The sequence below is a fragment of the Schistocerca americana genome, chromosome 2 (assembly GCF_021461395.2).
Source record: "Schistocerca americana isolate TAMUIC-IGC-003095 chromosome 2, iqSchAmer2.1, whole genome shotgun sequence".
Classification (NCBI taxonomy): domain Eukaryota; kingdom Metazoa; phylum Arthropoda; class Insecta; order Orthoptera; family Acrididae; genus Schistocerca; species Schistocerca americana.
Window position 1 is genome coordinate 856,192,390 of NC_060120.1, and position 288,358 is coordinate 856,480,747.

Below are 288,358 nucleotides of genomic sequence, written 5' to 3' on the forward strand. Positions count from 1 at the left end.
CGTGGTAGAATGGATTTCACCCTGAAACCATTTCAAAGGGCATTCTAGCCTCTCTGAATGGCCGATTCACACTCTGTCCTTCGCAGACGGGGACTGAGCGTTGGATTTTAAGGTGAAATCCATTCGACCACGGCGTAATAGGCCGGAATATTTTATTAATTGTAACATTTGCGGCCGTGAAAGTTGCACGAGGGGGTGTCAAGGAATGTGCGAAGCATGGAAGGTCTCCAGAAGAAGAGACTGGAGCTTTTGTGGGTTATCTCACATTTCTGTCTCGTTGCAGAGCGGTCAGTGTAATTCGGAAGTTTTTGAGGATTAAGCGACTACGTAGCTCGGCTAAAGACCAGAGGATTTTTAAAAGCGCGGAAGAGGCTTTACTGCGAGAGCGGATTCAACAGACTCGCCGGTACCTGGCAAGCACAGACTGTAAGTTAACGTCTTTCCATATTACTGGATGCAATGAATTGTGTAGTGGGGACTGGGATAGTATTGACCGACTGTTGCTCGATACTATTAGGAAGTGTATGTTGACAAAGACTACTAGATAGAAGAAGAAATTTGATCATTTGCCAACTAATAAGTCTATCCACCATTTACACGCTTCCTGCACGTTTATCAATTTATCCGGACGTTCGTTATCTAGTGATGAGAAGTCTGTGCTTGCGAAGGATGGAAATTTTGCCATTAGCCCTCGAGTTATGCTCGCGGAGGAAATAATAGCCAGCGTAGAAGCGGGCATTCCTAGTCTGGACAAGGTTACGCCGAAGAAATCCGTATAGAAACTGCAAGATTATCGTCTCCCGAAAAGCCTCCATAAAGTAATTTACTTGTGGGTGAAAGGAATGCCATAAAACGCCTGAATGGGAACGAAAGTCTTATTCTCCCCGCTGACAAGGGAGATGCAACGATTATGAAAATCAAATGGTTCAAATGGCTCTAAGCACTATGGGAGGTCATCAACCCCTAGACTTAGAACTACTTAAACCTAACTAACATAAGGACATCACATACATCCATGCCCGAGGCAGGGTTCGATTCTGCGACTGTAGCAGCAGCCTAGAACCGCTCGGTCACAGCAGCCGGCCAACGGTTATGATTAAACCGACTATGATAGTAACTTTATCAACTTAGGTGATCTGAAAACATACAGGAAACGTAGTAAAGACCCCACTGAAAAAGTTCTTAGAACTGTTATGGAGTTGATAAAGAAATCTTCTATCAAACAGAGCGATCAGGAAAGTCTGTTCAGTTCAGTTGCGCTACAACCGAGACTTTATTGATTACCGAAGGCTTGTAGTGAGTGCTATCGGTTCGCCCAACTATTCGACTGCCAAGTTCTCTACATCACTAAGACCGTCTGTAAGCCGATCGGAGTCGTATATCAAGAATTCGGCACATTTTATCGGTAAATTTAACGGCGTAGTGGTACAGCCGGAGGACCTATTAGTTAGTTTTGATGTATCGCTATTGACTATGGTTTCTCTCAATGAAATGTTGCAACAGCTGAATAGGATTTATCCTCTCGGTGTTGCAGAACTGATTAAATACGGACTCACAACCACGTATTTAAAATGGAGTGATGAGTTCTATGAACAGACAGATGATGTCACTGTGGGAACCCCGCAAGCCCGGTAATAGTGAACTCCTCTATGGAAAAATTCGAGGAGCAGTCACTGGAAAAAGCGAACAAGAAACCGAATATCTGGTTCCGGTGCGTGGATGATGCGTTTTTGTGGCGGCATGGCAGGGAGGTAGCATACCGTTTTCATAAACATCTCAAGGGATCAATTCGAAGATTCAGTTAATCATGGCGGAAAAGGTAGGCCGAAGATTGAATTTTCTTGATGTGCTAGTTTCCAAGGAAGAAGATGGTAGCTTGGCTCACACGGTTTACCGAAAACCTACGCACACAGACCGTTACCTACACCGGAATTCGAACCACCATCCACAACAAAAGCGACGCATCATAAAAATGTTGGCTGGTGGTGAAAGGAAAATAGGTGAAACAGAGCTGCGTGACGCAGAATTAAAACATCTCATCAGATGCTCAATAGCGGTTATTCGCTAAGGTGAAAAAGAGCGTGAAGACCACCGCATAGAAATCACAGCGTTGCTCAAGCGGCGGTGAAATCGGAAGTTTTGCTGATTTTTATTAAGGACGTTACTGGCAGCGTAGGAAAAATCTTAAAAAAGCGGAACATCGCGGTAATACTCAAACACATCCGTAAGATACAAGATCACCTAAAATCGGCCAAGGATGCTCGACAACCTCTGGAAAAAGTAGGAATTTATACGATTCTGTGTAGTTCTGGGGAGATGTATGCGAGTACTACAAAACGAACGGTCGAAAAACGACTAAAAGAGGACAAAGGCAATTGAGTGACAGATCACCTGTTGAGGAACATGCTTTGCAGCCAGGAAACCACCACATTCACTTTGGAACGACTCAAGTACTGGCAGCCACAAGTGGGTACCATGACACGTTATACAAGGAGGCCATAGAGACTGTAAAACACCCCAGGAGTTTTAATAGGAAAGTGGAGGACGTGAAATTGAACAACATCTGGATTCCAGTGCTGAAGATAATGTTTACCAGTCTTACACCATGGGGTGATAGCATAGCGGATGACGGCAGTCTACAACAGCCAATAGCATTCTCTTATTCAAAACATGAGGCTCATAGCGGATGACGGCAGTCTACAACAGCCAATAGCATTCTCTTATTCAAAACATGAGGCGTCACGCCACTGCGCGGAAGAACGCGGAAGCGGAATTTTGCTGCAGTTAGTAGCCTCGACCCTTCCTATTAGCTCTATATATCCGCCAGTACCTCATCTTCACAGAAGCACTCTTGAGAAACTTTGCAAGACTAGAACTCCTGTAAGACAAGATACTGCGGACACATGGCTTAGCCACAGCCTGGAGAACGTTTCGGGAATGAGAGTTTCACTCTGCAGCGTAGTGTGCGCTGATATAAAACTTTCTGGCAGATTTTACTCTGGGAATATCCCTAGCCCTGAAAGTTTCGCCGGAGAACTTCTGTGAAATTTGGATGGTAGGACACGAAGTACAGGTGGATGTGAAGCTGTGAGGATGGTGCTTGAGTAGCTCAGTTGGTAGGGCATTTGCCCACGAAAGGCAAAGATCCAGATTTCCAATCTCTGTCTGACACACAGGTTTAATCCGCCAGAAAGTTCCATGCGCGATATTTGTTTACATTTTCCAATCACCAACAAGAGAGTCTTTCATTCTTCAAAATAAACCAGCAATGTGTCTCGAAGTTCCTCTTCATATTATTGCGTGTTTCAATATAAATATAGCAATTTTAAAGCCCAATAATAGTTACCAATTTTAACTCGCATTGGCAGATTACGTGTTGAATGAAAAAGCAACTGAAAAAATTGCGTTACAAGTCCTCAATATGAGGCTCGTTGATGACATGGCAAACACTCAGTCTGGGGCAGCTTTCTTCTTTATCTTGATGTATATGTCTGTACTTACTGATGATGAGAAAGCCTCTATCGTCTTTCTCAAGTGATGTAGATAACATACGGAAGGCATTACGTACTTCTCGTTCTTTCTGGAAGCTCAGAGAAAGAAATCGTATGGCATCAAATTCGGTGACAAAAACGTCCTAAGATTATTGCGTTCAGGGACAAAATCATATAACCAATCCTTTAGATAAATAAGTCAAAGAAGAACGTACATTTCGGAAATCAGTACGCAATCATACTGGAATCCTGTATTCCAGTTTTCTTCTAGATGGAACATTTAGTTTATTTATATCCATTTACTTGTTTTAGCGTAGTGTCGTCATCAGTCTGTAAATGGTCTCGGCGTTATGCTGAAATACATTCTGTATTCTAATTAAGTAATTCTAAAGATAGTATATAAATGTAAATTGAAACAAATAGAAAGAGGAGGCGAAACATTATCTTTGTAGTAAGTTTTTACTCATAAAATAAAACTTCAACACTAAAACCCAAAAATCTTATTTAAACTTTCACAGATTTAGTAAAACATGCTCTAAACTTCATATTACTATTTTTTATGACATCATGTAACAATAAATAACAGTTTAATAGTCTGTCGGTGATCCCAGTAAAACCAAGCTGTAACCACAAATTTTACACACTGACCACAGTTCAGGAAAAAAGAAGATGCTGAAACTCAAATGAGTTCCAAAGACTTGGGATAACAACTGTAAAATGACAGATCCACTTGATATACAAGCTCAACCTGAGCTGAGCAACGTAACGGAGAATCAAAATTCTGACATAATCCAGGTACAATTTTCCACCTGATCAAGCTAAAACGAACTTGCAGCCTTTTTGGTTTCTTGAGTGTCATCGGTCTTCTGACTTGTTTGATGTGGCCTGCCACATTCCTCTCCTGTGCCAACCTCCTTCATCTCAGAATAGCACTTACAAATGCGTCCTCAATTATTTGCTAGATGTATTCCAATTTCTGCCTTCCTCTACAAGTTTATCCCTCTACTGGTCGTCATAGTGACATGGAAGTCAGTCTCTGACGTTTCAAGAGAAGTCCTGTCATCCTGTCCCTTCCCGTTGTCGTTGTTTTCCAATATTCGATTCATCTCCGATTCTGCGCAGAATCTCCACATTTCTTACCTTATCAGTCCACCTAATTTTCAACATTCGTGTTAGCATCAAATCTCAAAAGCTTCGATTCGCTTCTGTTCCGGTTTTCCCACAGTCCATGATTCACTACCATATAATGCTGTGCTCCTAACGTACATTCTCAGAAATTTCATCCCCAGATTACAACCTATGTTTGATACTAGTAGACTTCTCTTGGACAGGAATGCTCTTTTTGCCATTGCCAGTCTGCTTTTGATGTGCTCCCTGCTCGGGCTGTTATTGCTTATTTTGCTGCCTAGGTAGCAGAATTCACCTCCTTCGTGAACGTCAGTCCTGAAGTTAAGTTTCTCTCTGTTCTCATTTCGTCTTTCTTCGATTTACTCTCAATCCGTATTCTGTACTCATAGGCTGTCCATTCCATGCAACAGAAAATGTAATGCTTCTTCACTTTGACTCAGGATAGCCGTGTCATCAGCGAATCGTATCATTGATATGCTTTCACCTTAAATTTTAATTCCACACCTGAACCTTTCTTTTATTTCCATCATCGCTTCTTCGATGTATAGGTTGTACCATCCTGTCTTACACCATTTTTAATCCGAGCACTTCATTCTTGGTAGTCCACTCATTACTCCCTCTCGGCTCTTGTACATATTGAATATTAGCCGCCTCTTCCTATAACTTATTCATATATTTCTCAGTATTTCGAACGTCTTCAAATATTTGACACTGTCGAACGCTTTTTCCAGGTTGACAAATCCTATGGACGTGTCACGATTTTTCTTTAGTCTTGCTCCCATTATCAACCGCAACATCAGAATGGCCTCTAAGGTGCCTTTACTTTTCCTAAAGCCAAACTGATCGTCATCTAACTCATCCTCAATTTTCTTTTCTATTTTTCTGTATGTTATTCTTGTCACCAACTGAGTCGTTGAGCTGATAATCCTCGCAATTCTCAGATCTTGCAGTCTTAAGTATTGTGTGAACGATATTATTTCGAAAATCAGATGGTATGTCGCCAAACTCATACACTCTGTACAGCGATGTGAATAGTCGATTTGCTGCCACTTCCCCCACTGATTTTAGAAATTCTGATGGAATGTTATCTGTAGCTTCTGTCTCCTCTGATCTTAAGTCCTCCAAAGTTCTCTTAAATTCTGACTGTAATACTGGATCCCCCATTTCTTCTAAATCGACCTCTCTTTCTTCTTCTATAAGATAAGACAAATCTTGCCTTCAATGCACTCTTTCCATCCATCCGCTCTCTCCTCTGCATTTAACAGTAGAATTCCCACTGCACTCTTAATTTTACCACACTCGCTTTTAATTGCACCGAAAGTTGTTTTGACTTTTCAACACGCTAAGTGAGGTCTTTCGATAATCGTTTCTTTTTCGATTTCTTCACACTTTTCATGCAGTAACTCCATCTTACCGCTGCACTTCCTATTTATGTCATTCCTCAGCGACTTGTATTTCTGTATTCCTGAGTTTCCGTCAACGTTTTTGTAGAATCCACTGTCTCCACTGCTGAATGGCTCCTTCGTGTGTTTCTTAAAACACTAGTCATCGGTTTAGCCTTTACAATTCATCAGATGGAGCAGAACTTGGGATCGAAATATCTGAAAATTAAATTTGTTACCACAAGCAACCCACGTATATAAAACGCAAGGAAATGCACTCATACTGTAAACAAGGACGGAATTTGTAGTATCAGTTACAGACAATAGCTACTGCTTTAAAACTTAGCAAAACGTGATCAACTTGAGATCACGAGGCTGACCAAACCTTGGCGGGAGAGTAATAGACTGAAGAGCCAAAGAAATTGGTGCACCTGCCTAATATCGTGTAGGGCTCCCACGAGCACGCAGGAGTGCCGCAACAAGTCATGCCATGGACTAAGGTCTGAAACAGTGCTGGAGGGAACTGGCACCATGAATCATGAAGGGCTGTCCATAAATCCGTATGAGTACGAGGGGGTGAAGATCTCTTCTGAACAGCACGTTGCAAGGCACCCCAGATATGCTTCATAATATTCATGTCTGGAGAGTTTGGTGGCCAGTGGACGTGTTTAAACTCAGAAGAGTGTTCCTGGAGCCAGTTGTTAACAATTCAGGTCGTTTGGAGTGTCGCGTTGTCCTGCTGGAATTACCCGGGATGCACAATGGACGCAGGTGATCAGACAGGATGCTTACGTACGTGTCACCTTTGAGAGTCGAATCGAAACGTACAAGTATCAGGGGTCCCATATCACTCCAACTGCATCGCCCCACACCAGCTTCAACAGTCCTCTGCTGACATGAAGTTGTCTCCATACCTGTACACGTCTATCCGCTCGATACAATTTGAAGTGAGACTCGTCCGCCCAGGCAACAAGTTCCCAGTCATCAACAGTCCAGTGTCGGTGTTTACGGGCCCAGGCGGCGTAAAGCTTTGTGTCGTGCAGTCATCTAGAGTACACGAGTGGATCTTCCGCTCCTAAAGCCCATACTCGCTGACACTTATTGATGGCCCAGCATTGGAATTTGCAGCAATTTTCGGAAGGGTTGCCCTTCTCTCACGTTGAATGATTCTCTTCAGTCGTCATTGGTCCCGTTCTTGCAGGATCTTTTTCCGGCTGCAGCGATGTCGGAAATTTGATGGTTTACCATTTTCTTGATATTCAATGTACACTCGTGAAATAGTCGTACGGGATAAACCCCACTTCTTCGCTGCCTCGGAGATGCTACGTCCCATCGCTTCTGCGCCGATTATAGCACCATGTTCAAACTCACTTAAATCTTGATAACCTGACATTTTAGCAGCAGTAACCGATCTAGCAACTGCACCAGACGCTTGTTTCTCATATAGGCGTAGCCGACCGCAGTGCCGAATTCTGCCTGTTTACGTATCTCTGTATTTGAATACGCATTCCTATACCAGTTTCTTTGGGACTTCAGATGTAATCAGGGCTTGGAAATGGTACACTAAGCATAATAATTGTCACCGGGTGAAGAGAGCTACTGCACCGTGGCTTAGAGCTCAAGACCGACTAGAAATAACCTGGTGGCTAAAGGCTACCAGAGTGAAGAAGAACTGACAAGACTGCCGTAGTAGTCCACCTAGTGACACAAACGCATTGCAGATTCTAGAAGACTCCGCTCCACAGAATTCCAGAATACCACGCAGAACCTTGGCTTGTTCTTCAATATGCTGACAGAGCCGTACGAGACGCATGTGCCGGACGGCTAAATCTTGTTGCCATTGACTATATCCAGTCACATTTCCATCACAAAATTGAATTTCATTTAGTCTCGCTTACACTGCAGTAGGTCGTGAAGATTTTCCGTTCTCCAGATACACACTACATGATTGTTTAATCTTCCAGTTACTTTGGAATAGTTTCTTCACACACCATTTCTAACATTGCGTACTTGATACGCTATTTGTAGTCCATTGACCTTAGATTTTGTAACAGGTGTAAAAACGATTTTGCGTCGCTGAATGCACTGGTTCTCGTCAGATTAGATAACCGAAGTTAAGCAACATCGGGCATGGCCGGCCCTGAGATGAGTTGCTACCAGGGTATACCACGTGCTGTTTGTCAGCTTTACCTTGTCCTTTGCGGTACAGGTGGAAGAGGGATGGTTGCGTAGTGTTCCTCATCACCAGATTTTCCGCCAGAGTCCTATATTAACTTCCAAACACTTCCACAGAGTCTCGTGAAGTGAAGACACTTGTGATTTCGTAGATATTCCCGGCGTCTTACATGTTTATGCTCTTCACGTGTATGCTGTCGGATACGATCGTCTTCACGTTCACGATATTTCGGCTATCCCTCTGACCACCATCATCAGGTGCGATCGCTGAGTATACAATCACGCCGAAGAAGCGGAAGAGCTGGCCCCTGCGAGCGAAGAATTGCAGCGGCGCCAGCGGTAGAAAGTGGCGAAAGTGATAAATCGCAAATTAAGATGTAGCAGGTCGAAAAACAGACCTTTGTTGTTTTATATCAGATAAAATAGCGTTCCATATTTTTGTTAAAGGAATACCTTTGTCTCTATTAATTATGTCATCAGATAATTGTATTTCGACAGATTCCTTGAGCAAACAACCCCAGTTAGGCGGAGGAATAATTTGCGTCTCTTTAAACGAAATGTTATGTCCTTCATTGAGAGAATGTTCGACGACGACAGATTTTTCAGGCTGGAGCTAACGTATGTGACGCTGATGTTCCAGACAGAACTTCATTCAGGGGCTACAGTACCACCCAGGTTGTATGGTTTACCGAAGGTGCATAAACCTGGAACTTCTCTTCGTTCTATCGTTAGTAATTTGGGAGCTCCTACCTATAATTTAGCTCCTCAGCCTTACGTTGGAAAATGTAAACATCATTTATCCAACTCGGCTGATTTTATTCAACGATTGAAGTCTATAGGCCTTGGAACATCTGATCCTTTAGTTATTTTTGATGTGGTTTCTATTTTCACCCAGGTACCTTTGGAAGAATCCTTGTTGTTAATTGGTCAACTTTTGGATGATAGAACTACGAAGCTGTGTCGCCATGTGTTGACATCGACATATTTTTTTATTTAGTTACGTAATTTTTGAACAGACTGACGGTGTGGCTGTGGGGAGTCCTTTTCCCCTATTGTTACCAATCTTTTTATGGAAGATTTTGAAGAAGCCGCGCTCAAGACTCCTTCTCTTCAACATACATGTTTCTAAAGATTCGTGGAAGATATTTTCATTGTTTGGACACATGGAATGGAAGCTCTCAATCGGTTTTTAGATCAAAATTCATCCACGCATCAAATTTTCGATGGACATTGAAAAAAATGGCAAATTACGTTTTTCGGATATTCTAGTACACAAAAAAATGGTACCTCGAGACATGGCGTATGCCACAAACCCACACATACGGACCGCTATCTTCATTCAGCGCACGGAGTTGTACGTACATTGGTCAAGAGAGATTCCGAAAATTTGACACACGAACTGGATCATCTTAAAGATGTCTTCAAGCTCAACGCATATACCGATCATTACATTAATCGTGCTTTTCAGTTTGGACCATCAAGTGAACCAGCGCCGGACGCTAGTAAACAAGTTGCTTTTCTACCCTTTGCTGGAAGTATTTCTTCAAAAATTCTGGGGAAATATGGTATTAAAAGTGATCTTTTACCCTTGGCCAAGACTAGAGACCTGTTTGGATCTGTTAAAGATGATTTGGGGTTGAGAAAGCCAGGAGTTTACAAAACACCCTGTCATTGTGGAAACGCCTATATTTAACAGACTATTCGCACTGTTCATGCCCGATGTGTGGGACATCAGCGTCACATACGTCTGCTCCAGCCAGAAAAATCTGCCCTCGACGAACATTGTCTCAATGAAGGGCTTAACATGTCGTTTAAAGAGACGCAAATTATTGCTTCGGCTTCTCGTTTCTGGGATTGTGTGATCAAGAAATCCATCGAAATACCATTATCTGATGACATTGTTAACAGCGATAAAGGTTTTCCTTTAAGTAAGATATGGAACCCTATTTTATCTGATATAAAACAACAGCAGTCTGGTTTTAATTTGAGATTTGTAACTTTCGCCAGTTTCTACCGCCGACAGCGCTGCAATTCTTCGCTTCGCAGGAGACAGCTCTTCCGCTTCCTGGAGTGGTCGGTACCCGCAGTATATAAAGGAGCCACCGTTTAAAATGTTCATTCTGTTCTAGCGTGATTGTATACTCAGCGATCGCACCTGGAGATGGAAGTCAGATGGATCGCCGAAATATCGTGTAGTGAAAACGATCATATCCGTGAAGAGCATAAACATGAAAACAATGGTGAGGTGATCCGTCCATCGGAGGGGGACGTTACACTCGTCCGACCCCTTGGTGCTCTTGGAGAGGAGTAGGTGTCGGGTTTCATCTTCTCCTTTCTCTCACCAACATCCAACACAAAGATGATGTTACAACCACCTGCATCTCTCACATAAACACACAACTCCCACACACTGCGCGTAGTAAAGGTGTCAAGATGCCGTGAAGTAAACGTACAACCTTCCCAATTAAGCGGAGTGCTCCATCCATCAGTTCTATACGACTTAACGTTTTTTACGAGTGTAACCAGTGTGGGTGCATGTAGCGAACCATAATGAACTTCGCTCTGTAGCGTAGTGTTCACTGATTTTAAGCCTCCTGACCAACTAAAAGCTAAACGGGGATTCGAAGCCGAAACTTTGGCCTTGGCGGGCAAATGCACTAGCGAATTTCTAGCAGTATACAGGGTGAAAAGTATTTAAAGCGACAAACTCTGGGAGGTTGTAGAGAACATTTAAACAAATATTTTTCCCTAATGTCATTTTTACCTATGAGGATTATTTAAACCAGTGGAGGCCGTACTACGCTCTTCAGTTGTTAAAGGACGTATTACGCTCTTCACTTGTAGGCAACTGCTGTCCACCAGTGTAGTAGTGCATTGTTTCTGTTTACTAATGGAGCGATACACCTGGAGTGAATACACTGATATGGTTGGTGCGTACTACGTAGCACACCACAACGGACGAGCTGCATAGCGAGTTTATCACAAAAATATCGTAATCGCCGTATCCCGCATCATACGACCTTTGCCGATGTGTACCAACGTCTGCGTGAGACCGTGGCATTTAGCAGATTACCTGGACAGGGACGCCGTCGCACGGTAAGAACGCTGCAATTTGAGGAAGCTGTCTTGCAGCATGTGGAGCGGGATCCTTCAGTCAGCACACGTGCAATTGCACGTAACATAGTGACAAATTAGACGAATATAAGAACAGTCCTTCGAGAGCAATTGTTACGTCCATTTCACTCCACAACCTGGAACCAGTTGATTGTCCACCCAGAGCACAGTTTTCGCAGTGGTACCTGGAACAGTGTGAAATGCATCCTACATTTCCATCCTCTGTGTTGTTTACCGATGAAGCAACGTTCGGGCGTGATGGAGCGTTCAACATGCACAATTCGCATGTTTGGAGTGAGGATAAACCACATGCCACAGTTACTAGCTCCCATCAAGTTCGGTTCTTCGTTAATGTGTGGGTCGGTGTTGTTGCGGACTGTTTAATTGGGCCGTATCTGCTACCTAGGCCATTAAATGGCAGGCACTATTACAATTTTCTCGCCAGAGCATTGCCATAATTGCTGGAAGACGTCCCACTCCCTACAAGACAACGCATGTGGTTCCAACATGACGGGGAGCCGGCACATTTCAGTCGTCGTGTGCGTCGATTCCTGGACCGACGGTTTCCAGAAACGTGGATTGGCAGAGGTGGTCCTGTACCATGGCCTGCTCGATCCCCAGATATGTCCTCTCTGGACTTTTTTGTGTGGGGAGAGATGGACAACCTTGTTTACTCAACACCTGTTGCATCAGATGAGGATCTGGTTGCCCGGATAGTAGCAGGTTGGTTGGTTGGTTTGGGGAAGGAGACCAGACAGCGTGGTCATCGGTCTCATCGGAATAGGGAAGGATGGGGAAGGAAGTCGGTCGTGCCCTTTCAGAGGAACCATCCCGGCATTTGCCTGGAGTGATTTAGGGAAATCACGGAAAACCTAAATCAGGATGGCCGGACGCGGGATTGAACCGTCGTCCTTCCGAATGCGAGTCCAGTGTCTAACCACTGCGCCACCTCGCTCGGTGATAGTAGCAGCAGCGGGAACAATTCAGGATACTCCTGGAGTTTTTGCCCGTGTCTGACAGAACATGGTCTGACAGTGTAACCTTTGTTTATGTGTCAATGAAGGCATTTTTGAAAATCTACTGTAATTGAAATTAGGTTGTGTTAATGTGTTGTCTCTTGGTCATAAAAAAAATGGGAAAGTATTTCTTGGTTTAATTAATTTGCCGCCAGAGAAATCTTCCTCTTCCGGTTTAAATACTCCTCATAAGAAAAAATGACATTAAGGAAAAATATTTGTTTTGATGTCCCCTACAACCTCCCCGAGTTTGTCGGTTTAAATACTTTTCACCCTGTATACTGCGTAGTTTTATATGGGCTAAAGTACAGGAAGGTACTGGTACTGGCAATAGATGTTTAAATGTATTACTAACTGTGTTCGCAATTAATTTCACCGTTAGTGTCAACGAATGCCGCTAGATATACCAAGAAAATTGTATCACGGTACCACTCATAGTTCAGCGCTGAATATACCTACACAAATAACTCGTTGTACGACATATAGTTCAAAAGATAACACGAACTGAGATATGGGAAAAAATACTGCATCACACATGAAGTTTTAACACGTTTATTTTTTCCTTCCTGGAGATACCTACAGTCGAATCAACTTAAGAAAATCCCTCACACGTGATAGCGCTTTTGACAGCTTTCGACTGCGAATCGTAAACGCTTGCTCGCCAAAACGGCAGGCGTCTATACAGCTAGGAATATGCGTTGCCATAGAGACGTTTACAAAATCGTGTTGTAACAAAACCTCTGAATGTACTGGTTGTAGACATGAGAAACAGGTGTACCCGTCGTACAGAAACAGTCCGTGATCATTTTTCTTAATTTGGATACTGTACTTATGTATTTGTACAACACGCATACTTCTTTGTACGATTATTTTATAATTTAAAAGGTGTTTTCGCGAATACATGAAAATGAAATGATTTCGTTGCTTGGCTATAAACGCACTTCATTTTATGTTTTCGTTTCTAATAGGAAATTAGCAAAAGAAGTTCCCTGGCAGTGCCGCGTTTGTTGACTACTGTTTTTTATGTAATGGTCCTCATCCCATTATATTCCTTCGTTGTTTCTTTTTTTCCTCATTCCATTTTTTAGTGGTGATCTTTACACATAAACTGAGTAAAATTGAAGGAAGACTGCAACCTTGTTTAGCTCCTTGGTTAGTTACATCATTCTTAGTATTTTGTCGTCTGTTTTTATTACAAGTTAAGTTTCACTTATAAGTCTCGTAGAATTCGATTTTCTTCTCATATTAACCCAAGTTTTGTCCTGTTCAACCGGTCAAACGCTTTGACATAGCCCACGAATGTTATGTGTAACTCATTGTTTAAGCTATAAATCTCCATCTACATGATTACTCTGCAAATCAAAATGAAGCACCTGGCAAAGGGTTCACAGAACCTCATTTAACTTTATTCTCTAATGCGCCATTCTCGAACAGAGCGCGGGAAGAACGATAGTTCACATCTTCCCGTGCGCTCAGATTTCTTTTATTTTATTATGGTAATCATTTCTCCCTATCAAAATATTTCCACACTCTGAGGAGAAAAATTAGTCATTGAAATATCTTGACAAGCTCCTGCCGTATCGGAAAACGCCTTTGCTTTAGTGACTGCCACCCCAATTCGTGTATTATAACCATGGCACTCTCTCCCTTATTTCGCAGTAATACAAAATGAACTGCCCTTTTGTGGACTTCTTCGGGATCCTCCGTCAATCCTATATGCTGCACAACAATACTCCAGGAGAGGGCGGACGAGTGTAGTGTAAGCAGTCTCTTTAGTAGACTTTTTACATTTTCTAAGTGTTCCGGTTTCCTCACAGTATTATCTATGTGGTCATTCCAATTTAAGTTTTCTTATCTGCAACTACTATGTATTTAGTTAAGTGTACAACCTTTAGATTTGCGTGATTTCTCGTGTCACCGAAATTTAGCGAATTGCTTTTAGTACTTATGTGAATGATTTCACACTTCTCATACACTACTGGCCATTAAAAATGCTACACCATGTGCTACAGACGCGAAATTTAACCGACAGGAAGAAGATGCTGTGATATGCAAATGATTAGCTTTTCAGAGTATTCGCACAAAGTTGGCGAAAGTGGCCACACCTACATTGTGCTGACATGAGGAAAGTTTCCAACCGATTTCTCATACACGAACAGCAGTTGACCGGCGTTGCCTGGTGAAACGTTGTTGTGATGCCTCGTATAAGGAGGAGGAATGCGTACCATCACGTTTCCGACTTTGATAAAGGTCGTATTGTAGCCTATCGCGATTGCGGTTTATCGTATCACGACACTGCTGCTCGCGTTGGTCGAGATCCAATGACTGTTAGCAGAATTTGGAATCGGTGGGTTCAGGAGAGTAATACGGAACGCCGTGCTGGATCCCAACGGCCTCGAATCACTAAAGTGCGCGTCATTTACGACGGCGGCCGAGTTTAGGTTCGTTCTGCGCATCTGACATCACAAAACACAGTCAGCCAATGAACAGAGAACGACGTTGCCACAGCTTGACTGCACTGCAGTCCACGGACGAGATTTCAGTTTTAGAAATGTTCAGTCATAAATAAAGTAATTAAACAAAAGCAATGTCTTGATAGAAGACTTTCTTCTACAGATAGTTTGGAAAAAGCATTCTTTATACCAATTGCTTAATATTCTATTAATTAATTAAACCAAACAAACAATAAGCCTCGTAATTCAGGCTATAGCAAGGAAAGGTGTTTGTATCATTCTCACGAACCTCTTTTTCGCAATAAAGAACAGCGGTAATTCTTTATTTCCTATTGTACTTCGACGAAACGTGAATAATTCACAGCCATACCAACAGTGTTTGTCGGTATTTTGCATCATGTTTTGAACTCCGCCAGGAATTGGTTTGAAAGACGAACTGTGTTAGCGTAATGGATAAGATATCTGACTGCTACGCTAAGGGTTACGAGTTCAAAACTTGTTAAGGGGTTTAATATTTTGTTTATTTAAAAACAATATGGAAGTGTCTTACTTCATGAATTTTATTCGTTTGAATGTATTTTTTTGAAATTTCTAGTTCTTTTCCTATTCATTATAACCATAATAAGTTTTCGGTTTTCCTAATTTTGTCCTCCAATATTTCTTTTCACAGCATTTAAAAACAATAAGAAGGTAAACATACAATATTCATGTTATCTGTTTTGTTTGTACATCTTCTTCCGCAGTCGCTGTTTTTCTATTCATATTGAAATATATTCTTTGCGACAGTATGACTCATAGGTTGCCGAGCTACTTGATTGTCTGACGCAATTCCTTGCTTCGCTGCTTTGGCAACGTTATCATATTCAATGTTTTCGTCAAATGATCTATGTTTAGGCAAGTATTTGCTGTCCGTTGTGACAAACAAAAATTTTTTGCGCATTGCGCTTCACTGACCAAATATTTTAATTTCTCTGTTTTAATATGTCCCCAATTCAGTTTTGTGTACTTCGTCAATTTTAATCAGAACTTTTTAGAAAAAAGCGAAATGACTCTGGTATAAATAAAACTTTTATTACAGTCGTGAAAGACGGAATATTTCTCAATATTACATACGACACCTATCTGGTACTTAAATTAAATGAGATCTTGTTTTACAGTAAATTTTATATTAAATTTAGGTATATTGTCTACATTTCATTCTCAATATGATGGCAATTAAAATCGACCATACGGGAAGTATACGCTATGGACTTTTACCTCTGCAAACACTTCAAAACTTCGTGCAATGGTTTACATTTAATGCTGCTCAATAATTGCGTTGAACATCGAAAGGTATCAGTCAAGAAGATGTGTAAAAATCAAATTTTTGACCAAATAGTTTTTGTGAAATCGAATGATAAGTGTGTCAAAGCAGTCGGAACACCATGTGTCAGCACAGGCGAGCAGTGCAGTGATGACAAAATCGCGCACAGCGCGGAATTCGGGGAGCACGTCTCTCTAGCAGCGAAAGGGTTAATGCGGCCGTGGTGGCTTAACTTCATAAACTGCGCGCTCCCTCCTAAACGTGGGTTTGCGAACTATACTATACTATGGCGCAGCTTTTCTTGGCACGTGCCTCGTTTGCAACTGGCAACGCAGCAATCTCCCGCGTCTGGGCGGGCATGCGCGAGCCGCCAAGATAAAAGAATTTATAGCAGTCGAGATGTAGGCATCTTATCAGCATGGCTGTAAAGGATCGTGCAGCCACGTCTCGATCCCTGAGTCAACAGATGGGGACGTTTGCAAGACAACTACTATATGCATGAACAGTTCGACGACGTTTGCAGCAGCGTGGACTATCAGCTCGGAGACCATGGCTGCGGTTACCGTTCACGCTGCATCACAGACAGGAGCGCCTGCGATGGTGTACTCAACGACGAACCAGGGTGCACGAATGGCAAAACGTCATTATTCGGATGAATCTAGTTTCTGTTTAGAGAATTATGATGGCCGCATCCGTGTTTGGCGACATGGCGGTGAACGCACATTGGAAGCGTGTATTTGTCATCGCCATACTGGCATATCACCCGGCGTGATGGTATGGGGTGCCATTGGTTACACGTCTCGGTCACCTCTTGTTCGCATTGACGGCACTCTGATAAAGCACGACCGCATGTTGCAGGTCCTGTACGGGCCTTTCTGGATACAGAAAATGTTTGACTGCTGTCCTGGACAGCACATTCTCCAGGTCTCTCACCAACTGAAAATGTCTGATCAATGGTGTCCGAGCAACTGGCTCGTCACAATACGCCAGTCACTACTCTTGATGAACTGTGGTATCATGTTGAAGCTGCATGGGCAGCTGTCCCTGTACACGCCATCCAAGCTCTGTTTGACTCAATGCCCAGGCGTATCAAGGCCGTCATTACGGCCAGAGGTGGTTGTCCTGGGTACTGATTTCTCAGGATCTATGCACCCAAAATGCGTGAAAAAGTAATCACATGTCAGTTCTAATATAATATATTTTTCCAATGAATACCCGTTTATCATCTGCATTTCTTCTTGGTGTAGCAATTTTAATGGCCAGTAGTGTATTTACAGTCAGTTCTCACTTTTTACATGATGCACATGTTGAACAATTTTGAAAATCATTTTGATCGTGTGATGATTTTACAGGACAATAAAGCTACATCTACATCTACATCTACATGATTACTCTGGAATTCACATTTAAGTGCTTGGCAGAGGGCTCATCGAACCACAATCATACTATCTCTCTACCATTCCACTCCCGAACATAGCGCGGGAAAAACGAACACCTAAACCTTCCTGTTCGAGCTCTGATTTGTCTTATTTTATTTTGATGATCATTGCTACCTATGTGGGTTGGGCTAAACAAAATATTTTCGCATTCGAAAGAGAAAGTTGGTGACTGAAATTTCGTAAGTAGATCTCGCCGCGACGAAAACGTCTTTGCCTTAATGACTTCCATCTGAACTCGCGTATCATATCTGCCACACTCTCTCCCCTATTACGTGATAATACAAAACGAGCTGCCCTTTTTGGCACCCTTTCGATGTCCTCCGTCAATCCCACCTGGTAAGGATCCCACACCGCGCAGCAATATTCTAACATAGGACGAACGAGTGTAGTGTAAGCTGTCTCTTCAGTGGACTTGTGCATCTTCTAAGTGTCCTGCCAATGAAACGCAACCTTTGGCTCGCCTTCCCCTATGTGGTCTTTCCAACTGAAGTTGTTCGTAATTTTAACACCCAGCTACTCAGTTGAATTAACAGCGTTGAGAACTGTACTATTTATCGAGTAATCGAATTCCAACGGATATCTTTTGGAACTCACGTGGATCACCTCACACTTTTCGTTACTTGGCGTCAACTGCCACCTGACACACCATACAGCAATCTTTTCTAAATCGCTTTGCAACTGATACTGGTCTTCGGATGACCTTACTAGACGGTAAATTACAGCATCATCTGCGAACAACCTAAGAGAACTGCTCAGATTGTCACCCAAGTCATTTATATAGATCAGGAACAGCAGAGGCTCAAAAATGGTTCAAATGGCTCTGAGCACTTAGAACTAGTTAAACCTAATTAACCTAAGGACATCACACACATCCATGCCCGAGGCAGGATTCGAACCTGCGACCGTAGCGGTCTCGCGGTTCCAGACTGCAGCGCCTAGAACCGCACGGCCACTTCGGCTGGCACAGCAGAGGTCCCAGGACGCTTCCTTGAGGAACAGCTGATATCACTTTAATTTTACTCGATGATTTGCCGTTTATTACTACGAACTGCGAATCCAGTCGCACAACTGAGACGATACCCTATAGGCCCGCAGCTTGATTAGAGGTCGCTTGTGAGGAACGATGTCAAAAGCTTTCCGGAAATCTAGAAATACGGAATCAACTTGAGATCCCCTGTCGATAGCGGCCATTACTTCGTGCGAATAAAGAGCTAGCTGCGTTGCACAAGAACGATGTTTTCTGAAACCATGCTGATTACGTATCAATAGATCGTTCCCTTCGAGGTGATTCATGATGTTTGAATACAATATATGCCCCAAAACCGTACTGCAAACCGACGTCAATGATATAGGTCTGTAGTTCGATGGATTACTCCTACTACCCTTCTTAAACACTGGTGCGATCTGCGCAATTTTCCAATCTGTAGGTACAGATCTATCGGTGAGCGAGTGGTTGTATATGATTGCTAAGTAGGGAGCTATTGTATCAGCGTAATCTGAAAGGAACCTAATCGGTACACAATCTGGACCTGAAGACTTGCCCGTATCAAACGATTTGAGTTGCTTCGCAACCTCTAGGGTATCTACTTCTAAGAAACTCATGAGAGCATGATTTGCAAAGAGTGTAAGAGGGCTGCCCATATTGTCTCCTAAATAGTTTATGTAGATCTGGAACAACACAGAGCCTATAAAACTTCCTTGGGGAAGTTCTTCCTTCTATTTTACTCTGTGATTATACATCAGTTGTTACGAACTGTGGCCTTTCTGACGGGAAAGCACGAATGCATTCACACAGCTTAGACGATATTCCACAGGCAAGCAGATTAATCAGGAGTCGCTTGTTAGAAACGGTGTCATGAGCCTTTTGGCAATCTAAAAGCATGGAGTCAATTTGACGTCCACAATCGATACCAGTCTTTACTTCCTGAGAATAAGGCGCTAGTTGTTTCCGACAAGAACGATATTTTCTGAATCCATGTTGGGTATTTGTCAATAAATCATTTTCTTCGAGGTGATTCATGATATTCGAGCAGAGTAAACGTTCCAAAATCCTAATGCACATCGACATTAACGATACGAGTCTATAATTCAACATTTAACTCCAACATCCTTTCCTGGGTATTGGTGTGACTTGTGATTATGGATCATTCCATGAGCCAGCAGTTGTATATGTGCTAAGTAGGGAACTGTTGTATCGGCCTACTCTGAAATGAACCTGACTGGTATACGAACTACATCGGGGTCCTTGCCTTTCTTACATCATTTAAGCTGCTTTACTATATCGAGGATGTCTGCATGGTTGCATTTGTTCTTGATTCGAAATCTGATGTATTTACTTCGTTTTCGTTTTCGAAGACTCTGCTTTAGTGGCACTGTCAGGACATTTGTTTGAGCTCCGGATATTCTGTGTTACGTCGTGACATCAGTACGTGGACGGAGCACCCTCCCCACTATCACATCGGGTACGCTCCGCCCACAGTGCAGTCATCCATCAGCAGAGAGAGGGGCATTGTGGGAAGGTGGGCAGGTGCTGAGGCAGCCCAGCGGGAGGCTCGCTACAGGGGACTCGCATTAGGCGCCCCCGCGCGACGCCAGATTATTCTGAGGGCGACGCCTCCCCTTCAGTGGGTCAGCATCCCTCTCCGTCCACCTCAAAACGCCCCCCACCATCACACTCCCTCCCACTCACCATTTGGGAGACCGACGCAAGATATCACTTCAACTATTACCTTCGATTGGCCGTACGCCTCATGCCAGTGTTCACGTTTCTGAGCAGTTCTCTTCAACCTTCTTATTCTAAATCTGCAAGAAAAATGTAAAACAAGTATTCTATAAACGTGACTAAAATCAAGTGTCAAAGTTCCCATGAGTCTTTAATCGCACTGAGATGACAAGGATGTATCCTAATATCGTGTCGGACCACCATCTTCCCGGCGTGGTGCACCAGCTCGGTGTGGCATGGACTCAACAAGACGTTAAAAGTCCCTTACAGAAAAATATTGCGCTTTGCTGCCTCTATAGGGGCCTCAATTGCGAGTTTGTTGCCGGTGCAGGATTCTGTGCACGTTCTGACCTCACGATTATCCGGAACAAATTTTCGATGGGATTCATGTCGGACAATCTGGCTGGCCGTATCGTTGGCTCGATTTATCCAGAATGTTCTTCAAACCAATCGCGAACAGTTATGCCCCTGTCATAAGGCGCACTGACATCCCTAAAAATTCCATTGCTTTCTGGGAATATGAAGTCTGGGAACTGCTCCTGATTATCAAGTAGCCGAACATAACCACTGCCAGTCAATCGTCGGTTCAGTTGGACCAGACGACCCACTCTACTTCATTTAAACACCGTCCAAACCATTAAGGAGCCACCACCAGCTTACACAGTGCCTTGTTGCCAACTTGGTTCACGGCTTTCTGCGGTCTGTGCCACACTCGAACCCCACCATCAGCTATTCCCATCTGAAATCGGGACTCATCTGACCAGACCAGGGTTTTCCAGTAGTCTGGGATACAATCAGTATGGTCACGAGAACAGGAGAAGCGCTGCAGGCGATGTCGTGCTGTTCTCAAAGGCGCTCTCCTCGGTTGTCTGCCACCGCAGCCCATTAACGCCACATTTCGCCACACTATCGTAACGGATACATTCGGCATATATTCAACATTGATTTCTGCGGTTATTTCAGGGAGTGTTTCCTGTCTGTTAGCGCTGACAACTGTACGCAAATGCCGCTGCTCTCGTTCATTAAGTGAAAGCCGTCGGCCACTGCGTTTTCCATGGCGAGAGGTATTGCCTCAAACTTGATATTCTCGGCACACTCTTGACGATGTGGAACTCGGAGTACTGAAATCCCCAAACATTTCCGAAATGGAATATCTCATGCGTTTAGATCCAATTACCATTCTGCGTTCAGAGTTTAACTCCCGACTTGTCTCCACAATCACTTTGGAAGTTCATCCACATGAATCACCTGAGTACAAATGACAGCTGCGCCAAGCCACTACCCTTTTATACCTTATGTACGCGATGCTGCCGCCATCTGTATATGTGCACATCACTATCCAATGACTTCTTGTCGCATCAGTGGATAGTGCGTCAGGTAATAGGTTGAAGACAATTTGAGCGAACAATTAATGCTATTAATGTGACTGGCGGCGATGGACGGAGAAATAAAGAGTGTTCCAAACTTCAGTAAGGAGGCGAAAGCACTGGGAGACTTTTATGCCTAGAAGAAAAACTTGGATGACAAGTAGAAAATACAGCAATCACTTATTTTGTCGTAGTCCACGTTGTCGTCACCACAGCCTGTAGACTTTTCTGTGATTAACTGTCTTCAGTTACACACATCCACGATGTTCCTTGTAAGATGTCATGGAATGACCAAAGTTCCTTTAGTGAAGAAGGATATGTTCCTCCACACACACACTGACGGAAAAAAAATCGCTACACCAAAAAGGGGTAGCGCGAAATAAATGAAAGTTGTTAGGCGCGTTTCTACATCTGAAACATGATGTCTGTTCAGAATTCGTGCCACTCGCATAGTAGTAACGCTAGTTAGTCCAATATGAGAATTTAAATCAAGTTTGCTTTAAATACACACAGTAACACTGTAATGGCGGTGTGTTGGGTGAGCGTTAGTTATATTTCAGATTGGACGCGGTGAGTTGATGTTCGTCAAAAATACCTTTAAGGCGATAATGACGCCATTATCAGCACCTCACTAAGGTTGTGTCATAGGGCTAAGAGAAGCGGGAGGTTCCTTTTGCGATACTGCAGAAAGACTTGGCTGGAACGTAGTCACGGTACTTGCCTGCTGACAGCGTTGGTCGTGAGAATGTACGGTCGCAAGGAGATCAGGCACTGGGCGGGTATGTGGCACTACCGACAGCGAAGGCTATCGTGTTTGGCGTACTCCACCTGCGATAGTAATCTAATAATCAGTTGGCAACATAGTGACACAATGAACTGTTACAAATAGATTGCTTCAAGGAGGGATCCCAGTCATATGCCCTGTATCGTGCTTTCCACTGACGCCAAACAACTGTCATTTGTGACTTCATTGTGTCAGGCGAGAGCTCATTGAAGAGAAGGGTGGAGGTCTGTGTGTTTTCTGCATCGTTGTCAGATACGGCCTTGTGTTGGTTAAGAGGAGGCCAGTTGAGGGCATCTTCAAAAAGATTTCGGGCCTGCAACCGGTCGTCGTAAACTTCATTGCACGACATTTCGGCTGAACAACTGCCAGCCATCTTCAGGTGAGCCGAACGAGGACAGCTATCGAAGTCATCTGGCGTCTTCGTCTCGAGCAAATTTCGGAGATTATGGGATTCCAGGCGTTATTCAATTGGTAACCACTTTCACTGTTCATTATATTTCCCGCAATGCGTATTTCAATGGATTCTTTGACAATGGAGTCCCAAAACGTTGTTGCTGTGGTCAAAATCGAAGTTTTTGTCGTACTCAAAAATGGTTCAAATGGCTCTGAGCACTATGGGACTCAACTTCTGAGGTCATCAGTCCCCTAGAACGTAGAACTAGTTAAACCTAACTAACCTAAGGACATCACACACATCATTGCCCGAGGCAGGATTCGAACTTGCGACCGTAGCAGCCGCATGGTACCGGACTGAAGCGCCTAGAACCGCTCGAACACTGTGGCCGGCCAAATGTGCTTAAAAGATAAAGGAAAGATTGAATACTAACTCACGACTTTCCTTTTACAATGGGTGACGTTGGCTACTACACGACGAGCAGGTAGAGCACTTCAGGCGCTCGAACACAACACAAAGCGCCCTTCCAGACTGCAGCGCCTACAACCGCACGGCCACTTCGGCCGGCTTCTCGTACTCCATTGAATGTCCGTTAGAAATACAATGTTCCGCAACTGCAGACTTGGTGGGTTGCAGTAGCCGAGCACAACGTTCATGCTCTGTACAATGCTCTTCAACAGTATGCGTTATCTTTCCTATATAGGCCGAACCACATTGACACGGTATTTTGTAAATTCCCGTCTCCCGCAGTAACAAATCATCCTTTACCGATCCTGGCAAATCTGAAGTCTTAGAAGGCGGACGAAAAACCACTATCACACGAAAATTGTTGAGAATCCTCTCTATCTTGAAGGAGGTATCTCCAAGAAAGGGAAGAAAAGCTAGGACTTGGCTGGTGCGTTCTCCTCTTTACCCACTTGCCGTTTCCTGGCTCTAGTTGAGAAGGCCCTGTTAATTTGCCGGGTCGAGTATCCATAGTCTCTGAACACCGTCCTTACATGTGTAAGTTCCTTAGGCAAATTCTCTGCATCCGACATCGTATGTGCCCTGTGCACAAGGGTTTTAAGTACACTCGCGGTCTGGGATGGGTGATGGCAACTTGAAGAATGCAAGTACAAATCAGTGTGAATGGGCTTACGATAAACAGAATGTCCCAACGAGCCGTCACTCTTCAGTTTGACAAAAACATCCAAGAACGAAAGGCAACCATCTTTCTCTAGTTCCACAGTAAATCGAATATTCTCATGGATGAAGTTAAGATGATGGAAAAACTCCATTAACTTTTCTTCTCTGTGGGGCCACACAATGAAAGTATCATCGACGTATCTCCAAAAACAGTTGGTTTACAAACCGCTGATTCAAGTGCTCTCTCCTCAAAATCCCCCATAAAAAGGTTAGCCACCTGAGGAGACAGAGGGCTGCCCATGGCGACACCGTCAGACTGTTCAGAATATTCCTGGTTAAACATAACATAAGCTGAGGAAAGAGCATGTCTAAACAAAGCAGAGATGTACGATTCAAACTGTTGACTAATTAGAATCAAGGAATCCGCAAGAGGTACTCACTAGAAAGATCCAGTGTGTTGATAAAATCAGCTGAGTTCCGTATATGAAGTGAACATTTGCCAACAAATGGTCTCAGCAAAGAAGCTAGATGTTTGGCTAAGTCATATGTGGGTGCGTCAATATTACTCACTATAGGCCGTGAAGGCAGACCTTCTTTATGCACTTTAGGGAGACCATACAGTCTCAGTGGTACGCTGCCATGTGGTCGTAACAACTTGATGGTCTCTGGAGCTAGCGAGGAAGAGTTCAAAAGGGCACACGTCTTCCGTTGTCCACGTGCTGTTGGGTCTTGATCAATTCTCCTATACATAGTATCACAAAGTAGACTATACATTTTCACCAAACACAACCCACGAGGTAACAAAATGGTAGAATTATCTTAGTCAGCCTTAAGCACCACTATTTCCGTATCTTCTCGAAGGTTCCGTAGTGCAGCCCTTTCTTCAGCTGTTATATTGCTGCGATGGGGAGGAGCTTTCAGAAGAACCCGACCAATTTCCCTTCTTAATTCTTCAGCAGCGTCCATAGGAAGGCGACGTACCGCTTGTTCAACACCGCTTACGAAACTTATAAGAGGTACTGCACTTGGTGTAGGAGCAAAAATTAAGACATTTGCCCAAAACTGACAGCGTTGCATCGTCTAAAATCTTCTCTGTGAAATTAAGCACGGAACGTCGTGCAGTTGTTTCCTGTGGCGTCGGCTGTTGTGGCACCAAGCGATCAAATTTCGACATTTGCCGGGAACTAGCTGCCTTATATACCCAACTGAACTTGACTGAAGTCACTCCTTCCTCCTAGTCCCATGATATAGGAGAAAGAAGTGCTGCAATCTTCAAGTATAGATGGAACAATTCTTCTGAGATGGCATCCAACCTTCGTCACGTATAACAAATTCTCTCCTTCACAATAGCACGGCTCGCCTTCTCCATTATTTTCCGTGCAGTGGTCGTCTTAATAAAATGTGCCACTCTGGCAAATTTGGATAGTATGCCATGGTCCTCGTTCGGCTCACCTGAAGATGGCTTGCAGTTGTTCAGTTGAAATATCGTGCAATGAAGTTTACGACGACCGGCTGCAAGCCCGAAATCTTTTTGAACAGTTGATTCGCCGGAATAATTTCAAATTTTACAACCTGTCCCATGCTAGACACACGGAACCTACTCCTGGAGCTATGGTCTGGGGTGTGATTTCGTATGACAGCGGAAGCACTCTCGTGGTTTTCCCACGCACCCTGACTGCAAATTTGTTCGTTAGTCTGGCGATCCGACCTGTTGTGCTTGCTGCCATTCATGAACAGCGTTCCAGGCGGTGTTTCCCAACTGAGTAAGGCTCCCAAGTACCACTGTTGTAGCAGAGTGTAGGCATGTCTCTTCGGCTTGCTCCATCACTAGGTCTCTCTGCAATCGAGCATGTATGGGACATCATCGGACGACAACTTCAGCGTCATCCACAAACAACTTTAACAGTCCCTGTATTGATTAATCAAGTACAACAGGCAGGGAATCCGATCCCAGAAACTGACATCCGGGGCCTCTACAATGGAATGCATGTACGTATGCATGCTTGCATTCAACATTCTGGCGGATACGCAGCTTATTAATGTACAAGAGTTCACGTTTACAATTCTTTTGTCGCGCTTAAATTACCCTGTGATCTTACAATGTCAACCTTTTAAATGTGTTACCTAGGAAAATAATTTCGTAAATTTCATTACTCTACATTAATGATCTTTTGGTGTTGCGATTTTTTTTCCGTCAGTATCTTTTTCCATACAGTCTTGTGTTGGTATAAGCACTACAGATGACGACATAACGGTAATATTTGGATTCATTGTTGGTTATAATTAATAGAAACACTTTATTTGTATTTTGCCCAGTACGTGAGTGTAACGTTTTCCAATAAGATATTTGTCCTCATCGTTAATTTAAAACGGAAGTAGTTCTTAATTCCAAAGCGAAAGGTTAACTGGACCGTTTTACATTAAAAAATGTTTCTCATACAGTCCATTTTTAACTGACAAATATTACAGACAGAAATTTGGTATTGAGAAAGCAGATATTTGTTGCCTGATTAATTTAAAATCACTAGTTCCTGCGGATAACATGTGGTTGAAGGAAAATCTATAAAAGTTTTATTGTAAATTATATATATATATATATATATATATATATTGTGTCGTCTTCAGAACGAGGTCTTATAAAAAAGTTGGTCCTGCCGACAGCACCACAAGCGAAGGTAGTCGCTACCAGAAGCAACAAGAAATAGAAAACGTCAGCGTCGACACGCCCTCAACTGTTTCCAGGTTAAAAAGTTACTGTAACTAGAAAAGCATATTGGTTTTGGAAGTCCCAGAGCGTACGAACAGGCTTGCGCACTAACTACAGGATTAGTCGTCAGATGTTCACATGCTTTTACGAGGTTAGAGACGGTTAGTCACTTCTTGTAGGTATGTAAACCATAGTTCAGTTTTCGAAATCTTACGAGCCTCCGTAAAAATTTGCTAATTACAATGCATTCTCAACACGTCGTTTTGGTAGAAAATCAATGGCGAAGGAGCGTATTCTGGGTAGTATTAAAATTTGCCACACCTCGGAATTCTAAGTCCAACCATCCGCACCATCTGACAACACAATACAATAGGATGCGGTATTGTGTGGATGATTTTTTTCTTTCTTCAGAGCTGTCGCAGTGCTCACTCTGTTCGTGGTGCAGTGCTAAATGTCACGTTTTGTAAACACAAATTCATGAGTTCGAATCCACTCATTCGTTTATTTCCTTTTTAGCAACATTTACGCTCTCTGCTAAACGTGTGATTGAACCTCAGAGATAATTTCCTTCACTTTATAACCCTCCGGGCAACGGCCTTGCTGCAGTGGATACACAGGTTCCCGTCAGAGCACCGAAGTTAAGCGATTTTGGGCGTGGCCGGCATTGGGATGGGTGACCGTCAGGGCCGCCATGCGCTGTTGCCAGTTTTCGGGGTGCACTCATCCTCGTGATACCAATTGAGGAGCTACTCGACCGAATAGTAGCGGCTCCGGTCACAGAAAATCATCATAACGACCGGGTGAGCGGTGTGCTGACCATTCGCATCCTCAACTGAGGATGATACGGCGGTCGGATGGTCCAAATGGGCCACTTGTGGCCTGAAGACGGAGTGCTTTATAACCCTCCAGCAACAGCAAGGCCTCCTTACAAAGAGCTCATGTCTGCTTCAAGATCAGAACAGTTTCCCGCCCTACAGCGGCCACTGGCAACAGGCCACCCATTACTGCAGACTGCCATCCGACCAGGTGAACGTGGCACGGCCTATCTAATGCAAGTGACTGCTATCGCTCAGGTAAGCGTAATACTGTTTCATACTGCAGTTTGGTAACAACGACAGACCGAGTGAACATCATGCAAGACACATAGGTTCTCTAACATTATTTAAAACAGTCTGACAGTGTTCAGGTGGATTATCGATTCCACACCTGTGGAAACCTATTCACCAGGTTTGAAGTTCATGTTCTACGGAAAGGAAATTTCTTGAAGCTTTTTAGATAATGAACGCGAAACGTGAACATTTGGGGACACAAAATAACAAGCGCGAGAGGGACGACATCACTGGACAGATTTGTTTCTGATAGCAGCATAGTACATTACAACTTACTAACAACATTTGATTCAGTTTTATTGGTCATTCTGCATACATAGCAACATTGCAGCCGAAAGAAGTCACGCGTGGCGAGAATTGCCAGCTGCGCTGGACACATGTCTAGAGGGTTAGTAATTTTTATGTTCCTTGTGTCATTTGAACTACAAATCGTAATAATGCGGAAAGGCTGATTTCATATTCGCATCAAAAACTATTTTGTAAATATGCCCACATGCTCAACTGCAGTGGATTATACACAACAAATTTCATGAGGGAATAAAAATACTGTGAAGCAGTAGTCAAAATACCAGCCATCTTATACAGATGTCTACAAGTTGATCGTGCGTGAGCACCAAATATTCTTCCTAAAGAAAGTTTTTGAGCAGCGAAGAATTTCTTTCTTATATATGAGTTTCCCCCGGACGTTGGTCCATATGACACTATTGAATGAAAATATACAAAATACGTCAACTTATTGAGTTGTCGCTCCCTGCAATGACTGTAAGTGCAAATATGGTCGAACTATATTTTGGTAGAAGTTTCAAAATGTTGTCGTCCTATATTATATTCTCATCAATGTGGTAACCTAAGAATTTTGAAGTTTACGCCCTAGTTATTATTTCATCACCATGTGTTACACCCATCATATGTAGTAGCCCAAGATGTGCAGAAATGAATATGGTGTGCCTTCTAAAAATTGAGGGTGAGACGATTCGCAGAAGACCAGTCAATGGTACTTTTAACATTTCTTCTACCGCTGTAGGTGTGCTTGGTTTGCTTACAATATTAGTATCATTCGGAAAAAGAACTAATTCTGTTTGTTATTCATTAGATGGAAGATCGTTTAGGTATATGAGGAACAATGGCAGACCTAAGACAGCCTTGTGAAACCCTACACGCGATTTCGCCTCTGTCAGAATGTCTCCGGACTACAGTGGTTGAGTTAATAAGTACGAATCTCTACATTCTTTTGATTAGATATGACATTATCCATTGTTTGGCTATAACATAAACCCATGAAACCTCAGTTTATTTGGAGAATAGAGTGAAAAGCCTTAGACAGGTCGCAGAAACCACCAACCGGCGATATTTTCTTATTAAATGCTTGCAAAATTTGATAAGTGGACATGTAAATGGGATTTTCAGCAGAGCAGCTCTGCTGAAATCCTAAATGGGATTTACTCGGGATATTATTATTTCTTAGCTGAGATATTAGTCCAGAATACATCGCCTTCTCAAAAATTTTGGAAAACGACTTCAGTAGTTCTTACTGATATCTCTCCTATCTCCTTCCTTATAGAGGAGTTTAATTACGACATATTTTAGTCTTCCTGGAAACAAGCATCGTGTTACATATTTCGGATATGACAGGTTTTATTATGGGGAACAAATATTTAGTGCTCTGCTGGGAACACCATCAAATCCAAATGGTTTGCAATTTTTGGGATATTATATAATTTTCTTAATTTTAGAGGTGAAGTTGGTGATACATTCATATGACCGAATTTCATGGGAGTGGGTTTTTCAACACAGTGTTGTGAATTTTGTCTATGCTTCCTTTAGCATTTTGTGGGGCCCTTCTGTTATACTGGCTTTTTAAAAACAGAGTGCCTGAATCATGGTTCTAATCTAAAAAAGGTATGTCTCTGACATCATTAACCACAGACGTGAGGCGCTATGTGATGTTGCCCCACACCATACATTTTCTCAACGAAGTTAAACCATCTTATTATTCCCTCTCCTTTTTACGTGTCGGCCATGTCTAGGACACAGTCCTGTCACATCAATGTGACCGCCACCTATTCGAGACATCAATGTGCAATAACCACTCACAGACAGCGAGTGGCAGCACAGGCAGTGGAGGGTACATAAAGGGTCTCTGGGGCACACGGAAAACAGCGCAGTCGTTCTCATAATGCGGAAACGGAGACACTTACGTGGCGTCCAAAAGGCATTGATCATTAGCTTTCGGGCCAAGGGTGGAAACATTAGCGAAACGGCTAAGTCTGTTAACTGTTCGATTGCTATTACGGTAAAGTACAGCGCACGTGTCAAAATGGCGCTAACTAAAATGAGTTCCGAGGCAACTATGGTGCATCACGGGCCGTAGGTGACGGATGTGAGGACAAGTGGAGATGTGTACGGGCGAACAGACGTGCGTTGTGCAACTGACTGCCCATATGCCCAAGGGCCAAACAGCAGTGTGTCCTCAGCGACCGTTCAGCGAACGCTGCTGCGTATGGGGGTCCGCCTGGTTCTTGCATCCATGCTGACTGCTGTTCGTAGGCGACGAAGGTTGAAGTTTGCACGACACTGACACAACTGGACGCCCACTGAGTGAAGAAAGGTATTTTCAGATGAATCACGTTTTACGCTCCATCAGGGTGAAACGACTAAACACCCTCTAACAACCATCGGAAGGTTCTAGGCCGGAGGAGGGAGCGTTATGGTCTGGGAAACGTTTTCGTGAAATTCCCTGTGTGAACTCGTCACTGTGGAAGGCACAATGGGTCAACACAAGTATGTATCTACCCTTGCAGACCATGTCCACCCTTACATGCAACTTGTTTTTCCTCGCCACGGTGGTATCTACCAGCCAGACACTGCAACGTGTCAAACAGCACACAGTGTACAATTGATAAAAGAGCACCAGGATGAGTTGACCGTAATCCCCTGGCCTCCGAAATCCCCAGATTAAAACCCAATTGAGAATCTGTGCTGCCACCGCGATCGGGCTGTTCTCGCTATGGATCCTCAACCGGTAATGTAATCAGCGTGACTCCAAAGCCCTGTCGGTATCTTCCAGAACCTCAGTGGCTCTCCTCCTGCTCGTCTCATAGTGGTCCATGATGCAAAACCCGGTTATTCACGCTTCTGTAGGGTTGTCACATTAATGTGAATGGATAATGTGTACCCGTATCATCCAGTTACAGCAACAGACAACACGAATTGTTAATACTAACCCCCTTTTTGTGCCATCAGGTGTAGAATATTATGTCTGCTCAGGAATAAGTCCAAAATGTTCAAATGTGTGTGAAATCTTGTGGGACTTAACCTCTAAGGTCATCAGTCCCTAAGCTTACACACTATTTAACCTAAACTATCCTAAGGACAAACATACACACCCACGCCCGAGGGAGGACGCGAACCTCCGCCTGGACCAGCCGCACAGTCCATGACTGCAGGAATGTCTATTTCTAGGGCTCAGCAATTAATTTGATCTCAAGAAGCTAGCATAGAGCCATTATAACTTGTCACCAGGAACTATAGTGCGCAGGAATGGCCAATGAGTGAATGGATGTTCAAGCAAAAAGGCAATAATTGTTATATGTCTCATTTTTGTTGGTTTGAAATAAATAATGCAGTACTCCTATACCCGTCTTTAGAACCTTGTTTACTGAATGCAAATGCCGCACGAAGGTTAAACTGCCGCATTCGTGACATATGTCAATCACCGAGACGTTCTGAATGTGAAAAACCATTCATGCAATAACTATCTTCTGTGAAACACGAAAATCCTTTTCTGACACGATTTGTGCATTAGCACCCCCACCCACACACGACACGAATGTTTCAAACTAAGTGCACTGCCTTGACCACTCCATTAACCCCAAAGCGAACAGTATGTCGGGAATGTTAGATCTTTTCAGCATGCGACTCTGCTTTACAACACTTAAAAGACGTTCATAACATTCAAATATGAAAAACCTAAATCGTAGCTACAAGACAGATACTAGAGTTCAAATAACAATATGACATCTGATAAATATGTGAGGTGCCGGAGCAAGCAGTGTACTTAACACTAAATTCTTCTAGAATCTACATATGTAAATGATGCTCTAAGGCCCCCCCCCCCCCCCCCTATTCTAACTCCGACTTTTGCTGTTGCACATGGATTAAAAAATATACGCGAACTGACTGTAATCAACCCTTCAAGTGGAGTAGAAAAGAGATTGGCACCTGCAATAATTTAATTTGATAAATAAGTTAAATAAAGGAAGGTTTCATTAATGTAGTGAGAAATGATGGGTTGCTCTACCGATTAACAGAATGAAAGTTCTGTCCAAAATAACAATATGATTTATTAAGACTAAACACAAAATAATAAACAAAAACACATGAAACATTTATAATACATCAAACTGGCTCAAATTGGATACTCAAACAAACGCTGTGAAGGTGAAGTTGTCCCTAAACTAGATTGTGAGGTTTATGACGAAGTGGTATGTGGAGCCAATTCCTTGCCTCTCAAATCTTAAGAGAGACACACAGCTAACCCAACATTAATTGCTGCTACTCAAGACAGAACAAAGTTAGAAAAAGACGAACAGGTGCGCTCTGCTGAGCTCTGATTATCACCTAGGAAAATCCCTATCTGCCGGTGCTGCGGACATACATTACCAAACTGTCTTCTTAACTGCCACAACAGGAACTGGCGTACCGGAGGCGATGGCTGGTTGCTTCGACGTCCTCGACCGAAAGGCGAGAGCCGACTACCTAGAGCACCTGTACAGGCCGAACACACAACATTCCCGCCCCCACGACAGTGGCCATGGTTAAACGTTCCAATCAACAACTCGAAAACCGGCGGAAAATTCCACTCCATTGCTGGAGCACTACCATTCCACCAATGGAGATTCTTGGCGCCAATTTCTGCGCTGATTTTGCTACGTCACGGAGCTATGCCCTGAGCAAGCCAATCACAGTTACTATTTTGCAGAAAGCGCGGGAATTTTCCCGCCACAACTGCCTGGGTACACAAGTCATTCCCACGCCTCGCTGGTAGCCCGCCAGAAAGTGTTTTCGCTAAGATTCTGCGAAGTAACGGAGCCTCTAGCCCAGCCGCTACTTCAGACCCCTCCGGGCGTGTCTTTTGACAATGTCGTCGTCTGCAAAGCATTCACTCGACTTGCTCACACCCGTCGTCTTAACCCTTTCCAGGTCAGCGGTGCCCGCCTGTCACCGGACCACCCGGGTGACGAGAGACGCTGCGTGGGAAGTCCGCGTGTGAAGGAATAGCGACTCTTCACTGCATGCAGTTAGAGAGGAAAATCGTAAGATAGAAATATGAGAGGGGGCTCATGCCACCTCTCAAATACACTCATAGTAACCTATGCACGTTACATAACTGCGTGATGTTCGCTCCCACCAAAACCTCCAAATGTCTGACACTCAAATCGGTGCTAAATGTTGGGTATCGATAGAGTATCAACCAAAATACCGTTTTAGTTCGTGCTTTTTGCTGCTGTCCAGTGGAAAATGTGTAAATGGTAATTAAAAGTAACACCAGAACTATGAAGTATGGGAAAAGCGTATCTGTGAAATGTAAACCTGAAGATCTGTGGTAGGTGACTTGGCAGGGCGTCAGATCATCGTACTATTACTTACGAGTTCTAAATCCACTGATAACGATTTTTTGAACAGTTAATGCGTGAAATTTTTTTATGAGAGAGCAATTTCTGGCATGTAAAAGGACGTTTCGGAGTTTGTGGCAATGTTCCTTTCGAAGTCTGCTTCCGCTTCGTTAGTTGAAAGCAGCAAACCCATAGAGCACATTTGTATAGCTAGGTGAGGTGTTATCTATACAAATGTACGCTAAAGGTTTGCTACTTTGTGGAATTCTCGACTCGGAATTTGCTACTTTCAACTAACGGAGGGAAAGCAAATCGCCAAAAGAACATTTCTACAAACTCCGAAACGTCCTTTTACATGTCAGAGAAATGTTCTCCCATATAAGAATTTCACTCGTAAATTGTTAAAAAAAATTGCGAGCAAGGGGTTTCGATCTCGGAAACTACAGTACAATGATCATACGCTCCGCCAACTCACCCACCAGTGACTTTCGCATTCAACTTTCACAGATACGCTTTTCCTATACTAAATATATCTTGTGTGACTTATAATTACCATTTACACATGTTATACTGGACGACAGCACACAGCACGAACTAAATCGGTGTTTTGGTTGATACTCTATCGACACACAACGTTTGATATCGATCTGAGTGTTTGCCATCTGGAGGTTTGGGTGTCAGTTCATCGAAGTTATTTCGTGTGGAACATCAAACTACAATAAGAAACAATTTTAGGCTCACCAACGTCATTGCAGAAATATGCCGAAGAAGCGCCGCCCCACTTACATCTGGTCGGTCGGTGGCTGATACCAGAAGTGAGGCCGCGGGTAGCCTGTGGCTGCTGTAGGGCGAGAACAATCTCGAAAATTAACTGTTATGATCTTGAGGCAGCCAGTAGTTCTTTCGCAGATGGTGGGCTAGAAAGATTAGTATATTATATTTGAAATTCAGTCAGAATGATAGCTTTCCCAAATAACCTAAATGTACTTAACATGGTTCAAATGGCTCTAAGCACTATGGGACTTAACATCTGAGGTCATCAGTCCCCTAGACTCAGAACAAACTTAACTAACCTAAGGACATCACACACATCCATGCCCGAGCCAGAATTCAAACCTGCGACCGTAGCAGCCGCATGGTTCCGGACTGAAGCGCCTAGAACCGCTCGAACACTGTGGCCGGCCAAATGTGCTTAAAAGATAAAGGAAAGATTGAATATTAATTCACGACTTTCCTTTTACAATGGGTGACGTTGGCTACTACACGACGAGCGGGTAGAGCACTTCAGGCGCTCGAACACAACACAAAGCGCCCTTTACACTCTTACGTATTCTACAGTGTAGCCAGAACATGGAGATAGATGGGCTTACCATTCTGAGGGGCGGGCAGATTTTGTGCTGTCAAAAGTACAAAGGAGAATTCAATATGGAAACGTGCCGCACAAGGACGTTGACGTCAGTCGTTATCTAAAACTGTTCTATCTGACCACGGGCAAGAGAAATAGCTCTATTGGATTTTTCTTCCCAATGGTAACTGTGCTGTACGACAGTGGTTGCTAGAAAATCTTGAAGTGCACTTATAAGGAAGAGCACATATGGTGAACCATAATGTATGTTCTGTTTAAAAACATTGAGGTACATGTTGAGATTTTGAAGGATGAAGTACAAAATTATAGTTAATGTAGTCAACGTGAGACAAACACTTACATCCCGCAACTTTTCTAGTATCATGCACCCACCTACCATCACGACCTTTCCTTGTTCATATCTTGTGTCTTGGAACCAATAAGCGAACTTCTTTGAGCTATTTTCGCTAGCTACATAAACACCCATGCTTTCATTTCGCATGGACAGAAAAAAAATCGCATCACCCAAAAAATGAATAATGTGTCGTAAGGAAATTTTGGGAATACATTTGTCTAGGTAACATATTTAAGTGTTTAACATAGTAAGTTCACACCCTAATGCATGCACGAGATAAGCCATTTCAAATGCGGAGAGCTGTTTCATTAATATCCGGTGTAACCACCAGAATCTTAAATGCAAGCATGCAAACGTGAATGCATTGTGTTGTACAGGTGCGAGATGTTAGTTTGTGCGACGGAGTTCCGTGCTTGTTCCACTTGGTCAGTCAATACAGTGACGGTTAAAATTGTCCGTGGATAATGCTAGAGTTATCTGACGATGTCCCACATGCGCTCGGTTGGAGACAGATCTGGTGATCGAGAAGGCCAAGGCAACATGTCAACATTCTGTAGAGCATGTTGGTTTACAAGAGCGGTATGTAGGTGGTATGCTTTATCCCGTTCGAAAACATTCCGATGGAATGGTGTTCATGCATGGCAACATCACAGGTTGAATCACCAGATTGACGTACAAACTTCCTGTCAGGTTGCGTGGGATAACCACAAGTGTGCTCCTGCTATCATACCAAACCGCATCCCAGACCATAACTGCAGTGTCTCTAGCATGCAGACAGGCTGGATGCAAGCTTCCAGTCGACCCCCTTCTAACAAACACACACGGCCATCACTGGCACCGAGGCAGAGCCAGCTTTGATCAGAAAACACAACAGACCTCCTCCACCCCTCCCTCTGACGAGCTGTCGCTGTACACTACGGAAGTCGCAGAGGGCTGTGGCTGGGGTCAGTGGAATGCACGCTACAGGGCATCCGGCTCGCAGCTGTGCTTAAAGTGATCGATTTGTAACACTTGATTGCGTCACTGTGGTACCAACGTCTGCCCAGATCGCTGCTGCGGACGTAGTACGATGCGCCTGAGCCATATACTAAAGGCGATGGCCTTCCATCTCAGTAGTGCGACGTGGCCGCCGGGATCCCGATCTTCTTTCGACGACCGTACATTCTCGGGACCACCGCTGCCATAAATCATATACAGTGGCTACATTTCTGCCAGTTATTTCGAAATATAGCAGAAGGAACATCTCTCGTAGCCCCGTTACACGATCTAGTTCAGCTTCGGTCATGCGCTGCTAAAGACGCCTATGTCACCTTCAAGGCATTCTCAGCTAACATCAGCTCACCACGTCGAATCTCAAAGGTAACCAGCGTTCACGACAGATAGAGCGCGTGTTTGAAGCAAACCTGATCTGCATCCTCGTAGTGGTCTCACGCTTATGTGACTGGCGCGAAATTTGAATAGACATCATCTTTCAGATTTAGAAACACACCTAACAACATTAATTTACGTCGTACAACTCGTTCTTGATGTTGCGAAATATATTTCTTTAGTTAGTGTAGTTTCATTAAGTTTATAATTATATGTTCCACTTCTTTTATTTATTTTTTCTGTGTATCTGTTCAGTAATGCCCATTATACATCTCTCCATTGACAGCATATCAACAACGAGTTTCCTAATGTTTTCTGCGTTAGAGCTTCATGTCTCATTGCTATAGCTCAGAACAGTTATCAAACTCTAATATTAAGCTTTCGGACACATTCTGAACCCTGGGTTTGAGAGCCCGAGCGGTCTAAGGCGCTGCAATCATGGACTGTGCGGCTGATCCCGGCGGAGGTTCGAGTCCTCCCTCGGACATGGGTGTGCGTGTTTGTCCTTAGGATAATTTAGGTTAAGTAGTGTGTAAGCTTAGGGACTGATGACCTTAGCAGTTAATTCCCATAAGATTTCACACACATTTGAACATTTGAACATTTGTTTGAGAGCCCTGTTAGTTACAAGAGTCGAAAGCTATTAAAATGATCAATAGTTGAGAAGTGACTGAGATGCTTTGTCTCCAGTGTCATTCAATCTCTAAATTGAGAAAGCAGTAGAAGAAAAGCTAGTAGAAATTGGCAAAGGGAATTGAAGCTGATGGAGAAGGAATAAAAGCTTTCAGATTTGCTGACGACATTTAATTTTTCTGACAGGGACGATAAAGAACTCGGAATAACAGTTAAATGGAAAGGATAATGTCTTGAAATGAGTTTATAACATGAATATCAACAAAAGTAAAACAAGGCTATTTGAATATGGTCCCATTACATCTGGCGTTGCTGGGTGAATTACATTAAGAAACGATAAACCAAAAGTAGAAGACGAGATTTTCTATTTGGGCGTTAAAGAAGTAATGATGGCAGACATACGAAGGATATAATATGTATAATGGCGATAGCGAGAAAAGACTTATCAAAAATATGAAATTGTTACCCTCGATTATCAAATTTAATTGGTAGGACTTATTTTCTGAAGGTATGTGAATGAAGTTCAGCCCTAAACGGAAGCGAAACGTGGACGATAAGCAGTTCAGACATGAAGAGAATACAAGCTTTTGAAATGTGGTTATATGGAAGAATGTTGAAGATTAGATGGGTAGGTTGAACAACTAATGAGGGGAGAAAAGAAATTTATGGCACAGCTTGACTAAAAGAAGGGATCGACTGGAACGAGACATCCTAAGCCACCAAAGAATTGTAAAGCTGGAAAGAGAAGAAAATGTGGGATGGAAACTGGAGACAGGTTTTCAAATGACTGAAGGTTGCAGCAGTTACACAGAGATGAAAAGACCTCGACAGGATACACTAGCACGAAGGGTAGCATGAAAGTAGTCTTCTGAGTCAAGACCACATAAACAAACACAATCATTATAAAAGAAGCATTCGTGTAAGGTATGTACCTTAAACGAGTATTACATCCAGAAATGAGTCTATGTTCCGTAGATGTATTCCTGGCAACTTTGGGTGTCAGGTCTCTGTTCTTTTATCTACTAGTGAGAAGGTCTGAAGTGCGGTTTCCACTTGTACCGTCTCCTTTGGAAAATTTTAAATGACTGTGTAGATAAACCCCTTACGTTATTTGCTTTTCAAACAGCTGAGCAAAACTGAACGTGCTCAGACATTTCTCTCTTTACTTATTCTGATCAACAGTAAACTGACTCACAATATATTTTTTAGCGCAACGCAATGTGACTTTCAATAATACCTGTAAAAGAATGGCCCTGACTATCAATGACCTATACCTTTAATGAATCACTTACCTCACAAAAATCTTCGTTACTCGAATTACTGCAATACAGCGAGCGCCAATACTGCGAGCTAAATAAAAGATTCTAAGTACGGAAGGCACTAACTACTGATAGGCATAGTTAACAAATGAAAGATTCTGATAGAGAACAAACAATGTATTTACTTTCATAGTGTTCAAAAGTCAATATATATATATATATATATATATATATATATATATATATATATATATATATATATATATATATATATATCAGTTCATGACGTCCAGTATTACAAATTTACTCTTCCTGATGGATACCCGTCCAGGTCGTCCGCTCTCAAAATTCTGCCATCTGTCTCTCCACATCCACCACTGCCGGCGGCTCGCCTCCAACTGCGCAACGCTACGCACTGTTCACATCCAACTGGCCAACACTACAATAGCGAATATTACAACAATGCTAACCAGCCACAGACTGCACATAGCACAGTCAGTGATTTTCATACAGAGCGCTATTTGTCGTTACCAACATAAAAACCTAAACATCCTGCTTACACACTCTGTCCTATGATTTTAACTTCTGAAGCATCTCCTTTTTTTCTATTTCTGAAAATGCTGCACCGTTGTAGGTCTCGTGTAACTGGCTGGGTAAGTCAGTTGGAACGCCAGAGGAAGGCAACGGCACACCACGTGGGAAAGGTCCATGGCTACTAAAGGACTGCAGAGTTTACACCAACTTCCGAGCTGCTGGTATTTTGTTAGACATTACACTGAAATGATAAAAGCCAAAGCATGCATCCTAATATCGTGTCGGGGCTCCTCTTGCCAGGTTTCGAGCAGCAACTCGACGTGGAATCGACTCAAATCATTCGAGGTCCCCTGCAGAAATACTGAAGCGGACTGCCTCTATCGCCGACCATAATGCCGAAAGCGTTGGCGGTGATGGAATTTGTGCACGATCTGATCCCTAGATTATGTCCCATAAATGTTCTATGGGATTCATATCGCGCGATCTGGGTGGTCAAATTATTCGCTCGAACTGTCCAGAATGTTCCTCAAATAAATCTTGAAAACGTAGCATTGTCACCAATAAAAATTCCGTCTTTGTTTGGGAACATAAAATCCATACATGGCTCCTAATGGTCTCCAAGTAGCCGAGATGTGCTGTCAGTAAAGGTTCTCGCGTCGATCGTCTGCTGCCATACCCCTTTCCCGCCAAGTTTCGCCGCATTGTCCGAATACATACGTTCGTCGTACGTCCCACATTGATTCCTACGGTTATTTCACGCAGTGTTGCTTTTTTCTTAGCACTGACAACGCTACTCAAACGCCGCTGCTCTCGGTTGTTATGTGAAGGCCGTCGGCAACTGCGTTGTCGTTGGTGAGAGGTAATGCATGAAATTTGGTATTCTCGGCACACTGTTGACATTTGGATCTCCGGATATTAAATTCACTAAGGATCTCCGGAATGGAATATCTCATGCTTCTAGCTACAACTACACAACTGGCCAGTAAAATTGCAACACCACGAAGATGACGTGCTACAGACACGAAATTTAACCGACAGGAGGAAGATGCTGTGATATGCAAATGATTAGCTTTTCAGAGCAATCACACAAGGTTGGCACCGGTGGCGACACCTACAGCGTGCTGACATGAGGAAAGCTTCCAACCGATTTCTCATACACGAAGAGCAGTTGACCGGCGTTGCCCGCTGAAACGTTGATGCGATGCCTCGTGTAAGGAGGAGAAATGCGTACCATCACGTTTCCGACTTTGATAAAGGTGGGAGTGTAACCTATCGCGATTGTGGTTTATCGTATCGCGACATTGCTGCTCGCGTTGGTCGAGTTCCAATGACTGTTAGCCGAATATGGAATCGGTGGGTTCAGGAGGGTAATACGGAAAGCCGTGCTGGATCCAAATGTGTGTGAAATCTTATGGGAGTTAACTGCTAAGGTCATCAGTCCCTAAGCTTACACACTACTTAAACTAAATTGTCCTAAAGACAAACACACACACACACACACACACACACACACACACACACACACACACACACACATCCATGCCCGAAGGAGGACTCCAACCTCCGCCGGGACCAGCCGCACAGGCCATGACTGCAGCGCCTCAGACCGCTCGGGTAATCCTGCGCCGCTGCTGGGTCCCAGCGGCCTCGTTATCACTAGCAGTCGAGATGACAGGCATCTTATCCGCATGGCTGTAGCGGATCGTGCAGCCACGTCTCGATCCATGAGTCAACATATGGGGACGTTTACAAGACAACAACCATCTGCACTAACAGTTCGACGACGTTTGCATGGCTGCGCTTACCCTTGACCCTGAATCACAGACAGGAGCGCCTGCTATTGTGTACTCAACCAACGAACCTGGGTGCACGAATGGCAAAACGTAATTTTTCGGATGAATCCAGGTGCTGATTACAGCATCATGATGGTCGCATCCGTATTTGGCGACATCGCGGTGAACGCATATTGGAAGCGTGTATACGTCAGCGCAATACTGGCGTATCACCCGGCGTGATGGTATGGAGTGTTATTGATTACACGTCTCGGTCACCTCTTGTTCCCATTGACGGCACATTGAACAGTGGATGTTACATTTCAATTGTGTTACGACCCGTGGCTCTACCCTTCATTCGATCCCTGCGAAAACCTACATTTCATCAGGATAATGCACGACCTCATGCTGCAGGTCCTGTACGGGCCTTTCGGATACAGAAAATGTTCGACTGTTGCCCTGGCCAGCACATTCTCCAGATCTCTCACGAATTGAAAACGTCTGGTCAATGGTGCCCGAGCAACTGGCTCGTCACAATACACCAGTCACTTCTCTTTATAAACTGTGGTATCGTGTTGAAGCTGCATGGACAGCTGTACCTGTACACGCTATCCAAGCTCTGTTTGACTCAATGCACAGACGTATCAAGGCCATTGTTACGGCCAGAGGTGGTTGTTCTGGGTACTGATTTCTCAGGATCTATGCACCCAAATTGAGTGAAAATGTAATCACATTTCAGTTCTAGTATAACATACTTGTCCAATGAATACCCGTTTGCCGGCCGAGGTGGCCGTGCGGTTAAAGGCGCTGCAGTCTGGAACCACAAGACCGCTACGGTCGCAGGTTCGAATCCTGCCTCGGGCATGGATGTGTGTGATGTCCTTAGGTTAGTTAGGTTTAACTAGTTCGAAGTTCTAGGGGACCAGTGACCTCAGCAGTTGAGTCCCATAGTGCTCAGAGCCATTTGAACCATTTGAATACCCGTTTATCATCTGCATTTCTTCTCGGTGTAGCAATTTTAATGGCCAGTAGTGTACCATTCCATATTCAAAGTCTGTTAATTCTCGTCGTGCGTCCATAACCATGTCGGAAACCTTTACATGTGACTCACCTGAAAACATATGACAGCTTCTCGAATGCGCTTTTATACGTAGTGTACGCAACACTACCGCCATCTGTATATGTGCATATCGCTATCCCATGATTTTTGTCACATCAGTGTACAAACAAAGCACGGTACCAGACGAAATTGAAACTGGTTGCTGTTTATCGATTATGCAGATAATTGAACCCAGGAACATCACACGAGTACGTCTGAATAAGATTTTACGCTCGACTTTGTTAAACGGTGAAGTGGAAGCAGGGCGTAGTTGAACTCTGACTCCGCGGCTGGATGCTTGAATATTTATCGGATTCTCTTAATTACGGGGATGGCGTCAGTAGGGACGGAAAGTAGTCGTGTCCCCCCCCCCCCCCCCCGCCATGCCCCCTCCCCCACCCACATGGCCTTGAGGTCGACCCAGCAATATGCGCGCCGATCCAGCGTGACTTCCAAAAATTAATATCATGAATAAAGATGAGGCCTCACGGGCATCGACGCTGCGTGGGCGAGCGTTATGGGCGTGGGTTTGGCGGAGGGGGCGGGGTGGCTGACTGCGGGTATGGTAATGCCGGCCACGCCCTCATCCTCCCGCGAATTAGTCCCAGCAGCCAGCTGGTCATCAGGTTCCGCCTGCCGACAAAAGTACTTCGATCCATTTGTTGACTAGTCTGTCATTCTGCGGCCTACAGTTTGGAGATGCACCTCATCGAAGAGAAATCTGTACACAGTGAAAAGGAACAGATTTTTTTGCTCCATTCGCACTATACATTAGGGGAGACAGGGGAAATGGTGGTCACTTAAGCAGTCAAGGTTTGAATATCAGAAACATGTGTGCTTGTTTATTAAATGTCATTTTTACATCCAATGAAATATCCACATTCAGGAACAATGTTGTTCTTCACTATATGAGCTCTCGTGTAAGAAGTGAATCAAATGAAAATACAGTTTTGACCGGCAATACTCTCAGGTGGGGAGCTACGGTCATAGCTGTATTTATGGAATTAAGTTTAAGGAATAAAAGTTACGTGATCACAAACATGGAAAAGCATAAATTTAACGTTATAATGAAGGAAACCAACACTCAAATCAAAAAGAATGGACGCCGTGTTTCTTGACCTCCGCAAGGCGATCGATATAGTTCCCCACAGTCGTTTAATGCACAAAGTAAGAGCATACGGACTATCAGACCAATTGTGTGATTGGATTGAAGAGTTCCTAGACAACAAACGCAGCATGTCATTCTCAATGGAGAGAAGTCTTCCGAAGTAAGAGTGATTTCAGGTGCGTCGCAGAGGAGTGTCGTAGGACCGTTGCTATTCACAATATACATAAATGACCTTGTGGATAACATCGGAAGTTCACTGAGGCTTTTTGCGGATGATGCTGTGGTATATCGAGAGGTTGTAACAATGGAAAATTGTACCGAAATGCAGGAGGATCTGCAACGAATTGACATATGGTGCAGGGAATGACAATTGAATCTTAATGTAGACAAGTGTAATGTGCTGCGAATACATAGAAAGAAGGATCCTTTATCATTTAGATACAATATAGCAGGTCATCATATAGCAGTTAGTTCCATAAATTATTTGGGAGTAGGCATTAGAAGTGATTTAAAAGTGGAATGATCATATAAAGTTGATCGTCGGTCAAGCAGATGCCAGACTGAGATTCATTGGAAGAATCCTAAGGAAATGCAATCTGAAAACGAAGGAAGTAGGTTACAGTACACTTGTTCGCCCACTGCTTGAACAATGCTCAGCAATGTGGGATCCGTACCAGGTAGGGTTGATAGAATAGGTAGAGAAGATCCAACGGAGAGCAGCGCGCTTCGTTACAGGATCATTTAGTAATCGCGAAAGCGTTACGGAGATGACAGATAAACTCCAGTGGAAGACTCAGCAGGAGAGACGCTCATTAGCTCGGTACGGGCTTTTGTTGAAGTTTTGAGAACATACCTTCACCGAGGTGTCAAGCAGTATATTGTTCCCTCCTACGTATATCTCGCGAAGAGACCATGAGGATAAAATCAGAGAGATTAGAGCCCCAATGGAGACATACCGACAATCTTTCTTTCCACGAACAATACAGGACTGGAATAGAAGGGAGAACCTCTTTGCCACAGCCAATGGCTACAATCCAGTTCTTATAGACCACATCTTGCACAGGAAACAAAAACGGAAAATTTTACCCCTCCTCTATACCCTACGTGCTTCCCCGTCCACTGTCTGCAAGAAATGGTTTACACTACCATTTCTAGGCCAGGTATCACAGATTGTAGCCAAAGTACTGAAATCCTGCAAGTATAGGCTTTCCTACTATGTTAGGAACACGACAGCCCAGTGTGTTTTTAATAGCAGAGACAAGATCCAGTTATTAGCCAACAGTGGGGTATAAAAAATCATATGTTCTGTTTGTGACAAATTCTACATTGTTCAGAGATATATCAACTAGGCTGGCTGAACATGAACGCAGGCAGAGGTTGCAGAATTCAGACTCTGCATTTGCTGAGCATGTACTGAGGGAGGTTCACACCTAACAGCCAGTGTCCCATGTACTTCACTTAGCAAACAAAGGCCATAAACTCAACCTGCTGGAAGCCCTGGAAATTAAAAAACATTTTGCTCACAGTCCAGATCTCATCTTAAATGACCAGACATAGCTCAACGCTTCCTCTCTCCTAAACTTCATATAATCACCTTTGTTGTTCATTACTTCCCACACTCTCTCTTCCTACATATTCCCATTTTCATGTATTCATTAAGTTGTTTTGTTTGCTGAAGTTGTCTTTGTATTTCACGTAGATTATAGTTTAAATAGTTAAGGCTTTCTTTTAACTGGTACTTGTATTACTGTCCATGTTTAACACTCCTTGTAGTTGTCTCATCAAATACTGTTCATATTTTACTTTGCTCATTTATTTAATGAAAACTGGTACACAACCACTGCTTTGATTTCAATGTTAATTTTAAAATGCAGTACCACTACACTCTCAAACTGTAGGTTCCCTCAAACACCTCCATTTTCCTGTATTTATTAATTTCTGTTTATCTTATTGATATTGCTTAAGTTCCTTATGTATTCTGTATTTACATTGATAACTCTCTCTTCTTTTAATTGGTTGTGTATCAGTCTCCATGTTTCATATCTCCTGATGCAACCTTGTCTAGTAATTATTATATTTAATTTTATTAGTTTTGTTTATGTAGGCATGCTGTTTCTATTTTGTGCAATAGGTTTTCCTGTCCACTCCATTGTTATTTATGTACTGTCCAGTTTTTACTTTTTCATTGCAAAGATGTTACTTACTGTATGTTTCTACTTCAGTCTAGATGTGTTACTTCTCTTCCAATGTTGTCTCCTAACACTTAACTTCTTTGGTGACAATACTCAGTAAATGTCTGAAGATGGCCTTGTAAGCCGAAAACCGGTTAACAATAAAAGTAATATTGTAGAACAAAAGCAAACTGGTGACTTTCATTTATTAGCAATATGTTGCTTATTTTTGTAATCAGCATCACTGAAATCCTACAAACACCTATGCAAAGCATAGGTATCCAAAAGCGAACATTATTCTTCGTTCCCCACTTGGTATTTAAGTTTTTCTACACTCTGCGAATACACGTAACCTTAAACCTCATGCAACTAGTGTCGCCAAAGCTGGAATACGCTGAAGGTGTTTATGTTCACCAAAGAGTTGCGCAAACGCGTGGCGCGCATGCGCAGTGGCCGGTAGCGCAGTTGCCTGCAGCCTAGTGTCGTCGTGTAAACTAGGCCTCACTGAAGTGAACAAAATATCTTCGTACTGGTTCGGAAATAACCGCTGGCCATCGGGGGTTCCTGAGAGTTGACAAATAATGGGGTTTTACTCTCTGCATTTCTTTTAATTCCGGAACGGGTGTCACTCTCTTTCCGGCCTTTTGTTGAGTTAAGTGCGTATTGACTTTCGTTTCGTGTTCTTGTTGTTCTCTGTGTTGTTGCCACTACGCTGGTAATACTAGCAATAGTACATGGAAATCCACGAAATATTGTAAAGAGTTAATATTTTTTAAGGGTTTTACACTTACTGATACATTTGCCTATTGTAGGTGATCTAAAAGTGGAAAATAGTTGAGCAGTTTCTCAAAGTATACCACATCCCTAGTGCTTAGTTGCATCATTATGATGAAAAAGTGGTGGTGCTGTATCAGATCAATCTCATTTAAGTGCATCTTATTAACTCGAGTACAAAAAAGCTTGTGCAACATGTTTCAAATGACTGAGCACTATGGAACTTAACATCTGAGGCCATTACTCACCTAGAACTTAGAACTACGTAAACCTAACTAACCTAAAGACATCACACTCATCCATGCCCGAGGCAGGATTCGAACCTCTGACCGTAGCGGTCGCGCGGTTCCAGACTGAAGAGCCTAGAACTGCTCGGCCACACTGGTCGGCAAAGCTTCTGCTGTTCTGTGAAACATAGCTTTGTGGTTTTACTGAGAGAAATGAGTTTCCTCAATTTGTGCACGTCCATTGACAGTGGGCTATCTTATTTAATTAGTGTTTGGTCATCGACTTTCAAACATTTTCTACGTAGCATTGAGATTATCAGTATTATACAGGAAAATTTTGTAATGGAATATTTGCACTTCAGAAACATGTATGGCAAATCAATCATTTGTTGCAGGCATATTTGGAATGAATATAGATATGCTTACAACAATAAGCAGATCTGATTCTTTGTCAGTGGTATTTAAATAAAAGAAAGATTTACTTATATTAGGGCCTACTAGTATTTGTGCATACTACATGAACATCTCTGAATATTGTATGCTTTTTTGTTAACAAAGAGCTCAAGTCAGTTAATTCTTGACTATGTTAAGCAACACTAAAATCTTTGTCAGGTACACGCATTGCTGTGTTGAGGTTCTGTTATATGCAAAACTCAGTCCTTCATTTTGAGGGCTCAACTTTCTCGCTCATGAATTAATCTGTTACATATTCAGACAGTTAACTGTCACGATATTAAATTGTAAAAAGACAAAAAGAGTCAAAGCGTGCAGGTGGTATTGATAGATGAAGTGTTTATTAATACCTCGTGTGTGTGACAGAAGGAGGAAAAAAGCAGGACATGGAACAGACAGGTAAATTATTCATCACGTCAGGAAATTTAATATTGAAAAATTTCTGAAAACTTAATGCAAATTCGTATTCCGAACATCAGTACTATTAATTCCGACTCTCACAATCTGGACACCCCAAGAAGAATTAGATCAACAAAGTAAAAATTATATCGTAATGACGTCTGAGGGGTTTAAGTCTGTTACCATTACGATGTCAACACAATCAATCATCCACTGTAATTTTGTCAACAATAAAGCCAAACGTGAGAGACACAAGAGACTGATGGCTTGAAGAAACGTAATTTAGTCATTCTACCACCAAAAAATTGAGACCCTCACGGTAGCTAAAGAAACCGAGCAGTTTTCCAAATCTGACACGGATCTTGAATTACCGTACTCATACACTCCTCTATTTGACTATCTCATACAAGACTAAACGAATCTATCGCGTTACATATATTTTTGTGTGTGTTACAAGGCCGTACACTTATTCCACTAAGTGCACTTCACAAGAAATTAAGCTTCGAATTTTACCTACAGGTTTCAACTTACGTATTAGTTCATATTTAAGGAAGCACGTTTTTAAAATTTCATTAAACCGTGCTCTGGCGAAGTTCCACGCACTTTCTGTTGCAGCCTGGAGGATAATAGTACTACCAGCGACCAATAACTTACATACACATAATATGAAATACAAATAACCGTCAAACATCAACTGAAATGTACCGGAAAGCTAATCAGCTAAGATTATGGCACGATTAGTACGACGTTCCTGCTACTTTGCACTACTCCCAGTTACGATTCACTGATAATGAAACTGATGAATTCGACTTATTTCGTTCATTAACTGTAACCCAGTCTTGAGTACTCGGTAGATAAAAAAACTCACAGCTATTTATAACTGTTAACAGTAACGGTTATAAAACAACAACTTTCACCGTGATAACGGTTACTCCAAAACAACCGTTTTCTCCACCTCTACCGTCTACGTTCATTTGTTCCCGAGAGCGTTTGGCGCTGGATTTTGATGTTACAAAAAGGTACGGCCAAACTTTCAGGAAATATTCCTCACACACAAATAAATAAAAGATGGTGCGTGGACATGTGTCCGGAAACGCTTAATTTCCATGTTAGAGCTCATTTTAGTTTCATCAGTATGTACTGTACTTCCTCGATTCACCACCATGATTTCATACGGGATACTCTACCTGTGCTGCTAGAACATGTGCCTTTACAAGTACGACACAACATGTGGTTCATGCACGATGGAGCTCCTGCACATTTCAGTCAAAGTGTTCGTACGCTTCTCAACAACAGATTCGGTGACCGATGGATTGGTAGAGGCGGACCAATTCCATGGTCTCCACGCTCTCCTGACCTAAACCCTCTTGACTTTCATTTATGGGGCATTTGAAAGCTCTTGTCTATGCAACCCCGGTACCAAATGTAGAGACTCTTCGTGCTCGTATTGTGGACGGCTGTGATACAATACGCCATTCTCCAGGGCTGTATCAGCGCACCAGGGATTCCATGCGACGGAGGGTGGATGCATGTATCCTCGCTAACGGAGGGCATTTTGAACATTTCCTGTAACAAAGTGTTTGAAGTCACGCTGGTACGTTCTGTTGCTGTGTGTTTCCATTCCATGATCAATGTGATTTGAAGAGAAGTAATAAAATGAGCTCTAACATGGAAAGTAAGCGTTTCCGGACACATGTCCATATAACATATTTTCTTTCTTTGTGTGTGAGGAATGTTTCCTGAAAGTTCGGCCGTACGTTTTTGTAACACCCTATATATATATATATATATATATATATATATGTGTGTGTGTGTGTGTGTGTAACTCTTTTAGCTCTTCGTGTTGCCTTTACTGTATACCGTCAGTTTTGAGAGCTCTGAGGTGTTCTGAGTATCTTGTTTTAAAGCTCCTGCATGTTTGTCCTGTGTATACCAATTGACAGGTGTTGCATGTGAGTTCATATATTCCCGATCAATTAAATTCATCTGTGGGTGTCTCCTGTGTTCAGAGTTTCTTCTGTGTTGTTATGTCTGTCCTCTATCCTATTTGAAGTCTCTGTTTCTTCAATATGTGATCTATTCTGTGTGTTGTAGGTAAGTGTGTGATATTTTCCTTTGAGTCTGTTACTGTACTGTTGTGTCTTGCTTGTGGTCAATATTTGTATTTTGTGTTGATTTGTGTTGTGTAAGATTTCCTGTGACTATTGTGCTTTCGTTCCATTGCTGTGTACCAATTTGTTGGTTTAATTTCTCTATCACGTGGAGCCTGAACGACTTACCTCTGCTGTTTTATTGTGTTTGGCCCCTGTGTATAATTCTGTTTGCTTATGGGTGTTCTGTTCAAACTATGGAGCATGAATCTGAAGCTTCTTTGCTTGTGGGCCAATGCGTGGTCTGATAGATTGTAAATGGTTGTGCTCATGGTTGTCGGTTTCCTGAATATTGTGAAATTATGGGTGTTGTTTGTTTTTGGTATTGTGAGGTCAGGAAATTTACTGTGTTGCCCGTTTCTGTTTCTGAAGTAAAGTGAATTTCCTTGTGTATCTGTTCTATTTGTGTATGTTTATCAGTCGGGCATATTATGTCATCGACGTAATGGTACCATATGACTTTCAATTTTTTTGATCTTATTATGTGTACGAACATCCTATTCTCTAGGTTGTTCATGAGTGTTGGGTATGACGCCACTAATTGGTGACTCCATTGGCAGACCTTCATGTTGGAATAAAATTATTTGTTGAGCTTAATGTAATTTTGTGCTGTTATGGTCTTGAGTATCGCTCCTGTTTCATTAATATGAGAGACTGGTATGTTTCCGTGTTGTTTTAGTCTTTGTATGGTAATGCTGATAGTTTCATTTATTGGAATACAAATGTGCACTGATGTGACATCAAAACACATAAGGCTTGCTGTGTCTGGTATGTCAATGTTCTTGATTCTCTCTACTAGTTGCACTGAGTTCTATAGGTTTCTGTTGTTTTCAGTAGTGTATATTTTCTTTGTGTGTGTGTGTTGGGCTAGGTGGTATAATGCAGCATTTCTGAAGTCGATGACTGGCCTTATTGGGGTATGTTCTTTGTGCAACTTTGGTAGGCATTTTAGAGTGGGTGCCTTCGTATTTTCTGTGTCATTTGTTTTGTCGGGACTTCTGAGAATGTATTTTTGATGTTTTTTAGTGTTTGTTGGATGTTTCTCTGAGATAGTGTTGTTGGGTCACTGGTCAGTTTGGTGATGTTGTTGTCCTTCTGAAACAGTAATGTTTTATCTATATATTCCTTTTCATTCACAACCACATTTATGTTCCCTTTGTCTGCAATTGTTAGTATGGGATTGTTTTGTTTTAATTTTCGTTTTACCTTGTCGGCTGCAGTCTCCTCTGGTGTTTCTTCATTAGAGATTATGGTGTGTTTGCGTGTTATGATTTTCCGTGTTATGTCTGCGGCAACTACATTTCTTGTTAAATTTGCATTATAATTTCGTGTACCCAGGCTTTCTTGTTCGTTTATAAAGTGTTCACATTCTGTTATCAGATCTATTGCTTTATGTAATATAACACAGATAATAAAACACAAACTCTTTAAGTTACAGCATACTTTGAGTACACATGCGGCTGTATTGTGAGTTCAACTAAAAGAGTCTTGAGCAAAGAAATGGTCAGTCCTAAAGTGGTTGCTATTTCTGTTAACCGTACTAAAGCGAGTGTCTAAAAATTCAGCTGGCCAACCAGGTTGAGTGTTGTTTGGCACTACACAGGCACCTTGTCTGCATGAGCAACCCATTGTAGTTTATGTGTACTAGCACTCAGCTTAATAGGATTGCTTCTTTTTCCTAATTAAAAATGGTTCAAATGGCTCTAAACACTATGGGACTTAACATCTGAGGTCAACAGTCCCCTAGACATAGAACTACTTAAACTTAACGAACCTACGGACATCACACACATCCTTGCCCGAGGCAGGATTCGAACCTGCGACCGTAGCACCAGCGCTGTACCGCACTGTCCTAATTACATGCGATCTTTTTCCCTTGCCAATGGATCTCGCAATTTAAATGTCTGTTAATCGTTTCTGTAGGTTTCTAAAGCTTAATTTTGGAATGTAGCGTCGCACTGTCAATCATATTAAACAGCTGTTATAAGACTTACATTTAATGTCAAGATTTCAGAAAATTTCTTAAATATTATTTTAGACGTTTTGTAAAGTGTACGACCAGTTGATTTGATTCCAAAAGAAAAGGTCACTAGTAAATTAAATTCAGGTGGTAGTCGATGAGATTTTTTAATCTTTTTGATCTGACAATAAAGTAGTTTATTAATTTCTAAGACTTTCCCGGCGACTTTTTGTCATCTCGTAGAATCGGGTGTAATGCCGGTGGTCTGCGTCTTCCAAACACGTTATTTCGACGTCGTAACTCGGTGTCTTCATCAGGTGTTCCCTGTGACTGGTTGTCGAGCTGACCTCGTCCAATATTTATGCTTGGGCCGTGTGTGGCGCACCCTACGCCGTCCGCGCCCACTGAATCCTGCTTTGGAACTCCTACAGAAACAACGGACGAAATTTACCTCCTCCAGGAATGAACTGCTGACGTCCAAGACCGTAAGTAACGGAACAGAACGGCAAACGCGATACCAGGCGGCAGCAAGCTCCTTGGAGGATGGCCATGATAATATGCAGGTCCAACAGCAGCCGGATCCCGCAGGAAGCGTACCTCACAGGCGCATACAGGGGTCAGAAGGCCAGGAGAACGGCTCGGCCACGGGAGGAACTCGCCGCGGTCGCGGACAGCATAAGGAACTTCGACAGAGCCATGATAGTGCTAGAATAGCGCCTATCGGGCGCGGACCCAATACGGAACGCCTTGGGATGTCCGCTACCTCAGAAGAGAGCCGCAGCGGGCGTGGACCAAAGATTGAGCCCCTAGAGACAGACACCACCACCAGAAATGGCCACAGTGGGCGCGGACGGCATAGGGAGCGCCACGCACCACCCAGGCATAAGTATGGGACAAGGTCAGCTCGTCAACCAGTCACAGGGAACACCTGATGAAGACGCCGAGTAACCACGTCGAAATATCGTGTTATGAAGACGGCGAGTTACGACGTCGAAATATCGTATTATGAAAACGCGGACCACCGGCAGTACACCCGATCCTATGAGATGACAAGTCGTTTATTTTTCATAATATTTGTTGGTAAGATATCCTACCACTCAATACCAGCTCCCTAGCTCATTTCAACCATAACATTACCTCCTCCGTACTTCACTGTTGAACTTACACATGATGAAAAGTTAACATTCTCCGGGCTTTCCACGAAACCCGATTAATTCCATCTAATTGCCACAAGGCATAGCGTCATTAGTCACTCCAAATTAATCGTTACCAGTCATCCAAAGTTCAATGGCACCACTACTTCCCCCACCTCAAGCGTCGCTTACAATGAGCTAGAGAAATGAGTGATTAATGAGGAGCTGCGTGATCGCTGTACCCCAATCACCATATGCACAGTCCTTGTCCTAGCTGGACCGCTGCAGGCTCTTCGTAACTCACGAGTGACTGCTTCTGCTAACCTCGTACCATCTGTTACATCCACTCTCCACAATGCTCGACGTTCCCTCAATGTCACAATGTCTGCTTAGTCTTGGTTTAGCTGCGGTTGTTCTTTCGTGTTTCTACTTCACAGTCACATCATCAGAAGTCAGGTTTGACGGATTTAGAAGGATTGAAAAGGCCCTGATCGATCTATTACTCGGCTGACATCATATGAAAAGTCAATAGCCACGCGGGGTATCCGCGCGGTCCCAGGCGCCTTGCCACGGTTCGTTCGGCTTCCCCAGTCGGAGGTTCGAATCCTTCCTTGGGCATGGGAGTGTGTGTTGTCTTTACCGTAAGTTAGTTCAAGTTAGAGTAAGTAGTGTGTAAGCCTAGGGACCGATGACCTCAGTAGTTTGGTCACAAAGGAACTTACCAAAAAATAATTTCCACAAATAGTCGACTTCCGCATTCACTGAGCTCTCTTGACCGACTCGTCTACTTTTACTGCTTCTGCCTCCTTTCGTGGCATCTGCGTCAATATCGTTTTATATAGGAGTGTCCGGATACTTTTCAGCGTATAGAGTATGTCAAGCACCTCGCTCTCGGAACTGAAAATTATATCGTATAATAGATTAGCAAACCGTAAAAAAAAAAAAAAATGCCCTTAGTATCGGAGGAGAGACGCTTTGGTGTACGAGGAAACTGATAATAATATCTGTATATATTAGAGCTTCGTCGCTAAAGTCCGAGTCTGAAACGGCAGATGACAAATCGATGGAAACAGCTCAGGAAAATACTGACATCACCGTGGATCCGGATAGTACCAGCTAAGGTCAGATAAAAATACATGCACCTCCTTTCTTTTCTCGTTTTAAATGGGTATTTATTTACTGACATTTAGTAGATTACTTTTTTACCTCTGATAATAGCCCGATGAACACTGTGCAGAACGCTGGCGAGTAAAAATGACGCATGCGACAGCTCTCCGCTGGTAAGAGGAACTGGAGTGTAAGTAAGCACGCTGTCACTGCCAGTGCGTAAATATGACAGTTATGTCACCACATTCGGGTGTCGGGGCTTTACTTCACTTTGCCGGGCAGTAGCTCAATATTATCTCTGTCGACGGCCCAGTGAACTTATTTCGACTCCCTCATATACGCCCAACACAGTTTGACGTCAGTGCTATTATTCGCCGGGCAGTTGACAGCTCGATTTCCTAGTGTTGACGCAGCACCTGGGGCTTTCGCGTGTAAATAGTCAGTCCAGCCGTTACGAACGAGCGCTGTTTGGCTAGTCAGTCCGTAGATACATTACCCGTTACGTTGCCTGAAGCTCTTCTGAGAATGTAACCGGAGGCACCTCACTATTCTCCGTTCACTGAGGCTCAAACTATGGTGCTTCCTTCCGCCAGTCACTCGTTGTTTCCTTCCGAAGTGCCTGTTTCGTATCTGGGTATACGTTACTAGACAGAGCACCCTTATGTTGAAATAAAGTCTTACGTTACATGCATAATTAACGTTCTTTGTTAGTCTGCCTCCCACCGATGCGTTCGCAGAGAAGCTCCTCGAATAAGGAAGATACTGCACATCACCCGCGACTCCTAGACAGGAAATTGAATACCCCTCCGTTAAGTAATCACTGCGAACAATGGTTTTCTTTAATCCTAGTAGAGTAAAGAAACGAATAAAGCTTGATATTCCTGCTTGATAAATTTACTGCAGAAATTCATATTAATAATTGTATTCTCAATATTGTAATCTGACGCTGTCCTTCAAGTTTTTAAGTAACGGCTTCCAAACGCAACTGTCGGTATTCAAAGACAGCGTTTATACTCTGGGACATATCGAAGAGAAAGCTGAGCAAAACCAATGAACCAAATTTTATTTGTCATTCGCACAAAATTTGTTCTACTTCCCGCCACTTTATATTGCAGTCACAATCGCCAGAAGTAGTTTCGAAATACGAGTATGCGTTAGGATTTTTTTTTCTCAGTTATTTGTTGGAGATGCTCAAATTTCTGTCTTCCTCTGCAGATTTTACCCTCTACAGTTCCCTCTCTTACCATGGATGCTATTCCCTCGTATCTTAATACATGTCCTGATATCCTGTCCCTTACTCTAGTCAGTAACAATAATAATGTCGGATAGATCAATGACCTGGTGCAAGTCAATAGGACGCCACTTCGTCGATATGCGTGTCCGTGGGCCAACAGCATCCATCGTACCCAGGCGGTCACCCACCCACGTACTAACCAGACCCTACACTGCGTAACTCCTGAGATCGGACGGGAACAGGTCTCTCCAACGTGGTAAGGCCACTGAAACGTCACTGACTTTTTGCCATACATTTCATTCTTCGCCGATTGTTATCAGTCCACCTAAATTTCCACATCCTTCTAAACCACAACATCTGAAACGCTTCGATTCTCTTCGTTTGTGGTTTATCCACAGCCCATGATTCGCTTCCATCGATGCTCTGCTCAATATGGTTCAAAAGGCCCTAAGCACTATTGGACGTAACATCTGAGGTCATCAGTCCCCTAGACTTGGAACTGCTTAAACCTAACTAACCTAAGGACATCACACACAACCATGCCAGAGGCAGGATTTGAACCTGAGACAACAGCAGTAGCGCGGCTCCAAGCTGAAGCGCCTAGAACCGCTCAGCCACAGCGTATGCTCAATACTTTCTCAAAAATATCCTCCTAAAATTCAGACAAATTGTTGATACTACTGATTTCTTTTGGCCTCAAATGCCCTCTTTCCGGTGCTAGTCTGCCTTTTATGTCTTCTTGCTTTTCCCATCATACGTTATTTTGATTCAGAGGTAACAGAATTTCTTCACTTCGTGGACTTCATGGTCTCAAATTCTAAGCTCATTTCTGCAGCTCCTCATTACTTTCGTCTTTCTTCGGTTTACTCTTACTCCATATTCTGTACTCAGTAGACTTTTCATTCCATTAAGTATGTTCTTTAATTCTTCCTTGTTTTAACAGAGTAGAGGTATATTATCAGCAATTTTCATCATTGGTATTCAGTTACCCTGAATTTTAATCCCGACTCTGAAGCATTTATTTCGGTTATTGCTTCTTTAGTGCACAAATTAACCAGTGAGAGAGAATGTCTTCTACTCCATCTTAAAGCCTTTTTAATCCGAGACCTTAGTGTTCCACTCTTGTTATTCCTTCTCAGTGTCTGTACATATTGTATATTACCATTCTTTCCCTAGAACGTGCTCCTATTTTTCTCAAAATTTCAAACATTTTGTATCGTTGTACATTATCGAACGCTTTTCCTAGCTTGATGAATCCTATAAACGTGTCTCGATTGTTTCTAAGTCTTTCTTCTGTTATCAAGAACCACTTTATAACTGCTTCACTGGTTCCTTTACCTTTCCTAAAGTCAAACTCATCATCATCATCTAACAGATCCTCAGTTTGCTTTTCCGTTCTTCTGTGTATTGTTCTTGTCAGCAGCTTGGTTGCAAGAGCCTTTACAGTGACTGTGCGATAATTCTTGCATTTATCTGTCATTGCTATATTTCATTTGTGGATGATATTTTTCTGGATGTCTGATGGAATATCTCCAGTCTCATGGATTCAACACAACATCTTGATAACGTCGTTTGAGTGCTATTTTCCCCAACGATTTTCAGAAATTCTCAAGGAAGATTGTCTGTGCCTTCGGCATTGTTTTTCAAAGTTCTGTCAGACTCTGTAGTACTAGATCCCTATGCATTCAATATCTACTTCCATTTCGTATAACGTTACGTTGCTGACAGTTCCTCTGGTTGAAAAGACCTTCTTTCCATCGACTTATTATCTCATCTACGTTTAACAGCGGTTTTCATCCGGCATTCCAAATGTTGACATCCTTACCTTTAATTTCATTTATATGCTGAATCTGCCCTTAAGATGACAATTTATTTTAAGATTAAGCATTAAGTTCCATTCACTTAATATTTATTTCATTCCTAAGTGACATAGTGCCGTTTTAATGCCTTGTCCTGAGGGTTTTTGTGCTTTTTTTTTTGTACTTTTCTTTCTGTTACTCAAGATCACAGTTAACTTCCTAGTACCCATAGTTTTAATATAATTCATGTGATTGTCCTTTTTTGAGATGCTAATTCGTGATCAGCTACTTCCTCTCGTGTTCTTATTGTAGTTTTGAGTCCAAAGGCTGGTTTGATGCACGCTACTCTGTCCAATGCAAGCCTCTTCATCGAATAACTATTGCAACCTACTGTATATCCTTCTGAGTCTGCTTACTGTATTGATCGCTTGGTCATTCTGTACGATTTTTATCCCCCCCGCCCCATACTTCCCTCCAGTAGTAAATTGGTCATCCCATTATGTCACAGAATGTGTTCCATCAACCGATCCTATCTTTTAGTCAAGTTGTGCCACAAATTTCTTGTGTCCCCAATACAATTCAGCACTTTTTCATTAGTTACCTGTTCTCCCCATCCAATCTTCAGTATTTTTATGTAGCAACACATTTCAAAAGCTCCAATTCTCTTGTTGTCTAAACTGTTTATGGTCCATGTTTCACTTCCATACACGACTACACTCCTGACACGTACCTCCAGTAAGGATTTGATTTCACTTAAATCTACATTCGATTTTAACACATTTCTCCTCTTCAGAAACGCTTTTCTTGCTAGTGCCAATCTGCATTTTATATCCTCTCTATATGTGCAATCATCAGTTATTTTGCTGCCCAAATAGCAAAACTCATCCACTACTTTTTGTGTCTCGTTTCCTAACCAAATTCCCTCAAGCATCACCTGCTTCAGTTCCAGTACATACAATTTTCCTTTTTTTGCTTTTTTAATGTTCAACTTATATCCTTCTTTTAAGACAGTGTCAATTCCGTCCAAATGCTCTTTCAAGTACTTTGCTGTGGCTGGCAGAATTACATTGTCATCGGCATACCTCCAAGTTTTTATTTCTTCTCCCTGAACACATTTTTTTTCTTCGTTTTCCTTCACTGCTTGCTCAATGTACAGAATGAATAACACCGACGATAGGTTACAATCCTGCCACACTCCTTTCTCAAACACTGCTAGCCTCCAGAACTGTAGTTACACAGTTGCCTTGTCAAATTCAGCTTCTCCTTAAGCACTCATGGAATGAACTGGTCCAGTTTTCCTACAATTACTGAAATATTCTTCAGAGAACGACTTTAAATAAGAACATACCCTTAGGCATTCTGAAAAAGCGTTCTTTTTCCAACGAGATACCACTTCTCCCGGGCTAGTTACACATAAACTAACGCGATAAAACACTCGTTACAGTGCTCACTAACGACCAAGTGGTACTGGAGATTCCGAAGAACAAAAACAATTTCCTTTCCGAAGTGGCAGGACTGCCGTTCCAGTAAGTCAGCTTGATCTTACGCAAAAATGAAACAATGGAAGGAACTCTTATCATTGAGTAGATGTATCCATTCACAAGAAATTATTTGTTTCTGAAACTGCTTTTAAAATAATTCTGCACTGTAATGCCATGCATAGATTGAACAGCAGGCGGCAAGGATGGCATCCCTGTCTTACACGATTTTTAATCCGTTCACATAGTTTTTCGCCTAACAGTTTTATTGTTTCATGTTGGTTATTGTACTTGGTATATATTATCCGTCTCTTCCTACAGCTTATCCCTATTCTCCTCAGAATTTCGAACATCTTGCACAATTTGACATCGTCGAACGGTTTCTCCAGGCTGATACATCCTATGAACGTGACTTGATTCTTCTTTGGTCTTTCTTCTGTTATGAACCGTCGCTTCAGAATTGCCCCTCTCGTGCCTTTACCGTTCCTAAAGCCAAACTGGTAGTCGTCTAATTGATCCATAATTTTCTTTTCCATTCCTCAGTACTATTATTCTCGACAACTTGGATGCATGAACTATTATGCTTGTTTTGCGATAGTTTTCGCACATATCTGCCCTTGCTGCCTCCGGAATTGGGTGGATGATACTTTCACAAACGTCTCATACATGTTACACAACAATCTGAATGGTTGTTTGGCTGCTACTTATTCTAATGGTGTTAGAAATTCCGATGGCGTCTGACCGATACCTTTAATGTGTTGACTCTAGTACTGGATCCCCTTAGGTACTCTGTCATCCATATCGACTCCAATTACTTCTGTCACGTGTTCGTGTATTCGCCAACATAGACGCACTACGTGTACACTTTCCATCTATCCACTCTCGTCCATTTGACAGTGCAATTCCCTTGGCACTGTTAATTTTACCAATTTTGCTTTCAATTTCACCAGAGGATGTTTTGACTTTTCTACGTGCTGAGCCAGTCCTCCTGACGATCATTTCTCTTTCGATTTCTTTACATGTTTCTTGCAACCGTTCCGCCTTGGCTGTCCTATGCTTCCTGGTTCAACTGCCTTTGAGCACTATGGGACTTAACTTCTGAGGTCACCAGTCCCCTAGAACTTAGAACTACTTAAACCTAACTAACCTAGGGACATCACATACATCCATGCCCGAGGTAGGATTCGAACCTGCGACCGTAGCGGTCGCGCGGTTCCACACCGTAGCGCCTAGATCCACTCGGCCACCGCGGCCAGCTCCTGTGCTTCCTATTAATTTCATTTGTAAGGCATTTTTGTTGCTTTATCCCTGTCTTTCCCTGAACGTAGTTGTATTCCCTTCTTTCATATATCATTTGAAGTATTTCATCAGTTAGCTAAGGTTTCCTTCGCGGTTCGTTGCACCTATGTCTCACTGTCTAATCTCAGTGATTGCTCTTTCCCGCGAAGTGCACTCCTCTTCAGGTAAACTGACTAGTCTAGTTTCACTCATCCCAGAATCTATATCCTTATCGTAATTCAGCTGCGTCTGCCATTCCTCAGTGTTTCAGTATCCCACTTCCTTCTACATTGATTCTTTCGGACGATTCTCGTAAATTTCAGTCTACACTTCGTTATTACTAAATAATAATCTGAATCTTATGCCTGCACTTGTGTAAGCCTTACAATCCAATATCAGATTTTGGAATGTCTGCCTGAGCGTGATGTAATCCACGTGGAACTTTACTGTATCTCCCTCTCTTTTCCAAGTATTATAAGTATTCCCGTTATTTTCTATGCATCTTGTTGTGATTGTCGAATAGTGTATTTGCTATTACTATCTCAAATTCATTAGAGCGCTCAATTGGTATTTCTCCCCTCTCATTCCTACTGACAAGCCCATGTTCCATGCAACCCTTTCTTCTATTCCTTCCCCTGCAACCACATTCCAGTCTCTCATACCTATTTCGTTAATATCACCCTTTACATACTGAATTTTCTCTTTCAGTATCTTAATATACCCTCTGTTTCGTTTCATCTTCGCTTGTGACTTTGGCATGTATACCGGAATTACGTCATTATTGGCGTTGGTGTGCTGTCGAATCTGGTGAGAACAATCCTATCACTGAACGTGTCTTACTCTTCTGTTCGTAACGACACCTACTGTCGTTATAGCACTATCCGCTGCTTTGGTAGTACCCTATATTCGTCCGACCAGAAATCATATCCTTCTAATTTAACTTCACTAATCCTTACACAAATGGACTGATCCGTTGCATACCCCTCTACAAATTTTATAGCTTTCCTGCTAAAATCAAACTTCTGCCATTCCATGCTCCGACTCGTAGAATGTTATCCCCAAATTGGTTAGTTCCTCTTTTTCTCGTGGACGCCTCACCCTTGGCAGTCTCTTCCCGAAGATAAGAAAAGGGCACTACTCTTGAATCACGAAATTATTCAAGTGCAGGCTACACATTACGTGTCTTTAATACAGTAGTTTCCACTGCCTTCTGTATCCTCGTGATCTTGACCATTACTGATTCTTCCGCTTTTAATGGCCTTTCCCATCCCCAGAGCAAGAGTTTCCTGAATCTCTGTCAGTTCCTCCCTCTTATATAGGCTCGTTGACGGAATGGGGTGACTGCTTTTGACAGAAGTCTTAGGCCGACATTACTGATGAGTTTTATTCAGACTTTAAGGAGAGGTTGGCTTCGAACCCGGGACCCAGGACGTTCTGAATATTAATCAAAGACGTTACAGCTTCCACCAAAACGATCGCCGATTTGCTCCCGAGCTCCGAAAGCTGTTGACGTGAAATGGAACTTCTCCTTGTTTCCAGCAACAACTTGCCTAATATCGTGTAGGGCCCGCGCGAGCACGCAGAAGTGCCGCAACACGACGTGGCATGGACCGACTAATGTCTGAAGTAATGCTGGAGGAAACTGACACCATGAATCCTGCAGGACTGTCCATAAATTCGTAAGAGTACGACAGAGTGGAGATTTCTTCTGAACAGCACGTTGCAAGGCATCTCAGATACGTTCAATAACGATCATGTCTGGGGAATTTATTGGCCAGCGGAAGTGTTTAAACTCAGAAGCGTTTTCCTGGAGCCGTTCTGTAGCAATTCTGGACGTGTGGGGTGTCACATTGTCCTGCTGGAATTGCCCAAGGCCGGCAGAATGCACAATGGACATAAATGGATGCAGGTGATCAGGCAGGATGCTTACGTACGTCTCACCTGTCAGAGTCATACGTAGTCGCAGGGGTCCCATATCACTCCAGCTGCAGATACCCCACACCATTGCAGAACGTCGATCAGCTTGAACAATCTCTTGCTGACATGCAGGGTCATGGATTCATGGCACATACACGTCCATTCGCTTCATACAATTTCAAATGAGAGTCATCCAACGAGGCAACTTGTTTCTAGTCATCAACAGTCCAATTTCGGCGTTGACGTTCCCAAGCGAGGCGTAAGGCTTCGTGTCGCGGTCATCAAGGTTACACGAGTGGGCCCTCAGCACCGAAAGCCCATATCGGCGATGTTTCGTTAAATGGTTCGCACGCTGACACCTCTTCATGGCCTAGCATTGAAATGTGCAACAATTTCAGGACGGGTTGTACTTCTGTCACGTTGAAAGATTCTCTTCAGTCATCGTTTGTCCCGTTCTTGCAGGATCTTTTTCCCGCCGCAACGATGTCGGAGATTTGATGTTTTACCGGACTCCTGATATTCACGGTACACTCGTGAAATGGCCATACGGATAAATCCCATTGCTACCTCGGAGATGCTGTTTCCCATCGCTCGTGCACCGACTATGAACATCACATTCAAACTCACTTAAATTTTAATAACCTGCCTTTGTAGCAGCAGTAACCGATGTAACAACTGCGCCAGACACTTGCTGTTTTATATAGGTGTTGCCGACTGCATTGCTGTTTTCCGTCAGTCTACACATCTCTGTATTTGAATACACATGCCTATACTAGTTTCTTTGGGGCTTCAGTTTAGAGCAGAAAGGAAGATAAAGATAAAACAAAATTATGAAAACAACATGTAGTAAATCTTTCATTGATGGTTCCTTTCAATGCCACCATGAATAGCTATGACTCAACCGTTGTTGTACCTAGTACTCACTTAAAAGGGGATAAAGCCATTTGTTTTACTGGAATTTGGTTGCAGGGTAGGAATAGAAGAAAAGGTTACGGAAAGTATGGGCTTAGCAGTAGGAATGAGAATGGAGAAAGGCTAATGCTGAATGAGACTTTTATTTTAATGATGTGCCCTACGATCGCTCCTACTTTTTCCACATTCTGCGATGTAACATCGCTCTGCCCAAAGTGTTCTCAGAGCTACGAGCCTTCAGCTCATGTAAGTAATTGATTATCGAAGTGACTTGCTTCACAAGCGTTCTTTTCGAGGTGTGGCTGTTTACTGATTCTGGATTCTACTCCAAAGGGACTGTGCCACACGAACTCGTTAACTTCTTTAAAAATTGCTGTGCTCACTGCATACACCTGAACCCATGGCTGAATCGTTTCTCGTAAGCGGAGGTGGAAAATAGTCAAAGATTTTCTGCCTCATGTGCTTATAAGAACGGTCTAAATGAAATTTTACAGTTTTTACCTTTGTAAATGTTACACAATGATAAGTAGTAGCAACTATCGAAATGGTTTACTAAATACGTTTGTCTCTGTAGTTTTTTAAAGTGAACATGTAAGATGTGACTCATTCAGGTGGATAAACTGAGCCAGTAAATCAAATCCACTTATCTTATTCACTAAAAAGACAATATTTAAAGTTTTAATAAATTATATTGGTACGACACGTGATAAAGGACTAGGGTACGAATCTGCTTGGTCTTGCTGTATGTTTGAAGGAGGTATGGCCAGTAGGCAGATGGCAAATATAGAATTCCATGCGACAATCCCTTAATAAAGTTATAGTTGGTGCATGCGTCAAGAAGAACTGCTACGAAGAGAGTAATTCATCAATACTGTCTTCTTTTAAAAGGCAAGGGAATGGTGTTACGGAAATATTTATAACAAAATGTATTCCAGTTTGCTCAGTTTTTACCTTTACAATCTAGAACAACTCCTAATTTATAGGAATCTACCTAAATATAGAGTACAGCCTATTACATTCTATAGTTATTTATCCTTTATTTTTACCTGCGAAAAGATTTATAATAATTAGCATCACGGCTTCCCCACATTGCTCAGTAAAAGAAAACTGCACAGTGTGAATTTATGGAAGATATTCTTGTAAAGTAATAGGTTTCTCCATGCATTAAAAGCTTAATTCTGTACTTTGAACTTAGAAACACTCTCTTTTTTTGGTTTTGTCAGACTATTTTCATTTTTCAAAACTCGTTTCAATAATCAAACTAACAAAATACTTAAGAATGTAGAGGTTTTCATTTGTTACTTTTAATCCAGACTTAAATTGGCATGTTTTACCAATTGTGTCACTGAAATACATGGTCTTGGGCATCCAAAATGCTTCAAAAGTAGTTTTAAGTGGTAATTTTTTTCAACTTTTTTCAAGGAGGTGCCCCATTTAGAACTCCTTGTGATCTAGACACTATCAACTGAGTCCCTCCAGCCCCGCTCGCCGCAGTAATTTAGTGCTAGTGTCGCCAAGAATTCCACCCACATTATGGCAGGGAGATCAGATTCATTACTTGAACACTTGAAAGTTCTACATCTATACTCTGAAAAACACCATGAGATGCACTGCAGAGAGGGAGCAGCAGAGTTAATTCATATTTGGTGGATGGTTTCTTGACTCTGCTCCTTTACATTCGACTATTCGCGAACCAGCATCTGACATGAAGAGTGGCCATATTTCTCGTAACGCTGATATACATATACCTCGTCCTTGTGAAACAAAACTGAGTCTTTATTCTCACGAAGTACTGCGTGCTATTGACATGGACCCGTTAAATTGCTTCCAAATCCTCAGATTTCCAAAAGTTTTTTGACACCGTTCCTCAGTAGGAACTTCTAATCCAATTGCGTGCGTACGGAGTATCGTCTCTGTTGTGGGACTGGCCTCGGGATTTCCCATCAGAAAGGTCACAGTTCGTAAAGTTATCGTGTAAAATAGTAATAATATATGGCGTTCCCCAAGGAAGTGTTATAAGCACACTGCTGATCCTGACCTACATAAACGTCTTAGGCGACAATCTGAGCAGCTTTCTTAGATTGTTTGCTGATGATGCTGCCATTTTCCACCTTGTAAAGCCATTAGGTGATCAAAAGCAAATCCAAAGTGATTTAAGCAAAATATCTACATGATACTAAAAGTGGTAATTGACTCCAAATAATGAAAAGTGTGGAGTCACGCACGTGGGTACTAAAAGAATAGACTGAATTTCGGTTACAAAAATCTAAAGACTGCAATATCCAGTAAATGCTTAGGGTTATAATTACTAATATCTTCAGTTGGAACGGTTACACAGATAATGTTGTCCGGAAAGCAAAGCAAAGACTGTAATCTGTGGGCAGAACATTTACAAAATGCAACAGAGACTACTTACACCACTCTCGTCCGCCCTCTTCTGCAATACTGCTGTGCGGTGTGAAATCCGCATCTAATGGGACAGAGAGAAGACATCGGAAAAGTTCAAATAAAGGCAGTTCGTGTTATACTGTCAAGGAATAGTGAATAGAATGCCATGGATAAGATACGCCAATTGGGGTGGCAATCAATGAAACAAAGCCATTTTCCGTGACAGCAGCATCTTCTCATTGAATTTCGATCATCAGCTTGAAAGGATACAGTACCGCCCGACATTGAAAATAGGTACAACATTCTTCGTTATTCTTGTCAGAACAACATATTTTTTGTAGTAATAACTCAATTTCACTTAATACACCGAAGCCGGATACCAGTGTAGGAAGGAAGGACAATTTATTTATTTAATTGATCACATGTGCACTCTCACATAATAAATCCCCATATCCAATTTGATGAGATCTGCGAAATGAATGAATGTATGGTCGTCTGCTAACCGCAGATAGTGAATGTGTAATATATGATCATCTTTGAGACGGTCCTTTGGTCACCTTTGGTGGAACCAAAGAGATGGAATTTACCTGAGCTTTGAGCGCCTGAAATGTGGCTGACCAATGGGTAGCATGGTCTTCCCCCACCTCGACAGAGGTGTGAGATGTCCTGAAGAACGGCCATGTTTTCAGCACTCTTGCGCTGGATCTTGTGTTGGTAAGACCTGTCTTAGGTGTACTCTGTAAAGACAAAAGAGTGGAGAGAATGGTATGCATGTGGAATACTTAAGAGTAGTTTGGAATAATAATTTATTTCAGGAATTTTCGTGGGGAGAATTACATTTGAGGCAGGTAATATTAAGGGAATCGGAAGTGACCAACGGTCACAATGAAACCACGTGTAGCAATAAGTTGAAATACATCCGAGTGCTAAAGTTAAACTGAATTACTGGCGTGTGTACTGTAAGTTGGAAATATTTAAGAAATGGCGTGTGCAGGACTTAAAATTAGAGACGAGAACTTCCACGTGGTGAGTACTGTGTGTGTCTCAATCTGTGTATGAGACAGAGGGTAAAGGGAAGTACTCGTCCATGGTATCAGTTGAGGACTCGCGTTATGTTTCCGTATGACGCTGGATTCAAACTCTAATACTCTGAGAGTGAAGCAAGGTGAGGCAGCTGTCTATCCAGCAACGGCACTTGGCTTGCATTGCACAAGAAGACGTGCATATATCCTCCAGAGTTCATAGTAGGAAACAAAAGTTACGAAGTGGGGCAGTGTCGTGTGAAACTGGGATGAATACTAATTGAAGTGGGAAAGCTGAAAGTGATGTAATTATAACGTTGTGACTATTCCTTGTGTTGTATTCCATGTTGCCAGTGTGGTGTATTTCATGTAATTTAAGTATGTGTGGTTTGCGTGGGAGAGTAGCAAGATAGGTTCAGAGGCAGTGGGTCATGCATGTTCCTTTTTGTACCGCTCTGTCTGGAGGAAATTTTCGTGTTGATGGGTGTGAGAGTCGAAGTGTGAGATATAGCAAAAGATCCACAATCCTATCCAAAAAGTGCACTGTAGTGTTAGATAATTACGAGACCATAAGATAGAGAATCACCAATGTAAAGCCATGCTCACAGGGCGGAGTTTCCCATGTGCAATTGTTGTAGAAAATTTAATGGTATGTTTAGGTTATAGAATTTATCGGAATAAAAAAGATAGTGAAAAGAAAAGGATTGGTGACCTTTTCCTTCGAATAGTATGTTGTCATGATATCCAGAATTTATGATGTTTGCGCCATTCATAGTTAGTGCGATGGCCACGTGTTGATCAAAGCTGTTGAATAAGAAAGAAAATGTGGTATTGCCAGAGCGTAGTGAACAATCAAAGTTGTGTAAATTACTAATAGTCAGATGTGCGTTATACGTATGAGCAAGGCATGTGTGTGCCTCTCAAGCTTCCTCCTCATAGTTTGAAAATATTTGGTTGGTACCCACCTATGTAGGGAGAAATGATCAACATAATGAAATAAAAGACATTAGAGATCGCTCAGAAAGATGGTAAGTGTTGGTTAGTGCCGCGCGCTCCTCGAGAGTGGAATTGTAGAGGAGTAGCTTGAAGGTGGTTCGGTGAACCCTCTGCCAGACATTTAATTGCGATTATATGGTTGGCCTAGCTGGGCAATGGATCCACCTTCTTCAGCGTGGATGCACAAATACGTCGGGACTCTCAGAGAGCGGATATGGAGGAAATGAACTGCCGGCTGGTGTGGCCGAGCGGTTCTAGGCGCTTCAGTCTGGAACCGCGCGACCGCTACAGTCACAGGTTCTAATCCTGCCCCTGGCATGGATGTGTGTGATGTCCTTAGGTTAGTTAGGTTTAAATAGTTCTAAGTTCTAGGGGACTGATAACCACAGCAGTTAAGTCCCATAGTGCTCAGAGCCATTTGAACAGGGACTGCGGATAGGCGGCGCTCGATGGGAATGTGGATCGCCCTTAAGGCGTGCCGAGGTAGTCCGCATAGTAGCGATAACGCTGTATCTGGAAGGCGCAGTGGTTGATGCACCTGCCTCTTAAGCAGGATTTCTCCGCCCGGGGACTGGGTGTTTATGTTGTCCTCATCATCAATCAGGAAGTGGTGAGAATGGAACTCGAAAGATTGGGATCTTGCACGGGTGCTTTTGACCACGATGTTGAGTGCCCCACAAACCAATAACATCATCTACATCTACATCCATACTCCGCAAGCCACCTGACGGTGTGTGGCGGAGGGTACCCTGAGTACCTCTATCGGTTCTCCCTTCTATTCCAGTTTCGTATTGTTCGTGGAAACAAGGATTGTCGGTATGCTTCTGTGTGGGCTCTAGTCTCTCTGATTTTATCCTCATGGTCTCTTCGCGAGATATACGTAGGAGGGAGCAATATACTGCTTGACTCTTCGGTGAAGGTATGTTTTCGAAACTTTAACAAAAGCCCGTACCGAGCTACTGAGAGTCTCTCCTGCAGAGTCTTCCACTGGAGTTTATCTATCATCTCCATAACGCTTTCGCGATTGCTAAATGATCCTGTAACGAAGCGCGCTAATCTCCGTTGGATCTTCTCTATCTCTTCTATCAACCCTATCTGATACGGATCCCACACTGTTGAGCAGTATTCAAGCAGTGGGCGAACAAGCGTACTGTAACCTACTTCCTTTATTTTCGGATTGTATTTCCTTAGGATTCTTCCAATGAATCTCAGTCTGGCATCTGCTTTACCGACGATCAACTTTATATGATCATTCCATTTTAAATCGCTCCTAATGGGTACTCCCAGATAATTTATGGAATTAACTGCTTTCAGTTGCTGACCTGCTATTTTGTAGCTAAATGATAAGGGAACTATCTTTCTATGTATTCGCAGCACATTACACTTGTCTACATTGAGATTCAATTGCCATTCCCTGCACCATGCGTCTATTCGCTGCAGATCCTCCTGCATTTCAGTACAATTTTCCATTGTTACAACCTCTCGATACACCACAGCATCATCTGCAAAAAGCCTCAGTGAACTTCCGATCTCATCCACAAGGTCATTTATGTATATTGCGAATAGCAACGGTCCTACGACACTCCCCTGCATCGTAAGCAGAAGATCCTAGGCTCGAATACCGGTCTCGTACACATTTTCACTCTTCGTCGCTTATTCCGCGTAATATACCGCTGTGGCTGACAGCAGTGATCTCTTTCCTTTCCTTTATTCCCCTCTCCACCTCCAATTTACATTTACACTCATGCTCATAAATTAGGGATAATGCTTATACATGGTGGAACAACGCTCTGGTGGGCAGTTTGCGGGCTTAAATCACCTCGGGGTATGACCATGAGGTGCATTTGACCTGCGGTCGTCACACTGTGGCCCTGGCAGCAGTCCACATATGGATAGGTGTATTGGTGCATGTCAGAGTACGGTGAACGAGTAAGTGTGCAGCCGTTTTCAGATGTGCTAATGGTGACTGTGTGTTGAAAATGGCTCAAAGAAGACATATTGATGACGTTATAAGGGGTAGAATACTAGGGGACTGGAAGCTGGTCAAACACAGCAGGTCATAGCATGGGCCACAAAGTGTGATCTCAAGATTATGGCAATGATTCCAGCAGACAGGAAACAGGTCCAAGCGCTACAGTACGGGACGTCCACCGTGTACAACACTCTCGCCGGGTTTTCACCTGGCGTGAACTAGTAATCAGATACCAACCCGTTAATGTCCTTGAAAGGGACCTGTATGGAAGTCAAGGTTTGATGGTGTAGGGTAGGATTATGACTGGTGCACGTACACCCCTGCGTGTCTTTGACATTGGAACTGTAACAGGTCAGGTGTATCGGGACGTCATTTTGCACCAGTATGTACGCCTTTTCAGGGGTGCGGTATATCGCACCTTCCTCCTGATGGATGATAACGCACGGCCCCATCGAGCTGCCATCGTGGAGGAGTGCCTTGAAACAGAATATATCAGGCAAATTTAGTGGCATCACTGTCATCCAAACCTAAACCCCATCGAGCACGTTTGGGATGCTCTCGGTCGACGAATCGCTGCACGTCTTCAAACCCCTACGGCACTTCAGGAGCTCCGACAGGCACTGGTGCAAGAATGGGAGGCTATACCCCAGAATCTGCTTGAGCACCTGATCCAGGGTATGCCAATCCGTTGTGCGACCTGTGTACGTGGGAATGGTGATCATGTCCCACATGTATGTCAGGGTACATGCGCAGGAAACAGTCGCGTTTCGTAGCACATGTGTTTCGGGGAGGTTTTCTCAGCTTATCACAATATATTGTGATGTCCATGAACCATGGACCTTGCCGTTGTTGGGGAGGCTTGCGTGCCTCAGCGATACAGATAGGCGTACCGTAGGTGCAACCACAACGATGGGGTATCTGTTGAGAGGCCAGACAAACGTGTGGTTCCTGAAGAGGGGCAGCAGCCTTTTCAGTTGTTGCAAGGGCAACAGTCTGGATGATTGACTGATCTGGCCTTGTAACACTAGCCAGAACGGCCTTGCTGTGCTGGTACTGCGAACGGCTGAAAGCAAGGGGAAACTACAGCCGTAATTTTTCCCGAGGGCATGCAGCTTTACTGTATGATTAAATGATGATGGCGTCCTCTTGGGTAAAATATTCTGGAGGTAAAATAGTCCCCCATTCGGATCTCCGGGCGGGGACTACTCGAGAGGATGTCATTATCAGGAGAAAGAAAACTGGCGTTCTACGGATCGGAGCGTGGAATGTCAGATCCCTTAATCGGGCAGGTAGGTTAGAAAATTTAAAAAGGGAAATGGATAGGTTGAAGTTAGATATAGTGGGAATTAGTGAAGTTCGGTGGCAGGAGGAACAAGACTTCTGGTCAGGTGACTACAGGGTTATAAACACAAAATCAAATAGGGGTAATGCAGAAGTAGGTTTAACAATGAATAGGAAAATAGGAATGCGGGTAAGCTACTACAAACAGCATAGTGAACGCATTATTGTGGCCAAGATAGATACGAAGCCCACACCTACTACAGTAGTACAAGTTTATATGCCAACTAGCTCTGCAGATGACGAAGAAATTGAAGAAATGTATGATGAAATAAAAGAAATTATTCAGATTGTGAAGGGAGACGAAAATTTAATAGTCATGGGTGACTGGAATTCGAGTGTAGGAAAAGGGAGAGAAGGAAACGTAGTAGGTGAATATGGATTGGGGCTAAGAAATGAAAGAGGAAGCCGCCTGGTGGAATTTTGCACAGAGCACAACATAATCATAGCTAACACTTGGTTTAAGAATCATGAAAGAAGGTTGTATACATGGAAGAACCCTGGAGATACTAAAAGGTATCAGATAGATTATATAATGGTAAGACAGAGATTTAGGAACCAGGTTTTAAATTGTAAGACATTTCCAGGGGCAGATGTGGACTCTGACCACAATCTATTGGTTATGAGCTGTAGATTAAAACGGAAGACACTGCAAAAAGGTGGGAATTTAAGGAGATGGGACCTGGATAAACTAAAAGAACCAGAGGTTGTACAGAGTTTCAGGGAGAGCATAAGGGAACAATTGACAGGAATGGGGGAAAGAAATACAGTAGAAGCAGAATGGGTAGCTTTGAGGGATGAAGTAGTGAAGGCAGCAGAGGATCAAGTAGGTAAAAAGACGAGGGCTAGTAGAAATCCTTGGGTAACAGAAGAAATATTGAATTTAATTGATGAAAGGAGAAAATATAAAAATGCAGTAAATGAAGCAGGCAAAAAGGAATACAAACGTCTCAAAAATGAGATCGACAGGAAGTGCAAAATGGCTAAGCAGGGATGGCTAGAGGACAAATGTAAGGATGTAGAGGCCTATCTCACTAGGGGTAAGATAGATACTGCCTACTGGAAAATTAAAGAGACCTTTGGAGATAAGAGAACGACTTGTATGAATATCAAGAGCTCAGATGGAAACCCAGTTCTAAGCAAAGAAGGGAAAGCAGAGAGGTGGAAGGTGTATATAGAGGGTCTATACAAGGGCGATGTACTTGATGACAATATTATGGAAATGGAAGAGGATGTAGATGAGGACGAAATGGGAGATATGATACTGCGTGAAGAGTTTGCCAGAGCACTGAAAGATCTGAGTCGAAACAAGGCCCCCAGAGTAGACAACATTCCATTGGAACTACTGACGGCCTTGGGAGAGCCAGTCCTGACAAAACTCTACGATCTGGTGAGCAAGATGTATGAAACAGGCGAAATACCCTCAGACTTCAAGAAGAATATAATAATTCCAATCCCAAAGAAAGCAGGTGTTGACAGATGTGAAAATTACCGAACTATCAGTTTAATAAGTCACAGCTGCAAAATACTAACACGAATTCTTTACAGACGAATGGAAAAACTAGTAGAAGCCAACCTCGGGGAAGATCAGTTTGCATTCCGTAGAAACACTGGAACACGTGAGGCAATACTGACCTTACGACTTATCTTAGAAGAAAGATTAAGGAAAGGCAAACCTACATTTCTAGCATTTGTAGACTTAGAGGAAGCTTTTGACAATGTTGACTGGAATACTCTCTCTCAAATTCTAAAGGTGGCAGGGGTAAAATACAGGGAGCGAAAAGCTATTTATAATTTGTACAGAAACCAAATGGCAGTTATAAGAGTCGAGGGGTATGAAAGGGGAGCAGTGGTTGGGAAGGGAGTGAGCCAGGGTTGTAGCCTCTCCCCGATGTTGTTCAATCTGTATATTGAGCAAGCAGTAAAGGAAACAAAAGAAAAATTCGGAGTAGGTATTAAAATTCATGGAGAAGAAATAAAAACTTTGAGGTTCGCCGATGACATTGTAATTCTGTCAGAGACAGCAAAGGACTTGGAAGAGCAGTTGAATGGAATGGACAGTGTCTTGAAAGGAGGATATAAGATGAACATCAACAAAAGCAAAGCAAGGATAATGGAATGTAGTCTAATTAAGTCGGGTGATGCTGAGGGAATTAGATTAGGAAATGAGACACTTAAAGTAGTAAAGGAGTTTTGCTATTTGGGGAGCAAAATAACTGACGATGGTCGAAGTAGAGAGGATATAAAATGTAGACTGGCAATGGCAAGGAAAGCGTTTCTGAAGAAGAGATATTTGTTAACATCGAGTATAGATTTAAGTGTCAGGAAGTCATTTCTGAAAGTATTTGTATGGAGTGTAGCCATGTATGGAAGTGAAATATGGACGATAAATAGTTTGGACAAGAAGAGAATAGAAGCTTTCGAAATGTGGTGCTACAGAACAATGCTGAAGATTAGATGGGTAGATCACATAACTAATGAGGACGTATTGAATAGGATTGGGGAGAAGAGAAGTTTGTGGCACAACTTGACCAGAAGAAGGGACCGGTTGGTAGGACATGTTCTGAGGCATCAAGGGATCACCAATTTAGTATTGGAGGGCAGCGTGGAGGGTAAAAATCGTAGAGGGAGACCAAGAGATGAATACACTAAGCAGATTCAGAAGGATGTAGGTTGCAGTAGGTACTGGGAGATGAAAAAGCTTGCACAGGATAGAGTAGCATGGAGAGCTGCATCAAACCAGTCCTGAGACTGGTTTGATGCAGCTCTCTATGCAGCTCTTTAGACCACAACAACAACAACAACATCACAATACCTAGGACTTACAGTTCTGTGTAGTGTGTGTCCTTTATGTGCCTGTGCCATTAGTGCCAGTTTTGTGTAGTGCCACGTAGTGTGGCACCACATTCTGCAATTATCCTTAATGTATGAGCATGAGTGTAATTTAATTATGAATTGCAGAGTAATCAAGGAGAAGTAGATGTGGATGTACACGAATGACATCGCAAAACTGAAATCGTATATGATTTTAAAATCAAGTGAGGTCATTAACACCAGAACACTATGCCTTAGTATAGAACTCGGTCACCTGTGCAATGTGTCTTTTAGTTTTTTACCAGGTTGAAATATTCGTTAGTGTAACCACTATATAAAATGGGTGGAAGGACATAAAGTGGGCAATTACCGACCATTTTCTTCGCTACCAGTATTTTTAAAGTTTCTAAGTTAACATTCTACACGAAAGTGACGGATGGCGATCTGGTGTTGGTCAACTATCAATACACAAAAAGAGAGAGAGTAGCGAGTCATTTACGTACCTGTAGTTTGTTGCGAGACGCAGTTTGGCTTCAGGAATGCGGTGTCCACAGAATATGGAATTTATTTGTTGTGTGTAGGTTGGGACATTGTGAGATTAGGCAGAAACCTGATTATATGTAAATTATACGAATGCGTGGTTTCTATATTTTCAGTCATGTCTTAAAAAAGCTGATTAATCGTTCATTACAAATTTGGATAATAGGAACAAGAAGGGTTGCTTCGCTATCAAACATGGATGAAATATGTCTCTGTAAAGATGGGATGCCACAGTATTCTGAGTCGGCGTTTTTTTTTATTATATCTATGATCTATTATTAAAATGGACCATTCTAAACTTGCTTTGGACATGACACGTGTTGCTGCAAAAGAGTGAAATATAATTTGAGTGATCAGTTAGGGAACCAGTAACATCAGAAGGAGGCTTTCAACGATCATATCAATGTTTAATTACAACAAAACGTAGTGCATATAATTTCTGACTCAGAAATTTTGAAAAAGCGACATTTTACTGTTGAAACGTGGTCAAATACTGAGTGAATTCGACCATTTGATACTATTAGGAATGAGGTTAGTTGAAAAGATCTCTTAGAGATATCACATTCAAGGTCTTTTGCAATAGTTGGATGCTGGCTTAACTGTAACAATTATCTCCAATGGCTCTGAAAATGAAATGCTTTGCTTACATTGCTACCGTTCACACTGTTCTATATTTATTTTCTGGGAAAAATCTGTAAACTCAACAAGAAAATTTTCATTCTATGGGTAGTAAAGGGCGTTGAGGAAGATCAGAAGTGTTTTTCCTGTCTTGCATTGTCGAGGTGTCTCAGAATCCTACTTTTGCCGTGTCTGTACATATTTATTCAGTGGACACAAGGCAGAATATAGATATGTATTTGGGCAACATTTCCTTAATCATCATGTAGATAAGTTACACTATTCAGGAAATTTCATTTTCCATAGGCTTCCAGCAGAACTGAAAAATACTGAATGATAAACGCACGTCTCCCAATCTAAGCTGTAAGGTCTGCTTGCAGTATGCTTCTCCCACTCAGTACAGATGTTCTTTGCAATAGTTGACATGTAATGTCCGTAATGTTTTAGTAACATATTTAATAAAATAGATAAAAATGTGAGAGAGTACTTCTGTGGTTTGAACTTTCACAATATTTCTCTGTTTTATGCACTTTATTTTTGCTATAAATTTTCAAATCAATGTTCTGTAAACTACGTACTGACTTACTCCATGACCAAGCAGCTCTGACTCACGTAGTCCCACAAATCCCGATAAATAAATATACAAAGTGTTCAATACAATAATGTATAATACTCATCACACAACCTTTGCAGTATAACTTCACTACTTTCCAACCCCACAAAGTTCGTCAATAAATGAATACATATGACTGTAGCTTTTGGCGGTTCTGGTGATTCCGTTCTTTAAACACTGTTATCCACTGTTTCCCGTCGCTCTCCTGGCAAACCCTCCACCCGGAGGTCATCACAGCGCTGTTGACCTTCCGGAATGGCCACTTGGGGGCTCCTGATACTGTCTATTGTCTGTAGTAATTAGACTGCGGAGGCAGTATCCAAGTTATATTTGGGTATGGAAGTCAGGCGGTGGGAACACGTTCAAATGTTCATACACTGTATGCTAACATCAGACCGAAAGAAGAACCACCCGTAATGGAATACAAACCAAGGATGTGCCCAAAGGACAATGTAAGAGAAACAAACGTTTTTAGTAGAGAAATGGGGCGAACTGGTTGTACACTGAAAGTCGAACACTCCTTACTACAAAAGTTTATTCATTTCCAGTAGCCCAATAACCCTATTTTATACATTGGCTGAACAGTCAAGACCGTACCCTATAATTTCATTTATTTTGCTAAAGGCAAGTGTTAGCTTTCACTTGACGCCTTCCTGAGAGACGATCTCCACTTCTTCCAGTCAACAATATAAGTGTACACCAGATGCGGCGTGAATTCAAAGAACTATAATCTGTAGCAATTGAGAGATTTATACCAAAAAAATTAACAAACGACGGAGCTGATCCTCCTTGCTAAACAAAACGGATCGGAACGCTGTTGCAGAAAGAGCGAAAAAATGCCAAATTGAAACAGAGGCAAAATCTCCAAAATTGGCGATCATTTACAGAACCTCGGAAGTTAACGCGATCTTCACTGCGAGATGCTGTTAATATGTTCCACAACGAAACTTTGCTTCGAAACATGGCAGAAAATCTAAAGAGATTGTGGTCGTATGTGAAGTATGCTAGCGGCAATACACAATCAATGCCTTCTCCGAGCGTTAGGAATGGAGATACTATCGAAGACAGTGCTGCCAAAGCAGAGTTACTAAACACAATCTTTCGAATGCCTTCACAAGAGAGGACGAAGTAAATATTCCAGAATTCGAATCAAGAACAGCAGCCAACATGGGTAACGTAAAAGTAGATACCCTCGGAGTAGCGAAGCACCTAAAATCACTTCATAAAAGCAAGTTTTCTGGTCCACACTGTATATACCAATTAGGTTCCTTTCAGAGTGTGCTGATGCTCCATACTTAATGATCATATACAACCGTTCGCTCAACGAAAGATCCGTACCCAAAGACTGGAAAGTTGCACAGGTCACGCCAATATTCAAGAAAGGTAACAGGAGCAATCCACTAAATTACAGGCCCATATCATTAACGTCGATATGCAGCAGGTGTTCGAACATTATGAATCCCTTCGAAGAACACGATCTACTGACACACAGTCAACATGGATTTAGAAAACTTCGTTGTTGTGGAACAAGACTAGTTCTTTACTCGAACGAAGTGTTGAGTGCTATTGGCAATGGAATTTCACATGGATTCCGTATTTCCCGATTTCCGGAAGGCTTCTGACACTCTACCATACAAGCAGCTTTTAGTAAGATTGGGTGCTTACGGATTATCGTCTCAGTTACGTGACTGGATTCGTGATGTCCTGTCACAGAGGTCACAGTTCGTACTAATCGACGGAAAGTCATCGAGTAAAACAGAAGTGAATTCTGGCATTGTTGTTCCTTATCTATATAAACGATTTGGGAGACAATCTGCCGGTCGGAGTGGCCGAGCGGTTCTAGGCGCTACAGTCTGGAACCGCGCGATCGCTACGGTCGCAGGTTCGAATCCTGCCTCGGGCATGGATGTCTGTGATGTCCTTAGGTTGGTTAGGTTTAAGTAGTTCTAAGTTCTAGGGGACTGATGACCTCAGAAGTTAAGTCCCATAGTGCTGAGAGCCATTCTTTTTGCGAGACAATCTGAGCACCCCTCTTAGGTTGTTTGCAGATGATGCTGTCGTTTATCGACTAGTAAAGTAATCAGATGATCAAAACAAATTGCAAAACGATTCGGAAAAGATATCTGTATGGTGCGAAAATTGGCAATTGACCATACATAACAAAAAGTGTGAGGTCATACACGTGAGTGCTACAAGGAATCTGTTAAACTTCGGTTACAGGAAGAACCAGTCAATTCTAAAGGCCGTAAATTCAACTAAATATCTAGAAATTACAATTACGAACAACTTAAATTTGAAGGAACATGTAAAAAACGTTGTGGGGCAGGATAAGAAGAGACTGCGTTTTATTGACAGGATACTTAGAAAATATAATAGATCTACAAAGAAAACTGCACACACTACGCTTGTCCGTCTTCTTTTAGAATACTGCTGGGCGGTGTTGGATCCTTACCAGATGGGACTGAAGGAGTACATCGAAAAAGTTCAAAGATGAGTAGCACATTGTGTATTATCGCGAGAGAGTGTCATTGAAATGATAGAAGATTTGAGATCGACATCATTAAAACAAAGGCGTTTTTCTTTGCTGAGGAATCTTCTCACGAAATTCCAGTCACCAACTTTCTCTTCCAAATGCGAAAATATTTTGCAGACGCATTTACAGTTAAACAGAGGAAACGCGATCTATAAAATTCAATTTACCAGGAAGAGTTACCAATATATTAACCTGAGAGCTCTCCACTATTTCCGGTAATTTTTACTGTGTGTTAATACACACGGTTCTCAAACAAGAAAAATTCTAGTGTACGATATAACAGCACACAGTGAGATGTTATAATAACAAAAAAGACAACCTTTAATCAAAGTACAATGCATAGCCTAACCTCACTTAAAAGTACTTAACATCTACCAACCCCTTGAACCGGTCGTGCCACAATTCTCTGGCCAGACCACCATAACAACAGGTCCTTATCGACCAGTACAGCAGGTCACAGTTCGTGCCTTATTTCCACCAAACCAAAGCAGCTCATCCGTCACCGATGCTGTCGATATTTCTATCCCTCTCAGATCAGCTTCACAACACAGACCTATGCGGTGCTAGAACAAGATCACTTGTGGGGTGAAACCGAAACCAGTCGCCTCGTTTTCAATGAACAAAGTTTCAAAAGATCCAAAAGTCACATACCATCATTCTACAAAGGGTGGCTACCATGGATGCCCTCTTCTTCCTCCAAACTACTGAAGAGACGAAGTTTCGGAAACTACTAAAACCGAAGGAAACTATCGCAGGAGATAGTCCCAGCAGGCAGTTGATGCGTTTGATCCGAGCACTGAAAGACAAACGGCACAATACAGGGATAGACATGAAAGGGAGATTTTGTAGAATGATAGTGCTCCACTCCCTGTCGCAAAACCCGGCAAAACATGTTTGGAAATGTTGAAATGCGAAGTACTACATAACCCGCCTTATACTCCAAACATTGCACCATCTAACTACATCTTTCTTCGATCAGTGGCATACGGCCTGGCTGACCACCACATCGGTCGTATAAAAATGTGCAAAATTGTATAGATTCATGGATCTGCTCAGTGATGCCCAGTTTTTCCCCCGCGGAATTCGTATGCTGCCCGAATGATAGGAAAAAGTAGTAGCCAGCGATGGCCAGTACTTTGACTCGTAAATTCTCTCTAAGCTTATCGCAATAAAGTCTCTATCTAGGAGAAAAACGACGGAAACGAAATTGGATACCCAATAACATGACTGTTCATCTAGAGATGAAGACTTTGAAGGGTTGAAAAACACTCTGGATCAAATAAACAATAACAGTGGTTGGGTACAAAATGTTTTACATGTCAAGCGAAGTTGTAACAGTCTCAGGCCTAATCTAGAGCGCATCATGAATGTAATTAAAGCCTAGTGATTGCAATGTAGACAAAAATACCACTGACTGAGATACTCTTACGTAAAATACAAAATTTTCTAAGAAAGATGTAAAACCTACGACCTTCTTTCATGAAGAACGACGCCTCAGGTGTTGGGCTGTCTGGACTTTAGCACTAATGCTGGTTTGATGTATCCTTACACACTAACCATCTCTTCATTCTTGTATAACTACTTCATTATACGTTAACTTGAACCTGCTTACTATACTCACATTTCAGGGATTGCAGTATTAGACTACTTCGAGGAAGGAGATGTTATTATAATAGTTATACATTATCTGTATGCATATTGTTCCGAGTTATCTTCAGATATTAAATATTACTATAAAATGCCCTTAGTTCCAAAGGTTATCACTCTATGACTTATGTACTGAGAATCTGCATATTCGGTGGAATATCAGACGGTTAATTTGTGGAAAGAACCGCATTTTGAGTTACCATTCAAACTGAAGACGCCTCTGTCAGTATTGGTGTTGGTAATGAATAAATATTGTTTGATGGTTAAGATGTACTATTCTCTTGTAACGTATTCGTATGAAGAGTTAGTGATTCAAATAAGTATATGTTAACTTCATATCTCTATATAATTAATTAAAGGGTGTATGCACATAGTAGGTTCTAAGGTTTTCATCGACCGGAAGCCAAACTCTGATTTATTGTCAAATCAGTAATAATCCCATTTCTTACCATCTTATCAAGAAAAATTTTTTCTCTTGAACGTTAATCCCACTTCTGAGAGACTAATTAACTCCTTTATTGCTTCTCTGATATACAAGTTGAACAGTAGAGAAGGAAGACTACATTCATGCCTTCCAGACTTTTTACTCCGAAAACTTTTCTTCTGATCTTACACGTTCGTTGTTCTCTCTTAGCTTTGTTCCCTCATGGTTCTTGTACACATTTTATGTTACTCGTCTTTTCTTATAACACTTATCGGGTTTCTGTGACGGAATTTCATACAGTTTGCGTCACTTTCTATTCTCGAATGCTTTTTTAGGTCTCCAAATAGAACTATTTTATTTAAGTCTTACTTCGATCATCAGAGACAGCGTCAGAAGTCTCTTTCCTGAAGGGAAACTGTACTTTATACTTTTCAGCAATACGGATGCATGAGCTGTCAAACAAATCGTGAAACAAGTTTCGAACTTACTGCCCATACTGCCTTCAGTGTTATGTGAATGATATTTTTCTGAAAGTCTGAAGGTGATTATCCTCCATGAGAGAGGATTCTACACATCAACTTGGATAATCATTTGTCTTCTTCTCCAAAGTTTTTTTTTTTTTTTTTTGCTGTAATGTTAACATATTCTAATACTCTTCTAATACCCTGTGTAGGGAAGCAGCCTACTCACGCTATAGTAAATTCACATCAGTCTTCCCATTGTGTGCCAGCCAGTCCGCTGTAACTAGCTCTGACGTCATAACTGTTGCGCAATACTTTAAAAATCAAGCAAATAACCTAAAACATTTCTAGCATGTCAGGAGTAATACTAAAACAACATGTGTTGAATATCAGTTCGATAACTTTAGCCATTTTCGAAATTTGGACGTTTTTCTGTAAAAATCATTGGCGCAACAGAAAAGAGCTAGAAAATTAAAAATTTATAATTAGATTCATCTTTCATAATAATTTAATAAAAATAGTACTTTGGGTTTCACAAATTAAAATTTTAGTGGAAATTCGTGATTTTCTGGTTTTTGTCTTAAAACTTAAGGAAGCAAGATAGATTAAGTAGGCTAATAAATAAGGCTAGGATGTTTATATTTACGTAGGTTGGAGATCCGCTATAACTATGCAAATGTGAAAAGTTTCATTTGAATACCTATAAAACTATAGCGATAGCGTATCTCCAAAGGGCCAGTTCAGAGCTCGTCTACTGCGTGCAGTGTAATTAAATTAATTCTCTCGCCCAAAATATTTAACTTAGCCACGTCAAAATTTTATTATCAATACTTACCTGCGCGCTGAATGCACATTTAAATTAAGAGATTCATCGGCCATCAGCAAGAGAAGCTATGATTTATTCGGTAACTTAATGTGGTGCATTACTAGCGCAGCGGCTAGTCGGGAGAGCCGATTTGATGAGGCGTTCCCTTAGCCGTCCGCACCGCGGCTTTATATATAAGAACGCTGCGTGAGGAAGGCTGAATAGCACGTCATCTGTGTCGGGAGTCGAGTCACGTCGGTATCATTGCTACAAACAGCCTTGCATGCCGTATTAAGTTACTCGAGATACGCGTAACCATGAAATCATTTGCGAGTGAGGTGTTAATTCTGGGTTGACTTTAATTATCGATCTTCAGTTTGCGTATTGTCGTATTTTCACGTGCCGTCGCGGGACAAACATTCTACCTTTATTTAGCGTGGCGTTTGATGAAACTAATCATCAAATTATGGCGAGCATTCATTTAAATATTCAATTTGGACAATTATAGTTGCATCAGCGCATTAGACTCTGAACTGCTCTGTTAGTTAGGTTGTGTGGATTCATTTGTTTTTCATCTGTGACTTTCAGAATATACTCAACTATTTTAGAAAATCGTTTTTGATTATAAATCCTGGACAATCTCCTAATTCCTCAGAGCTATAAGCTGTAATTATAAGTGTATTCTCAGATGAAGTGGGCACTAGGAATTCTAATTACAGGCTTCACGTTTTGCTAATCACTTTCTGGTAGCCAATATTGTAGTTAGAGAGCCAGTGTTGAGAACGGCAAACAACAGCAAAAATAATAGGAACATTTTTAACAACAAAAATTCCACCCGCCGCCCCACATATGGTGCATCGGCCTGGAAACAAACTGAGTAAAGTGAAAGTGATTTTTAAATATTGGGAATCGCGAGTGAAATGCGACACGCAACTGAGTAATACAACAGTGAAAGTGTTACGTGTGTATGTGGACGACGCAATTGTATTAACGACGTATCTGGATTGACGGAGCTGGCACTGAGTCTAGCGGCGCTGCCGGCATCGCGAGAAGCCAGTTTCGCCTCACCGCAGTCGTGCGCGGGAACAGCCGGAGCCGCGCCTGCAGTTGAGGGCCACGCAAACACACAGCAGCCGTCGGAGTGCCGTCTGCAATTCAGCGAGCTGCGTCGCATCAGTAATCCTGGTACACCACGCCGGCAACGCCATACGTCGTGCAGAAGGAACTAAGTTAAGTGAAAAGCTGTTAAAAATTTTACTAACCTGCACTAAAAGACTGTCGGCGATGGAACCGCCAAAAGACACTGAGGTTTAACTTAAATTAGAACCTATGTCTGTTGAGGGAACTGTAAATCCAGACAGCGGTTCAAGTGTAAATATGCATGAAAGTAGTAATGTTAAAGTGAAATATGAAGTATTGTCTCCTGACAGTAGTGTGGGAAGGGGCAATGATTCAATAATAGAGACCCCTGTAGTAAAGCAGAAAGCAGAAATTGTTAATTTATTGGATGATAGTTTCTCTGTTGAATTAAAAATGAATCAGTCAACAGAGATGGTAGAGTTTAAGAAGGTGAAGTTAGATATGACTAATCAATCAGAAGTTTCATTTAGTTTTGATGATTCTGGTGTTGGAGCTAGTTTTTCGTCACCTGAGTGTGATAAAAAGCCAGCTAGTGAGCAACCCAAAGATGCTGGGGCTGTTGATTTAAATGTTATATTACAAGCAATAGCTGCCAGTAATGCAAAAATGACAGCTGAATTAAAGTCTGAAATAAGTGAACAGGTCAAAAGCAGTAATGCTGAATTAGTCTGAAATAAGTGAACAGGTCAAAAGCAGTAATGCTGAATTAAAGTCTGAAATTGTGGCCAGCCAAACAAATTTTAATAAACGGTTTGAGGCAATGGACAATAAAATAGAATCCAATAATGCTGAATTAAAGTATGAGATTGTGGCCAGCCAAACTAATTTTAATAAACGATTGGAGGTAATGGACGATACCTTCAAGGTTGAAAGAGGATCTAGACAGTTTGAATTATAAAATTGATTACAATCATGAGGATATTAAGAAAAAGGTTGCTCAACAGTTTTCTGAAATGTATAAAACAGTGGAAGTGAGGTGAGTGCGATATCTCAGTCCTTCTTTGATGCATTACCTGGTAAAGACAAGCTTACAGTAATGAGGGTATCAGGACTAAGAATAATTGGTGCTACTGGCAAGGTGTCAAAAACGATAAAGCAAGAAGCTTTGCTGCCCTTTAACATTAATGGTAATTTAATTGATCATCCATGCTTAATTGTAAACAATCTCAGTATTGAGGTTTTAATTGGCATAGATTTCTTGTCGAAATATCAGAGTGTTGTTGACTTTGAAAGACGCCAGTTAAAAATGGTCTTGCCGATAACCGGAGTAATTACAGTACCTTTTAGTGATAAACATGTAGTAGCTAATGATGACACTTGGGAGCTGCCTGTACGAGTTCTGAAAAATAGGAGGTATTGGGACGAGGGTATGAATCTTAGTACAAGTAAGCTAAACACAGAAGAAGAAGAAGCAATTATTTTAGACAAAATAGAAACTAAATTGCAGGAAATCGATAAAATTTCAGCTAATCAGAAGGAAGAAGTGAGACAGATTCTAAAAAGGCATGATAAGGTATTTTCAGATCGACGTGGCGTGGTCAAAGGTTATGAATGAATGCTGTAGGGAAGAGGTTGTTCTGTAACCTCTACACAGTGTGGCAGCTGTGCAGTCCCAGCTGTGTGAGATCTTCTTTCCTTTTCAGGTCTCACTCATTCTTCATCTTTCCTATCCACATAAAATTTCGACCCCTTCTTTCCAATACTAAAATCTTCCGGTATGACTATTAAGCCAGCATTAAGCTAATGAATGCTGTAGGGAGGAGGTTGTTCTGTAACCTCTACACAGTGTGGCAGCTGTGCAGTCCCAGATGTGTGAGATCTTTCCTTTTCAGGTCTCACTCATTCTTCATCTTTTCTATCCACCTAAAATTTCGACCTTTTCTTTCCAATACTAAAATTTTCCGTCATGGCTATCAAGCCATGAGTTCTGTAACCATTCTATCCACCGATTAGTGAAGAAAAATACCTAATGTGACAAACCTAACAGTGACGTAAACAATAGAGAAGTATGATGTAATTAAGATATAAAATGTATTTGAGTAACGAGTATGTATAGAACCCAGGTAATATAGTAACTACAAAGTGTTGTTTTATTGGAAATGGTCCACCAACAGTAATTTAAAAAGATATAAAACTTCGTTTACAAGCAGGATCTGAAGTGGTAGTGAAACGTAGTGTATGCATTAGAGCTAACTAAGAAATAGTAAGAGAGGTTGCTTTATGAAAAATATGCAGATAAGTCGTAAGAATAATCTCACCTCGTGTAGCAAGGAATGGCAGTGTAATGGAATTGAGCAGTGTTTGTGGTTGAGACGTGAAGGACACGTCCCTGAAGTATTTATAAGGTTGGAGCTGGCCATTATTTTGGTGTAGTGTGTGACAGGACACACCTACACGTATTGAGGTTATGAGTTGGAGGCGTGAATGCGACCATAGGTACCCTTATGTTAGATGAGACAGAGCAGCTCATGGTGTCCTATAGGTTTAAGGAATTTAGCATTACGCTCGTCCATAATTGCTTAATGCACTTTAGTGGTAGGTCGAGAGAGACTACATGTGGTTTCAGCGTCCAATCGAGTGGAAATGGATTGCCACGTGAGTAAACTGATCAGCTGCAATACACTAAAAATATGGAATAAATATGCTATCCTGTGCCTTAAATTTAAATGGAGTGAGTATTACTTAAGTTCATACACTAGCAAAGTAAGTAAGTACATAATGGCAGACGTGAAACATTATTTTTAGCACAGCATAAATACACTTCAAAGTAAGTAAGTAACTAATTGCAGATGTGGAACTGACACAGCAGCAGAGCACCAATAAATGAAGTTAGTAATCAACTAAATGTAGTGTGTTTTGAACACTCAGAACTGTACTATTACCAAACGTTACTCATATGTACAAAGAAGCTGAGAAAACTACTAATCAAATATACTCATACTATCTCTAAGAATAAGGTAATCAAAGATGAGTCAGCTAAATGAATAAAATATAGATTTATCAGGAATGTACCGAGCATTGGTTCAGTGTTCCGGCCCAGAAATAATAAATTCAGATTAAATAGGACTTATGATTGTATGGCTTGAGCATAAATTTTCTGTAGTACGTGACTAACGGCGTTTTGAGCCATTTGTTTACCGATTTTACGACAATTAAGTAACCACGAGAGTAAAAGCGATAAAGTTCTGTTAACTTTGTTCCAGAAGAATATTGAAGGATAAAATGTATATATCCCCATTTCATTGCGACCCACCCTTAGATATTAAGTGAACAGAGTATGAGGCACTCTTTTTGTTTGTTCTACAGGACAAACCAGATAATGGCAGCCTGGTAGCTGCGTGAAAGCGTGGAGTGACTTGGACACAACTGACAGTGACCCCTCCCCTTTCCCCATGTAATTTAGAGTGAACAAGGACACACACCATAGCAACTTCCCCTCCTCTACCCTTGTGAATGGAAGTGTAGAACGCCAGTCAAAGCGGCTACAACCACGTGTGTAAAAATAAACTGTGAAATTTTCTTTCAGGTTTAGAAAAGACTGCTAAGAGATAATCATCTGTTTATGTATCATGTTATTTTCTTTGAATTTGTGTATATAAAAATGTATTTAATGGAGTTAATATTTTCATAATTTTACATATTTTTATGTGTTTGTCTAAGGCAATATGTATGCCAAAGTATTTCATTGACTTTGCTTAAATTTTGAGTAATAATATTGCTTAAGAGGCAGTGAACATGCCCTCAATGTAAATAATTAGTATAGCTAATCAGTTTTCTTTTAGTGTTTCTACATGTTCACATTCCAATTTTAAATTTTCATAGGAAGTTAAGGTGTACTCTTGCTCCCCTTTTTGTAATTAAAATTTTTTTTCATTCATTAACATTCGAAAACAAAAAAAATTTTAAGTAGAGGGTGATGTAGAGAAGCAGCCTACTCACGCTGTAGTAAATTCACATCAGTCTTTCCATTGTGTGCCAGCCAGTCTGCTGTAACTAGCTCTGACGTCATAAATGTTGCGCAATACTTTAAAAATCAAGCAAATAACCTAAAACATTTCTAGCATGTCAGGAGTAATACTAAAACAACATGTGTTGAATATCAGTTCGATAACTGTAGCCGTTTTCGAAATTTGGACGTTTTTCTGTAAAAATCATTGGCGCAACAGAAAAGAGCTAGAAAATTAAAAATTTATAATTAGATTCATCTTTCATAATAATTTAATAAAAACAGTACTTTGGGTTTCACAAATTAAAATTTTAGTGGAAATTCATGATTTTCTGGTTTTTGTCTTAAAACTTAAGGAAGCAAGATAGATTAAGTAGGCTAATAAATAAGGCTAGGATGTTTATATTTACGTAGGTTGGAGATCCGCTATAACTATGCAAATGTGAAAAGTTTCATTTGAATACCTATAAAACTATAGCGATAGCGTATCTCCAAAGGGCCAGTTCAGAGCTCGTCTACTGTGTGCAGTGTAATTAAATTAATTCTCTTGCCCAAAATATTTAACTTAGCCACGTCAAAATTTTATTATCAATACTTACCTGCGTGCTGAATGCACATTTAAATTAAGAGCTTCATCGGCCATCAGCAAGAGAAGCTATGATTTATTCGGTAACTTAATGTGGTGCATTACTAGCGCAGCGGCTAGTCGGGAGAGCCGATTTGATGAGGCGTTCCCTTAGCCGTCCGCACCGCGGCTTTATATATAAGAACGCTGCGTGAGGAAGGCAAGGCCCCAGTTCTCTCCAGACGCTGAATAGCACGTCATCTGTGTCGGGAGTCGAGTCGCGTCGGTATCATTGCTACAAACAGCCTCGGATGCCTTATTAAGTTACTCGAGATACGCGTAACCATGAAATCATTTGCGAGTGAAGTGTTATTTCTGGGTTGACTTTAATTATCGATCTTCAGTTTGCGTATTGTCGTATTTTCACGTGCCGTCGCGGGACAAACATTCTACATCTATTTAGCGTGGCTTTTGATGAAACTAATCATCAAATTATGGCGAGCATTCATTTAAATATTCAATTTGGACAATTATAGTTGCATCAGCGCATTAGACTCTGAACTGCTCTGTTAGTTAGGTTGTGTGGATTCTTTTGTTTTTCATCTGTGACTTTCAGAATATACTCAACTATTTTAGAAAATCGTTTTTGATTATAAATCCCGGACAATCTTCTTATTCCTCAGAGCTATAAGCTGTAACTATAAGTGTATTCTCAGATGAAGTGGGCACCAGGAATTCTAATTACAGGCTTCACGTTTTGCTAATCACTTTCTGGTAGCCAATATTGTAGTTAGAGAGCCAGTGTTGAGAACGGCAAACAACAGCAAAAATAATAGGAACATTTTTAACAACAAAAATTCCTCCCACCGCTCCACACCTGCCATACTCTAATACTGCATCTCCTGTGTCTTCCATATCGACCCTCATTTCCTCTTTTGTTACTGTCAGACTGTTTCCGCTTTCCAACTTTAAAAAAGAAAAAGAACTTTTCAGAAAAAGGTCAAATAATTTTGAAGTAATTCGTCTAATAGTAAGAAGTAAAACAGATAGAAGTACATTTGATGTAATTTGAGACGATACTAGAATTAATGTAGAGCAAATTAGGCACCTCAAATGTTTCTCTAATCTATTGTATTTCTTACTTTTAGATAAATGAATCCACAAATTATTCAATATGAAATATAATTCAAATATCGATTGGGATTCTTTTATAATCAAGAGAATATAGAGCAAGAGAAAGCAGAGAAATATCATGTTATGCTTGATTTTATGTTTATTAATAACAATACCAACACTCAACACTCAATAACCATTCAATAATATTACAGCAGTTAAAAAGTCAGAATGATGATGGATTTCCAAAAGCCACGTAACTGTATGAAGGTGCTTTATTCGCAACTGCCGGTTTCACGTCATTATAGACTCATGTTCAGGATTATCTGTCAGAAATACCAATCACTGTGCGGAATTTTTAAAATGGCAGAGATACAGAACGATACTGTTGACAGTCAACAAGAAACAATGACGACTTCTCACAATAGCTACATTCCCAAAATATAGACGGATAATTAAGAAGTCGCAGCTTTCGGGTAGTTATCCGCTTTAAAAGTCAAACAACAATAGTGGGTTTACATACTATAATTGAGTATACCCAAGAGATGAAACTTCCTGGCAGATTAAAACAGTGTGCCGGACCCAGACTCGAGCTCGGGACCATTGCCTTTCGCGGCCAAGTGCTCTACCATCTGAACTACCCTAAGCACGACTCACGACCCGCCCGCACAGCAAGTACCTCGTCTCCTACCTTCCAAACTTACACTCCTCTGCAGAGTGAAAATTTCATTCTGGAAATACCCAAAATACGCCTGTAAAAATGTACAAAACATGACTGCTGAATAATCCAGGCCTATAAAAAAGAGGGAGGAAAACTAATAATGGATGTAACATAACTGTAAAAAGACATAAAATGCCTAAAGGTAACTAGGAAATGTACTATAAGTACACGGGACATATCATACCAAAAATAATAGTCTAGTGCGAAACCAAAACGTAGAGAATGAAAGGAACCTGAAAAAATGCTTTTCAACATAAAAGAAAGAATTTCACAATTTCTACACCAATGTAAATTTTTATGCTGAAAATAGTCGGCGTTGAAGAGGTGAAGAATTACAAGGTTAGCAGCAGCTATTCGTGAAGTACCTTTTCCAGTTTCCCCTCAAATCGGTGTTTTCCTAAATTACTGAGATTACTTTCTAGCAACAGTACCTTATTTTGAAAAATTAAATCTCGTGCTGGTCACTTTGATACCCTATTTGTCTGTTTTGAAATCTTCGTTTGCCTATGAAAATTCGGACATTTGAGTAATCCACGCGATGGAGAAATGAATGGGAGCGGACACAGGTGTGTCCTGGAGAGAGCTCACACAATCGCACAGCGCGTGCCGGATGTGCCTTTGATACGCGGCGCATCGCAGATTGCCGATGCATAAATTATCGCCCTCGCAGTTTGGCCTTAATGTGGCAACCTCACGTGACGCGGTAGTTCCGGCGAGCACGTAATTACAGGTGCTAAAGGGGGGAGGAAGGAATGCATGTATCAGGCTTCACATACATGTAGAACATTGCTTCTGTCAGTTACCGGTAAACTATTTGTTGATTTTCTGGCTTCTGAGTCGTCTAACTGCTAATAATATTGTATTTCTTGGACACGCACACCATCTATTCTCTAGGGTCTTCTGGGAGAACCGCTGTTAGGAGAATATGAAGTTGCTAATAGAATTTTCTCTGGTTATCAGCCGAATGGTGATGTCGTCTTGAAACAACGTTTGAACGAGAGTTCTACTAGTCACTTAAAGAAATGTCTCTTTCCTGCAGCGTGTGATCTTTTACTGCGACTAGACTCAACTTTCTATATAGAGAGATTGTTGAGTGGGCCAGCCGTTTGACTCTGTAAGTGAAGAGAAGATCTGTTTCCGATCGTTACTTAAATGCAAACCACCGCAGTGGATGAAAAAGTCAGTCATGTATCGGTAACTTATCAAAGTGAAGGAAGGCTCAAATAGATCTGAGCACTATGGGACGTAACATATGAGGTCATCAGTCCCCCAGAACTTAGAACTACTTAAACCCGCTCGGCCACGTGATGCAAGGATTGGCTACTTACTTTCGATGTTCACAAACGTAAATTTTTTCACTTTAGGAAGCGGAAAAGAACCTAGTGCCCTAAGATTCAACATCAAAGAGTAATAATTCAAATCGGTCAACTAATACTCTCTAAGACAAAAAAAAAAAAAAAAAAAAAAAACTACCCTCCTCCGAGGAATTATCCACATGCGACGGAAATCGGTTGATGGGATGTAAGTGCACAGACAAACAAATGATTACCATTTCAGAAAATTTGATGATCTATTCAAGAGAAAGAGCGTCACCATTTGGACAAGTTAGTGATGTGTTGGTGCACCTCTGGCTCTTACGCAAGGAGTTATTAGGCTTAGCAGTGATTGACAGCATTGGATGTTCTTCTTAGGGATATTGCACCAAATTCTGTCCAGTGGGTGTGTTACATGGTCAAAATCCCGAGCTGATTGGAAGGTGCTGCCCGTAGTCCTACAAACGTCCTCAATTGCGGACGCCAAGGTGGTATTTGGCAAGCATGAAGACAAGTATTTGAAATTCTCGCCTACCGCAGACGCCTATTATCTTGCTGAAATGTAAACCCAGGATGGTTTGCCATTAAGGGCAACAGGACGGGGGTAAAATATGGTCGACGTACCACTGTGCAGTAGGGGTCCGAAGGGTACATCGGATGTGAGTCAAAGGGGTCCTGCAACGAGAAGAAATGACATCCCAAACCATGACTCCTGTTTGTCGGATCGTATCGCGGGAGACAGTCAGGCCGGTATCCGACCGCTGTGCTGGGCGTCATTAAACACGTCGCGCTGGTCATCGTGGCTCAGTTTGAAGCAGAACTCTTCAATGAAAACAATTTAACTCCCGTCAATGAGATTCCAGGCCGAAGAAGTGTCTGGAGTCGTCCTGGACAGCGGTGGGACACAATCCGACCGTCACCCGCCATATGGCCAGACAACCTGGACTGATGGTCTAGGGTGCCATTTATTTTATTTATATTTTAATTTTTGTTTATTTTTGTCTTACAGTGGACATACACTTGGGAGTAGACGTTAGTTGGAATATGAAATCCAGTGAACAAGTAGGTTTGCCCGTGCATAATGCAGGTGATGCACTTCGGTGCATTGCTATGATACTGGGAAAATGCACTGACCTTAAAATACAGATTGGTTACATCAAATTCGTGCGACCCATGTTGCTAGAATACTGCTTAACTGTTCAAACCTGTACCAAATAGCGTTACCAAGGGATGCTGAAGGTGCAGAAAGCAAGCAGGAATTATCATTGCTTCGTTTGGCCCACGGGAGAGCGTTATAAAAATGTGAAAATCGCCAACTCACAGACACTTGGAGACACTAGCCGAGAATCACCTATAACGCTAGGACTGTGTCGCTAGCCTCTAAAAAGCTGGAGTTATCACTGCGTGCATAAAGCCATCCAAGCAATCATTCTTCCCACGCACCTTACCCGAAAGGGATCGGGAACAGTATCATACAGTATGAAGCATCCTCTTTCAAGCACTTCATAGTGATTTGCGGTGTGTAGATGTATATGTTAATAAAGATATAGGTCTTTATTTACTCATGTTTCCTTCGGCTCTTTGATGGCGGCACTAGAACCCATTGACACAGCAGTTGCAGGACTGCACTGCCACTGCCGACTTCCTTCTCTTCTTTGTCCAACGCGAGCATCCCTTAAAGTGTTCCGCACAGCATAGCAGGAAGTAGAACTGCATCTGGTCTGCGTACTGTTGGCTACACCCATACCCGTTAGTGCTAACTGCAAGACTTAGCTGATCGTTAACGAAGCCCAGTTGCTTAACAGCCGCGTTCCTCCAGTGACGTGCTGAACATGGCGGGCGTGCAATGACCACGTAAAACAGATAGTGGGAAAAGCAGATTGAGATTCATCAGATAAATCTTAAGGAAATGTAACTCATCTACGAAAGAAGTGGCATATAAGGCGTTTGTTCGCCCGATTCTTGAGTACTGTTAATCCATCTGGGACCCAGCAGGAAGGACTTGTAGAGGAGATAAGATCCAACGATGAGCGGCGCGTTTCGTCACGGGATCGTTTAGCTGGCGAGAGAGTGTTACGGAAACGCTAAACAAACTCTAGTATCAAACGTTAGATGAGAGACGTTGTGCACCAAAAAGAGATTTACTATTGAAATTTCTGGACAGCAGTTTTCAGGAGGAGTCGGACAACATATTACTTCCCGCCACATACATCTCGCGCATTGACCACGAGGAGAACATTCGAGAAACTAGAGCCAATACAGACGCTTACCGACAATCATTCTCCCCATGTACTAATTTCGAGTGGAACAGGATTGGAGGGATCAGATAGTTGTACCGTCCGCCACGCACCATTAGGTGGCTTCTGAGTATGATCTAAATGTAGAAAAAAAAATGAAGGTTTCTTAGGCGGCAGCCTAACCTGCCACCCCCTGCCATTCGGTTTCATACTGTTATAAAAGACACACTCTTTTATGAGACTTTGTTTCCCTTTGAAGATACAGTTCTGTTTTCGGTCAATAAGTGAGCTGCTATGGGGTTCAGGTGTAACGGTTTCTCAGTAATTTCGTTTGATATCTTTATCTTGGAGTTACGATTCCAACAGTGTATGAGCATCACAAGGGTAGCTTTCTGTGCCAGTGTTTCGGTTCACTCTGCTCTTTTGTGCTGGACGAATTGGAAACATTGTTTGTCCAGCAAGTGAGCGGCCGGGCGATGCTATCCACTTATCCGACTGGGAGATGTCCAGGCAGCTTCAGACGCAGCGTGGGCGCGCGCCGAGGGCCTTGCAGGCACCTGAGGGACATTGTGCTGCTTGTGCTCTGCCGCACTGGCTGTCCATCCCTTCTCTCAGACGCAAGAGAGGACAAATACTGGGAGATGGAACTAGGACATTAACTTTAGCTTCAGTTGTGGAGGCTTCATGAGTGGACGCCAAGTAACGCTATTTTTGGGTGTAGCCTGGGATGGAGGAATGCAAGCAGCAGAGCTTCCAGGGTCCGACTGAATATTCGCCGAAGTCGGGCAATCAGATAAGCAACTCCGAATAACATGCTTGGTATTTGTCTAAATTCCATAGATTATAAATATGTTTGGAGTGAGCATCTGGATGAGCAGAAGCAGAATTCCGTCCGTAACATCACTTGCAGCTTAATTCGTGATCATGGGTAGTCGCTTAGCGTATTTTGAGTGTTACTGATACCTTCAGAAGTACCGTGAAACTTCTTACACGTGCTTTACAGAAATTTTAAAAATTTGATACCAGAAACTGAAGTTGAAGATCTGAAGAGCAAAGCGTTGTGCTCCCTCAGCACAGTATCTTAGTTCAGATTCCACTTTATTTCCTTTTTTCCGGTAACGGGATAACAAGGAACAGATAACATTTTTTACGTTTTCCATTGCACTTACTCAAATTATCGAAACCCTGTTATAATTAATTACAAGACATTGTAGGCGGTGCCGAAGCGTCACGAAAAAAAGAATCGCATTTAGAACTATGAAATCGTTACCGTAAATACTGTAAGCGATTTGCCCTATCTGCTTGTCCTTCTTTTCAAATTTTCTTTATTTACCTTTCTGATTTTTATAGACAAGTAACATGCCCGTAACATTTTTTCGCCTTCTTATCAGAAAAGTAAAACCATACACCACGCACAAAGAAAGCATGATCAACGGTCGAATTTTGGAGTCATAAAAGAAGTGACTGCCAACTATATTTATTTTAGGCTTTGTCTGATGTGATAGAAGAAGAAACAGGAGTCGATTTAGAAGAGATAGGGGATCCAGTATTAGAATCGGAATTTAAAAGAGCTTTGGAGGACTTACGGTCAAATAAGGCAGAAGGGATAGATAACATTCCATCAGAACTTCTAAAATCATTGGGGGAAGTGGCAACAAAACGACTATTCACGTTGGTGTGTAGAATATATGAGTCTGGCGATATACCATCTGACTTTCGGAAAAGCATCATCCACACAATTCCGAAGACGGCAAGAGCTGACAAGTGCGAGAATTATCGCACAATCAGCTTAACAGCTCATGCATCGAAGCTGCTTACAAGAATAATATACAGAAGAATGGAAAAGAAAATTGAGAATGCGGTAGGTGACGATCAGTTTGGCTTTAGGAAAAGCAAAGGGACGAGAGAGGCAATTCTGACGTTACGGCTAATAGTGGAAGCAAGGCTAAAGAAAAATCAAGACACTTTCATAGGATTTGTCGACCTGGAAAAAGCGTTCGACAATATAAAATGGTGCAAGCTGTTCGAGATTCTGAAAAAAGTAGGGGTAAGCTATAGGGAGAGACGGGTCGTATGCAATATGTACAACAACCAAGAGGGAATAATAAGAGTGGACGATCAAGAACGAAGTGCTCGTATTAAGAAGGGTGTAAGGATATCAATGATACGATTCGCTGATGACATTGCTATCCTGAGTGAAAGTGAAGAAGAATGAAATGATCTGCTGAACGGAATGAACAGTCTAATACGTGCACAGTATGGTTTGAGAGTAAATCGGAGAAAGACGAAGGTAATGAGAAGTAGTAGAAATGAGAACAGCAAGAAACTTAACATCAGGATTGATGGTCACGAAGTCAATGAAGTTGAGGAATTCTGCTACCTAGACAGTAAAATAACCAATGACGGACGGAGCAAGGAGGACATCAAAAGCAGACTCGCTATGGCAAAAAAGGCATTTCTGGCCAAGAGAAGTCTACTAATATCAAATACCGGCCTTAATTTGAGGAAGAAATTTCTGAGGATGTACGTCTGGAGTACAGCATTGTATGGTAGTGAAACATGGACTGTGGGAAAACCGGAACAGAAGAGAATCGAAGCATTTGAGGTGTGGTGCTATAGACGAATGTTGAAAATTAGGTGGACTGATAAGGTAAGGAATGAGGAGGTTCTACGCAGAATCGGAGAGGAAAGGAATATGTGGAAAACACTGATAAGGAGAAGGGACAGGATGATAGGACATCTGCTAAGACATGAGGGAATGACTTCCATGGTACTAAGGGAGCTGTAGAGGGCAAAAACTGTAGAGGAAGACAGAGATTGGAATACGTCAAGCAAACAATTGAGGACGTAGGTTGCAAGTGCTACTCTGAGATGAAGAGGTTAGCACAGGAAAGGAATTCGTGGCGGGACGCATTAAACCAGTCAGTAGACTGATGAAAAAAAAATTGCACTGATTCATATTACTGAGTCTGATCCAGTTAATTACGTTGCAGTGACACTGTATATGAAACAGCCTCATGCAGAAATACTTACATCACACACTGATTTGAAAACCTGTGTACATCGGAGGAAATTAATCAGATTATAGTGTATAAATTTTATCTGCATAGGAACATGGCACCAATATGTATACTCGTAGATTACTCACACTTACAAAATTATCTAGCACTTGCAGACACGTGAACATAAAATCGCAGAAATTAGGCTTACAAAACTATAACACCATGTCTCGAAATTTTTCTACAAAAAGCGATTCAAAGTGTTTCATCCCGATATGACATTCACAATTACACATTTTTCGTACATACCTGTGGAAAGTAACTGGTCTCCTTCCATCTACTTCTCTACATGCCCATAGCAAGGACAATATTGCCCATAGATATTGAAAGGTGGCTACACTGAGCCACTGCGCCAGAGATTGCGCCAAAGAGTACTATTAAGCCGCCTCCACAGTGCCTGTTAAGAACTCGTAGAAGTCGGTGCGTGGGCAGAGCTCGTAGAAGACAGTTCGTGTTGAGATGTGCGAGTGGGTAAGGCTTGTCGAGAGGTTGTAGTAAGGAGTGCTTGTTCCATATTTTATGCAGTTATTTGATGGAAGAGATAGCAGATGATATTCTAATGAAGATATTGTAACGATCAGAGTGCTTTTCGTCAATATATATGAAGGTAAAATATTGCGTGGTTTTTTTTTTCATTATTTCCATGTTTTAAATAATGCGTCATGACAGGTTCAGTCAACAAAGCGTCTGGCTTGTGTTCTTGTATTAGAGTGTAATTCTGGTTTTCCTGAGTAATTATGGTATTTTTTTTTCTTTAGTTACTTCTGTATAAATGGTATTTAAAATTTCTTGTCTTGTTGAAGAAGAACCGTGCCAGATGTGTACGTTGTGTCACACTCCCACACACAGAACAGTTACATTTGTGCTTGGGTTTTGTAGGTTTTATAGTTGCTGGGGACTTAATTAATTAACTGTGTTTATGAAAATTTTCATTTCATTCTTTGTTGTTGTTCTTTGCAGTCAGATAGCGTAATAATACTAGTTAGGGCCAACCGTTTACGAGACACAGCGTAATCGGACATAACAGCTACGAAAAATAAAAACAATGTTTTCAATCGTATTTAATTAAGCCCCCATGCAATATTACTAAAGCGAAAACGTGGAGAAACATATATAAGGCATGGCGAATACATGTAAATTTCAAGCTTCGCTGTTACTGCAAATAGTAGAGCAGCGTCGTCGCAGAATAACATCACTATACCGGTTTGATGATCGTAACATGCGCAGTGGACTATGCTCACTCTACAGATGCACATGTAGCAGAACAAGTCTGACACTGGCTTGTTGCTAGAAGGGTGGTGTTTGGAAGCGCTTTCTGCCTCCTGGACACGACGGTGGGATCTTAAATTGTATTGGAAATTTTCTTGACTGGCAGTTTCATGTCGTATGTGCCCAGCAATTGGTTGATAAACGAGGAGGCACTGCACCGAGACTGAGTAGAGAGTTGCAGTTTTTGCGGTGAGAGGGCATTCGGTCAGGAGTTTTGGTAGAGATCGCACTGAGTGCTCGAATCTCGGTGCAGCCTGGTGTGAAGACATTCGCTGGTCGTCGAAGGAAGACTGCGGACACAAACCTACAGTCACCACCAACGCCGGCTGGTGCAATCTGCAAGTCATCCACGGTAAGAACTACGCAGTGAAGAGCGATGAGTGTGCGTCGGAAGGAACAGAGATGGATTTCAGATTAGATAATCTCGGGCAACGTTAAGTTGGGAAACGGAGACCAGTAAAAAAAAAAAAGTCAAATTTTCTTCTTTATCTGTCTTACTGCCGGCCTCTGTGGCCGAGCGGTTCGAGGCGCTTCAATCCGGAACAGCGCTGCTGCTACGGTCACAGGTTCGAATCCTGCCTCGGTCATGAATGTGTGTGATCTCCATAGGTTAGCTACGTTTAAGTGGTTCTAGGGGACTGATGACCTCAGATGTTGAGCCCCATAGTGTTTAGAGCCATTTGAACCATTTTTCTGTCTTGCTCTATCAGAGCAGCACGGTAACTCATTTGATGAAACTGACTTGCGAGATCTTGGGCAACGATGTTTGAAGCCCACAAACTGTTTCACATCCTTAGCTGAGCCCCCGGCCTTTGCTCCGACTGTTACGAATCGATGTCCGTTTTCAACTGTTCATCTCGATTGTTAAGTTTACGTGAGTCATTGGATTAAGCCTTTGACATCGATTCTTCATTCAAACTCATGTGATGCTTTTAGAGTCCCTGAAATTTTTATACCGTTTGACAGAAGAACAGATAATAAGTGAATGTTAGAAATGGAGCTGTGCAGTTTGTTGAATTTCTCGCAAAGTGTACGCCAGTATATGTCCCACGTCCTGTGTACTTTACGATTCTGTGGCCAATGAGAAAAATTTAATATGTTAGCGTTCTGTTGCGCAGATTTCTCTTTAGGGTAGACAATAAGGCTAATAATCAACGGAAAATTCGATGAACTTCCCACGATTTGGCAGTCATTTGTGAATAAATAACCTCAATCATCAAAATATCCACGGGTATGCTGCCGGTCTATAGTGTCCAACGGGCACAATATTTCGGCGATCATACATGTCGCCATCATCAGGTGAACTGACGGACTGAGCTCCTGTGAACGTGCCGGCACTGAGATCCGTACGCTATGGCTGCTCAGAGGGAACTGGGTTTGGTCGCGGCGGCGGCCGATTTAAATACCCTCCTCCCGCGGCGCGCTCCCTCCGCCGTCCGCGCCCCGCGCCACGGTCGCGCGGTGGAACAGATTGCGATGGCGTCTGAGATGACGTCGGTGTGATGGCTCCGTCCGCCGTGGTCGTCACAACTATACATTTGCTCGATTTACTCTTGATTAACCCAATCGCTGGTTCCCAAGCCTTGCTAAGGTTATAGCCACAGTCACGGTTTATGAGGTCGTCATTGGTGCGAATTTCGATGGCCTCTCTAACAACGCTGTCCCAGTATCTCGATGTCTGTACCAGAATCCTCGTGCGGTCATACTCCATGGCGTGATTTTCCGACAAACAATGTTCAGCAACCGCCGACTTGCTCGGATACATCAGTCGAGTGTGCCTCTGGTGTTCACGGCATCGATCCTCGACGGTACGCATCGTCTGACCAATATACGACTTGCCACATTGACACGGAATCTGGTACACGCCGGCCTTCCTCAATCCGAGGTCATCTCTGGCGCTCCCCACCAGTCCACGAGTTTTATTTGGAGGACAAAACACAGTTACGACCCGGTGTTTCTTCAGAATGCGGGCGATTTTCCCCGAGAGTGCGCCTGTGTATGGAATAAATGCAGTGCCTACCTCCTCCCTCGTGATTTCATCCATCTCAACAGGTTGTGCTGCAGTGGTTGGGCGGAGAGCACGTTGAATCTGCCACTCTGAGTACCCATTTTTTCGAAATACAGTTCTCAGATGTTCCAATTCCTGGGGTAGACTCTCTGCGTCAGAGATAGTGCGCGCCCTATGTACTAGAGTTTTAAGTACCCCATTCCTCTGTGAAGGGTGGTGGCAGCTGTCTGCGTGCAAATACAGATCAGTGTGCGTAGTCTTCCGATACACCCCATGACCTAGGGTGCCGTCAGCCCTTCTCTTGACCAAGACGTCAAGGAGAGGTAATTTACCCTCCGATTCAGTCTCCATAGTGAATTTGATGTTGGGGTGTATGGAGTTTAGATGTTTAAGGAAGTCAAGGAGTTTATCCATACCCTGTGGCCAGATGACGAACGTGTCGTCCACGCAACGGAAAAAGCAAGTAGGTTTCCATACGAATGACGACAGGGCTTCCTCCTCGAAGTTCTCCATGTACAAATTCGCTACCACCGGTGAGAGTGGGCTACGAACAAACGGAGGGAGTCGCCATGGGTGAGGCAAACTGAGGAGCTACTTGACTGAGAAGTAGCGGCTCCGGTCTCGGAAATGGGAGAGCGGTGTGCAGACCACATGCCCCTCCATATCCGCCTGAGGGCCGAGGATGATACGGCGGCCGGTCGGTACCGTTGGGCCTTCATGGCCTGTTCGAGAGAAGTCTGTGTAGTGTGTAGGATAACTTAATGCACCAACGAACATTGTCCTTCCACATTTACGTCTTTTCTGGAGTGTATACGCCTCTGAATTCATTCTGAATGACAATGCAGGACCGCATCGAATAGCAGAGTTGGAGGTGCTCTAGGAAATGGAGGAAACTCAGCGAATAGCTTGGCCTGCCCGTTACTCCGACTTAAACTGTATCGAGAAGGTATGGGAGGCGTTGGGGAGACGCAGTACGACCACATGCACCAATGCTCATCCAGCTGTCGTTAACAGCGCTTGTGGAGGAATGCAAAGCCCTACCACAACAATACAGGTACGCAGCTGGCGGTCTAGTGGCTAGCGTTGCTGACTCAGGATCACGGGGTCCCGGATTCGATCACAGACAGGTTGGGGTTTTCTCTGCCTGGGGACTGCGTGATTGTGTTGTCCTCATCATTTCATCATCATCATAACCATCATTATCATTCGTCACAGCGGTTGGATTGGACTATGCAAAAAATTGGACTGTGTAAAAACAGGGACCTTGTATGGCGCTGATGACTGCACAGTTGAGGGGCCAACAAACCATACAAGATATTTAGATGGTATTGGTATCTGATCTTTCTGACACGTCCGAAAGAACAGATACCACCTTCATATAGTTGAGGCTAACCGGGCATTGACGTTCTTCTTCTGTCCTTGGTGCACACGCATTGCCCAAACTCTTACGGGACTCGATAAGATCGTCTGCCGCGAGTAATGAGTGTAATGGGCAGGGGCACTATGAATGTAGTGTGTGGACATTAATTTGGGAATGTGGGTCTCACGGGGAGCATGCAAGGGATAAATCCCAGCAGTCGCACCATCCTCTGTGCCCTCGGTGGCTCAGTTGGATGCCGGCACGGTAGCTCAGTGTGTCCGGTCAGAGGGGCGCTGGCCCTCTGTAATAAAAAAAACTGAGTACAGGAATCAACGATCAACTTGAACGGATGTCCTATGACCTTCGCACAAACCAAACGCAACGAACATTACCGACCAAAAAAAGATGGATAGAGCGTCTGCCATGTAAGCAGGAGTTCCCCGGTTCGACTCCCAGTCGGAGCACACATTTTCAACTGTCCCCGTTGATGTATATCAACGCCTGTCGACAGCTTAGGGTCTTGATATAGTTATCATTTCAACCAGACAAGAATATGGACTTATGAATTGGGAAGTCTTTTTCTGAAGGTGTTTGTCTAGAGTGTGCCCATGTATGAGAGAGAAACACGATAAATAGTTTAGACAAGGGGAGAGTAGGAGCTTTTCAAATGTGGTGCAACAGAAGAATGCTGAACACTAGGTTGGTAGCCCACGTAACTAATGAGGAGGTACTGAATAGAACTGAGGTGACAAAAAATTTGTCGCACATCTTAACCTAAAGAAAGGGTCGGTTGATAGAACACATTCTGAAACATCAATAGATCACCAATTTAGAACTGGAGGGAAGCGTGGAAGGGTAAAAGTCGTAGACGGAGACCAAGAGATGAATACGGTAAGCAGGCTCAGAAGGACGTAGGTTGCAGTAGTTTTTTGCAGATGAAGATCTTGCACAGCACAGAGTAGCATGGAGAGCGGCGTCAAACCAGTCTTCGGAGTGAATACCACAACAACAAGATCAGAAGAACTCCGTACCACCCTCGTGGCTAACACGGGAGCAAGTTGTTGAACATGTGTTGCCGTCCGCATTAAGGGCCATGTCCCGCCTTGTTTAATCTCCAGGAGACTATCACGAATCGCGGCCTCTTCAGTGTTGTTATTGTCTTCCAATGAAAACGTATTTTCTTCTCGTTTCATTTCGTATTTCTTTCAGTTGCCTTCTGTACTATACAGTACCAGTTCTTGCTATGAATGGTCCAAGATTCATTGAGCTCTCTTATTCGGCATGACACAGTGTGTGGAAGTTACTTTCGTCCTTAAGTTTCACGCAGGGTGTCCATAGTCGAAGTTCCATTTTGAAAACGCTGTAGAGAGAGAGCCGGTCGAGCTTCAGTCCGGAACCGCGCGACTGCTACGGTCCCAGGTTCGAATCCTGCCTCGGGCATGGATGTGTGTGATGTCTTTAGGTTAGTTAGGTTTAAGTAGTTCTAAGTTCTAGGGGACTGATGACCTCAGCAGTTAAGTCCCATAGTGCTCAGAGCCATTTGAATCATTTGTAGAAAGAGAACGAGTGCCCAGAATGACGTCAGGTTTCAGCAGCTTATTAAAATTACAAAAATTTTACAAACAGATGGACATATAAATGTCTTAAAGCAACTGGGATCAACTAAATGGACAGATGAACTGCAGTACGACGGCCATGGATTGAGATGCACATTACACTACGTGTACTGTTCAATGTGCATGACTGCACATGGTCGACAGTAAACAGTTATGTAAGTCCAGTTAGGTAAGCGCATCGACCACGGCAATGTCGTACAACATCGGATGGGAAACGTCGGTTTTTAACCTCCCTGAGGCCAAAAAACTGCGTGAAAAGCGGCTCTTACCTGTCGTGAGACTGACGTAAGACATGTTTGATATGCTGTCCACTGTTTTCTGTCACAAGTAGAAATCGAGAAACAGCATATTCCAAAACGGATCATAATGTCTAGAGGGCCACGTTCAGAATGCCTTGCGAAAAGCGTGACTTCATTTCAGCTTCGTTCGTAAGTGCAGCACTGAATACATCATCTTTCAGATAAACCTACTGGCAGAAGTCACGCGGATTAAGTTCAGGTGACGTGGAAGGCCAAGCTGATAACTCAGCCATTTCCTAAACGCTTCTGCAACAGCCATTTCCTTGGCTGCTCATCGTGTGGAGGGGCGCTGTCTTGCGTAAAAATGAGCCTACCCACACATCCACCTGTTGAATGGTTGGAATGACTTTGGTGCGCAGAAGACTCTCATAGTTTTTACCACTGACAGTGCAGGTAACAGGACCCGCAGGACTCATCTCCTCGAAAAACTAAGGCACTACGGTAAACGATGCCGCCAACCCGCACCACACAGTAGCCTTTACAGAACGAAGTGGCACCCTTTCATGTGCGTGTGGGTTTTCCATTACCCTTATTCTGTAGCTCTGCGTATTGACATGTCCTTGGAGATGAAAAGAGGCTTCATCTGGCCACCGTCTGTTCTACAGCCATTCATTGTCCGTTTCCAAGAGAGCAACAAATTCCAGAGCGAACGTTTGTTTTGCTGGCAAGTCAGCAGGAAGCAGCTCCTGAACATGGGTGTTTTGTGTGAGCTCTCAAGTGGGCTCTCCAGGACACAAGAAAGACTTTACAGGTTGGAGGAAGCTTCAGGCTGAGTTTACGGAAAGCTGTTTGTTGCTCACCATAGTTGGTAATCATTCATTTAATAAGATATACCTAAAACATCAATTAAATACAAATCAGTAGTAAGTTATGAACCTTCCCTCCAGAAGCCTTAGTCCCACAGAAATATCAGTCCTTTCCAAAGGCCTCACCTTTTCCCCCACTCCCAAATTCAACCATGCGGGACTAGTTAAAGACCTTCTCTCCGGTCCCTGCAGTGGAAACACTGTTTCTCTACCAACCCAACCAATCAGGCTCAACCGAAGACCAATATTGAACCTTGTCTAACTCAGTTCACTCCTCCATCCAACCGTGATCCACCCCCACTGCGTCCAAACTACCCCCTGTTAACTTTCCAGAATTTCTTAACCTCGAACCTTGCCTCAACATCATTCCTCAAATCCCTCAACATGCAATCTAACCTTACATCCGCAGAAAGAACCGCAGTCCACCGTCTAAAAACTAATCTCCACTTGCTGACAAAGGCTCCACCACCGTTGTTTTGAACCGCAATGATTACATGGCAGAAGGACTCTGTCAGCTGTCAGATACTTCCACCTACAAACCATGCCACAGTGATCCCATTGCAGTAATCCAGCAGGATTTCCAGCCACTATTCAAATCCTTAAGCCCAACCCAGAACCTATCCGTAGAGTCCACTTACACGTACCATTTCCCGCACTCTAACCCTCTACATGCTTCCTAAGGTCCATAAACCCAACCACCCAGAACGCCCCATTGTGGCCAGTTATTGTACCTCTACTGAGAGAATCTCTGCTCTTGTAGACCAACACCTTCAACCTACTACCCTCCTATACAAAAGAAACCAACCATTTCCTCGACCGACTCTCCACAGTTCCTGTCCCTTTGCCCTGCTTGTCACTACTGATGCCACATCCCTGTACACTAACATTCCTAACGCCCCTGGCCAGACTGCTGTCGAACACTACCTTTCCAGACGCCCTATGGATTCCAAACCAACAATCTCCTTCGTAGCCTCCATGACCAACTATATCCTCACCCACAATTACTTCTCCTTTGAAGGCATTACCTACAAACAAATCCGCGGTATGACTGTGGGCATCCGCATGGCACCATCCTATGCTAACCTATTCATGGGCCATCTAGAGGAATCCTTCCTAAAAACCCAGAGTCCTAAACCCCTCACCTGGTTCATATTCATTGATGACATCTTTGCTATCCGGATTGAAGGTGAGGACACATTATTCACATTCCTCCAGAACCTCAACAACGTCTCCTCCATTTACGGAATATTAATAATTTTTACTTATGGACCGTCTGGCAGCAACTGAATAAAACACAATTTTAGTGCCATACGCGTTTCGCCTTTATTTTCTGCAAGCCATCGTCAGTGGCAGGTTGCGTGACAGTTTCCTACATATTACGCTCCTGTTGCATTTTTGGTGTTGTTCTTCTTCTTATGAACGCCAATTTGCGGTTTTTTTCCCCCATTCCACGACACTATGCACTGAACGCTTGTTTTAAAGCAATGTTTTGGTTTCTGTTGCCGACTGTCAAAATCAGCTGTAACAGATGCAAGACCTGTCACGTACATCCTCCTACCACCACCTACTCCAGTCACTAACATCACCTATCGCATCGAAGGCAGGGCTACTTCTGAAACCAGTCATGTGATTTATAATCTAAGCTGCAACCTCTGTGCTGCATTATAAGTAGGCATAACAACCAACAAGCTGTCTGCCGGCATGAACGGCCGCCCTGTTGCTGAACACTCTGCCAAACATGACATCTCTCACCTTAATGATTGCTTCACAGCCTGTGCCATATGTATCCTTCCCACCAACACCAACTTTTCTGAACTGTGCAGGTGGGAACTTTCCCAGCAATTCATCTTATGTTCCTGTAACCCTCCTGGCCTCAACCTTCGTTAGTCACTGTCCTCACCCATCCAGCGCCACCCCTGTTCCCATTCCAGCATTACACAGCCGTCATTTCACCACCACACCCAGTCTTTTAATTTCTTTTATTTCTCTCCTTTCCGCTACTTACCCCCTCCCCCCTCCACACCTTTCCTCCTGCCCTCCGGCTAAACTGCAACACTTGACTGTCCGCCACTCCCACCATACTATCCCTATCCCTCCCCCTCCCCACCGCAGCCCCATCGCTACCCCCGCCCTGTCGCCACTCCCATCATGCACTGGTGCTGCTATTCGCAATGCGGTCTCAGCTCTCTGAGAGTGCAGATATGTGTGCAAATTGCGTTCATGTGTGTGTGTGTGTGTGTGTGTGTGTGTGTGTGTGAATTCCTAAGGGACCAAACTGCTGAGATCATAGGTCCCTGGACTTACACACTACTTAAACCAACTTCGACTAATGCTAAGAACAGTACACACACGCCCATACCCAAGGGGGACTCGAATCTCCGATGGGAGGCGCCGCGCAATCCGTGAAATGACGCCTCAAACCGTGCGGCTACTCCACGGTTCGTGACGTTCCCCCCTGCGTCAATAATATGCATTTCAAATGTGACGTCATTTTGAGGAATGGTACTGTTTCTGCTGCGTTTTGAAACTGGAACTTTAATTATAGACTCCCTGAAATCACTAAATGTACGTCCAAAATTATAGATTTTTGCGACGCCACGCGGGATTAGCGGAGCGGTCTGAGGCGCTGCAGTCATGGGCTGTGCGGCTGGTCCCGGCAGAGGTTCGGGCATGGGTGTGTGCGTTTGTCCTTAGGATACCTTAGGTTATGTAGTGTGTAAGCTTCGGGACTGATGACCTTAGTAGTTAAGTACCATACGATTTCACACACATTTGAAGATTTTTTGATTTGTGCGACATACAGGTGAGGAGACATGACGTTTACTGTATAGGAGTTCAATCCTTTAAGGAATTGTGGTTCGAGGAAGGGGAGTGGGGGTGGTATTGGTTCAGTTACAAGTCACACAGGGGCGTTTGTTGGCGCAGCTGGCCGTCTCTCTGTGCGAGCTAAGCCGGCCGGATACTTGTGTGCTGACGTACGGAAGACCGCGTGCGCTGCGCCGCTGGAGCGGCTCGGGAAAGGAGTGGCAAGGTGAGGGTGTGGGTGTGCCGCCTGGGGCCGCGTCGGCAATCCCAGCTAATGGCTGCCCGTCCGCCCCACCCTCTTTCCCCACCGCCGCCCCCACTGCCCGCTTTGCCAGGCGACTGTTCCGCGCGGATTCCGCCGCCACGGAACGCCGCGTCGTCTGGCGAGAGGACGAAAGGACGTAGCCATTTGTCAGTGCCAGCCAGACACAGACACACGCACTTGGCGCCCTTCCCGCGGTCCTGACGCTTTGCCGTCCTCCCGCGGAAATGTGAATGCCGCGAGAGCGGATGTCCCCTAGAGGCTGGCGGACACGGGCTCCCGTAGGGCTGAGATTACTTCACCTGCTGATGGCGAGTGAAAGTTGGCACTTGGTCAGAGGCCCCTACTGACAATAAAATTTGTCGGATTTGACATATGAGTGGTCGATACTCGTCGTAACATCTCACTGCATCGTAATTGTAGGGGAATGGTGGCTAGTGAGGGCGACTTAAACCAAAGCTGGTGTAAGACTTAAGTTCTTGTCTCAAAATTAAGTTGTTGTTGTTGTTGTCTTCAGTCCTGAGACTGGTTTGATGCAGCTCTCCATGCTACTCTATCTTGTGCAATCTTCTTCATCTCCCAGTTCTTACTGTAACCTACATCCTTCTGAATCTGCTTAGTGTATTCATCTCTTGGTCTCCCTCTACGATTATTACCCCCCACGCTGCCCTCCAATGCTAGATTTGTGATCCCTTGATGCCTCAGAACATGTCCTACCAACCGGTCCCTTCTTCTTGTCAAGTTGTGCCACAAACTCCTCTTCTCCCCAATTCCATTCAGTACCTCCTCATTAGTTATGTGATCTACCCATCTAATCATCAGCATTCTTCTGTAGCACCACATTTCGAAAGCTTCTATTCTCTTCTTGTCCAAACTATTTATCGTCCACGTTTCACTTCCATATAAATACTTTCAGAAACGACTTCCTGACACTTAAATCTATAGTCGACGTTAACAAATTTCTCTTCTTCAGAAACGCTTTCCTTGCCATTGCCAGTCTACATTTTATATCCTCTCCACTTCGACCATCATCAGTTATTTTGCTCCCCAAATAGCAAAACTCCTTTACTACTTTAAGCGTCTCATTTCCTAATCTAATTCCCTCAGCATCACCCGACTTAATTCGACTACATTCCATTATTCTCGTTTTGCTTTTGTTGGTGTTCATCTTATATCCTCCTTTCGAGACACTGTACATTCCGTTCAACTGCTCTTCCAAGTCCTTTGCTGTCTCTGACAGAATTACAGTGTCATCGGCGAACCTCAACGTTTTTATTTCTTCTCCGTGGACTCCGTGTAGGTATTAACCTACACCGAATTTTTCTTTGTTTCCTTTACTGCTTACTCAATATACAGATTGAATAACATCGGGGACAGGCTACAACCCTGTATAAAATTAAGTATAACATCATAAAACCCTTACTTGAACATTTTTTTTGGCTAAATGGTGAGAATTGATTGATAACCAAAACAATAAAGGCAGCAAATGTTTTCAAAACTTACAATTCGACATGTAGTATGGGCCATAAACAAAACATAGGTTCTTAAATAAAAAAGTTTTTATTTAGTTGAAAAATAAATTAATCATTTTACATCTGACGATTTAAAGAGACTGCTTACACCACTCGTGTCCGCCCTCTTCATGAGTATTGCTGTGGCCATTAGAAGAGAGTGATGGAGGGCATCAAGGAAGGTCAAAGAAGGGCAGCTCGTTTTGTGTTATCGCGAAATAGGAGAGATAGAACCCGGATATGACACGTGAATTGGGGTGGCAATCATTAAAACAAAGGCGATGCGGCAGGATCTTCTCGTGAAGTTTCAATAACCAACATTCTCCTTCGATGGCGAAAATATCCTCTTAGTGCCTGATATATGAAACCTGCCCCTAGTGAAACTTTCACACAACCGGAAACGTGTAATTTGCACCAACGTAAACTTAATATCCTACTGCTCGAAGGAGGGCAAGAGCGCCACATAACGCTCTACGTTAATCCCTCTTACATACGACCGAGCGCTTAGCGCAGTGGTTAGCACACTGGACTGGCGTTCGGGAGTACGACAGCATAAACACGCAACCGGGCATCCTGAGTTAGGTTTTCCGTGATTTCCCTAAATGGGTTAAGACTAATGCCGTGATGGTTACTTCCAAAGGGCACGGCCGCTTTCCTACTCCGTCGTTTCTTAACGCAAGCTTGGCTCCGTCTCTAATAACCTTTTTGTCGACGGGACGTTAAAACGCTACTTGCCTCCACCTACTCCAAATTACATTCTACTTTTACTTCTTTCCTGATGCACATCTACACCTACATGGCTGCTTTGGTTCAAATGGCTCTGAGCACTATTGGAGTTAACATCTGAGGTCACCAGTCCCCTAGAACTTAGAACTACTTAAACCTAACTAACCTAAGGACATCACACACATTCATGCCCGAGGCAGAATTCGAACCTGCAACCGTAGCGGTCGCGCGGTTCCAGTCTGTAGCGCCTAGAACCGCTCGGCCACACTGTCCGGCGGCTGCTTTGGAATCCACTCTCAGGTGTCTGGAACGGGGTTCAAACATGGGTCTAAACACTGTGGGAATTAACATCTGAGGTCATCAATCCTCTAGACTTAGAACTGCGTAAACCTAACTAACCTAAGGACATCACACATCGATGCCCGAGGCGGCATTAGAAACTGTGACCGCAGCAGCAACACTGTTCCGGACTGAAGCGACTAGTACTGCTCGGCTACAGCGGCCGGCGAAGGCGGTTCATCGAACCACTTTCACACTGTTTCTGTACCGTTCGAATCCATAAAAGCTCGCTGGGCGAAAGAACACCTAAATCAATGAATGTAAACTCTGATTTCTCTTATTTTATTTCGATGATCGATTCTCCTGATATACGTGGACATCAACTAAATATTTTCGCAGTCCCAGAGAGAAAGTTGGAGACTGACTTCATGAAAAGAAATGATTGCCACCCCAAATCGCTTATGATTTCCCTGAAACTCTCTCCCCAATTTCACGATAATACAGAACCAGCTACACTTCTATAAAATTCCTCGACATCGTCTGTTTGGCTCTAAGCACTATAGGACGTAACATCTGAGGTCATCAGTCCCCTATATTTAGAACTACTTCAATATAACTGAACTAAGGACACCACACACATCCATGCCATAGGCAGGATTCGAACCTGCGGCCGTAGCAGCAGCGCGCTTCCGAAATGAAGCGCCTAGAACCGTTTGGCCACAGCAGCGGCCTCATAGTCTGTTTTACATCTGATAAGGATCCTACACTACACAGAAGTACTCTAGCAGAGGTCAGAAAAGCGTAGTGTTGGCAGCCTCTTTAATAGATTTGTTCCATCTCCTAATGTTCTGCCATTAAAACGCCGGCTTTGGTCCCACCCCTCACAACATGGTCGTTCCAGTTAAAGTTGTCTGTAACTCTTATCATTAGATTTTTGGTTGAATTGAGAGCTTTTAGATTTATGTGATTTATCGTGTAAGCAAAGTTAACATATGTCTGTTAGTTCTCATTTGCATGACCTCACGCTTTTCATTATTTGGGGTCACAATTGCCGCTTTTATCACCATACAGCAGTTTCATCAAAATAATTTAGTAATTGGTTTTGGTGTTCTTATGACTTTACTGGACAGTAAATGACAGCATTATCTGCAATCAATCTAAGAGAGTTGTTCACGTGGTCCCCTGAACCATTTATATAGCCTAAATTGGCGAAGAACAATCGCAACACTTCAAAATAATTAATGTGGAGGAATGAAATTTCGGGGATACATTTGTCTAGCTATTTAAGTGATTAAAATTGCAAGACCTGAGGCTAATGCACTCGTAAGATAAGTCACTGCAAATGTGAAATGCTGCAACAGTAACAACCGCTGTAGCCGCCAGAATGTTGAATGTAACCATGCTAACGTTCATTCGTTGTATTGCACAGGTTTCGGATGTCTGTGGGACGGCGTCCCACGCCTGTCACGGTTGGACGATCAATACAGGGACGATTAATGCTGTTTGTGGTTGACGATGGAGTTGTCGTCCGATGATGTACCACATGTGCTAGACTAGATGAAGATCTAGTGATCGAGCAGGCGTATGCAACACGTCGACATTTTGTAGAGCATGATGGGTTACATCATCGATATATGGGCAAACGTTATCCTGTTGGAAAACGTCCCCTGGAATGTTGTTCACGAATGGCAGCATAACTGGTCGAATTCCTGCACTGACGTACTAATTTACAGACAGGGTGAGAGCGATAACTACGAGAGCGGTCCTGCTGTCAAACGAAATCACATTGCACGCTATAATGTCAGGTTTAGGTCCAGTGTATCTAACACAAAGACACGTAGGTTGCAGGCCTCAACTGGCTTCCTACTAACCAACAAACAGCCATCACTGGCACCAAGGCAGAACCAGCTTTCATCAGGAAACGGAACAGACCTCCACCCTGCCCTCGCCGCTGCCTCGGACCTGTCCTTAAAGAAACAGATTTGCAACAGTTCGTTGTGTAACTATGGTGCCAACTGCTAATCAAATTGCTGCGGGAGATGCAGTGTGATGAGCCAGAGCCCAACTCCGAACACGATAGTCTCCCCTGTGGGTATAGCCTTGTGGCTCTCCGGTGCCCGATCTACTTGCGATAGTATATTCCCGTGACCGCAGCCGCCAGGAATCATATGCAGTGACTGCACTCCTGTCAAGTCTTTCTGGAATATTACGGAATGGACATACAGCTTCTGGTAGCCCTGTAGTCCTCATTAAATCTCAGTGATGTGTTCATAATGGCGTCTTCGTCGCCTTAAAATGTTTGTTGACTAACATCAGCTCACCATGTCCTATCTCAAAGGTAACTAACGCTCACGACAGTTTTAAGCAAACTTGATTTGCATTCTCATAGTGGCATCAGTCTTATGCATGTGGCGGGAAACGTGATTAGATACCATCTTTCAGATTTAGAATCACGCCTTCCAACTTTAGGTTATGTGGCACAACTTCTTCCGGGTGTATTTTTTTCAGTTAGTGTATTTTAGGAGTAGCAAAGGGCCATCTCCATGGGACCAAAAGATACAATTTCTGATTTACTCGATGACTCTACGAAATTTACTACTACCTGTGACCTTCCTGACGGTAAATCACGAATCCAGTCGCACAACTCGGACGTTAATTCACAGATACGCAGTTTCATTAGAAATCGCTTCTGAGGAAAGATACCAAAGGCCTCCTGGAAATCTAGAAATATGGAATCAATTTCAGATCCCTTCGTGAGAATAAAGAGCTAGTCGTGTCTCACAAGAACGATAATTCTGAATCAGCTCTGACTCTGAGCCAATCAATCGTTTTCCTGTAGGTAATTCATAATATTCGAATCCCATTGCAAACCGACTTCAGTGATATGGGTCTGTAATGTTGTGGATTATTCCTACACCCATTCTTAAGTACTCACGTGACCTTTGCAACCTTCCAGTCATTAAGTTAGGATCTTTCGTTAACGAGTGTTGTAGGATGGTCGTTCAATGTTTAAGACAACTTTTTTTAAAGGCAATTTGATTTGATTCAGGATTCCAATACACCATATTATTCCCCACTTTTTTGACTACAAAACCAAATTTTTCAACTTAATCTCCGTCCAATGAGACGGCCCTACGCACCTTACTGAGAGGGCCAGCATGCTCGAATGGTGCTGCTTTATTGGTCGGCGTCGGGCCCAACGTCTTACTGCATCAATAACCTCCATACCTCCATATCGTCCACGTAGTGCCGCCCCCCACCCCCCAGAGCAACTCGGCACCTGGAAGTCGGAAGGTGTGAGATCGGGGCTGTGAGAAGGATAAGGGAGAGCAGCCCCACGAAGATTTGTGAGCTCCCCTCGAGTTAGCACACTTGTGTGAGGAGGACGACGGTTCAAACCCGAATCCGGCCATCCTGATTTAGGTTTTCCGTGGTTTCCCTAAATTGCTCCAGGCAAATGCCAGGATGTTTCCTTTGACAGGACACAGCTGATTTCCTTCCCCATCGTTCCCTAATCCGATGGGTCCTAAGACCTCCCTGTTTCGTACCCTCCTCCAAATCAACCAACCAAATTGTTTGAGGCCTTGGCTGTCATGGAGAAGGTTTGCATTTTCGTGGCGACGAACATGCTGAAGTCGTTTCTTTAATTTCCTGATGGTAGTATAATACACTTTAGAATTGATTGTTGTGCTATGATGGTGGACATCAAAAGGAATACCCCCTTCAGAATACCGTCACCACGACAGCAATCCCGCTGTGGTGAAGGCTGGCTAGAAATTCTTACCAGAAGCGACAGTGACTAGTAGTTCTTGCACCCTCGTGAGGGAGGTTTTCACCAACACAGATCACCGGTGAGGCAGAGGGAGGTATATTAGGGAATGAGGCACTGAAAGTAGTAGATGTGTTTGATATTCGGGCAACCAAATGACTGATAGTGCCCAATGTAGACATGGTAATACAAGCTGTCAATAGCAATAAAAGCATTTGTGTAGAAGTTGATATGATAAGAGCTTGGGCGTGGGGAGTGGAGCGTGTTGATGGTTGTACTGAACATAGATCTCAAGCCATCATTTATTGATAAACAATCAGTATATTACACACACTAGCTAGAGAAATTACACAATCATTGATCATATCGCACTTTACTATCCAACTGCATTTCATCGCGTTTTCCATATAAAGAAAATTAGTCAAGTGCACGTAGGACTCGACCTCTGAAGGTCCCACATCAACTTAATAATGTACATAGCTAGCTCATCCATACAAAGCGTTGAGAATGTCGACGATTTTTGCCTGATAGCGACAGCCTTACTGGCAAGATATCAGTCCCAGGAAAGTTTTAAGTTTGAAGCAGTTTAACTAATGACAAAATAAAATAAAAATTCGTGTGATATACTGCAATTTAAAATTAACAGTTTTTCAGTTTCTTTCCTTTACTTGTACTGTTAAACCTTGTTAGTTGCGCAGTTTCGGGATTCTAAGTCAATAGGAAGTACCTTGCTGATGTAATGAGTGAGTTTTCGAACATCAAAATATGTGACGTAGACGGGGGACATACAGAAAGAACAAAGCTTTATTAAAGCAAGCTGGTTTAAATGGATGTAGGTAGCAGTAGCTATGCAGTTATGAAAAGGACTTAAACGGGATAGAATAGCTTGGAGAGCTGCAATAAACCTGTTTTCGGGTATAAGACTAGAACAACAACAATGTGTTAAATAAATCTGTACTTTAATAGAATACAAATTTCTGTCATTTGCCCTCTGTTTGTACCAGCTACCAGCTTTTAAGGTAGCCTTATAGATATGAGTACTAGGGGACATGATTGGCGCTACAATCTTCACGTTTGTTAGTGAAGAAGGGTAACATTTATAAGCAATAGAGGTGATATTGCATGTTTTCCAACTATTAATTGATGCAGCACCTCTCCTCAAGCCTTGCCAGATAAGTAACAAATCAAGTCTCTTGCAGGCATAGGGGACAGTATGCTCGCAAGAATTCTTACAGTGAAGAGAAGGTAGAGTAGCTGGCAGAATATTCTGAACATGCTAAACGACCAGTAGCACAGAGATATAAAAGAGAGGAGAAAGAGAGGGGGAGGGGAAAGAGAGAGAGATGGAGAGAGAGAGGGAGAGAGAGAGAGAGAGAGAGAGAGAGAGAGAGAGAGAGAGAGAGAGAGAGATAGTCAGCTCTACATGTCAACCCCTCTTCCCAGTAATAAAAACTATGGATCCAAGTAGCATGCGATATCAGAACAACGGTATAATGATAAGGGAGAATCATATAAACTCATAATTGGGCATCATCTAGTAGCTTTACATAATTAATCACTGAATACCCGCCATCTCTTTCTTCAGACTTAGGAACTAGCTCAATCTCGCGCAAAAGTGAAATCCCATAAAACTATGAACACAAATTAAAAGTATTTACCAAGCATCAAACTTGTGAAACTCAGTTTAGATAGCAAAACTTGTCAATGCAGTCTCATTACGAGTGATGATCACGTCAGATATCAGCATTAAGCTTTAAATTCTCTTCAAACATGAAGCAAACTGATCTAAATGCTAATCTGTAATTCTTGTAAATGTATGTTATAGATCAAATCCACTGCTCCAGCTAAGAGAGCTAATACTAAAACACAATATTTAAAATGCCTGCAATTATACGTTAAGAATATTATGATAGGAGATCTGTGTTTTGAAAAAGAATGCGCAGATATATCAACACACACTCACCTCCATAAACTCTCCTCGCCAATTCGTTTTAACATGGATTACCCAAGCGAGCCACAGGGTAATTTGTAGATGCGATGTTAACATTCGATATTTGAGCGCACTGATACACGAACACGGCTGGGAATACATGGCAGCTGCAATTAAATGAAGCAACAGCACTAAATTTCTAGAAAACAAATGAATAACATACAGCACTGTTTCAGTATGGTACTTTTCATTTAAAAAATTTGTTTTCGGTATCAGATCTGCTACATCGTCGCAACAGTATCATATCAGATAAACTCAAATTTCTGTTTATTTCAATCTGTTAGTGATATGGTGAAGAGAGGAACGACAGCTTATTCTCCATTATGTATAGGGTGATGTATTGTGTAAAAGTATTTCATAACTTAACTGTCCTCCACCTTTTGTTATAAGACCAAATAATAACATTTATGTTCTGAAGTTTAATTTCTCAACAAGTAAAATTTCAACAGACTTCTTACATTTTTTGAAGTGCATCTGTAGTGTAACGTTTGAAGTATGTATCATTAATTCTGAGGAAAATTACATCCCTTAGTTGTCTTTGAGTATGTCGTTATCGTGTAGGTCTCAGTTGCTTATTCAATATTTCTTTTTTTTTTCTTGTGATAGTCTCTTTGTAGTCCTGTAATCCAATTCCTCAATGTTCCTTGTCATGTTATCATGTGTTTGTGCTCCACAACTACTTCACTCTTCAGTGTTTGACTTTATACTCTGACTGCCTTAGTACAAGTACCATGTGTTGTTCCTCAGAAATGAACCCATTTGATTCAATAGTCGGCTATTCCTACACCATTAAGAAGTCTTGTGGCCGATTTCAGTTTTTGTTTCTTTAAGTAGCAATATTTACCTACCAGATGGTTGTTGTGCTTCATTTTGTGATCGTCTTGTGCTATAACATTTGAATTTCGTATTATTTTAAAGCTTCAAATAGCTCCACTGTTCAAAGGTAACACTTGACACAAGTTGAACTTATGTTTACAGTTTTTTTAGATTAAGTTCCCTGCTTCAGCCATCATACCAAGCCATGCTCAGAAATGGCATTAGTGCATGAGGGCAAGTCTGTTGAAAGAGGAGAATGTGATTCAACTGGTAGCTGAAAAGGTTGCATTTCATATTATTCAGAAATTTATAATGTCAAATCATTGACATTGCAAAAACAGATGTATTATCAGGAAAGGAATCGTCGCAGTATTACAATCAGCTGTTAGTCAAGGAAGACAAACCCTATCATACCAATAGCTTGAATGATGGAAAATGGAAGACATGGTAAGTATTTTAAAGGAGGCAAAGTACAGGAAGACTGTAGATACATATTATGGAATAAATCTGAAACATGAAACATGCCAACATTAAATGGAGAATGTTGTTTGTGCAGTTGCTGAAAGATGTTTAGTACTAAAAACAAATATTTTTGGCACTTTTCCCCCAAGTACATAAAGAATCGTAATACTTCTTCGAAATCGAGATGTTTTGCTATCTTTTAAGAATAAACGACACAAAATCTACAGATTTTTAATAGTATATACTATTTCTTATGATGTTTAAGATTTTTGACACTCTCTCCTCCCACCCCCTCACCTCCATCCCCATTGATCAGACAAATGTACTATATGCTGTTTCTTATGATGTTTAAATTTTTTCAATTTTTAAGAAATTTTTCTATTTCTTACCAATTTTAATTTTTTTATGTTCCCCTTTGTGGAACAAAAATCAAGTTTGAGAAAATAAGAAGAATGAGTCCTTTTATATTTAATATTCCCTAAAAGTTTACCTCATATTCTCTTCTTTCACAGATATGAGTGTTTATGAAGGGACATGAGATTGTTATGAAGTGTTGATTTTTCATGATGTTTGAGTGCCCCCCTTGACCACAGGTCTACCACATCCACATGTAATTTTAATTTCTGGTATCTCTCATCACATTCTTTACATATATTACCACAATCACCTTTTTATCATTTATAATTATAGAATTCTTCAACACATTTTGTTTCTATACGTTTACTACAGTCTGGTATTGGTCATTAAATGATTATAGTTCTCGATAGTGAAATTCATTATAATTTTCAAGTTTCTTCATTCTTTTATATCTCAGTTTAGTCTGTCCTTCGCCAAAAAAACTGAAAACTGTTTCACTTATTAAGTTAAAATATCTACTTTCAAATTCTGAAGGTGGCAGGGGTGAAATACTGGGAGTGAAAGGCTATTTACAATTTGTACAGAAACCGTATGGCAGTTATAAGAGTCGAGGGGCACGAAAGGGAAGCAGTGGTTGGGAAGGGAGTGAGACAGGGTTGTAGCCTCTCCCCGATGTAATTCAATCTGTCTATTGAGCAAGCAGTAAAGGAAACAAAAGAAAAATGTGGTGTAGGTATTAAAATCCACGGAGAAGAAATAAAAACTTTGAGGTTCACCGATGACATCGTAATTCTGTCAGAGACAGCAAAGGACTTGGAAGAGCAGTTGAACGGAATGGACAGTGTCTTGAAAGGAGGATATAAGATGAACATCAACAAAAGCAAAACGAGAATCATGGAATGTAGTCAAGTTAATGCTGGTGATGCTGAGGGATTTAGATTAGGAAATGAGACACTTAAAGTAGTAACGGAGTTTTGCTATTTGGGGAGCAAAATAACTGATGACGGTCGAAGTAGAGAGGATATAAAATGTAGACTGGCAATGGCAAGGAAAGCGTTTCTGAAGAAGAAAAATTTGTTAACATCAAGTATTGATTTAAGCATCAGGAAGTCGTTGAAGTATTGGTATGGAGTGTAGCCATGTATGGATGTGAAACATGGACAATAAACAGTTTGGACAAGAAGAGAATAGATACTTTCGAAATGTGGTGCTACAGAAGAATGCTGAAGATTAGATGGGTAGATCACATAACTAATGAGGAGGTATTGAATAGAATTGGGGAGAAGAGGAGCTTGTGGCACAAATTGATTAGAAGAAGGGATCGGTTGGTAGGACATGTTCTGAGACATCGAGGGATCACCAATTTTGTATTGGAGGGCAGTGTGGAGAGTAAAAATTGTAGAGGGAGATCAAGAGATGAATACACTAAGCAGATTCAGAAGGATGTAGGTTGCAGCATGTACTGGGAGATGAAGAAGCTTGCACATGATAGAGTAGCATGGAAAGCTGTATCAAACCAGTCTCAGGACTGAAGACCACAACAACAACAACATTTATACAGAAATTAGAATTGATAAAGTTTTTGAGCATCTTGAGTAGAGCCTCCATTCATACAGAAATATTTTTTTATTAATATTTCAATTTTTTAAAGAAGATGAACACTATAGTGTTGATGACAATAATGAATAATTACCAATGTATAATGAATAAGTCCAATGTATCTATTTTATTTTATTTTTTTATCATCCTATGGACTAAGTGCTTTTTTATTTACCTCAACTGAATAAATTTCATGTTTAATATCTCATATGAAATTCGATGTTATGCACTGCTCAGTATTATTAAACAAACAATCCTTATAATTTTCTAAGGCTACTTTATTTTTAACAAAACATTTCTTGACTCCATCAGTTTTTCTTTTTGTATACTTTGTCAACTTTATAAGCACACATTTTTGCTCTCAAACATGGAAGTTCCTCCATTATTTTTCCACTACATTCATCCTCCATTTTTCTTAAATCTTTCTTGTTAACTTGTGGAATATTGTACATATTATCTGTTTGGTAGTCACTAGTATCAAATTTATCAGTCACTGAATTCATGTCTTCATTAATTCTTCAGTATGTATGTTATATGTATATAGCTCTCTGTATCTTGATAAAACAACTCAATATTTTCGTCATATTTTGCTTTCACATCTATAAAGTGAGAATCAATCATAAGTTCCTTGGATAAGTCAAGTATACTCATGACAATACAGCTAGGTTTACTGAAAGTGATTTTTATGTTATTCATATGCATATCAAAAGGATTTTCATTAATATTGCTCTTCCTTGGCTTCATCACAAGTGTATCGTATTCAACTCCATCTGAAACCAATTTCATATCCACACTATTTCTTATATCCCCCATTGTCTTCCTGAGCACTGAATTGTTCATCAGTTTGTAGAAATCTTTCTCAAAATCGTTTATGCTTTATCTCCATTTCTGTATTTAAGTTGTTTAAATTTTAACATTCTGTGTTTTAGTTATCTTCATTTATAGAGAGAGATGCTGTATAAGATTTCTGTAGTGAACTAAGTAGTTACACTTGTTATCCATAATTGTCAACAATTTACTTTCTTTAGTTATAGACCAAATTTTATTTTCAGAAGCTTATGGCAAATCTTTGTGTAGCTCATGCAGTTCTCTAGGATATTCTACATCAACTCCAAATATGTATCCAACTTCTGAAGTGTGTGACCTCTTACTTTTTTTAGCATCAAAATTATTTAGATCACCCCATTCAAGTCTCCCTTATGGTAAATGCTAACTCATAGCACAACCATACAGATTGTTTACATCTAAAAAAATGTGAAATAATTTGTTATCACTTTCACATCATAATCTTATGAAAATTTGTCAATTGGCATAGATTTCACAAAACTGGTATATGGCACCTCTTACTCCTTCTTCTACCATTAGAATCATAATGCAATCACATAGTAATTCTAGTGCTTCCCTAATAACTTTTAGCATAATACCCCAGATAAACCAGGTCCTGTAAAACACCAAAATGGACTTGAATAGTATGATTTTTATAAAGATTTTTCTAAAATTTTCATACTCACCAACAAATAACAAACCATCAGTGTTAATTTCCAGATCATGACACTCAACAAAATTTTTTTATATTACATTATTCCCAAACTAATTTTACATGATATTAACATTCACCACTTATTTCACATTTATTCAGTTTGTCACAAACTTCTTTTTCTGGAAGCTGTGTCTCTTCAAATGTCTTCCAAGAAGCCATGTAATCACGTGGATAACCAACTTTTCTGGCCACTTGATTGAATAAATCTGGGAAAAATTTCCTAATGTTTCTCATCTGATTCGTCCTCAAATTTTTCCCGTTTCTTTCATCTCTTTTTCATCTATTCAATTAATTTTATGACAATTTGGTCATTGATCCATGCATTGTCCATTGATGTATTTAATACAATATCAGAAACCATGAGGTTCATGTTTCTGAAATTTCATTATATACAAGATTTCTGGGCTTGGTTGAGAAATATCCATCTTTAATTACAAACTCTCAAAGTCTGCATAAAGAGTGAATAGAACTTTCTGGGGACGTTCTTTATTCTCATAACTTATATATGAACCTATCTCCTGTTACTCAAGTTTTAATGGTTTATTAACAAAACAATTTGTTGTCTAAAGATTTTATTTTGCTTTACTGTTGAAGTGGTGTAAACACACACAACAAATAAAGTTTAGTTCTTTGCAAGAATACTTGTATGTTTCTCATTCTTACATTTAATTGTGTTTAACAAACAGATTTGATATTTTTCCTCAAATGAATAGATACTAATAGGTACATTAAGTTTACACTTAGTTTCTTGTCTATTATCAAACACTACAGAAAATTCTAAATTTTTCAAGTTTCGGATCAATCTCAAGACCAAAATTTTTATATTTTGTGACAATTTGTGTTTTTATCTACAAGAAACAAAGCAGACTTGATAGCCCATGGAAAACATTTTCGATCATTATTTCTTAGATTAATAATTGCTTTCTTATTTCTTACTTTTCTGTAAATTCGACATAATGGATCATATCTCTCAGTTCCTCACTGCAACCAAACATTTTTATTTACTGTCGCACCAGACCCACAAGAATGAAAATTTGGCTTTTGATAAAATATTATGATTATTTCTCTCAATTCTTTAATTATTATGTTTCCTTCTTTCAATTTTTTAAATTAACACTGTAGTTTTGTATTTGAAATGTAAATTCCGTAATATTGCCATGTGTCTGCATTGTGCACTCACAAAGAATTTAAAATATCCTCTAAGTCGACAATGAAATTTTAGATAATATTTAACTACATTCATAACTTTTAGCTCAAATGTATTTAAGAAAAAATTAGGTGCAGTTAAACTTATATTACTTTCGTAATTTATAGCCATTTGAGTAGTCATGTAAGTAACATCTGACAGTTCTTCTGCCTCTCGATCTCTCAAATACACTACTGAAAAAGGAAACATGATTTCTAATTTTAGAATAAGTTTTCCTAGGATATCTATTAATAAATTTAATTGGAGCACCTTTATTTCAGTTACTATATCCAGTCAAATTACTTCTTACACAATAATCACAAAGTTGAATAATCATCATCAGATCCATTTAATAAAAGACTAATTTAATAGTCTAAAATAAAAGTAGTTTAGCATATGTAGGCTGTGCTCCAATTTCTTATTTTTCATATTTTCCAGAGCACATTTCTTACATGTAGTTGAATGTTTGTCCTTACATGATATGTTTTAATGAAAACTGTCTAAGACATTAATTTCTTGACAACTAGCACTGTTTTGCACCTTCATTTTGTTGTTATACATAGTTTTTCATTGACACCAATGTCTTCGAATGTTCTTCACTCAGAATTTCACTGAAAAACTACATAATACTATACAGAAACCTTTTTTCCAGTGCTCAACGAATTAATTTACTGTTGTATACTCTTGATTAGTATTCATTTCCTCATTGTCTACGTATTGCGCTATAATCATGTTTTGTGTATTTCTGTGAAGCAAAATTATCAGTTGAATTCTCAGTTTTACATTATTTGCACATTTTGGATTGGATGAGGCAACAGTCACCACTGTCTTGGGACTGCACCCAGTCTAAGACTGCTTTAGCTGTTGCTTTATACAGCTTGATGCTTCCATTTAACTATGAAAAAATTTAATTGCAAAGTTTAAAAATGCTATGCTCAAGTTTTATAATATTTCTTCCAATTCATTTATTACCTCAGGAATTAATGTTGATGATTTACTACAGTCAAACCACATCAATGTAAATCACGTGTACCAGCTGTAACTGCATTTTTGCGAATTGACTGTGTTCAGAGAATGTACAGTTTTTGAAAAAATACATCCCATTAATGTTCCTAAACACAGAACTTATTCCTGCAGGTGATCCTCTGCTTATAGTGCCATGCATGTTGTTCAAAACAATTTGTCCTAATCTGTATAGAAAATGTAATTGAGGAACACATATTGTTTAACCAGTGTACATGTTGACTACATCATTTTATTTAAAGACTTGACATAATCCTGTACTGGAAAGTGCTTTTGGGTATCCTGAGCCTAATTGTAATGAATGTAAATGTATCATAAGCATCACTTTGTTATGCAAGTAACATAACTTCACCACTTGATCTCTGATATACTCCAACTAATATTTGTAAATTTTATGGTAAAAAAGTTACCAATTACTACTAACTGTGATTTCATATCTGAAATTTTGTCATTAAATCTTCAAATCATTTTCTTTCTTTGATACACATTCCCAATCTAATTTATCTTTAAAATCTCTTATGAAATTTTAGTGAAGTGTCATTGATATATTATATCTCAATTAATATTATCATGAATTTCTCTTGTGAAATTTCCCATTAAATTTCAATGTTATGTAAGATCCCACTTTATTTTGTCTTGACATTATTTCATAAAAACTGGAGATAAACTTTTTTAGTTGATATAATGTCCTAAACTAATTTATCTGAAAAGTCTCTCACTCTGAGGATGAGTGGACGATACACAGCTGAAATATCAGTGGAGGAAATTTTATTTATGTGGCTGCATGCCTGAAATGTAATGGACTATTCGTTATACTGTGTGAAGTTGAAATGCACAACAGGAATGCAATAGATAACGCTAGAATAGCGAGTGACCATGGAACAATACATACAGTGTGGTAGCTGCTAATACATTTTTTTAATACTTACCACACATTGCATTTCATCGATTGTTAACTTTGATTACTTAACTTGCATAAAGCTTTCAATAATAATTGCAAAAATGGTAACTATCACATAAAATTATTTTCTTTTATTTGGCTGAGGGTAGTAGCAATGAAAAAGATTTTACTGTAACTGAGATTCAGGTTTACTTTAACTGTAGCAAGAAAACACTAAATCGACAATGTGTCTCAATATTTTGCTCCACAGAGGGTCGCAATGCAAAAAAAACTGTAAATTTGGCCTCTTTATGAACTCAGCTATCGTAAGACATGATTATTGATGGGGGAGGATTTGGAATATGAAAATTACACTCATGTATACAACTAACGTGTCACTTCACATTCACACACATGTGATTAAGGCAGTATAGGGCGTTTACCACAAAGGACACAAGGCAGTGAGAAATTCAAGCAAAGTTTCAATGTCAGCTCGGCTAGATACGGCCGATAAGCAGGTATTATTTAATTTTTAGCTGGTCTCAACCTTATATGAAAGTACCCAACGGGGTAGTTCGTAACAGGTTACACTTTGTTCGTCAATTTACGTGAAACCACCTGACCTTCTCTCAGTAAGTTCGATTGCAGCACGAAGAGACATGGTGAAACCTGTTCACATGGACGCATGTCTGATGCTGGTAGACAGAGGAGAGGGAAGGGGGGAGCATAATCGCAACAAGAAAGGAAATTAATCACATGGTTGCAATTAACATAACCTTTGAGTTATCTTCAATTTATTCTGAATACAACAGTAGGTCCAATACAGGGTGAATGCTTATTAGGTGAATGCTTAGTCAACTGAACTCACAATGAAATCACACCAAAATTGTCAACGTTCCTACATGAAATGAGGCAGTGAGAATGGCTAACAACGAATTAATCTCGTGACCTGAACAACATCATTAGATTGGATTGCTAGGGTGTTTCTTAATCTTGCATATTGTAAGCAACATACACGTGTGGCTACACACTACACTCAAAGAAAAACTGCTAAAAGAAACAAAATTTATGAGTGCACTGTCTCAGTTAAAAAAGTTGATCATAACAAAATACCATGGTACCATGAGCGGGGGGGGGGGGATATCTAAAGTACCATGTGGTTGGATGCTATCCACAAAGAAACAGAATAATATTGAATAAAATTCTCACAGAAAGATCACTGAATTTACGAATACTCTTTTACTTAAGTTTTCAGTGTGTCATGAATCATAAGGGGGACAGGAATTAAACATGTTTAACTTATCAAATAGCCACTGGAGTGACCACATGCCTGAGTACCATTCACTAAGGAAATGGCACAAATTAAGTAAAATTTCAGCACAAATCAGTTATGGTGTTATTGAAAGGTACTGAACAGAATTAGCTTCTATCATAATGAGATGATCAGCAAACACATGCTGAATTGAACTGGGATGGCACAAGCTACATGGTGCGAACATGTCACACGCAAGTCATGAGGAAAAGCCAAATATTCGATAATATTATCTTACACAATTATTACGATTGGAATGGTATTCACTCAAATGACTATTGAACACAGTCAGAAGCACAATATATTCAGATTTCAGCACTGATAAGTAGGTTCATGAAGTGCAGTAGGTAGCTGGTGTTGAGTGGAAAGGTACTGACCCATAATGAATTTATTAACATTTCTAAAATCACGAATGAATTTATTTTTAAAAAATAAAGATCCAAGAATATCATTAACAAATTGCCTCCAGAACTGAAAAGACTAAATTTCAATAACACCTCAAAATGGCAACGGTATAAAATCACTTCCTTTCAGTAAAGGATATTAAATTAAGTAAGCCGGCGATTGTGGCTAAGTGGTTCTAGGCGCTTCAGTCTGGAACCGCGCGACCGCTACGGTCGCAGGTTCGAATCCTGCCTCGGGCATGGATGTGTGTGATGTCCTTGGGTTAGTTAGGTTTAAGCAGTTCTAAGTTCTAGGGGACTGATGACCTCAGCTGTTAAGTCCCACAGTGCTCAGAGCCATTTGAACCAAATTAAGTAAAAATACATTTACATTACAAACAGCAAAACATACGATCAAATGAATATGTCAAATATCATCCATTAGCTAATGACAGTAATTATCGAAACGCCATTGCCTTCGAAGTAACCAAAATGACTGACAAATGTGGTTAAAATTTATGCTGATAGAGGCGGTGGCAGAGACAACCCCGGTAGAAATAATTCCTCCCTCTCTGCTAACATAGGACGGCTGTTGCTGCTACCATAGCACTAGAAACCTTCATCACCAATTTCAGGCATGGTACACGGGCATCTTTAACTAGATCACAGTTAAAAAGAGGTACAATCATCTATCCTATAACACAAAAGCAACTCGTTAATTATTTAGTAAAAGTTAAACATACTAAAAATGCAGAGAAGTACGAACGTTATGCAGAAAACTTTGATTTGACTACTGAGGCATAAAATTTTTGTATAGTTTTTTTATGTAGATGGCAAACAATTTATTAAACAGCTCGAGCTCGCGATACTTGCCATCAGGTAACTATAGACATGCCTCAGAAATAAGATAGATTGAACAATTTTCACTGACTGTAAGGTACAATTAGTAAATCAGAAGAATTACTACACCGAGCGAGGTGGCGCGGTGGTTAGACACTGGACTCGCATTCGGGAGGACGACGGTTCAATCCTGCGTCCGGTCATTCTGATTTAGGTTTTCCATGATTTTCCTAAATCGCTCCAGGCAAATGTCGGGATGGTTCCTTTCAAAGGGCACGGCCGACTTCCTTCCCCGTCCTTCCCTAATCCGATGAGACCGATGACCTCGCTGTCTGGTCTCCTTCCCCGAAACAACCAACCAACCAGAAGAATTACTTCTGCATACTATACCCTTAAATTCTAAAATCTGTTTCGAATAGTGACAGCCACAAGCCCACATAAATTGACAGATCTGAACTCAAGTAGTACCAGGCACGAACCAAGGTACAAAGTCAAAACAGCCACCACACGACACCAAGTGATGGGCACACTAATCGAATGTTCGCCGTGATTTCTCGTAAAATCCTGCGCCGATTGACGAACACTTGCTTAGAGAGTGCCGAGAGAAGTGTGTAATGATGATTACTCGTCGTCTGAAGCCCATAGGTATCATCCACCAGACTCCAACCCGGCACCACAGCGGACACAAACTGCTTGCACCTTCAATAGCGGAGGACACGCGAAATACTGGGCGTTGTGCAGAAGTAGCTTTTAAACGAGCAATGTTCACGGCAGTGACCAACACTCGGCCCCGCCAAACCCGCTGTGAGCAAAGGCACCACTCCTGCCAACGGGCCATGGCAAGCACTTGGCCACAACAACACGCCACCTCACTTGCACTCTTCGCCACCAGTGTCACACCCTCCTTTTCTTCTCCAGGACGCCGCAACCCTTAAGTACCTTCTCCTCTGACCTGCCCTCTACCGGCGACAGTAACGCTCCAAGCGCTCTTGTGGCCTGAGGGATTCCAAATCCGCGGAAATTACACGAAGTTAAACGCGGACGCACAGCACAATTCGCGAGGAGGTTCGCGATAAATAACGTCTGTGTTCTGGGGTAACGTTAAGCGCAGGCCCGTCGGCCAGGAATGTTACAGCAGAGAAGGCTGTGAGACGACGTCAGCCGATAGTACGTTGATGGACCCCTCTCCAGGACGACACCGAGATAGGAGCGGCATCCACACAAAGAGTATATAAGAGCCGCTCTGCTTGGCGCGCCCCCAGTTGAAGATGAGGCGTCCTCCGACTGCTACAGCAGTGAATTATTAACTCTTTTGCTTTGCTAGCATTTTGAATTGTATATACTGAAGGAAATTGATTATTTGCATGTCGCCATTTGCTTGTGACACACATCTGTGAATACCCGAAGTATTGTCATTTATCTTACTGTAATAAACTTCATTAATAATATTTGCTTGAATTATGTCTACTGATCCGAGAAAGCAAGTTTCCTAGGCACCCTATATTAGACGAGTGGGCAGAATACAACAGTCAGCGTGTGCTTAAGTACTTAATACAAAGAAATGTCTGAATTTTTTAACGTAGTAAATAAAAATTATACCGTTCCGGCAACAGAATGAGATTTCAAACTGACTAAAACATGGAGAAACTGTCCTGAAATAGAAATAAGAGCGCGAACTGATGATCAATAGTACAAATGACCTTACGATTAAGTCCACTACTTTTACCACCTAATTTCGAAAAATAATAATAATAATAAAACAGCATTAAAGGCTACTCTGCCTAAACTGATCCTGAAAGAAGCACTGTTAGCGTTCTGCACGTCAGAATGATGCATTCTAATATCTTCTTTTTTACCCTGACATGAAGGTCTCCAGAACGTTACGTCCGTATTGTCCGCCAACCAGCCCCAGTTCGCCTAACATGGTCCAACTACAGGGACAACGGCCTACGATTCGAACCTAGTGGTGGCGGTAGGCCCTCCTCAGCAGTGATCAAGCTGACAATCTCTACTCTGCTAACTTGCTTTGTCCTTAGTGCAAACTTCGCTTGGTACAAACCTACTCTATTACAACTATCCCTGGTTAGCCTTGATCTCGCTGTATTTACTCCATACACACTTCCATAGACTGAAACAAACCGTGATGGAAATGGTGCGACGGAAAAGGAGTATACCCCATAAATATAACACAAAAGAGCAAACATTTTCAGTCACCAGACGTAGCACGTAAGTAAAAGGAGAGAGAAGTTATTGATGTCCAAATTAACGATACCACGTATTATTTAATAAAATTAACAAATGGGGCGAAACAGCAGTTACGCTTCAATGTTATTCCTTTCATTTCTATAGAAGGGGTTCTACGGGTAACGGACTACTTTTCATTTACACTAGATCCCTTTAACTCCATTTTAAATTGCTCGCTGAAGTTTTCCAGGTGCAGAACGTTCTTCTTTTGGTCTGCAGATCCTCTTCCGCTGCAAAATTTCGCGACGACGTTGACATTACCTTCCTAGTCTGCTGTAAGTTGGCTTTGCTTTAAGTGGTACGTCCGGTGGAATTCCGAAATTGGGCTTTTCATCCTCTGTGCCTTCGCAACTGTGAAAGCACCGAGTTTCCTTTCCATGTCCGCTCGCCCGTCAAAGCGTCAACTGAAAAATAAAAGTTTGCCGTCCACAAAGTTGGGAGTTGGACGCTCAGAACCTGGATAATTCAAATTGTTCTGGACGTAAAGCAAACGTCACTTCCGATGCCTGCGTTGGTGGTTTGTCTACTGCAGTGCTTCTACACGAACGCGAGGCACGATTGTTGTGACGGTTTATTCCAATGCACCCATAGGGGTTTGTTTTGCATTTAGGACGGAAATTACTTGTATACTATAGTTCTGCACAACAGTGTATAGTAACATACTGATTAAAAGTATGGAGAGTATCTTAACGTTATGTTGTTGCTACTATAACAGTCAGAGAGAGAGAGCAATTAGTTATTTCCATCTTCCATGGACCATCATTACAGTCCCTCAGTAGGGTGTGAAACGTGTCTTATTTTGCAAAACTAATATACTTTCTCAATGAAAAATATGGTAAAGGGCTACACATTTGCATGACTCAGTGTAGCATTAATCTATATCTACCATTAACATCTTTTATATGGAGATACATACTGAAATGATCTGCTACGTCGTAAAGAAAAAATTAATTAATTAACTTGCTTGACCTTTGACTTGGACTCAGATAAGACAGGTACTGGATTTAAACTCTCCTTTGAGTTCTTTTCTAGATGCATACATTCTAAAAAACTTTACCTAAGATAAAAACCAGTAAAAAAATTTTTTGACTGTATATGATTAAGATTTCTTCGTGGCTGCTGCAAGGAGAGAACGGGCTAGGTAAAGGACGAGTTGGCGGTCGGAGGTTTCCGCTTCTCCGATTCTCAGAGAACGTCTTGCAAAGTCGGGGAAAACTGCTACAATTCGCAATGAAGACTCCGTCTCTCTGGGCAGAAAAAATATTCACAGCCGCAGTAAGATCTTCTGGAAAACACTTTCAAAATGAGAAGGTAGAAAAACAGTGACAGTATGATATCTTCTGACCAACAAACTGGTCGCTTAGTGAACGTCTTGAACACACAAGCTGACGGCGAAATATTGTGCGTCGTTCGGATCGTGATAGTAGCAGATTCACCCAGTATTGTTAATTCGCGAAGAAATCACTATGCACTGTATTGCTAAACGCACTAATAGTTTTTATGAAGGTCCGGGGATCCAACATCGAATAAAAATTCGTATACGTTATTTATCTCCTTTTTCATAAAGAATTTTTTTTTTATTCTTGGTGATTCCGATTACAAGTTGAGCTCTGCACTTCAAATTACATCTGACGTCAAAAAAATGTCCGGTCGGCATTCCTGATCTGCAACAATTACAAAGATCCACTAGATACCTTTTTCTTCACAGCAAAAGGCGTTGTCGTCATAGCAAAGAGCGTTGTCGTCTCAATAACGTTAGAGCATCATCGCTGACACTCGCAGACGGAATATTACAATAATATTACATTACGTAGGGACATACACTCTTCACCCGCCTAGTACTATCACCGTCAGAGGGTGGTACGGGACTGCAAGTCCCACCGCCACACCTCCAAAGTGAACTGCAGTGACGGAGTCACTGCCCTGTGGAAATCTACTGCCTCACGAACACAGTTAGACCGCAATAGACCGGTGATGCTGTATTGTAACGTATCACCCCGGACTACAAGTCCTTAAAAAAAAACCACATAGGCCAAGTTGTTCTTCCAAGTCACTCGTTTCTACTTCTGAATTTAGTGTTGCTGTTGTTTCCTGATTGATTCTCGAGAACATGACAGTGATACGAAAGTATATATAGTCCGACATGCTGTCACTACCTACAACAGTTTAAATTTTTCTTGATTTGAGTCTCGAGCTATATATAGTGCGACATGCTGTCACTACCTACAAAAGTTTAAAGAACCACTGCAAGAAGGAAGACAGTTGACGTCATAAACACTAAAAAAAGAGAAAGGAGACGTAGCACGAAGGAAAGTACCTGAATGAGACGAAAATCGATAGATGTGATGTACATGTGCAAACAAACGAATGGTTTTAATTTCAGAAAAATTGGATGGTTTTTTCGAAAGAAAAAGATTCACAAACTGAGCGAGTCAGTATCGTGTTGGTCCACATCTGACCCTTAAGCAAACAGTTATTCGACTTGACAGAGTTGTTTCGTGTCCCCCTGGGGGATTTCGTGCCAAATTCTGTCCAACTGGTGCGTTAGATTGTCAAAAACCCGAGCTGCTTGGAAGGCCCTGCCTGTAATGCTCCTAACGTTTTCAATTGGAGAGACATCCGGACATCTTGTTGGCAAAGGCAGGGTTTGGCAAGCACGAAGACAAGTAGCAGAAGCGCTCGCAGTATGTAGCCGTGCATTACCTTGCTGAAATGTAAGCTCAGAATAGCTTGGCATGCGGGACAGCTACAAGGACGTAGAACATAGTGGAAGTACCGCTGTGCTATAAGGGTGCTGCGGATGACGAGCAAAGGGATGCTTTTACGAAATGAAATGACACCCCAGACCATCACTCCTAAGTGTAGGGCTGTATGACGAGCGACACTCAGGTTGGTATCCCACCACTGTCCGGGGCGTCTCCAGCCACGTTTCCGCTGGCCATTGGGCTCCGTTCGGAGCGGGACTCATCACTGAGGACAATTCTGCTCCACCCAGAGGTATTTCCGGCCGAATGTGCCCGACACCACCATAGACGAGCTTTCTTGTGTGTAGAGGTCAATGCTAGTCGGCGCAAGGGCTCCTTGAGCTCAACCCCCTTTCGGGTGAGACCCCTGTTAATGGGCCGTGTGCTCACGGAAGCATCATTGGCACGTCGGATCAATGATAATGATGACTCTGGGCTTCTGAGTGCCTCTCTGACGATTGCTCGGGCTTCACGCTCTGTCGTCTCTCAAGACCGACGTCCTGCCTTCTTGATGCTCTGTTCGCCCAATCAAACGTCGATCGGTGCGCCGATTATTCTACCCAGCGTCTTTGAGCCCAGTTACACGTCCTATCCCGAACGCTGACATCTGCATGTAATGTTCACACGCCTGTCTGCAAGGCATAGTTACTGTCCAACTGAGTACAAGACTTTATGACCTGGTGTCGACACGTCTCCTATTCTTGGTAGCTGCACCGTGAAATCGCAATGCAGCGTGACACATTTATCCATTAGCCGTCATTGTTAACAAATTGACATATTCTACAGATACATGTGTGAATATCATTTTGTGAGCAATCTGCGTAATTCATTCGTGGTGCGTATGTTTAGTGTTTTCCTGACCAAAGTCTACTATTACTGGGAAGCATAAATATCAGATCTTTGACATTTTAGAATATTTAAAACATGTGACAACCGGATTTCTCTTTCACCTATACAAACACCCGAAAACCTCAATATCTTGTCTCAGTCAGAGTTTCCCTTGTGCAGTATTTTTAGTGGTATAGTCACGCTGTTCGTAATACAGAACTGCATATGTTCCATTTTAACGTTAATTTATTTACAGAGCACCATTTAGCAGTAAACAGCAAACATTTTGTTTACTTTTCAAGATTTGGGGTCGGGGGCGTGACCCCAATGATGGCGTATGAATTCGGCTGCTGGCATATCACAATGTAGTGCAGTTCCTCTAGCCCTGGAGCTTCTCCATAAGTGATGGCCGTTGTGTTAAATCTATTTGACGTTAAGTACCTAAGAGAGACAAAGATTCGATAAGTTTGAAATTATGCCTAAAGAGTGTTGGAAATAGCGAAGTTTCCAAAAGTTTGAAATTATTCTTACTGAGTGTTGGAAATCGCTAAACGATCTTTTTCAAATAATGGATGGATAGAGTCCGTGTTTTTGCGCACCGTCATTTACACTGCCTCAAGACAGACACAAAGCTGCTAACTGCAATACTTGCCTTCTTGCGTTTAACCTGAACATGAGACTATACCTCTTAAGCAATAGGTTATGGCAGCATTTTAAGTTTTTAAATTCGTCAAAAATTACATGACACATTGAAAAGCAAATATTTGTTGTGCCTGAAAGCGTTAGATAGACAACATGTAAACCCGAGTTCGAGTCTCGGTCCGGCACACAGTTTTAATCTGCCTTGGAAGTTTCACATCAGCGCACACTCCGCTGGAGAGTGAAAACCTAATCCTGGAGACAACTTGCAACTGGTACCAAGTTCCGGGCTCTAGAATAGTCGCTTACAAAGGGGCCCTAAGAACTTCCTCAGGCTGATACAATTCGTGCTGAAAGGGCGTACTGGACACGACTAAGATTTCAGCATATGTAGACGCCCCACCCTTTGTCTACAAAATCGACTTTGGAAATTTTAGGCTTGCTGTTGCACATCATATGGTCGCTGGTAATCAGAGCGTTCGTAGCCGACCGACCGTCTTAGCCTTTAGTCCGATAAGCGCGATGTCTCTAAGTCGAATCTCCCTGCCGGTACCTTTCTTTTTGTTTTTTCATTCCCACATACACGTATCGAGGTGAAACATGCCGTCACCTTCTCCGCGAAATTTCTGCCAATGGTCTTAGTTTAGTTGCAAGAGACCACTGGCTCATTTGGACCAAGAGTGAGAAAATAAAGTCACATTCAAATCCCAGCAAACTCAGAACAACATTATGCAAGAATTCTCTGACCTACATCTTGAAGCCATTCGTGAGAGAAGAACAATTTCTTTGGCTTCTCTGTTCATGGGGAAGTGCAGACGAATCCGGCTTTGTACGACGAAACTTTTCGCAATCGAAATGGTCTACCAACGTGCAGTATTAAAGTAATTTCTCCAAAATGTACTCCACTGGTGCAGCCTTCCAACGTTTATTTTACACGGAGGCGAATACCCTTAAAACACGACTTAAAACCTGCTCGTGTATCATCAAATAGAGTAGAGACATAAGTTCTAGATAAGACTGCATAAGCATTCAATCAGTCGTGCATCATCAATTGTCTGCACAAATATTTGGTGATATGCCTCGGTATGCTTGGTACGCCGTGAAATTATGTGACGATCGAGAACCGTTTTCGAAAGTAAACCGAATTTGTTTTACAAGAGACACACAGAACAAACCATGCGCATGCAAAGATTCGGTGTTCATTACACGTGCTCTGTGTCTCAATAAATGTTATTTGTCCTTGTTTCTGTAATTAGGAACATCCTGATTCGTGCAGCACTTGTCACAATTCTTGATACAATAACATAAATAAAATGACCATGCTGGTTGGATTGAAAGTTCTCATGTACACATTCTTATTTCTTAACTTCTTACGAAAGTCTTTTTTATTCATTCAGGATAAAGACTACGAAACGGATACATAAATAATTATACAATAATTTGTATGGTCATAAGAAATCTATTGATAGAGTAAAAAAATGTTCCGTCTGCGAGATACGATCCACAGATCGCGGTACTATGAAACAAAGCGCTTAATCGTTTGGCTGCCGCTTGTTTCAGTACGAGTGAGCATCGAAGTACATAACCACGCCAAAAATTTTCAAACACTATTTTCGCAAAAACGGTCTTCCTGTCCGCATATACCGAAGTTTTAGTCGTGCCCTAGACATCCTGTCAATATGAATCAAATAGTCGAGGGGACATTCTCATGGTCCCATTTTTATAGAGATACTTTTAACGAATGTTTGTTATATGTTCCATATTGTGTCACCCATATTAAATGTTTTAGTGATAATGCCCTGTAAACACATGAGATACAACTATGAAAACCATTTACCTTGTACAGCAACGATTATTCTGTGGTATGGGATTTGCTTCTCGCTAACATGGATGTTGGGCGCTAAACTTTCTTTACAGCATACAACGTTGTGTATATACACAAGGTTTAATTTGTTCCCACTCTTCTTTTACTCAGTCTTGTTGGTGTAGATGAAATTTGCATCGGTGCTGGTATAGTAACGGAAATCATTACGAAGGCAGGGTTCCTAGGAGAGTGGTATACAGTGAAGAGTACATCTACAGGACTTATTATGATAGTATTGAGACGCCCTGCTAAACCTGCAGGAGAGGACAAGTAGTTTAAATTATGGAAAGGGGCCAAAATAATTGGTTATCAGTTACACTCGAACATTCAACTTCTTCTTTGATGAAACATTACAAAAGCCAAAAAAAAAAAAAAAAAAAAAAAAAAAAAGCACAGCTTTAGTTTTGGAATGTAAGTAGCGGCTGAATGCGCCGTACAATTTCATGCCTTAAGGGCAAGACCACTTTAATTTAGGAACGGCGGAAAGTCAATAACTTAAAGCTGAATCAAAAACAGAAATTTAAAAGACAAAGCTTTATCTTAAAACAGCTCCTTAATTAGACTGAAGGCCAAAAGAATCTGACACTAGAAAAGCAAATAACTTAAATTCAAAATCGGCTGAAGACTCAATAACATTAATTTTAAAAATGCCAAAGGCTTGACGTAAAACAGTTCTTAAATTAGGCTGAAGGTCCAAACCATCTGACGCCTTAAGGGCAAAACAACCTTAATCTAAAATCAACACGATGAGGAAAATACACTGCCTGAACTTACGTCAACGGCCAGGGCAGGTAGCGAGAACATTAACAGCCACATGGCCGAAGATTCTGCTGGTGCACTTCAGTTCAAATAACCAAGTACAGTTAAACTCCACCGGAGGGTGACTAAAATCTGCCAATTCGAAAACACACATTGTTGCTCGCGGGAATATCCCAACGACCGACAACGAACTCCAAACGACACAATGTGAACAGTCGTGACTTGCTGGTAGATTAAGTCAAGACTCAACTTTCGTGACCAGGAGTGGTGAGCCACGAACCTCGTAGAAATGTGAACAGCACCACACACTCCGACACCGACGCCTTCAGGGGGCCCGGCCAAGCTACGCGCCACGGAGATTTCCACGCTGCTCCATGCCAACCGACCAAGAACCGCACACAGCCCAGTCGGAAACCAGAAGTGCCAGGCCAAAGATAGTCCAAGGTGCGAATATCGGTACACACCGCTGCTGCCACCCGCGGAAAGAGGGGATTACGGCATAATCGCGATAACCGCGGGAGACTAACCACAGAATAGCAACCAAGGTTTAATCCAACGCATAGCCTGAGCCAGCCACGGCTCAAGTAGTAGTAAGTGTTAGACATCCCTTGGATTGCCACCTGTAGAGTGTAAAATGAGACGTCAGGATGATAGTGGATTTGTTCAGTTAACTTCTTTATTCCGCCTCTTAGCCAAAGTACATCAGGAGCAGCCAGGAGGAAGCGTCCAGTTGCCTTTCACGTGAAACATATCGTGTCCTGCATTGCTGACAGCGCAAAGAGCAGTGGCAAGCACAGCATCGCTCAGATGCTGTTGTCGGCTATGTCTCCGGCTGTGACTGTGATGAGAGCGTCGCAGCACAGCTGATGATGGCTGTGATCTCCCTCCAACAGGCAAGCGGCTCCCTGCTCCAGCGGAATCTCTCTCGTGACTCAGGGTAGGCTGGCCTGTCTTTTGGTTGAACAGAGGACCCCGTACTGCATTCCAGGACGTTGCACTGGCTGTCAGACTCGTGGTGTAGGCAGTCATACTCAGATAAGGATATTTTAGTACCCAAATGACTGAGTATTTATGAGCTACAGACCATATTCGTTTTGGGCTTAAGGCATATGGTCTAAACACTTCCGTGGTGGATTGTGAGGAAAGGGTTCCATCTTTCCGTTAGCGTGTTGCAGCATCGGCTGTTGCTACACCGCACCCAGCTGGGTTTGCTGCATAATGCCTGTTGGTCGTGTTTTGCCTCGCAACGCATAACACTCTTGCGTGCCTGCAGCTGACTGTTGCAACTCACTTCCGCTCTGGCATAGTTTTTGACTTAATATGGTCCTCTTTATCAAGACGTGGCCCCTTGGTTCGAGAAAACTACACTCCTGGAAATGGAAAAAACAACACATTGACACCGGTGTGTCAGACCCACCATACTTGCTCCGGACACTGCGAGAGGGCTGTACAAGCAATGATCACACGCACGGCACAGCGGACACACCAGGAACCGCGGTGTTGGCCGTCGAATGGCGCTAGCTGCGCAGCATTTGTGCACCGCCGCCGTCAGTGTCAGCCAGTTTGCCGTGGCATACGGAGCTCCATCGCAGTCTTTAACACTGGTAGCATGCCGCGACAGCGTGGACGTGAACCGTATGTGCAGTTGACGGACTTTGAGCGAGGGCGTATAGTGAGCATGCGGGAGGCCGGGTGGACGTACCGCCGAATTGTTCAACACGTGGGGCGTGAGGTCTCCACAGTACATCGATGTTGTCGCCAGTGGTCGGCGGAAGGTGCACGTGCCCGTCGACCTGGGATCGGACCGCAGCGACGCACGGATGCACGCCAAGACCGTAGGATCCTACGCAGTGCCGTAGGGGACCGCACCGCCACTTCCCAGCAAATTAGGGACACTGTTGCTCCTGGGGTATCGGCGAGGACCATTCGCAACCGTCTCCATGAAGCTGGGCTACGGTCCCGCACACAGTTAGGCCGTCTTCCGCTCACGCCCCAACATCGTGCAGCCCGCCTCCAGTGGTGTCGCGACAGGCGTGAATGGAGGGACGAATGGAGACGTGTCGTCTTCAGCGATGAGAGTCGCTTCTGCCTTGGTGCCAATGATGGTCGTATGCGTGTTTGGCGCCGTGCAGGTGAGCGCCACAATCAGGACTGCATACGACCGAGGCACACAGGGCCAACACCCGGCATCATGGTGTGGGGAGCGATCTCCTACACTGGCCGTACACCACTGGTGATCGTCGAGGGGACACTGAATAGTGCACGGTACGTCCAAACCGTCATCGAACCCATCGTTCTACCATTCCTAGACCGGCAAGGGAACTTGCTGTTCCAACAGGACAATGCACGTCCGCATGTATCCCGTGCCACCCAACGTCCTCTAGAAGGTGTAAGTCAACTACCCTGGCCAGCAAGATCTCCGGATATGTCCCCCATTGAGCATGTTTGGGACTGGATGAAGCGTCGTCTCACGCGGTCTGCACGTCCAGCACGAACGCTGGTCCAACTGAGGCGCCAGGTGGAAATGGCATGGCAAGCCGTTCCACAGGACTACATCCAGCATCTCTACGATCGTCTCCATGGGAGAATAGCAGCCTGCATTGCTGCGAAAGGTGGATATACACTGTACTAGTGCCGACATTGTGCATGCTCTGTTGCCTGTGTCTATGTGCCTGTGGTTCTGTCAGTGTGATCATGTGATGTATCTGACCCCAGGAATGTGTCAATAAAGTTTCCCCTTCCTGGGACAATGAATTCACGGTGTTCTTATTTCAATTTCCAGGAGTGTAGTTTATCCTTCAAATTACTGTTCTTGGAGGCCCACCCTTCTGGTCCCATTTCATCTTCTAAGAATAATGAGTATTCTAACAATTGGTTACCTTAACGCTATCTGTCAATTCTACACATTTCTACAGGGCTCCTTGTCCTGCTCCTTAACTGAAACACCATGGAACTTATTTCATTACTAGGCTTCTTGCACAATAACTTCTAGCGGTCTGTTCCAAGCTTACAAGCTAAAATTAATCAGTTATCCTTAATACTACCTCCCTGTGCGTTCATCTTCCTTCTGCCGCTATTATGCTCGTGGTATACAGTCCACTGGAATCTGAACGACGGTTGGGTACGAACTCAGTCTTGTGTTTCGTCTTTTATGTACCAAAACAAGGACTTCACACAGCAGAACAAGTGCCGCTGTGGTGGTTAGTATCACAATAGTCAGTGTTCTTACTTTCTGGTACTGATTTTCCTAATTTAAATGTACATGCTGCAATAAGTTTTCCAGGCGAACATTCTGCCGGTTCAGAAGCCTGTTTGTAGGCTTCTGAAATCCTCTTCGGCATTGATTTTGTTAGAGCTTGTACATCTTGTAGTGAAAGTGTCTCCCACTCTTCTCATAGCACTCTTTGCAATTCAGATACAGCCCAAAATTGCCTTGCATTGCGATAAAATCACCTTGTAAGTATTCCGCTAAGGTTTTCCACTGGATTCAAATCCAGGAAACGTGCATGCCAGGTTAAGACATCGATTAACTTCAGACCAGAGGCATTATGTTGTTGAAACATTAGACTTCCCTCGTATAGGTCCTTGGACATTCTAGTTCATTCTGTCTCTAGTATCTCAGTGTACATTAGGTTTCATTCTACTATTCGCCCAAGCAATGTGAGACTTTAGTGCAGAATGCTGCACAAATCACAAGACTTGTACCTCCAAGATTTCTGCTCGTTCATACCTGCTGCTCTGTTATCAGATCATGGCAGTCATATTAAAATCCATACGACCGCATAAATTAAACTTCTTCTCTTCATTGAAGACCACTTTATACTATTCTCAAGTCCATGACATACGTTTTTGAGCACTCTCCAGTCTACCCTGTTTATGTCTGTATGCTAGAGCAGGTTTCTTCAATCGTTTGCCAGTTACTGGCAACTGTAAAACATCTGAGAATAGTAACGGTTTGTGGCCCTTGCTTTGCATGAAAGTAACCGTTTTGATGCCTCAGATAATTTCCTACTTTACCCATGTTTTCCGGTTTGTCTAAATCGTGCTCCGAATACAACGAAATTATAAATCAATGTAACGGAACGTTTCAGGTTCTTGGCGAATTGATAATAAGATCCCACAGTTTGTAGGTAGGATCATGGAGGCATATGGCATTTGATATCTACGCACAGGTCATGTAATTCCCGTAAATAACGGGCCCTTTATTTGCGTATGCAATGATGGCATCCGATAGCGACCCAGGAGGGTTCCACAGGACTTAAGTCAGGCGAATTTGATCAGCGAGACATCAACGTGAGGTCATTATATGCTTTTGAAACCACTGTAGCACGGTTCTGGCTCTGAGGCAGAGATAATTATACTGCTGAAAGATGACGTCGCCGTCAGGGAAGACGTCACGCATGAAGGAATACAAGTGGCTCTCAGCTGTCAGTGCGTCTTTGATAACTACCACAGGTCCCATGCAAGCGAAGTAAATTGTCTCCCAAAGCATAATACTGCTCCCACTGGCCTGCGTCCGTGATGCGCTGCGCGCTACGATCCGCCATTCACCTCGATGACGGCGTTTGTGGAGACGAACAGCGACCTAGGTGAGCCGTGCACGGTTCGCGTTTTCCCATTTATTGTTCGTGACCTTCTAATACGCTACTTATTCCATATACTGGCGTCACTAACTTCCTGCCTTACTTGCTCGTGAGCGGCAGGAGCAGAGCGTATCGATAAGTCTACTGTTATACCGTCTCTGGAGCGACCGAAAGTATTTCCGGGTCGTCGTGTGTCTGGCAGTTAGTTGGAGACGGACCAGCAGTGCAGTAGGGACTCAGCAGCAGTGAAGTTGGGGATGGAGAGCTGGTGAGGCGCCGACCGCTAGTGCTCGCCGACCGCTGGCGACACACATGAACTGTCCGACGGAGAGAGAGTGGAGCGGGACGACCTTTGGTTGGTCGTCTCATCGGCCGACGTATATTTGGTCCATTCACCGTTCGGGGCCTGGGCAGTTGGTCGGTTGGCGTGGAGCAGTGAGGAAGTCTCCACAGGGCATAGTTTGGTTGGGCCCTTTGGTGGCCTCTGTCCGGTGTCGGAGTGTGTGGTGCTGTTTCCACTGCTACGAGGTTCGTGGCTCACCGATCCTGGACATGAAAGTTGAGTTTTGACTTAATTTACCAGCAAGTAACGACTGTTCACGTTGTTTCGTTTGGAGTTCGTTGTCGGCTGTTGGGATATTCCCGCGAGCGACCACGTGTGTTTTTCAAGTTGGCAAATTTCAGCCACCCTCCGGTGGAGTTTAACGGTACTTGGTTATTTGAATTGAAATGAACCAGCGGAATCTTCTGCCTTGTGGCCGTTAACATACCCGGTTACCCGACCTGGCCGTTGACGTAAATTCAGGCAGTGTGTTTTCCTCATCGTGTTGTCGCTCTCCAGCACGCTGTGTAGTTTGACAGCTCAATGTATAATTGGATGTGGGCGCCAATATCTTCTACGTAGTTCCATTGAACTCCCAGTTGTGTGCTGGTCGGGTAAAGCGGAGTTTACCTTGTCGGTGGGTCCGTTGACTGTCTCTCGGTTGGGTTGTCGTCGGATCGACAATAGTTAGGCCGACTGATGGTCTCACCTGAGCTTTAGTGTTTGAATTCCAGGCCGACCCTCAGAACTTCTGAGTGCCCTTGGGTGTACTGCCTTTACTTGTTTGTTCTTGTTGTTTGTACTTGTATGGCTTCTAGCCGATTTTTAGATTAAGGTTGTTCTGGTGGTAGATGGTTTGGGCCTTCAGCCTAACTTAAGAACTGTTTTATGTAAATCCTTTCGCATTTTTAAAATTAATGTTATTGAGTCTTAAGGTTGGGCCTTCAGCCGATTTTGAATTTAAGTTGTTTGCTTTTAAAGTGTCAGATTATTTGGGCCTTCAGTCTAATTAAGAAACTGTTTTAAGATAAGGCTTTGCCTTTTTAAATTTCTGATTTTGCTTGAGGTTTAAGTTATTGGCTTTCAGCCGTTTTTAAATTAAAGTGGTCTTGCCCTTAAGGCATGAGATTGTACGGCTAATTAAGTTCCAAAACTAAAGCTGCGTGTGTGTGTGTGTGTTTTAATTTCTTGGCTCTCGTAATGTTTGATCAAATAAAAGGTTATATGTTCGAGTGTAACTGACAGCCGTTTATTTTGGCTCCTTTCCACAACTTAAACTACTGTCCTGTCCTGCGGGTTTAGCAGGGTGTCTCACTAGGGTAGCAAAAATGTGATTCACCTGAAGGGCCGATACGTTTCCTTGGGTTGAATGTCGAATCCACATGGTCCCGTTACTACAGCAATCGTAATTGACGATGTTCTTCGGTCAATATGTGAACCCGTTTGGATGGTCTGCTGCGTATCTCCAAGTTCAACAGCGTACAAGGAACGGTGTGCTCCAAAACACTTTTGCGTACACCGTCATTGTGCTCTTTCGACAGAGATTCCACAGGTCACCGTCTATGCTACTTTACAGAGCAGAAAGCCTCCGAACCGCACGTTCTGTAAAGAGTCGCGGACGTCCAACCATCTAGCAACTGTTGGTAGTTTCACTGCCCTTCTACCTCCTTCCATAGACCTCAAGACAGTAGCACTTGTACATTCCACCAGCTTCACCGGATCAGAGATACTCATTCAATGGTTCTCAGTAATAATAAGGAGGCTTATGTCAGTTGATTTCCCCACTTGTAGCCCATATCTTGGTTACCCCATCCGTGTCTGCTCGGCTTACGTAACTTTGTCACCGCGTCACGTGCCCGAAACGCCACTATGCGGCATCAGAGTGGTTCTAAGCACTATGGGACTTAACATCTGAGGTTATCAGTCCCCTAGAATTGGAACTACTTAAACCTAACCAACTTAAGGACATCACACACATCCAAGCCCGAGGCCGGATTCGAACCTGCGACTGTAGCAGCAGCGCGTTTCCGGACTGAAGCGCCTAGAACCGCTCGGCCACAGCGGCCCGTCCAGGCGGCATCCAACGTCAAGGTGGGCAGTGTTCATGTTTTGGCTTATGAGCGTATACTGTACTGTTGACACCAAATGCGAAACTATATAACTGCACTTGCTAATATACTGGATCTCGTACTAATTCACGTACAAAGTGCGCAACAACTCCAACCGACAATGTTAATTTTCGTACAGATATCCATGTTTCTACACTCATTTCCGCTATTGTACTTCGATATTACGATTAGAGACCAACTCAGAGTGTGTCTCCTACGAGTAATCGTACAGAGTTACTTCTCTACCTGTGGCTTGTGTAAAGAGAAGACGTAGTTCTGTTAACCAGTTCAGGGCCCACAAGTCGCGCAGTGGGAGAGAGCACGGATAGATCTGTGCCTTTGGCCGCAGATCGCTATCGCGGTGGGGCTGCTGTGTATTACTGCCCTTGTGAAGCCGCGCGCAGGTTCTTCCTACAGCTGGCCGGTCGGTCCCGTGCAGAATACGCTCATCTGGCAGCTACGTGAGCGCCCTACACAAACGCCACGCCCGCAGCCGGTTGGTGCGGCCTGCTTTGAAGTGCGGTCGCTACGCCCCTCTCCCCACTAGCCTCGTGGACCTAACACCCACACCGCCCACAACCACATTGCTCTACCCCCCCCCCCCCCGGGTACCCAAGTCCATCGCGCTGTCTCTACTCCTTCCCCCATCCCCCCACCCCCGTCGTGCCCCCCCCCCCCCCACCCTTTTCCTTTAACCCACTCAGCGAGCAGCCTCGCACGAATGGCCGTACACGACTGGTGTGGCGGAGCCGACTAACGAGGAGCTAATTGGACGAGAACACGCCTGATTAAAGGGGCCAACAGGCTGCGCTGCCCCCTCGTAAACACCGACTTGAAGGAGTCAGCCGACGGGCGCCCGATGCTAACAGAGTGTCGACTGCACGGCGTCGTTACAACAAATACAGAAAATCGACACGATTTGTTCCGGAAGTAGCGGAAATTTGAGGACAGCGTCACTTTGACGTCAGTTTTGAGCACAGTAAGCAATCGGCCCCAAAGAACAATGAGACTAACTCGCAGCATTGCGCTTCGCGGTATATCTAACCTGCCAACCAATTTGGCACGTGTGGGAGACAGTTGTTACACTTCCTGTTGCTCGTGTCTTTTGATGGGTCTTCCACATAGATTTAGTAAAACGGTTCATTCATACTGTTATTTACAAAATAAATAGTAGAGAGTGTTTCTGTGCTTAACCCTTCGTTATTGTGGTCAGCTGATTTAACAGGATTAACTTGGTGGTATTATGGTAACACCAAATTAAGTTTTCATTTAGAAAAAAAAAAACAAGCTTTGTGGCAAATGTTGAAGAAAACGCCAAACCTTGACATCATACATCAACTACAAAAAGTTTTACTTTTTCTAGAACAGCGCTGGTTACTTAAACTTCTGGAAAGTTATGTAATTTTCAATCATAATGTTCCCATTGTCAAAAATAAGATAAATACGAGGTACATTTACAGGGATTCGAAAATTCATGCTACAAACTTCGGAAAAGTTAAAGAGGGGAAGTGAGTACATTATAGGGTCAATAGGAACGCATAACCAGAAAAGTACCATTTCCGTGCTAAAGCCGTTTGAAAACATGTTCCATAGCTAGGTATGCAACAGCTAATGTCATTTGACATCTGTCCTGCTTTTCTGACCTTGTTCGAACCTCATTGACGTGTTTGTGAATGTCAGAACAACAAGGCTGAGCACACGTTTACAGAGTACTCCGACATGATTCTTATGAATGGCGAAGCTCACGGTAATGGTAGAGCTGATCGTCGTCTTTATCAAGATCGTTATCCACAACGTTCGACTCCAACCCGTATCTTTTTTCGACACAATTTTCCAACGTCTTCGATAAAGGGTAACTTTACCATCAACAGGTGTGACTATGGCGCTCCAAGTAGACGACGCAAGCCCGGATTGGAAGAGACGGTACTACATCACGTCGAAGAAAACCCATCAACACGAGCAATTTGTTTGGCTATTAATGAGTGGAACTGTAAAAGATGTGATGTACTGGGTCTTGTCTAATCAGTTATTCCTGAAAGTGGCCGCGTTGCCAGCATGTTTTCAAATAGTTATAGCACACAAACGGTACTTTCCGCCCAGGGGTTCCAATTCAAAATAATATGTATTCACTCCCCTCTACAAAAATCTAGAAGTCTGCAACGAGGCCGGCCGCTTTGGCCGAGCAGTTCTAGGCGCTTCAATCCGGAATTGCGCTGCTGCTGCGGTCGCAGGTTCGAATCCTACCTCGGGCATGAATGTGTGTGATGTCCTTAGGTTAGTTAGGTTTAAGTAGTTCTCAGTCTAAGGGACTGATGACCTCAGATGTTAAGTCCCATAGTGCTTAGAGTCATTTGAATTTTTTGTAACGAGGATTCCCGAACGCCCTGTGTATTGTCCTAGTTTCAGTTGTAATTTGTAGTTTGTTTACATGCGATATTTTTCAAGATTTTCTTGGATTTGGAGAAACCATTTCCTATAATAGTTGCTGCATTGGTGGCCTTGATTCATAGCGATCACTACATGGCTATAAACACGGGCTTTAACGTTTTGTGTGCATTCGGTCTATAGAATCCATATTTGACACCATGTTATGCTCACCCCCATACCTTCTGTGCGAGCTCTACAAAAGCGGAATAAATGTTTAATGTGACGGTGCATCTCTTTCCCATTATAGTCCCGTGGTAAGGGTGGTCACAGCCCGTTATAAAACTGCTGCGGCGGTTTTCGGTGGCTGGCGTCATTAATGTCGCACGGCGCCGCCGCCTCTCCACACAACCGGATGCCTTCGGCCTACGTTCCACTTCACACCAACTGTCATCTGTCACCCATAAATTGCGGAGACAATGAAACAAGTGGTGCGCGGACCACTTCTGTTAAACTGAACAGGGGAAAAACGAGACTGGCTCTTTGTTCAACTGCAGCTTGAAAGTGGAAAATTGTCCACGTTACTGCACTTCTCTAATTTTATCCTTACTAACAAAACGCGTCAAAAAATTCTTTCAGTAAAATGTTAACAACGCCTGCACGAAGAAAAAGACATACCTGTCTCCCTTCTTCTCTGGCACCACTAATGGACAGTTGAATAAATTCAGAGAATACACCGACGAAAAATAAATATCAACACAAAGAAGAAGTTGTGTGACATAAAGGAAAGTTGATAGACATCTGGAAGATGACATCTGTTCAAACTTTGCGGCAGTCGCATAAAAGTGGTCCTAGCAGCGCCACTATGGGTTTGATTTAAATACACGCTGTAGCGGTCGTGAGCGTTAGCTACCTTTGAGTCTTGGCGTGGTTATTTGATGTTAGTGAAGAATGCCTTTACGACAAAAAGAACGCCATTGTAAACAGCCCAGTGAGTTTGAACGAGATCGTGTAATAGGGTTAAGGATAGCTGGACTTTCCTTCCGTGATTTCGCAGAGAGATCTCGAAGGAATGTAGACACGTACACGATTGCTGTCAGCGCTGGTCATTGGAAGGTGCAGTCTAAAGAAGAACGTGCTCCAAACTGCTACCTGGCACTACCGAGACAGCAGACCGCCGTGTGACTGTGGCGCATCTTACTGCTTCTCCGGCAGCAGTTCGAGCAGTAATGGCACCACAGTGACACAAAGAACCGTTAAGTATTGGTTACTTCGACAGCTCCGAACCAGACACCCTGTTGCGTAAATTCCACTGACCCCAAACCACCGCCGTTTGCGACTTCTGTGGTTTCAAGCAAGAGCTCATTGGAGGGCGGAGTGGAGGTCTGTTGTGTTACTGATGAAAGCTGGTTCTGCCTCAAGGCCAGTGATGGCCGTGTGTTGGTTAGGGGGAGGCCAGTTCAAGCCCTGCAACAAACCTCTCTGCATCCGAGACACACTGGAACTACACCTGATGTTACGGTCTGGGGTTCGATTTCGCTTGACAGCAAGGGCACTCTAGTGATTATCCCACCCACCCTGACTGTAGACTTGTACTTCAGGCTGGTGATTCGACCGGTTCTGCTCCCTTTCATGAACGACATTCCAGGGGTGTTTTCCAACAGGATAACACTCGTCCACATACCGCTGTTGCAACCCAACATTTGCCACAGAATGTCGACATGTTGCTTTGCCCGCTCATCACAAGATCTCTCTCCACTAAAGTATATGTGGGACATCATCGTACGTCGAACTCAGCGTCGTCCGCAACCACCATTAAACGTCAATATATTTACTGACCAAATGCAGCAGGCATGGAACTCCATCCCAGAAATTGTCATCCGGTACTTATACGACACAATACATTCATGCTTGCATTCAACATTTTGGCGGTATTGCCGAATATTAATTGACATTTGCAGTGACTTTCCTCGCGCCTATATTAACGTCTGATCTTGTAACGTTAATCACTGACATGTTTTGCATTGACAATTACATTTCCGAGATTTCTTTATTCTACACTGATTATTTGCTCATGCTGGAAATTTTTTTCGTCAGCATAATAATGAAACTGCGCCAACCTCTTCATCTAAGGGTATTTCTTAGACTCATTGTCCTCAATTATTTGTTGGATATACTCCACACCATTCCGTCCCATACAGTTTTACCCTGTGGTACCATGGACGTTATTCCCTGATGTCATAGGACATGTCCTGTTATCCGGTCCCTTCTCCTCGACGGTGCTCTCCGTATGTACCTTTCCTCGCTGGTTATGCGGAGATCCTCCTCATATTACAGTTATTAACACAGATCAAACAATCCTATACATTTATAGTCAAAAACAGAAAGTTATTGAGAAAAATTCCATTCTATCACTTGTTAGTCGTCTGACTGTTGACCCTACAGGAAGTGCTCAATGCAACTGACATACATTCTTACACGTCCTTCAGCCGTTCTTCTCAAAAAATTATGAATTCTTCCAGAAACACCACGCGCCCTCGTATCTGTGACCTGCGTGCTACACACGCTCCTCCAACATGTGCATATTGTCGATGGGTATGGAATAATCTAATTCCATTACGTACGGTATTGCAGTGTCTGTGTTGTTCAGAAGATCACTGCAATGTTCCTTCAGGCCTGCACGCATATCCGACGGAACTGGAGCCTCTACAGCTGTTGTAAAAATATTCGCAGTTGCGAATATGGATAAACATGAGCTGCATAATAGACTGACGACAGTGAAAATTTATCCGGTACCGGGACTCGAACCGGGATTTCCCGCTTATCACGAGCAGTTGCCTTACCTTTTTCTTCTTTTGATGCCTTTTATAGTTATTATTTTAAGTTGGCAATTGCTCTCTGACCATTTTCTTAGACTGTCTCCGCATAGTTCATCGAAGTAGGACGTTCCCATGTCCAGAGAATATATCAGTTCTAAGTACAAGTGTGGAAGAGGCGGGGATCAACTCTCATGGCAGGAACACACCAGATCTGGCGTGGGTTAAGGAAGACACAGAAAAGTAAATTGGACAAAAATTGTCTGTATTTGGGATTGCAGACAATTGCACAATGACGTTCACTGAGTAAGTGCTAAAAATCAAGAATACTTTACTCGCGATCAGAAAAAAGTTGTGAGCTGCGGGTCCATAAATCCACTGTCCTGAGGGAAGTATCCCGCGTCCGTAAAGAGGAACAGTTTAGTAGGTACCTGATGAGGAGTCGTATGGGTATTAAGGGCCAACACCTGTCGCAGCAGTAACTAGACACCACAAAATGGTTCAAATGGCTCTAAGCACTATGGGACTTAACATCTGAGGTTATCAGTCCCCTAGACTTATAACTTCTTAAACCTAACTGACCTAAGGACATCACACACATCCATGCCCGAGGCAGAATCCGTACCTACGACCGTATCAGCCGCGCGGTTCCGGACTGAAGCGCCTAGAACCGCTCGACCACAGCTGCTGGCTAACTAGACACCTGTTGCCGATCTGCACACCAGGCGATGCTGTTGTGTGTTGAAAACATCAGAGGCGACACACAACGGCGTGTCTGCGAGGTGAATCCCGTAAAGGCGTGGCTGGCATACTTGCTTCCCATTGACGTGTCTCTGTTGGACAAAAATACGGAAACACAGCGAAAGACATATGCTTCACAAAGCAAATGCTAACCAACCATGCAGATGGCGCTGTTGTATTTGACCAGGAACTGAACGTGTACAGTGTACTCAATGCGTTGCAAGAACTATACGAGGTCTGAACAGTGATCTGTGTAGTTCTGAGTGCATTATGTCGAAACTGAGTGAATTCGAACGTTGGTCAAATGTTGATCGTATGGTAGGTGCTTTCATAACAAAGGAAGCCTAAGACTTTGATGTTTATGCTACGTACAGAGAAATAGGAAAAATATTATCCTCTTTGTCACATCGAGGACGGTCTTTGAAGAGGCCTGTGTCGGGGGCGACCACTGTAAATGTTGTAACGGTTTTGTTTTGTACAGAAAATTGTAATTCTGATAATATTTTGGATGTCAATAGCATCTGAGTAATAGTGAGCAACATCTCTGCCAAAGATGTTGCGCTGCGAGAGACTGTTAGTAGGACCTTGGCTTGTGACTGGAGTGCAGTCTTAGAGAGAGAGAGAGAGAGAGAGAGAGAGAGAGAGAGAGAGAGAGAGAGAGAGAGAGAGGAATAATCGAGTTGCATCTTGTGATGGAAAAAGATGTGTTTAGGCCTTTCTGTGCGACGGCAATAGTTTTCTTATATTATTTTTAATTCATGGAGAGATACTTTTGTAAATTCATTCAGAAGACTCCAAAAGGTGCTGAAATAGCGCACGTGCCTAGACATACAAGCATAGTAATTAACTTGGTCTGGGATTTAGAACAGGAGATTTTTATGATAAAGTAGCAATGTGTGATTTGATCATTTTTCTTCACAGATCTATAGCATACGTGTTTCTACGAGAGTAAAAAGAATTTGCTCAGATTTTCCACTATTCATGTGAAGTGAATCTTTAATATTTCTGGTTTTAAAATATTTTGTCTTACTGATGTAAAGTGTTGTTAATACAGTTACTTCAGTAACAGAACTTCCATTGACAATGATCATTGCAGTAATGAGATTGCTAGGAACTTGAATTTTTATTTTTTAAGTAGTATAGCAGCAGCAGCAGCAGTAGTTAGGAGATTGATGCAGCACAGCATTTACTGATCGCGCAAATCGGTAGGCTGAGGTCATTAGTCCCCTAGAACTTAGAACTACTTAAACCTAACTAACCTAAGGGCATCACACACATCCATGCCCGAGGCAGGATTCGAACCTGCGACAGTAGCAGCCATGTGTTTCCGGACTGAAGCGCCTAGAACAACTCGACCACAGCGGCCGGCAGGCCATTTATAATTCACGTATGATACAATTAACGTTTCAGCGGCGACGTACTTTGCAGATAGGACGTATTTGGTAGTTACTTATATTTCATATTTTCCTCTCAGTCATATTCCTTCTATTGCTGTCAGCGGGCCAGTTTTGTTAAATTTAACAGAGCAGACAGTATTCACGCCACGTGCGTTACAGAACACAGTTTACTGTTGCAATTCTGATTAATTTTTTCGATGCTGATCACTTGTCAAGAATTACAAGATTACTTACGAACTTAAATACGAGCTTAACTCTTTATCTAGTCACAAGTTCAACTTCACAGTTCCACACTGATAATTTACCAGTAAATCTAACTGTGGATTAACGTACAACAAAAGTTAATTATCCGTTTTGAACATGACTACAAGACTAAATGTCGCACTTGGGAACCCTGTCGGTAACAAAACAACACGAAGGTAGCTCCATATCCAGGAAATAGCAGGCCGAGCAGGAAGTCAACAACGACTCTTTAGTGATGCAAAAACCTGTAACAGAAAAATGTTGTGCCGAAGCCATGGTGCCTGGACTACGCAGCAATAGAAGAAAGTCGTATGGTCACGTGAGTTGTTGCACACTGTTTCCAACTGCTGGCTGAGTTGGGGTTCGATGATGATTTGGACAGCCGTATCGTGATATTCCATGGGCGCCAAGTTTGCATTACAACCAAAGATTATTTGACCATTTAGCCTACGGTACACTGATGGTTCCCAATGGTGATGCTGCGTTCCAGGACGACATGGTCCCCGTTCACACAGCTCACATCGTCCGGGACTGGTTTTGTGAGCGCGAGTAGAATTTTGTGAATTTCCCCTGGTCATCACAGTCAAAAGTTCTCAATACTGCTGAGCCAATGTGGTCTACTTTGGAAAGAAGGGTGTTGATCGCTATTCATCTCTATCATCGATACCTGAGCTGGCAACTATTTTGGGTAGATAATTGTATAAGATTCCCATTAAAACCATTAAAGGCTTGCGTATACCCATTCCGAGACGACTGTACGCTAATATGAACACCAACGGGTTTCCTATACCATGTTAGGCATGGTACTGTGTTATGTTATTTTTGTTTCCTTACTTCTGTCCAGCCCCTGTACATTCGGATTTGTTAGTAGCCAAAAACTGGCAAGGTGGTTCGGACGCACGGTAGCATCGGCAAACGGGTTGGTCCCATTACAGTCAGTCTACTTAATCAGAGTTTGGCGGGATGGAGAAGGTTGAAAGGTCTCTGTTGGATTCCTTTCATTTTAATTTCTTCAATATGTTGTCATTTACGGCATAAATTCCTTTTCTAAATTTACTGTGGCGTTTCTGACTATCTGGGAGGAGACTGAGTAGTGGAACGTGTTACTTTTACACATAAACAAGAACGATCTGTCGAACTACTACACTTTAAAACACAGTTTATACGTAATTCATGTCACACAGTCTCATACGGAACCTACATCCGCTTTCTTTTGTATGCTGTATATGATAAGATACTGTCATCCCCCTTCCCTTCTATGTGAGAGGCTGAATGAGCAAATGTATTTCTAGTTGCATGCTGGATGGTAGCAGACAAGCCTGTCTGCTAGAGAACAGTAGGACCAACGTCGGAACAGGTAGCTACGCTTTCTAAAAGCAAAGAGGTTTCTATCCTTAGTATGGTCCTGTCCGTCCCTTGTCATGTAGGTATAGGAAGCTGCCTCTCTGGTCACTTCCGTTTTGTATACGGAAGCACCCTTGGTAGGAGGCCAGGTCAGTCTGTCCGCGGCGAGCGTCTGAAGTGGTAAGATCTCCGGCTAAGCGCGTGTCTGCTAAGTCCGCAGGACAATGGATTTCTTAAGGGGCTCCGGAACGCCCTATACTTGCAATGTTAAAATAACGCTTATAAATTACATCTTTCCTCACAAAGTATTTGAGGTAGGAAGTTGAACTTTTTACAGATTATTTATTGGAATATGGGCTACAACTTAACACAGGGATTTTACAAAATTTTAGTTCAGTTATTAAAGATGATTTTTTTCAATTGTAATGAAAATTCACAGCATTTTTTTGCAATTGTTTATTTATATATTCAAAAATATACAGTTTTTTGGAAAAAGGCTGTGTTAAATTATGCAGAAGGTACTGTGTAACATTTACTGAAAGTTTGAAACAAATATGTTTGGAAGATCCTTAGAAAACATGTAATTAGTATGAAAAAACAAAAGTTTTGGGAATCGAGTGACAAAGATTGGATTAACTTTTTAGTGCATTCCAGGTCCATAGGATGGATTATCTTCATCCTCTGCAAACTTCTCCTCCAGCTTCCTCTTGTTCCTCCTCCTGTTTACTCTTGCTTGTATTTCTAGACTCTTTACAGCCCTGTCTGCAGCCCGAAGGCGTTCCTTGTCTAAAGCAAGCATCGCTCGTACCATGTTAGAACCTATCTTCATTCCCATATTTCTAAATACCTTGCACCTTACAATGTTGCCATCATTGAAAGTCGCAACAGCATCATACACACCAAAGTGAAGTGTTTCTATTCCAACAAATACAGTCTTGGGGATTCTCGACCTTATAACGCTATTTACACTTTCATTGGGGTTTTGAGTTTTTCCGTGAATACACTTTTTCAACAGTTCAGGTGCTGCTAAGTCTCTGAAAATAGGTTTTATCACCACCATTATTGCATGAGGCAGACTATGCTTATGAGTGTACACTTGACCAGTTAGCAATCCTTTGTTATATTTACACCAACTGTCTTCTTCTTTGGGACACAAGCTATGTTGGGGATTTTCATCGGTTGAAGAAGTATGAAAAAAAAGAGCCCAAACAGCCTTCTTCATTTCCTCGACACTTTGTGTATTTTGCCTAATAGCCATTCCATAATAGTTCTGTATTTTGTCAATTACACTGTCAGTTAACCTTTCCTTCCCATCCAACCCTTTACCATCACTGAGTTTTTGTTTTTTGTACGAAGCTTTCAGTCGCCGAAGTCTTGTTCCCATTCGCTTCTGTACGTGTCCAATACACTCAAATTTCTGCACTACAACATCATCACCATAGGGCTTCAGTCCTTGAACATGTTTGAAACTTTTAGAATCACCGTCACCAAGGTAATTAACATATCGCACTTTATCACACGCCTCAGAACGCTGGAATATACTGGCAACACCAGCCACTTCCATTCCTCCATTACTGCCACTATAGTTAGCTTTGCAATTATTTTCATGTGTACCTTTATATTTTTGTGGACATCTACAATACTTTGATATTACTGCTACATCTAAAACTTTCCCTGTATACATACTGGTGGCAGATACTACACCATGAAAAGATGTGTGTCCCCGTTTATGCCAGGTACCATCGAACGCTGCAGTCAAATCTCTGTTACCATTATCTTCCATTACTGCCTCTTCCACAGCGTTCATCATAGATTCTATACAGACATCTTCTACTTTAGACCCTATTAATTTATTATAGGTCGTAAACTTGGTTGGGGGATTTGGAAGATTCATGATGCCACAGAAAATTGCACCTGCAGTAGCACCCTTACCAACTGAACGCAAGGAATAAACAAATCTAATGTTGTGTTCGTAGATTTTGCTACAATTTTCTTCAGTTGCAGTTACTGCAACACTGTTCCAAAAGGTGGTCATGTATGAACACTTATCACATTTCAGTTGTATTTCACTAGCAAGTCCTATGTGCTTTATTATGGAGAGTTCCAGACCAACTTCACTACAATGAATACATCTTACACAGTTTGAAAAAATTCCTTTGAGAACCGACATATCAGATATTTCATTCACATCCGATTCGCCCATAAAACATTCATAGTTTTCACTCATTGAACCAAGCTTCTTCTGTGAAGTATTTTCTTTCCCACTTTGACTGCTATGGGCAGGTGTACTTGAGAGATTAGGTTCACTCACTTGGTTATCGTCTTTATTGTTTACAGTAATAACACATACCTTTGGCTTTCCAACATTTCTCCTTTTCTTAAAAGCCTTCAGAGGATTTCTAATAACTTTACTTTTACTCATTATTATACTTCAACAAAACAGAGACTCAAGAAACAGAATTAATTACGAATATTTTCGAGATAACGACAGAGTAAATAAACATGAAACAATCGACAATCACACCAGCGATATATATTGAACCATCACAGGTTAGCCACAACACATACTTTATCTCACATCACTAAAATGTACCTGATGAACACGGACGTTAATAATAACACCATTTGACAGCAGTTTAACAGCGCCACAGTGGGTCACGCCCATGTAGAACACATTTCAAAAAAAAATTTAAAAATAGTTGTAGTCTTCGGAATTGAATAAATTATATATCTATTAAAAGGTAATAGTCTGCAGATTCAGAAAACGCAAAAAAGTAAAAATTGAACTTTTCATGATTTTGAGCCTTTCCGGAGCCCCTTAAGTTCAGCCTAACTGAAAATTTAATCACCTTTATTTCAGGTTTAGCTCTAAAATTAATGTTATCTTAAATTGCAACGCAGTGTAATTCGAGTGTGAAGTTCAGAATATATTCCGGTAGTTGCTTTGTCACTACTTTGTGAGTAAAGTGGAACCACGTGTTGATCAGTAACTCTAACTAGCATCATCAATCTTCAATGCAAATGGGCGTGAGATTATAACGTCTCGTCTTGACAATATTTTTCAATATAGCAACTTTTCTTTATGTTCAACCCACGTGGGGTGTACTTTGTGAGACCAGTACCACGTGCTTATACAATTGTTTGACCCATCAGGTTAATAGTAAGACGATAGTAAGCAGTTCGAGGATTTTCTTTTGTAAATTGCTTTTCGATCTAATTTGTTTTAATTATCAAAATTATTGTGGAGTTACACTCTTTGTGTAAACCAAGTTGAACACGTGAAGCATGTGGTGTAATCATCAAAGTAGCCCTCAGCTATTCTTTTCGGGAAGATTTCACAAAGATTTAGTATGAATTTAGTATACCAGTGTGTGGTAATTACATGACGGACAGTATTGTGCTACGACCGTAACTTCTTTGGGTGAAAATTGAATCGGTTGGTTGTGGTTAATTTCCACTTGCATACGTTCAACGTTCTTCGTGTGTTATGTTATGAATGCGGTGTTGTATGCAGTCTCCCAATCTTGGCTCCATATTTGATGTGTTTCGTAAGATTAAAATCTCACATTTTCACACTCCTAAATAAGGCACCAGTTTAGTTATGAATCAAGTTTAAGATGCTGAAATTTCAATGATCAATGTTAAAATAAATTTCCAAATATAAACTGATTTATTTCCTTTCATTTAAATTCTCTTATATATATACATATATCACCGGTTGTCGTATGACTATTAAAAGATTATAATTAATGTTAGTCTGGTTGGGAATTTGGTAAGCTAGACTGGATACCTGGTGAAACAGTTGCGCAGTAATGCAAGGTTAACTTCCCCAGACAGCTCACAGCTTTTAACCCGATTTTATTGAATATCAGCACCGCTTTCATAGCAAATTAAAGCAAGAATATTACAAGGTTAGGATCTGCGAGGGTTACTCAGACATTAATGCACCGCATTCCTTTTCCTCAGCTGAAAACAATGCTACGAGTGCATAACGTTACGTGTGTAATATTTGAAGTCTCCTGAGTGAGCGCGCCAAGTTTACGTCACTTCCGACAGATAGCGTAGCTGCAGGACAGTTTCAAAATGGCGTCTATATGTGTTGTACGCTAGAAGCAACGTGCCGTCATTGTATTTCTTATTGTAGAGAAAGAAACTGTGCCGAATATTCTCAAATGCTTATGCAAAGTCTATGGAGAATCTGCTGTCGACAGCAGTACAGTTAGTCGCTGGGCACAGAGGGTGAAGTCATCAGGAGGCGGTTCGGCGGAGCTATTTGTAGCGATCGGGGAGAACATGCACGGCTATCACTCCTGACCTAGCCCCATCGGGCTTCCATTTGTTTGCGCCATTCGTGGAAGACGTTCTGAGGAAGATGCGGAGATGATTCGCATAGTGACGCACTCGCTCCGCCACCAGGACAAGGATTGGTACCGACTGGGCATACACGATCTTCTTTCACACTGGAGGAAGGCCATAGAACAGAATGGAGATTACGTGGAAAAATAGGGTGTGTAGATAAAACACCATTGTTTCGTGTGCGTAATTCTCATTACGTTCAATAAATAATTGTTGAAGAAAAAAATGCGGTGTATTACTTTCTGATCAACCCTCATATTCCATCAAGGAGGTCAGAATATATTCTGATCTACATAGGTCTCGAAAACAACGTGGCTTTCCTCTCTTACTGGAATAACCACACAAGTTTTACGAATATATCGGATCTACTACACAGTCGAGGTGATCCATGGCAACACTGAGAAATAAGATTACAGGCAGTACGCAAAACTTGAAGTAAATTAAGCAATACAAACGGGTATAAATTAATATTACATGACTGTCAGTCGGCTTAGATGTGAAAGAAAAGCATAAATTTTAAGAAAGATAGTCTGAATGCTGACAGCACCAAGAAGTGGGAACACACACATGACATTTGCAAGTCACCTCATGTAAGAGAATCAACGGCCTAGTGACAAGAAATAAAAAAGTCAGCAGTAATCATAATTCGTAAACAGCTGGTGGTCACCTACCACAAATAATTCACTGTAGTAACTTCACGCATCATTGAACACATAATCGTTGTGTTTGTAAAATACGTCTAATACTTCCGATACAGATTTTGTCCTTTTTGCAGATAACATTAAGTATGGACATAAGGCTGAAGTATCAAGATAGCCACAGAAGGTACACAATGTAATATAAGGCAACGTTCAATTAAATGTTACAGGTGACAATTATTGAACTGTATGAAATAAAATCGTTATAACTTCTGTACGGTTTGCATTACGACGTTCAAACTGCACGGTTGACCGCGGGGCGTGATGGGAATTAGTACGTGCTGTACTGTTTAGCGACGAATCCCACTTTCACTTGGATGGGTTCGTCAATAAGCAAAATTTGCGCATTTAGGGGACTGACAATCCGCATTTCGCGATCGAGAAGTCTCTTCACCCCAGCAGGTGACTGCATGGTGTGTAATGTCCAGTCACGGAATAATCGGTCCGATATTCCTTGACGGCTCGGGGACTACCGAACGGTATGTGAAGATTTCGGAAAATGATTTCATCCCGATTACCCAAAGTGGCCCTTATTTCGACACGATGTGGTTCATGCAAGACGGAGCTCTACGCCATCGAAGCAGGAGAGTGTTTTATGTCCTAAAGGAGCACTTTGGGTACCGCATTCTGGCTCTGGCCTCAATTGTATCTGAACACATGCGACTCCTTTTTGTGGGGCTATATTAAAGATAAGGTGTATAGCAATAACCCGAAAACTACTGCTGAAAACAGCCATTCAGTAGATCATCGACACCATCGATGTTCTGGCACTTCAGCGGGTCATGCAGAATTTCGCTATTCGTCTGTGTCGCACATCGTCTTTGATGGTAGGCATATCGAACATCTCATAACCTAAATCCGAATATCTGTAGTGACGTTTAAATGTTGAATAAAGTATTCACCCCGTAGTTTGCAACTAATTTACGGTTTTGGTCACCCTGTATCAAATTTTTAAGTATTCAGACCATAATTATGTATCAAATAAGTTAATAAGAGATGATACTGATATCCCATGGTATCCAAAACAGGTCAGAACACTGTTGCAGAAGCAACGAAAAAAGCATGCCAAATTTAAAAGAACGCAAAATCCCCAACACTGGCGAAGTTATACAGAACCTCGAGATTTACAGTGAATTTCAATGCGAGGTGCTTTTAATAGTTTCCACCACTGTCTCCAAATCTGACAGAAAACCCAAAGAGATGCTGGTCGTACGTAGAGAACAGCAACGGCAATACGCAGTCATTACCTCCGCTGCTGGCCGGCCGGTGTGGCCGTGCGGTTCTAGGCGCTTCAGTCTGGAACCGCGTGACCGCTACGGTCGCAGGTTCGAATCCTGCCTGGGGCATGGATGTGTGTGATGTCCTTAGGTTGGTTAGGTTTAAGTAGTTCTAAGTTCTAGGGGACTGATGACCTCAGAAGTTAAGTCTCATAGTGCTCAGAGCCATTTGAACCAATTCTGAATTCTCACTAAGTAATGAGTGCCTGATCTAAATAAACACTTACGGAACCATCTGAGCAGCGCTCGTATTGTCTGCAGATGGTGCTGGTACTTATTACCTTGTAAAGTCAGCATACCATCAAAACCAATTGCGAACTGTGTTTGGATGAGCCCTATGTAAGGAGCAAAATGTGGTGATTGACTATAAGTAATGAAAAATGTTAAGTCATCACATGGGCACTAAAAGAAATCCGCTAAAATTCGATTAGACGATAAATCACACAATTCTAAAGGTTGTATATTCAGCAAATAGTGATTATAATTACGAACACCTTTAATTGGAACCGTCACATAGATAATGTATGGAGGAAAGCAAATCAACGACTGTGTTTTATTTTAGCATACTTAGAAACCCCAATAGTTGTGCCAAAGGCCGGCCGAGATGGCCGAGCGGTTCTAGGTGCTTCAGTCCGGAACCGCGCGACTGGTACGGTCGCAGGTTCGAATCGTGCCTCGGGCATGGATGTGTGTGATGTCTTTAGGTTAGTTACGTTTAATTAGTTCTAAGTCTAGGGGACTGATGACCTCATGTGTTACGTTTCATAGTGCTCAGAGCCATTTGAACCATTTTTGAACTCTACCAAAGAGACTTCTTATACCATGCTTGTCCGCCCTCTTCTGGAGTACTGCTGTGCGGTGTGCGATCCGATTCAGATGGGACTGACGGACATCGAAAAAGGCTGAAGAAGGGCAGCTCGTTTTGTATCAGCGTGGAATAGGGAAGAGAGTGCTACGGATAAGGTGAATGAATTAGGGAGGCAGGATCTTGCGTAACTTCAGTCACCAACTTTCTCCTCCAATTGCGTTGTTGGCGCTCACCTATATGGAGAGGAATAATCTTCAAAATAAAATAAGAGCAATCAGAGCTCGCACGGAAATATTTAAATGTTTGTTTTAACCGCGCTGTGTTCGAGAGCGGAAGAGTAGAGAAATAACTTGAAGGTGGAGTGTCTCTGCCAGCCACTTAGCTGAGAATCACAGAATAACCATGTAGACGTAGATGTAGACGTCTCTCCCAGACATTATAGTTCTCATCCACAGAATAACGTAAAATATGCTGATTTCTTGTGATAAAAAATGTACTCGCAAATCCATGTCTTCCTTGTGGAAACATCTCCCAGTTCGTACTGAAGGGTTTCAGACGGGTGCCATATTTCTTGACTTCCGGAAAGTGTTTGACTCGGTGCCCCACTGCAGACTGCTAACTAAGGTACGGGTTGGTTCCCAAGTATGTGAGTGGCTCGAAGACTTCTTAAGTAATTGAACCCAGTACGTTGTCCTCGACGGTGAATGTTCATCGGAGGTGAGGTATCACCTGGATTGCACCAGGGAAGTGTGGTAGGTCCGCTGTTGTTTTCTATCTACATAAATGATCTTTTGGATAGGGTGGATAGCAATGTGCGGCTGTTTGCTGATGATGCTGTGGTGTACGGGGAGGTGTCGTCGATGAGTGACTGTAGGAGGATACAAGATGACTTGGACAGGATTTGTGATTGGTGTAAAGAATGGCAGCTAACCCTAAATATAGATAAATGTAAATTAATGCAGATGAATAGGAAAAAGAATCCTGTAATGTCTGAATACTCCATTAGTAGCGTAGCGCTTTACACAGTCACGTGGATTAAATATTTGAGCGTAACATTGCAGAGCGATATGAAGTGGAATAAGCATGTAAAGGCAGTTGTGGGGAAGGCGGATAGTCGTCTTCGGTTCATTGGTAGAATTTTGGGAAGATGTGGTTCATCTCTAAAGGAGACCGCTTATAAAACACTAATACGACCTATTCTTGAGTACTGCTCGAGCGTTTGGGATCCCTATCAGGTCGGATTGAGGGAGGACATAGAAGCAATTCAGAGGCGGGCTGCTAGTTTTGTTACTGGTAGGTTTGATCATCACGCGAGTGTTACGGAAATGCTTAAGGGACTAGGGTGGGATTTTCTAGAGGAAAGGAGGCGTTCTTTTCGTGAATCGCTACTGAGGAAATTTAGAGAACCAGCATTTGAGTGACTGCAGTACAATTTTACTGACGCCGATTTATATTTCGTGGAAAGACCACAAAGATAAGATAAGAGAGATTAGGGCTCGTACAGAGGTATATAGGCAGTCATTTTTCCCTCGTTATGTTTGGGAGTGGAACAGGGAGGGAAGATGCTAGTTGTGGTACGAGGTACCCTCCGCCACGCACCGTATGGTGGATTACGGAGTATGTATGTAGATGTAGATGTAGATGTACTGACGTACAGAGTTGAAAACGCCAGCCGTGTTCGGCCGATGCCGGCCGCCGGCAGGAACGCCCGATGTCGGTGGCTCTGTGGCCGCAGCTTTAGACGTGTTTGCTGTCTCTCTGGACCCGCCAGAGCAAGGTGCGCTGAGTGCCGCGTTGTTTCCGCTTGCACAGAGAGCGGTCGCACACAGGCCCGCAGCACTTTGCTCCGCTCCGCCCACGTACTGCGTACCGAACGACGCGTCCCCGGGCCGCATGCCGCGTACACAGAGGGCCCCCGCAGATAAGCGCGGTCTATGAATTATTTACAGCAACGCCGCCGCCGCCCGCGGCTGGTCCGATCCGCCTCGTACCGTAGCGCCACTTCCCCGTAGTGCGACCACGTCGCCGCACGAACCCCTGTGGTATACGTGGCCCCGCGCAAACGCAGCCTCTGGGAGACACACGACACAGTTTCTGCACCAGCATCCTCTAAGGCCTACATGTCTCCCCTACCCCTCCCCCCCACCCCGCACTTCCGCCGCTATCCATGGTACTCCACATTCACTCGCATCCCTCCCTCTTCCTAAGCCCCTCCCCCCCCCCTCCTCTACCCACTTTCGGCAACCTATTTGCATTCAAATAGCGGCTTCAGAATTCGGCAAAAAACACACCCAGAAACACACGCCTCCTGCATCGCCGCACAATTTGTAAAACGCTCGGATCGCGCTGAATGATACAAACGGTGGTTCTCCCCTTCCCCTCCCCCTCCCCCCCCTCCCTGTCTTCCTTAGTGCAGCTCCAGCCGGAGCTACACCTACCACACTTTCCCATTCCTTCCTCTTCTCCTACAGACCCTCGCAACTGGAGGGAGGAGCGAGATGGCTGTGACACGCAGCGGGAACGGCGCGAACTTCGGGCGAGGCGGGAGGGTTGCCAGGGGTGATAAGCGGATGGCTGCAAAGGGAGCGCCGATAAGATGTGGGGAGGCGAGGAGGCGGCACTTGGCTCGTGCGGCTGCGACCTTCATCTGAAGGCGCTCGCGGCGTACAGACTTCCAAAGAGCGCCTAACTCAACGTTCTGGCTCTCATAGCGTAATCACCCAGATCGAGAAATTGCCAGCGTCGGCGTAAGGTTACTAACGCTCCATCTTGCTCACCACGCTATTGACATATTGCCTAGCCTCACAAGCTTAACCATGTACAGTCGGACTTAATCCATCACGGGAGCGAAGTATTACTCAACAAAGCAAATTAAAAATAAACCATACGCTCACCTGGATATCACTGCCCTACAGACCTGTATCCGAAATCAATGAGCTGACGTAACTGATGGAACGAAACTGAAGATAAATATCAGTAGTCCGTGAAGAAGCTAAGTTTTAAAACAATCCATCTGCGTTGTTGTTGTCTTCAGTCCGAAGACCTGATTGGCGCAGCTCTCCATGCTGCGCTAGCTTCTTCATTTCCGTATAATTATCTCAACCTACGTCCGTACGACGCCGCTTACTGTATTTAAGCCTTTGTCTCCTTTTACAATACTTATCCTTCACACTTTCTACCACTACCAAACTCATAATTCCTTTATGTCTAAAGATGTTTCCTGTCGACCGACTCCTTCTTTTAACCAAGTTTACCATAAATTTCTTTTTTCTTCAAGTTCATTCAATATCTACCCATTTTTTACTCGATCTACCCATCTAATCCACACCATTCTTCTATAACACCACATTTCAAATGCTTCAATCAGAAAACCAATAAGTTTTCATCTCTTCTCCCTGAACTTTAATCCCTTTTCAGATTTCCCCGTAAGATCCTTTACAGCATGCTCAAGTACACACCGTGTCTCACTTCCTTCTTTGAATAGTTTTGCGTTCTCGTTTCACTTCCATTTAAAGCTACACCCCAGATACCTTCAGAAAAGCCTTCTCAACTTTTAAATTTGTAGTGGATATTAACAAATCGTTCTTTTTTATGAAATTCATTTCTTACCATCAGCAGTCTGCGTTCTGTATCTTCCCTACACTGATCACATCCCGCAGGCTGTGGCTAAGGCATGTCTTCGCAATATCCTTTCTTTCAGGAGTGCTAGTTCTGCAAGGTCCGCAGGTGAGCTTCTGTAAAGTTTGGAAGGTAAGAGACGAGGTACTGGCAGAAGTAAAGCTGTGAGGACGGACCCTGGGTCATGCTTCGGTAGCTCAGGTGGTCGAGCACTTGCCCGCTAAAATGAAAGGTCTCGAGTTCGAGTCTCGACCCGGCACACAGTTTTAATCTGCCAGGAAGTTTCAGTTATTTTTTTAGTGATCAAAGAGCAAATCTCATCTCCTACATAAAACGCCTCCGTTCCTAATCTAATTCCCTCAGCAGCATCTAATTTAATTTGACCAAGTTCGATTAACTTTGTTTTACTTTTACTGATGTTCATCTTATAAGCTCTTTTCAAGACACTATCCATTCCGTTGAACTGCCTTGCCAAGCCCTTAGTCATCTCTGACAGAATTACGTCCTCATCAGGAAACCAAAAAGTTTTCATCTCTTATCCCCGAACTTTAATTCCCTTTCCAAATTTCTCCTTAAGATCCTTTACAGCTTGTTCAATGTACAGACCGTGTCTCACTTCCTTCTCGACCACGAAATCCCTTAAATGTCCTTGGGTTCTTATAGCTCCTGTCTGATTTACATACAATAATTTTTCCCTCCTTGTATTTTATCCCTGATGCCTTCAAGACATCATAGAGTGTAGAACAGTCCACATTCTCAAAAGCTTTCTCTAGATCTACACTCCTGGAAATTGAAATAAGAACACCGTGAATTCATTGTCCCAGGAAGGGGAAACTTTATTGACACATTCCTGGGGTCAGATACATGACATGATCACATTGACAGAACCACAGGCACATAGACACAGGCAACAGAGCATGCACAATGTCGGCACAAGTACAGTGTATATCCACCTTTCGCAGCAATGCAGACTGCTATTCTCCCATGGAGACGATCGTAGAGATGCTGGATGTAGTCCTGTGGAACGGCTTGCCATGCCATTTCCACCTGGCGCCTCAGTTGGACCAGCGTTCGTGCTGGACGTGCAGACCGCGTGAGACGACGCTTCATCCAGTCCCAAACATGCTCAATGGGGGACAGATCCGGAGATCTTGCTGGCCAGGGTTGTTGACTTACTTCTAGAGCACGTTGGGTGGCACGGGATACATGCGGACGTGCATTGTCCTGTTGGAACAGCAAGTTCCCTTGCCGGTCTAGGAATGGTAGAACGATGGGTTCGATGACGGTTTGGATGTACCGTGCACTATTCAGTGTCCCCTCGACGATCACCAGTGGTGTACGGCCAGTGTAGGAGATCGCTCCCCACACCATGATGCCGGGTGTTGGCCCTGTGTGCCTCGGTCGTATGCAGTCCTGATTGTGGCGCTCACCTGCACGGCGCCAAACACGCATACGACCATCATTGGCACCAAGGCAGAAGCGACTCTCATCGCTGAAGACGACACGTCTCCATTCGTCCCTCCATTCACGCCTGTCGCGACACCACTGGAGGCGGGCTGCACGATGTTGGGGCGTGAGCGGAAGACGGCCTAACGGTGTGCGGGACCGTAGCCCAGCTTCATGGAGACGGTTGCGAATGGTCCTCGCCGATACCCCAGGAGCAACAGTGTCCCTAATTTGCTGGGAAGTGGCGGTGCGGTCCCCTACGGCACTGCGTAGGATCCTACGGTCTTGGCGTGCATCCGTGCGTCGCTGCGGTCCGGTCCCAGGTCGACGGGCACGTGCACCTTCCGCCGACCACTGGCGACAACATCGATGTACTGTGGAGACCTCACGCCCCACGTGTTGAGCAATTCGGCGGTACGTCCACCCGGCCTCCCGCATGCCCACTATACGCCCTCGCTCAAAGTCCGTCAACTGCACATACGGTTCACGTCCACGCTGTCGCGGCATGCTACCAGTGTTAAAGACTGCGATAGAGCTCCGTATGCCACGGCAAACTGGCTGACACTGACGGCGGCGGTGCACAAATGCTGCGCAGCTAGCGCCATTCGACGGCCAACACCGCGGTTCCTGGTGTGTCCGCTGTGCCGTGCGTGTGATCATTGCTTGTACAGCCCTCTCGCAGTGTCCGGAGCAAGTATGGTGGGTCTGGCACACCGGTGTCAATGTGTTCTTTTTTCCATTTCCAGGAGTGTAGAATCGCCTTTTCTCAAACTATGTTCTAACGTATGTCGTATAGTTAGCATTGCGTGGCAATATAAGGGTAGTGATTTCAAAAAAAGAACAATTTTCTCAAAGCAAAATTCAAAGTATTCAAATTGAAGACAAACTTTTCCAGTAACAGAGACAATTTTGACATAAATCTCGTAATTTCTACTTACTTACTTACAATATAGATGTGCACAAACAATGAAAGATATTAATTTGCGTGCCCAGTCTCATTCTAAAATAGATTTCTTCTTATAGCAAATATTCTTGTTGGAACAGTATATTTCTGATCCATTCTGCAGAGAAACAATAACTGAATTTCTGTCAACACAGCTTTCGACCGCGACAAACAGAATTCCGCACAGAATCTCTGCATTATCTTGTTAAAAAGAATAAATAGTCAGATCGTAAATTGGAAGCCTGGTAAAAAGGCAAATAGCATGAACTAAAATCAAATTCTTTTCTTGAAAACTGAAACAAAAATGATTCAACATCTTTCCATTGTGTTAGATATGATGTAACTCTGAAAAACAGGTTAGGTATGTAGAATACTAACCATGTGGTAACTAATTACAAAAAATAAATATATATTTCAGTTACACAATTTCTGAATTATTACGTTGGAAAAAAAGGTTTCCCGCCTCGTTCAATAGCCTATCATTACACACATTTTTTACGAACTCTTACATCTATCCAGAGAGAGGGGGTGAATTTAATGTTTGCAGCACACTGATGGGTTTCCACAGATACACTACTCAACACATTACCATAATTATCAGATACTAATCATTTCTCAGATGCGTCAAAATTAAATTGGCGTTTTTATTCAGTGTTTGGTTGGCGCATGCGTACTCTGCTTCAACAACAGTTTACGCATTTCTGATTCTTGCTGTAAATACCACTGACATTGTTTTCTCGTCTGTGGCGAGTAGTGATGTGTTTAAATCAAAAATCAGAACAACAAGGGGCATTGGTTCCACAACTGCCTCCTAGCCTAACGAGTGAAGCATTTTTCCTTATGTTATCTCGTAGAACATATCTTCATATACTGAACTAAAATATATGCTGATTTCAGTCAAATTTCTTACATCCTCCTCGAAAAATACAAGAAACAAGTGTTAGCTTACACCAGCAGTAATGTTAGGCGGGTTGGATGAATTTCTTATGGAAAGCGACGCAAGACCTCCCAAAGGCAAAAATTGTTTTTCGGTGTTTCTAGTTACTAATGAAAAATATTAGATTTCAAGAGCATAGACTGCAGTTTTCCATGGAATCTTTACATTAATGAACCTAAATCCAGTCGTTTCAAGATTCTTTCTACATTTATTGAAGTAGATTTTACACCAGTAGCATTTTTTGTCATACTGTCATTTTGGAAATAATCATAGAGGGAGTAGTGAATAACATTGAAATGCTCCGCATCGTATGATCTCTTATTGCTTCTGTCCCTGTCTTGTGGTATTCTCTTGTAATATGTCATGCACCTAATATAATCGTTAACTGGCTGTATGGAGTACTGTTTGCGCATAGCAGTTTTCCCCTCTGCAACGTATAGTACGATAATGCACAAAGGAGGAAATGGTCCATGTGAACTTACAAGATACTTGTTTCACAGATTATAAGATAGCAAATTAAGAATTACTCTGGAATCCCTTCAGAAGCAACATTTTTCCATAAGTGTCTCATTATTAGTCAATTGCACAAGAATAAGCATGGGCTTGGTTACAGGCGTTGGTGCATCTTGAGTAATTATCGTCGCCTAAATCCATCTATTTTTTGATCCTGCTAGAAAACATGGACAGGAAGTATAGCTTCCTACGATCAGTGGAACAGTGCACAAGGTGGATGTGTTTTTTGGCCGGTCACTTATTGTTTGATACGTCTGGACGTAAAACCGCTACGAACAAATACTTCCCTCTTATTAATTTAGACAGCTTAATTCAGTGTCATCAAACCAATCAAGTAAAATCACGACCCTCCTAGCACTGTTAAGATAAATGAAAAGGAAACTTTCCATTACGTTTCCATTTTCAGTTATTTAACTTAAATGTAAATCATGTGTCCGCCTGATGAACACGGAAGTTGATTAACTTTGTAGACCGCTCTGTTGCAGAACAACGATAAACCTTCAAACCCAACACCATCAAAATCTACTCCAATTCTCACTGTAACTTAGAGGTAACTAAAAACGAACAAAAAGAGGTAGCCAAGAGGTTAAGGTTCGTACTGTATGTCAAGCAATACATCTACTTTATTCTGACACAAACGTAAGCAGAGACAGTCAGGTACTAGGAAGAGATACATTTGTCTGGAACAGAATTAGTGAACGAAATTTCTTCTGAAGCCAGGACCGCTAAATATTATTTATTTTACAATGACTGGTTTCTACAGAAACTTGCTTATCTGATCTTCGAACATTTAAACTATGTACATATCAATCACGTAGCAGTAAGATATTTCCCTCATGTGACTGACATGTATGCATTTGAAATTTCCGAAGATAAGATGATGACAGCAAGTTTCTGTCGAAATTGTTCGTTGTGAAATGAATAATATTTAGCGGTCTTGTCTTCGAAAAAATTTCTTTCTATTAAATCCACAGACCACTGGCGTCATATAAATATTTTATAACCTATGGAATTAGCTCAGCTACAAACCAGATAGTTTCAACTCTCGGTTTCGGCTAAGGTTCTCAGGAGACATCTGATTATTGTCTTCAGGCAAATTTCGCAGTTAACAAGTTAGCTTCCTTCAAGTTGAATATTTAAAGATTCACACTCAACACGAGCAAGTTACATAGTTCACTAATTTGTCAGCGTGCAGCACGATATAATTTTGGATTCAGTGTCTTCGTTAAGTGTTTCATTAGACGTTGGAAAATAGAATTAATTGCTAACATCCCTTAGAAAATTACATATTGATGACCAGAAAGTAGATTTGCACATTGCTGTACTAAATCAAAGGAGACGTTGTGACATCTTCCGAGAGAGTGACACAACTTTAGAAGACGCAACGTGAGAAAATAGAAAAAAAATGGCTCTGAGCACTATGGGAATTAACTTCTGAGGTCATCAGTCCCCTAGAACTTAGAACAACTTAAACCTAACTAACCTAAGGACATCACACACATCCATGCCCTAGGCAGGATTCGAACCTGTGACCGCAGCAGTCGCGCGGTTCCAGACTGTAGCGCCTAGAACCGCTCAGCCACTCCGGCCGGCAGCAAATAGAACTTCGGTGACGTGTACCTGATGTGTACGTATCATCCCGCGATTCCCACGTGAACTCTAAACTCCTTATAACCAACCTCACCCTTAGTCAAAATATCCACGGGTGTGCTGCCGGTCTATAGTGTCCAACGTTGGACACTATAGACCGGCAGCACACCCGTGGATATTTTGACTATCAAATACGCCGGGAGAAACTCAAGAATCAAACCTCACCCTTATTGGCATGTTGTACAGAAGTCTGACTTGAGCAAATGAAAATTTAGACTAGGGGCAGCCGTACCTAACTAACGGAAATTATGTACTAAGTTCTAAGGTGTCTGAATACAGATGCGGCTGTGGTGTAATGTGGATAGCAGTTTTCGTATCTGCACAGACCTCTAACCACGGCACGACATGCCGCAAGTGACTAAGATGAAAAAAGTAAACAAATAATTAAAAGGTTCTATTTTACTTTTGACTTCTGCACAGCTGCTCCAGATTCTGACTATTGCTTTTAAACAATGTAATTTTATGATTTATCAACATTTCACTCTGTTCAAGACACCCCTAGCAGGTGTCGAAACATAGCGCAATGTACCCACCGCTTATGTGCAACCGGTTGGCTGTTTAATCCTATGTTGAAGTAAATAAAAACTTCGAAGCACCTGTATTTCCGAGAACGTGTGTTTGCTTATATTCTAGAAGAGGTGGAAATGTCACAATAAATGTGAAACCTAAAGAATGACTTCATTGTGAAACAAAAACAAAAAATATACATCGTTGCAAGCCTTTGGAACCAAGATTCGCTGCTATGTTACACTAAGTACCACATTGCTCCACCTGTCGCTTTGTAACATGCTTGTTTCCTTGTCCACAGAGTGCTGTAGACGTCGCCTGCCCCTCTTTGAGACGCTGCCTCCCCCCCCCCCCCCCCCCCCCGTGAGGTCATGCAGTCGCGTGGCGATTGTTCCTGATGACGCAATGCTAGGTTCACAAAGTGTAGGCCATTCTCGAATGCGTCCACGTCGGCAAATGTAGCAGGCCATGTTTTCGGCTGATTTGTGGCTCATGGAAGAAAATGGTCGCGAAATGGCCGCCTCGTGCTTGTGCTGAGTCGTCTTGAAACACAGACCCATTGCCGAAACGTTGACTGTAGGGTTGGAAAGTAGATTGGTGAATAATATTCACACGTTTTGCAGTGCTTATAACACCCTTAATGGCGGTGTGGGTTGTATGTCACCCGTACATGATACCGGCCCAAAACGCAAGAGATTCACCTACGTACAAAGGACCACATTACGCTGGTGCAAAATTTTTGAAACAGTCTACATCAACTGAAGCGCTCGAATTAAAAATGGTGTACACATCAACGCAACGCAGCTTTTCGCTCCTATCGAAGAAGCAGTGAGGAAATAAACACAAGCTTCAGGAATTGGCCTAAAATGCAGGGTGAAATAAACTAAGATCTAAGATTAGAGTGAAATAACGATTCAGCGATGACATTGCTAACCTCAAAGGAAGTGAGGACGAATTACGTAACACGTTGAATGGAATGGACATTCTAGTGAGTATAGAGTATGGATGGAGGATAAACCAAAGAAAGACGAAAGTCATGAAGAGCATCAGAAATGAGGTTAGCAATAAACTTAGCTTCATAATTGGTGAACACGAAACAAATGAAGTGAAAGAATTCTAGTATTGGGAAGCAAAATAACACATGACAGTAAAAAAGTCGCTGCTAATGTGAATCTACTAAATCCTGACAATATAAATGTCATATGGTTATTCAGTCGTGCAATTACGTATGATGAATGTGTACCGACACTCTGCGTTCACTGATAAGACAAATTCGTTTAATTATGGGCTAGAAACAGATAACGACTTGTTAATGTCTCATAACAGGAGGTAGTCCTGCGATCATACTTTCTTTATCTGCGTTCATACACTACTGGTATTCACCTAGCCAATATTTAATTCAGACAACAAATGATGGTTCAGTTTAAGAAATGTGAATAGGGCACCGGCGAGCTTTCTGGTAATAGTAGTTATAGGTGCTAATACGAACTATTGAACAATAAAGGATCACATCTTGTTAAACATAAAGTACAAACAAATGTTACTGAACGAACCTGGTCCTCACATTGAACGAAATAAGTAATTTAGCTTTAACACAGATGCTATCACTTTCTTACACGTGCATGGTCCTAAGAGTATGGCTCTGAGCACTGTGGGACTTAAATCTGAGGTTATCAGTCCCATAGAACTTAGAACTACTTAAACCTACCTAACCTAAGGACATCACACACATCCATGCCCATGGCAGGATTCGAACCTGCGATCGTAGCAGTCGCGCGGTTCCGGACTGAAGCGCCTAGAACCGCTCGGCCACCGCGGCAGGCCCTAAGAGTATGACTTGCGTCAAGTGAATGAGGCACATCTATGTAAATTCCCTAACTCACAAAATTTAATAGATTTTGGTCTTACATAAAGTGCATTACTGTCATTAATATTATTCTATACTATAGCGATGAATTTAGTTTAAGAAACATTCAAACAAAACACGTTTCATTTGTGTGGTCAGAAACACATGGCCATTTAGCCTGCAGTCAAAGCATTCACTTAAAAATTAAAAGTACTCGGCTAAAAGCAGTGTTATAGTCATTCCAACAATTAAACTTTCCAATAACATCCCAGCGTTAGTTATGACATCAACTTCCTCAAACAAAATTCTAATACCTTCGTTGTAACCACTGCAAAGTGAACTACGCCATTGCGGCGTGAAGTTATTACTGTATGCTCGGACATCAGCAGAACGTACTGTATATTTTGATTATATTGTATTTTATTTGTAGCATGCTGATGTTCTCTGCCACTTTTTATTACAATTTGTCGCAACATCACTATGTGACTTTCACTATTGTAGAAAAGCTTGTACTTCTAATAATGTAACAAGATACGACGATGACAGCATTCGAAACCAGTAACAGTAATAAAAGGAATTAATAGCTATCCTGGTAAACATGGTTCTTCAAGAGTAATATGACCTCCGGCTCGCCCCCAACAACTGACGCAATGTCAAACATGTATGGTTATAGCCACACTGCCTTACTCAGAGTCAACGCGAAGAGTGTCGTACAAAACCGCTTACCGTTAGCTTGCCCGTTTAAACCTGTGGTGGGGAGATGGCAGCACCTCTCCAAAGAGACTCTCCGCCCCCCCCCCTTTTCAGTCTAAGGACAGACAGAGATAATACAACAGCGGGAATGAGTATTATGGAAGACAGCTAATAGATCTCTTTCAGTGGACGAAGCAAGGAAGACACAAAAAGCAGGCTATCAAAGGCAAACAGGGCATTCCAAGCCAAAAGAAGCCTACTTGTTTTAAGTTGAGGCCTTGATTTAAGTAATAAATTCCTAGGACTTTTATTGTATTCGATTGACTGATTAACTGTGGGGAAAACGGGAAAAGATGAGAATCGAAGCGTTTGATATGTGGTTCTACAGAAGACTGTTGAAAATTACACTGAAGAGCTAAACTGGTACAGCTGCCCAATTTAGTGTAGGGCCCCTGAGACACGCAGATCTGCCGCAGTACGACGTGGCATGGACTCGACTACTGTCTGAAGTAGTGCAGGAGGATATTGTCACCATTAATCCTGCATAGCCGTGTATAAATTCATAAGAGTACGATGGGGTGGAGATCTCTCCTGATTAGCACTTTGCAAGGCATCCCAGATATGCTAAATAATGTTCATGTCTGGAATGTTTGGTGGCCAGCGGAAGTGTTAGAACTCAGAAGACTGTTCCTGGAGCCGCTCTGTAGCGATTCTGGACGTGTGGTGTGTCGCACTGTCATGCTGGAATTGTCCCAACCCGTCGAAACGCACAATGGACACGAAAGGATGCAGATAATCAGACAGAATGCTTACGTACGTGTCACTTGTCAGAGTCATATCTAAACGTATCAAGGATCCCAAATCACTTCAACTGCACACACCTAACACCATTGCAGAGCCTCCACTAACTTGAACACTCCTCTGCTGACATGTAGGATCCATGTGTTCATGAGGTTGTCTCCATACCCGTACACGTCCATCCGCTCGATACAATTTGAAACGAGTCTCGTCCGACCGGGCAACAAGTTTCCAGTCATCAACAGTCCAATGTCGGTGTTGACGGGCACAGGCGAGGCGCAAAGCTTTGTGTCGTACAGTCATCAAGGGTACACGAGTGCGTCTTCGTCTCAGATAGCCCATATCGATGATGATTCGCTGAATGGTTCGCACGCTGACACTTGTTGATGGCCCAGCACTGAAATGTGCAGCAGTTTGCGAAAGGGTTGCACGTCTGTCAAGTTGAACGATTCCTTCAGTCGTCATTGGTAGGATTTTTGCAGGATCTTTTTCCGGCCGTCGGAGATTTGATGTTTTACCGGATTGCTGATATTACGGTACACTCGTTAAATGGTCGTACGGGAGAATCACCACTTCATCGCTACCTCGGAGGTGCTGTGTCCCATCGCTCTTGCGCCGACTATAACGCCACGTTCAAACTCGCTTAAATCTTGGTGAACTGCCACTGTTGCAACAGTAACCGATCTAACAACTGCGGCAGAAAGTTGTTGTCTTACATAGGCGTTGCCAACCGCAGCGCCGTACTCTGTATTTGAATATGCATGCCTTTACCAGTTTCTTTGGCGCTTTTGTGTAGACGGAGTGACAAGAAATGAGGAGCTACTTTTTAGAATTAGCGTGGAGAGAAACGCTTGGAAACCAAAGTAAGACAAGACGACAGGAAAGATGGACACCTTAAGGAACAAGTGTCATGGTACCAGAGGGAGCTGCTAAGGGTAAAAACTGTACGAGAAGACAGAGAAAGGGATATATCAAGCAGGCAATCGAGGATCGAGGTCGTTGGGTGCATTTGCTGCTCTGAGAGGGAAAGGTAGATACAGGAGAGGAATTCGTGGTGTGCCGCATAAAACCAGTCAGACGGCTGGTGATCCAAAACAAGCGACGAGGGCTGTCTGTCATCTGTACAGGATACCGGCCCAACACTTAACTGACCAGCTCCTTGCTGAACCACACTTTAGACTAGCGCAAACGATTTTAATCATTTTATATGAGTTGAAATGCGTTGTCATTAACAATAGTCCCATTGTATCCATTAGTTTCACACCAACATATTTAATTCAAGTGGTCGAGAATTTGTCTAAAAGAAACTGAGACTTCTACACTGTGGGTAATGAATGAAAGGTAAAAATAAGCAACAAAAATACGACATTCACTAACTATATCTCCTGCCACCCTCAGACAGAGCCGTGTCGAAGTATCGACTGCTAGATCGGGGTCGAGCCGTACTTTCTCGGCCGTTCTCCAGAGAGACAAGCTGAGCATCTGGTTTTATATAGTCGATATCTGGGTGTCGTGAGCCGGCCGCTGTGACCGAGTGGTTCTAGGCGCTTCAGTCCGGAACCGCGCTGCTGCTACGGTCGCAGGTTCTAATCCTGCCTCGGCCATGGATGTGTGTGATGTCTTAGGTTAGTTAGGTTTAATAGGTTTAAGTAGTTCTAGTTCCATGTCTAGGGGACTGATGGCCTCAGATGTTGAGTCCCATAGTGCTTAGAGCCATTTTAATCTTTTTTTTTGTGTGTCATGACGAGGGAGCATAGCGAACTGAGTTGGAGAGCAGTATTGCGGACAGAGCGGCAAGCATGAGCATGAGCATGGTTTGGCTCTTTATAAGTAACTGACATCACCAAGAGAGGGCGTTCCGAGCTGAGTAGTACGGTACCGCTGGGTACGGACGGACACACTCGGCGTGGGCAGCGCAGGGATGGAAAACGTATCCCTTATTGCTGCTCGGCTATCGCAGATCAGTTTGCGTGGATTGACAAATCATCAGCTAGGACAGAGGAACGTGCAGCTGGTCTTTGAGTACGTGCTGAGACAGATGGTAAGAGTATCAGGGGAATCGACAGATTTATTAACCAGTAAAGCGATATTTTTGCCATGTGTCTGTGCAAATGGCTCTGAGCACTATGGGACTTAAATTCTAAGGTCATCAGTCCCCTAGACTTACAACTACTTAAACCTAACTAACCTAAGAACATCACACACATCCATGCCCGAGGCAGGATTCGAACCTGCGACCGTAGCGGTCGCGCGGTTCCAGACTGTAGCGCCTAGAAACGCTCTGTCACCCCGGTCGGCCATGTGTCTGTGCTCGAGAACATAATCAACGTGTATTATAGGTCTGTTCAGTACAGGTAGAATGTGACTGCGAAGGAAGTAGGATTCTTGCCCTACAATAACTGACGATCGGTAATTTGATAAGCTATGTTCAATTTTCTTGTCCTGTTCGTGTACAGTCAGAGAGGAAGAGTAGCGTTTGAAGTTGTGAGAAACAGACCGCCCGAAGGAGTGAGTAGTGCTTAACAAGATAGTCAGGTGTAAGTTAAATGTTGAGCGTATTTTAATATTGTTTTAATAGGGCATCCACATAGGTGCTAAAAGGAATCTGTTAAACTTCAGTTATGCTACAAACCAGTCTAATCTAAAGGCCGTAAATTCAACCAAATATCTAGGAATTACCATTACGAGCAACTTAACTTAAATTGAAAGGAATACAGAGAAAATATTGTGGGGAAGGGTGACCAAAGACTGCGTTTTATTGCTCGGACATTAGAAAATGTAACAGATCTGCTAAAGAGATTGCTGCGTAGTGTGGGATACTTGCCAGAAAGGACTGACGGTGTGCATCGAGAAATTGCAAAGAAGAGCAGCACGTTTTGTGTTATTACTAAAGAGAGGGGACAGTATCACTGAAATGATACAGAATTTGAGATGGACATCATTAAAGAAAAGGTGTTTTTCGTTGCGGCGGAACCTTCTCAAGAAACTTCAATCACCAACTTTTTCCTCCGAATGCGAAAATATTTTGTTGACTCCGACCTACATACGGAGAGACGATCACCATAATAAAATAAGGGAAATCAGAGTTCGCACGGAAAGTTACAGGTGTTCGATTTTTCGGCGTGCTGTATGAGATTGGAATAATAGAGAATTATTGTGAAGGTGGTTTTATGAACCCTCTGCCAGGTACTTAAATGTGATTTGCAGAGTATCGATGTAGATGTAGAAATAGGTATATACGCTTGCTAATCACAAAAAAGGCTTTATAAATTTTATGCGTAATCGAAAATCTAGCGTGTTAAGAGTGTAGTTGCTCAAAGCTCAGAGTGATTCGTAAAGGTCTAGTAAGTTCGTTAGCAAAATATGGGGTTCTTCTTTTCATTTTAATTTTTATTAACTGGTGTTCTACATAAAATTTGAAAGGGAGTTTACTTGTGTAGACAATATTTTCGAGAACTTACGATAGAACACGGTACAAAATTACAGGAATTTTTACTGCTTGCTTGGGCTACTGATGCCACATGAATTTTTTAAAGTTTCTCTTTGCGTTCAGTAAGCCTCCAGTACGTTCCACTTGACTAAACCTATGTTCTGTCATTGTTCAGAAGTTCTCTGCCGAAAGCCCCGGGCTTTAATGGGGCTGGAGGAAATGGGCTGTTTTATTAAAACACACAAGAAATTCATGCGTAATGGAAGGTCAAACTGTTTGTCGAAGCACGAAATTTTGACGCAGTACACACGCATTTACTTTTGACTGACATTCGTGAGGTATGTGGAATATCTGACAAGCCACACTGGCACTGATATCTAGTGGGTCACTGGCTAGATACGGCCACATTTTGTAGTACGCACGCACGCACGCGTTCCGGTGTTGACAAGTGGCCCGCCCGATCTGCCATTGATAGAGCAACACAATGCACGCGCTGCACCGGACGCCGGCTGATAGGCATTTGTTGTCTGCAGGTGTATCCGCGTTATCGTGTACATTGACGCTCGGCGCCGTTCGTCCGTCGACAACTGGCACTGCTTCAGCCATACAATACGCTGCGGGACATTGCGCGGAGAATACTCTGGCGGCTGAATTTCCGAAATGCCTGACCCCCACCCCCTCATCCCTCCCCCTCTGTCCAACCCCTCTCTGTCCCTTCCGGCTCACCTTCCGTGCCTGTTGTTTCCGGTGGAAAGGAAGGGAATTCACTTGCTGTTCGCTCGTGATGGGTTCTCTCAGTGCATTGCCCACCATTTTAACAGGCACACCACAGAGATAAATCTCTGTATGCGCACTATACGTGAGGCCGTAAATGTAGATTACGTCACATAGTTACACAACGTATACGCATCAGCGGTTGGTTTCGCACGCCTTCAGCGTAACCGGCACCAGGTACTGGCATAAATTCCTGCCTTCAGTAGTGTTTTAACATCTTCCAGCATGAGTGTTTTATATGGCGAAATTGAAATTCCGACTTTAGCCGAAATCAGGCACTGAAATAATGATGACAAATAAAAATTTGTGCTGGGCTGGACTCGAACCCGGATTTACCGCTTAACGCAAGCCTCGGCTATCTGAATACGCTTCCTGTACAACCCAAATTTGTCGCGCGCTCCATACTTGTGTCCATTACCATCATTCTTCGCAACCTCACGCTGATTCACGCAAGAGGTCGGACGAAGAGATCAGCTGCACTGGATGACCATTAATTTCAGTCAAATTTATATTAATGTATTAATATTTAAATATAAGTGCTGTCTCTGTTATATCGGACATGTCTGAAGCAAAAGAGAGCACATGTGTCAATAAACATAAGCACCTTGATGGCAATTGATCATTCAGTCATCGTTCGGCTTCTTGTGGGAATCAGAAGGAAGCAGCGAGCAGTGAGGGTATTGGACAGGGTGGTATGCGACAAGTTAGGAATTTGAACTGGATGGGAATCGTGTTCAGATTAAAAAAAAAAATGATTCAAATGGCTCTGACCACTATGGGACTCAACTTATGGGGTCATTAGTCCCCTAGAACTAGTTAAACCTAACTAACCTAAGGACATCACACACATCCATGCCCGAGGCAGGATTCGAACCTGTGACCGTAGCGGTCCCGCGGTTCCAGACTGCAGTACCTAGAACCGCACGGCCACTTTGGCCAGCGTGTACAAATAACCGAAGCGTTTAAGGCTTCCTTGTATGTGTGTGTGTGTGTGTGTGTGTGTGTGTGTGTGTGTGTGTGTGTGTGCGTGTGTGTGCGCGGACGGGGGTGGGATTGGAGTTAACGGGCGCTCAACGGCGAGGTTAGCAGCGCCCTTACACTCATTAAAACAAACGAATATGGATAAAATCTCATGCACTCGAATTGATCACCGGATCACTCTATCTCACATGCGCTAAAACAAACTAAAAAGAATAAAAGTAGCTACGTATTAGATTAAAACAGAAGAAGAACGACAAATGAGTTAAAAGGAAGGCATAGGGAAATGTAACTGACTGACCAGTCACCCTGTTAACACATTGAAACCATCTCCATAACATCATGGGAAAAGTAATGGGGAATTTACAAAACTTTAAAACTATAACCACATTCGTTTTAAGGTTACTTAAAATAGAGAGCAGATCCGGCGGCAAATCCGCCGCGGCACGCTGGTCTGGGAATAAAACACAGTCGAATAAAATGTGGCGCACAGTAATCTGTACGCCACAAGCACTACACATGGGAAGGTCCTCTCTCCGCAACAAGAAGCCACGCGTTACAGACGTGTGGTCTATGCGCAGACGACTAAGGAGGACCTCGTCCCGTCGACGTCGACGTGGCTGGAAGGAAGTACAACACGGCCGGGCTGTGGGCTTCACTAGATGGAGCTTATTTTCAAATACCTGTAGCCGTCCTTATGATATCATTGATTGTATGGCTACCACTTTCGGTGAGTCACTTTCTTCAGGCCTTAGCTAATGCTGAGTGGGTTAACATCATCCGTATACATGATGAATCAGTGGCCGACATCTGTATCTCATCTATGGTTGAGCTGATATTTGATGGTTGGAGAGACAAAATCGTGGTTACAGGCAGTCTGTGTAAAAAATCGTTCCAATGGCTCTGAGCACTGTGGGACTTAACATCTGAGGTCATGATTCCCCTAGAACTTAGAACTACTTCAACCTAACTAACCTAAGGACATCACACACATCCGTGCCCGAGGCAGGATTCGAACCTGTGACCGTAGCAGTCGAGCGGTTCCGGAATGAAGTGCCTAGAACCGTTCGGCCACCAAGGCCAGCTAGTCTGTGTAAACCTTATAGATGTTGGCCACTGATGCATCGTGTATACGGATGGTGTTAACCCACTCAGCATTAGTTAAGGCTGTACATGGTGCACTGAAGCACCGGAACTAGTAGCCATACAATAAACGGTATCATAAGACCGGCTGTTGGTGTTTCATTTTATTACGTAAGTTACGGCTGAAGTGCCACGGACCTCTAACCACAAGCACTGTAATACAGAGTTTATTGCCTGTCCAACCACTCGTCGTCTAATGGACGCATGACGTTGTACCTCAAGAGCGAGGTGATAATATGCAGTGGTATGGCACACTGAACTAGCTGAGGTTCGCTACATGCCTCCTTGGCCTGCTACGTCCCACAATACCCATGTACCTTGGCAAACAGCAAAGGACACCTCCTTTCCCAGCCGTTGTAACTACCCTGAACTACTTTATCAGCTGGATACAAGCATTGCAGAGACTCAAGGACACTAACGGAACAGACGAGAAATTTAGCAGGCACTGCACATCTCAACTGCTCCAGCGCCCTCAAGTCTGCAGATAGTTTGACATCAAATATAATGAACTCTGGTGGCAACCGAATCTTTAGGACACGATCCGGGAAAACAAAAGAGCAACCAGCGGAGTCTCCTTGCTTAGAGCCATCCGTGAGGAGGATGTTTAAGGGGGACTAAACAGCTAAGGTCATCAGTCCAGCCATCCGTGAACACAGTTCTATAGTTGTGGTGCTCATTTAAAATGCCGGAAAATATCACATTAAAATCAGAAGCCGGAGTGCAATTTATCCTGTACCGCACTAAATTTAAAATTATTTTTGGCCTATGTAGTAATAAGGGAGGCGGTCTTATAAAACCCCGCATTGGAACTTGTACACGTCTCACACTAAGCGACTTCACCAGACATTTTGCACACATCCCAAACGGTCGCGTTGCCGATGGACGATTCGTAAAAAAGGCATTCCATAGCTGTTCGAGTAACGGTATGGTATCCCGGGGTCGTGGGAACGCAAAGGAGCTGGCATGCCCGGCGCTCCATGAGAAACTGAAACCGGTTCGTAAGTGGCGATGCCTCAGCACGAACACTGGGTAGCGCCCTTGGACAGCCTGATGTCTTCTTGGTGCACAGTGTCAATGATTTTCGGGAGGGCAGGCCTCGATGACTCGTACACTGTGCACCAGAGTTCAGCCACAGTAGAACGAAAGCCCTGTAAATCTGAAGCAAACACGCCCTGTCCGCTCCATAAGACCCTCGGCTAACACGCTTCAGAATGTTCAGTGGCATCTGAGCCCATGCCTTCAGATCCTTCAGCTGTGGTAACCAAGACAGGTTGGAATCACAACTGGGGTCCAAAACCAGCACAGAGTCTTTAAAATACAAAACAGTGTTCCACATTTGCAAGTGAGGTAAATTAAAAATACAACAAAAACACACTTTTTCGCAGAAAACGTAAAACCAGTCCTTGCAACCAACTCTTCCAGCCTCTTCAATGTAAGTTGCCAGTGACGAGTTCCTTTTTCGATACTGGAGGAAGAAGAGAAAACGGCAAAGTCGTCCATAAATAAGGAGAGTTATACGGGACTCCTTACCGTAGAAGTGATATTGTTTATGGCTGTGTAGACGAGGGTACCCCTTAAAACAGTGCCCTGAGGAACACCGTTCTCCCGCCTGAAACTATTCGACAGCAAGTCACCAACCTGGTACCGTAAAGAGCGCTTTGATAAAAAGGACCGAATGAAGACGGGGAGATGGCCTCGGAAGCCCCATTGGCGGAACTGCCCTAGAACAAGATGTCTCCAAGTAGCATCGTATGCCTTACCGATATCAAAAGATGTACCTACACAAAGCTGTTTACATAGGGAAGCCTGCTGAATAACAAACTCTAGCAAGGTCAGGTTGTCAACAGTGGATCGAAATGCCCTGAATCCACACTGAGAGCGACGCAGGAGCTGCCTGGTCATCAACATCCAAACCAGAGGACAGTTAGCCATTCGCCCCTTCGTCTTTCCTATATACCCAGTTAAGGCGACGGTCCGGTAACTATCGTGACACGTGCGATCATTTCCTGCTTTGTGGAGAAGTATAATAATGACCACTCTCTGCGAGTTGGGAAAGTTGCACGTCAGCCAAATGGCCCTGAGCGCTATAGAACTTAACAGCTGAGGTCATCAGTTCCCTAGAACTTAGAAGTACTTACACCTAACTACCCTAAGGACATCACACTCATCCATGGCCGAGGCAGTAGCAGTCGCGCAGTTCCGGACTGAAGCGCCTAGAACCACGCGGCCGCGGCTGCCGGCATACGCAGCCATATCAGATTAAAATAGTCGGTTCAAAAATGGCTCTGAGCACTGTGGGACTCAACTGCTGTGGTCATAAGTCCCCTAGAACTTAGAACTACTTAAACCTAACTAACCTAAGGACAGCACACAACACCCAGCCATCACGAGGCAGAGAAAATCCCTGACCCCGCCGGGAATCGAACCCGGGAACCCGGGCGTGCGAAGCGAGAACGCTACCGCACGACCACGAGATGCGGGCTAAAATAGTCGGGTACGATATCCTTTGATGCTGCTGACAAATATCAAAGCTTGCTGTATCGGAGTTGGTAGTGACATGGCGCAGTACAGCGAGCCGCAGACAGTGCGCAATCGAGCTCCCGCATTGAGAATGGTCGCTTGTAGGACTCTGAATTGTTAGAAGTCAGTTCACCACTTTCTACGGTGGCACGGTAACAGCGAAACGCTGGATACTGGCTGGCTGTGGCAGTAGTGCGCTTCAAGACCTCGGTCATCAGTCTCCTGACTGGTTTGATGCGGGCCGCCACTAAGTCCTCTCCTGTGATAAAATTTACATCTCAGAGATACATCTATCGTTCTGTCACAATACCATCTGATTTCCTGTTTTATCAGTCAACTCAATTTTCAGCATCCATCCATGGCACCAGACTTTAAATGCTTCAACTCTCTTACGTTCCGGTTTTCCTACAGTCCACACTGTGCTGCAAACATGCATTCTCAGACATTTCTTCTTCACATTGAGGCCTATGTTTGATATTAGCCAGGAATGCCCTTTTTCTTGTGCCCGTTTCATTTTTATATCCACCTTGATCCATCTATCATGGGCTACTTTGTTGCCTAGGTGGTCGTGCGGTAGCGTTCTCGCTTCCCACGCCCGGGTTCCCGGGTTCGATTCCCGGCGGGGTCAGGGATTTTCTCTGCCTCGTGATGGCTGGGTGTTGTGTGCTGTCCTTAGGTTAGTTAGGTTTAAGTAGTTCTAAGTTCTAGGGGACTTATGACCACAGCAGTTGAGTCCCATAGTGCTCAGAGCCATTTGAACCATTTTTTTTGTTGCCTAGGTAGCAGAATTCCTTAACATCATCTACTTCATGATCACAAATGTTGATGTTCACTTCTCGCTGTTCTCCTTCCCGCTACTTCTCATTAATTAAGTTTCTTTCTTCAATTTACTTTCAATCCATATTATGTACACATTGGACTGTTCATTTCATTCAGCAGATCATGTAAGTCTTCTTCACTTTCACGGAGGATAATAATGTCATCAGCAAATCTTATCACTGGTATCGTTTCATCTTGAATTTAAATCCCACTCCTGAACCTTACTTTTATTTCCATCACTCTTTATTCGATGCTTCAGATGGCATATCACCAGAATCTACACACCAAGGTAAATAACCATTGAACAGTAGGGGCAGAAGAATAATTTGCTGACTGAGACCCTCCCTAACTCGAGCACTTCGTACTTTGTCTTCCACTATCATTGTTCCCTCTTGTTTCATGTACATATTGTACATAACCCGTATTTCCCTGTAGCTTACCCATATTTTTTTCAGAATTTTGGACATCTTGCACGATTTTACTCTGTCGAAAGATTTTTCATCATCGACAAAGCCAGCTATTCCTTCTGCCTTATTTCATCTTTTTTTTTTTTGGTCTTCAGTCTTCTGACTGGTTTGATGCGGTGTGCCACGAATTCCTCTCCTGTGCCAATCTCCTCATCTCAGAGTAGCACTTGCAACCTACGTCCTCAGTTATTTGCTGGATGTTTTCCAATCTCTGCCTTCCTCTGCAGTTTTTGCCCTCTACAGCTCCCTCTTGTACCATGGAAGTCATTCTCTCATGTCTCAAAAAATGTCATATCATCCTGTCCCTTCTCCTTACCAGTGTTTTCCACATGTTCCTTTCCTCTCCGATTCTGCGTAGAACATCCTCATTCCTTACTTTATCAGTCCACCCAATTTTCAACATCCGTCTGTAACACCACATCAAATGCTTCGCTTCTCTTCTGTTCCTGTTCTACCACGGTTCATGTTTCACTATCATACAGTGCTGTACTCCAGACGTACATTCTCAGAAATTTCTTCCTCAAATTAAAACCAATGTTTGATATTAGTAGACTTCTCTTGGCCAGGACTGCCCTTTTGGCCATTGCTAGTCTGCTTTTGATGTCCTTCTTGCTCGTTCCGTCATGGGTTATTTAACTGCCAAGGTAGCAGAATACCTTATCATCATCTACTTCGTGACCATCAAACCTGATGTTAAGTTTTTCGCTGTTCTCATTTCTACCACTTCTCATTGCCTTCGCCTTTCTTCGATTTACTCTCACTCCATACTCTGTACTCATTAGACTATTCTGTTCAGCAGATCAAGTTATTCTACTTCACTTTCACTCAAGATAGCAATGTCATCAGCGAATCGTATCACTGATATCTTTTCACCTTGACTTTTAATTCCACTCCTGAACCTCTCTTTTATTTCCATCATTGCTTCCTCGGTGTACAGATTGAACAGTAGGGGCGGAAGGCTACTTCCTTTTTAATACGAACATTCGTTCTTGGCCGTCCACTCTGATTATTCCCTATTGGCTGTAGTACATATTGTATATGACTAGCCGCCCCCTATGTTTAACCCCTACCTTTTTCCGAATTTTGAACGTCTTGCACCATTTTACATTGTCGAACGCCTTTTCCAGGTCGACAAATCCTATGAACGGGTTTCTTGATTTTTATGTACTCTTGCTTCCATTATTAACCGTAACGTAAGAATTGCCTCTCTCGTGCCTTTACCTTTCCTAAAGCAAAACTGATCGTTATCTAGCGCATCCTCAATTTTCTTTCCGTATCCAAATTTGTATATTGATTCTTCCTGATTAATGTCTTAAACTTCAACCTACTCTTCATCATACTAAATTGTGATCTGTATCTATATCTGCTCCTGGGTACACCTTACAATCCAATATTTGATTTCGGAATCTCTGTCTGACCATGATGTAATCTAACTGAAATCTTCCCGTATCACCCGGTCTTTTCCAAGTATACCTCCCCCTCTTGTGATTCTTGAGCAGAGTATTCGCTATTGCTAGCTGAAACTTGTTACAGAACTCAATTTGTCTTTCTCCTCTTTCCTTCCTTGTCCCAAGCCCATATTCTCCTATAACCTTTTCTTCTAATCCTTCCCCTACAACTGCATTCCAGTCCCCCATGACTATTACATTTTCATCCCCCTTTACGTATTGTATTTTACTTTCAGTATGCTCATACACTTTCTTTCTCTGTCTCTTCATTTTCAGCTTGCGACATCGGCATGTATACCTGAACTATCGTTGTCGGTGTTGGTTTGCTGTCGATTCCGATAACAACAATCCTGTCACTGAACTGTTAAGAGTAACACATTTTCAGCCCTAACTTTCTATTCATAATGAATCCTACTCCCGTTATACCATTTTCTGCTGCTGTCATATTACCCTATACTCGCCTGACCAGAAATCATTGTCTTCTTTCCACTTCATTTCACTGACTCCTACTATGTCTAGATTGAGTCTTTGAATTTCCCCTTTTGGATTTTCTAGTTTCCCTACCACGTTCAAGCTTCTGACATTCCACGCCCCCTGTGCGGCTGGTCCCAGCGGAGGTTCGAGTTCTCCCTCGGGCATGGGTGTGTGTGTTTGTCCTTAGGATATGCTTAGGGAGTGATGACCTTAGCAGTTAAGTCCCATAAGATTTTACACACACACATTCCACGCCCCGACTCGTAGAATTATCATTTCGTTGATTATTCAGCCTTTTTCTCATGGTAACCTCCCCCTTGGCAGTCCCCTATTGGAGATCCGAATGGGGGACTATTCAGGAATCTTTTGCCAATGGAGAGATCATCATGACACTTCTTAAGTTACAGACTACATGTCCTGTGGATACACGTTTTACTTCAGTGGTTTTCCATTGCCTTCTTCGTCCTCATGCCATTGATCATTGCTTATTCTTCTGCCTTTAGGGGTTGTTTCCCACCCCTAGGGCAAGAGAGTGCCTTTGAACCTCTGCCCGCTCCTCCACCCTCTTTGACAAGACCGTTGGCAGAATGAGGGTGACTTCTTATGCTGGAAGTCTTCGGCCGCCAATGGTGATTATTATTCGAAATTTAAGCAGTGGCAGGATCCGAACCCAGGACCGAAGACGTTTTGATTATGAATCAAAGACGCTACCCCTACACCACTGCTGCAAGTCTTCCAAAGTCCTTATAAATTCTGATCCTAATACTGTATCTCTTCCCTATCGACTCCAGTTTCTTCTTCTATCTAGTCATCAGCTGAGTCCTTCCCATGATAGAGGCCTGCCATGGACTCTCTCCTTCTATTTGCTCTCTCCTCTGCGTTTAGCAGTGTAATTCCTGCTGCATTCTTAACGTTACAGCCCTTGGTTTTAATTTCACCGAAGTAACTTTGACCACTCTGTATGCTGACTCACTCCTTCAGGTAATAGTTTCTTTTTCTATTTCTCCATATTTTTCAAGCAGCCATTTCGCCTTCACTTCCTGCACTTCCTATTTATTTAATTTAAGGCATCTTCTGCAGTGTGAGGTCACTATTGATATTGTCGGTAAGGACACTGATATACAAAATAAACAAGAGTCCAGACGCACTTCCCTGGGGAAGACTTGAAGTTACTTCTACATCTGTCGATCACTTTTCATCGAAGATAAAACGCTGTGACCTCTTTACCTGTGCTTAATTTCTAAATTTGAGCACAGCGCTTCAAAAAGGGATAACTCACTTTTTTCCCGTATCATACATCAGAATCTATATGCTTTAGAATCTTATCCCATTATCAGTTCTATGGGAGAAAGGGACAAATACAGGAGATATCAATATTTTACACTGAACACACATAGTCAAGTCACACTAATGAGACCACCGTGTATGTTCGACGTTGGATTTGTAAAATGTGAGTTACCCCTTTTTCCAGCGATGACTACAATTGCAGGTGCCGCAACACACCACTCCCTAGCAATAAAAACTAAAATTTCCATTTTTAAAAACTTTGTCCCGTTCACTGCTGCCGGCGCATCTTCAAATTATAGCTACGGTACGATTTAGTACACGTGTACTGTAAGAGACGATCAAAAAGTTTCCGTTCTAAGTTCGTACAGTCGAGAATTTGTATCGCAGTCAGGCAAAATCGTTGTGAGCACTGATGTAATCATCCCACCGACGCAATGGGTTAAAGATACCTGTTTGGTAAAACACCGTTCTCTGCAGCATGAAGAAGTCCTCAACTACCAAGAATCGCCGATCCTTCAAGGCTTTTTTATAGAGGACCAATGGCGTAATAATCGCACAACACGACGGGTACTCGAGCGTCTCCCACTTCAGTTGGCGTTACGATATGTGCAGTATGGGGTATTGAATTATCATGATGCAACAGCAGTACTTGTCGCAGTTTCGCCCCATACACATTCTTCATTCTCCGATAGTTTACCGGTATTTGTCCTTCGGCAGCTAAGAAAATAATAATAGCACATTGGGCCCATTTAGATGTATTTGGTAATAACGTCGCCATAGTTCTGGTTTCCTGATTACCGTATGCGCGTCTGAGAGAGACGAATGCCACTGTTCCATTTCTACACATTGGTGCTGATACAGGGTGATTTAGCTGCCCCTACATAAGGATTTTATGCAACCTGCAACGCCTTGAAAAACCACAAGCAAGATTATTCATTTTTTCTCCCTCGCTAAGTACACAGTATTACTCCTACAGAAAACATGAACAGAACCCTTTTTACCAAATTTATTGTAGTTAAGTTTTGCACGGGGGTAAACTTTCACCAGAGGCAGTAATTATTCAAGAAAAGCGTACAAAAGTGATCTTCAAATGCGTTTTTTTTGAACAGCTCGAAAACCGTTGACTCCAGCGAAAATATCTCCCAGTGCAATATGTAAATACATTAAATTTCCTGCAAAAGGGCTGTGTTCATTTTCTTTGCAGGACTATCAGTTTGCGTGCAGTGACGGAGAGAATACGAACACCAACTACGCAGTTATTGAAGGCGCTGAGGGTTGCACAAAACCCGTAGGTAGGAGTAGGTCAATCCTGTATACATGCATCGGAGTCGCACTACATTGCATATGCGCTGCAACAACACCCTCAAGAGGAGAAATTTTGATCAATAACATTTTAAATCTCTGGTGCCGACTTGTTCCAGTGCGTTCGGAAAAAATTCCCTGGGAGGCGCGTTAAGGTGTCCTCTCTACCAAAAATCTTCAGTCAAGCTACAAATTTCGCTTGCATGCTTTCGATACGTTACACACTAAGATACACACTTTTCGAAAGGCAAGAAATAGAGCACGTACCGCACTGATTTGGACCATGACTTTTGGGATGTCATGTGAGAAAAATGTGAATTGGGTTGTTTGCTAAACCAATCCTAGTTGGCATGTAGGAGGTCATTCAGTTCGAGATATCTCATTACCTTTGAGCTTATGCTACAAAATTCTACGGCAAATGGTTGTCAATGATATTGGCCACACATAAGCGGATCACTTCTGTTACCCTTTTTGTTCAATTCAGAATCAATTAACTAAAGGAAATGCATTGTTCTGCGTACCATTTTAGTTGAACACGTTAAATGGTCCCCTTCACTGTCCGTATTTTTACAAGCTTGGTTTGCGGCACATTTAGATGTCGTGTGGCTTAGTTCAGTATTTTCTGTGCGCTTTTGAAATTCAGATGCCGGTCATGTTTGCAGTTATAAAATTCTTATATGTACCGACGTATTGCTGATTTCGAGGGGACCGCGCAAAAACGAAAAAATAAATTGCTAATCCTGGATACATAAATCAGCGACTAATCGTTTGCTTCCATGGTGCCGTCATTCGCTATGTTTCTTTAATGGCAGAATGGTAGAACGTATAAGCGAGAGAGGAACTCCGGGCCTATCAACGGTAAGTTCTGCTCTGTCGTTAACGCGTTCGCAGAACCTCGGCTCTGTAGACCTGTTGCGCATAGGTAGCAAGGCAACAAAGCCCTGGACCCCGACACCGAGCACAAGTGTAAGATCAATTCCAGTTACGTCAGTAGTATTTAGCCATATTACACCATTCCAGTGATAGCGGCAGTTCTGAAAGCACTCTGCGTTCCAAGGTTTAAATATCTAACCCAAATCGTACATCTGATAGGAGACGCCGACAAGACGAGAACAACGATACGCGCTACTGTTCGAATAGCACATGCTTTATATAAGACACAAGCCATCTGAAAGCAAGACACCACAACACAACATCCTCATTAAAGCAGTGTTTATATACTAGTGAAAACCTCCGATCTACAGGAGCGTCGGGACTAAGAGAAGTGGACATATTCAAGGGAAAGATTTTGCGCAAGGTTATGGGTCCAACGGTCACGGATGGACAATATAGATTACGAGGAAGGGAAGAACTGTACCACGGAAATGAAACGTCAGTCAAGTCAGTCAAAAACCAAAATATTACTGGTATATTTCCACGATGGACAAGAAGAGACAGCAAATCAGATTTTTGCGATATTTCATAACACTCGTAAAATATCGCCAAACTGTTCAGGTAGGTGAGAAAACAGGTCGAGTGGAATGGAGTGAAGGAGACGTATAAGACCGGATAAAGTATGGGTCAGTGATCAACAGCCTTAAAGGTTTTCATGATGGACAGAGGAAGGAAGGCAAGCTGTCACAGAAAAAAAATGCAGAGATTTTGTGCTGCAAGGAAGGCTTCCAGTAAAGTGTAATTGTTACGTAACGATGTCTTCCAATCCCCTTAAAAATCATAAACAAGAAATGAATAGGAGCAATGGAAATCTTAATCAACCACATTCAATGCATGATATTACTTTGAGTTGACAAAAGTCGTGGGATACCTCCGAATCGTATCGGTCCTCCTTTTTCACGGCGTAGTGCAGCAGCTCGACGTGGCATTGACTAAACAAGTCGTTAGAAGTACCCTGCAGAATCAGTGAGCCGTGCTGCCTCCGCAGCCGTCCACAACCGCCAAAGTATGCACGAATTTTTATGCACGAACTGACCTCTAGATTATGTCCAATAAATGTTCAATGAGATTCATGTCGGGTGTTCTGGGTGGCCAGATCATTCCCTCAAACTGTCCAGAATGTTCTTCAAAACAATTGCGAATAATTGTGGCCCGTGGCGTGGTGGATTGGCATCCATACAAAATTCGTCTTTGTTTGGGAACATGAAGTACATGTGACTTCTGAAATTTTCCCGGCGTATTTCTTCTTCTAATAATTTCCGGGTATGCAGCCGGATCCCGTCGACATTCTGCCGCGATATTTCGGCCCAGAGACGTCCGGCCATCATCAGGTGAGTACACAACTACTGAAGAGCCCAGGTGCAGTCGCGGTATTTATGCCGAATCTCGCGCATGCGCGAGATTCGGCATAAATACCGCGACTGCACCTGGGCTCTTCAGTAGTTGTGTACTCACCTGATGATGGCCGGACGTCTCTGGGCCGAAATATCGCGGCAGAATGTCGACGGGATCCGGCTGCATACCCGGAAATTATTAGATGAAGTACATGAATGGTTGCAATGGTCTCCAACTAGCCGAACATAACCAATTCCAGTCAATGATCGGTTCAGTTGGCCCACCGAACCCAATCCATTCCACGTAAAAACAATACACACCATTATGGCTTGGCACTAGCTCGCACAGGCCCTTGTTGACAACTTGGCTCAATGGCTTCCTGGAATCAGCGACAGACTCGAACCCAACCAACTGAAATCCAGACTCATCGGACCAGACCATGGTTTTCCAGTCGTCCGTCGTCCGACCGATATGGTCACGAGTCCAGGAGAGGAGCTGCAGGCGATGTCGTGCTGTTAGCAAAGGTATTCTCGTCGGTCGTCTGCTACCATAGCCGCTCTGATCCAACGGACATGATCGTCGTACATCCCACATTGAATTCTGCGGTTATCTCACACAGCGTTACTTGTCTGTTACCGAGCGAGGTGGCGCAGTGGTTAGCACACTGGACTCGCATTGGGGAGGACGACGGTTCAATCCCGTCTCCAGCCATCCTGATTTAGGTTTTCCGTGATTTCCCTAAATCGTTTCAGGCAAATTCCGGGATGGTTCCTTTCAAAGGGCACGGCCGATTTCCTTCCCCATCCTTCCCTAACCTGAGCTTGCGCTCCATCTCTAATGACCTCGTTGTCGACGGGACGTTAGACAACACTAACCTAACCTAAGCTTGTCTGTTGGCACTGACATCTACGCAAAAGCCGCTGCTCTCAGTCATGAAGTGTAGGGCGTCGGCAACTGCGTCGCCCATGGTGACAGGTAATGTCTGGAATTTGGGAGTCTCGTATCACTGTAAACACTGTAGATATCGGAATACTGAATTCCCTAATATTTTCCGAAATGTACTGTCTCACGCGCGTAGCTCCAACTACTATTCCGTTTTCAGGGTGCGTTAATTCCAGTCTTGGGGTCATAATCACGTCGGAAACCTTTTTACATGACTCATCTAACTGAGAGCTCCGCCCATTCATTGTCCTTTTGTACCTTGTGAACGCGATACTATTGCCATCTGTATACGTGCATATCACTATACAATGACTTTTGTTACATCCGTATAAGTCTGAACTTTTTTTTTATAAATGCATACTTCACGGTATTGTGTACTAATCCATTCACTCCTCATCGCAGGCAGTTGACCTAACATGTTTGATTTTATTTACATTTTAGACATCGTTGATTAAATCCTCTAACACCATTGGTTTTTCGTTATTGACATAATAACTAATCGCCTAATCATGTACAGTGAAACAGCAAGAATAGTTGGTTTCTCCATTTCGCATGATTCCTTTTCATATTTTTCTCCTCTGATGACACGATTATTGTTCTTTGGAGTGATAAGAGCGACAAAACTCAATAGTTTTTCGTTTAGTATGTATAACAGAAATTATAATATGTGTTATTCCAAATGATATCAGTCACCTGCGCCCCTCTGTCGGTAGTAGAGTTTGTTTATTCTCTTTAGGTATTTCTGGCCAGACCTCGAAATATTATCAAAAGGACATATTTTTTATGAACAGCGGAAATCAATTTTGCCTGGTTCCTTTCCAAACACTAACAATCACATGGTGAACATGACATTAAACCCCGACCATTCTGTTGCATATGAAGTCTTAGTCGTCGTCGTTCTTCGATGAAACGTACTTCAGTAAATAGTTTTCGGTTAACTTGCGCGTTAGATCGCTAGCTTTTGCTGAATGCGTCAAGCATCGTCGTAGTGGCTACGTCTGAATGTCGTGAAAGTCCCAAGTTTCCCGCTTCTTTGGCCTGAGAAACGACTTTGATGAGCTGACTTACGTCACTACGACGCACGGCGGTTGCCGAGGTCATGCCGTCTGCACGCTTGAGATTAAGTCTGCGTTGCTACCCAGAGTAGCTAGCAGAGTTACCCGCATTTCGGTTGTCGGACAATGCATCTCATGAACTTCCTGTAACAAAGCAAGCGATAGAGTGCAGAGATGTGGCACACGACTCGCATTCACTGGGAAGGTGGTTCAAATTTAAGTCTACAGTGATTCTGTTATTGTTTAATGCGAGTGAAGGTGAGATAATATTTAAATATGAAAAGACACAGTCGATTTTCTTCGCCATTCCGTACTTGTGTCCCGTCTCTAATGAGCTAGTCGTCGACGGGACATTAAACCCTATCCTAACATATCTTTCGAAGATTAGTATCATGTGAGTGCGAGTAAGTGATATGAAAGTCCTTAAATGAGAGAAGGATGTTCAACGCGTTATCGTATTCAAGCGGTTTTACTGTCGCTCTTCTGTTTTCGATAGCCACTAATAAAAGCAGCATTTGAGTGTTCAGCAAGCGGCTATATTCACGTGAGGTTGTGAGAGGCAATCAGAATCAGAACTTCTGAAACAGGCTCAATATGTACATCCGGCATCCAGTTGTGTGTGTGTGTGGTGTGTGTGTGTGTGTGTGTGTGTGTGTTACGTATCGTCCATCATACTCGAATAACCTCATTAGTCCTGCAGAGCTTTAGGAATTTACACTGATGGATAGTGTAGCACGATGTGCAGAAGAACTGGGACTCATAGATTAGAAAAGGGTGGAAGCAAATGACTGAGTGACAGATACATTACGTAAAAGAGATCGACTAAAAATTTCACAGCTCAACAAATTACAATTGTTTGTCACATGGACCAATTGCTTTCCATCATCAGACATTTGATAACAACAACATATTGTGTTCAGACACTATTATACAAACTAGCAGTAGCTCATGTTTATTAAACTGCTCTTAAAACAATTATTGATCCAACAGCACAAATATGATCGAATTAAAGGTCAACTGAAATGAAACAGCTTTTCACAAGAGCATCAGTTAAGCTATCTGAATTGAAATTACACTACGATCACCAGAATATACACAAGTTCCAATCTTTGGGAATATAACTGTACATCTGACAATTCTATTTACGTTTCAGTTTTGAAAGAAAAACTCCTCTAAAAACTTTGGCAATGGTACCACAAGACAGATTGCAAACATCAGTCTCTTACACCAGTTTTATCCAGTACATCAATCTGCAATGAGTATAATCTTATATTTAGCAAATTATGTGTACTTTATCTGGCAGCCAGATGAACATCAGAAATTATTATTATTGATCGAAATTATCAGAAACGATTCGCTCTCTTTTTCAATGCTCGTTCAAGTTCCAAGTGTGGCTTGTTAGTTGCAAATACTCGTCCGATCGGTTTCCAACCCCTTCATACAGCATACAACATATCTCTAATAAACCTGAAACAACGCAGTATTAGAAAATGCGCTACAATATTTCACCAATGTATGCGCCCAGAGCAAGCTTAAGATAAATCAGCAGTTCCAAATAAACAAACTGTACATGTTTTAATATAATACTAGCAGCGGCTACCACTGAATAAATAGGGGACAAATGACGCCTTAACTTCGTTTACTTCGTGGTTCCCAATTATGATGTTTCGTCATTCTTCGGTTTCCTGTCAATACATATTCTGTACTTATTGTACTGTTCATTCAATTCCAATGGTTCTTTAATTCTGCCCACCAATACAGTGTGTATCAATTTTACTCAGATTAATGACAGACGCTGGATGCAGTTATGACCAGAGAACAGAAAGTAAAAGAATGTGTCTGCAATCCAAGTGTACATCAAAGCGCTCTTGAGGCACTAAATCTAGCAACTCCTTCAAGAACAGTTAAGAACTTGACAGAAAGAAACCATAACCTGAGGCCCAATGATGAACACAGAGTAACTGAAAGCAGTCTCCAACACTGTTACGGTACACAATTTATAAGCGAATTATTCGTTCACGAACTTAATTGTTCAGTACTCACGAGGCCAGTGAGACAGTGAACGGCGCTGTCCGTCTAGAGACAAGTAAACAATTTGTCTTCCCTGACAGTGCACACATCGAGAAGCGCACTTGCTGCTTTTTCGCCCTGGCTCATAAAAAGGCTAACTTCAGTCGGAGATGTCCCCTCAGCATCGACAGAGAGTATAGCCAACACAACTATAGTTCAGAGCCCTCTGCAGCAATGAAGCACCGGTCCGATACGTATCAAACTTTGTCGATACGTTCATCACATTACGGATATTAGATTGTAGGATATTCGTTCCGTTCGGATCCGATTTTTTTTTCATCAACATCAATATGAGGTGTGACTCCCACGGATACGAATAAGCTCTTGTAATCAATATTTTCCTCGTATGTGGGGCCACGGGTCAGATGTAATTTCTGTTTCACTAAATCATTTTTATGTCCACCGTACGCTGCCAGAATCAAACACATACATGTCTGTGGAAATTTTTAAATGAAACGAGACACATTTCACCAAGATAACTGCATTTCATAATTACAACAGGCAGCACCTGGCCAGTATTAAAATATTTTAATAAAGTTCCTATGTATAAAATATTTCTGACAGTCTACAGTGGACAAAAAATGCTTTTAGGGTTTTAGAACTTTCGTATTCTTTGTAGCATGGAAGTAGCCTCCGATTGTCATCTTGAAGAATTTCTTTCCATGACTGAAACACATAGCTGTTCTGTCTCTCTACATCCAACATATAGACGTGAATTTGTTATTTAAGCAATCAGTTTGGGCGCTTGCGCCATCTACAAGCCCCTGTCTTTCTCGCACAGGACCCTGAAGATAACGCTAATGAAGAGGATCGAAACTGTTTAGTAATAAAAAAATGCAGGAAGAGTTACGCTGTTGGCATCCTTTTTCTACGAATTAATGATCAGCTCTAGTCTGGCATCCAGATTATTCCATAGCGTCCCAGACATGTCGTTCAGGCGACATGTCAAAGGACTGAGCTAGCCAGTCAAGCAACCGTATGTTGCTCAAGGAATTTGTGGAGCAGGCTGCAATGTGGGGTCCTGAATATTTCATGAACAGTACTACATGTCTTGATGTAGACGCATAATGTCAATAACGTTTGCTTTACTTAAAATATTTAAAGTATTTAACATTAAATTTAGGAGGCCTTACTTTCCAACAGGCCCTAGAATGTAATTCATGAAATATCAGTAAAAGCAGAAGAAAACATCTGTATCCACTTCCAGTGATCGTAGTCTTCAGGTCCAGAAAGAAAAGCAACTGCCAAATAACGTGTACTCTTTATATACAAATAAGTAGTTATATCCTTCATCCACAAGGTAGCGAGGCTCGAATCCATTCGCAAATCACAGAATTCTAGTTCTCGCGAGACGATAAATGAATTAATTTGCCGTGCATAAAAGAACCATGAGAAGTAAAATTTGGAAAGTACAGGGTGACACGGAGTAGCGGGAACGTTAGAAATGAGCAGTGGCAGCCATGGGCAGGTGGCAGCACTGACTGTTCGTGGCAGTTAGCGAGTAAACAGTCCGACATTACACTAATCATTGATCAGTGGAACGGACAACAGCGTGCGTTAGCCATAAAAGTGTTTTATAAAAACAATGACAGTTTGGTAGCTGCGTAGAGGGAGTTTCGACGTTTTTATAGTTTAGGACGTCCTGGTGCCGTTTCTTCGAAACACGTGATAAAACGTTGGATTAATAACTTTGAAGAGTCTTGATCTGCCCTCAAGAAGAAACCAACAGGACGACCAACAAGTGTGCGTTCTCTAGCGAACATTGATGTTTTATGCGAGCCTCCCTCACAGAGCCAACGGCATTCAATTCGTAACCAAGCAGCAGTGATTGGAATGCCCCGGGTGTTCGCAGAATTCTCCATCTTAATTTAAAATTTCATCCGTACAAACTAATGATGGTGCAACAAGAAGGAGAACGATTACTGGTTACAATCAGGATTCTGTCAACAAATCATCACAAAAATAAACAATAATGAATTTCTTAACAAGTTGTGGATGTCAGATGAGGTGCATTTTCATATCTCAGGTTATGTGAATAAACAGAACTTCCATTACCGGGCAAACACAAATTCTAATGACGTTCATGAGCGCCCTTTACATGCTTGCAAAGTAACACTGTGGTGCGGTGTTTCATCATATCAGAATATCAAACCGTACTTTTTCGCAAGTGAACAGGGAAACACAGTAACTGTCAATGCCGATCGTTAGGTGGAGCTGTTATGAACTTTTCGTTACACCTGCATTGTACAACTTTCGAAACGTTCAAGAAGCCTGGTGTCAACAGGACGGAAGAAAATCACACACTGCACGGCAATCAATGACGTGTCTGCGACAATTGTTTGGCAACCGTGTGATCTCACGATTCGGTAACATTCCATAGCCCCCTAGATCGCCAGATTTATCCTTTTGTGATTTTCTCCTGTAGGGCTACCTCAACAGCAAAGTCTACACGATTCGACCAGAAACCCAGGATGAGTTAAAATAGATAATTCGGGATGCAATTCACAGTATACCAAATGAGATGTTACAGTGGTCAATGAGGAATCTCAACAGCAGATTTCACGAATGTATTCGTACAGGAGGACGCCATCTAAAGGACGTAATTTTTTAAAAAATGAGAAATGCCAATAATGTTTCGTAAATGTTAAAGTTGTAAGGTTTCAATTACTATGAATGCAATTTCTTTCCTTCATCACTTCTAGTTTATTGGATTGAGGAAATGATCCCGTTTCTCTGTGTTACCCTGTACATTAGCAGTCCGTTCTCCACGGCCAAAAAAACTCTTCAATCTCACCAATTAAAGCAACATGTGACTCCATTTAGATCTGTGTCCACCCAGTTGAAGAATTCTACCATAACCGTTAGAGTCAAAGTCGGAGATTTCAAGGTTGCTCCCGCCAGTTCATGACCGATCAACGCTCAAAACAACTCCAGGGATAACTAGCTGTGAGTTGGAGCATGCAAAGTCATAAGTTTGAACGTGGTAGGGAAACTAGGAAATCTAAACAGGAAAAGGAAAATGTTCAGTGTAGATAAAGTGAGTACCAGTGATAAGAAATTCTGTTCAGAGAAATATAGGGCATTATTAACAGAAGCCGAAAATTGTCCAACAGACGTAAGATTCGGTACGAATCAGAAAGTGGAGGAACGTGTTACTGCACGCACCTCAGTGATTGTATTGTTCACATCGGAATCGACAGCAAACTAACGCTAACAATATATGCCGACTGCACTAGCAGAAGACGAAGAGATAAAGCATAAGAGGATACTGAACGCGTAACTCAGTATAAACCAGAAGATGATAATGTAGGGAGACTTGAACGTGCGGTATTACGGAAAGGACAGAAGACAGAGATGTGAGAGAACATGGGCTTGGTAATCGTAACGAGTGATGAGACGAAGAGATTGGCGCAGGAGTGGAGTTTGTAGCGGGCCACGGCAAACCAGTCACAAGACTGATGATTTGTAACGCTTGTCAGGAGCAGATATGTAGCCTAATCACAGGTTGCTAATGATGGAGGCCAGGCATTTACCTAAGAATCATTATGAAAATAAGTGGGATACTGCTATGCTAAAGAATGATGTGTTTTTGTCATTGAAGCTGCAGGTACTGCGAGAATAAGTGCGGCATAGCCAGTACAGCTGAGGAGGAATGGATATCTCTATAAAAGGCAATCACACAAGTTACTCAGACGTATCTGATGACGTGATTGAGGAAGAAATAAAGGATCCAGTATTCTGTCGGGAATTTAACTGAACTTTAGAGGACTTCAGATCAAATAAGGCAGAAGGCATACATCATAATCCTTCGGAATTTCTGAAACCATTAGAGGAAGTGACAACCACAGTACTATTCCAGTTGATGTGTACTGTCTATGAGTTGTCAGACATATCTAAGAATTTTCAGGAAAATATCATTAACACAATCCCGATAGTAGCAAGGGCAGGTAACAGCGGAGACTATTGCTTAAGTAGCTGAATGGCTCTAGGATCCAAGAGTAATGTACACAGGAATGGAAAATAAAATTGGGGATCTGTTAGGTGGGTTTCACTTTCTAAAAGTAAGATCGCTAGAGAGGCAATTCTGACGCTGCGTTTTGAAATGCAAGAGAGAGAATTATGAGAAATCAAGCCACGTTCATAGGATTTATCGACCTGGAAAATGCACTATGTGGACCGGTGCAGAACGTTCCTAATTCCGAGGATATTAGGAAGAAGATATAAGGAAAGCCTGATAATTTACTACATGTACAAGAATCAAGGGAAAACAGTAAGAATGGAAGACCAGAAACGAAATGCTCTGATTAAAAAGGGTGTAAGACAATTATGTTTTCTACTCAGCATAAGTACAACACAGTTTTGATAACTTGCACCGGCGGTAACATAGAGAGCGGCGGAACGAAACCAACAGTTCCATTGGTAAATGACAGAGGACATCTCTAAGTAAACTAATATCTAAAATAAATACAGTGCGTAGAAATGTCGCATTAATCGTGTATAACCATCCAGGTAGCAATCCGAATAACAAACGTATATTTAGATGGAAAAACTCGTTAGAGTACAGCGCCACCACCATAGCTGGTGGGCCTCGTCCAGGTGAGAGCCGAAGGTGTCTCCTGGGGCCACAGCATCTCTGACGTGTCACCCCTGTCGATACTCGGGCTAGGCGTGGAATCCGAATCAACGTCGGATATTAGACCCGTCACGCCTTTAATCGGCACGTAGGGCTAAAAATGGTACGGCTTGAGCCGACTTCGCCAAAGGTTCCCTCGGTGGTTCCCATCGTGACGGGCTATGTTGTGAGGAGTCGCCGCCTGTGAGACTCCCAACTGACCGGCGAATCTCAGCGCGCGGTTAGGGCCATTCCCAATTGAATGGGCGTCGGATGTGGCGGAAATGGGACCAACGGGTCGGTTTTCACGAGCACAACAGGCCGATAACGCTCAACCTCTGTCGATGGCCGTGTGAGGTTGTCACTGGTGGCGGGAATGGGGGGTGAAGAGGCATGGGGGGAGGAAGCGGTTCCACCTCCATGGGCTCCCGCCTCTGGTCGTTGTCGATTTCCTATCGACGCCTTACACGAGGGCGTAGTGGTAAGAAGCAATGCGTAGGGCTGGCACTCCCCCATATAGCACGCCAAGTCATAAATGATGACGAAAGGGAGGCAGTGCCTCTCACTATGGGTAGTACTGACTCCAGTGCCAGAGCAGCTACTCCTGGCCAGCCTCAAACTCAAATATCTGCGTCCCTCTATTGCCAAAGGCGATGCCTTGGGTCTACACAGTGTTTGACGAAGGGTACTAGCCAAGACGTGTAATCCCACGCGGTTCAAATGGTTCATTTTGTATCGCGCCTGGGAGGCGGCCGTGGATAGGAACGGGAAAAGGTAATACAAGTCGGTACTGCAAGAACGTGGTTTACTGGTGCAAAAACAAGGTGATAAACGATTACATAACTTTGTACGTAGGTGCGATGCTGAAGCGAAGTGTCCTGGCTGGCTTCACCTGATGAAATGGGCTGAAGCAGTCGCGGAGCTCGTAGACCTCGACAGCACCGGCTAGAGGGCGCTGTCATTTGTGTCTCTCGTAGCGCCAACTTGAGAAACTATTCCGTGGCGTCGTTGCTATCGATACCACAGTTCAAATGGCTCTGAGCACTATGGGACTTAACTTGTGAGGTCATCAGTCCCCTAGAACTTAGAACTACTTAAACCTAAGTAACCTAAGGACATCACACACATCCATGCACGAGGCAGGATTCGAACCTGTGAACGTAGAATCCCACACGGTAATACTTGTGTGTGCATAGGCGGTGGGTCCCCAGTGTCAGTTACAGCAGATCGAATAGGATGTAGGACCTGCACTCGTATAAAAAATCAGCATTTGCTAATCTGCGACTTGAATATCCTGGCCATGTGTTCGGTTTCTGGATTGGATATGGAATGGCAGTGGTTATATCCTCACGCCATTGCACAGGCACAAATCCTGAAATGCAGATGCCACGAACTGATGGTCGTTGTTGTAAATCAGGATGGGATGCACTCGTCCATCGTAAACATGATGGACGGGGCACAGACAGGAGCCCTCTGGATCCTACTCTGCATAGGTAGAACGCAGATTTTTGATAACTCTCACTGATAGTAACGCAGAGACCAGCGGAACGAAGCAAGCAATTCCAGAGGTAAGTGACGGCGAAGATCACGAAGTGAACGAATAGCCAGAACAAATCTTGAGCGTAGCAAATTCGTCTTAAGCATCCAGGGTGAAATCCAAATCACAAACATAAATCATGCAGTCAAAGCTCTACTATTCAATGGCACGTAACTACAGGAGTCAGTGAGTATCGAGGGAATGGTCTGCCATAACCGGGAAGTGGTATTTAGCGGTTAACACTCGTCAGAGATAGGATAACTCACGTACATGTCGCGGCAGCTGCGCCTCGCACAGGCGCAAGCCTCTATTGTCACTTGGGCCAGTGTATCTCCGACGTGTTCGCCGTATCGATTCTCATATTTGGCGGGAAATCCGAATCAAAGTCGGATATCAAAACTGGAATGTAGCCTCTTGTCCCCACTGCTTAATCTACACATCGGAGAAGTGAAAGAATGGTGTAATAAGAATGGAAATAAAAGAAAAAAATAAATAAAAAGTAAATAACACATCGAAATCTTACCACTGCCATCCATCCACTTCTTTCGGAGTGAAAGAATGTCAGTGATAAAATTCGCCGATGACGTCGCCATCTTCAAAGTAAATGAAGCAGAAGTAAAGGACCAGTGGAACTGAATGAACAGCCCAATAAGATCGACAGTAAACCAAAGAATGACGAAACATCATAGTTGGAAACCACGAAGTTAAGACGTCCTGCTATCTCGGAAGCAAAATAGCGTCTGATGGAAGAAAAAACAAGGAGGTTATAGAAATCAGATTAGCACAGTGTTGTGGGTGGGTGCCAGGAGGTGCCATACTAAAACTCTGTGAGAACTTGAATATCGCACAAAACTAACTTTCCCTATCCTAAACGGTGGTGCCCTTAAAATAGAAAAACAGGACATTCTTGACTAAGAGTCGTCTGCTGTTATAAAACATCTGTCTTAATCTGAGAAAGAAATTTCGAGGATATTCGTTTGGAGCACAGTACTGTGTGGAAGTGAAATATGGACCTTAGGGTAACAGAAAAAGAAGTCGATCAAAGCGTTTGAGATGTAGTCACGCAGAATAATATTGAAAATTAGGTGGGCTGCTCAAATATGGAGTGGACAGAATCGGCAAAGAATGAATAGATGAAGAACACTGACAAAGAAGAATATTTTTCTAGTGCTAGTCTGAGCTGTGGAGGGGAAAAACTGCTGAGGAAGACTAAAATGGGAACACATCTCACGAATAACTATGGACGTATTGTGCAAGTGATAGTGTGAAATGTAGAGGTTGGCGCAAGACAGGACCGCATCAAACGACCAAAAAAAATTGTCACTATCCTTTCACTTCAAATGATCTTTCAGGTCCTTCGTCTTCTCTGTCAAAACTACAATGTCATTTATTTCTTCTCAATAAAATTTAATTTCCTATTCAAATTTCTTGTTTGTTTCTTTTAATGCTTGCTCAGTTTAGAGACTGAATAGCGTCGAGGTAGGTGTCACATGATCGTGTTTCCAATACTGTTCTGTGACTGACGTAAGACTCAAAATAAAGATTCAGGTCAGTTCAGAAGAAGCTGATCTCCGCCAGAAAATGAAATATGAATCATTACCACTGACCACCAATACTTAACTGCTTAGACTACGATTTCCTAAGTTGAATCGCATGTACCACTGTGAAAGCCATCTGCACTTGGCTACGGATGAGTATGTGCCGCAGACTAATAAAGCCAGCAAGGAAAGTGCCGCCCGCACACGTGTGACAGATGACATCATAGAGTCGGGCCGGACAATGCTTTGAAGGAAAGCTGCCTTCGGGCCAGGAGACCAAAATCATAGAACAGGTTATATCTCAGGAACGTGTGGCGGCAGCGGAGACTCTTTCTAGTGAGCTGCGTTAGTTCGGGAAATGCGTGCTATTTTTGGCAGAGATCCAGACGAAATGTTTTGTGGAGAGATACGACCCCCTGAAAAATAGCACTTTCACGCGGCTTTTTGGAACGTAGTGAACCGTGCACTGTCGTGAATCGACCGATATTCAGTTAAAGATTCAATTAGAGTACCCCACCACAGACACACACACACAACGACAACTCACAAAGTGACAATTAATATCTTTGCCCATTTTACTGCATCAATATCGTACAGGAGGTACACGCTGAAAATTCCGTTTCATGCAATGAAAGATAGCTGGTTTAAATAAGGCAAGAGAGGCACGGAAAACACTCGTGTATTGTTCGACCACAGCATTAATGGATTTCTGCTGGACTCGTGGACTTAAATTCAGAGATCTAGGCGTAACGTCGCGAAAGGAAATTAAGCAGAATCAGCACACAAAGTTAAATTGTAGGGAAAGAGAATGACCAGTCACAGTGTATCAAATAAGTTCTCGGAAAGTATAGGACAGTTACAAAGGAGACCACATACACAATACTGTTCAGTAGTATGGTGTAAGACATCTTACTGCTTTGATCGATAACCATGATTGTGTTACGGGAAAGCAGTGTTATGGACATCCTTTGAAGGAAGAACACGATCTCTCTTTTGTTGAGGAATTTTAGAGAATCAGCATTGCGACAGACTGCGGAATAATTCTGTTGCCTGCGCTATCTTATATGAATATCGCAAGAAGAATGAGGCTCCCATAAAGGTACAGAGGTAAACAGCTGAACTCGCTCCAAGTATAGCAATAAAGAGAATGCCTGGCAGAGACTCGAAGAATCTTCCAAAGCGGTCAGCGCAGTGGCTTGCGAAGTATGTATATTGAAGCAGATGCAAACCGTTTCGGATAAATTATGCTTGGAAGCACCAAGTTATATATTCGCTGGGCCAGATTTTGATGCCCTTTTAATTTTTCCGGTATCGGAACGAAAACAATACAAGTATGCCTTTATGTACAATCAGCAGCTTGCCACAAAACTGTCAACGTTGCGTTGACCTCATGCTGATAGCAATCAGAAATACCCATCACGTAATGCAACGCTGTTGTCATCTGATGGCATTTCAGAATATTCCATTCACATCTCAAAATACGACTTTTGTTATGTGAAAAAACATTGTACTTTTATTCACTGTTCGTGTATCGAATTCTGCAGTTCAGCGTGTTGTTGAAAAAACAAACAAAAAGCGAAACATGTGGCTTCAGATTTGTGAAGTTTTCCCTTTAGGTTCCAAGAGCACTCCACCCAATACGTGTCGCAAAACCTCACAGTAACACTGCAGCATCACAAAAGGGTCATGTGGTTGTGCTCGTACTTCACTCGTACCTTTGTTGTAGCTCCAATACGCAGTGCGTGAAGGGCATTCATGTTTCAACTTGAGCTGAAAGACACAGAAGTGAAAGCGAGTGCTGTTTTTATTCTTGCGGTTTTATAACGTATTATGCCATTCAACTTTCACTGAAATTCTAAAGTTTTTCCACTAACTGTTTAGTGTGTGGCATTTTCGTCATATTCTTCTTCCTAAAGTGCTCACTTTAGTTTTTGTTTTAACTTTGAAAGTCTTGTCATCTGCCCAGGGATCAAAGCCGTTATTAACTACAATAGTTTTTGTTATATTCCTCTCCTTTCTGAGCTTGAAAGGTGACAGAGGTACAGAAATTGCACGATGAATGGCTGAATTGAAAAATGCTTTTTTTATGGGAATGAAGATGCACTGAACTAGGGGACACATTGTGATCTGTATAAGTTGGCTTATCGAATGATACCGAAACAAAGTCTGGTATTGTCAATAGCAATACAGAGGTCTAAGTAACTGAGCTGATGATCGTTATTTTCTAATTCACAAGTGAAGCTGATTTTTTCATGAAAAACGTCGATGCTGAATTCCTTCCCGGAAACCCCACTGTTTATGATCCAAATGTCTCTACGTAATGGCCTCGTGATGGCTGGGTGTTGTGTGCTGTCCTTAGGTTAGTTAGGTTTAAGTAGTTCTAAGTTCTAGGGGACTTATGACCACGGCAGTTGAGTCCCATAGTGCTCAGAGCCATTTTCTCTACGTAATGAGCGTATGACAAAATACCCACATCAGCAGCAAAAAAATTATTGAAGAACTTTTCTTTTAGTGAACTGATGAAAATATCAACCAAGATGCCTGCCATTGATTTACCCATTACCAGGCCGTCATGCTAATGGTATAGTCTGCCACTGAAAACAAAAGACGTCAATGGTTCTTTTAACAGTTACGTTAGTATAAAGGTTCGTAATATCTAATGAAAACAACTTAGTATGTTGATCAAGCTGCAGATCTTTGATTTTACTGACTAGATTTTGATTATTAACAACAGAATATTTATTTCGAAAAACAAAGTTTTTTTTTTTATTTTATCGTGAAAAAACCGCGCTAACTCATATGCACTGTATATACTGTTCACGATAGGACGTATCGGGTGGTGACTTTTATGTATTTTAAATTGGGAACGCAATTTAGAGACCTTTGGTTTCATATCAGTAAGCTGTCTTTATGAAATGGTTTAAGCAAATGCGTAGCGCTGTTAATGGCAAGCCTAATTTCTTTTTGTATCTTGGGGACCGGATCCTCATCTAGCTCTGAAAAATTATTCTCTTCTAAAACTTGTAATGCTTTATAAACATATTCGTTCTGAGTAGCAGCGATTACAGCATTCGCTCAGTCAGACTTCGTTAAGGGGGGCGTTGTTTTCGTTTAGCTTGACATTAATATTTTTAATCAATTTTCTGTCACAATCATACTGACAGGAGTTTTTAACTGCATGTTTCCCAAAAATGCTACATACCCTTGTTTGTCGAGGAGCGCCCATTTTGACGCTATCAAGGCCTACTTTAAGATCTACAATCGTACTTTCTACAACATGTTTGTATTTAAGCCCTTTTCCCAACAATGCAGTTCCTTCTGGCAAAAAATCTATTTCAGTCTTATTCAGAATTCTGTTGAAAAATTTATGTCCAGACCTTTCAAAACTACTAACATTGGGCAATTTTACAGGTAAAATGCTTTTAAGATTAGCTAGTTTCTTCTCATGTCGTTCTGCGATACAGTTCTTATAGTTACCCATCTCGTCATTAATAAAACCCCAAAATGCATCACTTTGGAAATTATAATGCAAGCGAAAAGTTTAAGTGAGTTCAAGGTACAAAACATAGGACTCTTCATTTAATCTGTCCTTTTTCTTGTATAAGGCACTAATTTTGTCGGAAATAATTTTTGAACAAGGCAGTGAAAAGGTTTTGGGTCCTCCATGCACTGTCTCATGTTAAAACAGGATTTAACATATTTGGCAAAAGTCCATTTTTTTTGTAATGCTTATTAAAATTAATAGCCATACCTGTATTTAACAATTTTCTTCTTATGTCTTTGTATTTTGACACAGCCTTAGACACCTGGGCTGGTAGAAATCTTATAGTTTTAATCATGGCTGTTACTCAGCATCCTTATACAATTTTCTAACATAAGAATTACACAGCCACCTGCTTGCTGATAATTGTTTGGTGCAAGTTTAATCCTATAAAGTAATACAAGAAAATTAAATACCACAAAAAACACATCAACCAAGATGACAGTTGTCATGACGTACAGAGATTACTTTTTTAAAATTACTTTGCGGGACAGCAATGGTCAGAATTTGGAGCAGCTTTGCTCAAATCAAAAACAAAATACGTTTCAGCCTTGTCACGTATCCCTAGCTAGGAACAATATCTGACTGCTCGGCCCAGTGGCTTACATTGCTGCCACGAAAGCAATACAATTAGTGCCGCCTACAGGGCCCGGACAGTGACACTTGCCCATTTGAAACATTATAAGAGAAATAATTGAAACACGACAGTTAATTACAAAACCTAATTACAAGGGAAGAGACCTCAATGTAGTTTTGAAATTACACACTAGCCAAGCAGATGAAGTGCCATCTATTAGACTTTACAGATATCACTGCACAATTCCTATGTTTGGAAATTGTTTAAGGTTGCTGATAAACAACAATGCTTAAACACAAAAAAATGCTATCCTTATTTACCTGAAGGTTGTGGGACGTCAGTCTACCGCAATCAGAATGAATTTAGCGATTATATCAATTTAGAAACAGAATTTTATTTGTGTTTCTCTTTGTTTGGAAGAAGAAGAAGAAGAAGAAGAAGAAGTCAACGAAAATTCCACACACTAAATAGTTGAAATGAAAATTTGTCTCTGACAGTAGCTGTACCTATGTCAGCAATAAATGTTGGATGTCTGGAATGTTTTATTTTAATTACTCTACACTACCACTCCTTAAATATTTGCTGTTTCTCCTAAGAGAGACTCTTTCCTAAGCTTGTTGGGTTAGCGTCTGGGGCCTATTTGTTTTGGTCTAATTCTCACTTCCTCGGTCGTTAAAATACATCATTTTTTACGGGTATACTTCAACGTGCCTGACAGAAGTACCTCCGGATTAATGTAATCCATTTTACATTTCACCACCAGTTTATTTAATCATCTTGCTTTAGGAAAGCCTCTTCAGGTTCTTTGTAGGAACGCTAATTGGAGTAGTTTTGATTTGCCATTCACTTGTCTCCTCCTCCCAATATCGTTCTACGTATTGGGTTTTCATTTCCGAACATTTGCGAATGTGCTTCGAAATCGTTGCATGGAATCAATACGCAGTGGTTTTCCTGAGGGATTCCGCGGTTATAAGCTCCGTTAGTCAGAGGCAGCTGTTTTCCTGCCATATCTTCGGGTGACGCTGAGGATTTTCATTCTTGGTATTCAGGTTGTGTGAGATATTTGCACATTTCCTTCTACTAAATGCTGTACGTTTTATACCTTCAGATTTTTTTCCTGGTTCTCCTATTTCACTTCACCATCTCCTGCTGGAAAAGTACTCACCCGAAGCCATATTTGTATTTAAAGGTATTTCGTATGATGTTTTGTACAAATGCGATTTTAAGGGATTTTTGACACATGATAACCGTGTTGAAAATTGTAGAGTCCGCAGTGTAAACTGTGCTGTGTTATTGTATCTGAAGATTGGAAGGTTGAATTTTTGGTTGTCAAATCAAAGCTATTTACTTAGCGGCTATTTTTGTGTCTACGCATAATACTTTCAAACACTGGCAGTATTGCAGCTCTGTAGTTCATTTCCTTGAGGTATGGGGCGTGATTCATTTTTTAACAACACACATTCCTTGCAAGCCAGTTCAGCACAGAACTGCACGGTCATACAAAGGTCTGCTGAGAAAAGTGGTTATCAAGTAAACCCCAGTGTACGAATTCATTTCTGGTCTTCGGCGATCTCTGGTTAAATTCCAATCCTGAAGGCAGATTTGCATCTCTGGTACCCGTCTGATTCTAGCATAATCAGTTTTTCACTTGCTGTTGGACACTCATTTCACTGAATGTACACATCTGCACTTCGATGAGGAATAAGGAAAGAACGTACGACAAATCAGCAACATATTTTCTGGGAGATAGGAGTCTTTACGGTTCAAATAGCTCTGACCACTATGCGACTTCTGAGGTCATCAGTCGTCTAGAACTTTGAACTAATTAAACCTAACTAACCCAAGGACATCCATGCCAGAGGCAGGATTCGAACCTGCGACCGTAGCGGTCGCTCGGCTCCAGACTGTAGCGCCTAGAACCGCACGGCCACTCCGGCCGGCGGAATCTTTAGTGGCATGTTTAAACGTATATGGCTTCACACAAACGTTTAGCTTTTAACTAAATAATACAAAATAATAATTCATTTAGGGCTTTTATGATCATGCTGATCTTAGCTGTGCGTTTCACGTATCGTTTCTCCAGCGGCTATTCCTCCCATATTCTTTAGACTCGTTGGTCTTCAAACATCGATGGCACAAAACGCAAAATTTTATAGATAAATAATACTAATGGGTGGTGGAAAAAACACATTCCTGTATTTTAAAATAATTTGTACTCGATTTTAAAAATATGAAAAATTAAATACTCTCTGATGACATACCAGAAGTAATAGATTCGGATATATAGGAAATGTTAAAGACTTAAGCACGTCAAAAACACTTAACATCCACACTAAAATAAGACTGATGGAACTTTAATAGTGGCTGCCATTTGTTTATAGCTCGTATAAAACATATACGTATTTCAAAGTTTTATTGACCTTCAAAGTAGTCCGCAGCATTGTGTATAAACCGTTGTCAGCGATATGCAAGTCGTAGGATACTCTTACCAGTGCCAGTTGTGTTGACAGTTCGTCGTCGATTGTGTTCCAAGAATGAACAGCATAGAGACGGAAGTGATGCCACTTGCTGCAGGACCTGACCATCATTTTGCAGGCCAATGCAGAAGCACGCACAGTGCAAGCTGTCACTGATTTGTTTGACTGATGGGGCTGCTAAGTGCTGTACCATCTACTGTACTTCCCTGACTTAGGCCCTCTTGAGTTCAATTCTATCTATAAACTGAAGGCCGAGCCGTTATAGGCGCTTCAGTCCGGAACCGCGCTGCTGCTACGGTCGCAGGTTCGAATGCTGCCTCGGGCTTGGATGTGTGTAATGTCCTTAGGTTAGTTAGGTTTAAGTAGTTCTAAGTCTATGGGACTGACGACCTCAGATGTTAAGTCCCATAGTCCTTAGAGCCATTTTCTAAACTGAAGGAAACAGTTCACGGCATTCGCATCAGAACAGCTACAAATTCGTCGGGCAATAGACCGATCCGATCGAATACCTTAGCAAAAGATCTTTCTGGAAACCCAAGGAAATTCTGGTCATACGTAAAATCGGTAAGCGGGTCGAAGGCTTCCATCCAGTCACTCACTGATCAGTCTGGCCTGGCAACGGAAGACAGCAAAACCAAAGCTGAAATTTTAAATTTAGCATTTGAGAAACCTTTCACGCAGGAGGATCGTACAAACATACTGCCGTTCGAGTCTCGTACAGATTCCCGTATGGAGGACATAGTGATAGACGTCCCTGGGGTTGTGAAGCAGCTGAATGGGTGAAAATAAATAAATCGCCAGGTCCTGATGGGATTCGGATTCGGTTTTACGGAGAGTACTCTACTGCATTGGTTCCTTACTTAGCTTGCATTTATCGCGAATCTCTTGCCCAACGTAAAGCCCCGAGTGACTGGAAAAAAGCGCAGGTGACGCCTGTATATAAGAAGGGTATGAGGACGGATCCTCCAAATTACAGGCCAATATCTTTAACATCGGTTTGCTGCAGGATTCTCGAACATAGCCTCAGTTCGAATATAATGAATTTCCTTGAGACAGAGAAATTGCTGTCCATGCATCAGCACGGCCTTAGAAAGCATCGCTCCTGCGAAACGCAACTCGCCCTTTTTTCACATGATATCTTGCGAACCATGGATGAAGGGTATCAGACGGATGCCATATTCCTAGACTTCCGGAAAGCGTTTGACTCGGTGCCCCCCTGCAGACGCCTAACTAAGGTACGGGATTGGTTCTCAAGTATGTGAGTGGCTCGAAGACTTCTTAAGTAATAGAACCCAGTACGTTGTCCTCGATTGTAAGTGTTCATCAGGGGTGAGGGTATCATCTGGAGTGCCCCAGGGAAGTGTGGTAGGTCCGGTGTTGTTTTCTATCTACATAAATGATCTTTTGGATAGGGTGAATAGTAATGTGCGGCTGTTTGCTGATGATGCTGTGGTGTACGGGAAGGTGTCGTCGTTGAGTGACTGTAGGAGGATACAAGATGACTTGTATCAATCACAAATCACAGGATTTGTGATTGGTGTAAAGAATGGCAGCTAAATATAGATAAATGTAAATTAATGCAGATGAATCGGAAAAAGAATCCCGTAATGTTTGAATACTCCATTAGTAGTGTAGCGCTGGACACAGTCTTGTCGATTTATTTGGGCGTAACATTGCAGAGCGATATGAAGTGGGACAAGCATGTAATGCTAGTTGTGGGGAAGGCGGATAGTCGTCTTCGGTTCATTGGTAGAATTTTGGGAAGATGTGGTTCATCTCTAAAGGAGACCGCTTATAAAACACTAATACGACCTATTCTTGAGTACTGCTCGAGCGTTTGGGATCCCTATCAGGTCGGATTGAGGGAGGACATAGAAGCAATTCAGAGGCGGGCTGCTAGATTTGTTAGTGGTAGGTTTGATCATCACGCGAGTGTTACGGAAATGCTTCAGGAACTCGGGTGGGAGTCTCTGGAGGAAAGGAGGCGTTCTTTCCGTGAATCGCTACTGAGGAAATTTAGAGAACCAGCATTTGAGGGTGACTGCAGTACAATTTTACTGACGCCAACTTATATTTCGCGGAAAGACCACAAAGATAAGATAAGAGAGATTAGGGCTCGTACAGAGGCATGTAGGAAGTCATTTTTCCCTCGTTCTGTTTGGGAGTGGAAGAGGGAGAGAAGATGCTAGTTGTGGTACGAGGCACCCTCCGCCACGCACCGTATGGTGGATTGCGGAGTATGTATTTAGATGTAGAACTGCCAACACAACTGGCAGTACTAAGAGTGTCCTGCGACTTCCATATAGCTAGCAATGGGTTATACACAATGCTGGTGACTACCTAGAAGGTTACTAAAGCTTTGAAACACGTATGTATTTTGTATGAGCTGTAAGTAAATAATTGCCACTATTAAAGTTTCAACCCTTGTATTTGGGGAGAAACAAGTGCACAGATATTAAAAGCATATCCAGTGAATTAAGGAAAAAAGTTGCTAAATCAGCAAACGATAACAGGATAAGTAAGAAGGGGAAAATAATATTCCGTGGCAGCAGTAAAACTGCTACGAAAGTTTGTTTTTGGAAACTGGTGGGTGTGTGCATGACACAAGCGCAGCGTCCGGTATTCGAAGAGAACCAGTAGCGTAGTATGTAGGCTGCCGCCATCACCGCAAGACGCTGCGGCACGTTGTTCGAACAGTGAAGCAACTTGGCGTACTCCTTCGTTTTTTTCCTTACGTGCAGGAGTCGTAAATGGCCTTGGGAAGAAATCCCACAAAATCATTGCGCCATCATGCATTTCAGCGTAGTGTTGTTAGTGGAATCTTCCCTCGCACATGTGCACGTACTCAAGCTGAAACGTTGCAAAGTTTAGCGTTCATCAAATACCCATTTGCGTCAAACAAAAATGTGGCAGGAAGAGAATAGTGGCAGCTTTGCACGCAGCAGTTATACAGTCTCGTCACAGGACCAAATAGGTTATGAAAACTATAGCAAAACTAACGGCAACAGAAATTTGCAAGCATCTTATATAAATGCGAAAGCCTTTGTGTGTTTGTATGCTTGTTATTTCTTCACAGCCATTCATGGACTTTATGGTTCAAAAATGGATCTGAGCACTATGGGACTTAACATCTGTGGTCATCAGTCCCCTAGAACTTAGAACTACTTAAACCTAAGCTAACCTAAGGACATCACACACATCCATGCCCGAGGCAGGATTCGAACCTGCGACCGTAGCGGTCACGCGGCTCCAGACTGAAGCGCCTAGAACCGCACGGCCACACCGGCCGGCTGGACTTTGTGTTCCCAAAGAATGATGGAATATTTATGGATGGCAATGCGCCATATTACCTGGCCACATTGTTCGCGATTGGTTTGAAGAACATTCTGGGAAATTCGAGCGAATGATCTAGCACCCACATCACCCCACTTGAATTCCATCGAACATTTATGTGACATAATTGAGAGCTGACTCTGTGCACAAAACCCTATGCTGGCAACACTTTTGCAATAACGGGCTGCTACAGAGACACAATGACTCAGTATTTCTTCACGGGACTTTGAACGACTTGTTAAGTCCATGCCACGTCGAGGTGCTGCAATACGCCGGGCTAAAGGACGTCCGACACGACTTAGTCACCTCATTGTAATACAGTCACATGAAGCATGACATTTCAATACATTACTTCTTTATCACTAACAATATTCCCGAAACATTATTTAGTTTTCTCGTATATCACTGAATGTACCTGCAAAATTATCTCCTTGTACGACACATAGTTCAGTAGACATACTAAAAAGCTGCCGCATCATGTAGAGACGTTTTAATATATTACTTCTTTAGCACTAACGCTCTTCACAACACATTTCACATCCAGTGGCTATGTGATGATGATGAAGTCCCATACTCCGTGAATGAGCATAGGGGAACGATAAGGACGATCCGCACAGCCATACTAGGCAAAGTCCTGGTGGAGGTGGTTTGCCGTTGCCTTCCTCCGACCGCAATAGGGATGAATGATGATGATGAAGACGACACAACAACACCCAGTCATCTCGAAGCAGGTGAAAATCCCTAACCCCGCCAGGGATCGAGCCCGGGACGCTGTGCTCGGGGAGCAGCAATGCTAGCGCGAGACGACGATCCGCGGACAGTGGCTATGTATGCCACTGAATGTATGTACAAAAATATGTCATTGATGGTACATAGTTGAGGAAAGAAGGTGTCATACACACTGAGACGAGTGAAAAACTTCAGCGTCATCTATGATGTTTAAATTTATTACTTCTTTACTACTATCTCTATTCACAATGAATTTGCCACACAGTGTCAATATATGCCGCTGAATGTACCGAGTTTATTTCTTCTTTACTACTAACCCTAATCGAATTATCTACATATACCTCTGGATGTATCTGAAAGCCGGCCGGGGTGGCCGAGCTGTTCTAGGCGCTACAGTCAGGAACCGCACGAACACTACAGTCGCAGGTTCGAATCCTGCCTTGGGCATGGATGTGTGTAATTTCCTTAGGTTACTTAGGTTTAAGTAGTTCTAAGTTCTAGGGGACTGATGACCTCAGAAGTTAAGTCCCATAGTGCTCAGAGCCATTTGAACCATTTTTTTGTACCTGAAAAATTGTATTTTTGTACTATACAGTTCAGCAGATACGACATCATAATAATTAAACTGCGTGCAATGAAACTGCATGGCGAAATCCCCCAGAAATATATATACAAGAAACATGTGAAATATATGGTAATTTACGTGTTCTACGCTGAAAAGCTATGGGTGAGAAGATCATCCTGAAGAAACCCTGGAACGATTTCATATTAATTTTTAAATCAACACACCGCCATTTGACTGTATTTTTGTTTAAGTACGACCCAGGTTTCATCCTTTAATGCCATTTTCAAGTGACTGAGTTTATGTCATTAACATATATTACAGGACATTGAAACACTCCATTTTGTACTTTATTGGGTTTTGTGTAAATTATCGAAGCCACCAAACAGTTAATTATTATGATTATATGACCGTGTGCTTAATGAATGAATGGCTATCGGTTTTTCTGCTGTGGTTTCGGGGGTATTTCAATCGAGTGCCGCTGTTCTGAGACTGAATAGTGGAATAATTGAAAGTTTGTCTATTATTAAGGACCACATAGGTTGCGATGTACGAACTGTATTATACAGGGTGATTCAAAAAGAATACCACAACTTTAAAAATGTGTATTTAATGAAAGAAACATAATATAACCTTCTGTTATACATCATTACAAAGAGTATTTAAAAAGGTTTTTTTTTCACTCAAAAACAAGTTCAGAGATGATCAATATGGCCCCCTCCAGACACACGAGCAATATCAACCCGATACTCCAACTAGTTCCACACTCTCTGTAGCATATCAGGCGTAACAGTTTGGATTGCTGCTGTTATTTCTCGTTTCAAATCATCAATGGTGGCTGGGAGAGGTGGCCGAAACACCATATCCTTAACATACCCCCATAAGAAAAAATCGCAGGGGGTAAGATCAGGGCTTCTTGGAAGCCAGTGATGAAGTGCTCTGTCACGGGCTGCCTGACGGCCGATCCATCGCCTCGGGTAGTTGACGTTCAGGTAGTTACGGACAGATAAGTGCCAATGTGGTGGCGCTCCATCCTGCTGAAATATGAATTGTTGTGCTTCTTTGTTCGAGCTGAGGGAACAGCCAATTCTCTAACATCTCCAGATACTGTAGTCCAGTTACAGTAGCACCTTCGAAGAAAAGGGGACCAAAAACTTTATTGGCTGAAATGGCACAGAAAACGTTCACCTTAGGCGAGTCACGTTCATACTGAGTTGTTTCCCGCGGATTCTCAGTGCCCCATGGGCTGCGAACAAACGCTTGCTGGATGCGTGCTACATTTTCATCACTCGTTCTCGGCCATCCAGAACTTTTCCCTTTGCACAAACACCCATTCTCTGTAAACTGTTTATACCAACGTTTAATACACCACCTTTCAGGAGGTTTAACACCATACTTCGTTCGAAATGCACGCTGAACAACTGTCGTCGATTCACTTCTGTCGTACTCAATAACACAAAAAGCTCTCTGTTGAGCGGTCGCCATCTTAGCATCAACTGACGCTGACGCCTAGTCAACAGCGCCTCATGCGAACAAATGTACAACTAAATGAAACTTTATAGCTCCCTTAATTCGCCGACAGATAGTGCTTAGCTCTGCCTTTTGTCGTTGCAGAGGTTTAAATTCCTAAAGTTCTGGTATTCTTTTTGAATCACCCTGTATTTTCTACTAACACACAAATGCCGAGGCAGTTGCTACCTTCGCCTTACACGTTTAATTACTGTTATATCTTTTCTTGGCTGTTGATTTTAAGCATTTCGTCACACGGGCGCAATGATGATGGTTAACATTCACAACAATCCTCACTGCAGTCTATGGTTGTTGCTGGCCGACGCGGTTGACGCGAAACACGTAATTCGGCACTTGACACTTTTGGTTTTATATCACTCGCGAATCGGTGTCGATGAGGGTGCACCCACGACGATCAGGGCGACGCGCTCATTCGTCATACCCCGGTGAATTTACCGTTTATTACTCACTCGATCACCATTCTTGCCCTCCTTTCCAGTACTACTTCTCACTCAAAACTAGTCTCACTGCCTCCTGCAGCACTCGACAATCGCCTCCTGTCTGCTATCGACCTGGGTGTTGGATGCTAGCATCTATGTTTGTGGGATCACGGACCCCTTACAACATCAAGCTCAAAATTGGCCACAAATTGAGAAAAATGAATGCCCAGTTTTGAGCTAGATGTCCTGCAGTATATGTTAATGTCATAAGCACAATTACTTGAAAATGGCAGAAAATGGTGAAACCTGTGCCATAATTAGATAAACAATAATACAGTCAAATGGCTGTCTGTTCATTTAAAAATTATAGTTTGACTGTTGCTCAGAAACATCAAAAACTGATTTCAACTAAGTTTCGTCTACGTATTAGTCACAATATGGAAATAGAAAGAATTACCAGCTACTATGGTGGAGATTGTGGGGAAAGAAGGGAGGAGGAGGAGGAAGAGGAGATGGATAGACAGAGAGGAAGAAGGTAGAGATCGGCAGAGAGACGGGTGTAGAGGAGACAGAGAGGAAGAAAAGAGGAGGAGGAAGGAGGAAATGGTCAGTGAGAGGGATATGGAGGAGATGGACAGGAAGACAGAGGCAGAGGAGATGGACAGTTGGGAGGCACAGGAACTTTAGTGGGGGTTAAGGAGGTGGACAAGAAGATGAGGGAAGAGGAGATGGACAGAGAGCAGGAGGCAGAGGAATTAGTGGACAGGGGGTGGAGGAGACAGGGGCAGAGGAGATGGACAGAGAGTGGGGGGCAGACGAGAGGAGGTGGAGGAAATGGGCAGGTAGATGTGGGAAGAGGACAAAGAGTGGGAGGCAGAGGATTTAAAGGAGAGATGGTGGAGGAGATGGCCTGGGAGATGGACACAGAGCGGGAGGCATAGGAGAGGGGGTGGAGGAGATAGATAGGGGAAGAGGAGATGGACAGAGAGCGGGAGACAGGGGAGTTATAGATAGAGTGGTGGAAAGAGTGCAGGGGAGAGGAGATCGGCTGATAGGTTGGAAGATACACATACCAGGGCACTTACTTTTTTATAAATATCTCTTTAACTGCGGGTAACGGTGAGGGGCGCACCTAGTTAATAATAAATTATTAAGAGAAAGTATATATTACGTATCAACAGTACAAAGATATTCATTTTCGATAGACTATTTTCGAATCTGGTGAACTGTCACTAATACAGTCTCTGGAATGTCCAGTTGGGCTCTTCTAGATGGCATCTGTACATAGTACGGGTGTCTTAAGGCATGATACTGATATCCTTGACCTAATTTTTGATACACTTTCTAACATGCAGGGTCCATGGATTCATGAGGTTGTCTCCATGCCCGTACACGTCCATCCACTCGATGTATTTGAAACGAGACTCGTCCGAACAGGCAACGTATTTTCAGTCGTAAAGAGTCCTATGTCGGTGTTGACGGGGCATAAAGTTTTCTGCGTGCATTCATCAAGGGTACACGAGTGGCCCTTCGCCCCCGACAGCCCATATCGATGATTTTTCGTTGACTGGTTTGCACGCTGACACTTGTTGATAGCTCAGTATTGAAATCTGCAATCTGCAGCAGTTTTCGGAAGAGATGCACTTCTGTCACTTTGAACAATTGTCTTCAGTCGTCGTTGGTCCCGTTCTTGCAGGATTATTTTCCGGCCGCAGCGATGTCGGATATTTGATGTTTTACCGGATTTCTGACGTTCACGGTACAAGCGTAAAACGTTCGTACGGAAAAATTTCCGCTTCATCACTACCTCAGAGACGCTGTGACCCATCGCTCTTGCGACGACCACAACACTACGTTCAAACTCACTCACATCTTGTTAAACTGCCATTTTAGCAGCGTTAAATCATCTAACAACTGCCTCAGATATTTGCTGTCTTTTTAGGACATGTCGATCGCAGCACCGTATTCTTCCTGTTTACATATCTCTGTATTTGAATATGCTTCAGTGTATATTGTTCCTCAGCTCAGTACGTGATACGTAACTCTGCTACTATGTACATATTTAGTGCTTTTGCGAGTTTACAAGTCACGTTGGATTCTCCGTTACTGGAGATTTTGTGCCCAATGATTATGTAGGTTGCATTGTACGTCGTGTTGCACTATCTGCATCCATAGCCTCGCATTAATAATTAATATTACGCATGCTGTATATTGACATATCTTCCTCTGTTATGTTTAATTTTTGGCATGTCAGTTTGGCCTCTATATTTTATACGACAGGTTTCATAATTTTATACACTAATGGCCATTAAAATTGCTAGACCACGAAGATGACGGGCTACGGAAGCGAAATTTAACCGACAGGAAGAAGGTGCTGTGATATGCAAACGATTAGCTTTTCAGAGCATTCACACAAGGTTGGTGCCGGTGGCGACACCTACAACGTGCTGTCATGAGGAAACATAACAACCGATTTCTCATACACAAACAGCAGTTCACTGGAGTTGCCTGGTGAAACGTTGTTGTGATGCCTCGTGTAAGGAGGAGAAATGCGTACCATCAACGTTTCCGACTTTGATAAAGGTCGGATTGTAGCCTATCGCGATTGCGGTTTATCACATCACGACATTGCTGCTCGCGTTGGTCGAGATCCAATGACTGTTAGCAAAACATGCAATCGGTCGGTTCAGGAGGGTAATACGGAACGCCGTGCTGGGTCCCAACGGCCTCGTATCACTAGCAGTCGAGATGACAGGTATCTTATCCGCATGGCTGTAACGGATCGTGCAGCCACGTCTCGATCCCTGAGTCAACAGATGGGGACGTCTGCAAGACAACAACCATCTGCACGAACAGTTCGACGACGTTTACCTCATCATGGACTATCAGATCGCAGACCATGGCTGTGGTTACCCTTGACGCTGCATCACAGACAGGTGCACCTGTGATTATGAACTCAACGACGAACCTGGGTGCACGAATGGCAAAACGTCATTTTGTCGGATGAATCCAGGTTCTGTTTACAGCATCATGATGGTCGCATCCGTTTTTGGCGATATCGCGGTGAACGCACATTGGAAGCGTGTATTCGTCATCGCCATACTGGCGTATCACCCGGCGTGGTGGTATGGGTTGGCATTGGTTACACGTCTCGATCACCTCTTGTTCGCATTGACGACACTTTGAACAGTGGACGTTACATTTCAGGTGTGTTACGACCCGTGGCTCTACCCTTCATTCGATCCCTGCGAAACCCTACATTTCAGCAGAATAAAGCACGACCGCGTGTTGCAGGTCCTGTACGGGCCTTTCTGGATACAGAAAATGTTCGCCTGCTGCCCTGGCAAGCACATTCTCCAGATCTCTCACCAACTAAAAACGTCTGGTCAATGGTGGCCGAGTACCTGGCTCGTCACAATACGCCAGTCACTACTCTTGATGAACAGTGGTATCACGCTGAAGCTGCATGGGTAGCAGTACCTGTACACGCCAATCAAGCTCTGTTTGACTCAATGCCCAGGCGTACCAAGGCCGTTATTACGGCCCGAGGTGGTTGTTCTGGGTACTGATTCCTCAGGATCTAAGCACCCAAATTGCGTGAAAATGTAATCACATGTCAGTTCTAGTATAATATATTTGTCCAATGAATACCCGTTTATCATCTGCATTTCTTCTTGGTGTAGCAATTTTAATGGCCAGTAGTGTATTTTGTGCTATAGTTTTATTAATTAAGTTTCTTGTCAATTTCATTATACATTTTTATGACTTTTATTTCTTGATAACTGCATTATACACTATCGTCCTTTTATAGTATTCTCTTTATCAGGCATTTCTTAGCTTCATGCCATGCGTTAGTAAGGTGTATTTAGTGCTGTTACTTGCGGGAAGGAATGTGAGGTGCGGCCGTGTTGTTAGCTACGATTTTCTCGGTGGTCCTTCCAGCCCTCGGTATTAGTACCGTTGGCTGGCACTTTCTGAGGCATGCGTGTACTCAGGCGTCTCATTACGGTTCACGTGGGAGTTTGTTGCCCGATTTCGCTGGGTATCCACGATATGGCGCGGACCGGTCATTTCTTACATGGCCCCCATTACCCAGCATGTTACGGGTTGAGTCAGGCAATCTTTTCTCACCCGCACAGGTTCTCACACGGCTACTTGATACATTCGCTGACCTTTTTTCTTTTAAAAAAAATTGTGGCTACTACTTTCCTGCACGCGTTCAAGTGCTTGCAGATATTTTCATCCTGAAACCCGGGTTGCGTGCACGATTTGATCCAAGCAAAGTATTTGTCAAGTACAACTGGAGCGTATTTTTTCGTCATGGAGAGCCTACTGTTATGAATGAAGAAAACAGATCACTAGTCTACTCTCTAGTTGACTCTATCACGGCACCAGAGTAGCGTGTTTGGTGGTGTCGTTGTGTCTGTGGGTGCCTGGCCAGAGGCACATATAATCTTTTTCCTCCAGCAGCCAGAGAGGTCCTAATGGCTAATGCTGGCACAGCATGTGAATTGCGTGACCGGATATCTAGATCATGTACGATCAGACATTGCTGCTCGCACGGTACATAACGTGCGTCTGTACTGTGAGGACGTCCGGAATCTGGCCTATGGGTGTGGAAACTTTCAACAAAACACTGCTGAAAACGGCGACACATTACTGATACATTACTCTTAACATGTGCAGCAATCGTTCATCCAGCTTTCCGCAGGCCTACAATGTGATCCCGTTCAATAACTGAAGTTGTTTAGCGGGAGTATGTACTTACCGCCAAGGCACGGTTGTACCCAAGACGGTGTTGTAGACACTGTTTACTTCTAAACTGAGAACAACTATAGCCTGCAGACTCAAAACAGAGGATACACGACAGGTCCCCTAAGCACCATATTGCCGATGACCTTGACAAAAACACTACAACCCCTCAGTACGCACAAGTGATATCCTGGTGCCACTAAACGCAGTCCTTGAGGGTGCTGCGTCGTCTTTTGGCAGTGCATTTCTTCATTTTTCTATCTCTGTTGGACTGACAGTTTGGACCAATGGTGACTAGACTCCTATGTCTCCGTTTATTATCGAATCGTTACCTAAAAAGTCCGTGGTTAGCCAAAATAAACTGAAGCGCTAAAGAAACTAGAGTAGGGATGCATATTCAAATACATAGATACGTAAATAGGCAGAATACGGCGCTGCTGCCGGGAACGCTTATATAAGACCACAAGCGTCTGGCGCAGTTGTTAGATCGGTTAATGCTGCTACATTGGCAGATTATCAAGATTTAAGTGAGTTTGAACGTTGTACTGTAGTTGGCGCACGAGCGATGGACACAGCATCTCCGAGATAGCGATGAACTGTGGATTTCCCGGACGACCACTTCACGAGTATACCGTCAATATCACGAAAATGGTTCAAATGGCTCTGCGCACTATGGGACTTAACATCTGGGGTCTTCAATCCACTAGAACTTAGAACCACTTAAACCTAACTAACCTAAGGATATCACACACATCCATGCCCGAGGCAGGATTCGAACCTGCGACCGTAGCGGTCGCGCGGTTACAGACTGAAGCGCCTAGAACCACTCGGCCACCAGCGGCCGGCCGTGAATATCACGAATCGGGTAAAACAGCAAATCTCAGACATCGCTGCGGCCGGAAAAAGATCCTGCAAGAACGGGACCAACGACGACTGAAGAGAATCGTTCAACGTGACAGACATGCAACCCTTCCGCAAATTGCTGCAGATTTCGCTGCTGGGCCGTTCAAGTGGAGAATTCAATCTACCCTCGTTTTGTTGGCGAAAATACATTTTCGTAGCCGGTGATAGACAGAAAACGTCTTCCGAATTTGTACTAAATGCTTTCTCTGAGAATTACTTTGAACAATTAGTTCATGAGCCCACACGAATTGTAAATGGTTGAGAAACGCACTTGACCTCTTAGCCACAAATAATCCTCATCTAATAGAGAGCGTCATGACGGATACTGGGATTAGTGAACACAATGCCACTGTAGCGAGGCTCAAAACCATATCAACCGAAACCACTAAAACTAAACGCAAATTGTATCTGTTTAAAACAGCAGATAAAAATTCGCTTGATGCCTTCCTAAGTCTCCATTCCTTCGAAGCTAATTATGTAAGTGTAGACCAGTATGGCTCAAATTCAAAGATACATTATCGACAGCAATAGATAGATTCATACCACATAACTTAATAAGAGACGGGACCAATCCACCATGGTACACAAAACACGTCAGAACACTGTTGCAGAAGCAACGAGTAAAGCATGCCAAATTCAGAAGAACGCAAAATCCCCAAGACTGCCTAAGTTTCACGGAAGCTCGAAATTTAGTGCGGACATCAATGCGAGAGGCTTTTAATAGTGTCCACAATGAAATATTGTCTCAAAACATGGTAGAAAACCATGCGATATAAATGTTACCGGTGATGGTGCCACTACAGTGGAGTCAATAAACACAGTTTTCCGTAATTCCTTCACGAAAGAAGACGATGTAATATTCCCAAATTCGAAACCAGAACAGCTGTTAGCATGAGTGACATAAAAGTAGACATCTGCGGTGTTGCGAAACAACTGAAATCGCTTATGAAAGGCAAGTCTTCCCGCCCAGATGGTACACCAATCAGGTTCCTTTCAGAACATGCAGACACAATAGCGCCTTTCTTAGAGGTCATATACAACCGCTCACTTGACGAAAGGTCTGTCCCTGAAGACTGGGAAGTAGCACAGGTCACACCAATATTCAAGAAAGAAAATAGGAGTGACCCATTGAAATACAGACCCATATCACTGACCTCAATTTGCAGTAGGATTTTGGAGCATATACTGTACTCGAACATTATGAATCACCCAGAAGAAAATGACTTATTGATACATAGCCGACACGGATTCAGAAAATATCGTTCTTGTGCAACACAGGTAGCTGTTTATTCCCATGAGCTAATGAGTGCTGCCGACAAGCGATCTCAAAAAATTGTTCAAATGGCTCTGAGCACTATGGGACTTCTGAGGTCATCAGTCCCCTACAACTTAGAACTACTTGAACCTAACTAACCTAAGGACGTAACACACATCCATGCCCAAGGCAGGATTCGAACCTGCGACCGTAGCGGCCACGTGGTTAGAGACTGTAGCGCCTAGAAGTGCTCGGCCACTTCGGCCGGCACAAGCGATCTCAGATCGATTCCATATTCCTAGATTTCCAGAAGGCTCTTGATGCCGTTCCTCACAAGCGACTATTAATCAAATTGCGTGCATATGGAGTATCGTCTCAGTTGTGTGACTGGATACATGATTTCCTCTCAGAGTCACAGTTCGTAATTGTTGACGCCAAATCATCGAGTAGAACAGAAGTGATATCTGGCGTTCCGCAAGGTATTGTCATAGGTCCTCTGCTGTTCGTGATTTATATAAATGATGTAGGTGATAATCTGTGCAGCCCCCTTAGATTGTTTGCAGATAACGCTGTCATTTACCGTCTAATAAAATTATCGGACGATCAATTCCAATTACAAAATGGTCTAGAGAGAATTTCTGTATGGTGTGAAAAGTGGCAATTAGCACTAAACAAAGAAAAGTGCGAGGTCATCCACATGGGTAATAAAAGAAACCCGATAAATTTTGGGTATACGATAAATCCGACAAATCTAAGGGCTGTCAATTCGACTAAATGCCTAAGATTTACAATTACGAGCAACTTAAATTGGAAAGACTACATAGACAATATTGTGGGGAAGGCGAAACAAAGACTGCGCTTTGTTGGCAGAACACTTAGAAGGTGCGACAAACCCACTAAAGAGACAGCCTACAGTAGGCTTGTCCGTCCTCTGCTGGAATATTGCTGCGCCGTATGGGATCCTTACCAGGCAGGATTGACGGAGGACATCGAAAAAGTGCAAAGAAGGGCAGCTCGTTTCGTGTTATCGCGCAATATGGGTGAGAGTGTCACTGATATGATACGAGAGTTGGGGTGGCAGTCACTGAAACAAAAGGCGGTTTTCTTTGCGGCCAGATTATCACCAACTTTCCCTTCTGAACGCATAAATATTTTGATACCCAGCTACGTAGGGAGAAACGATCATCATAATAAAATAAGAGATATCTGAGCTCGAAAGGAAAGATTTAGGTGTTCCTTTCTCCCATGAGCTATTCGAGAGTGGAATGGTAGAGTAGATATGAAAATGCTTCGATGAACCCCCTGCCAGGCATTTAAGTGTGAATTGCCGATTAACCATTTAGATGTAGTTGTAGACGTATCACAGTAGTTCACTACAGTGGTTATTACTAGTTCTGAAGTGATCACGAAGTAACATGTTTAGGTTTTGAACTATTTGCAACTGTCCAACTTCGAACGTTCTGTATCCTTCATGTATCGTACACTGAGTCACCCGTTCACGAATTGTAGTAGAAGTATTTAACGGACACCAAATGTCTTTATTATACATTCTTGTGTGCTGTCGTACTAGCACTGTTCAACTACGGCTCCGCTAATTTTCTACAGTACCTTTTCTTTTTTGGAGTGGACCATTGTCATCATTATCATTGTAACAGAGACAATAAAATTAAGAAAGAATGATATTGAACAGTTGTTCATCCTTCTGGCAATGCAATGTTGGAGTTTTACAAATTCGGAAACTGTTGTTGTCACTTCAGAAAAGCAGCTGGCGGCAGTCCGTGCATGTTGGAGCGATTACTCGGAAAGGTCTTTTGGTGGGTACATTCATCGGAGTACGTGGACTAACAGATCAGTAGATACCGAAGTTACGAAAGTCTTCGTCATTTACTTCAAGAACCCCTGCATGATGTGAAAGGAGGAGTGTGGTGTATATTTAGCGGGACACTAAATACTGGACCTCTATCTCTTTCCGCCAAACTGTAACTTCTGGTAGGCAAATGAACAAAACATTGCAACTTATGTTTAGAGAAATAACTAATGTCATGAAGAACACGTCTTAATGGTTCATAGAAGGATTGTCGATGCGTGCTACATGAAACAATCGTAGATGTTTCCGTCACATGGTGACCGGAGACAGCCTACGGAGTGCTGTTTGACGTACGAGACGGAAGAAAGCTTTATGTCATGCGGGAAACACACAGTACTCAATGGCACATCACCGTGACAACGTTGGAGGAATCATCTGCAACTAGTATTGACTTCATTGCTTTTTATTTTCTGCTGTTGTTAAGTTGAAATTCAATTCAGTGTTATATACACAAATTTCCTTTCCAAACAAGTACAAGTGAAGTGCCCTGAAGTAATTTAGCAGATTGCAAAGGACAGCTGCCAGTCGCAGAATCTGTAATTTATTGCAGTGCAGTTGAATGAACTGTGGATTCTACGACTGACTGCTGTCCTTCTCTACATCTGATAGTACAACGGCTGCTTCACGCCGCTGGTGTCCAATGGAGCCTCAATTTAGTTAAAATTTCATAGTAGTATTTCATACAGAATGCCACAAACGAAAATTAAAAAACGCTCAATGACCAGAAAAGCACTAAGAGAAAAAACAATATTCAAACTAATTCACACAAATTAACAAATGAATAAATAACAAAATAATTAAAAAGTTCAGACATTCTCACTCTCTCTCTCTCTCTCTCTCTCTCTCTCTCTCTCTCTCGTTTCTCTCCGCCCCCCCCCTCTCTCTCTCACACAAACACAAACACACACACACACACACACACACACACACACACACACACACACACACATAAACACACACACACACAGTGCCACCACCCACCCCGACCTCTTAATTGGAATATACTTTCATTATATGTGTCTAGTACAAAAATAACACCACATGGATAAGTGAAAAAAAACATAACAGGAATTATAAGTTAAAAAAATATAAGCATATAGTTGCAAAAAATAACCAAATGAGCAGCACAAGGATCTCTGCAGGTTTTTTATTAAAATATGATTTAATAATCTTCTTGTATCTTATAAACCACTGAAGATGCATGCCATGATTGCTGAAATATTTTGGGTACACACAAATAAAGCATTCAGTTGCAAAAGACGGATTTTTTCTTTTTTCTTCTTCACATGAAAGAGCCTTATTGAGAAGAAATGGCTGCAAATATTAATAAAATTATCAGAACAGTTACGAAGAGTCCGCATTTATTCATTTCAGATACTTATCCTGGCCAGCCGCTCTCAACTCTTTATTCTTTATTGAATCTCTTCTTGTGCAACCTTTACTATCTTCAAGAATCTCGTTTCTACTACATGTGTTTTACTGTCTTTTCTTTTTTTAATCCAACTATCACTTCCGTACAGAAACAATTGTAACGCTATAGTTTTGTAAAATTTAATTCTCGTTTCTTCGAGATTTATAGTTAAATAGTTCTGCTTATTGTCCCAGATACTGCCTAAAAATTTGTGCAGTTTTCATCTATATCATTGTCATAATCGTAACCCACGTCGCAGTCAAATTTTTGACTTGTAACACTTGTTCAATCGATTTCTTGTAAATTACTTATTTCGGCCGTATTGAAAGACAATTTACACATGTTCGTAACTGAAAAAACAAAGATCACTTTTATTTTGCTTTATTTTAACGTATTGAGCATTCTGCGACTCGAGAACTGGAACTCTTAATGTGTGTGCATTCAAGTTCTGAGGAAGTCTGTACAGCTACACACTTTAACGACAGTACAGATCACTCGACAAATGACGTTAACACATATTCTTATGGAGAGTTATAATTAATCTAAAGGTGCAACAACCAACTTTTTTTCATTGATTTATATTTTAAAGCAGACGTGCATTGAATGAAAGAACAAACTACAAAGTTAAGCTACGTTTTTAGTTCCAGTACCACGCCAATGTTCATTCATATTTTGCCATCGTATCATAATGTCGGAACGCATAACAGAATGAAAGTAAACGCATAACTGCAGAAATTGGAGAGCTGAGTGTGATTCTGGCAGAGGAAAGAGCCAACCACTGCCTTTTTGTTTTCAGTGGTGCTTGGCCTTATACGAGGCCGATATTTTTTGTTCGCTCTCATTTAGACTCTGGGCACGTTACCCGCGCGCCTGTGCCGACGTAATTGGCTCCCTTTGTTATGGATAAAATTCGATTTTGCTTTCGTTGCAACCTAGCTCATTCCACGTTTCTGTTTTCATGATATGGGCGCTCGTGATTTCGTAGGAACTCTAAGTATTTCAGTCCATACAAGCATTCCGCTTTGGCATTAAAATAGAATACACCTCGTCTTCACGCCAAGCATTCGTTTTTTAGGCATAAGATGTCACGTTTGCACTCTGTATGCTCTACGAGGACGGAGGACAAATTATTTCCACACTGTATTTGTGCAGCCGGCTATACCGTGATTTTTGGTACGGGTTCATCCAATTATGACGTCTTATTGGTACCATATATGATCAGAGTCTCATATTTTGATGGTATGAATTAAAAAAAAACGCTTTAGTCACAACTTTTCGTGTTTTATTGCGTACATGATGCATTTCGGACCCTGTGGGACCATCATTAATTAGCCTTAATACATGCTTTATTTTTTTCACTTGATGAGGTGACATGCATATTCCTGTCACGAAAAGGCTTGATGATAGGTTACAGAAAGTATCTGTGAAATAGTGGAAAAGATGAACAACGCATACTTATCAAATAACCCAAGAAAAGCGTTCTTAACATTTTAGCACCAACATCATCCTTTTCTCCGTCGTTTCCGTACACATCACGTTTTTTAAATTCGTACCTCCAGTCTATTGAATACAGGTACGTTTGAAGCTGCGAAATATGGAAAAAATTACCTCTCTTTGAATACACAGGATTAAAATGTAGATGTCGGTTACTGCAAGTAATTGTGCAGAGATAGAGATATACGTCCAGAACAGACTGGCGTCGAAGCGTGTATTAACCTTTAACAATAGTCTTGAAAAGTAGTAACGCTTTTATGGTTGTGAGTCCGCTGGATTAATCTATTTTGACATTATTAAAAACATAAACGTATATATTTATATTATTTTACTAAGTTTGGAACATTAACACCAATAAACGTAATATTTAACAAAATACGTGATACTAACTTTCATTTACACTTATATAAAGCAGTGTAAGCGAGGAACATGCCATCGAAAGAATTATCTACTAAGTACTAAACAAGAATCACAAGAAGGAAACCAAACACTTTTTTTTAATTTTACTGTGTGTTTCTTAACATTATCAATAACAAAACTTAAAATATTCTACGAAAACCTTGACTGTTGCCAAAGTGGACCAAGTTAAATACATTAACTGCACATTGGTTTAGAGCTAGTCATACAAACAGGCAGCTTGCACTTCTTGTACAGGAGTACCGACTTTGATTTTTATTAGGCAGACAGAATGAGCATCTCTTCCTCTTATTTTCTGCAATTTAAGGGTGTCTGACCCTCAGTCTGACCTTTGCCAGTATTTGTTCAAGTGGCTCAGTACGTCTTGATCAAGAATTGGTAGAAAGCAATCTGGTAACACTACGGCTCCTGACAAGAGAGTTTCTTGCAAGCGGTGTTTTAGCTTGTGTCAACCTATTTTTCCCGTAAAAATATTTTGTGGAATTCCTCTCTTCACTCCAACTTCATGTTGATGAATCTCTTCGCTGTCAGACATTTCTGATATTGAGTCATGATCATTCGCTATCACAAACAATGCGTCAGTGTCGGACATCTCATTTTATGAAGTTACGGTTGTAAGATGATTACAAGCAGGTGCTGCATTTTCACGGATTTCGTCTTCATACCTGGACAATTCAACCATGTTCCTGATATGCCATATCGATTTCCAGAAGCACTATTTGGATTTGCCGTTAAGAATACATGAAATAAAACAATGAAACTAAATACTATCTTTACACAGGGCCGCCTTCAGCTTACTGTTGGAAGGTACCAGGAAGTGGGTGGAGCTGTGACTACCGTTAAGTTTCTTACTCACGTTCAAAGATTGAATTTGTGTCCTCTGCACCCAAGATTAAGGTTGAGGGTTAAGCCAGTCTTCGAACCAACGATCGCAACAACAGAAACAACAACCTCGGAACACATATTTAATTTCTACATTCACAAACCTTTCCCATCAGCAGAAATTATGGTGTCAATTAAGCACAGACAGGCAAAACTGATCGTGAGTTGCTGGCAAGCGTATATTCGTACATGCAGCAAACACCTCGAAACTGCGTTCAAGATAAACTACGTCACCTTGCAGCCTCTTTTTATGAAATTTGTGCTCACCAGACCCCACCAATTTCGTCAGCTGATTAATTGGCCAGGAGGAATTCGTATAACGGAAACAAGCATTGGATCTTCCTCATTGATTCTCTTTCCACTTATCGGCCGGTTCCAAGTTCGTCGCCCTCGGTGGCCAGAGTATCCACAAGAAATAAACAATTATCTGGGGCTCTACCTACACATGCGGCAAGCTGTCACACGAATAAAGTAAACTGATTAAAAAAAATTTCCATTTATTCAGTATCGCAACCTGAGCATGTATGTACAGTTCGAACACTGGCATCTTCAAAACAATCGTTAATTATCAGCTAAATTAGACCTGAAAGTGGGATCTGATTTGTTACTGACTTTCCCACTTTTAGTTAGTACCACAACAAACATCAAGAATGCATGCATTAAAATAATCACTTCTAAGCAACGACTGTCCAAGTCAGTTAACCTTGTGTGAATAATTTCAACAACACTTAATACATTGTCATGTAAGTCTTGAGACCATCGATTATTCCTCTGCTGCCCTAATCTCTTCCTCGCAGAGTAATACATACAACCTACGTCCTGAATTACACAGACCAACGAAAAAACTTTTTTGAAAAGCTTTTTTTTCTCTCCTAGCTGATCTTTAAAGATTTTTATGAGCTGAATCCAAATCTAGCCTTAGTTTTTCTTTTTTTTTTTTTTGTATCACCCATAGTTTTCGAGCAATATGCTTTTTATTATAGAGTGTAGAAATCCCATGCTATACGGAAAACTGGGAAATTGATGAACGCTTTGTTACAACATAAGCGTGGTTTACATTTACCGTAAGCTACTTAAAACAATGATATGTGTTAATAGAGGTTTCACTTGTCAGCTGGTATTGATTTGTATTATCTTTCTCTTTTTTCTTTGAAGCTTCTTCTGTAGCTCTTTCCACGATGAGTCGCTTGCTGAACTTCTCGGTAGTCCCCAATCATGTTGGTGTTCCAGCGGGCTTGGTAGCGTTTTTCCATCACTAGTTTTGGATGAATTAATAAACAGCCTCCAGTCTTCCTTTTGGCATTCAATACCAAACTCATTCATCAGACTGGGAATGTCTGAGCAGTACAGTAAATCACCTTCCGGTTGAAAAAACTTGGAAAATTACTGCTCTCTCTTTCTGTACATGTATATGCTGGTTACAATTGCCAATAAGTTCTTTTCTTTTAATCTAGAGCCAAACATTTCACGTTTTTCTTTCGTTAAGCCCAGACCCATAATCAAATTGTTAAGCTCGGTCTGAGCAAACAGTTTGGGCTCTAGACTTTCTGTATTACAATGGAATTCGTCATTATCTGGTTCATCTAAATGAGACTGTACATCAGAAAATACTTCTGCTGGAACTGAGCTTAAATCATATGGTGGTTCAGGAACCGGCAAATCTACACCATGCTCTACTGGTCGGATGGCGGACGGAAGGATAGGGTAGCTTATTACCTTCTGAAAAAGTAGCAATCATCGAAATGATATCTTAGGTCCCTCCATATCATAGGAACTGTAAATGTAAAGCTATTTTCTCCTTTTTAGATCATTTTCTCAAATCTTCAACACACACATAACATACCTAATGCGGTGCCCAAGATTTATCTTGATCACTAAGTTTAGATCCAAAGTATGACTGACAAACTTTTTTCACAAAGTCTGTAATGCTTCTTTGGTGTTTTTTAATCACAAATTCACCACAAATATAACAAACTGCCGGCAGAGTTTTTACAACTACGATTAGACATTGCGCTGAGCACATGTACAGGAAACGGGAAACTGAGGTTAGGATGACAGTAAACAAAATATCATCTGTTAACACAAAAATAGAATCGACCTTTTTTACCAGCATATCCTTTTTAGCAGTGTTACCAAACTCATCTACATTCATTACACCTTCTATCTAAATTATTTTAACTACATAAAAGCTGTTAAATTCTTTAAAAATCGCTTCATTTAACAAATTGAACTGTAAAATGTGAAGAAATGGTGGGTGAATCAGTTTTTAAGTATCATATTTGGATTTCACACCCTAAAAAACATAAGAATAAGATATTTTCAGCAGTAAAGTTTTTCCATCGTTGGTCTGTGTTATTTATTGGATGTATTCCAATATGTCTTCTCTTACAGGTTTTATCCTCACACCTCCATATAGTACAATGGAGGTTACTCCCTGACATGTTTTGTCATCCTGTCCCTTCTTACGTTCCTCTCTTCGTCGATTATGCGCGGGACTTCCTCAAAGAACTTCTGATTTGTTATCGGTACACTTAATCTCCTGTAGCACCACATTTTTAACGCTTCGACTCCATTACGTTCCAGTTTTCTCTCTGGCCATGATTGTGCTCCAAACGCTGCGCTCCAAACATACGTTCTCAGTAATTTCTTCCTCAGATTGCCCGCATCTCGTGGTCGTGCGGTAGCGTTCTCGCTTCCCACACCCGGGTTCCCGGGTTCGATTCCCGGCGGGGTCAGGAATTTTCTCTGCCTCGTGATGGCTGGGTGTTGAGTGCTGTCCTTAGGTTAGTTAGGTTTAAGTAGTTCTAAGTTCTAGGGGACTTATGACCACAGCAGTTGAGTCCCATAGTGCTCAGAGCCATTTTTTGAACTTCCTCAGATTACCGCCTATATTTGACACTAGTAAACTTGAATTGGCCAGGAATGTCTTCTTTGCTTATTCTGATCCGTTTTTTAAGTCCTTCTTGCTTTGTCGTCAGTAAGTTATTTTGCTTACGAGCTGCCAGAATTACATGTATTTCAAAATGGTTCAAATGGCTCTGAGCACTATGGGACTTAACTTCTGAGGTCATCATTCCCCTAGAACGTAGAACTACTTAAACCTAACTAACCTAAGGACATCACACACATCCATGCCCGAGGCAGGATTCGAACCTGCGACGTAGCGTTCGCGCAGTTCCAGACTGTAGCACCTAGAACCAATCGGCCACCTCGGTCGGCCCATTCATGTACTTCGTGATCGCCAGTTTTCGTGTTAAATTTGCCGCTGTTCTCATTTCTGCTACTTGTCATTACTTTTCTCCTTTTCTGGTTTATTCTCGGTCCATATTCTGTACTCATAAGACTTTTCATTCAACATTTACTGTAATTCTTCTTCACTTTCACTGAGGATAGTGATGTCATCAGCGAATCTTATCTGTGCTATCCATTTACTGTGAGTTTTAATCCCACTGTAGAACCTTTCATTTATGACCATCATTGCTTCTTCGGTGTCTGGGCTGAACAGTAGGGGTGAAAGACTGCATCCTCGTCTAATACCCTTATTAATCAGAGTACTTCGTTCTTGGTCATCCAGTCTTTTTGTTCCCTCTTGGTTCATGCACGTCCTGTATATTACCCTGTCTTCCCTACGGCTTACTCCTGTTTTTCTCAGAATTTCTAACGCTGTAGAACGTTTTTTCTAGGTCGACAAATCCTATGAGCGTTACTAAATTTTTCTTCAGTCTTGCTGCCGTTATCAAGCACACTGTAAGGACTGCATCTCTGGTTCCTTTATCTTTTCTAAAGCCAAATTTATCTCATCTAACAGGTACTCAGTTTTCTTTTCCATTCTTCTGTATAGTATCCTTGTCAGTAGCTTGGATGCATCAGCGGTTCAGCTGATTGTGCGATAGTTCTCGGACGTATCTAATCTTACTATCTTCGGAATAGCGCGGATCACATTCATCAGGAAGTCCGATGGTACGTCACCAGTCTCATGCATTCTAAACACAACGTGAATAGCAGTTTGGTTGCCATTTTAGGAATTCCGATCGTATGCTGTTTATCACTTATGCCGTATTTGATTTCAAATGATGCAGAGCCAGTTTATATTATGATTTTATTGTCAGATCCCTGTTTCTTCCATGTAGACTCTATTTTTTCTTCTGTCACGTCATCAGACAAGTGCTACCCCTCCTTCAGACCTTTTATGTACTCTTTCGTTCAATCCGCTACGTCCTCTGCGTTTAACTACGGAATTAGCACTGTAATCTTAACGTTACCAACCTCTCATTTTATTTCACTAAAGGTCGTTTTGACGTTTATATGTGCTGAGTCAGTCCTCCAAAGGCTATTTTTATTTCAATCTCTTCACATCTTTCCTGCAGCCATTTCGCCTTGGCTGCCCTGCACTTCCCACTTATTTTATTCCTAAACGATTTACATTTTTGTAAAATTGTCTTTTCCTGAAAATTTTTGTACTTCCTTCTTCCGCCGATCTATTTAAACATTTCTTCTTAGCAGTTATCTTCCTTGCACCGATGTTTGACTGTCAAACATCTGTGATTACCCTTCGTCGGGATGTCCACTCCTCTTCAACTGAGCTCCTTTCTTATGTATACCATACTGAACTGTACACATCCTTAGCGAATTTCAAATATGACTCACCATTCCTCAGTCCTTCGCTACTCACTTCTTTCCACAATGGTTGTTGCGGGCGGTTCTATTAAACTTCAGCCTACTCTTCATCATTATTAAATTGTGGTCGGCGTTAAAATACATTGTTTTCAATTTGCTGATGCTACAATAGTCTTAGGAGATGGTGAGAAAGATATGTATTGTATATTAAAGTTTTATATCATGCCGTATACAACAACAAACTGAAATGCAATATGAAGAAGACTAAAATAATGGTGACATATAAACTGAACAGAAAATCAAAGACAAATATTAAGATAAAAAATAAAATACCTATGGAAGTAAATGAATTTTGCTAACTGAAGTATAAATAATGATTTAGAAGAATTACAATGACTACGCAAGCCTTCAGAAATAAGAGTAATTTATTAACAAATATTCATCTTAATATAGAAGCAAGAAAACAATTCAACAAGACATTTATTTGAAGAATCTAATGTTACTGTTGTCAAGGGCAGATTCTCGGGAAACAACAAAAGAGAAAGACAGGAGCAATATAGATATGGAGAAGGGTCACAAAACTGAAAGAAATCTAATGAACAAATACTAAAAGAACGAGAAAAAGGCGTTGATTAACATGACACACAGAAGAAAAACTAAATTATCTAGATACTCAATTCAACACGACAGCTTCATAAAAAGAAAATCTTAGCAGAAAAATATCTGCGAAAATTCGGAATGAGAACATTCATGTTACAAATTGCATAAATGGCTTGAACTGCATCAACAATAAAAAAAAATGGCAAGAGATAGAGACAGATGGCTTCATCAATAAGGCTTTGCCTTTAGGGTCAGATAATGAAGCGTAATATGTTTTCATTGTATAAATGTTGTAAATGAAAAAAAGTTTTTCTGTTGTTGAAACCAAAGACTCTTTTAAATGTTTTTCAGAAAATATTGGAAAACTAAGTTCAGAATATTCTGAAACAAGTGTTGGGGTGGCGTAGATGTCACCCTGTCAATTACCCTTCAGATGAAAAAGTAACTGACAAAGATGAGGACCAGTCTCCAACTTTGACGCAGAAATTTAGCACAGCCTGCTTTTTGGTAGACCGGAAGAAAAGGAAAACTTTACATTACCTGGGGTTAACCGCCACCACACTGTACATTCATCGCAATTTTAGATGGTACTTACTGCTATATTTATTTATGTACTTACTTTTGGCTGTCTTCTGACTGGTTTGATGCGGCTCACTTCGAATTCCTTTCCTGTACCAGCCTCTTGGTATCAGATTTGTAGTTGCACACAACTGTCCTTCCGCTACAGTTTCTAACCCCTGGGGTTCGCTCAGGTACCACAGAATTTAGTCCTTGATGGCTTAACACATGTATTACAACCCTGTTAGTTCTTCTAGTCAACGTATTCTACACCTTTCCCTCCTCACGAAATCATCAGAGGACCTCTCCATTTTTCATTTAATCAGTCCACCTCATCTTCAGAATCCTTCTATAGCACTCTATTTCCTTCATTGTATTCCTCTCGTTTATTTTTTCCATTGTCGTTCACATCCCTACAATGCTTCGCTGTATAAGTACATTCTTGGATATTTCTTCCACAATGTTAGGTTTATATTTCAGTCTTGTAGGCTTCTTTTGTCGAGAAATGCCCTATCTGCCTAAGCCAGTCTTATTTTTATACCCTCTGTCATGTCTTATTTTCCTTCCAAGGTAGGAGAATTTCTTCTCTCTGTTTATTATGTGGTCCTAAATTCTTATGCCAAATTCGTCACTCGGCTCGAATCTGTTGCACTTCATTATTTCGTCTGTGTTGGGTGTACTTTCAGTACGCATATAATCTCTGGTTGGGCTTTTTTGACTGTGATCTATTTCCTACCTTCTGTAACACCTACAGCGCCTCTCGGTGTTGAAAAAACAAAAATAGCTCCCAAATTAGCTCCCATGTCCTTTAAATACCAATTCACAAAATGACCCAAGTCCCTCCACAAGTAGTAATTACGAAAAATAAATAAAAAACAAATAGAGGGAAATATCTAGTATAGAAAGCAAAAGAAAAGAAAAGGAAAATTTTATTATATATTTTAGAAACATGGGAAAGGGGAAGCCAGTAGAAAATATTAAAATTTTAGTTATTCCAATATGTAAGAAAATCAATATTACAGTCATAGAACGTAGGTCTGGGACACCAAAGATAGTGTTTATTAAAGTATAAATAGCCATACGTTGTATTCTCTAGTCTGTTCTAGTTCAGAAGTTATTTAGGACGTACAGTTTTAGAGAACAACAACTGGGACTTTATTAAATGGGGATCAAGAATAGATCGTGACGAGATTGTTTTTGAGGATTGTCAATTCAAGACTTTAATTTGGACATTTATCAGATTAGATAAACGGGAAGGTGAATAGTAATCTCTTTGGCTTTAATGTCAAATCCTGTGAATATTTAAACGCTTTGCTGAATTGAGAATTTTAACCGGATTCGGACTTTGAATCGTGATAGTGGGAAACTATCTTCACGCAACTAGTGATCATAGTGAATGACAGTTTGCGGATATTAAATAGAAATGACTTATTTACCGAAAGTGAAACGATATTATCAAACATTTCTTATGCTAGCGGGAATCCTACTTAGACATCTAATTAAAGAACTTCTTTGAATGAGATCGTATGAGTGAACCTATTTATTAATAATTCTTGTCAATAAAGTGACGTTGTTAATTTGAAGCATAATACATGTCTTGAACATTAATTTAGCTTACATTAATAAAGGTTAAGGTTACGTGATCCATGCGAAGAACAAACTAGCGATTCGTAACTAAAACAATTCAACGAAAGGTTAAAGTATCGTCGTCTGTAAACATTGGTAGTAAAACTACTAAAGATTGTTTCTCTCAGTAGGACGAGTTTCACTAGACATGGCCTGCACCTCAACAGGTATGGGAAGGGGAGGTTGGCAAAACTTATAGGTGACAGCATAGGTGGGGGTGGTGGGATCACTCATGGGAAAATTCCGGTAGTTGTGGGTGTTAGAGCTGTACCTTTTTTAGATTGAAGTCAGCTGATAGGTATTCCTGCTTAAGGGAAGTCTCTCTAACAAAGAAACCACTTTCTACAAAGCTTGGGTATCCGATTAATGAGGGAATTAGTATATTTCATCAAAATATACAAGGTATTCGAGATAAAGTTAGTGAACTGCTTATAGATGTTGACTCTGAAATTATTGGTATATCTGAACACTTCTTAAATAAGGAGATAATTCAGAGGCTTCCTTTACCAGGATACAGGTTGGCTGGCAGCTTTTCTAGGAGCTCTTTGCGGTGTGGGGGAGTAGCCATGTATGTGAAAAACGGTATCCCATTTGAGTCAATTGATGTTTCAAAGTACTGCACTGAAAAGGTGTTTGAATGTTGTGCAGGTGTGGTTAAATTTAGTGGAGCTAAACTTCTTACTGTTGTTATTTATAGATCCCCAGACTCCGATTTCACAACATTTTTGCTAAAGCTAGAGGAGGTTCTTGGTTCACTTTATAGGAAATACAAAAAGTTAGTTATATGTGGTGACTTCAATATTAATTGTATAAGTGATTGTGCAAGGAACAGGATGCTGGTAGACCTCCTTAATTCATATAATCTTATGCAAACCGTATTCTTTCCAACGAGAGTGCAAGGGAACAGTAGAACAACCATAGACCATATTTTTGTTCATTCGTCATTATTAGAAGGGCATTCTGTTAGCAAAAAAGTGAATGGCCTTTCAGATCATGATGCACAAATTTTAAGTCTAAAAGATTTTTGTGCTTCAACACATGTTAAATATAGTTACCAACTTTTTAGGAAAGCTGATCCAGTTGCTGTACAGACTTTTGTAAACCTTATCAAGGAACAAGATTGGCAAGATGTTTATAGTGCTGATACAGTAGACGATAAATATAATGCTTTCCTCAAGACTTTTCTCGTGCTCTTTCAAAGTTGCTTTCCGTTAGAACGTTTAAAACAGGGTACTAGCACAAACAGGCAGCCTGGGTGGCTGACTAAAGGGATAAGAATATCTTGTAGAACAAAGTGGCAATTATATCAAAACGTTAGAAACAGTCAAAATCTAAATGCAGCAGCCCATTACAAACAGTATTGTAAGGTGCTTAAAAAAGTTATTAGGAAGGCAAAAAGTATGTGGTATGCAGATAGAATAGCTAAGTCTCAGGATAAAATTAAAACCATATGGTCAGTCATAAAGGAAGTGGCTGGTCTGCAGAGACAGGTCGAGGATATAGAATCAGTGCGTAGTGGGGATGTCCGTGTTGCTGATAAGTCGCATATATGTACAGTACTTAATAATCACTTTCTGAATATAGCAGGTGAACTAAATAGAAACCTAGTCCCAACAGGGAATCATATAGCGCTCTTAGAAAAAAGTGTTCCGAGACTGTTACCTGAAATGCTCCTCCATGATACTGACAAGAGGGAGATTGAGTTAATAATTAAATCACTAAAGACCAAGAACTCTCATGGATACGACGGGGTATCTAGCAGAATACTGAAGTATTGTTCCACGTATATTAGCTCAGTACTTAGCCATATCTGTAACTTTTCCTTTAGCAGTGGTCGGTTTCCTCACCGATTAAAGTACTCGGTAGTGAAGCCACTTTATAAAAAGGGAGACAGGGATAATGTTGACAATTATAGACCTATTTCTATGCCATCGGTGTTTGCTAAAGTTATCGAGAGGCTTGTATATACAAGGTTACTGCAGCATTTAAATTCACATAATTTGCTGTCAAATGTACAGTTTGGTTTTAGAAATGGCTTAACAACTGAAAATGCTATATTCTCTTTTCTCTGTGAGGTTTTGGACGGATTAAATAAAAGGTTGAGAACGTTAGGTGTTTTCTTTGATTTAACGAAGGCTTTTGACTGTGTTGACCACAAAATATTACTGCAGAAGTTGGAACATTATGGAGTAAGGGGAGTAGCTTACAATTGGTTCGCCTCCTACTTTAAGAACAGAAAGCAGAAGGTAATCCTCCGCAATATTGAGAGTGGTAATGATGTTCAGTCCCAATGGGGCACTGTTAAATGGGGCGTTCCCCAAGGGTCGGTGCTGGGGCCACTGCTGTTCCTTATTTATGTAAATGATATGCCTTCTAGTATTACAGGTGATTCAAAAATATTTCTGTTTGCTGATGACACCACCTTGGTAGTGAAGGATCTTGTGTGTAATATTGAAACATTATCAAATAATGTAGTTCATGAAGTAAGTTCGTGGCTTGTGGAAAATAATTTGATGCTAAATCACAGTAAGACTCAGTTTTTACAGTTTATAACCCACAATTCAACAAGAACTGACATTTTAATCAGACAGAATGGGCATGTTATAAGCGAGACGGAACAGTTCAAGTTCCTAGGCGTACGGATAGATAGTAAGCTGTTGTGGAAAGCCCATGTTCAGGATCTTGTTCAGAAACTAAATGCCGCTTTATTTACCATTAGAACAGTATCTGAAATAAGTGACATTTCAACACGAAAAGTAGTATACTTCGCATATTTTCATACGCTTATGTCATATGGTATTATTTTTTGGGGTAATTCTTCTGATTCAAAAAGGGTATTTTTGGCTCAAAAACGGGCTGTTCGAGCTATGTATGGTGTAAGTTCGAAAACCTCTTGTCGACCCCTATTCAATAGTCTGGGAATTTTGACATTGCCCTCACAGTATGTATTTTCTTTAATGTCGTTTGTTGTTAGAAATATTAGCTTATTCCCAAGAGTTAGCAGCTTTCACTCAGTTAATACTAGGCAGAAATCAAATCTGCATGTGGAATGCACTTCCTTGACTCTTGTGCAGAAAGGAGTGCAGTATTCTGCTGCATCCATTTTCAATAAGCTACCACAAGAACTCAAAAATCTTAGCAGTAGCCCAAACACTTTTAAGTCTAAACTGAAGAGTTTCCTCATGGCTCACTCCTTCTATTCTGTCGAGGAGCTCCTGGAAGAGATAAAAAATTAAGCAAATTCCAGTGTTACATTCTTGATTTTCTTTATTTAAACTAACGACTTGTTTCATTTTATCTGTTTCTACAATCGTGTTATAATTTCATGTATTGACTCGTTCCATGACCATGGAGACTTCTCCTAAATGTGGTCCCACGGAACAATAAATAAATAAATAAATAAATAAATAAAAGGTTGGGAAGACTATACGTGTAGTGAACCACGTGTAACATTGAGTTTTAAAAGTAATCAAGCTGATACTTAGCCAGGACAATATTAAATAAAAGTAAAACCCTTCAATGACAGTCAATGTGTAAAAAACAAAATCAAACTTTCACCTATTAGACGAAAAAGCGAAAACAGGAAAAGGGCTGCTATACTTCTCAATAGATAACAGTGTTTTCTGCGAACTGATATACTTTCACTCCGAAATATAACCCCGCTCCTGAACCGTCATTTTACTTCCATCATTGCTTCTTCAATGTATAGATTGATAGTAGCGCCAAAATACTAACACATCTATCGTATGCTTCGTTCTTGGTCATTCACTATTATTGTTCCTTCTTGGTTCTTACATATACTGCATACTAGCCTTCTCCCCGCAGCTATGCCTGCATAGGTGCTCCAAACATGCAAAACATCTTGTCCGCTCTCTATGTCCACCCCTTGCTCCCTCTATCCACCTCATCCTCCCACCTCTATATCCTTCTCCCCACCCACCAGGTCTCTTCTTCTCCTCTCCTCTCTTTGCCCATTTCCTCCAACACCTCTGACCATATCTTCCTCCCATGTCCTTCTCTCCCCCCTCTTTCATCTTCAGCTCCCGCTCTTCCTTCTCCACATGCTAACTATCCCTCTACATTTCTCACCTTCCTCATGCATTTCCACCTTCTTCCACCTCCTAGTCCATTTCCTCCTTTCCTTCGCTCTGTTCACACTCTCCTCTATCCATCTCAATCTCATCAATAAAGCAGGCTGATACTACTCCCACAACACGCCTGTCAAGCAGGGAAGGCAACTCATTAGGCGCTTGAAAATCATCTGACATATAGGCCGCCATGCAAAGCTGGTCAGTAAGTGAAGTCAATAGTAGTCCAACAGAACACATTTGTCATACAGCACAGCCTATATGGCGGTCCACAGAAAACTGTTTCTTGCCCCTGACACGTAGGAATTTGGTTCAAATCAGTCAGTGGGTCTGAGAGGAGATCCCAGACATACATACATACATACATACATACGCTGTGCTTTTTATAGTACAGATTACTCATTTTTCGCTACAACTGACACCTTTTTTGTCAGAATTTCTCAATTATTGCACCTTGTTATATTGTCGAATTGTTTTTCTACTGCAACGAATCCTATGAAAATGTCATTCTTCCGAAGACTTGCTGCCATTATCAAGCACAGTGTCAGAACTGCCACTCTGTTGTCGCTATCTTCCCTAAAGCCAAACTGACAGCCTTTCAGAGGATTTTCCTTTTTCATCTCCATTCTTCCGTACATTATATGGGTCAACTCGCACTTATTCCACTTTGCAGTCTTCAGGATTGCATGGACGACAACTTTCCGAAAGTCTAGTTGTACGTTACGTGATACAAATGGGAAACTGGGATAACTGGATAAACCCTCTACTCGACCTCGATGCGGTCCCATTTCCACAGGACAGACGCTGACAGGGGTAACGCGAGGAACGGATGAGCCGCGGAAGCCGGTTTGGGCCCCCACTGGTTGCCTTATCGGAGAGGACAGCGGCGGCTGCCTCCACCCGTCCATTCCAGCCGCAAGACGCACAGTAGTTAGCTAGCTGCCTCCAGGCTTGCGGCTCCTGGACGGGACTGAAAGGGGCTCCCAATTTACTGGCCGTCGCGGCGCCGATAAGCGAAAAATTTATGATTTCCGCTTAGGAGATACGCCCTGACTGTGACCAGATTTACGGCCTCGTGTTGCTCGCCCTTTCGGAATTACAGTTTCTATTTCGCTGCTCATTTTGTTCCCGCATCTTCGAAGGCATGATATTAAAAATCGTGAGTAGCTCGTGATAACATCTTCCAGAACTGTACAAACTGTTTCCCAACGTGAAAGCAAGTATCAGAATTTAGCTCAAGTTCACTTAGACGGTGCAAGAAGGTTTATGACAGTAGTTATTGTCAGAGTTAAAAGATGATTTCTATATTTCCGGAAAGCATTTGACGCGGTGCCAAATGCATACTGGTATGAGAATAAGGAATAGGTTCCCAGGTATATGAGTTGCTGCAAGATTTCTTGGGTAACAGAACCCAATACCTTGCCCCGAGCGGCGACTGCTCAGCAGAGTCAAAGGTATCCTCAGCAGTGTCCCAGGGGAGTGTGAGAGGACCGTTTGCCTATATATATATATATATATATATATATATATATATATATATATATATATATATATATATATATATATATATTCCGGACAGGGTGGGCAACAATCAGCAGTTGTTTGCTGATAATGTTCTGGTGTACGATAAGGTGTCAAAGTTGAATGAGTGTAGGAAGATACAATATAACCTAGACAAAACTTCTAGTTGGTATGATGAATGGCAGCTAGCTCTAAATATAGAAAAATGTAAGTGCATGCGAATGAGTAACAAAAACAAACCCTAAATCTTCGGATGCAGCGCTAGTAGTGTCCTGCCTGACACTGTCACTTCGTTTAAATATAGGGTGCAGCATGAAATGGAACAAGCATATGAGGATTGTAGTAAGGAAGACAAATGACTGACTTAGATTTACTAGGAGGACTTCGGGAAAGTGTGGCTCATCTGTAAGGAAGACCGCATATAGGACGCTAAAGCGACCTACTCTTGGGTGTTGCTCGACTGTTTGGAATCTGTACCAGGTCAGAATAAAGGAAGATATAGGAGCGATTCAGAGACTGGCTGCTAGATTTGTTATTGGTATGTTCGAACAAGACGCAATGGTTGCAGAGTTGCTTCAGGAATTCAAATACTATCGAGAAAATCCAGACAACCTCCATCTGAAGACGACTGCACAACGATTACACTCCCGCCAACATACATTTCACATAAGGTCCACGAATATAAAAGACGAGAAATTAGGTTTCATATGGATGCATAAAGACAGCCGGTTTTTCCTCACTCTGTTTGCAAGTACAACGGGAATGGAAGTGACTATTAGTGGTGCAGGATGTACACCGCCACGCAACGCACTGTGGCTTGCGCGGTATTTATGGAAATGTAGATGTAGAATAACTCGACAACAGTAACTGAGTTTAGTTTTCACCCGCATTTGTGATCATTTGCAGCTGTAGTTAGTCACCGCTTCAAATCAACATTATGCGAACAGTGACAACCAAGACGGATTCCAAATTCATCGTTCATAAGAAAACCAGTTCGCGCCTTTGCAACGCGACATTCTGAAAATCATTGATAAAGGCAGTCAGGCGGAAGCACCATTTCTCAACTTCCAGAAAGAAATTGTCTCTTTTACATCTACGTAAACCTAGTTTATCACTGGATTCACCATAGGAAGAAAGTTCGATGTGTAGACAGACGAAATGACTTCCGTCGTGGCCCAGAAAGTGTGCTGAGACCCCTGCTGTTCTTAGTTGTATTTCAGTGATCTGAGAGACAATACTGATAGAATGAAACATCCTGCCAGATTGAAACTGTAAAGTTTTCATCTGGGAAGAAGTTTTGTATGAGCGCACGCTCTGCTGCAGAGTGAAAATTTCGTTCTTGAAACATCCGCTAGGCTGTGGCTAAGCCATGACTCTGCAATATCCGTTCTTCCTGTAGAGCTGCTCCTGGAAGTTACGCAGGAGAACAAGTTTGGAAGGTAGGAGACAAGGTACTGGAGGAAATTGTGAGGACGGGTCGAGAGCCATACCTTGGTAGCTCCGTCGGTAGAGTACTTGCCCGCGAAAGTCGAAAGCCTCGAGTTCGACTCTCGATCCGGCACACTGTCCCAGTTTGTCCGGAAGATTCATACCAGCGCACATTCCTCAGCAGAGTGAAAATTTCATTCTGAATACCAACCGTAACCGCAGACTTTTTTTAGGTTTTACAGCTGTGTATAATGAATTAATACCTGAAAATAGCTACGCAATCATTCAGTTAGAGCTTGATCAAATTTAAAAGTGGTACAAATATTGGCGGATTAACGTATATGTTTAGAAATGTAAAAGAGTTCGCTTCAAAAAACACACAAAAGAAATATTGTATGACAACAATATCTATGAAGCACAACTGAAGCAGTCAGTTCATACGGAAACATGGGTATCATAACTGAATGGTCATATTGGCTTTGTTGTATGTAAGACAAGCAACAGAATTGGAGTCGCTCGTAGGATATTGAGAAAAGGCAAACACTCCAAAGACTTATCTATGAATATTTATGAACTGTGTGGGACCCGTACCAAATAGGACTCGTACGGGTGTTGAACGTGTGCAAAGAAAGGAAGGATAAACGGTCACATGTTTCCAGAAAATGCAGAAAACTCTGAACTGGCAAATGATCAGGTAGACAGAAACTATGCAGCATTCAGGAAAAGATTGGTCTGAAAGTTACCGAACCACTTTTATGTGAGGAATTAAGGAATACACAATAGACCCCTACGTAAAATTTCCGCATGGGCCGCAATAACAAGGTTACTCTAATTACAACGCTCAATGAAGCATTTAAGCAGCCATTCTTCCAACACTACGTGCAGAGATTGGATAAAAATTTAGAAACACCTTGACAAAGGCGTGGTTGAACATCAGACATTAGCCGAGCCTGAAGGTTCCGCTGCTGTATTTCACCACGAAGGGCACCTGTCCAGTGTCCACATTACGTTGGAAATATCAGCCGTGCTCAGACGGTGCTCCGAGTACATGCGAGTGCATCATGGAGGAACTAACAAGGGAACATTCCCATGAGTCAATAAATGAACTTGCTTAAACTAGGCAGGTGTGCAGTGGGGGAAGAATAATGCAATACATTTTTTTTCATTGTGTGCAACTTCACCGATGGGTAATTCGGCAAATTAGGTTTTTTATGCAATGTCTTCGAAACGATGATACATAAAAATGTTTCTCTTGTAAAAGATGGTGTGTAATGAATGTTCTTGAAAACTGCGTAACCGATCTTTGCAATAATTTGAAATTTTGGAAAATATCCCATTACTAGTAATTAATTTTGGAAAAGAAAACTTTTGTTACAACACAAATTGACTTTCAGGCTACATATATCCATGTGTAATACACATTTTGGTAAATTCGCTGAACACAATGTGCAGTCAGAGTATTTTCATCATACTTAATTAAAATATATAAATATCCATTTCTAGTCTAGTTAATTTGTTTTACTTATTTCTGTTTTATGTATTAAATGTTTATTTTACGTTTACATTGACTTTTCTTTCTTTTTTGTTTTTGTTTTTTAGTTTACCCTTTCATATAGTGTATTTTGTTAATCGAAACTATTAAGTAATCGTTATATGGTATAAAATCGTTGCAGTAATGACAGTATGTAGAAAAATACTTAAAACGTAATGTTGTCTTACACCATACACATTAAATAACGGAAATGTAGCCCATAATATATTATACACAGGACACAATTTAAAACAAATTACAGCAGGATTTCAAGTTGTTACGTATCCTCATTTGTATCAGTCATAATTCAGTTTATTGGTAAGCGTTACTTTTAGTACTGCTGTACTAGTAACTGCAGCTTGATTATATCGTTTCTGATGTGGAGATTGGTATCACAATCATTCAGCAGAACCAGATCTGAAAGTCTTCCGACGAAGCAGTCACTAGTACATAATCAGCCCCAGGCTGTGGCTAAGCCATGTCTCCGCAGTATCCTTTCTCTCAGGAGTGCTAGTTCTGAAAGGTTCGCAGAAGAGCTTCTGTAAAGTTTGGAAGGTAGGAGACGAGATACTGGCAGAAGTAAAGCTGTGAGTACCGGGCGTGAGTCGTGCTTCGGTAGCTCAGTTGTTAGAGCACTTGCCCGCGAAAGGCAAAGGTCCCGAGTTCGAGTCTCGGTCGGGCACACAGTTTTAATCTGCCAAGAAGTTTCATATCAGTGCACACTCCGCTGCAGGGTGAAAATCTCATTCTAGAAATCCAGCAGATTTTTTTTATATTTTTTTTTATAAATTGTGTTCTCTGTCGTGTACATTATGTGAAGAAATTTAGTGAAAGAAAACGTTTTGTTTTAAGCATTTCTGTATAGATGATCATTGTTACAATGATTTTGTACCACAATAATGTCTAGTTACTATTTTCAATTGACAAAAATGTGAAAGTGTAAAGTAAAAAACAAAAAGAAAAAGAAAAACGAATGTAAAATAGACAAAACGTAAACAAGTAAAATAATAAACTAGACTAGAGGCGAATGTTTAGATATCTTAATTATGTGTGTTGGAAGTACAGTGGCATTACATTGTGTGCACCGTGCTTTCCAAAAATGGTATTTCAGAAATCAGATTTATTGTACATGGATGAATGCAGCTTGAAAGCTAATTTGTGCTGTAAGAAAATTTTTCATTTTTCAGAATTAATTGTGGTGGCACATTTTGCTAAATCTTAAATTATTATAAAATTCGGTTACATAATTTTCAAAAACGTTAATTACATATCAACTTTTATATGGGAAACATTTTAATATGTTACCATTTTGAAGATATTTCCTCCAATTCTAATATGCGCAATTACCTTGCGGGGTGTGTTGTACCTTTAAAGCGAAAACGGGCACAGAGAAAAGAAATTACGTATTGCGTTATTTTGCCCCCTCTACAAACCCACCAACTTTCATCACTATCGTTTATTGTCCCCTGGGAATGTTCCTTTGTAAATGAATTCGAACATGACAAATTGTTGGTGCTCATTTGGTGGGTGCTTCCGTAACCAAGGTGGCCGAAGTGTTTTGTGTTTCAAGAGGTACTCTATCGAAACTTTTTTCCGCGGATCGGGAAAGTGGAAAAATAATCACCTGCTAAGTCATAGAACAGGCGAATGCGTGTGTTGCGTAATCATGGTGGACTGTCATCGGATTGAAACGAAAAATAAGAGGGCGATGGCTACGAACGTCACGCAGAACTGAATGTCGCACTCGCAAACCCTGTCAGTAGCGACACAACTCGAAGAGAGCTCCATAAGCATGGAATTCCAGGACGAGCTGCAATTCCAAAACCACTAATCAGCACTGCGAACGCCCACAACAGGCAAACGTGGTGCCGAAGATACAAAAAAACTGGACTGTGTAGCAATAGGAGAAAGTCGTTTAGTCGGACGTGTCCTGCTTCACACTGTCTCTAGCCCTCTGGTCGAGTTTACGTCCCAAGAGTGAAACGTGGCGGCAGTTCTGTGATAATTCGGGCAGCCGCATCGTGGTATATCATGGGTGCCACGATACTATGTAAGGCCACATTAATGCCGAGTCTGGTTTGTGTACCGAAGATGAACTGTCGTATCTTCACTGGCCATACCAGTCACCAGTTCTCAGGATTATTCAGGCTTAGTAGTTTACTTTGGAGAGATGTGTGAGTGATCGCTATCCAACCTCATCAACGTTAACTCAACTTTCCACTACTTTGCAGGAAGAATGATATTAGATTCACTTGAAAACAATACAGGGTCCGTATTTACCTATTCCAAGACGAATGGAAACTGTTCCAATAGGTTGCTTACACCTTATTTGCCATGGTAATGTATGTTTGATGCATGCAGATGTACATGAAGAGTGTGTTGTATTGTGTATTAAGTATGTAGACCGGGAACCTAGAAACGACGGAGAGGCTTCGTCCCCCCGTAGCCCTCAGTGGTTTACAGTCCCACAGGAGTTCACCCACCCCACCGCCGCCCCACACCAAACCCAGGGTTATTGTGCGGTTCGGCCCCCAGTCACAGAGTAACATACACTCCTGGAAATTGAAATAAGAACACCGTGAATTCATTGTCCCAGGAAGGGGAAACTTTATTAACACATTCCTGGGGTCAGATACATCACATGATCACACTGACAGAACCACAGGCACATAGACACAGGCAACAGAGCATGCACAATGTCGGCACTAGTACAGTGTATATCCACCTTTCGCAGCAATGCAGGCTGCTATTCTCCCATGGAGACGATCGTAGAGATGCTGGATGTAGTCCTGTGGAACGGCTTGCCATGCCATTTCCACCTGGCGCCTCAGTTGGACCAGCATTCGTGCTGGACGTGCAGACCGCGTGAGACGACGCTTCATCCAGTCCCAAACATGCTCAATGGGGGACAGATCCGGAGATCTTGCTGGCCAGGGTAGTTGACTTACACCTTCTAGAGCACGTTGGGTGGCACGGGATACATGCGGACGTGCATTGTCCTGTTGGAACAGCAAGTTCCCTTGCCGGTCTAGGAATGGTAGAACGATGGGTTCGATGACGGTTTGGATGTACCGTGCACTATTCAGTGTCCCCTCGACGATCACCAGTGGTGTACGGCCAGTGTAGGAGATCGCTCCCCACACCATGATGCCGGGTGTTGGCCCTGTGTGCCTCGGTCGTATGCAGTCCTGATTGTGGCGCTCACCTGCACGGCGCCAAACACGCATACGACCATCATTGGCACCAAGGCAGAAGCGACTCTCATCGCTGAAGACGACACGTCTCCATTCGTCCCTCCATTCACGCCTGTCGCGACACCACTGGAGGCGGGCTGCACGATGTTGGGGCGTGAGCGGAAGACGGCCTAACGGTGTGCGGGCCCGTAGCCCAGCTTCATGGAGACGGTTGCGAATGGTCCTCGCCGATACCCCAGGAGCAACAGTGTCCCTAATTTGCTGGGAAGTGGCGGTGCGGTCCCCTACGGCACTGCGTAGGATCCTACGGTCTTGGCGTGCATCCGTGCGTCGCTGCGGTCCGGTCCCAGGTCGACGGGCACGTGCACCTTCCGCCGACCACTGGCGACAACATCGATGTACTGTGGAGACCTCACGCCCCACGTGTTGAGCAATTCGGCGGTACGTCCACCCGGCCTCCCGCATGCCCACTATACGCCCTCGCTCAAAGTCCGTCAACTGCACATACGGTTCACGTCCACGCTGTCGCGGCATGCTACCAGTGTTAAAGACTGCGATGAAGCTCCGTATGCCGCGGCAAACTGGCTGACACTGACGGCGGCGGTGCACAAATGCTGCGCAGCTAGCGCCATTCGACGGCCAACACCGCGGTTCCTGGTGTGTCCGCTGTGCCGTGCGTGTGATCATTGCTTGTACAGCCCTCTCGCAGTGTCCGGAGCAAGTATGGTGGGTCTGACACACCGGTGTCAATGTGTTCTTTTTTCCATTTCCAGGAGTGTATTTGTCTGTGCACCAGTGGACCCCCGCCCACCCGCACCCCCTCCCCACCCCTCACCCCCTCCGGGAACGTCTCATACAAGACGAGTGCAACCCCAAATGTTTGCGTGGTAAAGTAATCATGCTCTACGCGTACGAGGACGTGGAGACAGTGTTCGCGCAGCAATCGTCGACATTGTGTAACTGAGGCGGAATAAGGGGAACCGGCCGGCATTCGCCGAGGAAGATGGGAAATCACCTTAAAACCATCCGTAGGCTGGCCAGGACACCGGACCTCGACACTAATCCGCCGGGCTGCCTTTCCGCTCGGGAAGCAGCGCTTTAGACCGCGCGGCTACCGGACGGGGAAGAGTGCGTTACTTAGTAACTCGTCGCAACAGAATCGAACTGGCATTGAGAGACGGTCACAGATCAAACTTATCTGTCCTCTGATTAGCAAAAGTGAAGGCTACCGGTAACTACATAGCAGCATAAATCTGAAATATTAGGTAAAAAAAACATATTCACTTTATAAAAGAGGCTGCCAGATACACTTATTGGTCTAAGTTACCGAAACAAGTAACTTAGTTAAGTTTTCTTGACTAGTTTTTACTTAGACGGAGGTATATTCTACACTTAATTTTACATTGTGAATCCTTTTCATCATCGCTTCCTCTGAAACTTACTTTCCCTGTACTTCGCAGGGTGAGACGTGTTACCGTCTTAGAGTTCACTTCCAGCTGTCCTGACTGCAGAAATGGACAGTGTGAATCATACTTCTTCAGTTATTATCCTATCACCCATGTCGAGTATTAAACACCACCAAGTTATAGATATGAACTTTTAACTTCTCTCCTCATCAGACTGAAGTTAAATTATAATGACTGAATAATATCTAGTTACTTGAATGGAAATTATTGGGCAAAAGAAGCCGCCTCCTCAACATTTTAACACAATTGTCTGACACACTTCCAGGTATAAGATTATTTCCTAATGTAATTCTCAAGTCAATAAAGCAAAATGATTAGGAGTTACAGTTCATAATCGTACCCTGTCTGCCTCTCGATGTCGAAGTCAGCACCAGGAATAAAAATTTCTGTGGCACTACAGAATTCCGGCGATCATGGACTCAGAAAATTCTTAAAATTTTCAGAGGCACAATCGTAAGCCATGGGGAAGCCCTCTTGCGTGCTATGACGCACTCACTCTGCAGCATGGGACTCAGAGTCCAAGTTGTTCACAATTAAGTGCCCAAGATAAGATGTGTGTAGGTTCTTTGCGGTATAGTAAAGGGTTGCAATATTTAAATATTATTATCTAAGGAGTATTCCTGGATTATAAGTTTATCTGTAAAATACGTCATGAATGGGTTTTCCATTGCAGCGCTATTGTAACGACTTGTTCCAACTAGTGATTTCATTGACAAATTTTCCAAGAATCCGGTAATACAATTTGCTCGAGCTATGGCGGATATGTCCTTCTTGCGTATTATTTTATTTACTAACGTCAATAAGACTATCTTTTCCGTTCAAAATAAAAGACTTATTCCTTCCGTTTAAAACATAATATCAAAATATATTGTACGCAGAAGAAGGTCGTAAGCTTTTAGCATAATTAGAGCCACAGCAGTTTCCGTTTGAGCCAGATGAAGTGGCCGCGTGACAGCATTCTAAGAGGACGACTTCAGACCCTTAGTGGCAAGATACAGCTGTGCGGACAGAAGGACGAAAATGGACTCTGTGGCATCCTTTCTGCATGTCAAATATAAGTCATATTCAAAAGGGAACCAAACAGCAAAAGGTCCTTTCCTTAAAACGTCGCTGTCAAAGAACCGTCCATTAGCTAATTACATATGACAGTGTAAGAAGCAACTTCAGAAGTTGTCAGGGTGTGCTCAGCGTTTGTTCGGAGCTCCACTCTAATTACGTAGGTATTATGGCTATTTTGTGGGTTTATCTTTCCTTTCAGGGCAGCATACTACAACATTACGCTCTGAATGCGGAACAGTGTCCATTCATGGTGCTATACATGAAAGGCCATAATCTATGGCACTCTGATTACAGTGCGAATAGAATGCATGGGAAGTATAATTTCTCTGAAGGACATAATCATTAATTAAACGTTCTGTTGATGCTTGACGGAACACAATAATAACAGCTAAAACGCTATACTCATGCTCATACAACCGTTTTGATTTCCTAAACGATGAGTTTTTCAGCGTTTCAGATCATTGTAAGGTGACAGTGTACTGCGGCAGTCAGCTGTCACTTGATGATACCCTAAGAAACCAATTAGTGAGATATTAAATTGTGAAGACTGTCTTCTAACTCTGCTACCCCAGACAGATTAGGAAAAAATGGGGGAAATAGTTTATAAAATTTTGAAACTTTGAGAAAAGTCTTATACGGAATGAAGTAGTAAGAAACAGGAGAATTTCCTACCATAACTGATGAGCTGGATGCTCACCCGTGCATTTAGTTTTTTAAATTTTTACGAAACCGGTTCACTACGAAAAAAGATATTTCTAGTGAAATTCTGCTGAAAGAAGGTTATAAGCAAGAGAAGCAATTTTGGAGACATTCTACCAGGAAGATTAAAAATCCAGTAGCCTCAGAGTTCAGCATAATTTTCAACTTCGATTTTAATTTGGTCAAAACTTTTGTGTGTTTTTCCACGATTGCTTGCCTTTTATTCATATAGGAACACTTATGTAGCACCTAAATTCTTGTGCTAAAATCTGTAGGTAAAAAAAAGTGGGATTCCTTTCAGTACTGACATTTATTGATTCTGAACAGTTGTGCGATACAGTTCTTGCTCAGTTTTAAGCCTTGTAATATCTATTTCTTAAATCGAAATCATTTGTAATCGGAATTAAGAATTATTGTTAAACGAATCACTGATTACCGTTTTTATAATACATTTACAATCTTCACATTTGCAACACTTACACAACTAAAATACCACAATATGTGCTGAACAAATGAGGGATTGTATACAACTGTTCACAGAAAACCATCCTGTGGTCAGAGAACTTTCAGAATATCCGTCAAATACGATCGAAACATTTTCTTTACGATACCTACGAGTATAGGCTATTAAGGTTTCACAAATGTCAACAAGAGTTTCATGTTTAGGCCACGAATCATGGCTGTTGAGAAACCCTCCACTAATAACAAACAAGCTCACTTCATTAATGCCAGTATTCCGTCCAGTTGCTTGATTGAAAAGACTATGTAGCGAAGACTGTCTTGTTTTCCTCATGAATACACCACTATCAAACAGGGACCTAGGTACACTATGCAGTTCGTACCTGAAGCATCTATTAAGTCAGCAGGTGGGTGAATCATTCACAATGATCTCTGAAATAAATGAGTTATATCAATTTCACTAATATCTTTGCCAAGTCTGCCAGTTGACATGTACATTGCCCTAGCCATGCAGGACTAACTAACCCCCAGATAATCAATTTTTTTTTACTCAGTTCCTATTCTTTCAAGACAATATCCACAGCTTTGTGGCAGTTTATGTCCACAGAAGCAACTAATCCAGACGCTCGTGAATACAATTGTTCCTTGGCCATAAATAGTGAGTGTTTTTGCAGCCTTAGTTCATGTGTTTTGCGAATTTTCACTTCATTTTCTATCCTCCCACTTCTTAATACAACATATTGATTATTGTGGACAGAATGTACATTGGAGAACTGTTCTATGAAAAGTTTTCTGTAAATACATGAAAGGCTGTTGGTGTACTAAAAATCTATCTGTTCAACACACTGTCGGTGAGACCTCATCCATGTGAAACAACCCCCAACATTATTTTTTTGATAGTCATGTCGTTCCATATGCCACACCAATACTTACCTGAGCCCCAAACTGTAAAAAAGCTGTCCTTGATTAATTTATCTCATGGTTGCTTTCCGCTTTTCCATATGCTAGAGGTACAAGTGGTACGACTTAGCATAGGAATGGAAGATGGGGAGCACAGCACTTACACATTCACATAAAGTTTCCAGCTCCTCATGTGTTCTGCCTGGATGAAACGCAACGCTAGCGTAACCAGCTTGCGGTGTTATACCCACAACTGTGAAGTTTCCCTCTTTGATTAATATAACTCACTATGTGAACAAATTTATTTCTCAACATCTCTATCACTTGCTCTTTCTCCAAGATTCCACTCAGATCGAAGATTTCCGCTCAGATTAGAAAGACTGTGCTTACCTTGTTCCTTGTTCTCTTCCACTATTTTGGAGAAAAGAGAGTTAAATACTGCGCAGTGGTCCTGAATTGTCATAGCGTATGCATGGCTGTTAAACATAAGCAGCTGCATACACAGCCTCCAAAAGTTGAACTGTCCGTTGTCCTTGATTAACAAACCTATAGCTTCTAGAAAGATAAAGGTATTACCAGGCGAAAGCCTCCTTATCGAATAACATTAGTAAATAACTCATTCCCACCGTTAGTTTCCATTGAAACTATAATTTTAGCTTTCATATACAGTGTTTCAACAAACGTAATGAAAACTGTTTGTTGTGTCCATTTCTTAATCTCTGTGATGGCGTAAGTTAAAGCAGTTAATGTGGTGTTATGATCTGTGGATGGGTAACTCCCGAATGGAAGTGCTAATACCTGTCGTTGAGTGTAAGGTTCACCAGTCGTGATTTTAGCCACAAAACCCAGCCATGCAGGAACAGAAGGTTGTTGTAAGAAATCACCCAACATCCAAGTAAAATCATGATTGGAAAGCACTGTTGCTTTACGGAATGTTCCTTCTGACAAGACTTTTCGCTAAACAACTTCTTCAATTTCAGCTTTATCCTACCTTCAGAATGTTAGTGTACTAATTTTTTGGGCAGTCGCTATTTCGTTAGAACTGGGCACGACAGAGAGTTTCGTTACTTCATGGTTCTTTACAATTCTTCCAGGAGTAGCACTCCTGATTTCAAGCACATTTAGCCACCATTTTTACAATACTGAAGTCCTCATTATCGGACGCTACATGCGAGAGTCAATCGAAATTTGAAATATTTGGTTTCGAACACTGAACAACAGAAGCTTCAAATGAAGCCATTCTACTACAAGAAGAACAGAAACCGATTTGCGAGACAGTTCCAAAACCGTTGCTGTTATCGACAGTAAGTACCTAGATTCTTTCCTAATATGGAATATCGTACACCGTCGGTATTCGCACTGTTGTGCTGATATTCGTAAGCGCAAAACTAAATCCAGTTACTCACTAAAGAGCCACTAGACCAAGCGTCCCTAGTATCAGAAGAGCGAGAAATTATCCCCGAACAACCTCAAACATTCTGTCGGTGTCGTTTATGCTTGTTGATGCAGGCGAAGAAGTACCCTGGTACTTCAAAACTACCACGTCCTTAATTTTCAAAACTTTACTGCGGAGATTCTGGCGCAGAATACGTCCAGATCTCCAATATCTTCGAAGTAGTACATTTATTTATTTATTAGGTCATACATTGTTGTCTACAGTTTAAATACAGGCAGTATTTGACCGAGCGAGGTGGCGCAGTGATTAGCACACTGGACTCGCATTCGGGAGGATGACGGTTCAATCCCGCGTCCGGCCATCCTGATTTAGGTTTTCCCGGGTTTCCCTAAATCGCTCCAGGCAAATGCCGGGATGGTTCCTTTGAAAGCGCACGGCCGACTTCCTTCCCCGTCCTTCCCTAATCCGATGAGACCGATGACCTCGCAGTTTGGTCTCTTCCCCCAAACAACCCAACCAGGCGATATTTGGTTAACAGGACCCACAACTGAGCATTGTGGAATTAGATAACTGCTTCAGTTGTAAACAAATTTATTGGTTCAATCACGATTGGTTTCCAGCGATTATAAGCCTATCTTTAGGCGAACAAGAACCATAAGACACAGTACGGTATATCTCGGCTTCACTTGCGAGTGTCACCTATCCGCAGCCTGGTGACTGAACCAATAAAACTGTTTGCGACTGAGGCGAATTATCGTCTGACTCCACAGAGCGTATTCATTCGTACTCAAATTAACAGACATTTTCCCCTATAAATTGGCCTCTAATGTATCAATATGCATTATTAAAGCTCAAACATTACTTCTTCCTACCACCATAAGTTTTTGTGCCATTAATGAAGACTCCACCTCGTGAGATGAGATTATTAAATAGAATTATATCTTGATCTACTTTTAGATGGCTCTGAGCACTATGGGACTTAACTGCTGTGGTCATCAATCCCCTAGAACGTAGAACTACTTAAATCTAACTAACCTAAGGACATCACACACATTCATGCCCGAGGCAGGATTCGAACCTGTGACCGTAGCGGTCGCGCGGTTCCAGAGTGTAGCGCCTAGAACCGCTCGTCCACCCCGAACGGCTCTACTTTTAGATGTTTGGAGTGAGTGACCTGTTACTCACTCGTGTCCTATACCACTGCAGTGCCCTTAGTGGAGCCGGCCGAAGTGGCCGTGCGGTTAAAGGCGCTGCAGTCTGGAACCGCAAGGCCGCTACGGTCGCAGGTTCGAATCCTGCCTCGGGCATGGATGTTTGTGATGTCCTTAGGTTAGTTAGGCTTAACTAGTTCTAAGTTCTAGGGGACTAATGACCTCAGCAGTTGAGTCCCATAGTGCTCAGAGCCATTGAACCATTTTTTGCCCCTAGTGGTATGTTCATATATTTCAGAACTTTCAACATTGCAACCCAGTCAGCAGTCGTGATAATCTAATATATAAGAAACTATCAGCCTCGATTGCAGTAATGAAACCAACTTTTACCTAGGTTTCACTCCAAGTAATTGAGCCTTCTTCAGAAGATATACCTGATTCTATAATGCGTCTACGAAAGCATGGTCTCGAAATGGTCTAGGCAGTTTTAGTTTTATTTATAGACCATTCCCTCGTAGACGTATTATACAGGTATATCTTCTGAAGAAGGCTCAATTATTTGGGATGAAACTTAGGTAAAGGTTGGTTTCATTACCGCAGTCGAGGCTGAGAATTTCTTATATATATTTATATATTGTTTTGATATTTCGACTATATCTGTTATGTATTCAGGTGGTAAATGTTTTAAATGTGGTTTTAATGTTTTGACTAGAGCGATGTTACTCAAATTTCCTTTTAGCCACATGTAAGGTAACAGTTTCTTCTGAAGAACGTGCCCATATTTGGCGTTGAAAACTAGTTACAAATTTTAAATTGTATTTTCAACCGGTTGGATGGAAATTCGTGACATTGGGATTTATACATACTAACATATTTAACTCTGTCTCTGCTACTATCCTACGTCCGGCTCTGTAGCTCAAAATCAGTGGTGAGCGTGTCTTACTTTTTTGGGGAAGGTCTGTGTTTGATTCTTAGTAGTAGTAGGAGGGATGTTTTTTCGGTTGGAGGACTCGGACTCGTGAAGACAACTGAAGAGTTACATGCGTGAGAAGTAATGGCTCCAACGACTAGCACCCTGACAGCGGCCGGGACAGCAATATGCTGACATAACCCTCCATCCTGCACCCGTGTGACTCCATTGACAGAGGACGACGTAGGGGCAGATCGTTAATGAACGGCCCGACAGGGTCAGCAGACAGAGCATCAGTCGTAACTATTGTCTTACTACGCGTTTCATGAGTATACACTACAACGAATTGAAATATACAGTATCCGAGCACGTATTAGTGGACATTAACATAGTGTGTGTGCAATCTTTGCCTTTGTGAAGACACATTCAAAGAAGTGTCTAAATGTGTCTGGAGGAGTGGCAGCCCATTCTTCGTGAAGAGCTAAAAACGGACAAGGCAACGATGCTGGAGTCCGTGACGAAATTGGCGCTGCAACTCATCCCAGAGGTGTTCCCCTGGGCTCAGGTCGTGACTCTGAGCAGACCAGTCCATTTCAGGAATAAATTATTTCATACTCTGGACGTCTACAGCTCTTCAAAGGAGCATGTTATCAAAAGTTCTGCTAACAGCTGGTAAAATTGGTGTTTTATTGAAATACGACCTGTTTCGCGACCGAAAGCTGCATCATTAGATGCAACATGGTTAAAATGTCGTAGTGGAGATTTACTATTCAGTAAATATTGTCCATATTACATTGGCGAACAAAGTACCTGATGATACAGCTTTAGGTCACGTAAAGGGTTGTGTTTCAAAAAAAACAAAATTTTACTAGCTGTTAGCGTAATTCTTCTTAACATCATGCATTTCAGGAATGTTATTGTACACAAACAATTGCCTCACACATGCGGCTTTTTGACAGAATGCATTGTCGTGATAGTGCAATCAGCGTCTCCGATCTGTTCCTCTAGTGGATGCAGTACACAATGATCTGTAATACACTGAAAGAAACTGGTACACCTGCCTAATATCTTATAGGGCCCCCGGGAGCTCGCAGAAGTGCCGCATGACGACGTGGCATGGACTCGACTAATGTCTGAAGTAGTGCTGGAGGGTACTGACACCATGAAACTTAGCCTGTCGATATATCCGTAAGAGTACGAGGGGGTGGAGATCTGAACAGCACGTGGCAAGGCATCCCAGATACACTCAACAATGTTCATGTCTGGGGAGTTTGGTGGCCACGGAAGTGTTTCAACTGAAAAGAGTGTTCATGGAGCCACTCTGTAGCAATTCTGGACGTGTGGAGTGTCGCATTGTTCTGCTGGAATTGCCCAAGTCTATCGGAATGCGTAGTAGGCATGAATGGATGCAGGTGATCATACAGGATGCTTTGCCAACCGCAGCGCCGTATTCTCCCACTTTACATATCTGCCTATCGAATACGGATGCCTGCACCAGTTTCTTTGGCGCGTCAGTGTATGTTCTTATCCTTCCGCTTTTACCGTTTTCGTAAGCACAGTAATGGGACCAGACCACTACCATGAAAACACCTCCACACCTAACACGATCTCCTCCGTACTTACTCAGGTGAGAGTCAGTGACTAGTCCAATTTCGAAGTAACTGAGCTCTCCCGGCCGACCTGTTCTGCTATTACTACTTCTCAACTTACAATACTCTCCGTTTCCGTTTGTCCTGGGAGATTCACCTGAAGTTACATCTGGTAGTCAATTCTGCATTACCTAGAACTGCTCGGATACTTTTGATCAGATAGTGTAGCTTATGAACCAAAATGAGACCACTGTTTTTTCTTCCATATTCCACAATGCAATTAACGACCCGTAGGGATACAAAAAAAAGCAGCTCTAAGCACTATGGGACTTAACATCTGAGGTCATCAGTCAATGTCAGAAAAAAGGCAGTCAATGTGTCCGGCGAAAATTTGGAGGAATTCTTATCTGTGTTAGATTTGATTGACCTGATAAAAGAAGACCTAAAGTCCAAGTCTGTGTCGAATAACGAGTATAATAAATCGAACACTGGTATCATCACTCACAAAGTGGCCTTGGAAATGGTAGAAATGCTCAAAGAACCAACAAATGGATTAAGCAAATCCAAGCAATGTATCAGACGGTAAGAGAAACAATAGAAAGTACAGAGAGGGAAATGGAAATGGTACTGGCTTCCGACAGGCCAGAAACAATGTACAGTGTACAATCCAGTCCAACCTAATGACTAGCAAACGTCAAATAGCTAGTTTTGGAAGAAAAGCTTTCCGCAAAAGCAACGATGGAGTCAGCCGCAGTCTGTGGCAGGAGACGGAAACATGCAGACAAAAAATGGTTCAAATGGCTCTGAGCACTATGGGACTTAACTGCTGAGGTCATCAGACCCCTAGAACTTAGAACTACTTAAACCTAACTAACCTAAGGACATCGCACACATCCATGCCCGAGGCAGGATTCGAACCTGCAACCGTAGCGGTCGCGCGGTTCCAAACTGTAGCGCCTAGAACCGCACGACCACTCCGGCCGGCCACATGCAGACGCCAATAATCACGGAGGTAACAGACAACGCAAATAGTGGCAGTGACGCGTGTCCAACAAATTAATAGTGACCACTTTGGGCCCCAGACACGTCATCGGCGATTCGAATAGTGTCTACGACCAGCAATTGCAGAAACTACGGTACAACCATGGAAATAAATTATCAGAGGAATTGTGTGAGGATATTTAGAAGCGTGACAAGGTTTATACGTTCGTGCCAGTGTCGGAAATCCTTGTAACAATCTAGGTTCAAAAATGGCACTGAGCACTGTGGGACTTAACATCTGAGGTCATCAGTCCCCTAGAACTTAGAACTACTTAAACTTAACTAACCTAAGGACAGCAGAGACGTCCATGCTCGAGGCAGGATTCGAACCTTCGACTGTAGCAGCAGTGCGGTTCCGATCTGAAGCGCCTAGAACCGCTCGACCACAGCGGCCGCTGTAGGCATACCCTGCAGTTCCTAGAGCACCGGGGAGGGGGGGGGGGGCGCTGCGTTGGCATACGTCTCTTCTGTTTCCTGTCGGCTTCCATGGTTGTGAAAGACACGTTGTTATAGTATTCAATTTTGCCACTTCCTCGTGTCCAATCAAGTGGCTCAACGAAGGAACCTAACGTGACTAAATTCTCTCTCCAAATTCCGTCTGCGCGAATCTCCCACCGTGCTTATGACGCACTTCTCAACGAGGTGCTGAAGACCGGCGCCCCCCCCGCCTCCCGCCCTCTGGGGAGGAGAGATGTGGGGCATTAAGCAAGGACATTGCACGGCAGAATATTCGGGCTGCAGCCCCTCCCCTCCGGGTAGAGTGCCAGGCGGCACGTATTCAAGTCACGCGCGGGCGCCTCGCCGGCTCTTCCCTCGGGATGCCGTCGCTATCGGGTTTGCGATGAACGCCCCGGGCATCGATCAGCCCCAGGCGGGATATTAAGTTCCGGGCAGAAGCCTGTTTTCCTCACTGGCTACCTCCACACCTGTGCGGAAATTAAAAGGAAAAAGTACTGCAAATATACGCTGTCGACTTTTCATGTTATATGAGAAGGCGATGCCAAAATTCTATCGAACTGAAGCACGATAGTTTGTTTAGAGAATAAATAATGTATCAGTGGTGAGTGAAGTTAGTGAAGAGATGCTGGGAGCAGCTGGCGTATTTGGGGTTCAGTGGCTTTAGAGCAGAGCTAGCCATGGTGTGATAGACTTCACGCGTGCAGGGTGTGCAAGCTGCGTGCGGTCCAAAGACCGGCCTGTCTGGGCTTTGATCGGTACTTCTCGAAAATATCAGAAACAGCGCGATATTTCATTGAGCTTATTGCGGTGTTTCATTTCTCAGTCAGCATAGCTCCCGTTGGCTCGGTACAATCTTGGTGTCAGTGCTGTTTATCCTTCGCTATTTATTCGCGGAATGAAGGACACAACTGCACACTCGAGGAAGAAAGATCAGATACATTGTTTGGAATTCCCAGATGATTTGGCATTAGTAGGTAATTACAGTCAAGAAGCCAGAAATCAAATAACAAACATACAAAATATGGCACAAAAATATGACTCCAGGTATCATTCGAAAAGACTGAGATAATGGTAGCAGATCGAGATCAGTCAATTAACAGTAAATAACATGAAAGAAAAAATAGTGAAAGAATTTAAATATTTAGGAGAAATTATAACATACAACCTGGACGAGAAAGCAAGACAAGAAAGAACTAAATTAACATGATCTACATACAACACAAACAATAAAAATGTCTGTCAATCAACACTAAATCCAAACATTGCAAAACGGCGGTTCAAGCACAGCTGACATACAGAAGTGAAAATATTTTCAAAGTCGCCCAGAAAAATAGACTCGACAAAATCCTCAAAGTAAACAAAAGAATAGCTAGATCATGCATAAATAAGAAATATCAAAACGATGGACAATGGTGGATAGTGCCAAATGAAGTGGTGTACAGTGATCTGAAGGCCATACAGATACTAGAAGGGAAAAAAAGGATCTCTATGTTTGGACACATTGTGAAAACACCAGAAACCACACTGCCAAAAAAAAAAAAAAAAAAAAAAAAAAAATGTAGAAAAACTTTGGAACATGAAGCAACATGTAGGATGAATAAAGGAAATCTGGGACGATATGAAAGAGCTAGAACTAAACTTGGACGATATGCAAAATAAAACAGAAAATTAAAAAAAAACGTAAAAAAGGATTTAAGCCAAAAAACAGACAAACGATAAAAAGTAAAAAGGGCATTTAGAAATGAGGAAAGACAAAAAATTAAAACGAATGAAAAGATATCGGGCAATTTGGAAAGAAGACCTATTGAGTATAGATGACCAGAAAATGAGTGACTGAAGAGGACCGGCGAGGTCATAAAAGCATAAGAAGAAGAAGGTCGTTCATAGGTCCAGTGGATGTTCCCAAGAAAACGGGGTAGTCTAGCGATTTATCGTCACAAACCTTTAAAAATTAACGTGAATGACTGAATAAAGGAATTCTCAATATATATTATGCAGTCACACAGTGCAAATATGCTATGAAACGACTTTACAGTACCATATAGAAAGAATTTAAAGATTTAGTTGACAGACGGGATTCATTGCTCTGTATATCTAGAAGCGCTTTGTGTTAAATTGCTGGAATGGAGCACGAGAAGGAATTGGAGGTACAATTAATAAAATTTCTGAAGTCACACTCATTATTCCATTATTCAATTGCAAGGTGTTTTCGAAGAAACTAAACGAAGAGTATGGAGACTTTTTAGTACTGCAAAGTACGTTGGTTAAGTCAAGCCGCATGCGTGGAACGATTTTTTCGTTTCAAAACGAGCTGTTATTGAATTTGTGAAGGAAAAAAGAGTGAAGGACAGAGAATTAGAACATCCGGAATGGATTACAGACCTCGCATTTTAAGCAGACTTGACTGCACACTGCCGTCATTGGAAGGTGAGAAGCAACTTCTTCCTGATTTGTTGGATTGCATTTAGAAAGAAAATAGCACTGTAGAAAGAACACATACTGACAAACACAGTTTAGTTCACTAAGCTCACTGCCATGAAGGATGTCAGAGTTGAAGTATTCATTGTGGCCTGCGTTTTCCCCATGTCTATGATTCTCCCATGTCTGCGTTTTTCCCATGTCTGCGTTTTCCCAAGTCTGCGTTTTTCCCATGTCTGCGTTTTTCCTATGTCTGCGTTTTGACCATGTCTGCGTTTTTCCCATGTCTGCGTTTTTCCCATATCTGCGTTTTTCCCATATCTGCGTTTTTCCCGTATTTCCGTTTTTCCCATATCTGCGTTTTTCCCATATCTGCGTTTTTCCCATTGTTGCGGTTTCTCCCATATTTGCGTTTTCCCCTTATTTCCGTTTTCCCCCTATTTGCGTTTTCCCCTTATTTGCGTTTTCCCCTTATTTGCGTTTTCCCCTTATTTGCGTTTTCCCCTTACTCACGGTTTTCCAATATTGCGCAAACCCTTGATGCTTCAGACTACATCCTACCAACCGATTTTTTCCTCTTGACAAGGTGTGCCACAAGTTTCTCTTCTCTCATTTTTTGCGTTTTTCCCATATTTGTGTTTTTCCCATATTTCCGTTTTTCCCATATTTCAGTTTTTCCCATATTTCCGTTTTTCCCATATTTCCGTTTTTCCCATATTCGCGTTTTTCCCATATTCGCGTTTTCCCCCCATTCGCGTTTTTCCCCTATTCGCATTTTTCCCCTATTCACCTTTTTCCCTTATTCGCCTTTTTAACCTATTCGCGTTTTCCCGATATTCGAGATTTTCCCATATTCGCGTTCTTCCCATATTCGCGTTCTTCCCATATTGGCGTTCTTCCCATATTGGAGTTTTCCCATATTCGCGTTCTTCCCATATTCGCGTTCTTCCCATATTCGCATTCTTCCCATATTTTCGCTTTTCTCATATTTCGCGAACCCTTGATGCTTAAGGCTATGTCTTGCCAACCGATTTTTTCCTCTTGTCAGTTTGTGCCACAAGTTTCTCTTCTCTCATATTTGTGTTTCTATCATATTCGCATTTCTCCCATATTCGCGTATCTCCCATATTCGCGTTTTTCCCATATTCGCGTTGTTCCCATATTCGCGTTTCTCCCATATTCGCGTTTCTCCCATATTCGCGTTTGTCCCATATTCGCGTTTTTCCCATATTCGCGTTTTTCCCATATTCGCGTTTTTCCCATATTTGCGTTCTTCCCATTTTTGCGTTTTTCCCAAATTTGCATTTTTCCCATATTTGCGTTTTTCCCATATTCGCATTTTTCCCCATATTCGCGTTTATCCCTTAATCGCGTTTTTCACATATTCGCGTTTTTCGCATATTCGCCTTTTTCCCATATTCCCGTTTTTCCCATAAGCGCGTTTTTCCCACATTTGCGTTTTTCCTAAATTTGCGTTTTTCCTACATTTGCGTTTATCCCAAATTTGCGTTCATCCCAAATTTGCGTTTTTCCCGAATTTCCGTTCTTCCCATATTTGCGTTCTTCCTCATATTTGCGTCCTTCCTCATATTTCCGTTCTTCCTCATATTTGCGCTCTTCCTCATATTTGCGTTTTTCCCCTATTTGCGTTTTTCCCATATTTGCGTTTTTCCCATATTCGCGTTTTTCCCATATTCGCGTCTCCCATATTTGCATTTTCCCGTATTTGCGTTTGTCCCATATTTGCGTTTTTCCCATATTTGCGTCATCCCCACTTTTGCGTCTTTCCCATATTTGCGTTTTTCCCATATTTGCCTTTTTCCCATATTTGCGTTTTTCCCATATTCGCGTTTTTCCCACATTTGCGTCTTTTCCACATTTGCGTTTTTCGCATGTTCCCCGAGCCCTTGATGCTTCAGACTATGTTCTACCAACCGATTCTTTCCTTTTGTCAGGGTGTGCCACAAGTCTCTCTTCTATCATATTTGCGTTTTTCCCATATTTGCGTTTTTCCCCTATTTGCGTTTTTCCCATATTTGCGTTTTTCCCATATTTGCGTTTTTCCAATATTTGCGTTTTTCCCAAATTTGCGTTTTTCCCATATTTGCGTTTTTCCAAATTTGCCTTTTTCCCATATTTGCGTTTTTCCCATATCCACGTTTATCCCATGTCCGCAATTTTCCCATATCCGCATTTTTCCCATAATCGCTTTTTTCCCATATCCGCTTTTTTCCCATATCCCCTTTTTCCCATATCCGCTTTTTTCCCATATCTGCGCTTTTCCCATATCCGCATTTTTCCCATAACCGCGTTTGTCCCGCATTTGCGTAATTCCCATATTTGTGTTTTTCCCACATTTGCGTTTTTCTCATATTTGTGTTTTTCCCATACTTGCGTTTATCCCATATTTCCGTTTTCCCCACATTTGCGTTTTCCCCATATTTGCGTTTTCCCCATATTTGCGTTTTCCCCAGTTTTGCGTTTTTCTCATATTTGCGTTTTTCCCATATTTCACGATCCCTTGATGCTTCAAACTATGTTCTACCAACCGATTCTTTCCTCTTGTCAAGTTGTGCAGCAAGTTTGTCTTCTCTCATATTTGCGCTTTTCCTATACTTGCGTTTTTCCCATATTTGCGTTTTTCCAGTATTTGCGTTTTTCCCGTATTTGCGTTTTTCCCGTATTTGCGTTTTTCCCGTATTTGCTTTTTACCCATATTTGCGTTTTTCCCATATTTGCTTTTTTCCCATATATCCGTTTTCACCATATTTCCGTTTCCCCATATTTCCGTTTTTCCCATATTCGCGTTTTTCCCATATTCGCGTTTCTCCCATATTCGCGTTTTTCCAATATTCGTGTTTTTCCAATATTCGCGTTTTTCCCATTTTCGCGTTTTTCCTATTTTCGCGTTTTCCCATATTCACGTTTTTCCCATATTTGCGTTTTTCCCATATTCGCCTTTTCCCATATTCGCGTTTTTCCAATATTTGCGTTTTTCCCATATTCGCGTATTTCCCATATTCGCGTTTTTCCCATATTTGCGTTTTTCCTATAGTCGCGATTTTCCCCTTATTCGCGGTTTTCCCCTTGTTCGCGTTTTTCCCCTTATTCACGTTATTCCCTTATTCATGTTTTTCCCATATTCGCATTTTCAGTATATTCGCACTTTTCCCATATTCGCGTTTTCCCCTTATTTGCGTTTGTCCCATATTTTTGTTTTTCGCATATTGGGTTTTTCCCATATTTGCGTTTCTCTCATATTTGCGTTTTTCCCAGATTTGCGTTTTTCAAAAAATTTGCGTTTCTCCAAAATTTGCATTTTCCCATATTTGCGTTTTTCCCATCTTTGCGATTTTCCCATCTTTGCGATTTTCCCATATTCGCGTTTTTCCCCATATTACTCAAACCCTTGATGATTCAAACTGTTCTACCAACCGTTTCTTTCATCTTGTCAAGTTGTGCAACAAGTTTCTCTTCTGTCATATTTGCGTTTTCCCCATACTTGCGTTTTCCTCATATTTGCGTTTTCCCCATATTTGCGTTATTCCCATATTTGAGTTTTTCTCATATTTCTATTTTAACCGTACATCCATTTTTCCATTATTTGCGTTATATCCATATTTGCATTTTAACCATATCTGCGTTTATCCCATATATGCGTTTTTCCCATATTTCCGTTTTTCCCAAATTGGCGCTTTTCCCATATTTGCGTTTTTCCCATATTTGCGTCTTTCCCATATTCGCCTTATTCACATATTCGCCTTTTTCCCATATTCGCCTTTTTCCCATATTCGCCTTTTTCCCATTTTCGCCATTTTCCCATATTCGCCTTTTACCCATATTCGCGGTTTTCCCATATTCGCGTTTTTCCCATATTCGCTTTTTTCCGTCATTCGCGTTTTTCCCATACTCGCGTTTTTCCCACATTCGCGTTTTTCCCATATTTGCATTTTTAACATATTTCGCGAACCCTTAATGCTTCTGGCTATGTCATACCAACCGATTTTTTCCTCTTGTCAATTTGTGCCACAAGTTTCTCTTCTCTCGTATTTGCGTTTTTCCCATATTTGCCTATTTCACATATTTGAGTTTTTCCCATATTTGCGTTTTTCCCATATTTGCGAATTTGCCATATTTGCGTTTTTGCCATAGTTGTGTTTTCCCCATAGTTGCGTTTTCCCCATATTTGCATTTTCCCCATATTTGCATTTTCCCCATATTTGCGTTTTCCCCATATTTGAGTTTTCCCCATATTTGCGTTTTCCCCATATTTGCGTTTTCCCCATATTTGCGTTTTCCCGATATTAGCGTTCTCCCCATATTAGCGTTTTCCCCGTATTCGCCTTTTCATCAAATTCGCATCTTCCCCATATTCGTGTTTTCCCCATATTCGCGTTTTCCCCATATTCGCGTTTTCCCATTATTCGCGTTTTCTCCAAAATTCGTGTTTTCCCCATATTCGCGTCTTCCCCATATTTCGTGAACCCTTGATGCTACAGACTATATCCTACCAACCCATTTTTTCCTTTTGTCAAGTTCTGCCACAAGTTTCAATTCTCCCACATTTGCGTTTTTCCCATATTTGCGTTTTTCCCATATTTGCGTTTTTCCAATTTTTGTGTTTTTCCCGTATTTGCGTTTTTCCCATATTCGCGTCTTTCCCATATTTGCGTTTTTCTATGTGTGCTTTTCTCCCATATATGCGTTTTTAACATATTTGCGTTTTTCTCATATTTTCGTTTTTCCCATATTTGCGTTTTTCCCATATTTGCGTTTTTCCCATTTTTGCGTTTTTCCCATATTCGCCTTTTTCCCATATTAGTGTATTTCCCATATTTGCGTTTTTCCCATTTTTGCGTTTTTCCCATGTTCACGTTTTTCCCATATTTGCGCGTTTCCCATATTCGCGTTTTTCCCATATTCGCGTTTTTCCCATATTCGCATTTTTCCCATATTCGCGTCTTTCCAAATTTCGCGTTTTTCACATTTTCGCGTTTTTCCCATTATCGTGTTTATCGCATATTCGCGTTTTTCGCATATTCGCGTTTTTCGCATATTCCCGTTTTTCCCATATTCGCTTTTTTCCCAAATTCGCGTTTTTCCCATACTCGCGTTTTTCCCACATTCGCGGTTTTCCCATATTTGCATTTTTAACATATTTCGCGAACCCTTAATGCTTCTGGCTATGTCATACCAACCGATTTTTTCCTCTTGTCAATTTGTGCCACAAGTTTCTCTTCTCTCATATTTGCGTTTTTCCCATATTTGCCTTTTTCACACATTTGAGTTTTTCCCATATTTGCGTTTTTCCCATATTTGCGATTTTGCCATATTTGCGTTTTTGCCATAGTTGTGTTTTCCCCATAGTTGCATTTTCCCCATATTTGCATTTTCCCCATATTTGCATTTTCCCCATATTTGCGTTTTCCCCATATTTGAGTTTTCCCCATATTTGCGTTTTCCCCATATTTGCGTTTTTCCCCATATTTGCGTTTTCCCCATATTTGCGTTTTCCCCATATTTGCGTTTTCCCCATATTTGCGTTTTCCCGATATTAGCGTTCTCCCCATATTAGCGTTCTCCCCGTATTCGCCTTTTCATCATATTCGCATCTTCCCCATATTCGTGTTTTCCCCATATTCGCGTATTCCCCATATTCGCGTTTTCCCATTATTCGCGTTTTCTCCAAAATTCGCGTTTTCCCCATATTCGCGTCTTCTCCATATTTCGTGAACCCTTGATGCCTCAGACTGTATCCTACCAACCCATTTTTTCCTTTTGTCAAGTTGTGCCACAAGTTTCAATTCTCCCACATTTGCGTTTTTCCCATATTTGCGTTTTTCCCATATTTGCGTTTTTCCAATTTTTGTGTTTTTCCCGTATTTGCGTTTTTCCCATATTCGTGTCTTTCCCATATTTGCGTTTTTCTATGTGTGCTTTTTTCCCATATATGCGTTTTTAACATATTTGCGTTTTTCTCATATTTTCGTTTTTCCCATATTTGCGTTTTTCCCATATTTGCGTTTTTCCCATTTTTGCGTTTTTCCCATATTAGCGGTTTTCCCATATTAGTGTATTTCCCATATTTGCGTTTTTCCCATATTCACGTTTTTCCCATATTCACGTTTTTCCCATATTTGCGCGTTTCCCATATTTGCGCGTTTCCCATATTCGCGTTTTTCCCATATTCGCATTTTTCCCATATTCGCGTCTTTCCAAAATTCGCGTTTTTCACATTTTCGAGTTTTTCCCATTATCGTGTTTATCCCATATTCGCGTTTTTCGCATATTCGCGTTTTTCGCATATTCCCGTTTTTCCCATACTCGCGTTTTTCCCACATTCGCGTTTTTCCCATATTTGCATTTTTAACATATTTCGCGAACCCTTAATGCTTCTGGCTATGTCATACCAACCGATTTTTTCCTCTTGTCAATATGTGCCACATGTTTCTCTTCTCTCATATTTGCGTTTTTCCCATATTTGCGTTTTTCACATATTTGCGTTTTTCCCATATTTGGGTTTTTTCATATTTGCGATTTTCCCATATTTGCGTTTTTCCCATAGTTGTGTTTTCCCCATAGTTGCGTTTTCCCCATATTTGCATTTTCCCCATATTTGCGTTTTCCCCATATTTGAGTTTTCCCCATATTTGCGTTTTCCCCATATTTGCGTTTTCCCCATATTTGCGTTTTCCCGATATTAGCGTTCTCCCCATATTAGCGTTTTCCCCGTATTCGCCTTTTCATCATATTCGCATCTTCCCCATATTCGTGTTTTCCCCATATTCGCGTTTTCCCATTATTCGCATTTTCTCCAAATTCGCGTTTTCCCCATATTCGCGTTTTCCCCATATTTCGTGAACCCTTGATGCTTCAGACTATATCCTACCAACCCATTTTTTCCTTTTGTCAAGTTGTGCCACAAGTTTCTATTCTCCCACATTTGCGTTTTTCCCATATTTGCGTTTTTCCCATATTTGCGTTTTTCCAATTTTTGTGTTTTTCCCGCATTTGCGTTTTTCCCATATTCGCGTCTTTCCCATATTTGCGTTTTTCTATGTGTGTTTTTTTCCCATATATGCGTTTTTACCATATTTTCGTTTTTCCCATATTTTCGATTTTCCCATATTTGCGTTTTTCCCATTTTTGCGTTTTTCCCATATTCGCCTTTTTCCCATATTCGCCTTTTTCCCTTATTTGCCTTTTTCCTATATTCGCCTTTTTCCCATATTCGCCTTTTTCCCATATTCGTCTTTCTCCCATATTCGCCTTTTTCCCACATTCGCCTTTTTCCCATATTCGCCTTTTTCCCTTATTCGCCTTTTTCCCATATTCGCCTCTTTCCCATATTCGCCTCTTTCCCATATTCGCCTTTTTCCCACATTCGCCTTTTTCCCATATTCACCATTTTCCCATATTCGCCTTTTTGCCATGTTCGCCTTTTTCCCATGTTCGCCTTTTTCCCATATTCGCCTCTTACCCACATTCGCGTTTTTCCCATATTCGCGTTTTTCCCATATTCGCGTTTTTCCCACATTCGCGTTTTTCCCATATTTGCGTTTTTCAAATGGTTCAAATGGCTCTGAGCACTATGGGACTCAACTGCTGAGGTCATTAGTCCCCTAGAACTTAGAACTAGTTAAACCTAACTATCCTAAGGACATCACAAACATCCAAGCCCGAGGCAGGATTCGAACCTGCGACCGTAGCGGTCCCGCGGTTCCAGACTGTAGCGCCTTTAACCGCACGACCACTTCGGCCGGCATTTGCGTTTTTCACATATTTGGCGAACCTTTAATGCTTCAGGCTGTGTCATACCAACCGATTTTTTCCTCTTGTCAATTTGTGCAACAAGTTTCTCTTCTCTCATATTTTAGTTTTTCCCATATTTTCGTTTTTCCCATATTTTCGTTGTTCATATATTTCCATTTTTCCCATATTTTCGTTTTTCCCATAATTTCGTTTTTCGCATATTTTCGTTTTTCCCATATTTTCGTTTTTCCCATATTTGCGTTTTTCCCATATTTGATTTTTTTCCATGTTTGCATTTTCCCCATGTTTGCGTTTACCCCATGTTTACGTTTTACCCATGTTTGCCTTTTCCCCATGTTTGCGTTTTCCCCATGTTTGCGTTTTCCCCATGTTTGCGTTTTCCCCATGTTCGCGTTTTCGCCATGTTCGCCTTTTCGCCATGTTCGCCTTTTCCCCATGTTCGCCTTTTCCCCATGTTCGCGTCTTTCCCATATTTCGTGAACACTTGATGCTTCAGACTATGTTCTGCCAACCAATTCTTTCCTCTTGTCGAGTTGTGCAACAAGTTTCTCTTCTCTCATATTTGCGTTTTTCCCATATTTGCGTTTTTCCAATATTTGCGTTTTTCCCATTTTAGCGTTTTTCCCATATTTGCGTTTTCCCCATATTTGCGTTTTCCCCATATTAGCATTTTCCCCATATTCGCGTTTTCCCCATATTCGCTTTTTCCCCGTATTCGCCTTTTCCCCGTATTCGCCTTTTCCCCATATTCGCGTTTTCCCCATATTCGCGTTTTCCCATTATTCGCGTTTTCCCCATATTCGCGTTTTTCCTATATTTCGCGAACACTTGATGCTTCAGACTATGTTCTGCTAACCAATTCTTTCCTCTTGTCAAGTTGTGCAACAAGTTTCTCTTCTCTCATATTTGCGTTTTTCCCATATTTTCCGTTTTTCCCATATTTTCGTTTTTCCAATATTTGCGTTTTTCCCATATTTGAGTTTATCCCATATTTGAGTTTATCCCATATTTGAGTTTTTCTCATATTTCAGTTTTTCCCATTTTAGAGTTTTCCCATATTTGCGTTTTTCCCATATTTGCGTTTTTCCCATATTTTCATTCTTCCCATATTTGCGTTTTTCCCATATTTGCGTTTTTCTCATATTTGCGTTTTTCCCATATTTGCGTTTTTCCCATATTTGCGTTTTCCCTATATTTGCGTTTTCCCCATATCTGCGTTTTTTCCATATATGCGTTGTTCCCATATTTACGTTTTTCTCATATGTGCGTTATTCTCATATTTGCGTTTTTCTCATATTTCTGTTTTAACCATATTTCCGTTTTTCCATTATTTGCGTTTTAACCATATTTGCGTATTTCCCATATTTGCGTTTGTCATATTTCCGTTTTCCCCATATTTGCGTTTTTCCCATATTTGTGTTTTTCCCATATTTACGTTTATCCCATATTTACGTTTATCCCATATTCGCGTTTTTCCCATATTCGCGTTTTTCCCATAATCGCGTTTTTCCCATAATCGCGTTTTTCCCATAATCGCATTTTTCCCATAATGGCGTTTTTCCCATAATCGCGTTTTTCCCATATTCGAGTTTTTCCCATATTCGTGTTTTTCCCATTTCGTATTTTTCCCATATTCGAGTTTTTCCCATATTCGCCTTTTTCCAATATTCGCCTTCGTCCCATATTCGCTTTTTTTCCAATATTCGCATTTTTCCCATATTGGCCTTTTTCCCATATTCGCCTTTTTCTCATATTCGCTGTTTTCACCTTTTTACCTTTTTTCCCATATTCGCCTTTTTCCCCATATTCACCTTTTTCCCATGTTCGCCTTTTTCCCATATTCGCCCTTTTCCCATATTCGCCTTTTTACCATATTCGCCTTTTTACCATATTCGCCTTTTTCCCATTGTCGCCTTTTTCCCATATTCGCGTTCATCCCATATTCGCGTTTTTCCTATAATCGCGTTTTTCCCATAATCGCGTTTTTCCCATAATCGCGTTTTTCCCTAATGGCGTTTTTCCCATAATCGCGTTTTTCCCATATTCGGGTTTTTCCCATATTCGTGTTCTTCCCATATTCGTTTTTTTCCAAATTCGCCTTTTTCCCATATTCACCTTTTTCCCATATTCGCCTTTTTCCCATATTCGTCTTTTTCCAATATTCGCCTTTTTCCCATGTTCGCCTTTCTGCCATATTCGCCTTTTTCCCATATTCGCGTTTTCCCCATATTCACTTTTTTCCCATATTCGCCTTTTTCCCCATATTTACCTTTTTCCTGTATTCGCCTTTTTCCCATATTCGCCTTTTTCGCATATTCGCCTTTTTCCCATATTCGCCTTTTTCCCATATTCGCCTTTTTCCCATATTCGCCTTTTTCCCATATTCGCCTTTTTCCCATATTTGCCTTTTTCCCATATTCTCGTTTATGCCATATTCGCGTTTTTCCCATATTCGCGTTTTTCCCATATTCGCGTTTTTCCCATATTCGTGTTTTTCCCATATTTGCGTTTTTCCCATATTTGCGTTTTTCCCATATTTGCCCTTTTCCCATATTTCGCGAACCCTGGATGCTTCAGAATATGTTCTACCATCCGATTCTTTCCCGTTGTCAAGTTGTGCAAAAAGTTTCTCTTCTCTCATATTTGCGTATTTCCCATATATGCGTTTTTCCCATATTTGCGTTTTTCCCATATTTGCGTTTTTTTCATGTTTACACAAAACACCAACAGAGTACTTGCCACTTATACTCACTACAAGAACCAAGTTGGTGTCTTAAACGATGCAGAAAGATAATTGGTTAAAGGTCTTGCCTTTATATGTTGTCTTTCATCTAGTTTCTAGTCTGAAATTCGCATTTGATGGGCCTGCGTAGTCTGCCCTGCTGTGGCATGAAACAGATACACATACATATTATGCAGAGAGTCCTGGTGTAATATATCGCCAACTTTGCTTCCCACACCCTGAAATTTGAAGTTAAACTATTGTGGCTAAATAATATCTAATTACTTGAATGGAAAATTTTGGGTGAGAGAAGCCGCTTCGCCAGTACTTTCGCACAATTATCTCCCACACTTCAAGGTAGAAATTTTGTTACTATTTAGAGTTCTCAAGTCTATAAAACAAAGAGATTATAAGTTACAGTTTACAATCATACTCTGTCTGACTCTCGTCGTCGAAGTTAGCACCTGCAATAAAATCTCTGTGGCTCTGCAGAATTCCGGCGATCGTCGACTCTGAATTTCTTAACATATCCAGAGGCACAATCGTACGCCGTGGGGAAGCGGTCTTGGGTGCTACGACGTACTCACACTGCAGCATGGGGTCAGTGTCCAAGTTGTGCACCATTTTCGATAAAATCCAGAATCTAATCTTCTAAAATAGAGCATAAAAGACCGTGGTACAGGCACTTTTAAAATAGAGCATAAAAGACAGTGGTGCAGGCACTAATAATTTGCCAGGATACAAAGTTTGCTGCGAGCAACGACCCACTAAAAAATGTTCCGAGCCACAGACAAGAGAGAAGTTAACAAAAACCGAAGAATTGAGCGTCCCTTTTCTATTCATGAAATTATAATTTTTCCATAAGTGATCTTCAAAGCTACATTTCAGAATACCTAGTCCTCTTGTATGAGATGAAATGTTATCATAATTAGTCAAATCATATTCGGTATTCATAATAGGAGAAAGAAAGCTGGCATTCTACGGATCGGAGCGTGGAATGTCAGATCCCTTAATCGTGCTGGTAGGTTAGAAAATTTAAAAAGGGAAATGGATAGGTTAAAGTTAGATATAGTGGGAATTACTGAAGTTCGGTGGCAGGAGGAACTAGACTTCTGGTCAGGTGAATACAGGGTTATAAATACAAAATCAAATAGGGGTAGTGCAGGAGTAGGTTCAATAATGAATAAAAAAATAGGAGTGCGGGTAAGCTACTACATACAACATAGTGAACGTATTATAGTGGCAAAGATAGACACGAAGCCCATGCCTACTACAGTAGTACAAGTTTATATGCCAACTAGCTCTGCAGATGACGAAGAAATTGAACAAATGTATGATGAGATAAAAGAAATTATTCAGGTAGTGAAGGGAGATGAAAATATAATAGTCATGGGTGACTGGAATCCGACAGTAGGAAAAGGGAGAGAAGGAAACATAGTAGGTGAATATGGATTGGGGCTAAGAAATGAAAGAGGAAGCCGTCTGTTAGAATTTTGCACAGAGCATAACTTAATCATAGCTAACACTTGGTTCAAGAATCATAAAGGAAGGTTGTATACATGGAAGAATCCTGGAGATACTAAAAGGTATCAGATAGATTATATAATGGCAAGACAGAGATTTAGGAACCAGGTTTTAAATTGTAGGACATTTCCAGGCTAGATGTGGACTCCGACCACAATCTGTTGGTTATGAACTGTAGATTAAAACTGAAGAAATTGCAAAAAGGTGGGAATTTAAGGAGATGGGACCTGGATAAACTGACTAAACCAGTGGTTGTACAGTGTTTCAGGGAGAACATAAGGGAACAATTGATAGGAATGGGGGAAAGAAATACTGTAGAAGACGAATGGGTAGCTCTGAGGGATGAAGTAGTGAAGGCAGCAGACGATCAAGTAGGTAAAAAGACGAGGGCTAATAGAAATCCTTGGGTAACAGAAGAAATATTGAATTTAATTGATGAAAGGAGAAAATATAAAAATGCAGTAAATGAAGCAGGCAAAAAGGAATACAAACGTCTCAATAATGAGATCGACAGGAAGTGCAAAATGGCTAAGCAGGCATGGCTAGAGGACAAATGTAAGGATGCAGCGGCTTATCTCACTAGGGATAAGATAGATACAGCCTACAGGAAAATTAGAGAGACCTTTGGAGAAAAGAGAGCCACTTGTATGAATATCAAGAGCTCAGATGGAAACCCAGTTCTAAGCAACGAGGGGAAAGCAGAAAGATGGAAGGAGTATATAGAGGGTCTATACAAGGGCGATCTACTTGAGGACAATATTATGGAAATGGAAGAGGATGTAGATGAAGATGAAATGGGAGATAAGATACTGCGTGAAGAGTTTGACAGAGCACTGAAAGACCTGAGTCGGAACAAGGCCCCGGAAGTAGACAACATTCCATTATAACTACTGACGGCCTTGGGAGAGCCAGTCCTGACAAAACTCTACCACCTGGTGAGCAAGATGTACGAGACTGGCGAAATACCCTCAGACTTCAAGAAGAATATAATAATTCCAATCCCAAAGAAAGCAGGTATTGAAAGATGTGAAAATTACCGAACTATCAGTTTAATAAGTCACGGCTGCAAAATACTAACGCGAATTCTTTACAGACGAATGGAAAAACTGGTAGAAGCCGACCTCGGGGAAGATCAGTTTGGATTCCGTAGAAATGTTGGAAAATGTGAGGCAATACTAACCTTACGACTTATCTTAGAAGAAAGATTAAGGAAAGGCAAACCTACGTTTCTAGCATTTGTAGACTTAGAGAAAGCTTTTGACAATGTTGACTGGAATACTCTCTTTCAAATTCTAAAGGTGGCAGAGGTGAAATAAAGGGAGCGAAAGGCTATTTACAATTTGTGCAGTAACCAGGTGGCAGTTATAAGAGTCGAGGGGCATGAAGGGGAAGTGGTGGTTGGGAAGGGAGTGAGACAGGGTTGAAGCCTGTCCCCGATGTTATTCAATCTGTACATCGAGCAAGCAGTAAAGGAAACAAAAGAAAAAATTGGAGTAGGTATTAAAATCCAGGGAGAAGAAATAAAAACTTTGAGGTTCGCCGATGACATAGCAGTTCTGTCAGAGACAGCAAAGGACTTGGAAGAGCAGATGAACGGAATGGACAGTGTCTTGAAAGGAGGGTATAAGATGAACATCAACAAAAGCAAAACAACGATAATGGAATGTAGTCGAATTAAGTCAAGTGAGGGAATTAAAATAACTGCTGATGGTCGAAGTAGAGAGGATATAAAATGTAAACGCAATGGCAAGGAAAGCGTTTCTGAAGAAGAGAAATTTGTTAACATCGAGTATAGATATAAGTGTCAGGAAGTCGTTTTTGAAAGTATTTGTATGGAGTGTAGCCATGTATGGAAGTGAAACACGGACAATAAATAGTTTGAACAAGAAGAGAATAGAAGCTTTCGAAATGTGGTGCTACAGAAGAATGTTGAAGATTAGGCGGGTTGATCACGTAACTAATGAGGAGGTATTGAATAGGATTGGGGAGAAGGGAAGTTTGTGGCACAACTTGACTAGAAGAAGGGATCGGTTGGTAGGACATGTCCTGAGGCATCAAGGGATCACCAATTTAGTTCTAGAGGGCAGCATGGAGGGTAAAAATCGTAGAGGGAGACCAAGAGATGAATACACTAAGCAGATTCAGAAGGATGTAGGTTGCAGTAGGTACTGGGAGATGAAGAACCTTGCACAGGATAGATTACCATGGAGAGCTGCATCAAACCAGTCTCAGGACTGAAGACCACAACAACAACAACAACAACAACAACAATAGGAGCTTACAATAATGTCGTTAATTACAATTCCACTGCGATCCTACTCTCCGAAATTCTCAGTCTAAAGTAGTGAGTCCGTTCCATATTCTATTCAGAGAGCTTTTATGCCACGAATCAGAGGTAATCTGTCTCTCGCAGTCGTAAGGAGTCTTTGAGCCATACGAATTACCTTCTCGATTGCATCGACTGAAGTGTTACAACTGGAGTCAGTGGGAAGAAGCAATAACATTAAAATGAAATACACATAATGAATTGAGCTGTGTAGATGTACTAAATGAGAAATTAAATAGGTATAAAGACAATGCTAGAGTTAAAGAGTTCCAGATGTAGAAATGAAAACGTTAAACTCCAGCTGCCCAGACTGTGACTGCAAAATATTAACTCTCACATTTCATGTGCTTCTACCAAAGCAAAACTCTATTTTAGTACTCCAGAGAGCGGATGCCGGTCAAAGCGAGACTAGAACCTAGAACTGAATGTCAAAGTATTCTGTGTTCGATCTGACTCCTAAACCAATGGATTGATTTCAACCAAACATGGTACACATATCCTTACTATCAGGCGTCAATCTCTGTGGGGTCAAGAACGGCCTACCTCTGAAAGGGGTGGGGTTGGGGTGAAAAAGAAGTGTAGCCGGAGAGGCGTGATTCCCAAATTTTTAATCCAATATTCGAAAATGAAAGCACTTAGCGACTTACAACAAATTTTCCCATGCATTGAAATCTTTAAGAATTTTTTTCTCGCTGACAATTGCTACAAAATAATAAAAGGAAAAATGTTTATCACTTACTAACTTTCCGCTGTTCATGCAATAGAGGTATAACATGAGGTATGGCGTTATTATTTATCACTTCTTTACTAATGAATATATTCGCGACACACTTTGCAGACAGTATGCATGCGTACCACTCAGTATTATTGCAAATCATTGTACGACGCAGAGTTCAGGAGATATAACGTCATAAACAATAAGAGGCGTGAAAAACTGACGCATCATGCAAGACGTTTAAATTTTCTATTTCATTGCTACTAATTCAATTTTCAACCCGTTTTGCAAACTGTATCACACATGCCGCTGACTGTACCTACAAAATTATGTCACTTTACGACACACCGTTCACGAGATATGACATTATAAACATTAAGCACAAGACCAGACGCAGCGTAGTACGGACACGGACGCACAACTATAAAAAATAACCTAGGGAAACCCAGCTCCGCCAGTGTTTCTAATAAAGTGATCAGCCTTGATAGTAAAATATTTTATTAATGGTAACCGGTTTCAGTCTTTGAAGGTTATTTTCAGGCCATGAAATGTTTGCCGAGTGGAGCTGTTGACGAATGCACCTTCTTGCGTATGTTTGGTTTCGCTCTACGTCTCCATTTATCACTACAGTAAACACTTAATGGTCTGGAGATGATCTTAAGAGATAGAAACTGGTTGTTACTAATTTTTTTTCGAGCAAGACATTATTTTATTTAAACGGAGTTTACATCGCTATTTTTTCAATCAGTTAACAAAAACTATTAACTTATATTTCTCTTTATGATGTTGGTATCGAGACTGGGTCATTCTCTTGTTTGCAGGGCACTGCACCCACAGTGCTTAGTGTGAGTAGCCACAGTTTAGTAGAGATGGTAAGAATTACCCACTTCGCACGAAAATCAAAAGATGGTGTTCTTTTCGACATCCAGGATGAACAGGCATTTGTCGCAGCAGAAGTATGCACTAAAAGGTGCATAAGCTCCAACGGCCATGCATAATGATTTGCGAGATGTATCTGCCACTTCACAACTTTGGAAATTGATCTCCCCACTTGTCTTCCGTGGGACTTCCAAGCGGTTGCAAAACCGTGTTTTGATGCTTTGTGAAAACTTCTCTGCTGAAACTGGACAGTAAACCCGGAGCGAACTGGAGGTCGTTCGCTTTTCGTGAGAATCGCATTACCTCGAACTATAATGAAAAAGTTTCTATTGCTTGTTTTAAGCTACGAAGTAAATGTAACTGAACTGTTACAAGATCGTGAAGCAATGTCTAGCGTCATGTTACACTCAATGTAATCCGGCATTGCTATAGGACTTTGCTGCTTGTTTCTCAACTTGCGCACTACTTTCCTTAAGACAATGTACTGTGCTGCCGTTTTCGCAATGGTCCACATCAGAAATATAGTCTGAGGTATCGTCCTGGTTGTAAAATGAGGATAACTAATTTTTGTTTTTATTAACTCAGTTGTCAGTACTTTTATGTGAGCAGGATTATTTAGTGACTGTTTGTATTAGAATCTTGGTTTTCTTGCTTTTCTTTGTAATATTACTTGTTCATAATATTATTTGTTCAAATCTGTAAACCGATGCTCGTTATTTTTTGATTACGAGAAATTCACTGCAGAAACCGCTTCATCTTAATTATTAATTTAAAAGGTGTTACTACAAGTTTATAAATTTTTCTTCTCCCCTTCCCTCTCTTCGCCGGAATAAAACCTTCATTTGCCTCTACTAGAAGGCTGTCTCAAATTATGCCCTGTCCAGTTTAGCTTTCAACTCTTCACCGTCAACAACATCCGCCGCTCTTCTCCAATTCTTCTCAATAGCTCCTCATTTCTGTCAATCCAGCTGACCTACTCCAATCTGCGCCATATCCACATTTCACAAGGTCCAATTCTGTTTTCATCCATGGACGGCAATTTGTTCTTAAGCGGGAAATCCCGGGTTAGAGTTCCGGCCCGGCACGTGTTTTCACTCGTCGTCGCTGATTCTGCATGAAATCCCGATGCAGCTGATATCAGCAACTTCTTCGTTTCTTTTTTCCTCTCCTCTCCTTTCCTTTCCTTTTCTTTCTCGCTGCTCCACCTTCATCTACATCTACATGGGTGCTCCGCAAATCACATTTAAGTGCCTGGCAGAGGGTTCATCGACCCATCTTCACAGTAACTCTCTGTTGCTCCAATCTCATACAGCGCGCGGAAAGAAACGAACACCTATACATTTCCGTGCGAGCTGTGTTTTGCCTAATTTTGTTATGACGATCGTTTCTACCTATGTAGATCAGCGTCAACCAAACGTTTTCGCATTCGGAGAAGAACGAAATTTCGTGAGCAGATCCCGCCACAACCAAGAACGCCTTTAATGATGTCCACCCCAAATCCTGTATTATTTCAGTGACACACTCTTCCTGTTTCGCGATAATAGAAAACGTGCTGCCGTTCTTTGAACTTTCTCGATGTACTCCATCAGTCTTATCTGGTAAGGATCCCCCACAACGCAGTAGTATCCCAAGAGAGGACGGACGGGCGTAGTGTAGACAAACTCTTTATTAGATCTGTTACATTTTCTAAATGTCCTGCCAATAAAGCGCAGTCTTTCTTTAGCCATCCCCCACAACATTTTCTGTGTGTTCTTTCCAATTTAAGTTGTTCGTAATTGTAATACCTACGTATTTAGTTGAATTAACGGGCTTTATTAGATTTGACTGATTTATCGTCGATAAACGACAGCATTATCCGCAAACAACCTACGACGGCTGCTCAGATTGTCTCCTAAGTCGCCTATATAGATCAGGAACAGCAAAGGGACTATAACATTACCTTGGGGGAACGCCAGAAATCAATTCTGTTTTACTCGATGATATTCCGTCAGTTACTACGTACTGTGACCTCTCTGACAGGAAATCACGAATCCAGTCAGGTATCTGAGACGATAATCCATAAGCACGCAATTTCACAAGCCGCTTGTCTGGTACAGTGCCAAAAGCCTTATGGAAATCCAGAAATACGAAATCAATTTGAAATTCCTTCAGTTTACATAATACGTATCACTCATTCGTATAACTGTTGGCAGCCACTTGTTTCATCAGGGCGACTGTTGCTCAACAGCTACACATCCATTCCCATGTACACATCCTCAGGAAATATGTAGTTGCATAGAAAGGTCAACTCCTTTCCGTCTGTTTCTCTTAAACACTTTATGATTTCTGCTGTAATATCGTCTACACCATACCCATTTGCTGTTTACTATTTCCTTCAACGCCTTATTTAATTCTGTTTGCTATGGTAATGTCTCCGCATTCCTCTTCACTGCCTTTTCAGGTCTTTGACCAGCTTCATAAAGGCTTTCATTATTCCCTTTCCACCAATCCAGAATTATTGAGAGGGTCGCTAATAGAGTTCCGGTTTCTATCTCGATATTAGGTTTGTGCTTCCTTTTCTGAAACACTATCTCCTTGACTACGCGATACATCTTTTCGCACATGCCCTCTTTCTTTAGACTCTCAATTTCTGAGCAGATTTCTCTCGTCCATTTTTCCCTGGTCTGATCAGTTAATCTTCTCAGCTCGTTGTTTCGTCTTCTGCATCGTCTTTTTCCTTCTTAATTTTCTTCTTTCCTCCTATACCGAAAACTGAAATGTAGAAATTATTTTCATAAATGTCACAATACGCAGTAATTTACGGAAATTCATCGAGTAAAACACGAATGATCTGTGGCGTTGCCCAAGTAAATATTACGAACCCTCTGCTGTTCCTAATCAATATAAACAATTTACCAGAAAATCAGAGCAGCCCACTTAGATTTTTTCAGATAATATTGTCTTTTTTACCATCTAGCAATTTATTTAGACACGATGACTCTACGAGCAGCCGGCCGGAGTGACCGAGCGGTTCTAGGCGCTTCAGTTTGGAACCGCGCGCCCGCTACGGTCGCAGGTTAGAATCCTGCCTCTGGCATGGGTATGTGTGATGTCTTTAGGTTAGTTAGGTTTAAGTAGTTCTAAGTTCTAGGGCACTGATAACCTCAGAAGTTAAGTCCCATAGTGCTCTGAGCCATTTGAAACATTTTGAACTCTACGAGCAACTTATATTGTAATGATCATACAGAGAATGTTGTGGGAAAGGCAAACCAAAGACGTTTTAGTGGCAAAACGTATAGAAGACGCAAGTCTACTGAAAAGACTGCCTACACTACACTTGTCCGCCCTATGCTACAGTTCTGCTGTGTGGTACGTGATGCTTACTAGATAGGACTGACGGCAGACATCGAAAAAGTCTACATAAAGGCAGCAACTTTCATATTACGGCGAAATAGGGTAAAGAGTGTCACGGATGTGATACACGAGTTTTGGTGGCAGTCTATGAAACGAGGACGTATATCGGTACGGCGAGGTCTTTTTGACGATAATTCAGTCCCCAACTTTCTCCTCTGAAAATGAAAATATTTTGTTGTTGCCAACATACATAGAGAGAAATGATGAACGTAATAAAGTAAGAGAACTCAGAGCCCGTACCGAGAATTTAACAACTCTTTTTCCATATTCACTGATGGAGGGTGGAGTAGTAGAATAGTAGTATGAAAGAGGTTGGAAGAACCATCTGCCACGCACTTAAGAATGCATTGCAGAGTATTAATGTAGATGTAGATAGAAAGGAATCCCCCCCCCCCCCCCCCAGAACGAGCTTGTACTGGCGCGCTAGTAAGAGCGCTTCTTACTCAGCTCGCCGACACTGGAACACTGTCTTCTCTGAACAGTCTTAGAAACCTTCCTTGGACGACGTTATCCGGTGCGGTATTTCAGGAAGGGGGCGGTGGATGCCTCGTCGCCGAGAAAAGTTACCGAGGCGCCAGGCATTTTCCGAATCGAGTCGATGTTAGCAGAGCATGAGTTCGTTGTTGAGAAGTCATTGGAAATTTCTACAACTTAGCGCGTTTGTTTGCTTGATCAGTCGCAATACCGGCTTTAAAATGAGACGTCTGATGTTCTCAGCCCCTTCAGGCCGCAAGCTACTTTTGAAAACAAGATCTGCGGAAAGTTCCCAAGCCTCTACAAGGAGAGATAACAAGTACCCTGATAACTACTGAATCATATGCACTTCCAGTTACCCACACATTGCTGAGTGTATTCATTGTGGAGATGAAGGAAAGAGCGATAAGAGAGGATGCTGCCCCCCCCCCCCAGAGTTGTCAGTCTTGTGACTGGTTGGATGTGGCTTGCCACGAATTCCTCTCCCCTGCCAGCCTCTTCATCTCAGACTAGCACTTGCAACCTACGAACTATTTCCTGGATGTATTCCAATCTCTGTCTTCCTCTACAGGTTTTACCCTGTAAAGCTCCCTCTATTGCAATGGAAGCTATTCCGTGGTATCTTAACAGGTATCCTCCCATTCTGTCCCTTCTTCTCGTCAGTGTTTTCCACATATTCCTTTCCCCTGCGATTCTGCGCAGAACCTCCTCATTTCAATATTCGTCTGTAGAACCAGATCTCAATTGCTTCGATTCTCTTCTGTTTCGGTTTTCCCACAGTGCTCCAGAAGTACATCCTCTGTAATTTCTTTCCGAAACTGAGGCCTATATTTGATACTAGTAGACTTCTATTAACCACGAATCCCCTTTTTGCCAGTGCTAGTTTGCTTTTGATGTCCTCCTTACTCCGTCCGTTACGGGTTATTTTGCTGCCTAGGTAGCAGAATTCCTTATCATCTACTTCGTGATCACAAATGTTGATGTTAAGTGTCTCGCTGTTCTCCTTCCTGCTACTTCTTGTGGTGTTACCGACAGACACCACACTTGCTAGGTGGTAGCCTTCAAATCGGCCGCGGTCCATTAGTATACGTCGGACCCGCGTGTCGCCACTATCAGTGATTGCAGACCGAGCGCCGCCACATGGCAGGTGTAGAAAGACTTCCTAGCACTCGCCCCAGATGTACAGCCGACTTCACTGACAAAATACGCTCTCATTTGACGAGACGATAGTTAGCATAGCCTTCAGCTACGTCATTTGCTACGACCTAGCAAGGCGCCATTATCAGTTGCTATTGATATTGTAAAGAATGTACAGACAAGAGATACGTTCAACATTAATGGATTAAAGTTAAGTATTCCACCAGCTACATCTTTCTTTCTAGTCTAACTTCCTTGTCGTGTTCCAGACCTCAAGCCAGCCTGCGTGAGCCAAAACGCGTGCCTTTCGGCTTCCTTCAAACTCCGTGGGTTGGCTCCTGCCAATCCACAACACTTCTCATTACTTAAGGTTTTTATGCACTAGTTAGAATGATGATTCCAATCCTGAACCTTTCTTTTCTTTCCATCATTGGTTCTTCGATGTACAGATTGAACATTAGGGGCGAAAGGCTACAGTTCTTTTTTTACACTCTTTTAATCCGAGCTCTTTGTTATTGATCTTCCATTCTTATTATTCCCTCTTGGTTATTGTGGGTGTTGTAAATTACTCGTCACTGCCTATAGCTTACCCCTATTTTCCTCACAATTTCGAAGATCTTGCACCATTTGACATTGTCGAACGCTTTTTCCAGGTGGTCGCAACTCCCATGAACTTGTGTTGATTTTTCTTTAATCTTGCTTCCATTATCAACCGTAACGTCAGAACTGCCTCTCTGGTACCTTTACGTTTCCTATCTGACCATCGTCTAATGTATCCTCACTTTTCTTTTCCATTCTCCCGCATATTATTACTATTGTCAGTAACTTGGATGCATTGGGTGTTAAGCTGAACTTGCGGTAATTCCCACATTTTTCAGCTCTTGCAGTATTGTGTGGATATACTTTTCCGAATGTCAGATGGTGGATTTCCAGGCTCATATGGTCTACGCACTAAAGTGAATAGACGTTTTGTTCCCACATCTCCTAGTGATTTTAGAAATTCTGATGGGATGTTATCTAACTCTTCTGCCTTATTTGATTTTAAGTCTTCAAACGCTCTTTTAAATTCCGACTCTAATACTGGATCCCCTATCTCTTCCCTGTCGACTCCTGTTTCTTATTCCATCACGTCATCAGGTAAGGCTTCTCCCTTACAGAAGCCTTCACAGTACTCTTTCCACCTATCCGTTCTCTACTCTGCTTTTAACAGCGGAATTCCCATTGCACTGTCAGTCATGCCCCCCTTGCTTTTAATTTCACAGAAAGTTATTTTGACTTTTCTATATGCTAATATAAAACACAAGAGCGATGAAAATCAATAACTTGACGGTTCCGTACGCAATCCTTCTCCCACCTACGCAGTATACATAGTCCAGTCACGATGATGTAAGCCGCTCGGCATTAGCCGAGCGGTCTAGGGCGCTGCAGTCATGGACTGTGCGGCTGGTCCCGGCGGAGGTTCGAGTCCTCTTTCGGGCATGTGTGTGTGTGTGTTTGTCCTTAGGATAATTTAGGTTAAGTAGTGTGTAAGCTTAGGGACTGATGACCTTAGCAGTTAAGTCCCATAAGATTTCACACACACACACACGTTAATGTAAGCACCGCCTGTATTCGACGTCGACGAGCCATAACCCTTCACAGACGCCAGATGGCAGCATTAGCCGAGGAGGGTTATTGTAACTCGATTTATCTGGCATGATCATGGTCTTTCAGACTAAGGGTGGAAACATTTCGAGTGGCGCCGTGGTTGAAGCATATCGTGCATGACAAAATGGCGCTATTCAAAGCCGTCGCCGAGGTAACTGGTGCATCATGGGCCATAGATGACAGGGCTGAACGACGGCTGGGGAGACGTCTACAGGCGAATAGACGAGCTACTGTTGAGCAACTGACCGCCGAGATGAACTACGTGCTACCAATGCTGTCTGTTCATCGACCATTCAACGAACGTTGCTGTGTATGGGCCTCCACAGCTGGCGCCTGATTCATGCACAAAAGGTGAATGCTGTTCATCGGCCACAAACTTTGGAATTTTCGCGCTAATACCGCAACTGGACGTTCTCTGTATGGTGATTCACGGACTTTTCAGATGAGTGACATTCCATCTAACACACGGCCTTTGGCGTGAATGGCATGAATTGTATGAAAGCAAATACCCTGCATTCGTTACAGTGCGGGCAGTGTTGTTGTGGTATTCTACAGGTGATTTCGTCTTTCTGGAAGGCACAGTGGATCAACACAGGTATGCATCTGTGCTTGGCGGACTACGACTACCCCTACATCCGGGTTGTTTTTCCTTTGTGATACGACATCTGACAGCAGGACAGTGCAACATGTCACACAGCTCGCAGTGTACGTGCGTGGTTCGAAGGGCATCAGGATGAGTTTACCGTACTCCCCTGGTCACCCAACTCCTCGGTTTAAAACCCAACCGAGAATCTGTGGGACCCTCTCAACTGGGCTGATGGCGTCGTGGATTCTGAGCAGAGGAACCTAGCGCAACTGGCAACGGCGCTGGAGTCGACATGGTTCCATATCGCCGGCAGTACCCTCCAGAACATCGCTGGCTCTTTCCTGCATATCTCACACTGGTCCGCAGTGCAAATGGTGGTCATTCAGGCTTTTGGCAGGTGGTCACGTTAATATAAGTGGATAGCGGATGAAACATATAGCAGAAAAGTAATTAGCCAAACTAACTGAAAGTAAGTTGAGTATTGAAGCTGCTTTTAACTGTGATCATTCATAGCATCTCAAATTGTATATGTTCACATTCATAGTGAAACCTTCAGCTGTTATTTACTTTTCACAATTTGCTACTAGTTTCGGTCAGTGATCATTATCAAGCTTAGGTAGCATACACGGCCAAGCTCGATATTCATCATTGACCGAACTAGCTGTGAATTGTGGAAAATAAATGACAGGTGAATGTTTCGCCATGAATGTAAACAATTATTTGGCGGCTGAATATCCACACCTACAAACATACAAAATGTATATGTTCCTTCCTGTTCTGAATTGGAAAATTCTTTGGCAGTGTCGAAAGGAGGAAAATGTTTGAGGAGTGGCTGAGCAGAGAGATGGCCACAATGGACAACAACGCGGAGATCGAACCTGGACCTCACCGTAAATTCGTCGATGCGGACGAGAGCAGCCGACTCGCGCCACACAGCTCCGAAACGACTCCCAGTAACGACCCGGTACCAGCCGCCGACATCACTAAACCACAAATAATTGTGAAACGATTCGTCCCTCACCCCCCCCCCCCCCCCCCGCCCATCTTCCCATAACAACTGAATCATGACCACGCCCTGTCAAACTGGCCCTAAGGTTTGTGTTAACAGCACTGAAATAAATACATTTCTTTCATGTTTTAATCGTCTAAGGAATCGGGTCCACTCATACATCAACCCCTTAATCTCATAACCTTTTGCGTCTAATTTCATGTAATTACTGTTACCAGTTAATTATTGGCTCCCAGCGTGAGGCGATCTCATTAGTAATTTGCATGTTACATGATCTCACAAACAATTGCCTAGTTCACTACATTTTTGGCGCCCACTGTGGGGCAATCTCACTGGTAATTTGCATGTTATGTGACATCACGTAGACTTCTCCATCTCACAGAATTTTTGGTGCTCAGCGTGTGCTTCGATCTGATTTATTCTCACGTTTCTGCTAGCGTGAGAACTTCTGAAGTTTTAAGCACTACTCAGGAAGAATTAACACCCCATTCCTTAATTAGGGCATGCTAACGTCTTTGGCTGTAATGGCAGGCGCGTGGATGGTGTGTTTGTGGGAATCATATGTAGTGGCAACTAGTGTGTTCAGTTTCGGTTCCCACAGCCTCCCCCATATTTCGTGCAGCACTTTGAGAACATATGGTATGTTGTGGTGAATATTCTGTTCCAAGTGTTCGCTGTTCATTGCCCTGTTTGTGGATGCGATTGTCGTCATCAGCGTCCTATTGTCAGTCTCGGTCTGTTCTGTGGAGTGCTTTTAGTTTGCGATTTCGTTTTTCTATGCAGCTGAGGTGTGGGAAATTATTAAACCGTGAGGCCCATGGAGGAGAGCTCGGGTGTGAGTGAGGAGTCGGCTGGCACATCTTTGAGTAGTACACGACTTCAGAGTTTACTAGAAACCAACTGAGGAAAGTTAAGGAGCAGGCAAAGAAACACCAGGCACGTTTGCGGGCCACACGCAGTCTCAGGACACTGGATCTAATTATCGCGATATTAGAAAACCACGCATCGCAGTTAACATGAGTGAGGAGAAAAAAACACGATTTCAAAGACTGCAACCAAAGCTAAAACTTCGCAGTCAAAAGCCTGATGGGCAGATCTCTAAAGTTACGCACGAACTGGAGACTAAAAGGAAAAGGATACGGATGGAGGTCACTAACAGCTTGGATTAGGTGAGAAAAGTGTGTGAAATGATGGTTGACAAAACAGAAACGCTTGAAAACTCGACTGACATTCCGTGCACATAGGGGAGGATAGTAAGTCACCCACAGAAATACAATCAAGCACCAGCCCTCGAGAAGGAAGTATCTGCAGGTAATGTCCCAGTAATGCAGGTCATGACAGTGAACTAGCAGGCCGCCTTCCCGATTAACAAAGTGGAGATACCACTGCGTAAATTCGGCAGCACGCACAGTACCCACCCGAAGGCATACCTGAAGAATTTAGACGTGTATCTCCGTGCTAAAGGAATTGCGAAATGTAATGTCTTAAAGGTCATTGGACTTCGTCGAAGAACAGGAAAAGCAAAGGAGGTCAAACTCTAACGTCACCAGGGCAGAAAATAGCGTGCCGAAAGAGTTTGTGCAGGGCAATGACAAGTAGAAAAAGAGAATTGGCGAGAGCGGGATAGACACCGTGATCTAGACCTTGGGAGGACGCAGGAGGAAGAAAGTGTCAGAGCACAGACGGCACGTGAACTGCATCGCGTTGGGAGAGAAGGATGGAGCTTCAACACCGATGGTTCCACCTGAGGCAGGGGAGCTTGAAATCGGGCAAATGAATTATCAAAGACGAAGAGATGTCGGAGGGGACGCCTCGGTAAGGAAGGACATGACATACGCAATTTGCAGTATTGGCAGTCACGAGTCAAAGACGACATTGATAAGTACTGTGATGACCCAGAAATGGCCGAAGGAAGCGGACAATCGTTGTCTCCTTGTTGAGATAACCGTGGAAGGGATTAGGACGAGAGGATGTCTAGATTCTGGGTCGGAAATGGTGGAAAGTGGCTAAATTAGGAACTGTTCTCTCAGCAATGCACCGCCGAGTGCACGTTTTAAGTGACCAGGAAGATGTGAGCGCATCGCGCTACGCCATTCCTCATCTGTCGTGTTGTCGTCCAAGTTTAGTGCTGGTACGACGAAGTGAGCTGTGTATGTAGCCATTTATTGGTGTGAACGTGGCGCTGATATATGCAGACCTTTGCACTTGCCTGTGCGGCCAGGTTCCAGTACGTCGCCAGAAACTCTGTGCAGAAATCACTATAACTACTGTTCTCGCAAACTGTTACGTCAAACCGAGCAACCTCCTCCTGGTCGAGCATCTGCCATGCAACGAGTGAAGTATTACATTCCGCCACTCTTTTCACGTGAAGATCCACGTCTAAATTCTTCAGGTATGGCGTCGGATGGTTACTACACGCACGACCGAACTTAAGACAGTGGAATGTCCGACATGTGCATCGGGAATGCGGCATGGAAATTCGTTGGCGTGACCTGCATTACAAGAACATTACCTTGTCTCATAGCAGCCGCTTATTCTTTGGCGCCAGCCGCGGTGGCCGAGCTGTTCTAGGCGCTTCAGTCTGGAACCGCGCGACTGATACAGTCTCAGGTTCGGATCCTGCAGCGCGAGTCAGCTGCTCTCACTGGCATCAACTGTTCTGTGACGTGGCCCAAGTAAGGTCTTCGCGTTATCTGTCAGTTGCGGGTTGCGTGGCCAAAATTAAGACATCTTTCAGCTTAACCACTCCACAGACATTTTCCTCCTCTCGACTGTGCCGTTGCTGAACTCAATTAGCAGTGCTGCTCAGTGTCTGGTAGCCGTTTCATGACCTCTACGTGCAGGGTAGAAATTTCCTATCGCCTGGACTGGTATATATTTCGGGAATTGGGACCTTTCTCACGATTTCACGAGCGTTGACGGCTCATTCTTCCGATGTTTTTCTGCATTCCTAAGTTGATGCGAAAACAGCCACACAACTATTCTTTGAAATGGCTCTCTCTGAGTGAGACCTACACAATCTCGTGTTTGTACCTCGTCCGAGAACCTGCTGGCGTTCGTGACTTGTACGAAAATATCCAGAAAACATCTAAGCAGGCTGAATTCTTTCACACGCCTCCTTGTACGAATTCTTTGTGCTTTTTGTACGCTCCTACCAGGCCTTTGGGGTGCTGGAATTGTTGACATATTCTTGGTTTTGAAGGCAGAAGAATCTACGTGCCTTCGCGTGTGTGTCCGCAGCTCGTGGTCGTGCGGTAGCGTTCTCGCTTCCCTCGCCCGGGTTCCCGGGTTCGATTCCCGGCGGGGTCAGGGATTTTCTCTGCCTCGTGTTGACTGGGTGTTGTGTGATGACGTTAGGTTAGTTATCTTTAAGTATTTCTCAGTTCTAGGGGACTGATGACCGTAGATGTTAAGTCCCATAGTGCTCAGAGCCATTCGCGTGTCTATTGTTGATGCTCCGTCCTAATGGCTGCAGGAGTCCATCAGTTTTCAGCACGCTTCGTATTATCCATCAGGGTCTTTGACAAGTGTCTATTTGATCCGCGTCTCGGGCGCTCGTCGCATGCGGTCCGCCTCCCTCCACTTCCTGGGCAGCTGGGGCTTCGAGTCAGGGAGACTACCCCCAGCAGAGGTATCACATTAGATAAATTTGGAGCATTAGATTACCATGATGCATCACACCATACACAGAGGACGACCGGCATATGATCTTCACCTGGTTTGTAGATATTTTGGTTGTCAAAGGCGTTTCAGGGTGAAGGAGATGCTTCCTTAAGTTTATACTCACCTAACGTAAGTGAACAGTCTAATGAGTACACAATATGAATTGAGAGTAAATCGAAAAAGGACGAAAGCAATGAGAAGTATCAGTAACGGGAAAAGTGAGGAAATAAACACCAGGATTGGTGATCACGGATGTAGTTAAGGAATTCTTCCCCCAGGGCAGCAAAATAACCCATGACAGAGAGCAAGAAGGATGTAAAAGCTGACTAGCACTGGCAAAAAGGGCATTCCTGACCAAGAGAATTCAACGAGTATCAAATAAAGACCTTAATTTGAGGAAGAAATTTCTGAGTATGTACGTTTGGAGAACAGCATGTTATGGTAGTGAAACGTACTCTGTGCAAAAGCCGGAAAAGAAGACTCTAAGCATTTGATATCGAGATATATACATTGGCAGAGGAGAGGCACCAAACCAGTCAAAAGACTGAAAAAAGTGCCAAAAGTCAAGGGGTAGCGATATGTACACTCGACAGCAAAAAAAAGTGGGTCACCCCTGAATTCCAACTTGTAGGCTGCGCCTGAATGTATGCAACCAACATAGCATATCTGTGTTGCACATAGTCGCAACCCTCCACAGTACAATCGTTGTAAGATACACAATGGGTACCGCTAGAGACTACTAGAGAACACCTGTCTTTATGACAGTCCGTCTAGATGTAAAGTAACACCACGATAGTACAGAAGAGATCAGACGGTCCTTAACGTTTGTAGACTAAACTTAATTACAATAAGTGACATTTCAAATGTTATGGGACAACTAGTTTTGTCACATAAATCGTTCAGTAATCCTTAGGCACAATTAAATATTTGAGACCGTATATGGATTTATAAAGTTGTATGGCAATTGGAAACAAGTTCTTTGCTGTCTAAAAGGTTTACCCAACACATGCTGAACGCCGTTCAACGTTCAGCGGGGAGTGGTTTCGCATCAACTTTATGTAATACTAAGCAGTTAAAAGAAAACGTGATTAACAGCGGCAATCACTCTACAGAAATCCCAACATTAACAGCGAATCACATGTAATATCATTGTTCACATTACTCATCAACAGTTACTTGTACACGAAGTTGTATTTTAAATGACATGACCAACGTCTTCGTTCTGGATCCGGATGCAAACCCAGAACGTAATGCCATTGTTAACGAATCAAAGCTTTGCGCCTTATCGAGACTCGATCACTAGGCAGAAAGAGACGTCAAATATTGACGTTTGCACCAGTATCAGTTATCAATTCTCAACTTGAACGTAAATGACGATAATGTTTGTATGAAAGCAGGAACCCTAACATGACAATTACCTTCTTGGTAATTAACCTCGAAAGACGTTGTATAGTGTTGCATTATCAAGGAATAAAGGATGCACTTGTTTAAAATTGAAATGCCGTCATGTAATGCTGGGGACAAGGATGCGAACCCAGCACCTAATCGGATTGTTGATAAGTACATAAAATCGGAATGTAGATATCACAGTTTGTCACCAGTAGTGGGGTTGGAACCTTAAATGAGGACTGAAGTTGTATTGCCTGTCAGCAGCACGTGGTCGTGCGGTAGCGTTCTCGCTTCCTGCGCCCGGGTTCCCGGGTTCGATTCCCGGCGGGGTCAGGGATTTTCTCTACCTCGTGATGACTGGGTGTTGTGTGATGTCCTTAGTTAGTTAGGTTTAAGTAGTTCTAAGTTCTAGGGGACTGATGACCATAGATATTAAGTCCCATAGTGCTCAGAGCCATTTGAACCATTTTTGTATTGCCTGATCGGGATTCGAACCCGGCGCCTACCACCGTCGTTGTCTAACCAGGAACAGACGAGAAATGTCCAATGTTGGTCCTCCATCAGCGAGATGTGCACACGTTTAACTAGAAATAAGGTGACGAAAACGTCTATGCTGACTGAGAGTCGAACGCCACACACATAGTTATGAAGACACGTTATAATCAACTTCATATTCAGTACTAGCTAGGAGTAGCATGTTTAGTTGCAAACTTCAAGGCCTTACTCATCCCTAGTAACGTGTTGCCTAATATCTGCGATATCATGATGTTAATTTACAAGTGGATTGACTGCCGTAAAGAGCAATGTTCTCTAGTAGTCGTGTGTCATTGAGATGTAAATGAAGTGCCTCAGCAGAAAGTAATTTCCGTCGTGCAGCATGCATTGTTTCGGAGACACTGAGTACATGTTATAAGTGCACATAACTTGTATTATATATTAAGTATATACTATTATTTGGAGAAGCTGCCGCCAAACCTGTTTACTTTTACATTCCGCTTAGTTGTCGTGGTTGAATACAGGTATTCTTAAGGCTACATCTAATGCACAGCGCTTACAAGAAAGTATAGTTTCCTGCGTCATGCTATTGCTAGGTAGGTGAAATATTTTGTGGTAGCTATGTTTAAAATGAATGTGTATTTGAAAGTATTGTTCGTCAAATATTTGAATAAATCGTCAACTGTAGGTGTGCCTGCACATGTTATAGCATAATAGCTGTAGCTGCGTTAGTTTGTACTACAGACTTGGGTAGGTTAGGTGTAACTTTTGATCCTTGAAGGGGTGATCGTGGCCATGCGGCCCGGGTCTGTACTAGACGCGGCTCGCGAGCTACGGGCCAGCCAGGCTGGCCGAGGCGAGACGCAAGTGAGCGAGCTGGCGGTGGCGTTGGTGGACCAACAGCCCGGGATGAGCCAGCACGGCTGCGCCGCATGCCTCTGCCTCTGCCGCTCCGTTTGATGTAAATATGTTTACCTCCTCTCTTGGAATCAGTATAACAGCGGCAAGCAGAAATACACTTCAAGGACTCGTACACGCACAGTGAACTTTCGCGCGCCGGAGATCATCGCCATCAGTGTTTCGTGTATATGCCTTCGTCTTGTGTTTAGGGGTTCTTTCGCCGTCATGCCGCCACTGTTCACGTGTGCCGTCGCAGTCATCCGTGTTATGTGCGCTGTGTCAACAAGTGTTAGTGTTTTTTTCTCGTCCAGCGTGAACGGCTTCATGTTTATTGTTTTTTGTATCTACATTTTTTGCCCGCCGTTTTTATTGTACTGTCTGTGCCACCTATATGTCATATTATTGTACCAGTCAAGGCTGAAGAGCAGCGTAATATGCTGCTGACAGCCCGCCTTGTATGAGGTGATTAAAATTACAATAAAGAAAAAAAATACACATCAGGCTGTCTGCCGTAATGGCTTACTGGGAGAGGTCTATTCGAGGTAGAGTCAAAAAACGGTTCAAATGGCTCTGAGCACTATGGGACTTAACATCTGAGGTCATCAGTCCCCTAGAACTTAGAACTACTTAAACCTAACTAACCTAAGGACATCACACACATCCATGCCCGAGGCAGGATTCGAACATGCGACCGTAGCGGTCGCGCGGTTCCAGACTGAAGCACCTATAACCCCTCGGCCACTCTGGCCGGCCGAGGTAGAGTCGTCGCTCTCATTGAGGAAGGAGGATGTTCCATCAGAGAAACTGGCAGACGGTATGGCTTACCACATACCACTGCAATGAGATGGTGGAGGATCTGCCTTGAAAGAGGCACCACCAACAGGGCTCCTGGCTCAGGCAGGAAGAGAGTGATCTCACAACAGGAAGACTGGGACCTAGTGTCTAGGAGCAGAGAAAATCCCATTCTGAACGCGAAGCAGTTGCGGCGGGAGACCAACTTCCCTGGCTCCAGTGACACGATTCGCCGAAGGCTGAGGGACGCTGGACTGCATGCACGACGATCCGCCGTGAAACAAGAGCTCAGCGAAGACAACGTGTTATACCGGCTAGCATTTGCGGAGCTCCATCTGAGGGCGTCGTCGGACAACGTCATTTTCACTGATGAGAAGGTGTTTTCTACCAATAACGATGGCCCACGAATCGTTTACAGGCCACAAGGGACTCGCCATCGACGCGAATATGTAACCACGACGAGAAGAAGTGGCCGGCTATCTGTTACCTGCTGGGGTTGGAATTCTGCGAGAGGGGCGGGAATTCTTCACAGGATAGAAGGACCTCTGGACATATTGGAAAATGTGATGCTTCCGTCAGTGCGAATGCTGTACGCAGAAGGGGACGTAAAATTGGAGGAGGACCATTCTCCCATTCACAAGTCTGCATTTGTTCAGCAGACCATTGGCGTCAACGTCATGGACTGGCCGCCACGGGCGGCTGTTATGAACTCCATGGAAAACATGTGGGCTGAGGTCGCCAGAACATTAACAGAGAACTGGCCACGAAACCAACCAACTATTGCGGACGCTCTTTGGGACTGCGTCCTGGAAGCCTTGGAGGAAGTTGTTTCTTCAGGCTGTTACGTCCGACGGCTTATACATTCTATGCCAAGACGCGTGATAGAAGTACAAAGTACAACAGGATTCTGGATAATATATTAGAGTTCTTAAAATGCTTTGTTATGTCTCCTTTTTCGTCATTTTTCCTAATTGGGAGCTAGTGGAAGATCGCGTGGCAACAGAAAAGAAACAATACGGGTTAGCTTTCCTTTGAGTTGCCCTTTTAATTCAAGTGGGTTTCTTTTGAATATACAGTTTGTTAAGTATTCTATTTTGATTTCATTTATACCCTGTCTACATACTTACAAACTAATCAGCGTAGATAGACTCCGTCACAGTAGTTTTTGTTATT